This window comes from Phytophthora ramorum, assembly GCF_020800215.1.
Source record: "Phytophthora ramorum isolate Pr-102 chromosome Unknown Phyram_PR-102_s0021, whole genome shotgun sequence".
Classification (NCBI taxonomy): domain Eukaryota; phylum Oomycota; class Peronosporomycetes; order Peronosporales; family Peronosporaceae; genus Phytophthora; species Phytophthora ramorum.
In genome coordinates this window covers 5,027-276,225 of record NW_027150667.1, presented here as the reverse complement: position 1 = coordinate 276,225, position 271,199 = coordinate 5,027, and the positions used below count along the sequence as shown (strand labels likewise).

General features: G+C 52.7%; 86 protein-coding genes across 88 annotated transcripts; 49 read left to right on the top strand and 37 right to left on the bottom strand.

The window, feature by feature from the left end:
• Positions 1-24,627: 24,627 nt before the first annotated feature.
• On the bottom strand, positions 24,628-25,043 carry KRP23_14406 (uncharacterized protein; the record flags this gene model as incomplete). Its single annotated transcript, XM_067885225.1, has 2 exons — positions 24,628-24,853; positions 24,919-25,043. 2 exons carry the CDS (start codon positions 25,041-25,043, stop codon positions 24,628-24,630), a joined length of 351 nt encoding a protein of 116 aa, XP_067737421.1.
• A 7,032-nt stretch (positions 25,044-32,075) lies between these two features.
• Positions 32,076-32,399, bottom strand: KRP23_14405 (uncharacterized protein; the record flags this gene model as incomplete). The annotated part of the gene is made up of 1 exon (XM_067885224.1): positions 32,076-32,399. The coding sequence occupies one exon, from the start codon at positions 32,397-32,399 to the stop codon at positions 32,076-32,078; it is 324 nt and encodes a 107-aa protein (XP_067737420.1).
• A 2,531-nt stretch (positions 32,400-34,930) lies between these two features.
• KRP23_14404 (Protein THEM6) lies at positions 34,931-35,699 on the top strand (the record flags this gene model as incomplete). Its single annotated transcript, XM_067885223.1, has 2 exons — positions 34,931-35,133; positions 35,210-35,699. The coding sequence occupies 2 exons, from the start codon at positions 34,931-34,933 to the stop codon at positions 35,697-35,699; spliced, it is 693 nt and encodes a 230-aa protein (XP_067737419.1).
• A 628-nt stretch (positions 35,700-36,327) lies between these two features.
• KRP23_14403 (AN1-type zinc finger protein 6) lies at positions 36,328-37,014 on the bottom strand (the record flags this gene model as incomplete). The annotated part of the gene is made up of 1 exon (XM_067885222.1): positions 36,328-37,014. One exon carries the CDS (start codon positions 37,012-37,014, stop codon positions 36,328-36,330), a length of 687 nt encoding a protein of 228 aa, XP_067737418.1.
• Positions 37,015-38,397: 1,383 nt separating this feature from the next.
• KRP23_14402 (Sentrin-specific protease 7) lies at positions 38,398-41,327 on the top strand (the record flags this gene model as incomplete). The annotated part of the gene is made up of 7 exons (XM_067885221.1): positions 38,398-38,978; positions 39,044-39,186; positions 39,265-39,373; positions 39,448-40,152; positions 40,221-40,427; positions 40,507-40,978; positions 41,055-41,327. The coding sequence occupies 7 exons, from the start codon at positions 38,398-38,400 to the stop codon at positions 41,325-41,327; spliced, it is 2,490 nt and encodes an 829-aa protein (XP_067737417.1).
• Positions 41,328-41,406: 79 nt separating this feature from the next.
• On the bottom strand, positions 41,407-43,623 carry KRP23_14401 (Serine/threonine-protein kinase DCLK3; the record flags this gene model as incomplete). The annotated part of the gene is made up of 1 exon (XM_067885219.1): positions 41,407-43,623. One exon carries the CDS (start codon positions 43,621-43,623, stop codon positions 41,407-41,409), a length of 2,217 nt encoding a protein of 738 aa, XP_067737416.1.
• A 2,016-nt stretch (positions 43,624-45,639) lies between these two features.
• KRP23_14400 (9,11-endoperoxide prostaglandin H2 reductase) lies at positions 45,640-46,473 on the bottom strand (the record flags this gene model as incomplete). Its single annotated transcript, XM_067885218.1, has 1 exon — positions 45,640-46,473. One exon carries the CDS (start codon positions 46,471-46,473, stop codon positions 45,640-45,642), a length of 834 nt encoding a protein of 277 aa, XP_067737415.1.
• Positions 46,474-50,033: 3,560 nt separating this feature from the next.
• Positions 50,034-50,886, top strand: KRP23_14399 (Proliferating cell nuclear antigen 2; the record flags this gene model as incomplete). Its single annotated transcript, XM_067885217.1, has 2 exons — positions 50,034-50,352; positions 50,426-50,886. The coding sequence occupies 2 exons, from the start codon at positions 50,034-50,036 to the stop codon at positions 50,884-50,886; spliced, it is 780 nt and encodes a 259-aa protein (XP_067737414.1).
• Positions 50,887-51,277: 391 nt separating this feature from the next.
• Positions 51,278-53,064, bottom strand: KRP23_14398 (Vacuolar amino acid transporter 3; the record flags this gene model as incomplete). The annotated part of the gene is made up of 3 exons (XM_067885216.1): positions 51,278-51,432; positions 51,521-52,602; positions 52,706-53,064. 3 exons carry the CDS (start codon positions 53,062-53,064, stop codon positions 51,278-51,280), a joined length of 1,596 nt encoding a protein of 531 aa, XP_067737413.1.
• A 469-nt stretch (positions 53,065-53,533) lies between these two features.
• KRP23_14397 (Pre-mRNA-processing factor 17) lies at positions 53,534-55,357 on the top strand (the record flags this gene model as incomplete). The annotated part of the gene is made up of 1 exon (XM_067885215.1): positions 53,534-55,357. One exon carries the CDS (start codon positions 53,534-53,536, stop codon positions 55,355-55,357), a length of 1,824 nt encoding a protein of 607 aa, XP_067737412.1.
• Positions 55,358-55,737: 380 nt separating this feature from the next.
• Positions 55,738-56,388, bottom strand: KRP23_14396 (Protein REVEILLE 8; the record flags this gene model as incomplete). Its single annotated transcript, XM_067885214.1, has 1 exon — positions 55,738-56,388. The coding sequence occupies one exon, from the start codon at positions 56,386-56,388 to the stop codon at positions 55,738-55,740; it is 651 nt and encodes a 216-aa protein (XP_067737411.1).
• A 223-nt stretch (positions 56,389-56,611) lies between these two features.
• KRP23_14395 (uncharacterized protein) lies at positions 56,612-57,226 on the bottom strand (the record flags this gene model as incomplete). The annotated part of the gene is made up of 1 exon (XM_067885213.1): positions 56,612-57,226. The coding sequence occupies one exon, from the start codon at positions 57,224-57,226 to the stop codon at positions 56,612-56,614; it is 615 nt and encodes a 204-aa protein (XP_067737410.1).
• A 417-nt stretch (positions 57,227-57,643) lies between these two features.
• KRP23_14394 (Myb-like protein G) lies at positions 57,644-58,582 on the bottom strand (the record flags this gene model as incomplete). The annotated part of the gene is made up of 1 exon (XM_067885212.1): positions 57,644-58,582. The coding sequence occupies one exon, from the start codon at positions 58,580-58,582 to the stop codon at positions 57,644-57,646; it is 939 nt and encodes a 312-aa protein (XP_067737409.1).
• Positions 58,583-59,790: 1,208 nt separating this feature from the next.
• Positions 59,791-60,564, bottom strand: KRP23_14393 (E3 ubiquitin-protein ligase Iruka; the record flags this gene model as incomplete). The annotated part of the gene is made up of 1 exon (XM_067885211.1): positions 59,791-60,564. The coding sequence occupies one exon, from the start codon at positions 60,562-60,564 to the stop codon at positions 59,791-59,793; it is 774 nt and encodes a 257-aa protein (XP_067737408.1).
• A 149-nt stretch (positions 60,565-60,713) lies between these two features.
• Positions 60,714-61,403, bottom strand: KRP23_14392 (Transcription factor SRM1; the record flags this gene model as incomplete). The annotated part of the gene is made up of 1 exon (XM_067885210.1): positions 60,714-61,403. One exon carries the CDS (start codon positions 61,401-61,403, stop codon positions 60,714-60,716), a length of 690 nt encoding a protein of 229 aa, XP_067737407.1.
• Positions 61,404-62,340: 937 nt separating this feature from the next.
• KRP23_14391 (uncharacterized protein) lies at positions 62,341-63,168 on the top strand (the record flags this gene model as incomplete). The annotated part of the gene is made up of 1 exon (XM_067885208.1): positions 62,341-63,168. One exon carries the CDS (start codon positions 62,341-62,343, stop codon positions 63,166-63,168), a length of 828 nt encoding a protein of 275 aa, XP_067737406.1.
• A 288-nt stretch (positions 63,169-63,456) lies between these two features.
• KRP23_14390 (uncharacterized protein) lies at positions 63,457-64,071 on the top strand (the record flags this gene model as incomplete). Its single annotated transcript, XM_067885207.1, has 1 exon — positions 63,457-64,071. One exon carries the CDS (start codon positions 63,457-63,459, stop codon positions 64,069-64,071), a length of 615 nt encoding a protein of 204 aa, XP_067737405.1.
• Positions 64,072-64,301: 230 nt separating this feature from the next.
• Positions 64,302-65,198, top strand: KRP23_14389 (Pirin; the record flags this gene model as incomplete). The annotated part of the gene is made up of 1 exon (XM_067885206.1): positions 64,302-65,198. One exon carries the CDS (start codon positions 64,302-64,304, stop codon positions 65,196-65,198), a length of 897 nt encoding a protein of 298 aa, XP_067737404.1.
• A 933-nt stretch (positions 65,199-66,131) lies between these two features.
• KRP23_14388 (Pirin) lies at positions 66,132-67,016 on the top strand (the record flags this gene model as incomplete). Its single annotated transcript, XM_067885205.1, has 1 exon — positions 66,132-67,016. The coding sequence occupies one exon, from the start codon at positions 66,132-66,134 to the stop codon at positions 67,014-67,016; it is 885 nt and encodes a 294-aa protein (XP_067737403.1).
• A 165-nt stretch (positions 67,017-67,181) lies between these two features.
• On the bottom strand, positions 67,182-72,857 carry KRP23_14387 (Dihydropyridine-sensitive L-type skeletal muscle calcium channel subunit alpha-1; the record flags this gene model as incomplete). The annotated part of the gene is made up of 1 exon (XM_067885204.1): positions 67,182-72,857. The coding sequence occupies one exon, from the start codon at positions 72,855-72,857 to the stop codon at positions 67,182-67,184; it is 5,676 nt and encodes a 1,891-aa protein (XP_067737402.1).
• A 408-nt stretch (positions 72,858-73,265) lies between these two features.
• On the top strand, positions 73,266-78,743 carry KRP23_14386 (uncharacterized protein; the record flags this gene model as incomplete). The annotated part of the gene is made up of 1 exon (XM_067885203.1): positions 73,266-78,743. The coding sequence occupies one exon, from the start codon at positions 73,266-73,268 to the stop codon at positions 78,741-78,743; it is 5,478 nt and encodes a 1,825-aa protein (XP_067737401.1).
• An 80-nt stretch (positions 78,744-78,823) lies between these two features.
• Positions 78,824-79,306, top strand: KRP23_14385 (uncharacterized protein; the record flags this gene model as incomplete). Its single annotated transcript, XM_067885202.1, has 1 exon — positions 78,824-79,306. The coding sequence occupies one exon, from the start codon at positions 78,824-78,826 to the stop codon at positions 79,304-79,306; it is 483 nt and encodes a 160-aa protein (XP_067737400.1).
• A 50-nt stretch (positions 79,307-79,356) lies between these two features.
• Positions 79,357-79,640, bottom strand: KRP23_14384 (uncharacterized protein; the record flags this gene model as incomplete). The annotated part of the gene is made up of 2 exons (XM_067885201.1): positions 79,357-79,422; positions 79,482-79,640. 2 exons carry the CDS (start codon positions 79,638-79,640, stop codon positions 79,357-79,359), a joined length of 225 nt encoding a protein of 74 aa, XP_067737399.1.
• A 326-nt stretch (positions 79,641-79,966) lies between these two features.
• KRP23_14383 (putative carbonic anhydrase 3) lies at positions 79,967-80,858 on the top strand (the record flags this gene model as incomplete). Its single annotated transcript, XM_067885200.1, has 2 exons — positions 79,967-80,270; positions 80,344-80,858. The coding sequence occupies 2 exons, from the start codon at positions 79,967-79,969 to the stop codon at positions 80,856-80,858; spliced, it is 819 nt and encodes a 272-aa protein (XP_067737398.1).
• Positions 80,859-81,216: 358 nt separating this feature from the next.
• KRP23_14382 (Protein kinase 2) lies at positions 81,217-83,720 on the bottom strand (the record flags this gene model as incomplete). The annotated part of the gene is made up of 2 exons (XM_067885199.1): positions 81,217-83,233; positions 83,302-83,720. 2 exons carry the CDS (start codon positions 83,718-83,720, stop codon positions 81,217-81,219), a joined length of 2,436 nt encoding a protein of 811 aa, XP_067737397.1.
• Positions 83,721-84,560: 840 nt separating this feature from the next.
• Positions 84,561-85,394, bottom strand: KRP23_14381 (9,11-endoperoxide prostaglandin H2 reductase; the record flags this gene model as incomplete). Its single annotated transcript, XM_067885197.1, has 1 exon — positions 84,561-85,394. The coding sequence occupies one exon, from the start codon at positions 85,392-85,394 to the stop codon at positions 84,561-84,563; it is 834 nt and encodes a 277-aa protein (XP_067737396.1).
• Positions 85,395-85,550: 156 nt separating this feature from the next.
• KRP23_14380 (uncharacterized protein) lies at positions 85,551-88,691 on the bottom strand (the record flags this gene model as incomplete). The annotated part of the gene is made up of 3 exons (XM_067885196.1): positions 85,551-87,178; positions 87,327-88,432; positions 88,510-88,691. 3 exons carry the CDS (start codon positions 88,689-88,691, stop codon positions 85,551-85,553), a joined length of 2,916 nt encoding a protein of 971 aa, XP_067737395.1.
• A 1,726-nt stretch (positions 88,692-90,417) lies between these two features.
• On the bottom strand, positions 90,418-91,727 carry KRP23_14379 (uncharacterized protein; the record flags this gene model as incomplete). Its single annotated transcript, XM_067885195.1, has 3 exons — positions 90,418-90,527; positions 90,599-90,662; positions 90,750-91,727. 3 exons carry the CDS (start codon positions 91,725-91,727, stop codon positions 90,418-90,420), a joined length of 1,152 nt encoding a protein of 383 aa, XP_067737394.1.
• Positions 91,728-93,384: 1,657 nt separating this feature from the next.
• Positions 93,385-94,080, top strand: KRP23_14378 (putative sterigmatocystin biosynthesis peroxidase stcC; the record flags this gene model as incomplete). Its single annotated transcript, XM_067885194.1, has 1 exon — positions 93,385-94,080. One exon carries the CDS (start codon positions 93,385-93,387, stop codon positions 94,078-94,080), a length of 696 nt encoding a protein of 231 aa, XP_067737393.1.
• A 739-nt stretch (positions 94,081-94,819) lies between these two features.
• On the top strand, positions 94,820-95,608 carry KRP23_14377 (putative sterigmatocystin biosynthesis peroxidase stcC; the record flags this gene model as incomplete). The annotated part of the gene is made up of 1 exon (XM_067885193.1): positions 94,820-95,608. One exon carries the CDS (start codon positions 94,820-94,822, stop codon positions 95,606-95,608), a length of 789 nt encoding a protein of 262 aa, XP_067737392.1.
• A 2,436-nt stretch (positions 95,609-98,044) lies between these two features.
• On the top strand, positions 98,045-98,611 carry KRP23_14376 (Protein LATE ELONGATED HYPOCOTYL; the record flags this gene model as incomplete). The annotated part of the gene is made up of 1 exon (XM_067885192.1): positions 98,045-98,611. The coding sequence occupies one exon, from the start codon at positions 98,045-98,047 to the stop codon at positions 98,609-98,611; it is 567 nt and encodes a 188-aa protein (XP_067737391.1).
• Positions 98,612-99,488: 877 nt separating this feature from the next.
• KRP23_14375 (Protein LHY) lies at positions 99,489-100,181 on the top strand (the record flags this gene model as incomplete). The annotated part of the gene is made up of 1 exon (XM_067885191.1): positions 99,489-100,181. The coding sequence occupies one exon, from the start codon at positions 99,489-99,491 to the stop codon at positions 100,179-100,181; it is 693 nt and encodes a 230-aa protein (XP_067737390.1).
• A 157-nt stretch (positions 100,182-100,338) lies between these two features.
• On the top strand, positions 100,339-102,456 carry KRP23_14374 (uncharacterized protein; the record flags this gene model as incomplete). The annotated part of the gene is made up of 1 exon (XM_067885190.1): positions 100,339-102,456. One exon carries the CDS (start codon positions 100,339-100,341, stop codon positions 102,454-102,456), a length of 2,118 nt encoding a protein of 705 aa, XP_067737389.1.
• Positions 102,457-102,824: 368 nt separating this feature from the next.
• Positions 102,825-103,466, bottom strand: KRP23_14373 (Magnesium-dependent phosphatase 1; the record flags this gene model as incomplete). The annotated part of the gene is made up of 1 exon (XM_067885189.1): positions 102,825-103,466. The coding sequence occupies one exon, from the start codon at positions 103,464-103,466 to the stop codon at positions 102,825-102,827; it is 642 nt and encodes a 213-aa protein (XP_067737388.1).
• Positions 103,324-103,713, top strand: KRP23_14372 (uncharacterized protein; the record flags this gene model as incomplete). Its single annotated transcript, XM_067895812.1, has 1 exon — positions 103,324-103,713. The coding sequence occupies one exon, from the start codon at positions 103,324-103,326 to the stop codon at positions 103,711-103,713; it is 390 nt and encodes a 129-aa protein (XP_067737387.1).
• Positions 103,714-104,918: 1,205 nt separating this feature from the next.
• KRP23_14371 (uncharacterized protein) lies at positions 104,919-105,314 on the bottom strand (the record flags this gene model as incomplete). Its single annotated transcript, XM_067895811.1, has 1 exon — positions 104,919-105,314. The coding sequence occupies one exon, from the start codon at positions 105,312-105,314 to the stop codon at positions 104,919-104,921; it is 396 nt and encodes a 131-aa protein (XP_067737386.1).
• KRP23_14370 (Magnesium-dependent phosphatase 1) lies at positions 105,172-105,813 on the top strand (the record flags this gene model as incomplete). The annotated part of the gene is made up of 1 exon (XM_067885188.1): positions 105,172-105,813. One exon carries the CDS (start codon positions 105,172-105,174, stop codon positions 105,811-105,813), a length of 642 nt encoding a protein of 213 aa, XP_067737385.1.
• A 210-nt stretch (positions 105,814-106,023) lies between these two features.
• Positions 106,024-106,725, top strand: KRP23_14369 (Magnesium-dependent phosphatase 1; the record flags this gene model as incomplete). The annotated part of the gene is made up of 1 exon (XM_067885186.1): positions 106,024-106,725. One exon carries the CDS (start codon positions 106,024-106,026, stop codon positions 106,723-106,725), a length of 702 nt encoding a protein of 233 aa, XP_067737384.1.
• A 115-nt stretch (positions 106,726-106,840) lies between these two features.
• KRP23_14368 (uncharacterized protein) lies at positions 106,841-109,399 on the top strand (the record flags this gene model as incomplete). The annotated part of the gene is made up of 5 exons (XM_067885185.1): positions 106,841-107,071; positions 107,145-107,259; positions 107,333-107,418; positions 107,494-107,760; positions 107,828-109,399. 5 exons carry the CDS (start codon positions 106,841-106,843, stop codon positions 109,397-109,399), a joined length of 2,271 nt encoding a protein of 756 aa, XP_067737383.1.
• A 120-nt stretch (positions 109,400-109,519) lies between these two features.
• Positions 109,520-111,082, bottom strand: KRP23_14367 (Ribulose-1,5 bisphosphate carboxylase/oxygenase large subunit N-methyltransferase, chloroplastic; the record flags this gene model as incomplete). The annotated part of the gene is made up of 1 exon (XM_067885184.1): positions 109,520-111,082. The coding sequence occupies one exon, from the start codon at positions 111,080-111,082 to the stop codon at positions 109,520-109,522; it is 1,563 nt and encodes a 520-aa protein (XP_067737382.1).
• Positions 111,083-115,326: 4,244 nt separating this feature from the next.
• On the top strand, positions 115,327-116,039 carry KRP23_14366 (uncharacterized protein; the record flags this gene model as incomplete). Its single annotated transcript, XM_067885183.1, has 3 exons — positions 115,327-115,607; positions 115,673-115,772; positions 115,827-116,039. 3 exons carry the CDS (start codon positions 115,327-115,329, stop codon positions 116,037-116,039), a joined length of 594 nt encoding a protein of 197 aa, XP_067737381.1.
• A 1,113-nt stretch (positions 116,040-117,152) lies between these two features.
• Positions 117,153-118,388, top strand: KRP23_14365 (uncharacterized protein; the record flags this gene model as incomplete). Its single annotated transcript, XM_067885182.1, has 1 exon — positions 117,153-118,388. One exon carries the CDS (start codon positions 117,153-117,155, stop codon positions 118,386-118,388), a length of 1,236 nt encoding a protein of 411 aa, XP_067737380.1.
• A 3,298-nt stretch (positions 118,389-121,686) lies between these two features.
• KRP23_14364 (uncharacterized protein) lies at positions 121,687-122,313 on the top strand (the record flags this gene model as incomplete). The annotated part of the gene is made up of 1 exon (XM_067885181.1): positions 121,687-122,313. The coding sequence occupies one exon, from the start codon at positions 121,687-121,689 to the stop codon at positions 122,311-122,313; it is 627 nt and encodes a 208-aa protein (XP_067737379.1).
• A 340-nt stretch (positions 122,314-122,653) lies between these two features.
• KRP23_14363 (uncharacterized protein) lies at positions 122,654-123,091 on the top strand (the record flags this gene model as incomplete). Its single annotated transcript, XM_067885180.1, has 1 exon — positions 122,654-123,091. One exon carries the CDS (start codon positions 122,654-122,656, stop codon positions 123,089-123,091), a length of 438 nt encoding a protein of 145 aa, XP_067737378.1.
• Positions 123,092-123,507: 416 nt separating this feature from the next.
• On the bottom strand, positions 123,508-126,598 carry KRP23_14362 (Protein Hook-like protein 1; the record flags this gene model as incomplete). The annotated part of the gene is made up of 7 exons (XM_067885179.1): positions 123,508-123,546; positions 123,629-125,212; positions 125,285-125,404; positions 125,483-125,842; positions 125,905-126,192; positions 126,278-126,374; positions 126,489-126,598. The coding sequence occupies 7 exons, from the start codon at positions 126,596-126,598 to the stop codon at positions 123,508-123,510; spliced, it is 2,598 nt and encodes an 865-aa protein (XP_067737377.1).
• Positions 126,599-126,879: 281 nt separating this feature from the next.
• On the top strand, positions 126,880-127,306 carry KRP23_14361 (uncharacterized protein; the record flags this gene model as incomplete). Its single annotated transcript, XM_067885178.1, has 2 exons — positions 126,880-127,012; positions 127,122-127,306. The coding sequence occupies 2 exons, from the start codon at positions 126,880-126,882 to the stop codon at positions 127,304-127,306; spliced, it is 318 nt and encodes a 105-aa protein (XP_067737376.1).
• A 253-nt stretch (positions 127,307-127,559) lies between these two features.
• Positions 127,560-132,839, top strand: KRP23_14359 (Cytoskeleton-associated protein 5; the record flags this gene model as incomplete). Its single annotated transcript, XM_067885175.1, has 6 exons — positions 127,560-127,864; positions 127,920-128,332; positions 128,392-128,651; positions 129,647-130,323; positions 130,410-131,347; positions 131,425-132,839. 6 exons carry the CDS (start codon positions 127,560-127,562, stop codon positions 132,837-132,839), a joined length of 4,008 nt encoding a protein of 1,335 aa, XP_067737374.1.
• On the top strand, positions 129,140-129,616 carry KRP23_14360 (uncharacterized protein; the record flags this gene model as incomplete). The annotated part of the gene is made up of 1 exon (XM_067885177.1): positions 129,140-129,616. The coding sequence occupies one exon, from the start codon at positions 129,140-129,142 to the stop codon at positions 129,614-129,616; it is 477 nt and encodes a 158-aa protein (XP_067737375.1).
• A 1,404-nt stretch (positions 132,840-134,243) lies between the features above and the next one.
• KRP23_14358 (Zinc-regulated transporter 2) lies at positions 134,244-135,227 on the bottom strand (the record flags this gene model as incomplete). The annotated part of the gene is made up of 1 exon (XM_067885174.1): positions 134,244-135,227. One exon carries the CDS (start codon positions 135,225-135,227, stop codon positions 134,244-134,246), a length of 984 nt encoding a protein of 327 aa, XP_067737373.1.
• Positions 135,228-136,803: 1,576 nt separating this feature from the next.
• KRP23_14357 (uncharacterized protein) lies at positions 136,804-137,955 on the top strand (the record flags this gene model as incomplete). Its single annotated transcript, XM_067885173.1, has 1 exon — positions 136,804-137,955. The coding sequence occupies one exon, from the start codon at positions 136,804-136,806 to the stop codon at positions 137,953-137,955; it is 1,152 nt and encodes a 383-aa protein (XP_067737372.1).
• Positions 137,956-138,044: 89 nt separating this feature from the next.
• Positions 138,045-140,364, bottom strand: KRP23_14356 (Myosin heavy chain kinase B; the record flags this gene model as incomplete). Its single annotated transcript, XM_067885172.1, has 3 exons — positions 138,045-139,121; positions 139,205-139,329; positions 139,434-140,364. 3 exons carry the CDS (start codon positions 140,362-140,364, stop codon positions 138,045-138,047), a joined length of 2,133 nt encoding a protein of 710 aa, XP_067737371.1.
• A 479-nt stretch (positions 140,365-140,843) lies between these two features.
• Positions 140,844-141,818, bottom strand: KRP23_14355 (uncharacterized protein; the record flags this gene model as incomplete). The annotated part of the gene is made up of 1 exon (XM_067885171.1): positions 140,844-141,818. The coding sequence occupies one exon, from the start codon at positions 141,816-141,818 to the stop codon at positions 140,844-140,846; it is 975 nt and encodes a 324-aa protein (XP_067737370.1).
• A 714-nt stretch (positions 141,819-142,532) lies between these two features.
• Positions 142,533-143,606, bottom strand: KRP23_14354 (Pirin; the record flags this gene model as incomplete). Its single annotated transcript, XM_067885170.1, has 1 exon — positions 142,533-143,606. One exon carries the CDS (start codon positions 143,604-143,606, stop codon positions 142,533-142,535), a length of 1,074 nt encoding a protein of 357 aa, XP_067737369.1.
• A 290-nt stretch (positions 143,607-143,896) lies between these two features.
• Positions 143,897-144,652, top strand: KRP23_14353 (Ribonuclease H; the record flags this gene model as incomplete). The annotated part of the gene is made up of 1 exon (XM_067885169.1): positions 143,897-144,652. One exon carries the CDS (start codon positions 143,897-143,899, stop codon positions 144,650-144,652), a length of 756 nt encoding a protein of 251 aa, XP_067737368.1.
• Positions 144,653-149,120: 4,468 nt separating this feature from the next.
• Positions 149,121-152,095, top strand: KRP23_14352 (uncharacterized protein; the record flags this gene model as incomplete). Its single annotated transcript, XM_067885168.1, has 2 exons — positions 149,121-149,469; positions 150,435-152,095. The coding sequence occupies 2 exons, from the start codon at positions 149,121-149,123 to the stop codon at positions 152,093-152,095; spliced, it is 2,010 nt and encodes a 669-aa protein (XP_067737367.1).
• Positions 152,096-154,956: 2,861 nt separating this feature from the next.
• KRP23_14351 (Crinkler effector protein 4) lies at positions 154,957-155,379 on the top strand (the record flags this gene model as incomplete). Its single annotated transcript, XM_067895810.1, has 1 exon — positions 154,957-155,379. The coding sequence occupies one exon, from the start codon at positions 154,957-154,959 to the stop codon at positions 155,377-155,379; it is 423 nt and encodes a 140-aa protein (XP_067737366.1).
• A 3,753-nt stretch (positions 155,380-159,132) lies between these two features.
• Positions 159,133-160,188, top strand: KRP23_14350 (uncharacterized protein; the record flags this gene model as incomplete). The annotated part of the gene is made up of 5 exons (XM_067885167.1): positions 159,133-159,374; positions 159,425-159,489; positions 159,557-159,651; positions 159,712-159,890; positions 159,954-160,188. The coding sequence occupies 5 exons, from the start codon at positions 159,133-159,135 to the stop codon at positions 160,186-160,188; spliced, it is 816 nt and encodes a 271-aa protein (XP_067737365.1).
• A 204-nt stretch (positions 160,189-160,392) lies between these two features.
• Positions 160,393-162,387, top strand: KRP23_14349 (uncharacterized protein; the record flags this gene model as incomplete). Its single annotated transcript, XM_067885166.1, has 1 exon — positions 160,393-162,387. One exon carries the CDS (start codon positions 160,393-160,395, stop codon positions 162,385-162,387), a length of 1,995 nt encoding a protein of 664 aa, XP_067737364.1.
• Positions 162,388-162,412: 25 nt separating this feature from the next.
• On the bottom strand, positions 162,413-168,326 carry KRP23_14348 (Myoferlin; the record flags this gene model as incomplete). The annotated part of the gene is made up of 5 exons (XM_067885164.1): positions 162,413-167,104; positions 167,167-167,250; positions 167,320-167,478; positions 167,541-168,181; positions 168,248-168,326. The coding sequence occupies 5 exons, from the start codon at positions 168,324-168,326 to the stop codon at positions 162,413-162,415; spliced, it is 5,655 nt and encodes a 1,884-aa protein (XP_067737363.1).
• Positions 168,327-168,560: 234 nt separating this feature from the next.
• KRP23_14347 (uncharacterized protein) lies at positions 168,561-170,924 on the bottom strand (the record flags this gene model as incomplete). Its single annotated transcript, XM_067885163.1, has 1 exon — positions 168,561-170,924. The coding sequence occupies one exon, from the start codon at positions 170,922-170,924 to the stop codon at positions 168,561-168,563; it is 2,364 nt and encodes a 787-aa protein (XP_067737362.1).
• Positions 170,925-171,110: 186 nt separating this feature from the next.
• KRP23_14346 (Ribonuclease H1) lies at positions 171,111-172,241 on the bottom strand (the record flags this gene model as incomplete). The annotated part of the gene is made up of 1 exon (XM_067885162.1): positions 171,111-172,241. The coding sequence occupies one exon, from the start codon at positions 172,239-172,241 to the stop codon at positions 171,111-171,113; it is 1,131 nt and encodes a 376-aa protein (XP_067737361.1).
• A 454-nt stretch (positions 172,242-172,695) lies between these two features.
• On the top strand, positions 172,696-173,634 carry KRP23_14345 (uncharacterized protein; the record flags this gene model as incomplete). The annotated part of the gene is made up of 2 exons (XM_067885161.1): positions 172,696-172,786; positions 172,868-173,634. 2 exons carry the CDS (start codon positions 172,696-172,698, stop codon positions 173,632-173,634), a joined length of 858 nt encoding a protein of 285 aa, XP_067737360.1.
• Positions 173,635-175,505: 1,871 nt separating this feature from the next.
• Positions 175,506-175,883, bottom strand: KRP23_14344 (uncharacterized protein; the record flags this gene model as incomplete). Its single annotated transcript, XM_067885160.1, has 1 exon — positions 175,506-175,883. One exon carries the CDS (start codon positions 175,881-175,883, stop codon positions 175,506-175,508), a length of 378 nt encoding a protein of 125 aa, XP_067737359.1.
• Positions 175,884-177,856: 1,973 nt separating this feature from the next.
• On the top strand, positions 177,857-178,342 carry KRP23_14343 (Secreted RxLR effector protein 124; the record flags this gene model as incomplete). Its single annotated transcript, XM_067885159.1, has 1 exon — positions 177,857-178,342. One exon carries the CDS (start codon positions 177,857-177,859, stop codon positions 178,340-178,342), a length of 486 nt encoding a protein of 161 aa, XP_067737358.1.
• An 871-nt stretch (positions 178,343-179,213) lies between these two features.
• On the top strand, positions 179,214-181,273 carry KRP23_14342 (putative ankyrin repeat protein R911; the record flags this gene model as incomplete). Its single annotated transcript, XM_067885158.1, has 2 exons — positions 179,214-180,525; positions 180,999-181,273. The coding sequence occupies 2 exons, from the start codon at positions 179,214-179,216 to the stop codon at positions 181,271-181,273; spliced, it is 1,587 nt and encodes a 528-aa protein (XP_067737357.1).
• A 137-nt stretch (positions 181,274-181,410) lies between these two features.
• Positions 181,411-182,662, bottom strand: KRP23_14341 (uncharacterized protein; the record flags this gene model as incomplete). The annotated part of the gene is made up of 2 exons (XM_067885157.1): positions 181,411-182,509; positions 182,580-182,662. 2 exons carry the CDS (start codon positions 182,660-182,662, stop codon positions 181,411-181,413), a joined length of 1,182 nt encoding a protein of 393 aa, XP_067737356.1.
• A 307-nt stretch (positions 182,663-182,969) lies between these two features.
• Positions 182,970-186,425, bottom strand: KRP23_14340 (putative ankyrin repeat protein L25; the record flags this gene model as incomplete). Its single annotated transcript, XM_067885156.1, has 1 exon — positions 182,970-186,425. The coding sequence occupies one exon, from the start codon at positions 186,423-186,425 to the stop codon at positions 182,970-182,972; it is 3,456 nt and encodes a 1,151-aa protein (XP_067737355.1).
• Positions 186,426-186,716: 291 nt separating this feature from the next.
• On the bottom strand, positions 186,717-188,258 carry KRP23_14339 (CENP-B-like protein 2; the record flags this gene model as incomplete). The annotated part of the gene is made up of 2 exons (XM_067885155.1): positions 186,717-186,905; positions 187,476-188,258. The coding sequence occupies 2 exons, from the start codon at positions 188,256-188,258 to the stop codon at positions 186,717-186,719; spliced, it is 972 nt and encodes a 323-aa protein (XP_067737354.1).
• Positions 188,259-192,666: 4,408 nt separating this feature from the next.
• On the top strand, positions 192,667-194,208 carry KRP23_14338 (CENP-B-like protein 2; the record flags this gene model as incomplete). Its single annotated transcript, XM_067885152.1, has 2 exons — positions 192,667-193,449; positions 194,020-194,208. The coding sequence occupies 2 exons, from the start codon at positions 192,667-192,669 to the stop codon at positions 194,206-194,208; spliced, it is 972 nt and encodes a 323-aa protein (XP_067737353.1).
• Positions 194,209-194,499: 291 nt separating this feature from the next.
• Positions 194,500-197,972, top strand: KRP23_14337 (Kinase D-interacting substrate of 220 kDa; the record flags this gene model as incomplete). Its single annotated transcript, XM_067885151.1, has 2 exons — positions 194,500-197,795; positions 197,882-197,972. The coding sequence occupies 2 exons, from the start codon at positions 194,500-194,502 to the stop codon at positions 197,970-197,972; spliced, it is 3,387 nt and encodes a 1,128-aa protein (XP_067737352.1).
• Positions 197,973-198,252: 280 nt separating this feature from the next.
• KRP23_14336 (uncharacterized protein) lies at positions 198,253-199,504 on the top strand (the record flags this gene model as incomplete). Its single annotated transcript, XM_067885150.1, has 2 exons — positions 198,253-198,335; positions 198,406-199,504. The coding sequence occupies 2 exons, from the start codon at positions 198,253-198,255 to the stop codon at positions 199,502-199,504; spliced, it is 1,182 nt and encodes a 393-aa protein (XP_067737351.1).
• A 137-nt stretch (positions 199,505-199,641) lies between these two features.
• On the bottom strand, positions 199,642-202,047 carry KRP23_14335 (uncharacterized protein; the record flags this gene model as incomplete). The annotated part of the gene is made up of 1 exon (XM_067885149.1): positions 199,642-202,047. The coding sequence occupies one exon, from the start codon at positions 202,045-202,047 to the stop codon at positions 199,642-199,644; it is 2,406 nt and encodes an 801-aa protein (XP_067737350.1).
• A 2,985-nt stretch (positions 202,048-205,032) lies between these two features.
• Positions 205,033-206,418, top strand: KRP23_14334 (D-3-phosphoglycerate dehydrogenase; the record flags this gene model as incomplete). The annotated part of the gene is made up of 1 exon (XM_067885148.1): positions 205,033-206,418. One exon carries the CDS (start codon positions 205,033-205,035, stop codon positions 206,416-206,418), a length of 1,386 nt encoding a protein of 461 aa, XP_067737349.1.
• A 519-nt stretch (positions 206,419-206,937) lies between these two features.
• Positions 206,938-207,519, bottom strand: KRP23_14333 (60S ribosomal protein L37a; the record flags this gene model as incomplete). The annotated part of the gene is made up of 2 exons (XM_067885147.1): positions 206,938-207,222; positions 207,517-207,519. The coding sequence occupies 2 exons, from the start codon at positions 207,517-207,519 to the stop codon at positions 206,938-206,940; spliced, it is 288 nt and encodes a 95-aa protein (XP_067737348.1).
• Positions 207,520-207,813: 294 nt separating this feature from the next.
• On the top strand, positions 207,814-208,797 carry KRP23_14332 (Troponin C, skeletal muscle; the record flags this gene model as incomplete). Its single annotated transcript, XM_067885146.1, has 5 exons — positions 207,814-207,838; positions 207,956-208,074; positions 208,143-208,517; positions 208,592-208,692; positions 208,746-208,797. The coding sequence occupies 5 exons, from the start codon at positions 207,814-207,816 to the stop codon at positions 208,795-208,797; spliced, it is 672 nt and encodes a 223-aa protein (XP_067737347.1).
• Positions 208,798-213,929: 5,132 nt separating this feature from the next.
• On the top strand, positions 213,930-216,824 carry KRP23_14331 (putative E3 ubiquitin-protein ligase HERC4; the record flags this gene model as incomplete). The annotated part of the gene is made up of 1 exon (XM_067885145.1): positions 213,930-216,824. One exon carries the CDS (start codon positions 213,930-213,932, stop codon positions 216,822-216,824), a length of 2,895 nt encoding a protein of 964 aa, XP_067737346.1.
• A 990-nt stretch (positions 216,825-217,814) lies between these two features.
• Positions 217,815-218,402, top strand: KRP23_14330 (uncharacterized protein; the record flags this gene model as incomplete). Its single annotated transcript, XM_067885144.1, has 1 exon — positions 217,815-218,402. The coding sequence occupies one exon, from the start codon at positions 217,815-217,817 to the stop codon at positions 218,400-218,402; it is 588 nt and encodes a 195-aa protein (XP_067737345.1).
• A 2,215-nt stretch (positions 218,403-220,617) lies between these two features.
• On the top strand, positions 220,618-221,428 carry KRP23_14329 (Secreted RxLR effector protein 124; the record flags this gene model as incomplete). Its single annotated transcript, XM_067885143.1, has 2 exons — positions 220,618-221,330; positions 221,425-221,428. 2 exons carry the CDS (start codon positions 220,618-220,620, stop codon positions 221,426-221,428), a joined length of 717 nt encoding a protein of 238 aa, XP_067737344.1.
• Positions 221,429-223,261: 1,833 nt separating this feature from the next.
• On the top strand, positions 223,262-225,181 carry KRP23_14328 (Secreted RxLR effector protein 124; the record flags this gene model as incomplete). The annotated part of the gene is made up of 2 exons (XM_067885141.1): positions 223,262-224,184; positions 225,139-225,181. 2 exons carry the CDS (start codon positions 223,262-223,264, stop codon positions 225,179-225,181), a joined length of 966 nt encoding a protein of 321 aa, XP_067737343.1.
• A 1,977-nt stretch (positions 225,182-227,158) lies between these two features.
• Positions 227,159-228,457, top strand: KRP23_14327 (L-asparaginase 1; the record flags this gene model as incomplete). The annotated part of the gene is made up of 1 exon (XM_067885140.1): positions 227,159-228,457. One exon carries the CDS (start codon positions 227,159-227,161, stop codon positions 228,455-228,457), a length of 1,299 nt encoding a protein of 432 aa, XP_067737342.1.
• Positions 228,458-228,730: 273 nt separating this feature from the next.
• On the bottom strand, positions 228,731-231,226 carry KRP23_14326 (uncharacterized protein; the record flags this gene model as incomplete). Its single annotated transcript, XM_067885139.1, has 3 exons — positions 228,731-230,523; positions 230,616-230,710; positions 230,775-231,226. 3 exons carry the CDS (start codon positions 231,224-231,226, stop codon positions 228,731-228,733), a joined length of 2,340 nt encoding a protein of 779 aa, XP_067737341.1.
• Positions 231,227-232,052: 826 nt separating this feature from the next.
• On the bottom strand, positions 232,053-232,589 carry KRP23_14325 (N-acetyltransferase family 8 member 2; the record flags this gene model as incomplete). The annotated part of the gene is made up of 1 exon (XM_067885138.1): positions 232,053-232,589. The coding sequence occupies one exon, from the start codon at positions 232,587-232,589 to the stop codon at positions 232,053-232,055; it is 537 nt and encodes a 178-aa protein (XP_067737340.1).
• Positions 232,590-233,025: 436 nt separating this feature from the next.
• On the bottom strand, positions 233,026-235,890 carry KRP23_14324 (uncharacterized protein; the record flags this gene model as incomplete). The annotated part of the gene is made up of 1 exon (XM_067885137.1): positions 233,026-235,890. The coding sequence occupies one exon, from the start codon at positions 235,888-235,890 to the stop codon at positions 233,026-233,028; it is 2,865 nt and encodes a 954-aa protein (XP_067737339.1).
• A 1,427-nt stretch (positions 235,891-237,317) lies between these two features.
• On the top strand, positions 237,318-237,895 carry KRP23_14323 (uncharacterized protein; the record flags this gene model as incomplete). Of its 3 annotated transcripts, none has more annotated exons than XM_067885135.1 (4): positions 237,318-237,348; positions 237,429-237,599; positions 237,682-237,741; positions 237,825-237,895. In XM_067885135.1, 4 exons carry the CDS (start codon positions 237,318-237,320, stop codon positions 237,893-237,895), a joined length of 333 nt encoding a protein of 110 aa, XP_067737337.1. The 3 variants fall into 3 exon arrangements, with proteins under 3 accessions (XP_067737337.1, XP_067737336.1, XP_067737338.1); XM_067885134.1 differs by having other exon boundaries at positions 237,822-237,895; XM_067885136.1 differs by having other exon boundaries at positions 237,679-237,741; positions 237,822-237,895.
• A 343-nt stretch (positions 237,896-238,238) lies between these two features.
• Positions 238,239-238,903, top strand: KRP23_14322 (uncharacterized protein; the record flags this gene model as incomplete). The annotated part of the gene is made up of 5 exons (XM_067885133.1): positions 238,239-238,261; positions 238,331-238,400; positions 238,491-238,529; positions 238,598-238,757; positions 238,845-238,903. 5 exons carry the CDS (start codon positions 238,239-238,241, stop codon positions 238,901-238,903), a joined length of 351 nt encoding a protein of 116 aa, XP_067737335.1.
• Positions 238,904-239,523: 620 nt separating this feature from the next.
• KRP23_14321 (uncharacterized protein) lies at positions 239,524-241,422 on the top strand (the record flags this gene model as incomplete). Its single annotated transcript, XM_067885132.1, has 5 exons — positions 239,524-239,543; positions 239,614-239,726; positions 240,294-240,348; positions 241,306-241,322; positions 241,403-241,422. The coding sequence occupies 5 exons, from the start codon at positions 239,524-239,526 to the stop codon at positions 241,420-241,422; spliced, it is 225 nt and encodes a 74-aa protein (XP_067737334.1).
• Between the last annotated feature and the right edge of the window lie 29,777 nt (positions 241,423-271,199).

The window sequence follows — 271,199 nt, the reverse complement described above, 5'->3', positions numbered from 1 at the left end:
GGTAATACGCGTAAGGACATGCCCACTGACATCAAATACAATTGATGGAGCCAACCGAGTAAAAAAAAAAAGACGAACCGTATCGCTACATACACGAATCGTATGACGTTCGACCCGCGAGCTGAATGAGTTAGTGCACTCCGAGCGTGTTCTGGTAATGAAAGCGGTGTGGTGGTATGATAACGAAGGCGTTCATACTTTTGCAACTGGCGGTAGCGGAAAGCGTGACAGAATTGTGAGACGGAACTGAGAGACAGGAGAAAAGGCTAAGTTGATGGCTCCACGCATCGTCAAAAATTACCAGACGTACATGGGGGTGTCGATGTCCATGGTCAACTGCGGTTCCAGAGGTAAGTTATCTTATCGTGTATGTGCACCTTTAATGCTGAATCTAATCGTGTCTAATACCTGGTGTAATATATATCCGTTGCAACTAGCGCGACGATACAAGAAGCATTACAAGTCGCTATTCATTGACTTAATTGATCTGGCGCTAATCAACACATTCATCGTGTACAACTGGCGTCACTCCATTGTTGGTAAAACGAAGATTTCGCACATCCAGGATTTGAAGCAGCTGCACATTACGCTGATTCAGATAAAGAACGACGACTGGGAGAGAAAGCTGTGTTATTGTCATATCAACCCGACGCCTTCTGAGAAACGTCAGGTGGCTATAGCCCACATGCCGTTGCAGACGGATGAATGGCGCAAAGGAAACAAGTACACAGCTACATTGGATACTAGAAATTGCCGGCAGCGTGTCCGCAAGGCATGTTCGGTACTCAAGCACGCAGATCAGTGACGAGGGGGGGGGGGATCTTCTACTGCGAAAACCTCAAGACCAAAACTGCGTCGAAGAGCACGCAGGGCGCTGGAGTGTTCTTGTGCATTAAAGTGATGCATACCAGACACGGCGTGGAAGCCTCCTGCTTATAGATCTGACACAAGCATTGGAACAATGTCACGCTGATTCCGTATATGTGCATCAAGTTCAAGGTTCGAGCGCGGAAGCCAGCTTGTGTCGCCGGCAGTGGCCACAGTGACCGCAGTGACGACAATGGCTCAGACGAGTCGATCGGTGAGGCTGGAAATGATGGCCCTCACCAAGGATAGTGTGTTCACGCGCTGACGCAAACTAGTTCAGTAGCGGTTGCAGGCTCTCTTTGCCTTGCGTGCTTTCAATACACTGTTTGATGTTACTGATCGCCATCTGTCCTGATTCTCTAAATATTGACAAAAAAAACGGATCGCCTTCACCCCAAACACGTTACCAAGCTGGGGTCTTAGACACATTAGGCGAACAAACGCGCACTCCGTGAACACGTTTGTAGGGTGAATACAGAATAGCTCTGGGGGGAAGGATCGAGGTTAGGACCAACTCCCAGCTTTGGTTGATCCACGATTATAAACACACACAATATTGTATACATGCCCTTCTTTCGGATAAAGTTGAACATTTCCAGAGTTTCGCCAAACAAGCGCAACCAAAAAGCTTCGCGCGCGCGGGGGGGGGGGGGGGGGGGGGGGGGGGGGGGCTGCTCTGATCTCACCACGGAACTTTATCTTTGCTTATCTGGCGTTGTCTGTAGCTGTCGAGCACCCATGCGGATAGATAGCTTGTGGTGACGCATGAATCTTCGCCTGCAAGACTTAGCGATCTTGAATGTGTCTTCAGGTAGCCCTTAGTTTTAAGCTATCTCAAGCGCCTTGTACTTTAGCATTAGTTAGGAAACGGATCAGCCCTCTTTACGCATAGAACATCATTCCTGTGCCAAGAGGATACCGTACAACAGTTGCCCAAGCCACAGATCCGCAGGTAATCAAGGAGGCACCTCGGCCACTCGCGAAGACTAGCAGGCGCCACACGTATACATCAGTTCAGTTAAAGAATTCACAACTAGTACAGGGCACGAGCGCAAGTTTCCTGTCGGTGCATACAAGAGGCACGCCGACAAACTCAGCAGACACGCGAGATCCTGCTGGGGATCCGCTACGAGTCGCAGTGGCGAATTGTCGCCTGAAATGAACACGGGAATTTAGATCGGTAAACGGTAACTCCTCCTTCAGGGTGCCCACGGGAAGAAGGACAAGGCTGCGAAATCGGTAAGCCATTTCCCACATATACCACACTCTCCCCAAGCAACCCTACTATGGCATTCCAGTCCAAGTGGAAGAACAAGAGGATTCCGCTCAAGGTGACAACACAAAGAGCTCGGATCTCAACAGGACTGGCCCACGTTTCAAGACAACAGAAACCGCCGAAAATGGGAGAGTGCCTGGAAGACGATGTAACGACAAACCAAGGAAAAAGAAGTGAACAACGACACCGTACCTGCCACACAGATCATAACCCCATGGACGGAAACTATACTGTGTCCGGCAGGGTGCAGTCGGTGCCAGCGCCGGCCCAGGACCTTGGAAGTTGCAGTGGCAGTCATCATGGAGGGTCATCTTCCACCAACCAATCAGGTCAATAGACATCTTTCGAAGATCGTGTTAGGTGTTGGTAATGGAATCCATACACATAAAACGACTATTTGGGTGTCCATTTGTAATCGTTAAAATCGTATCGAACAGCCTTATCACAAAATACGCCAAAACGGCCTCAGTATCCCACAGCGATGGTGGTGGTGGAAGCATGTCTTAGGCGATACACTGTAATTTTTTATCATCATGACTCTTCTTTGGAACATTGCTGATTAAGGTGTTTCTGTGCGGCTTTCAAAGATCACCCACTCAATGATTTCTGCAATCCCAACAATGAACTCTGCTCTTGCTCGCTTCCAGCCATCGGCTCTCTCACATTCTCAATACATTTTGGACGTTCGTGTGCGTCGTTTATCCACCTCCACTAACTCGATAGATGGTAGAACACTCGATATCGATGCAGCCGAGGGTGATAGCAACCACGAAGATGAGCAACCTTGTGAATATGGGGGCAAGTTCGGTAGCAGCTACTTCGACGATGAAAATCAAAGGGACGATCAAAACAACAACGACTCAACCGAGTCACTTGCACCCGCACAAAATGCGCCAGCAGCCGAGTCCAACAGACTGCAAGAGCGGAAAGTTCGTCGACGATTTGGCCCTAAAGAGGCCTGTTCGTTGTTCAAGTGGATGTCGGTGCGCCCTACACCACTAAGCAATGAGGAGTAAATAAAACATCGTAGCAGTATGTACGTACGCCTGACAGCAAAATATATGATATCACATTATATAGAAATCCTTTTTTATTACTAACCACTGGATGATATATTCGTAGGCGTGCGGTTTAGACTCAGTTAGACTAAATCTATGATGATGGAGCGGATAACCCCGCTTAAACAACAACCCGCGTACAAGGCTCACGAGACGGCTTCACGCTACGGACACTACCTACTGTATACGCCACCGTATCACTCCGATCGAGTTCATCTGGGCTACGGTCAAATGGAGGATCGCAATATACCGTCCCAAAAATGCGAACGACGCTGTCGACAAGGTGCTCCTTGGCCTCGATGCTATCACGCGAGAGAATGGAATAGACGTCTACAATCATATACGTGCGTCAAGCGCGGGTATAAAGATACCAAAAATAGGCTAATGGCCCTAGAAGATCAAGCAAGAAGACCAGCTATAATTCCTTCGGGAGTGTATAATGTCTTGTCTCATTACATTCTGTAATGGGTCTGCTTAGACCCACTACTTAAGCTTACACGTGTGCGCACGTGTATGAGGAAGCGTAGGTGTATTTAACTTAAGTTCAGTATACTTGTATCCGCAAGTATACTTAAACTAAGACAAAGGGACCGAACGATAGCTTTGGTGTTAAATGAGAACTGTATTGATTGTAAATGGGGTTTCCTCCTAAAACTGATATTTCTAATGAGAGGTTCTGCCATTGGATGACTGGCAGAACCCCTATCTATTGAATGACTCTCATTGGTAGAAATATGTTGCTTTCTACCAGTCATATGCTTTTGCTATGAATGTGGACCACCCTGTGGAGTGGTCAACCTGAATGTATCCATTAGTGCATGTTGCACTAAGGTAGGAGGTGAACCGACTGTATAGCCCCGCTACACATTCAGTCTGTTGGAATACGATTGACCAACACTGGTGACATACTGGCTTTTTGTTGTTGAAATATTCACATGTTTATCAGCAACTACCAATCAAATGTACCCCTGAAGCTTAGCCCTTTTCATCTGAAAATCCCGAAACGAGGTTAAAACAAGCCAATTCGTAGCGGCAAAACAGTTACGAATTGGCTTGTTTTAACCTCATCTTCGGATTATAAACGCGAAATGGCACCCTATATCTAAATATCAAAATCAGTTTTTTTTTATCAACTAAACGGACATAACTGCGCCTACATTTTCGTTCAATGACTTATGTCGTATACAATAAGGATTTTTTTTTCTGAATCTAACGCAAAGCTGCTTGATAAAATGTCACGTGTTTCTTGCATACGATAACCCTCACGCGCAGATGATTACTTATGGAGTTGTGACCATCGTAGTGTAAGCCGATTGTGTTGGATTTCAATCACCAGCACTTAGCAATGTGTAACTAGCTACAGGAGCAAGTTGAATGCGTGCGGGGGTACGGTGCCTCAAACAGATATCCAATAACCAGCAATTTCAGAGCGGCAGCTTCGAAATTACTGTAACGGGAACACTTTCGTTCTGGTGGCGGATCTGGAAATGAAGAAAAGTGAATTCAGCATTCAATACAGTGGCGAAGTAATTCCGTGCAGAGAATATAATTACGCGGAAAGTTTGACACTGTATTGAAGCTCATTGAACGTATGATAATGGGTTAATGTGCTGCTGGATAGGCGCTTATTGGAGCTAAATACTACTATAAAGTGGCCATTCATTCGCGCGAAGTAGTCGATGCGAGATACAAGGGAATGCTAGCACCACTTCTTAACCGTAACCTCTCTCGGAATGCTGAAACATGGTGATTGGGTGTCAATGGCGAAATTTGCTGTTGACTCGTTGCGCAACAACGGGGGAAGTAACATTCCAGTACGGTGATCACAATATGTTCGATTAGGTGATAAATTGCAATTTGGTTAGTGATTGTTGTAAGGCGAGTCATTAATACTTTGCTGTATAGCGTAAGTGATGAGCTTGTGTGACTGAATCTTGCAATGGCTTTATGCCGTAGCACCCCGTTCTTCAAAATATGTATTTCACGTTGTTGTTTGAATATACTTGCTCTCCCGTTTGAAGTGGTAGATCAAATGAGGCAAACCCTTCTGTCTTTAGTGGGGTCAGTCTAGTCTTACACTATTGATGATCAATCAGACTCTAAACTGGAGTATGCTCCAGTTCGTGGCATCTTTATGGTAGGTATCAGCGAACTTGGGCCTCTCAAGTTTGTTTTTAACCCATATTCATGAATATGACCAGAAGAAAACCCCGGAAATCGGTACTGTTTCCTGAGTCGTTTAGATCTATGTAGCTCAATATCTAGTGGTTGGTGTTCATACTGTTAATTTTTAACAGTATGTTCGTGCACCATTAGCCATACAATATCATTGTAATGCATTCTCTGATTCGACATCCAATCCAGTAGTTTGGTGGTCGTGCTTCATTAAAGACGCCATCCAAGCATTATATTATACTTTTGCAATACGGGGACATAGCTAATTCTCTACCGCAGCACCTGCGAGGTTGAAGTTGCTGGGTTTTATGTTTTATGTTTTTACTTTTCGGATAAAAAATATTTGGACTAAGAAGTGTGCTTTTCTACAGCTTGATGAGTGACGCTGATATCACTAGTCATGTTTGGGAGTATGTCAATACCCAGTGTCGAATTATATACGGACGTCTCTAACCTTGGACTTATCGTTCTCAACCCCACCATGGACGAGTTCATTTAGCTGAAGTTTGACGATGGCGAGCTTCAGATGATACAAAAAGTTGGATCAACAGAGGCGGAGTTCTCTATTAACGCTACAGAGCATACGTGTATTGCCTTAGCCCTCTGTGCGTGGGGTCCAAGTGGAATCGACAAACTGCGGGAAGAATGATACACGTCATATGCTGGAGTGATACAGATTTGGACGGAAAGATGTGACGGACACAAAACAATGACAGAGGAGGTTTTACATCCGCCGCAACATACACTCATTTCGACCAATAAGATCATCCCTATGTGAACGCACCTTCGCGACTCAAAATTAGTGTTGGAAATGCAGTGTCCGGAGGACGCAGCAACTGCTCGCTTGCGAGCTTGGGGTGTGGCCGACGAGGACAACCTGTGCAGTAACTTGGAGGATGATGAAGGTGACACAGCAAGCACTGCTGATGAAGTGGTAGTTAGGGACCAAAGAAATGCCTATTTCAACGCTCTGAAACTCAAGGTGCTAGAAGATATCAACACTGGCGTCAGCGCCGAGCGTCCAGCACGGAAGCAAGCTTTGAAGGCTACACCGCGCAAGCCACCAGCTCCGAAAGTGACCGCTAAGACGTCTCCAGCACCGAGTGAGTCGCCCGTGCTTGAGCTTATGTCTGGTACGTATCTTTCGCTTGTTACGTACATGAAATATCTACTAACCTGTATACCTATGCTGCATACATTGATTTGGTATGATGTATCTTACAGTTTCTGGTGTCGTTCAAGCTGAGTCCGAGTGCGGTAAAGATCCTGGTGTACATCGAAGTATGGAGAGTAGCGCGGCACGAAGCGATCATGAGTTCGGGGAAAGGGAACCAAGTTGCGATGCTGAATCCAAGAGCGCCGAGCAGAATATTATTGGAGGTTTGTTCATCAACTATGCTGTATACATGATACATCTTAGGCCTAACATGTACATTATGCTGTATATTTGCTTCATTAGATCAACAACAAGTCATTGACATCGTAGGAGATGATTCTGAGAGTCTCAAGTGTTCCAGCGCCGGTGACCAAGACTACCAGGTGCTGGATTCTGGCGAGGAATCTGAGGAAGACGAATTGAGCGATATGGAAGCACGTGACACGGATTCATCGTCTTCTGACACATTTGACGAAGACGACGAAGATTTGTTTGCTGACGAAGAGCGCCATTTCGCGGATCAGTTCCTGGATTCTATGGGCGGACAAGAGAAGATTCTTGCCGGGGATGTCGTTGGGCCAGCTTTGAAAGATCTATCTATAACTGGGTGGCACGAATTGGAGACACCCGACGTCAACGCATACCTTCAGACGGCGTACACGCCAGTTTCGTCGGACTCCGAGTATCCACATCTATATCAAGGCAGTCATGGTCCTACCAGAGCTGCATTGAAATGCGGACCATCACCTATCGCTCTCTTTTTCCTCTTCATGCCTGTAGCATTATGGCAACATATTGCTGACAGCAGCAACCAGTACATGCACGAGCAGTTGGACCCTCGAGTCGATGCATATTTCGAGCGCAAGGAGAAGCGAGGTCGGAAAAGGAACAAGCAAGTTAGAGCGGAGCGGACCAAGACACGGCGTGATGTACTCCAGGAGTTTCAATCGGTGTCCCCGATAATGCCTCACGAGTTGTGCGTATACATCGGTTTGCTCATCGCGCGGACTGTCATACCAAATCGAGAGAAGCTGGCGAATCATTGGAAGCAGAATGATCAAGGCGCCATTTCGCGTGGTGTATACGGGAGGTATTTACGCCGCGACCGATTCATGGAGCTCACACGGAACCTCCATTTTACCAGCAACCACGACCTGCGCGCCAGGACGGACCGAGCCTTGAAAATTCGCTCAGTGGTGAACGTTTTGCAGCAGACATTTGTGAGCGCTTTCGTTCCTCCTGCTGAACTTTCATTTGATGAAGCAATGCATCGTCATACAACCGTACCAGAATGTATATGAAAGATAAGCCCCATAAGTGGGGCACAAAGCTGTCTATGCTTTGCTGTGCGCGATCCGCTTACTGCATTCGGTAAGAATGCGAGTTTTATTATGCTGTATTAGCTGTGTTTGCTTACGCTGTATTTTGTGCTGTGGTGCTGTGGGGTTAGTTTCGAGGTGTATTGCGGTAAAAAACAGCACATTGCCGAGTCTGGAGCTGTGTATATGAAGTCTGGACCTGCTGCTGTCGTGCGGAATCTGAAGGAAGTCTTCGGTGACAAACCATCAGGAATGTCGATGCGACTTGTTGTGGTAGATCGATTCTACACGTCTATTGTTTTGGCCGTTCAGCTCCTACTCATGGTTTTTTTCACTATTGATACCATCATGACGAACCGCCGCGGCTTCTGCAAGGCAGTGGTAAACAAGAAAAAGAAGCGTCCCAAGGATATTCCGCGGGGAACATTGACGTATGCACGTTCGAAGCTTGTGCGCGAAATGGCTGCTATATGCTGGTGGGATAGCAAGCCCGTTCACTTCCTGTCCGTCGGAGGCAATTTGACGCTGGATCGCGTGGCTCGGCGCGAGAAGACCGGCGAGCAGAACGAAGTCGCGTGCCCCAAAGTAATCAAGGACTATCATCGGTTCATGGGCGGAGTTGATGTGCACGATCATTTCCGCTTGCAGCGATATTCGGTGCAGCGCTCTATTACGTTTCGCAAGTATTATAAGTCGCTGTTCTTGGGACTCGTTGACCTCGCACTTACGAATGGATACATTGTGCACCGCGTCTACCGCAAGAAGAGGAACATGAAAGCGATGACTCACGTGCAGTACATGTGCAAGCTCCACATGCAGTTGATCGAGCTCAAGGCGGAAGACATATACGAGGGAAACACTTTCCAAGCGGGTAAGTATTTCTTCTGTATGTGAAGCGTTTGCTAAGCTGTATATACTGAGTTGATTTCCTGTATATCCAGGTGAGTGTATTTCGGGTGAAATCTACGAGACACCAGGGGCTGAGTGGCACGTCCCCAAGCAAGGTGACGCCTGGCGCGAGCATTCAGGACAACGCAAGCGAGTGCAGAAGAACTGCAAGGTCTGCACGATACTGAACGACGATGGCAAACGTGGGGCAACTACTACGTACTACTGTGATGGCTGCGACTTCCCGGGGCCGATATACTTGTGTATGAAGCCAAAATGGCCAGTGAAAAACGCTATCATGAGTTGTTGGGAGATCTGGCACTCGGAGTACAAGAACGGCAAAGAGATTCGAGCTAACAAGAAGGGTAGGATTCGTGTGCGCGCGACGAAAGCTGCTGCATCTCCAGGAAAGTCGCCTGCCAAGCGTCGCCGCAAGGACACCGAGTAACTAAGCTTGAGGTACATTGCACGTTGCTGCGTATGAAATATGCTTGAACAGATTGCGTTTCTTGTGGTTGCTTGTCTGTTCGGTCTATGAGGAGATATGGAGCAAGCAATGTTCACCTTCCTTTGATTGCGCCTGCAGAAGTTGGCCATGTATCCAATTCTTGGAGTCTAATAGGATTAGCGATATATCGTCATCACTTGATTACACAATTGGCACTCAGTAGTGACTTGGTTTTAGTATGATGGTATGACAGACCTGTCCGTAGCACATTATTTCGATTTTTAGACATATTTTCCCCTACGAGTCTGGGGTGGAGCGGACATAACCACTGCGAAGAGGATATCCGGCCGCACGCACGCGGTGTCGTAAGTTACAAAGACGCCGTTGTGCTGTATTTATACAGAATAGAGCACCCTAGCCAAAGCAGAATATACAGCGGAAGACACGACCGAATCTAGTCTTTGTCCTCCCCCCTTCCACACCCTTCCCACAGAGTATACAAAGTTTTATATGTTATTACGCTGTATATACAACTTAAGAGTGTCCAAAAATCCCCGGTTTGAAGGGGTTAAGATGCACTCCGGGTACACGGATATTCACACGCTCAGGCTTTAGGCAAGGCGGGACACCATATGTGATACGTTCACATAGGCATTTTCAACTCCATTGGGTTAACCTGCTTGAGGACGGGGTTGATTCAGACATAGATCCAATTTCCGGCTGTTTGGAGCCGAATCTGACCTTCCAAATCTGGGGGGCCCATCTTAAAGCCTGACCGCATCCGCTCCGCGGAACACAGCCGAATTCCACATTCAACATGCGCAAAGCACATAACCAGTACTCAATTTTTTTTATAGCCAATCAAATATCAGCATATATCCACGTCACTAGTCACCCATTGATTCCAATCGAGAAATTGCACTCCGTCTCGTGTCACACAACCACGCAAGAATGAGGGTACGTTAACATTCTGTGGGCGGAGTCGACAGGATTCCCCACACGAATGTTTTCGACATCAGCCAAAGTGTAATGGGTCTGCTTAGACCCACTACTTAAGCTTACACGTGTGCGCACGTGTAGGAGGAAGCGTAGGAGTAATTTACTTAAGTTCAGTATACTTGTATCCACAAGTATACTTAAACCTAGATAAACGAACCAAACGAGAGCTTTGGTGGTAAATGAGAACTGTATTGATTGTAAATGGGGTTTCCTCCTAAAACTGATATTTCTAATGAGAGGTTCTGCCATTGGATGGCTGGCAGAACCCCTATCTATTGAATGACTCTCATTGGTAGAAAGGTGTTACTTTCTACCAGTCATATGCCTTTTGCTATGAATGTGGACCACCCTGTGGTGGTCACCTGAATGTATGCCTTAGTGCATGTTGCACTAAGGTGGGAGGTGAACCGAATGTGTAGCCCCGCTACACAAAGTGCAAAACAATCCAAGTTTGGGATGAAAATACCACCCCACGGCCATAACCCACGTGCATCGGACTCTCGCGACTTCCAACTTGACCCCAGCTCTCCATTGGAAAAACGAATCTTTCGTCAGTTGGTAATAGTAAGTGTGTGCCGCACGATGGATGTCTCAATAGAAACCGATCCAATATTGCTCTTTGTTGTCTACGCGAGACTTTGCTTCAATGAACTCAGGAACATTGTGTCGCCTGCTTTACGACCACGGAGGACCGGGAGTAATTCAACACAATGTTCAAAAAAGAGAAGTCCAGCTTCGTAAGTGTGCTGGGAAGTTGTTCTCTACTTCGTCGTGGCAACGCGCTGGTCGTTATGGGAAGAAAAGAAAAGAAAAAGGAAGGGAAATGCAAAGGCCGCTAGAGCAGCCAAAAAACAAATGTATTGACAAATAAGTAATGCATGCATGTTGTGCTTTACTATAATCATAGCCTTCGAGACGAGCCCCAGACAAATGTGATGAGCCTCGAATCTACAAATTACACTCCAGTCGATGCTCTTTTTCTATCTTTATCCTCGCGTAAAAACGTGTTTGCGTTAGATCATCGACTAGCGGTATGCACTTGCATATAAATGTGTAAATAGACTGGGGAATCGTTCAACCGTAAGTCGGTGTCCTCTGTTTGTAGTGTTTTCCGTGCCTCGTACTCGCGAGTCGACTTGTCGGGTGTCCACACTGCGTCACCGCCTGGCCTGTCCCTAGTTAGAGAACGTTGTCCAGTGGCTATTATTATCGCCGCTATACAAACGCACCTAGTCTGCCTAAACACGTATGTCATATGATAGCTGAGTTTCTTGGATATTTGCAGCGCAAGGGATGCCAACACACTAGATCTATGCCAAGACGTTTAGTACGCGGTGCTGGGGCGAAACCACCGGGGGCTAGACTACCCTCTCTTTGCATGTTATACTGCTCTGCGGGATGATTACCGACAACTCTACGGGAATGCTGATACTCGTCTCTCTCTCGCTCAGGACCGTACATCACCTAATGAGTCGGCTACTTTCACGAGGTACTTCTCTCACCACTAACTGTAGCTGTATTGGAAATCAGATGCCAGTTTCTGCACGATATATTTAAAGCAACAGAAAAATAACACCTGTTGCTCTGCAGGATCCAACTGGTTTTAATAAACATATATGTAGGGCTACGAAATACATGGTGCGTGTTCTGGCTCAACAATACGTTAAAATTGAAAATGAGAACAATTGTTTAACTGAAATCTTTAGCTAAGATCTCACCTGCAAATTATGTACTAGCTTCTACAACGATAGTACAGGTCGGTCCCACATATGCAGTCCTTCCCGCAACACGTCGCTTTCTGTTAACAAGTACTCGCTTTGGCTCAGGTGCACAACGGACTAAAGGCCCTGCTTGGTATACTTATCTGGTCCAGAAAAGAATTAGCACATCACCAAACGAGTCGTAGCTCTAAAACTAATAAGGGGCAAATGAATTGCTTCATTCAGCCACACCAGAGGCGTGGCGGCTACCCCAGATGAAATGATTGCCGTCCGGCGCGCGCTTGGATCTTGACTCAGCCTGCTGCTCTTTAGCACATGCGTTGCGCTAGGCCTGCCGAACCTTGGGAAGTTAACACCGGGTATTCCTCGAATGCGTTCGATAGCCCATCAACTTGATAATAAGTCGACCCCTCCCAGAATAGTCGCTGGAGGCGTCACTGAGGATAGACTAGGCCCGTAGGTAGCATAACCGACCAGGCGTCGGCGCGTACACGCCAGCTACTCAGGTAGCAGGGGCGTCACATGCACGGAGACAGCACAGGTGTGAGCGTTATCGGCAGCCGCAACGCTCGGTTCGTCTGTAGGCTTGCTCACCGCAAGTATCCGAGTACACCATGCACTATATATCGTCAACGCGGGTCTTCACCGTGGCGAACACTTGGACCACGCGCTGACACACGGCCAGGAGGACGCTGTAGATCCCTTTGTCCCTGGTGGTCTCAAACCACCTCCCATGCCCTCCGTCTGCGTTTACCTTGCCTTCTATAGTCTGTATATCCAAAGCTGACCCTCAACTTGTCGTTTGTGTTTGCTGCGTAGTTACTTGACTTAAGCTCTTCCCGCTCAAATGGTAACTGAGAGGCGAGGTGAACGATCGCCCACCCAACAGTCTCCTAACTACCTTGCCCGTCGCCTAACTACCCTGCCTAAATCGTTCTCCACCGACCTTTCGCCGCACGCCAGCGACCTCTGCGCCCTGGATCTTTCCGCTAGCACGTCTTCTCCGACATTCATCCGCCTCACTCGCGTCGCCCCGCTCCGCTCTCTGCTTCCTGGACTGCTTTTGCTGACACGTCGTCCCACCTGGGTTCTCGCCATGAAACTCTTCGTCTGTAGCCTTCCGTCTGCCTGGCAGCACTGGCGTTCGTCCAGCAGCTGCCGTCCTGCACTTCAACGGCAGTCGCCGGTCACTACTTCGGGGCTGTGCTGCCTTCGCCGGCGTGACGCAGTCCACGCCTACTCCAGCATTAAGCAATGATGTGGCGACACCAATTCGCGCCGTGTGTGTGGAAAACCTAGTTGGGTCGAGGCCATCTCTTCCTACTGCGTTCAGGATGATCACTGCGACTTTGTACGATGTGATCCTGCCATTTTGCGTTGTCAACGCAGGTCCTTCTGGGGTTGTGCCGAGTGATTCAGACCCTAGATATATCCAGCGAGCAGCCCGGACTGGACACAACACTCTGTCCCCTGACTTGCGGTGGTATTGGGCCTCCTCACGTCAGTACTGATTGTTCTTCGCCCAATTTAGAGTAATCCCATCAATATTGCCCTTTTGGGAGTTGCCGGTTTGCCATCGTTGTCGAAGAACTTGATGGTCGACAACCTCATGAAGTAGTTTTGCACCTTATGGCCGATGAAAAGGTATTCTGACCGTCTGAGTAGGAAGAAATATCCAGCAGTTGGCCACCCCACAGGAGTTGATCGCGCGGTTGAGAAAGGTCCATTTCAGCAAAAATGACCCGGAGCAAGCGGGCGATCAGGGGCTGCTGCTTAATGACAGGGTTGGTGAAACAGCGAATACTACGCAGCAAAATTGCGTGACTGGCGTTGACCCCCAGGTCGTAGCCTGCTCTTTTCTTGTGAAACCAGCGGACTGCGCACAGTTTCCCGCAGATTGTTGCGTATGTATTCCCGATGTGCTGTCGATTCATCCCGTACTGCCAAAGGTAAGCCGCAATGCACTAAGCTGCTATGTGTTAGCGTCGGTTGTAGCTGCTTGAAGCCACGGTTGGAGCTGCATCATTCGGCACCAAGCCACCCACTGCTTCCATGAACGTGTGTACTGGGGCCGAGTCGTTTGGGCTAAAGCCCCCGCATCGCAGTATCGCTCCCAGAACCGCGAGAGATTTCTGTAGCCGTGCGGGATCTAAATCTGTTGCCACAACGATGAAAGACAAGAAAACGTCAGCGCCAATACCGGAGATTGCCACCCTCTGCTGCCTGCGTCGGCCATGACGTTGGCGGTACCAGCGATATGTGATGCCGTAGAATAGAATCCGTGTTTCACTTCACAAAGACTTGGTATTTGGAATAGCATCTGCGCGAATGCGTTCCGGCTGAATCGTTTGTTGCTCCATGCAACAGCAGACTGATTGTCAACCCAAAATTTTACATGTGTACCGGATCGCGATGTAGACGTATTCCATTGGGTTCCCCACACCAATGAAGCGTAGACGACGCTCATCAGCTCTCACACGTTGATACAAAATCGTTTTGGCTGGATTGGTTAAAGTCGTGGATCAGCTTTGACTCAACGGTGTCAAACTGAAGCTGCAGGTACTGCTTACGAGCTGGGAACAGCGCGGACAGACCTCGGTCGCTAGCATCCATATTGATATGAATATCTGGAATGTGGCGCTCAGTAAAATGCGTCATAGGAATCGAGTTGAGACGGTCCATGCGCCTGATCTTCTCAAACCACCACAAGTCGTCCAGTGTATCGGCCGATACAGAAATCAGACCAAAACGTGGTGCTGCACGTGCTTGGTCTGCCACGCGCTGGAAGAATGACGCTGCCGGACGAATACATGCCGTAGACTGCCCAGTAGTTTGTTCAACTTCGTGTGCGTTGTCGTACGGTGTTCGGCTACCTCGCAAACGCGATTCAGTGCTTTTGCCACCTTGGCAGTCGGTATCGAAACAGTCATTGCTTCAAGGTCTCAATTGAGACCCAGGTAGGTGTCAGTAATTTGGCGCCGCCTTCAGCTCATTTGAGCTTCCTGCATCCAGACTTCTCCCCTCCCGATCATCATGCCCAAGACCCCAACAAAGAAGGACACAAACGCGTTACAGTCGCTCTTTTCATGTCTAACCTCAGTGTAAACAGCCGCCTCCTGCGCGGCAGCACGAAACTAGCCGTGCTCACCTTCATCATGAGCCGCAGCTCCATCGACAACATCTGGAAACTCAGGGATTGCCCCAAGGCGCTGACAGCACCACGGCAGCCATACCCGAAACGTTCTCGCCGTTTCACCGTCGCTGAATTCGGTCAGATTGTCGCCGCAGTGCCCCTCTGCAAGCGGCAAATCATCCGAGCGTTGGCTGAAGCTACAAACATATCGCGCTCGACGCTACACGACTAACGCAAGGTCGAGTCTTCCCGGCGGGTCATCTCACGTGTGAAATCCACGCTGACAAGCGATCACAAAAACCAGAGGTTGTCGTTCGCTCGTAGCCACGTGCGTCGACCCGTCGGTACGTATTTCTCTATGAATATAAGCTGTACTGTCTTTTCATTTAAGCTTTTTTATTAACTTGTATTTGTATATGCTTCTTGTTGTAGGAGCACGTTCGTACCGGTTGGACTCTATGTATGACGTTGTCCACATTGATGAAAAAGGATTCAACATGTACAAGGCGTTAAACCGCTACTACCTTACGTCTAATAAGAATCTTCCGCATCGCTCGTGCCCAAGTAAGCGGTGTATCGGTAAAGTAATGGTTTTGGCTGCAGTTGCTCGCTCATGCTACGATATCGGTTGAAATCGTTATTTTGACGGCAAAATTGGCATGTGGCCACTTGTAGAGCACACAGTGCCATTCCGAAGCTCCGTCAACAGACCTGCTGTGTAATGGGTCTGCTTAGACCCACTACTTAAGCTTACACGTGTGCGCACGTGTAGGAGGAAGCGTAGGAGTAATTTACTTAAGTTCAGTATACTTGTATCCACAAGTATACTTAAACCTAGATAAACGAACCAAACGAGAGCTTTGGTGGTAAATGAGAACTGTATTGATTGTAAATGGGGTTTCCTCCTAAAACTGATATTTCTAATGAGAGGTTCTGCCATTGGATGGCTGGCAGAACCCCTATCTATTGAATGACTCTCATTGGTAGAAAGGTGTTACTTTCTACCAGTCATATGCCTTTTGCTATGAATGTGGACCACCCTGTGGTAGTCACCTGAATGTATGCCTTAGTGCATGTTGCACTAAGGTAGGAGGTGAACCGACTGTGTAGCCCCGCTACACCATCCCCCCGTTAGGATTTGACGTGCCGGTCTCGACACGTCAATCCGTATTTTCTTCGGGAGAACACGTGCTCATTCCCAATGAGCACGCCATCGACGTCTTCGTCCAAGACGCCGGCCGCTTCGGCAACAGCAAGTGCTGTCGTCGCCTCCAAGGCGACGACGGCCGCTGCCTCAGCCACGACCGCTACTGACATCGCCTCGACGGCGATGCCGACAAGCGCGGCAACAGAGAGTCGCCTCTCTGTTGCTGGATACCACTCAAGATGGCATGAGAAACATGCCATCCGAAACAAGACAGGCAAGATCATTGCTGTCGAAACCGGAGTGGGTATCTACTCTCCGGGTGGAGAGGGAGTTCCCCTCGACTACGGAAGCGAAGTCGAGGAGGGGGAACTCGAAGGAGACAAGGACACCTTGTCTCCGGGCCACACTGACCCCAATGTGGGTCTGCGTCGTCCACGCGAGGACGACCCGAACGCTTCGAGCTCGAAGCGTTCGCGCAGCGGCAGTGGAACACCGCTCGCTGCCGCTGGAGCCTTAACGACTCCGCGGGATGGAGATGACTCTGCTCCATCCGCTGTTGTTGCGGCCTCGCACACTGAGCCAGTGCGCGAGCCGTGGATGCCGTCTCAGTCTGAGATCGGCAGCCGATTCGGTGCGACCGCGCCACCGAATCTGTACGCGCTGTATTCGTGCAACGCCATCGTTGACGATGACGTCGCGAAGCGAGTACACTTTGATCCGTTAACGAATCAAAGGCGCGACTACTACATCGGGCTCTTCCATGAGCTCCGATGGTTTGCGAGTAAGAAGACTTCTCGCAGAAGCAAAGTGCCCGAGTGGCAGGCACTTTGTCAAAGTTGGAGTGCCTTTGTTGAAAACTTCAACAAGAACCCCGCTGGCTATCGCGACCGGATTAGCCAGGCGCGGGAGCGCTACGAGAAGTTCTCGAAGCGTGGTAAACTTGAACGACTGCACCATGGTGCAGTCGGTATCGGACTTCCTTGCGCAGTGCCTTACGACACTGCTTGTGAGTACTGCTACCCCGGAGCAGTACGCATCACTGAGCGGGACGTCAACGGGTACACGTCCATGTGTGTACCTGACGACCTCAAGACCCTGCGCGCCAGTTTTCAGGCGCAGGCGTCTTCTAGTGCTGCGGATAATCGCAGCACTTATCCGAGTGCTGTAGGCGACTACAGCGCTCGCCCAAGTTTTACGCCCTTCGGCGGAGGTGGCGGTGGCGGCCTTCGTACGCCGTCACCATTTCCGGAATGTCCTCCATCAGGACATTCCGTGATTCCCACGTATCGTGTTGGGGAGGAAATCCTCTCCAACGAATACGAAAATGAACCGGACCTCGGGTCTGGTTCCGATGACCAACAATTCGCTGGACGATCCAGCGAGTTGCCCCGCGTGCGTCTCGCAACGGGGGTGGGGGGGGCGGGAAGACGCCCCGGGTTTGGTCAACCAAACTTTGAGTCTCGCTTGGAGGCTGTTGAGCGTCTCCAAGCGTCGCAGTTCGCTGCTCTGCGTCAGGAGCTGAGCTTGTTAAAGGCTCAGCTCGCGGAGGTTGCGCAGACGACCTCGAACGTAAAGGTCGAGGTCGGGACGAGACTCTCTGGCGTCTCGAAGCGCGTCGCCGCGCTCGAGAGCGCTTTGGCGAGTCACCAGACGTAGGTGACTCGTGCTGCACGTACGGCTTCAGTCGCCCAACGTAAAACGTTGGGTGTAAGCGCATGCTGGACGGTATGTCCAGTGTGTACGCGTTGCCATGCTTCGCCAACACGGTGAATGGCCCAATGAAGCGCGGAGCAAGCTTGCTTGCTCCGAAATCGGAAAGTGCATGTTTAGCTAGGTTCTGAGTAGCTAACAGAACTAATGAACCAACTTTGAATTCATTTGTGTTTCCCCTGCCGGTGTTATCGGCATTCAGCTTCTGTCGATCGACAGAAGCTGCTATTGCATCTTGGACAAACCGAATTACGGCTTGTCGGCGCTGGACAAAGTCCATTGCATCCGAGCTGAACCCCTGGTTCAGTTCGTGCTCCTTGTTCGCAGCAGGCCCGGCCTGCGCGTGATGTCCGTTGTGGTTTAAAGTGTCTACGCCCGTCGTAGACACTGCGTTGTCGACGCCATGACTGCGCGCAGTACGTGCGCGAGTCGTCACAGCTGATACATTGCTTGTATCAGCGTGCTTATCCGGTTGTTTTGAATTAACCGGATATCCTCCCCCACTTAAGGAAGGAGCTACCGCACCGAGTACGCTCGGTACGCGTGGGTGCCTCATGGCATTCACGTAGAACGGTGTGTGTCCTGTCGAGACATGCACCGAGTTGTTGATGGCGAACTCCGCCATCGGCAAGCAGTCGCTCCATTGATGGAACGAGTGCGCGTAGCTCTTCATGGTGTCAACCAGCACGCGGTTGACACGCTCTGTTTGTCCGTCGGTCTGCGGGTGATCCGCAGTCGACATGGACAACTGCGTCCCAAGAAGTGTAAACACTTCTTGCCAGAATCGCGCTGTAAAGCGCGGATCCCGATCCGACACGATGTCGAGTGGCATACCATGGTGTCTAAACACCATGTCGACAAACAGACATGCCGTCTGTTTGGCTGTCACCTCGGCTGGTACTGCAGCAAGATGCACCATCTTGCTGAAGCGGTCAACAAAGACCACAATACCAGTCCTCCGCTTGTTGTCTTGCGGAAGACCAAAAACAAAGTCCATTGAAATGGACTGCCAGCACTCCGACGGGGTCGGTAGTGATTGAAGCGGAGCCTGCGAGTTGGGCGCAGGCTTCACGCGCTGGCATACCTCGCAAGCACGAACGTACTTGCGTACCCACTTGTACTGGTGACTCCAATAGAAGTCACGCGTGAGAAGCAAATATGTCTTCTCACGGCCAGGATGTCCCGATGTCGGGGCATCGTGGTACTCGTACGTGATCTTGAGCTTCAGCTCATGATCATCCGGCACGACAATGCGATCTGCGTTGTCGTCGACTGCGCTGTAAAGCAGCAGACCATTGTGTACACGATAACGGTGTACACGGGCACGAAGGTGTTTGGCCAGCTTCTGACGAGACTTGTCAGAAGGTGTGGAGAAGTACTCCACCAATTGCTTCGCATCCGCATCATGTGCGTATGCGGCCTTCACTTCGTCCAGCAAGGACGACGAGGGTGTAGTCGTCCTGACGACGCCAACTGCGTTGGCGTCGGCCTCTTGCACCGCATAATCTGGTCGACGCGAAAGCGCGTCGGCCACGACATTCAACCTTCCAGGTTTGTACTCAACCTGGAAGTTGTATTCAGCAAAGAATGACAGCCACCGTGCCATTCTTTGTGATATGTGCGGCGACTTGATCGCCGTACGCAACGATGCGTGGTCGGTGTAGACCACGAATGGTCTACTCCCAAGTAGATACACTCGAAACTTTGCGAGTGCATACTTCATGGCAAGGAGTTCCTTGTCATGTACCGGGTAATTGCGCTCAGCTGGCTTCAGCTGACGCGATTGGTAGTAAACCACACGATCACGACCTTCGTGATCGAGTTGCATCAGTGCGCATCCGATCGCGAAATCGGATGCATCGCACACCACGTGGAATGGGCGATCTTGGTCGGCCACCGCCAAGATCGGCGCCTCAGTCAAGCCCTGCTTGACTGCTTCGAAGGCCTGCTGACAATCAGCAGTCCATTCCCATGCAGCCTCTTTCTTTAAGAGCTGCGACAGCGGGCGAATCTTGCCCGCGTAGTTGCTCACGTACTTGCACAAGTACGTGGCGAGTCCAAGGAACTGCCGCAGTTCCTTCACGTTTGAAGGCGTAGGCCATTCATTGATCACTCTGACCTTTCCTGGGTCAGGGCGTACGCCGTTCTTCCCCACGAGACACCCAAGTACGGGTATCTCGGTCGCCCCGAAGATACACTTCTTCAGGTTCGCGTAGAGCTTGTGCTTTCGCATGAGCTCAAGCAACTTGCGGAGATGCTCTGTATGCATCTCCACATCCGATTTCCCATTCACAGCCCGGCTGTGAATGAACACGTCGTCGAAATAGCTCGGTGCGAAGTCGCGCACCGAGCGCAACAAGTGCGTGACGCACCTGTTGAACGTCGCTGGGGCGTTCTTCAGCCCCTGCGGCATCACGAGCCACTCCCAGAGCATGCCGCTCGGAGTGCTTACCGCCGTGAGAGGGATATCACTCTCACGCATGAGGATCTGATAGAACCCGTCTCTCAGATCCAGAGTACTGAAGATAGTACTCGAGGTCATCGAATCGATGATCACATCTTTTCGAGGTATCGGCGTCTGCGCCGGTACCGTCGCATCGTTCAGCTTGTTGTACGCATGAACGATGCGCCACCCGCCCTGTGGTTTCTTCACACAGAACGTAGGCGCGCTGTGCGGGGACTTCGATTCCCGCACTTGTCCTGCATTGCGACGACTTTCAAAGAAGTCGTCGATTGCCTTGACTTGCTCACGCGGCAGTGGCCACTGTCGCGTGACGCAGTACTTCGTTCCCGGCACGAGATCAATCTCGTGCTGAACACCCTTATCCTGCGGTAACTCCGCAGGAATGTCGTCCGGGAGTACATCCTTGTACTCACGCAAGACCTTGTAAAAGGGGCTCGCCTTGAGCGAGTCCCAGCCTTGCTCGTCGAAGCGTTCCTTCTTCGACTTCGCGCTGAGGGCGTCCGCGCCCTCAGAGATGAGCTGATTCAGCTCTTCTGCTTCACACGTCATCCTCTCGACGTCCGAGAGGATGCAGATCTGCTCGATGCGTCCATCGTGCAGTTCGCGAGCGAAACGCTTCCAGCTTGTGACTGGGAGCGACATCAACTCCGACGCTAACGTCGGAGGATTATTCAGCCTCATCTTCTTGTATTGGAGACCAATACTCGTACGCGTCAAGACATTCAATGTCTCGGCGGTCGTCTCCAACTCCTGTGTCTGCCCGGCAGACACTGCTTGTAGCGTCTCGGTCCCTGACCGAGACTTGCGCAGCTTTTCTCGCTTGCGCCGTTCACTTCTCGTGCGGAGCCCGGCTCCGCGAGTTTCTTCTTGTCCAGGCCCGGCCGTGGACAGTTGTTTCTTGTATTCGCCGGCGGGTTCTACCCGCGGGCGCACGCGTTCAAGCCCGGCTTGATCGCGCACCGCTTCGTCGTGCAGCCCGGCTGCACGCGAGCTCGCAAGCATTTCCGGTGCGGGACGTTTGCAACCGTCCGCACTGCTTGCAGCGTCGGCTCCCAGAGCCGACGCGTCTTCTTTACCTCTACGCCTAACGGCGGAGTGTCTTTCGACCAATTGTGTGTCGACATTACCTGTCGACACTACCGCGTCGCCCCGGACGCTTCGAGACCCTCTCGAATCGGATTGAACCAGGCCCTGCTGATTCGGTCCACATCTTCTCCCAACGACTCTCGCAGTCGTTGGCGTTCGCTTGGGCTGACCGGAGACAGCCGCATTCCGCGCTGTCTCTAGTGGAGGGCCGCATGCACCACGTGGTGCATGTGCTGCGCCGACAGGGCCATCGCTCTCTGTCGCGCTGCTGCTGCTCCCGAAGCGCACGATCGTGCGCTTCGTCCAGTCGATCACCGGATCATGCCGTGCAAGCCACGGCATGCCCAACACCATATCGAACTTATCGTCCAGTTCGAGGACGATAAGCTCGTCGACGAACTCCTTCTCTTGGTAAGAGAAGCGTACGCGTACGATACGCTTCTCGGTTCTAACAACGACACCCGTTGCTAGCCTCACTTCCAATAGACTTCGAGGTGTTTCCACCTCCTCGAAGTCAAGCCTTGGAAGGCTCTGCAGTCGAACAAAGTTGTTCGACGCACCACAGTCCACTAGAGCACGAAGAGACTTCTCTCTCTTCGAGCTTACCTTCAGGATGACAAGGTTCGGCTTGTCATCTTGCTTCTTGCAGTGAGATTTACTCTCACTGGGGGCAGCGATCTTCATTACAGCGTGTCCGATGTCGACACGCTCGATCGCATCACCAGCAGGGCGCCCCGCGCCTGCTGGTCCCTTTAGTTTTTTGATTGCCCGTGACGATACCCAGTATCGCCACGACGGCTCCTCGCCGCGTGCACAGGTGCTGTGCACTCGCGGGCATAGTGACCGATGTTTCCGCAGCGGAAACAACGCACATTCGTTGATACACGACGCTGCTGGGAACTAGCAGCGGTCGCACTCGAGAGGTCCATTGGTTCGGGACCTCCCGACGGCCTTGCCACCGGTCGTGGCATCAGCCGTGGGGCGTTCACATGCAGTTTAGCCTGCCGCAGGCTAAACTCTTCTTGCATTGCAAGCGCAATTGCAGCCTCGAGAGTATTTGGATACTCTCGGAAGAGATAGGTCTTCACAGGCCCATCTCTAAGGCCCTTCATGAACGTGACGACCTTTGTCGCCTCGTCAATCGGGTTGGTCACGATGTTCGAGACCAAGTACCGTGCCCTTTGGGCGTAAGCATGCACGTCATGCTTGCCCTGTTGCAGATCGAGGAACTCCGCCCTCGATCGGAACTCGTTTTGCGGGGGCTCAAACGCTAGTTTGAGCTCCTCCTTGAACTCTTCGTACGTGCTAAAGCACGTAGGATCTGTGAGTCGGCGTCCGTACGCCCAACTCCTCGCTCGTCCGCCAAGACATGACATGGCGAACGCAACCTTCGACAACGGGTCGACGATACGTCGAGCCGTAATGGCAGTGTCGACCTTGACAAGCCAACGGAGGAGAGGCTCGCCCTCTCTTCCAACGTAGCTGCTTACGTGGAGTTTCAATGACTCCACGCGCGGTGTGGCCGATGGCGACACCGAAGTTCGAGCAGCGGTTTCACGCTGTTCCTTCACGATGAAACCCAGAGCAACACCGTGTTGCTCCGTCGGTGATAGCGTTCGCAACATCGTTGCTACCGCCGCTTCCCCAATTACTGTTGACAGTCGTTGGAGGGCCTCCCACTCTGGTTCCGACAGGTGGGGGCAGTCTGCACGCGCAACATGCGTTGCAGACGTGTTTGGGCTACCCACGGACATGTTACTGTCCGAGGGCAGGTTCTCAGCCCCGCGTTCGTATTCCATACGAACGTGTTAGTCGGTCGTTGGACGGACTACAAAGTGCTACCAGGTGTAATGGGTCTGCTTAGACCCACTACTTAAGCTTACACGTGTGCGCACGTGTAGGAGGAAGCGTAGGAGTAATTTACTTAAGTTCAGTATACTTGTATCCACAAGTATACTTAAACCTAGATAAACGAACCAAACGAGAGCTTTGGTGGTAAATGAGAACTGTATTGATTGTAAATGGGGTTTCCTCCTAAAACTGATATTTCTAATGAGAGGTTCTGCCATTGGATGGCTGGCAGAACCCCTATCTATTGAATGACTCTCATTGGTAGAAAGGTGTTACTTTCTACCAGTCATATGCCTTTTGCTATGAATGTGGACCACCCTGTGGTGGTCACCTGAATGTATGCCTTAGTGCATGTTGCACTAAGGTAGGAGGTGAACCGACTGTGTAGCCCCGCTACATGCTGGCACACCGATCACGAAGAGTATTTCAATGACGCGGTACGTATATGTAGACTTGCTGAAGAACACAGTGTTTCCTGCTATTCGCAGTCAATGGCCTGGTAAGATGAAACTGAAGTTTATTTATTTATTTTTAATCACATACTTTGTCAATTGTATACAGGGAAGAAGACAAATGTCATTCGTGTTCAGCAAAACAAGGCCGGACCGCACGTGAACGAAGACCATGTAGAGGTTGTGTCGGCGGAAAGGGAACGGGGTTGGAACATTCCGATGAAGTGCAAGACACCACGCTCTCCTGACTGTAATATCCTGGATTTAGGGTTCTTTAACGCTATACAGTCGCTATAGTACAAGAACCCAACCAACGACGTACATAAGCTGATAGAAGCTGTAGAAACAGTTTTTTGCGAGATAAAACATATTACGTTAGATAAGTGATTCCTGACACTACAAAATGTCGTGGAGTGCATTATCACCCACGAGGGAGGGAATGACTTCAAGCTTGTGCGTGTGGGTAAAAGTGCATACTGCAATCGTGCGTCGGTAACTTCACTTCCACTTGCAGTGGAGGCATACCATGGTGGAATTATCGCGTTGGCACAGCAAATTCTCAATCAATAATAAAATGCTTCATAAAACCCAGGATAACATGTACCTGATTATGATTGGATGAAAAAGCGCTTAGGTTAGGGCAGAATAGCTATCATGATCATAACATCGAATAAAACCTCGTTTGTACCGTAAAAATCGGATTCAGTAAGGCAAACGGATTGAATGCGACAGTCGTAAAAACACCACGGTGAATGAAAAAAAAAGAGGCAACTTGCAGTAGCCATGAGGGTGTCACCCCGTCCGGCCAAATGACTACACGCGCAATAATAAGCAAATTTAGTAGAAAATGAACATGTAGTGCCAGAATTTTAAAGGTCTATCTGTCTTGCACTAGCAGTGCATCGGCGACAATTACAGCCACTCGGCGGCCATCGCGGTCACGAGGTCCTGTTGGGACCACGCCTGCTCGGGCGAAGCCCCTCAGGATCGTGTCAGGCTTGACAGCTTCCCACGCCTTAATAGCGAAGCGCGAGATGAGCACCCGCTTCTCCGATGTCGAAGTTGGGAACGGGTTGTCAAGGTGATGCTCCAGATAAAGCTTCCTACAGAATAAAATGATACGAAAAGGTTACGAACATAAATTACATCGTAAAAATATATAAAGTACCGAAATGCGTCCTTGAATGGCTTCATCACTGCCACGTCCATCGGCTGGCACAGGCCTGTGATACCTGGCGGCACGAACTGCATTTGCGTGCAGCCCTGCTCCAGTGATTCCCTCACCGTTGCCATTTTGTGAACCTTGAGGCTGTCTAACAATAGTAATCTGCATCCTTTAACGCTAGGTTTCCAAACCTTTTCCATAAACACAAATTTAGATTGTAGAAACAAAATTCTAAATAAAAGTGCGAGAATTTACTCGTTCTATCCACTGTCTCGTTGCAAAATGCCTTCTTCTGAACGGTATGTTCAGCTTCTGGAGACCCAAATGCAGGGTTCCAAACCTCCTGGGATACGGGTCCCCCTGGAACACCCGCAAAAACGATCAGCGGGGGCAATTTAATGCCTGTAGCTGATGCTGTGAGAAACATTGAAGCTCTAAAGCCAGTTACTTCACTCAAACGTACGTAAAATTAGCCAAATTCCGCTTAAACCGTACAAAAATAATAAAATGTACCTCACATCACGTCCACAGTTGGGTTTCCCGTGAAATCAACGGTTGTCTTGCCGGCCATGTCGATGTAGGTGGCCGGTGGATCCATGTTAAACACGGCAGCAAGATTGGCATCGCCGCGCTCCGCCGATAGGATGCCATCTTCCTCGATATCATGCTGAATTCACTGCGAAAATACGTTTGCAACAAGCTATTTACCACAAAAAACGAAAACAGTTAAATAAAATAAAGACAAAGCAGCAATTTAGCCAACTACCTCCATGTCCGGACGCTTCTTTCTGCCTTTGTGTGAGATCCGGCGAATTGACAGGCGATTACGCTTCAGAAAGCGCCGTAGAAACGAGATGTTTCCACCACGGACGGGTTTTAACGTGATCCGGGTCGCAAAACGTTGACGATGCTGTAGCATTTTCTTGGGCTAATATCATTACTTTACAGCCGGATTACGAAAAAAAGATTATTATGTCTTCAAACCCAGCTCACGATTCCAAAGTTATTTAGCAAATCGATTGCGTTAACTTACAAACACAAATATCAAAATAAAACTCGTGAACAGCTTAAGAATAAGCTGTACATTACGAAAGTGATGATGCTAGCGGGCGTGGCCTGCCCACGGTACAATGCGGCCGGTGAGTGTATTTTCGGCGGGGAGTTTGGGACACGGGCGTCTGTAGAGCACACGCTAGCGCAGATGACCAACCGCAACCAAGTTGCAGGGGCGCCATTAGTTAAGGCCAATACAACTTCAAAGGAAAACTACAGTAAAATGCTCATCGGCAAGCTGCTGCCTGCGATCAAGTCAAAATGGCCGGGGGAAGGAAGAGGTGTGCGCATTACGGTTCTGCAAGATAATGCCTCCCCCCAATGACCCAGAGTTTTGCGCCGTTGTCAATGTACTAAAGTTTCAACCGCCGAATAGCCCTGACATGAACTGATTAGACCTCGGTGCGTTTACCGCTATCAAACCCCGGTAACAACTACGCTCAGCGCGCACCGTAGAAGAGCTGGTGAACGTCACGGCCGAGGCGTACTGGGAATTGCTGGAGGAGATTCTGAACACCATCTACCTCTCGCTGCAGTGTGCAACGGAGTAGAACAAGGGGAGAACACCGACGAGCTGGCGCACATGGGAAAAGCCAAGTTTGGCCGGGAGAGAAAACTTCCCCTGCTCTGACTACACTGTCTCGGTTATACGTGCATTTTGTAGCGTCACATCATCATCCTATCGTTAATCTTAGTATAAAAAGAGGACAAGTAATCTGAAACAAACCAATTGTTGAACTGGAGAAGAGTTCTGGAACGGAGTCGTAGTTTACAAATGTAAGCCGTCTGATTGTTAAAGGGCGCGAAAATCGCCCTTTAACAAATTCACTGTACCGGTATTTACTTTGCCAATCTCTTGTAACAAATCAGCTTTAATTGTTTGCGTGAAAGCGCCTGATACCTGAATCTTACTAGGTTTCAGTGTGTCGAGATGATTACTGATCGTATCTTTTATTATATATTATAAAGACGGGAAATACACTGATGAACCTACCCTGATTTGGAAAAAAAATCTTAACCTCTTACTTCCCATATGTTGTACCGTAGGATATAAGAGGTGTATGGCTTGCTTCACTTTTTTCGCAGCTTCTATGTTATGTTGGAGGTAGAACATAAGGAACTTTTATACTTGGGATTTGTATGTGAGTACTGTCACTTTCACTCCATAGTGAAATCAAGAGAACGGTTTGGGTGGAAAATAGTCAAATGCACAGGCTTAGGTTTCGGCAAAGATGCAGTTGCGGGAGCGTGATAAAAAATAAAGACTGTACTCGTCACCCACCACGGACGAGTGGCTCCAAGCAAAGTCCTCATTCTTCAAAACGGCGAGAAGAGAGCAAGATGGTCGGCGGCACCGGAAAGCAACCACAGCGCAAGCTGACGGAGCAGGGGCACCGTCTGTGCAGGGAGGCGTTTCTGAGCGACAGGCATGCGCGTCGCATTCGACGGGCTGCGAGCAAGCCTAAGAACGGGGGGGGGGGGGCAGAAGAAAAACGGAGAAGAAAAGAACGAGGAAGGAGGGCGCTAAACGTACCACTGCGACCATGGCGATCTGGAGGCCGATGGAGTCAGCGGCAGGCAGCGAGAGGGGTGCTGAGGCGGAGGCAAAAGAGAGGGGGGGCGCCTGCGTCCGAGGCGAAAGAGGCAGAGATGACGGAGGAGGGCAGCGTGCACGTTGAGCAGGAGGCGAAGGAGAAGGGCGTGGAGGTAGTGGTGGACAGCCCGCCTGTGGCAGACTTGGCGGAGGAGAAGGAGGCGGAGACGGTGGTGGACAGACCACCTGTGACAGACGCGACGGAGACGGCTAGTTCCATTGGGAATCAACGCAAAAGACGGCGGGCAATCTTTGAGGATGTGAGTGCAAGTGGTGAAAGTAGTTCGGACGAAGATGTGGCAGCTTCGGAGTTGTTGCCAATGCAGCCGCAGTGTGTCGTCGATGGTGATACCAACCTGATGGATGCTGCGGCCTACGCGTACATCTATCTGGATTCTGATGAAGATATCTCGGTGGAAGAGGACCAAGAAAGCTGTGATGACGATGGTGGGAGTGACTGGGACATTGGAGAGCTGACAAACGATGATTTAGAAGACGACGGAGGAGAGGACTTGCCCGAGTCGGCTTGCAGCTCGATCGCACACAACAAGACGGCCATATCAATGATGCGGACGCACGGCTGGGAATACGGTACGTTATGTTGTTCATGTACAACACAAGTGAAAATTTGCGTTGGTCTCCTCCAACATTAGTGTCATCATAAGCTAACTGTTGTGGGTTGTTGCTACAGAAAAGTTTGGTCCGGACCCAACTTATGAAGACTTGTACGAAGGGCCTTACGGACCGAGCAACAGTGTCATGGCAGTGGGTGACGATCCGCTAGCATTGCTCTTCTACTTCATGCCCCCAAAGCTCTTGCCTCCGAAAGTAATCGGTATCACACACAGTCGATTGCGCAGAGAGCGAGAGCTATCCGCTCGCAGCAGCGTCGGGCTGGCCAGGAGTTAGAAGAGTTGGGCGATATCCGGAGTCGACTTGCGCGTGTGCCAGATATCGAGCCGTGGGAGGTGCTGCGCGTCATGAGTCTGCTAATTGTGCGCATGCTCATACCTATGCGCAAAGGCATTGCTGCGCATTGGTGCGCATTGGTCTACGAAGCAAGTGGGCGCGCTACCTACGAACCGATTCAACCTCTTCATGACCAAGCACCGGTTCTTCCATATAATGGGCTATCTTCACTTTTCGAACAACAAGTTTCCAAGCGCAAGCGTCGATCGCGCGTGGAAGATTCGGCCGGTAGTGGATGTATTGCAGAGGACTTTTGCTCGTGGATATCGTGCGCCGCCTGTGATTAGCTTCGACGAAGCGACGTTGCCATCCCGTTCTCACTACAACCCGACTCGCCAATTCAACAAGGACAAACCCCACAAGTGGGGGACGAAGGTGTTCGTGGCGACATGCGCTGAGACGGCGTATTGCTTGAGGTACGAAACTCTGGCTGTGGTAGGCTTCGGCCTTGCCACAGTCTCTTTTGTTTTTGCTCAAGTGCTTATGTTGTATTCGGTACAACATAAACCACGTGTCATGAGCTCTTTATTGCAACATAAGCTAGCATAATGATGGTGTTGCAATTGCAGGATTGAAATCTACTGTAGAGCCAAGACCCGAGTTGGTCCGGGACTACCACCGCTGGATGGGAGGTGTCGACGTCCATGACCAACTCCGGATGCAGCGGTATAGCGTCCAGCTCAGCTACAAGACGAGGAAGTATTACAAGACTCTCTTCCTCGGCTTGTTCGACATGGCCCTGGTGAACGCGTGTATCGTGTTCCGCCACCACAAGAAGCTGAACGACAACCGACCGCAGGGAAAGAAGCGTTCTCCGAAGCGTTACGCATTCTTCGAAGTGCTATTGGAACAGCTACTAGAGGTTGACAGTGCCGAGCCCTACAAAACGATCGAGGTGCGCTATGTTGACTAAACCAACATAATTGTTCCAGTGGCTAACTATATGTGTGTTATGTTTGCTTGTGTTTTCAAACAGAGGGCAACAACAGCTCGCGAAAGGACAGCAGCTTCTCCTGCACGTGCAGCTGCTCCACCAGATCCAGCACCCGAGCGTACGACTGAGATGGGTGGGCATCGCCTTGATGAAAACCCAGACACGGTGGACAACGAGCAAGGACTCCAGAAGCGTCAGCGCTCCTGCAAAGTGTGCGCGCTGTTCAAGACCAAGCCGAGAAAGTACACGAAGTACTTCTGTCCTGAGTGCTCGACAGAGAATCGCCGGTACGTCTCCGTTGGCGGTTGACTCTGTGCCGTCCATGCTAACGCTTCTTTCGCTCTGCAGGAAATACTTCTGCAACGCAGCGCGAGGCCGGGACAAAACATGCTTTGCTATCTAGCATAGTGACTGGAACAATGGAAACGATATCCCGCGCAGCCTGCTGCAAAAGCACAAGCTGCGTGACCGGCCTCCTGCAGTGCACCCGGGCAAGAAGCGTCGCCAGCGTTCAGCTTCTGAGAGAGATGAGAAGAATGGTGATGAAGACTCCGACAGAGCTGTGGCGGGGGATGAAGCGTAGACTTGTGATGCGTGTTCTGGATTCTCATTTTTTGTGCTGCAATCAATTGAAACTTTACTGCTTTCGTACTTTTTCCTAGCTATCGACCTCTGATGTACGTGTGCAATGCTCAGAAAAGAAGCTGCCCAGATAAACGGTACAGTGTGTATGTTGTCTTAGACATCATATCCCCACTGACGGTCAAGGTTTCCGCCAACTGTTGCGGGAATGGATGAAAGCAGAGGGCTCCCTCGCGTGTACCACACTAATCCTACTATCAAGCATGTTCATTCATTATGATAAGCTATGGTAACTACACAATAGGATGTACACTACACAATGTAGCCACACACACCTGAATGGCCATGAGAGACGTCAGCTCTACTGGCAAGCTCCGCCAACTTAATCTCTCAATCACAACTCAATTCCTCCTCTTCCTCGCAAGTCTTCTTTCCAGCAGGTCAACTCCTTGACACCAACATTAGGGTCGTTCTTAGCCGATTTTGTGCAAGTGGACGAGCGTGCTGGTGGATCGCACTTTTTGTGTTCGACTTCGCTAAAAACAACAATAAACTTAGTGGCCCGAGTAAGTGGACCGGGATGGTTAACATTTATTCTTAACCCGTGTGTATGGTGGTGATGGCGAAGCGATGACTCCAGATTTAGCGTAAAACCTCTTTCTTCGTCGGGCTATCAGCGCCAACGCATGGACAGCGTTCTTGAAGTCGTTGCAAGTTCTCGTCGCCTCAGGAATCAGCGAAATGCTCGCCTAGCGCTTCTGCTGTTTGTGATTCTTCGACGTACGCGGAGAGCGCGGTAATCACGCCGGCGTGTTGATGTCGATCTTGAAATCGAGATGTTGCTGAATGAAAACATGTTTGAGCGCACCTTTCAACTGTCTGCAGAGAGCTTTTCGCACCTATTGGGGCTCTTGACTCCTCGGCTTGAACTAGACGTCCAACAATCTGTCAACTCAAGCGGCGTGGCCCCGATATCGCCGGCAATGATGCTCATGAGTACGCTACGCTACTTGGCAGGAGGATCATATCTTGATGTCCGCCGTACTGTTGGAATTAGTAGTCCTTCCTACTACCGTGTGATAGATTCTACTATGGTAGCAATTCTTGCACTCCAGGAACTACGCATTGTGTTTCCAGAATCGGACTCGGAGAAGGAGGTCGTACTGGAAGACTTCAAGGCGATCACTGCGGGGGGCGTGATGAATGGTTGCATCGGTTGTGTAGATGGGTAGCTCTGTGTAATTAAGTCGCCTACCGCTGCGGATGCTGGTGCTGTTGGCACGGGACGGTATTTCAGCGGTCACTACTCGTGTTCTGGTATAAACGTGCAAGCGGTTTGTGACGCACACTGTCGCTTTACTGCTATCGACGCCAGTTTCCCAGGAAGCACAAACGATGCACGTGCATTTAGAGATACCAGTGTGGCCAGGATGCTCGGTTCGCTGCCTGCTGGAATGTACATCATAGGCGACAATGCTTATCCGGTGGGCGAGCATTTGCTTACACCATTTTCTCGCAACCAAATTGCAGATGAGTACCAATTTCCATGCAAGTCAACTTCGCATACGCATCGAAATGGCGTTTGGGCTTCTGACGACAAAGTGGAGGGTGTTTCGAGCTCCAATCGAGCGCAACTTACTAAACGCTACTCGAACCATATATGCAGCTATGGTTTTGCACAACTACGCTATCAGCTAGCGTATGCTGTCGGACAGAGACTACGGCATCTTTGACGACCCCATCCGGCCATTTCGAGATCCAGGAAGGGGTCACCAAAACAAGGATGTTGCCAACCTCATGGGGTACATGTCGAGCGATCTTGTTGTTGAAGAGGGACGCAGCTATATGAGAGATTTTATCGTGCAGAAACTTCGTGCTACGAACGCGCTTAGACCGCAAATCAATATCAACCGCAACCGAGTGTTGATTGAACATTTATTTCAAAAATGTACCTGAACTACATTGACGTCTTCTAGTTGTTTAGCAACGCTTTTATCCTTGCTCAGACATGGGCAGAGTCGTCATCGACTACACAGACGCCTTCTCATTCTTCAGCATTGTTATCTTCTTGGCACAAACGTGGGCAATGTCCTCCTCAACTTCGTTCAGAACGTCGGCTGTGTAGACTCCTGGGGACGCAGTTACGATCCGCTCTCGCAGAGCCATTAGGGCGCTCAACGTTGACACCAACTGTGCAAAGCGACAATCAAGCTTGAGCGCCTCTGCAGAGACGTTGATAGTGGCGAGAATATCCGCAATTACGTCCGGTTTGACGTTCCTCGACTTTTTGTGAGCCCGCTGTTTCTTGGAGCGAAGGTTATCTTCGTCATCGCTGTCACTCCCGTCCACCATTGTGTTCAAACGAGCGCGTTTTGGAAGTCTTCCTTCAACTGAGGTCAGTAGGCTAGGTCTGATGAGGAGCCATTCGTGCATGTACAGGACATCGATCTTCCCCGAGCAATAGGAGAAGAAATCGTTGTCGTGCATGCCTGATACACGCGAGTTCGACAGTGCAAGCGTGCAGCGACCGCTGACACCCTTCCACATATCACGGAGCTTCGCAGCTTCATGCAGAACGATAATACCAGGATCACACTTGGCAAATGCTGGCAAGTCGGAAACGATCTTGCCCAAATCCATACGTATGTGTCGTGGAAGTACGTCCAGAACGCAGCGCTTCCCTGCGTTTGATTCGTAGCTCGGCGCGGGTTGGTCGACAGTCGATTTGGTGCACTCGCCGAGAAAATTGTTCCGAAAACATCACGTTCAGGAGCCGAATCATGCAGTGTTGCGTTCGACGCTTGGTCCCAGCGGCCGCCAATGCCTTAACGGGACCGTCATCCACACCAAGCGTTTGCATCTCGGCAAACGCTCGCTTCTGTTGCATGAGCAGAGCTACGTAGCCAGTCTTGTGATCGTTGCTATCAGCACCCTTCTTTACGATGCGCAACTGTCGAAGGTAACACTCAGTCCGTAGTTGCTTGGCTCCAAATGTCATCAAGCATGCCTCCGCCTCTTCCAGAGGGGTGGTGGCGTTGAAGAGAAGATCGGCAGTGCTTGTAGGGCGCAGAGGTGAAGCCGGAGAGGAGTTGACTGCGGACAGGTTAGGACGAACGGTCGACGGACTGGCAGACATCTTTGCGATTGGTTCTTGGGGGGTGAAGGGAATTGAAAATGAACATCCAAAGTGTATTCTCACATAAGCTTCTACCCCATCTATGTCTCTTCCGTCGCAGGTCTCCCCTCCCGTCCACCCTCCATCCACGTCCACGACCCCTAGTTTCCGTCGGTGGACGTGGATTTGATTGTGGCTAGCGGCCCCATGCGATGTCTACCAACATCTGCATCCTAGCGATATGAGACTGGGCCACGGGAGCCAAATCCACCAACAAAGTTTGGCTAAGAACGACCCTTAGGGTCGTTCCTGTAATGATGGATATGCCACGTTCTTATTCTGAGACAATCCTGTACTATCCAGGCAGCATAGCCGGCCAAAAATCCAGCCAATATAAATTCCTATATATACTTATGTTGTACCTCCAACATAAGGATCAAAAACTACCCACTCACTTTTTTTCTGGGTTTCTAAATTGCAGAGTTGCTGTAGCTACACCCTCACTCGTGTATATGGACTCCACTAATGCATACCATGTTGCACTGGTGCATGCCAGGGCACAGCAAGATACGGAGGATTACCCTACAAATGGGTCTATACGGCAGTTTTCGGTAACGTTGTGGTTCTGGTGAAAATGTGTGCTGGATTTACATGTCCACTTGCCGCCCCTCCTGTTCGTCACGGACTGGGAACTTTGTCACGGACTGGGAACTTTGTCACGGACCAGCAGACCATGGGACCCAAAACGAGGTCTTAGCGTCACGGAAACCCTATCGCTCAAGGACATCGCAAGGATAATGGGGGTCGACCGTCGAGTATTTGGCCGCATGGAGCAGGACATATTGGGTAGACTACACACTGCAGTTGTAGACTACTGGTTTTCTCGCGACGAAGCTGCACCTCAGAAGCTCATTGATTTGCTCGACGGCGCAGAGACCTCAGATATTGGGGTTAAAGGGCGAGAATGCAGCCTTGTATCGCAAAAGGGCTAAGCTAAGTGGCTACAAATACACTTTTGAAATAAAACTTCTACCCCACAACAAAGCTACATGACAAGTAGTAGTCTACAATGCAACCAGATTGTCTCTACTGGGAGACAAAATTGCTCGCCTTCCGTCGTGGCGCAACTGCAAAGATCGCCAACAACACCAACCACTGCTGGTGGAGCAGGCTCGTGGCCGTAGCCCATCGAGGCACAGCCGCAGACCTATTTGCCACTACTACATGTACCTAAACACAGAGCCACTCGTAGCCTAGAACGCATACGGTTTGCCTCCGCTCTGTTGGGAAAAACCCTCAGCTGGCCTTCAAAGTCTCAATAATTAAGATGCTCTGGACGACCTGTTCTAGCATGTATGCGATGACGTCGCAGTACCTTTTGCCGTCTCGCACGGCATACACACCATGAGCTAGCTTATACCAACCTGGCGTGGCAATGTTGGTGCGCTCATGCGTTGATTTTATCAAGTGCAGATTGATGTATTGAACTGCGTATATTTGCAACCCTGGCTTGTTTTTTCTGTATTGGTTGGGTTGCAAAACTGGCCAAATCTTGCCACCTCGCTTTTTTTAGCACTGTACCGGCCACCAGTACAATCCATCCGGCCAATCAGCGATGGAGGTTAGCCAGAAATACAACCCCGGTAGCAAATGTCAAATTACAAAAAACAAATCGCTGAAATCGTTGCTTTCACGTCCAAATTCACGTCGAAAGTGTCGTCCGTATGCAAAGGTTGCCGCTTGTGATGGCTTGCATTTGCATTTGGTAATGGTGGGGCGCATCTTCTGGAATGTGGGTGCTGGGTTGGTGCATCGAGCGCTGAACAAAACACGCATCCAGGCGGGCATGGGTTTCTCGTACCCGTCGGTGTGGCGCGCGCGGCCAGGTTTCCTGGACTGCGACATCAATCTCCATCTCAACAACGCCTCGTATCTCTTCAACATGGAGCTCGCCCGATGGCACTTTATCGCGTCAGTCTAAACTTACAAGTGAACTGACCTACGTCCGACCATTTTTCTCACTTTCTGTGCTGCTGCAACCGTTCAGCGTGACGGGCATTCTGGGCAACGTGGCGCGCCACCGCCGAGCGTTACTCGTGGCCTCCCAGGCCGTGCGCTTCCGCCACCCGATCCCGCCCTTCCGGCCTTACGAGATTCGCTCGCAGCTCGTGTTCGCGGACGCCGAGTGGATGTACTTCCTGCACAAGTTCCAGTGCCCCACTACGGGCAAGTTGTATGCCGAGGGCCTGTGCCGCGCCAGTTGCAGGCAGGACGGCGCCAAGGTCTCGGCCGCGACGCTGTACGCCGAAGTGTTCGGCGGCGACGCCGAGGCGCTGCAGATGCTGGCCAAGGATATGCCCGACGCCATCCAGCAGCTCCTCGAGTGGGACGGCGCCAACAAGATGATGCTGGAGACGCCCGCTGAGGCCGCTCGGCGCGAGAACGAGACGCAAATGCCGGCGCTGGCCTTGAATGATGGCAACTTATTCAAGAAACTGCTGGCGCAAGCCACGCGCTCGTGGAACTTGCCGGTGTGAACTGCACCTAACCGGATGTTGGGCCTCACTTTAAACCAGGTCCCAGCAATAGAAAACCTAACCTGCCGGCCCAGCGTCGCGTCGCGGCAGAGGATGGTGCTTCTCGAACATACCTTCGCCGTCGCCTGTTTTATTAGTCCACTGGTTTTCTCGTTACGATTCCCCTGCCTCCCCCCGTCGCTCGAACTCGCGACAGGACGCAAAAAAGCAAAAACAGACACATGGTTGCAGAATTACTATACTTAATCTCCGCCTTTAGGCTCGGTCCGCGCTGAACTGGAGCGTGCACTACGCTGAGAACGCGGCGGGACACGAAGGTGCCGACGGAGTGAGGCAGCTACGCCTGCTATTAAACTACTGGAGGCGCGCGGCCGCCTCTTGCTGCTCTCGAGCCGTACACAAATTGGAGCGCGTCTGGTCGTCTCATGAAGCTCGAAGCGCAGAGGGGCAGCAGCTACCCATAACTTCTTTTCTATCAGGAGGCAGCGGGAGAAATTCCACGGAACTTAACCGAACCGGAGGTCGCCGACATGACGCGATCACCCAAATGCCCAAAAGACCCAAACGGTCCCGGGTGGTTCAGTCCGAAGACGAAGGAAAGGTCTGTTTCAACCCATCGCCTCGTCGCTTAGTTGATCCGCGCCACCTTGCTAGGCACCACGACGGGGTTCTCCTCTTCGAGTTTGCGCTTGCCCGCCGTTTTAAAGTTGAACACGCACTTGTGCTCCTCCGCGTACCGGTGCTTGTTACAGAACGTGTAGTCGCAACGGCATTTGACGGCTGTCAGGCCCACCTTCATCTTGCACTCCCAGCAGCGCCGGCGGTTCTTCTGAACAGGCTTGGTGTCCTTGGCTGGAGGCTTTTCGACCGTTTTGGCCAACGCATTATCCTCGCTAAAGGACGAGGGAGGCAGCACCGACGACTTGGAGCGCTTCAGGCAGCTCTTCCGGAACGTCAGCGACGCCTGGACGCTCTGCAACACAGCGGGCGGCACGCGCGGGTATCGCACATCTGAGGGGGACGCAGAGGCGTCTGGGGACGCGTCCACGCTCGACGGAGATGCGGCGCCGCCTGAAGCCTTGAGGCAGTCGCTGCTGCTGCTGGGCGAAGGGGCCGAAGTGGTGGCCACGACGGTGGAGGAGGCGGTGGCTGTGGGCGTGGCGGAGGCCGACGACACGCTTGCGTCGGCGGGCGCGCTGGAGGAGGTGGAGGTCTTGGTCACCATGGGCTCGGCGGGGTCGGCGGCGGGCGGGGCTTCGTTAAAGACCGGGGACGAACTGCGCGCCATGGAGCGAAAGCGGAAATGAGGTCCCATTGTGCGATGGAGGGAGGGGGGAAGAAACCGCAGTCTTCTGGGACAGGGGCGGCAGGGGGGCATACAAAAACAGAGTGTGAAATCTGGCATCTGTGTAACTGCTGCGAAAAAGGCTACTGTCACCGACGGAGTAGGTGCGTTAGCTGATCTATTACAACCGACTGGTTATGACCGTATTGGACTCGAAGCATTTCCACCGGATACGTGTATACTCTCGTCGGTTGCCGTAGCCACGCAGAAATACGGAAAGTTCGTCCAGCTGGAGCGACCCGGTTTCTTCAAGATCGACGCCATACAAACTCAAGCTCAACGGCCGAGCAAAGAAAATTCGGGTGGGAGCGCACTTTTTGGAATTAGGAAGTGAGTCGCCGTGCAGGCAAAAAAGCTCGGCAGATGCTGTACTGCGGCCTGTATTGTAGTGGGGCGTTGCGTAGCCTTCGCGAGGGCAAGCAGGCGATACCTCTGCTCCTGGCCTACGCATCGCGTCAATTGGGGAGGCTTTTTTGGCCACGCTTTAAAGCGCAGTCTGTCGCGCCGACAGACTCAAAATCACCTATCGCAGCTGTCGACGCAAGCGAGCGCTGAATGCCGGTCGCCATGAATTGTCCGAGATTTGACGGCAGCAGCGACAACAACAGTATGATTTCAAAAAAGAGCTCCGAGGGCGTATACAAGTATAAATACATGTATACACTGTCCGAGGTGCCCGAGCCCTATTGGTCGAAAAGGTGTTCCATTCTAGGCCTGGCCGCAATTGGCCTTCACCGGCAAGATCAATTCGGCGCGAAGTTGCGGTGGCGCTCCCCAAATGGGAATTCTCATCGCTGAAAGGGAGCTCTCATTGCTGCATTGGCCACATGTGCTCCCCGAGGCGAAAGCGTGCAGCCGCACTTTGCGCAATACGCTATCTTACCGGTCAGTCCCAGCTGGGCACGTGGGAGCCGCCAGCGTCCTTTTCTGCGGGTATGGCTGAACGACGAGGACCTGCTGATTCCTCCTCCTCCTCTTCTCGCCCTGCTTCACACAGACAACCTCCCCCTCAGTCGGTAGTTGATATTCTGCGCAGGGCATTACTGCGGCGAATACGTTCGGGGCTCCGGGGTCCCCTTCCCATCTGCACCAGCCTGTCCTGGGCATATATGTACACGCATACGCCGTACGGCGCCGACAGTTAGGTCAGTGAGCATGCACAAACCGCAGGCAGTGGGCACGTCGGACAAATCCATTTTCGTCTTGTCCGTCGTCACTAAGCAATCCCCATCTTGCGTCATATCCCGCCCTACCATTCAACATGACCATCACTCCGTGTCACAATCCGCTTCAATGACCATCCTACTTTTGCTCCTCCCGCACTCCTCAAGCTCAGTAGAAAACGCCGCCTCTATGCGGCTCGGCCTGGAGCCTCTCTCGCCGCGCATGTCTTCACAAGGATCTGCGGCTCGTCGGCCTTCGTCCCGCGCCTCCGCATTCTCTCCCATAGACGTAGACGGCGACTCCACAGACGATGCAGAGCCTCCTTCTGCACTCTCTCCAGTGTCTACTCGACCGTCGTTCCTGGATCTTCGAGCGCAACGGACGATGGAGCTGCGCGACGACAGCAGCGACGAGAGCGAGAAGAAGAGTAATGACGTCAGCAGCGTCGACACATCTCCCAAGAAGTCCGCGCTCAACTTCTTTTTCAATGCCGGTACAAGTGTAGCGGACCGATCCACGCCCAAGAAGAGAAGCAGGAACAGCTTCAGTTACAGTGACATCCGAGCAAGAAGAGTTAGCAGTGTACTCAGCTCTCCGTCCAAGGACGAGCCGCACGAAGTCATTAGTGCCACTCGCACGAACATTTGCGGCGAGAAGTATGACAGGTGTGAGCTCGATTTTGGCGAGGATCGAGTGATGCTCACGCTCTGGAAAGCGGATTCAAGAAAGTGGGAGGGGCACGTCAAGTACGCACACATGGGGAGGTTCTGGTAAGGTTGAGAAGGTGCTTTGAGGAGATTGGGGGTATCTAAGTGGCTGTTGGCGTTGTTGCTAGTTTCTCGCGAGTGGATCGCCCGCCGTACATTTTGCTACTGCAGATGGATAAGACGAAGGGCAGGTCGAGGCTGGCAGAGTTTTATGACTCGGTTTTTGCGAGAATTTGCTCCCAGAACAACGACCTTGTGGTGCAGCCGCCTAGTATGTGTTCACGGGAGGTTGTTGCTTGTGTGCTGAAGTGGAGGGTGCTGAAGGTGTGATGTGGCGTGTTTTGTGCAGAGGTGTATGGTGTCGTGTTCTACTTCGATGAGCAAATGGACTACATGCGCTGCCAGAGCATGGGCGACAGCAACCCGAAGCTGGCGCGGCTTTTGCAGGAAAAGTTATCGTGAGTCAGGATGTGTGGAGAGATGCTGCTTGCTTGTATTTATCTAACATTGAATGTGGTATGATTTCATGCAGAGAGAGTGAAGTACGAGACTTTTCAAAATGGGACGTTGTGCACAAGTCACGGCTTCCACGGCGCGAGTTGAAAAGAAGTACTGCTTCTTCTAGTCCTGGTGGTCACATATTAGCGTCATTGGTGGGGAATGGTGCTAAACGCGCTATTGGCAGCGTAAGGCATTTTTTTCGCCCAGTGCCACGGCCTTCCGTCTTAGAAGACGACGAAAATCTCTCAGTTGTCCGAGATCATGCTGGGTCTAACCGGGCCCGGACGTTGGATCTGTCGCGTGAAAGCAATGGATTGTCGGTTTCTGATGTAGGCGAGGAAAAGACTCCAATTCAGGTTGACGATGCAAGTTCCGACAAGCGAAATTATGGATTTCCAAACGCAGACAATAGCGTTGAATCGGCTGTTACGATTCAAAACACTCCAGATGAATCGGGTAGAAGAGCCACGTTACTGGAGGCTTCAACCGCTTCTCCACTGAGGAAAGAGGAGGGAAAAAAGGAGAAAGTGGAGAGTAAGAAGCGAGCAGCCTCGAGCCGGCGAGAGGATGAACGATTGAAACGAAGGAGAATAGAAAGTCGCCGCAATGAAGTACTGCTTACGTATCCCTATGACGGGTCGGATACGTCTGGGCGAATATCGGTGACACTTGGAGATGTGGACCGTCTCGTTCCGGGGGAGTTCCTGAACGATAATATCATTGATTTTTATCTCAGGTAAGTCTTTGCTTTGGCATCGGCAATTGCGGAGTAGGATCTGACGTGTGAGCTTCGACTGTGCATAGATTTCTCTGGCGTCATTTGGAGTCGTGGCAGCAGCAGCAAATGTATTTCTTCACCTCGCATTTTTTCACGCAGCTCAATGGAACCAATGGCGCTCATGAGCTCGCTACCGCCGACCCTGACGAGCGATTTGCGCGGGTGGCTCGCTGGACGCAAAAGGAGACCAATCTTTTCGACAAACGTTTTTTATTTATTCCTATAAACGACAGGTATTTCTTTTGGCTGTCTCCTTCGAAACTGAAACATGTTGTATCTGACGGTGTACGTGTGTTGTGTTTGTGGGCGTAGTTTTCACTGGAGCGTAGCTGTATTTTGCAACCCAGGCTCCGCTATTATCAAAAAGCACAGAAAAATAAGACGCCGTCGCCCAGTGGTTCCTGATGCGCACTGTAACGACAAGAATGAAGTTGTGGATCTGGTAGATGGTGGTGGAGACAACGGAGAGCGATATTCGGCAGCAGTGGAGAACGGTGATGACAGTCCTAAAGAGGAAGAGGTTGAAGAGGAAGAGGTACCGTCATGTCAAGAAGATCGGCGAGCAAACCCTCCCTGTCTTTTGTTTCTGGATTCCCTTCGCTGTCATCGCAAGAAAAAGTTTACAAAAATGCTGCGTAACTATCTGGAATGTGAATGGAAAGCGCGATTCGCCTCCAGAGCTGTTGTTGGTATGCCGACTGCAGTGGATAAAGAGGGCATTGAAGAGGAGGAGGCTATCGTGACGACTTTTGACTCTGAGAGCATCCATCTGGTCGAGCCCAATGTGAGTCGTTGACTGTATCCTAAATGCCTGTCGCTCCCGGTTCTAATATTTGTGGTCGTTTGCGTATATTGTGTAGATCCCGCTGCAAAGTAATAGTTCAGACTGTGGAGTGTTCCTGCTCATGTACGCTGCATCGATCGTGCGTCTATTCCCTGCGGGAATGACTCGCGAAGAACTGGAGAGCAACTTGACGTCAACGTTATCAACGGAAATGTTCCGGGACGAGCATGTACTGGAGTTCCGTGAATATTTACAGCAACTCCTCTTCTGCCTACAGTTTCTGGAGAAGAATGGGCTTCCAGAGGAGCATGTGAAGCAAGAGGAACTCGAAACGTTCACTATCGACTAGAATTGAACTGCGGAATTACGAAAAGCGTCACACGCTTTATAATATTACTGTGCACTGATGTTACCTTGCCGTAAGCAAATTATTGTGATGATGATGGCAGCAGGCGTCGAAGGCCGCGCACCATGAACTCGCGTTGGGTGGGGGCTTCGACGACAAGATCGAGCGTTCGCCACCGGCAAACGATGGAAAGGCAGAGCTCGGGAAGTGGCATGGACTTGGAATACTTGCGTGCCGCTGACACGAATGCGTCCGTCGAGTGGCCCTCCCTAATCTCTAAAACTTCACGAAGCGGGATGGAACGCCCTCGCTTAGTGTTTCCTGATATGCCGTTGCCGCTCCTATTGCTTGACAGCATCGAGGCGCTACGGCTTGTCCACGTGATACACTCCTCCATGAAGTTGATGCCAATGGTGGTGGAGTGGGGTGTGGTCGACTCCTTGTTGCCATATTTGACGACCTGAAAACCACGGGAGAGCAACTCTGCGAACCCCAGTTCTTCACAGTCCTCAACACGAGCAACTTCAAAATCTTCCGGGGTTCTACTACCAGTCGATCCAGACATTTCATCATCAACCGCGTCGAACCAAGGATGGCCCAGCAAGGCTTCAGCTGAAATGCGCTCGGTATCATTTATCCTGAGCATCTCCAGCAGCACGTCCTGTGCTAAGGGGCTCACTATTCGCCACTGCGCACTACAGCGGTTCAAACAGCTCATATCGCGCACGTCGACATCAGTCGGAAAGTGATTCATACACTGCAAAGCAGCTGCAGACTCCACACTGAATGGGAATGCGCCGAAGAGCAGCACGTATAGCACGACGCCCAGGCTGAAGACGTCAGATTTAAGTCCATACGGGCGTCCGCAGAGTAACTCGGGAGCTGCATATTCCATCGTGCCGCAGCTACGCTTTAGCTTTGTCGTCGGCTGTGGGAGTTCCTTCGCCAGTCCAAAGTCTGCAATCTTGACGGTGTTGCCGTGAATTAAGATGTTTTCTGGTTTGATGTCGCGATGTAGCACACAGCGGCGGTGCAGATAGGCAAGCCCCTCTACCACCTGTCGAATGATACGGCGTGCCTCTGGTTCGGGAAGGCGCTGGCGCTCAATTAACAGATCACACAAGTCGCCATCCTTCAAATAGTCCATGACGACGTAATGAAGGTTCTTTTCTCGCTCGTAGACACCTTCAAGGCTGACCACATTCGGGTGCGACAGAGTGCGTAGAAGCCGCTCCTCCTCTTCCAGCGCAGGGCACATTTTGCAGCATTTGACGGCGCACAATTGGCCCGTCATGCGATTTACAGCACGGTGGACGATCGAGAATGAGCCTTCACCGATCTCCTTCATCAACAAGTATTTGGCGGAGAAGGCGTCGAACGTCTTCACTTCCACCAAGCTGTTCAGCATCGGCAACAAGTGCGTAGGAGAGGTCATATCCATATCTTCTTCATCTTTGGCTTGAAACAATGCGCGTCTGCGTGCATCGATCATGTATCGCAGACACTCTGTCCACGCCGCGTGGTCTGCTTCATTTTCTGCTTTCAAAAGCATCGGCACTCCCACGGCCTTAGCGGGTGTTTGATGACCCACGACCTCAACGTGCTTGAGAATTAAAACCATCGACCCAGCACCAGACGCCGTTCTGTTGGGCCACGACGTTCGCCCACGCTTTTCCGTTTGGTCTTCATAAGCTTCACCGGCTTTTGGCGTCGTCTTTGGAGATCTACTACCGCTGCTGTAGCTGCTGTTGCTGGGTGTGCGGTCGTGATCCTGTACCAGCACTGATTGGGGCGTGAAAAGCACTTCAAACAGCGGCGTGGAAGCGTCCTGTGTCTTGTAGCACATCACTCCGTGCTCACGAAGGCGGAAATATTTGGGTTTCCAGCTCTTGAGCAGCCCCGCAGCCATCGGGACGCGATGCTGGAGGTACCCGCTGTGGTACCGTTTCCCGCTCTGCTGGCGAGGACTCAGAGCTTCTTGATACGATAACGACTGTCTATTGTCCAGAGGAGACGTCGACGGTTTGGTCAGGTCCAAGTGCGGCATCTCGGGCAGTTGCTGTACGGGGGCGTCCCCCAACTCGTCGAAGACCGAGGAACCGGCAGAACTTTTGCGTCCTTCGGCGTTGGCCCCGAACACGAAGGAGAAACAAGGCGACGTCATGCACGTGGACGCGGTGGCACTGGACGTCGGCGAGCTCAAGTCACTCGTGGGTCTTTTCTCAGGCGTGGACGGTGAGGGCTCTGGTTCGTGGCAGGGGCTGCCCGTCTGAGACGGCGAAGCCTGCGGGTCGGCCATGGGGTTTATGACTTGAAATAGCGAGTCTTGTCCAGTGACGCACTTTCGCAACGGAGATTAATCAACACAACGACGGGAGTTGGTGCGGAATGTGCGCAGGTTAACCCTCTCCTCATACGGGGTTGCTGTTGACCGGGCAGTTCTGGAAATGAAGGTTGGGCCATTTTTCCGCAGTTGCCGTGAATGCGTGCAATGATGTACCACTGTACCACTAGCCACACACAACCCAAATCAGAGTATAGAGGGGTTAGCACATACAGGTTCAAGTCAGAAGTCCCTTCAGACGGTATGCAGTTCTACAGGCAGCGCGCACATCGCCCGTCACTCGAACGAGGGTTGTAGGAAATATGTCATTACACTGTCGCAATTGAGATGGACGCGCGTGACGTCGGGCGACGCTCCTGCTCGCCGACTCGGCGGCCGAGAGCGCGAAGGAGGCGCCGACGGGGATCCTCGAGCAGCTCGCGGGGAAGTTCGACGCCTTCTGATAGTTCTACTTGCTTTTCGCGTCGAAATCGCCACTCTAAACGCCAGGAATCGACAAGTCGTTGCCGCAGTCGCAGTCCGCGGAGATTCGAGCGTAGATATCGCGACAGACGTCGTCTGACCTCCTTCTCACGTCCCGGAAGCAGCCGAAGCGATTCTCGTTATGGTGACACTTTCGCCGGAGCTCAGGTAGATCTGGATCAAAAGTTATGCACTATTGAAGTTCGATACTCACACTTGCATCGCAGGAAACGCGGGGAATTCGTCATCTGGATAGTGGCAAGGCGGCTGAAGCAGCCAAGCCACGACGCATCGCGCCCAATGCGTCAGCGCTCAATTCGATTCTGCTGAGCACTGCACGGTCGAGAGATCGCATGGACGAACGGGAGCGAGCTCGAGCCCAGAAGAAGCTCGAGAGCCTCAACAGAACAGCAAGGACATCAACAATGTGAACATGGCGGTTGTTAGTGAGGGAGGCAAGGCGTTCGATATTCGAGTTAGAGAGGAATGCAGGAGCTTTAAGTCGTGATATCCATCGTTTGTCTACACTGCGTGCTCCTTGGTTGGGTCCCAGCAGGTAACCGGGTACTCGTCGAGAGCAGCCAGTTTCTTGATCTGCGCGGCAGTCAGCTTTACATTTGCAGCTTCGAGGTTTGACCTCTGGTGCTCAGCGTGCACCGACTTGGGTAGAACAATGAAGTCGCTGGCCAAACTGAAGGCCACCAGCACTTGAGCTGGCGTGGCGCCCACCTCATTGGCGATTTCGAGTAGCGTCAGGTCTGTCCTTTTCTGGGGCGAGTAAGCCTCAAGTAGGATCTCATTCTCCTCGTCACGCGTGGCAACATCACCCAGTGCATGCAGCAGGTACAGATCGATTTACCCAAGACCAAGCTTCTCATTGCTGGTCTTGGTGGTGAGTGGCCAAGGCCTTTTCGTATCCCAATTGCTGACGAACAATTTTCTCGTGAAGAAAACTTCTTCGCGAGGAAGGCCCGAATCCTTCCGTCGATCGCCTCGTTCTCGTAATACTGAGCTGCAACGCAGATAGCACGGCGCTGTACGACTCCTGACCAAGCTCCGATTGGTTCACTTCAGCTTGTTATAGGCATGAACCAGACGCCACTTCCCGTTCGGCTTGCGAACGCAGAAGGTGGGCGTCGAGTGCGGAGACTTCGACTCATGCACCATGCCTGCCTTTGCCTTCGCGGCGAAGAAGGCAGCCCAATCCGACGACAGGACTTTCGCTTCCACTGGGCAACGTCTTGGTTGGAATACTTGCACTCATCGAGTCTGGATGTGCAAAGCTGGCCTAGTGTTTATTGGCTTTCGCTGCAGTTGGCTGGTTCAAGCAAGATCCACCAACTCTCTACGTCATGCTCTACTAGGATGAAAGAAAGAACGATATGTATTGAGGTTGCTCCGACACTAACGCTACAATGTAGCTTCCTGGTTGAAGTCAACGATCCTTGTCGGCTAAAATGCAATGATCGTGATCACGTGGAAGGGCTGTCTCCCCTGTCACTCGTGCATTCACACGGCGTGGTCCCTAATTGGGTCCCAGCCCACCACCAAATACTCGTCGAGAGCTGCGAGCTTCGCGACCTGATCCGGTGTCAACTTGACGTTCGCTCCGTCGAGGTTGGTCTTCTGACGCTCAGCGTTCACTGACTTTGGTAGCGTGATGAAGTCGTTGGCCAAGCTGAACGCCACCAGCACTTGAGCAGGAGTAGCCCCCACTTCGTTCGCGATGTCCAGAAGTGTGGGGTCCTCCAATTTACGAGCTCTAGCCAGAGGCGAGTAAGCCTGGAGGAGGATGTCATGCTCCTTGCAGTACTTGACCAACGTCGGACGCATCATCCACGGGTGAAGCTCCACTTGGTTCACGGCAGGTTTGACCCTCGCTGTTTTCAGGAACTTCTCGAGATGAGCCTCGCTGAAGTTGGAGACGCCAATGTCCTTGAGGATACCTTGCTCTTGAAGCTCTTCGAGAGCACGCCAAGACTCGTCGCGTGTCGAGACGTCACCAGGCGCGTGGAGCAGATACAGGTCAATATAGCCGAGTCCGAGCTTCTCGTTGCTCTCCTTGGTGGCTTGCAACGCTTTTTCGTATCCCCAGTTGTTGATGAAGAGCTTGGTAGTCACGAAAACCTCCTCACGGGGGATACCGGAGTCACGAACGGCACGGCCGACATCAGCTTCGTTCTCGTAGTATTGGGCCGTGTCGATGTGGCGATAGCCATGCTTCAGCGCCGAAAGCACTGCGTTGTAGGTTTCGACGCCGGGCTCCGAGAGGTACACGCCCAAGCCAAGCATTGGGATCTCGGCACCGCTTGGTAGTTTCTTGGTAGGGATTGTTACGCTCATCGTTGGAGCTTGGGCGAGTTAGTAGTGAAGTCGAGGCGCTTGGGAGGTAGCTGGAAGGTTGGAGAGTGAGATATCGATCGCGTTTTCAGAAGCTTGCGAGGACTTCGTTGTCACTGGAAGCGCAAAGTGCGTAATCTGGCAAGTCGAGCAACTTTGCTGACGCACGGAAGCCTTTTGAGCGATCCACTTCATCGGGGGCATCGAGACTCGAGACTATGGTGCGTAAACCAAAGACTCCCTTGGGGTATTAGATGATGCACGAGCAGACAGTGCGTTTCAACGTCTGGGCTTCAATGGCTAATTGCTACGAAGCACGATACAATCATTCAAGTGTTTGCTTTCATGCTCTTGAAACAGTCAACAGGTTTCGCAAAGGCAAAACGTATAAAATTAGTCGTTGTTTTGCCACTCGAGTTCAGCCATGGCTGTGCCGAATCGGAGGCTGCGTTCACGCTTGCGACTTAAGGGAAATGATGACATCCCTCCTAGTAAAGCTCTTCTCCCGTCACACAAGCTGCAATGCTTTTCTGTCGCCTGCCTCGGTAATTCCGCCCCAATCCTCAGATCCGAACCTACATTATTTGAAATTGGCTCACCACGACTTCTACCTGCTCTGGTAGACATGCCCCATCTCGAGTTTGGCGATAAAATTGTTTTGCCACCGGTGCGCGATCCCCTCTTCAGTCGAATGCTATGCGTGTATTCGCCTAACTTAGCCATACAGAAAGTTCTGCTTGAGTTGCAGTGTCTGAAGATCCCTACGCCGTTGCTCTTCATGGTACGCAGTGCAGCCACCTGAAATAATCATCAGTGGGTAAACGTATATTGGCGGTGCGAATTGCGCATTGTGTAGGCTCGAGCTGCAGACCAACTACAAGAGAGTTCAGATCTGTGCAGTCGTCAATACTGTTCCGTCCAAGAATTTAGTGCTCCCGATGGACAAGTTTTCCTGCCCTATTGGCTCATGCAGAGCCTTCATTTGCCTGAAGGTGGCTCCGTTGTAGTAACAAGTGTCGTTAACATTCCTCGCGGCATTTACTGTCGATTGCAACCCGAGACTGCAAGCTTTCTCGATCTCGCGGCAGAAATCGGCCCAAAGGTAAGGATTTTCACCCCACCTGAATCTTTGTACTGGTTTGTCGGAAGATGCTGAATAAAGCTGTGCTAGCTGTTAATGGAGACAGCTATGCGAAAATACTCAGTATTGAGTGTGAACGCGACCATAGTGATTGAGTATGGCAATGTGCGGTACTACGTCCGAGTAGCAGAGCTCAAACCAGCTGCGGTCGTGAGTTTATGCGGTGATGTTGACTTGGAGATGGACTTCATGCCCCCAGCGGTGCGTTTGAGATTCTTTACTGCGAATAATTAATATTGGTAGCTTATTGCAACACTACTCGATCGTTAGGGATCTGATCTAAAGCGGCCGTCCACTGGAAAATCATCAGCATCAAATGAAATTGCTAGTGTGCAGCCTGCTACTCAAGATTTAAGCCCCATGGCCGTCGACAAACCAGATAATTCAAGCTTAGCAATGGGATACGGAAGAAGGTTGAGGGATGGTGGATATGTAGAAAGCACAATCGTCGATGCGTCAGTCACAACGGCAGAAAAAGCGAAACCTCTCCACAAAATCCATATCGGTGCCTTGCAGAAGGCGCAACAAAGTGTTCGAGACAAGCAATTAAAACCAGTTTCCATTGCAGCAGTTGCTGCAGCCGCAGACTCGACGGTACTTGCTGCACAACTTCGTAGTGCTCAAGGATCTTTTTCAACCCCGGGATATACTCTCGGCACAGCTCAATCTCCAGAGTGCGTAGCTCCCAGAACCGATGCAGTTGGGCAAGCATGTGCAAGCAATTGCCGCTCAAACAGTTTGGAAAACGAACAAACTTCTCGAAGCGACTGCCAGCCAGGTATTCAAACATGCAAATTGTGTTTGGCTGGTGTTTCTTCGATAAACATGGAGCTTCATACTCTACGTTGTGCTAAAAACCTAGCTTACCACAAGGTACGCTAGCAAATCCTGCACAAGAATGACTTTGGTAGCTTACATTGCAGTGTGTTTGAACGTTATGGCAGTTTGAGTGCTCCATTTGTCACGAATATGTTTTACGCGTAGATGAAAGTCGCCATCACCACTGCCCGGACTGCCCAGTCCTGTGTGAAAGCAGTGAGTTACTGGCAGATCACCGCCAACAGGAGCACACAGCGTCTTGCAAGTGCACATTTTGTGGTACATTGTTCACACGTGCAAAATTACAGGACCACGTAGACAATAGTCGATGCGAGCACGCTTTGGTGCCTGTACGTACTGATCGAGATTATGTCCCTTTAATGCACTAATTGACCCGTGATCGTAGTGCTTGTTGTGTGCTTTAGCTTTCAAGAAGAAGGATATGAAGCAGCATTCTATCATGTGCTCCAGCCGAACCGAGCGTTGTGATGTAGGTGGCTATTTCACTGCATCCTGGATGTTACTAACGCGGATTTTGTTGCAGGGATGCAAAACGTACATCAAAATTACGGAGTTTGACGCACACCGAGGTGAGTGCGAGACACGGAATTCACTACAAGCTTCTGCAGCTTCCGGGTCCAACGCAAGCTCCAAGGTGACCAACCCGCATTCACCTCGGAGAGCTAAAGCCTCTAACCAGGTTGGTGTCGAATGTGCGTACTGCTCGCAAGGAGGCTTTGGCAGTATCGCAGCCGTGGAACATCATGTCATGCACAGGTGCCAAATTGCAAAGTCGTTTGACTTTTTTCCAACTGCAAGCAGCAACCAGGACGAAGCAGCTCAGCCCCAAACAGTAAGTTCCGACGCACCTAGCGTCGAAAGCACTCGTCCACTTATTGCTCAAGGACGCATGCGACGCAAAGGAGACACCAACGCTTTGCACCAATCGACAATTTCTCGAGTAACCCCACCGAGCACCACTCAGTCTCGAGTCTCTTTCAGCAGACGTACCCCTCCAGGTCCGTCAACGCTGTTCCCAGCCCCCCGACTGCCACAACAACCAGGAAAACTACGAAAGCCAAAGCCCAGACCGAATCGACAGCTTCGTTCACTGCCGCAACGATCTACAAAAGTACCCGAAGGTCTACCTGCAGCCAGCATCAGCGAGGAAAAATCCAACTCAGGCCCAGTCGATTTGTGCATCTCCAATAGTGGTGGCACATTGCACGACTTTGAACCGCCTCAACCTCGTTCTCAAACCAATATTCGAGCAAGAAAACACCCAGGTCGCCTGGACAAGCTGCCATAACCATTGCGCCACGTCACAGATGTCTGGTTACACGTTGAAGTGCTCTAAATGGTTACGCTCTGCAATATCCACCAATAGTATCATCACATCTCAACTTCCTCCTTCCTATTCGTCTAAATTCATTTTTGGCGGGAGAGCTGTCACCCCTTCCCCACCTCATACCCAATCACAGAGCCCTTTCCTCATGCCCCCCGTCCCGCCATCTTTTCGCGCCAAAATCCTTCCAACACCAACACCAACCAGCACCAGTCGGCAATTTGCCTCGTCCAGCCTTTTCCTCCTCCTCCCAGAATCATGTTCGAGGCGCGACTACCGCAGGGCCGCATCGTGAAGCTCATCGTGGAGGCCATGAAGGACCTCATCTCCGAGGGCAACATCGACTGCACCAAGTCGGGCCTGGCGCTACAGTCCATGGACGGCTCGCACGTTTCGCTCGTGTCGCTGCTGCTGCGCGCCGAGGGCTTCGAGCACTACCGCTGCGACCGCAACATCTCGCTGGGCGTGCAGACGGCGTCGTTGTCCAAAATCCTCAAGTGCTCGGGCAACGATGATGCGCTGTCGCTCTCAGCCGAGGACAACGGCGACGCGCTCAATATCATGTTCGAGGCCACCTGTACGTTGTCTTATTTGTGCCTCATTTGCCACAAACAAAAATAGCATGTACTAAAAATAGTTGTTTCTGGCAGCTGGCGACCGCGTTTCCGACTTTTCGCTCAAGTTGATGGACATTGACAGTGAGCATTTGGGTATCCCTGGCACGGAATATGTCGCGACGGTGCGCATGCCCGCGGGCGAGTTCCAGCGCATCTGCCGCGACCTGCAGACCATGGGCGACACGTGCACCATCGCCGTGGGTAAGGAGGGCGTCAAGTTCTCCGTGTCGGGCGATCTGGGCGCGGGCAACATCACGCTCAAGAACAACACGGCCGCCGAGAAGGAGAGCGACCGCGTCATCATCACCATGGAGGAGCCCGTGGAGCTCACGTTCGCGCTCCGGTATTTAAATATGTTCGCCAAGGCCACGCCGCTCTCGGAGACCGTGACGCTCAGTATGTCGCCCGGCATCCCAGTGGTCGTCGAGTACGCCATTGGCGACATGGGCTACATCCGTTTCTACCTCGCGCCGAAGGTCGAGGAGGACGACTAAGCAGGTTTTGAGGCCTGTCGAGTGCCCTCCGTTAGAACCGGTTGACTGCTTTTTGTTTGCATAGAAGTCTGCAGGCTTTGAGCGCTGCGCTGTTAGGATCAGGCACACAACCAAGAGTCGGATTAAATTCGCATCAAGCTTTATTTCCCAACGTTGAAGTGAAGCTTGTAGAAGTAATGCGAAATGGTGGTGATCATATTGATTGAAGCGTGGCATCGTAGCCATTTTGGTTTGACCATTTTGGTCAAGGTTCAGTTGTGCTGCAAAAGTCGTGCGATTCGCTGCAACTATTGAGGATTCTCAGCTATAGCTAGAGAAGTTGTGACGTTATCAGTCGTGGACTTGAACTGAGCTCGCATGATTTTCAACTCTTTCATTTTCAACGTGTGAGTTACTTGCTCCACGACTGGAGGTTCGAGTATGTGACGTAGAAGAACGTGAGCAACCCCACGACGATCACGAACGAGTCTACGATCTTGTCCATCCACGACGCATTGGGACTCAACTTGAGGTGGAACAGCGGCGGGTAGACCAAGCTCAACGGCACTGTACAAGTACCATGGACAGAAATAATGTTAGACTCTACGAGTGGATTCCCAGATAATGAATACTACTAGTAGTATCATGCACTTACCACAGCAGGAAGCGCCGACAATTGAAACGAAAAGGTCGAGACGGTCCTGGCCAAAGTACGCGATGCAAACAGTGGCAAGCACAGCCACAGCACGGAAGCAGTTCTTGGCCACTTTCTGGCCTGAAGCACGCCTGGGGAATCCCAGCATTTCCTCCATAATCTTCACGGCCGGGAACAGGAACAGAGGATACGACAGAAGTTGTGCGAATGCGTAGCCAAACTGCACCGAAGTTGACCAGCCATTGCGTGGTAGACTGGAAGTGACCATCGGAGTAATACTGCTGCCGAAAGTAACGTAGTTGATGCCGGCGAAGAACGAGTAGAAGAAGAGCAGCCCCACCACGGTCCATGATAGCAAGCGCGGGAAGCGTTTCTGACGTGCCTGGTTCAGCGAGCTCTGGGTAGGAAGCACCAGCCCGATGCCCTCAAACGTGAAGATCGAAGTACCGATGAAGACAGGGTAGTCCTGCTGGTTGAAAAGCTCCACGTCCTTGGCCGGGCCCTGGGTAGCAAGCAGCCAAAAGCTGTTGCCCAGGATGAAGGCCAGCCCATACAAGATGAACACATCTGCGATGAGGTTGCTGATGGAGAAGTAGCTGATGTACCGGATCCAAGACAGCGGGATGTACACCGCGATCTGCAGCAGAATGAGCAAGGACGTATCCACGCTGTAGCCCCAAAACTCCAGCACCTCTGCCATGTTTTGAGCCACGAAAATCACGTAGGTGCAGCAAAAGCCAGCCTGCATCATGATGATAGAGAGCTGCACCATGCGGCGTCCCCAAGACCCGTAAGCCTTAAACCCGACGTGGCCGTACGTACCACCCACCAGTTCACGGCATTGCAGCAACCTCAGCATTGCGTACAAGGTAAGCGCCGCGACAAACGTCAAACAGAGCGGCGAGAAGAGGATACCTCCACTACGGAATCCATCGGGCAAGAACAAAATACCCGTTCCAACAAACGACTTGAGCAGCGTCAGCAGCGCGTGCCACAGCGTTGTCGTCTTGTCACTATCCTTGGACTTCGGTGGGGCAGGCTCCGTCTTGATGAGCCCAGTCGTCTCGGATGGTGTTCCCAATCTGCAATGCACGCAAACAACCACAAATCATGAGTCAACCGACTACAACTGCAATTGCAACTGCACTCCCTCCTTTTCTTCCTGCTCAGCTGCCGCCAACTCACTCTTTGGTGGGGGTGCGTCTGTGCGTCGGCAGACGCAGCGGCGGCGTCATCAACAAGCTCCTGGCGCGCTCCTCCACGTTCATCTCGTCGTACTCGTCATTGTCCTGACTCAAAATGCTGCCGATGAACGGGTCGTAGACGCTGTTAATGCGGTCGATGATCTGGTCGCGCAGCGCTGTAGACACAGCGGGTCTGGGCGTTGTCTGCAGGTGGTGGCGCCGGAACCCACCCGGCACCGCGATGTCGAAAGCCTTGGGCGTCGTGGAATCCGAGAACCCGGGCTCGGACTCTCGACGGCCCGTGATCTGCGGAGACGACGCGCGCATGACCTTCTGCAGGTCCCAGACGGAGTCTGCCATGGTGTGACGGAGTGTTCAGGGGATAGCGACACGAGATCTTGGTGGTGGGAGACACGGCGTGCACGACAATGTCAGCGCAAAATGGCGAGTGGTGGAGGAGGGCGATCCACAAGCAACGGCGAGACACAGGCGGTCTGCTTAGTCTCTCTCTTCCACGCAAGAAAGCAAATGGTATAGTGGCCGGTGGTGGAGCCACGAACGCATCCCCTCATTCTCGTAACGGTCAAAACCTATTGCCCAAAACCTGCTATCTTGAATAATACCGGTAGTGTACTGGTCTTCTTTAACGAATCCGGATGTATACGCCCCCAATTCTCAGTAGCCCCGTTCAATCGGATCAAGGAAAGTGATGCTGTGACGACGCCGACGTCGCTAAACATGCAGAGACGGTCCATCTACGTGGTACACACCAAAACAAGTCTGCCACACCAAATCCTCTACAAGAACCGACCACACATCGCAATCCGCCATGGAGGCGCTCGGTGCCTACGCGTCCAGCGACGACGAGGCGTCCCCGCACGCGACGTCTCCTCGCTCCACCGACTCACCAGCCTTCGCTCTCCCCACAGTCAACTCGGCGCCTTTTGTTGCGCTCTCTGACATCCAGGAACAGGCCAGCAAGGCAGCTTTCCTAGCAGCCGCCAGTCAGTCTCAATTGGCTGTTAATCTGCCCGTGGAGTCGACACTGGCGCCTTATGTAGGCCCCCAAGGCAGTGACAGCTCGGCACTGACACTCATGGACCCTCTACGTACCGGCAGCGGCAAGGAGGTGGTCACGGGCGTCGTGGAGCAGGCGGACATGGAGGACTTGAGCTTCGAGGCGCAGTACCACACGCACAACCAGACTTTGAGCCGCAATAACACCAGAACCAGAGTCAAGGGAGCTCCGCCAGTGGCACCACCTCTCCCCGGTGAGACTGTGGAAGACTCTGTTATTGTCCCGAGCGAGGAGAACGTGTTTACTCGCCGTAACGCCAAGAAGAGGAAGAACCAGACACTCTCCAAGGAACGAGCAGCAGCTGAGGAGTTTGGAGATGAATCCACGGACGGAGTGTGGGCCCCGTACACGGAGAAGGGCAACCAGTTAACAGACGCCGAGATGGGGACCATGACCGAGCAGCAGAAGGCGCTGAGAGAGCAACACCAGGAAGCCAAGCGACGCAAGGCCGAAGCCAAGGAAGAGGTGGACGACGAGATGGACTTCGACAGGATGGTGGAGAAGAAGACGGGCCACTTGCTGCCGGCGAGACTCAAAGCGGGGCAGACGGCCGTGGAAGGCAAGTCCACGTTCATGGGAGACCACGAGTACGACTACCAGGGACGCGCGTGGGTGGAACCCCCACGCACGCTCAAACCCGACGATGGAGACCACCAGGTTTTCCTGCCCAAGAAGTGCGTGCACAAGTGGGCGGGACACACCAAGGGCGTGCAGGCTATCGAGTTGTTCCCGCGCTACGGCCACTTGCTGCTTTCGGGCAGTATGGACCACACTGTGCGTATTTGGGACGTCTACAACGAACGCAAGTGCCAGCGCGTGTATGAGGGCCACACAGGTGCCGTGCGCGACATTAACTTCAGCAACGATGGACGCCAGTTCTTGAGCTGCAGCTTCGACCGGTTTATCCAGCTGTGGGACACGGAAACAGGGCAGGCGGTGAATTCGTTCACGACTCGCCGGGTGCCGTACTGTGTCAAGTTCTACCCACTGGATAACACCAACTTTGTGGTGGGCGACTCGAACAACATGGTGGTGCAGTTCGACACCCGATCAGGCGAGATCGTGCAGGAGTACAACCACCACTTGCAGGCTGTCAACTCGGTGACGTTCGTGGACGACAACAAGCGCTTCGTGAGTACGTCCGACGACAAGAAGCTGCTGGTCTGGGAGTGGGGCATTCCGGTGCCCATCAAGTACATTTCAGAGCCAAGCATGCACTCGATGCCGGCCGTCACGCTGCACCCGAGCGGCGGATTCTTCGCCGGCCAGTCGATGAACAACCAGATCGACGTGTACACGGCTCGTGACAAGTTCAAAATGAACCGCAAGAAGGTGTTCAGGGGCCACCAGAACGCCGGGTACGCGTGCCAGATAGGCTTTTCGCCGAACGGCCAGTACGTCATGTCGGGTGACGGTGAGGGCAAGCTGGTCTTCTGGGACTGGAAGTCGACCAAGATGATCAAGAAGCTACGCGCCCACGACCGAGGCCCGACCATGGGGGCATTGTGGCATCCGCTCGAGCCCAGCAAGGTGATTTCGTGCGGCTGGGACGGCCTCATCAAGTACTGGGATTAGAGCAGGCAGGCAGTAGGAACAAACATCACAACTCAAAGCATATCTGTTGATGACGTGCCCGTCTTCTTGCTGTCGCTGCGTGGAGGTGACCACAATTGACGTGACACCGATAATTTTACTTCTGGATGGTGAAGGAATGAAAGACGGGTAAAGCGTGTTCTATTATTCGGCGCTTGACGCGCGGTGCCGTGGAAAATGTGCTGCACCCAAAGCGCTCGCTCTCTAACTGATCCTACGGTGGCGAGCGTGTCTTGGAACGGGTATCCACATGTGTAGGGGGCTACGCGACAACGGACAGACGTGAATACTTGAGTGTTGGAGAATGTGTCGGTCTCCCATGTGGCTTGTGTAGTTGGTATCTCTCTTTTCCGTCTTCGCTCTCATAGGACGTACCCTGCTTGGGTGTGGGTCTGGACAACTGGAGCTTGCAGCATGGCCGCCTCGAGGATGAAGTCGATTTCCTCCTCGGACATAGGCAGCGGGTCGAAGTCGCTCAACATCGCTGCAAAGTTGGAGAACTCTGCTTCGGGCAATGGGTACAACTGGCACTGCGTCGGCATCACTAGAGGTCCCGAACCAAAGCAGTGGAAGTCCATGGGGTCCACTCCTCGTGACATTTTAGGGCCCGCTACGGAGCAAGGGGAGCCGCCATCGCCCACGGTCTTACGGGTACGTCGCCGCTTGAGCGAGCGACCTTCTTTGACCGACGAGCGCAGTCCCCGTTTGCGTCGGGCGATCTTCTCGCGGTATTTCTGGGCGTGGGTCATGGTCTGGCGGGTGGTGCGCGAGCCCACGTGGGCTGCGATCTCCTTCCAGGGGCCCGACGGGAAGAGCTCGAGGCCTTCCAAGAACCGGTTGTGCTCCTCGGCCGTCCAGGCCCGGCCGTTGGTGTTGATGGGGGACATTTTCTCTCCGTCCGAAGAGGAATTGGACGGTGACGGCGGGGCCTCCGATGGCAGGCGGATGAGCTCCCCGCTGCCGGAATGGCTGGGCTTGAACAATTGGCTTTTGACGTCGGCGGTGATGGCCATTGTTGCAGCTTTTAATCGACAGCTTCGGTTGTGCGCCGCAAAATGGGGAATGAACACTTGTTTACCCCGCCGAAAAAAAACGAAGGCGCATGCTCGCTGAGTGAGACGGAGTCCTAGTCTCCGCGCCCTCTGGCCACACAGATGGAAGTCTTGCTGGTCAGAGCGCAAACGGCCTTCCGGGGTTTCCCCGCAGAAAATCCATCCTCGGATTGATTTTGCAACGCTAACGGATAGTGGAGCGAAGACACTTGACAGTCATGGAAGGAATGCCCAGCTGGGGAAGTTGCTGTCGACTGCGGTCGCGTGAAGCTATTGACCAGAATCCAGCGTTGCCCCAGCGGCGTCCGTCATGGGACGAGCGTCCGCCATGGTACCGGCGCTTAATTCCTCCCGGAGGGGCCAGTTGAGGCCCAGCACCGCTGGCGTTGTGGCTCGTGAGTAGAGGCTCGTCACGGCGCTGCAATAAGTTTCGCTGCAGTCTCTCGTTAATCGGCAACTCGCTGGACGGATCAGCAGGCGCGGACTTGCAGCTGTTGCAGCGGTAGAACTCTTGCCGATAGTCGCCATTGCTGCCAAGTTTGCTTCGGGCAGCAATGTGGCAGTCTCCTCTAGCAGAGAGCGCAAGGTGCCGGTAGCTACGTGTTATCGTGCGGTCGTGATGGATCTTCACTCCGCTCGCCTCGTTTAGCAGCTCTGGCTTCTGGGTTTGAGCCTTCAACTTGAGGCAGCCACACAAGCGCTCGGACTCAGCTGCCGCAGTGAATTCTCGCGACGCGAGCGGAAGAGATGACCACCGCTGCGTTGGCGGCCTTGAGGTGGTCCTTTGAGCGAGCACCATCCTGCGCGAGCTGCACTTGACGGAATCTTCACTGCATGTTGAAGTTGGAGCCAGTGCCCGCGCTGACTTGCGCTGTCAACTGTCAGCGGAAATCGTACAACAATAAATACACCCGAGTGCCGCTGCGGTGCCAGGGCAGTGCATTACTACGATTAGAGACTCGACTTCGAGATTTTTGCTCGACTACTGCCCGACACACGACAAAACAAACGAGCACTAACGTCATTGGAATCCCTCGCTCGCTCGCTTCGTGGCCCCAAGTGCTTGCACATGCACGTGCATTGCCTAACGAGAGAAAAGCTTCTGCGCTTCAAGCTGTCGTCGCTCGCCGCCCTCAAATTTTCTTATTATAAACTGGGTCGGGCTGTCGTCATCCGACGAGCGGCCCAAACACTGCCAAACCGATTACTGGTCACACTAGTTATCATTTCGTTGTCGTGACTGCGATTCTGCTTCAGCGCAGGCGCCGACCACATCCGACGCGGAGCTTTGACGGCCATCGAGGAAATCCCACAACTCGTCTGGCCCGAGCCAGCTGCTCTCGTGCACCACCGAAACAGCGACGTCGATCTCCAATGGCTCTAGTGCCGCGTCAAATTGTTGGCTCAGGAGGTCGACACGGGCGACGCCTGCTCCGACCATTACGCGGTCGAGCGTACGAGCATTGCTGTCCACATTGACCGCAGCGTTGGTGGCGTGAAGGCTCTGTGTAGGAATAGGACCAGTGGCGCGCTCAAGTCCTTGCGCGACGCCAGTACACTCGCCCAGCGCTTCCCGCGGCGACTGGACTCTCGGTGATACTTGTTGCGGTCGCGTGCTCACCTCCACCCGATTTGCTGCATGTGCGTCATCTGCTGCCTCGACTGCAATCGCCGTCCGCATCCGTTTGGTGGAGGAGGTTGCGCGGGACTCGTGGTCGGCACGGCGCGGGTTCTCTGGAGGAGTCTGCAGCCCCTGTTTGCGGCGCTTGATCTTCTGGCGATACTTTTGGGCGTGACTCATGGTCTGACGAGCATCGCGCGTGCCGACCACCCCCGCTACCTTCTTCCACGGACCCGCCTTGAACAGCTCCATGCCGAGCAGAAAGCGCTCGTGCTCGTCCTCGGTCCAGTGCTCGCCCTTGGTTGATTCTGGAGTCGCGTTAAAACGCGGACCCGCCGTCTGTGGTGTGGTCGAAAGGAGTGCTGGTTGGACGACTGCATGTCCATGAGAACTAGCCACAGAGCTTCTCGCAGGAGAGTTGTGGACCGCCTCCGAACCAACAATGGTGTTAACATTGGGTCGGCATGGGATGCAGATGAGGTTCTTGGTCTCGTCGTCGAGGAACTCCTGTTGGACGCTGGGTGTGATGGTCATCGATTGGTTGCCTGTGTCTGGAAAGCGTTGCTGAGACCCTGGCTCAAGTCAAAGGTAAAATGCCTGCCCCTGTAGGCTCGTTCAGCTCGTGGCCTTTTCAGGAATGGTCGACGTCAAGCGAGGCTCTTGACGCGATCTTGGCTGGAGCCTCAATAACGCGGTGCCAAGTAGCAGAGCTCAACTCGTGGAGTACCAAGTCATCGGAGCAATGCACTTGTGCGCTTCCCGAAAGATGTGGCCGCAGTGTGGACCCCGCGCAGGATTATCCTTGCCTTTTTCGCCGTTTTGGTAGTCGAAGTTGGATTTTCATTGAAAAAGATCCAATTTCACACAGCGCAGATATTGATACCCTGCTACATTTGATATTAAAATAAAAATGTATTATTGCGTCTGTAAGTGAATTTGGCTTGAAGTGTTGGAGCATATTAGAAAGGATCTGTGTATAGTGATTCTGTGAAATACGATACGAAGTTTAGGGTCAGATAGCCGAGTGCCTGTACGATGCCGCTGCCGGTAAGTTTCCCCATGAACATGAAGGTCGATTGCTGCTTTGTTTCTCGAGTGGCAAATCGAGTACAGGTTGACCATTAGCTCCAAGTTTTGAGCCCGAAACTGCAGAGAGCTCTGCATCGCTCCATGAACTTATTAGTCTTATTCACGCTGGCCACCACTGCGATGGAGTTACTCGTTTTTTGCTGCTCCCGTCGCAAAGGCGCAGTGGATACTGTGAACAATACCAAGGGGGCAGGATGGCTTCATATGCAAATCCGCACAAAACGGACAAACGGTCGCGCTCGGTCACCATTAGTGCTTCTCGCCAAACCAAATCCAGCATTGCCTGTCCAACTGAGGGCAAACAAATGCCCCACGCAGTGTCTAAGCTAACCATCACTCACTGCTAGCGCATGACGAACATCGCGCGCGGCACTCTCGAGGAGTGATATCCTATGCTTTGCTCGACGCGAAGACTATGCTCGATGTTCGCTGTTTTACCCGTCACATCCAAGACACCACGCGCGAAAACACGATCGGCCGTACTGCGCAATTTCGTGCGTTGTGAGACCGCTGGCAAATACCCACGAAACCTTCGGGTCCAGCTTTGCAAAACACAGGGTGAAACGCATTGATGAACGCTAGTCTACGCGACACACTCACAGCCAGAGAGCTCCTTGTCTTTTGGGAGGACAGGCCACTCACTCGACCATCACTCATCGATTTGCTACGTGTCCGACAGCGCGGCGGCACATTGGACACGTGGAGCTGCACAGGAGCCAGTGGATGATGCAGTCTTCGTGGAACACGTGCGCGCACGGCAAGCTCGCCATCCTCTTGTCTCCGTCACCGCTCCGCTTGCTGTTACTCAGACAAATGCAGCATTGATCCGCTTTGCCGGGGGTCGCCTCGACATCCCCCAGAGCCAGCACAGTCCTTGTCAACCTCGTCTCGACTTCTTTCCGCTTAGGCGGAATCTCCAGGAACCGCTCGATCTCAATCAACAGCATCCGAAGACACCCGAGGTCGTCAGTATTTCGATCAGGCCCTCCATCAACCCGCACCATCACGTCAAGTACCGCGTACACAGCCAGCAGAACACGCGTATAGTCCATGAGCCTTCGTCGTCTTTCATGGATAATGTCGCTCGTGTCGCACCGGACGTGCTTTCGTGGGAACTTAAACCCCGCCGCCTGCTGCAGAATCTCGACCACTGCTTCGAACTGTTCACCCGGCCCCAAACACACCAATTCCCACTGATTTCTCGTTTTTCGGAACTTCTGATGCAGTACGTGGAAGTCCGAATATCTCTTGCGCAGCTTCCATTCCTCTTTGGTGGAATTCTTGACGGCGCTCCTCATCTTGAAAATGTATTGCGTGTAGGGCGCCGTCATGTCTTGGTTGTCGAAAATGGTCGTTGGTTTGGCCGCGATTTTCACCGTCGCGACTTCCGCTCGTCGCGCCTTGAGCAGTCGGCGCAAACTTGCCATCTCCCTCGTGCCTGGGGAGTCGAGAAATGTGGAGCTGACGATAATTCCGCTCCACATTCTAACTGCTCTCGACCAATGAATGAGCTTGCTTGCAATTTTGACCAATAAATTCATTTTTGACTAACGATGACGCATCCAAATGTAGCCATTTACAGGACGATAGACGCTACGTCGTCAATGGAGACGTTGCAGTAGTCGTTGTGGAACCCATACGCATGCTGCTCCTCCTCCATGAAGAGGGTGGGGTCGTAAACCTCCAAAACGGCTCGGAAGGCTGCGTCCAGCTCGCTAACCTGCACCTTGTCGAACCAGTTGCTCTCGAGCGGCTCCATCTGCGAGGCGTCCACCGCCGTGGGCGATTTGCCGGCAATGGGGGACGCTGGTGCGTCCTCCTTGGTGGTAATCATGAGGCCGCAGTAGACGTCCGATGTGGGAGGCACGGGCTGCCTCGAGGACGTCAGCAGTCCTCGACGTCGGCGCTGGATCTTCTGGCGGTACTTCTGCGCGTGCGTCATAGTCTGGCGCGGCGTGCGGGTGCCTACGAAGGCGGCCACGGTCTTCCAGGGCCCGGACGGATAGCGCTCCAGTCCCTGCAGGAACCGGTCGTGCTCGTCGGTGGTCCAGGGCAGCCCGTGGCGGTGCGAGGGATCGGCCTTGACCTTGATTTTGTTGACCGCCGCTTTCTTGGTTGACGACTTCTTGGTCTTCTTGGTGGTGGTGGGGACGCCGGGCGGACGTGTGAGCGGCAGACGGATGAGCTGCAGACTCGCGGTCTGCTCGACCTGTTTGTCCGGTTGTGTCAGGAACAGCTCGCCACGGATGCGTGTGGAAATGGTCATGCTGGGCGGGGTGAGTTTGTTTTTGGTAGCAGCTCTGCGCGCTCGACGGGAAGTTCCGGAATGGCAGCTTGGTCTTGGTCTTCGCCTTTGTCGTCAGTGCAGACGATCCCCCCATAGGATGCGCCGTTCGAAAGCAAGTCGAGGCGATACGTCCACGAGGCCCGGACCTATTGTGGTCAGCTAATGACGTGTTACGGGCGTGGTGGGGAATTCGCGCGAGTGGATTTGCGACTAGCACTTTGTTGAGCCCGAGCGATGTCAGAACTGAGACCTGAGACGCAAGTGATCACGACCCCCGCTTGAACAAGAGCTCTGAATGTTTGCCTTGAAGCGGGGGCGCCTCGTATTAATATCTATTGAGGCTGCGCTGCAGCACCGGTTTCTGCCAGATGCAAGGAGGCGTATGGTTTGCTGCTGTAGGCATCTATCTACCTAGTACGAGGCGCTAGGAGTCATTCTCAGTGACAACAGCGTCTATGGAGCTTCCTTGGTGCCCTGCAGCCAAAATTTAAGCGCGTCGTGACAAAGATGGCTTTCGCACAACCCGCGAAGAAGGCAAAACCCTTGAATGTCTTCTTTTCGTCACCTTGAAAAGGCTAGGACCAAGCTGCGTCGAGGATAGAACCTGTCGTGCTGCACTGTCGAATGCGGTCTCGCGTCGAGACTCTCGACGCTCCTTATTACTCACGCGGACTTCTATCCAGGTCGAGCGAGCGAGGGCTTGGGGCCGCCTCGGTCGGCGCTCATCAAATGAACGCCGCCGCGGTCGCAGTAATTTCGAGTTTGTTAGCAAAGCCCAGCTGGAATGGAACGGCGACCTAGCCACGGTCATTGCTCACGGCGCCTTGGCGCTTGTCAACCATCGCATTGCGTCTCCCCGTTTTAGCGTTCTTGCTGCGCGAAAGTTTGGCGCGGCGAAACCACTTCCCCATTGACCATGAAGACTGTGCTACTGCGAGAGGTCGACGTGCAGGTGGCGCGCGTGAACCGGCACGGAGAGCGCTCGCCGTCGCCCGAGTACGTGCTCGCCCTCCGCCCGCGGTCGCGCACCCGCCACCATGAACCTCTGGCTGCTCGTCGGCAGGACTTGGACCACGCCGCGATACTCGAAAGAGACGACGTGCCGGTGGTGCACGAGGTCTCTCGCACCTACAGCGAGTGCCGCTCGCTGTACCGTGAGCTGCAGCATCTAACGGACTGCAAGAACGTGCGGGCGTGCTGCTGCGCGCTGGGCTCGTGCCCGTTCTGGTCGCTCTTTGCAGTGCTTGGCAGCATCGAGTTCCCCAAGCGCACGCTGTTCAACCACCAGTCCAAGAACGTTTTTGCGCAGAGGACGCAGGCGCTCGATGCGCTAATGCGCACGATTCTTGCGGTGCTGCGGACGAACTACCGCATCCGCCACTTCCGCTGCTACCAAGCCCCGTTCAGTGCCGCCCACATGTGCAAGGTGCTTGTAGCGCTGTGTCTGTTCCTTGAGCTGGACAGCTCGAGCGTGGAGCAGCGGCTGCTCGAGGGTGGCGAGCGCCTCGCATACAAGCTCAACCTGCAGGGCTGGCAGTCGGACCGCCCCAATCTCTACTTCCGCTGCGAGGACAAGAAGAAATACCGCGACGTCGGCGCCGTGCAGCAGCGCAAGTCCGTCGACATGCAGCTGCGCCAGTCGCTAACCATATCCGACGACGGCGACTGCAAAGACCCGACGACCATCATGTCGGACGACGAAGACGACCAACGGAGGAGCTCGTTGCTGCTCGTGTGGAGCTGAAAATTCCACAACTATGAACTGCATGTATAGAGGAACCCAACACGACACCGGCGGAAGCTTGAGCAATCTGTGGCCGAACTTGACCCTGCACCTTCGACTATCAAATATGTCCAGCCCGAGCATGTCAGCTTCGATGATCGACGCCTTCCACGGTGGAATGTCTGGCGGCAGTGCAGGGATCTTGCATTCATTAGCTGGGACCATCCGGTGGCCAGGTCGTCGCCACGCAGGAATGGCACGGCGAGCGCGCTCACAGCGGAAAAGCAGAAGCAGCGCTCACCTCTCACTATGCAATCTCGAGCGGCGCGAGCGATATCCAGGGCAGTTGTGGCTGCAAGCACAGCAGGAACGATCGCGACTGCCTGCTGGCTACTGAATCGCATCCTGGACGGCAGCGAACGCAAGTGTATCGAGGAGTACGTGGACTTGAACGACGAAAGCTGTGAAGACAGTGACTACGACAGCTATCAGCAGCAGAAGTTTGATGGAGACAAGAGCTTCGCGCTCTTGCCAGTCGTCTCCGAGTCCGACGACGAGTCGGAGGACGACGCCGTGGGTTACACTGACGACTACTTCACTGCCCCCTATGACGTCTGCATGCTCTCCGTTAGCGTCCAGACACAAGTGGATTCACTTCCAAATGTACCTCCCGTCGACACGAGCGACTGCAGACTCTGCAGAGCTGCAGCAGCGACTGGGGCCATGGACACCACCGGTGCCCTCCAGGATCTACCAGTAGACGAGAAAGTGCGAGCTTTGTCATTCTCGGAGACGGAAAGCAGCAGCGACGGGAGCGTACTATCGTTTGCTAGCGAATTGGGGGATGGATCTGACGAGGAGGCGCTGCACCAGCGGCCTTGGACGTGCTCGCGGACGAAGCAGTGGCTGTATGTGCGGCTGTAGCCATCTTGCAATTCTCACACATCGCAGACAAAGAGGTCAATGTGGTTTACATAATATGATTACGAATATGCCTTTCAGCCAATAAGAGTCGAAAATACCTTTAATTGGACAAAATAGTTTCAACGAATGGAAAGCCGACAATACGGTGACTCGATTTTTGTAACAGGCGTAATCATGCTCAGTGGTCAACATGGAGTTCATCATTCTCCGATTTGCCTTCAGCTGCCACGATGCCTGCGTTCAAGCCGCGCCACGTGGCCAAGAGTTTCCAAGCTATTGAGGTGAGCGACGGGGCTGGAGCGCACGTGCGCCGCTCGCTCGGCTCTCCTCGTCTCCACAGTTTTGACCCGTTCCTGCTGCTGGACGAGTTTAACGTTGGTCTCCCCGGAGGATTCCCCGATCATCCGCATCGAGGCTTCGAGACTGTCACGTACGTGCTGCCCACGTCCAAAGGTGGTATGCGTCACGAGGATTTCATGGAGAACACGGGTGAGCTACGACCAGGAGATTTGCAGTGGATGACGCCCGGCAGAGGTATCATGCACGCCGAGATGCCCTCGAGTAAAGAGCCTGCACACGGCCTGCAGCTCTGGATTAATCTACCCAAGGAGAGGAAGATGATCCAGCCACGCTACCAGGAAATTAGCAAGGAGTCGGTGCCGCACGCGTTCAATACTGACAAGAGTGTAGAGGCGATCGTGTTTGCTGGAGAAGTCTTTGGTTATAAGGGCCCAGTCGAGACGGAAGCCCCTGTCACCTACGTCCACTTTCTGCTCAAGCCGGGGGCAATGATGGAGTACGCGATCCCAGCGAGTCACAATGTGTTCGTGTATGGCGTGTCGGGGACGGGTAAATGTGCGGGTATGGACGTTCAAGCGCACGAGGCTATTACGATGGAGAAAGAAGGAGACGGTGTACTTCTGGCGGCTGCAGCAGAGGATAATCTTGAGGTAGTTGTGATGACAGGGGAACCTCTAAACGAACCGGTGTTCCAGTACGGCCCTTTTGTGATGTCCTCGAGCGAAGACATTCAACAAACGTTAAGAGACTTCGACCTACGCACAAATGGGTTCGAAGATGCACACGGGTGGAGATCCGAGATCGCTCCACGTCGTCGCCATCGTTAGATAGCGAGGATAGCATTTTTGCAGGAGCTGAACGAACAATGTCTTTATTACAAATATATGTTGAAGCTTCGAGTGTATGTTTATATTTCGATTTTGTTGTTTCCCAAAGAAGTGCCAGCAACCTAGGCTCCACAGCAAAGATGTTCAAACACTGCGAACGAGACCCGGTACAACCATTCTGCATCACAATGTGATCGAAGCTCATGTGTTGGAGAATAAGACAACTGCAGCAATTGTCTGCTTCTCCTTAGGATCCCTTCTACCGCAGGTCTACTGGTTCCCTCACGGCTCCTAAGAAGTGAAAGAGGGATTCGGTGTGCTACTAACAGGACAGCAAGCTCGAAGTATCACGACGGTCGAGCCGTTTTACGAGGCAGTGGTGCTACACAGTCCGTTTGTCATGAATATGGCGGAGGAGATCCACCAGATGTAGGAAGACTTCCAATTCAGCAAGAACGGCTTTAGGCAGCAGGAACCGAGGCAGCCAAACCAGAATGAATTCGTTTTTGGCAATCGCCAGCAGCAACATGTTGACGAGGTCGTCCACGTGGCCTCCCCATTCAACGCAATCGCATCCGGTCTTCTCAATCAGAGAATCAAGTTGTCGTGCCGGTGGTGGAAGCGCTCTCGAGTCTCACTAGTATGATTGCGCGTACCACCAAAACGAGTGACGTGGCAATCTGCCCATCCTTCTCTACCATACAAAACCCAAGTCAAACAAGGAGAGACGCGTCACAAGCTTGCCTAATCATGCCCTCTTGACCAATCAGCGCGCAGGTCTCAATTGCACAGCGGTCATGCGCATCAAAAACTCAACTGCCAAGGTTGTCGCACCTGTCTGCCGATCTCCAAGCTCCAAGCTGCTCATTCTCGCTTTTGCCTTCTAGTGCAACAACGTCCGCCACCACGAGCTCCCTCAAGTCCATTTCCAAGATGTTCACGCCCCGACTCATCGCCAAGAAGTTCGTGGCGCGCGAGCAGGGCGAAGGCGCCGGCGCCCGCGTGCACCGCTCCATCGGCACCACTCGCCTGCGCAACCTGGACCCGTTCCTCATGCTGGACGAGTTCAACGTGGGGCTGCCCGGCGGATTCCCAGACCACCCGCACCGCGGCTTCGAGACGGTCACGTACGTGCTGCCCACGTCCAAGGGCCACATGTGTCACGAGGACTTCCTCGGCAACAAGGGCGAGCTGCGTCCCGGCGATTTGCAGTGGATGACCCCCGGGAGGGGTATCATGCACGCAGAGATGCCCAAGAGCGAAGTGCCAGCCCACGGGCTGCAGCTCTGGATCAACCTGCCTAGCAAGGACCGCATGGTGGACCCCAAGTACCAGGAGATCAGTCGCGAGTCGGTGCCTCACGCTTTCAACGACGACAAGAGCATCGAGGCCATTGTGTTCGCCGGCGAAGTGTTCGGCAAGCGTGGACCAATTGAGACCGTGGCGCCCGTCACTTACGTGCACTTCATGCTCAACGCGGGGGCGAAACTCGAGTACCCCATTCCAGAGAGCCATCACGTCTTCGTGTATGCGGTGACCGGCACGGGTAAGTGCGTGGAGCACTCGATCCAGCCCCACGAAGCCATCGTGATGGAGATGAAGGGCGACGGCGTCTTGTTGCAAGCTGACGAGAATGACAAGCTCGAGGTGATCGTCATGACCGGCCAGCCGCTGGAGGAGCCGGTGGTGCAATACGGCCCGTTCGTCATGAGCACCGGAGACGAGATCCAGCAGACGTGGGAGGACTTCCAGTACGCCAAGAACGGGTTCGAGAACGCGCACTCGTGGGCCTCGGAGATCGGCAACCGCCGCCGCTAAGCGGAGCCGCCGAGAGAGAGAAATTCCAAGTGAAATGGAGTCGTAACTTCAGCGGAGTTTGGCGCCTCCCTCTATATTATATGCATGCAGCGGTAGCTAGGCTCACAGAATAATTCAATACGCTTGAAAACATGATCTTGTGTCATTGTATCGTTGATTTCCCGTCTAAATGGAGCACTTCCTGGCATCGCTAGCTTCGGGTTGCAGCTCCAAGTGCTCGGACAGGATCGGAGCAACCGACGCGGGAGCTCGCAATCGTTCCGAGGTGGCGTTTGGTACACAAATACTGGCTGGAAGAGCGAGAGTTGGTGGTGCGATTGCCAACGCTAAGCTGGTAACTGTTTTCTGACTTGGTGGTTCGCCTTCAGTCGGTTGCGTCTTCTCCTCAGGTTGTGCAGTACTCGTAGCATTCACTGCAACGTCAGACTGCTGCCGTTTGATCTCGATGCTACGCTTCGCTTTTCGTATCCTGCTCGTCGTACGGCGGCGTACTCGAAACATTCGGAAGGCCGACTGGATAATGATGGCCTTGCGGTGTCGGAAGGAATACCCACGCATGGCCAGCTCGTCCACTTTTTCCTGGACGGTCAGACTTTCCAGCGGCAGAACTCGCATTGTGAGCACAAGCAGCAGGTCTGTGAAGCGGATCATGTTCGGCGGACACACCAAGTCGGGGTTCGCGCTGACGCTTACGCTGCCGTTGAGCCCGTCGTAGCTGCCGAGACCGAGTCGTACGCGGTACGCTAGCTCGGCGATGCGCGCTTCAATGTCGTGAAACGTTTCGCGTCGTCTTTGATGCACAGCGTTGGAGAGAGCAGTCCACTCCTCGGGCGTCGTGTCTTCAGTGGCCAGGCTATCGAGCATAGCCTTGTGGGTGCCGAGTCCTAGCGGCGGCTCCAGTCTCGTGAGCAATGTCAACAAGTGCTTCCTGCGCACTAGTCCCAATGCGTCCGTATCGAAGTCACTCCAAATCGTCTGAAAGCGCTGGAGATGCTCGGCTTGGAACCCCAAAAGCTGCTCGTTGTCGTTCGTCCTCGCTGACATGAGCACGTACGTGTCGACCATCGTAGCAGCATAGAGGTTTTGCAAAATCAACACGACCAAGACGTAGAAGAAGTTGTAGAAGAGTCCACTGATCACTGGAGAGCCGCAGTCGCTCGCGTAACTCGCCGATGTTGACGAGCGACCAGAGAGTACGCACTGAGGAGGCTCGACGCTGGATGCCAAGTACGTCGCGTACCAGTCTTCACCTGCTGCAAACTTGACAAACGCAGCGTAGGCCATTGGGAACGTGGTCAGGTTCAGGTTCCCATTCAACCCACTAGCCCAGCGAGTGAGCGAAAACACTTGCACGCCCACAATTGCGAAGACGAAGAGCACGTAACCAAGCAACAGCGTCACCTTCAGCGTAAGCTGAACGCTTGCCAATAAAGTTCGGAAGAGCGTACGAAGAGCACGAGACCGCTCAAGTACCAGTGAGAGATGCTTGAAATCAAATGCCCGGGTCATCCCCAAGACGAGCAGCACGGGGGAGTCCGACAACAGCGGACCCACCAGCATAATGAAGGCTGTGCAGCTATTGAACGTCCTCCAGGTGAAGCCTTTCATGAGGAAATCTCTCCACCCAACAGCAGCAACACGCAGCACAGCATCGAGAGCGTAGATCAAGGAGAAGATGTAGTGGAACCACCATACACCTGCTGAGACGTCCACGTTGCCGTCCGTGTTCGCGCGGTGAATGGGAGATCGGTACCAGGCTAGCAGAGATGTGTGTAGTATCACCACCGTGCTGATAAAGCCACGAAACGAGCGCTTTTGCATGTACACTTGGGCGAGTTGCATGAATCGGCTCGTAGGTAGCGGATACTTGGGACGCATCGCCACAATTGCCTGCTTCTTCCTCAGCCAGATGAGCTGGAGGTTCGTGAGTAGCAGCGTTCCATTGTAGCATCGGAAGTTGTTCATGAGGATACCCGCGAAGACCTTGAGCAGGTAGAATCTCGTGAAGAAGAGGAACGCGACGAAGAAACCGGCAAAATACGTCGACGCGATGGCGGACGCTTGGTGTTCGCTGTTGGCATCCATGTCATCGACGAAGTCCATGGCGATGTTGACGACTGGTAGCCAGCCTTTCATTGAGATCAAGAAGAGGATGGAAGACATGGCGCCCGTGATGTTGTCGAAGTGCAGGCCTGAGAGGTTCCCCCACACTCGAGGCGTCAAGATGCCCGTGGCGCTGTTCCAAAAGACCCCGACGCATTTCTCGGGGGTGTCGACGGATGGATCACTGCAATACGCGAATCGACCGCCAAAGATTTGCATCCCCAGCGTCGCGAAAGAGTAGAAGAGGAAGACTGAGAGCACGACGCAGTAGAAGATCGGTCTCGCGGACTGCTTCAGAGCTTCGGTGATGACTCGGAAGGTCCTCACACGGTAGAACACGCGGATAGGACCGAAAGCGCGCCCCAGTCGGAATAACGAAATCATCGTCGAGTGAGGCAGCAACAGGAGCAGCGAGCAGGCCATCAGCACCACCATGTTGATTTGGTTCCACGTATTTGAGAGGTAGCTCTTTGGGGTGAAGAAGAATCCGCGGGAGATGACTTTCAGGGCGAACTCGAAGAACAGCACGATAGCGTACACCACGTCGCTCAGCGTCGTGAGCTCCTGAATCAACGAGGAGTACAACGGCGATTGCACTGTCAACATGACGGTGCGGATCACAATCGCGGCGAAGATATACTTCTCCGTCTCCTTCTCAAGCCGGCGCGCTTTCAGCCGCACCCAGGACTGCGGTGGGAACAAGAACAAGGACACGTCTGCCATGAGCCAATGTCCATCAAAGAACTGCCGCACATAGCCCGTTGTGCCTCCTGTCGACGTCCAACCAGTCCACTCGTCTGGACCTGAAGTATCCGCCGGACTTTCAAGACCGGACACGGGAACAATCGCCGCAGCCGCCGCAGAACTTACGCTATCGTCAATTGGTGTTACAGTTGCCTGGTTCTTGTGTTTCCCGTGCGCAGGTGCAGGACCCTCCAGTTGGATATACTTGCGGTCCTGTTGATTTCGTGTCGTGCCGTAGTATCCCTTCAGCTTCAGGAAATCGGACGTCGGTAAGACATTGAACAATCGCGCCTTGAAAGCTTCGGAGGCCGAGAGAGCTCGTTGCGCTCGTTTCTTCGCACTGCCAGGCAAACTCACGTTCATGACGTCCCCCTGGTACAGATTGCTGAATTCCTCCACGAACGTATACATGTCGAAGAGATGAATGCGCTGCATGGCGAACATCCGATCTTGGAACAACTCACTCAGCGTTTTCCTTCGTTCGTCGCCTTTCATGGCGAAATTCCGTAGTAGAACGACCAGCATAAAGTTTAGTGCGAGGAACCTGCACAGAACCACGTACGTCAAGTAATAGAGCAACGCGACGCCGAACGAGCTGGCCTGAAGTGACGCATGGAAAATCGGCCACACGCTCCCGCCATTCGAGAACTTGAACAAAGTCAACATACTGTCGCTGAAAGTGTTGAAGTGCGACTGCATTGTCAGTGGGAAGTTCCCCCCGAACAAATTCATCCCAACAACAGCAAACACGCTGTTGAGAAGGACGTGGAATGCGATGGAGCTCAGGAAAGCGGGGACGCTGGCCAGGATAGCGTCGAGTACCAGCAGCAACTTGTTGTTCTGCCGGACCACACGGAATGGCCGAACCAGGCGAAACAGTCGGAGTACGAAGATTCCTCGCGCGTAGCTGTCGCTGTAGAGAAGAACGGAGCATGTCAGCAGTAGGAACTCTACACATGCAATGACGAGGAGCACGAAGTCCAGCCGGTTCCACGGGTTTTGCAAATAGCCGATGAGTCCTCCAGCAGCGGCCGCAATGATCACGAACTCTGTCCCGTATACGAGCATGAGGAAGTTCTCGATCATGTACAGACGAGCAGCGTAGCTGTCACTCATCCCGTGATACTCGAGCGCGAACAGGACCGAGTTGAAAAACACCACGAGGTTCATAATGTGCTCAAAAGCCAGCGATTCGGCGATGGACGAAATCCTATCCATCACTTGACTTCCTGGTTCCAGTAGGAAGAATATTCGCTCTTGCCGCAGTCTGCACCAGCTCAGGAACGTGCCGTCCGACCTCGTAAAAAGAGGTGACCCCAATAGCCACTCCTTGAAGCGTGCTCTGTAGACTTGCCACTTGGCGTCAAGAACCTGCATCACGTCTGGGAATGCTTCGGTTCCTTTCGGGAACTGAAGCCGCGGCTTTTTCAGGTACTTGTCCATCCGCTTCTCTTGCTCAGCCAGTTTAGCGGCTCGAACAATTGATACAGTGATGTAGCTGCCTCGCACGATGCCTACAAACAGCGACAGGATCATGTAGCTCACGAACACTATCAGGCCGATGAAGTAGATGATGGAGAAGTACGATGACGCCTGTTGTGCTCCATCAAGGGACGGTCCGAATCCAGACCGAAGCGTTATCAAGAAGACGGTCAGAAACGAAGCCTGGAACGAGTGGAAGCCTGTGTAGCCTCGATCTGGCGGCGGCATCGCTACACACTCCATATTGGATCGACACCCCGACATTTTATCATCGATTCGGCAGAAGTGAACTGGTGTCTCGGGGACGTACGTTTTCGTCTCGCCCACAGACATCGGAGCGATAAAACTATCTGAATCGGCTTGTATGGCGCAGCGATGTGAGAGTGAATCGTTAAAGAGATACATCCCCAGGATCGCAAAGAGGAACAGATAGTAGCAGTAGCAGAGCACTGCATTGCCAGCCATGGGTAGAGACACCAGGAATGTCTCCATTGTTTCCTGAAAACTCTTCCAGCGCTTGAAAATCCTCATGCCTCGGAAAACACGAAGCGAGAGCAGATTGAATCCTGCTAAGGACGAAAACGGCAGTACTGCTAACCAGCTGATCATCACCGCGCAAAGGTCGAAAGCGTCCCATTTGCTCCGTAGCAGCGGCAGAAGTCCTTCCAAGCCGACTCCTTTGCATATTTGCTCCACGGTGAGAAATACCAGCAGCAAGTACTCCAGAACGGTCATGCCAAACCTCGCCACTTCTTCGACATCGTCGTCGTCTTTAGAATTCGAAATGTACCGGAACGAGCGCCACCCCACGGAAGTCATGCTGCCGACCACCGCTATCAGCACCGCCAGTTGAAAAGATGGGTGCGCTACGACTTGATAACATCGCGTCGGCAATCCACTCGGCAGCTGAATATCACTGAAAGTCTCAGTATCCTCGGACCCACTCCTCACATCGATGCCTGCTTGTTGTCGGAAGAAAGCACGCGCAATATCTCGCGTCTGCTCGTCTTCAAACTCCACATCAAACGTTTCTACTTGGACTTCTGTGCTTCCTGCTGCGGCTGGTGGTGATGCTTCTGGAGGTGGAGGCGATTCCGCTGGTGAAGGCGACTGCGGTGGCACAGCTGGAGATGTTTGACCTAGGAAACACAGCGATAAGCACTTGTCATCGCTTGCAGGAAGTTCGTCAGTCGTCAAATACTTGATAGTGCGCACGAAATTCGTTGTTTGACGTCCCGTTCTCACAGTCTTCACGTCCGTCAGCAGCACGCTAGCACTGTCCATTGTCAACCGGGCGAGTAGCGATGGAGGCAGCAAATGCTGCAGCGGCAGAGCTGTGGGCTGCCACACCAGCGTCACTTTGTCTTCCAGCAGTTTCAAGCCTCCACTTGCCGGCTCTCCGCGTGCTCCATGCAGTCGAGCGCGTATATTTCCATCCCGAAGACTGTCCCGGAAGACGTTGACTTCTCTCTCGTCGTCCAAAGTGGCTACGGTCTCGATAGCGTCGCTCATGGTCCCAACAGGGTAGTGCAATGACCGTCAACGCTCTCACTCACGCGTGTGGCTGTGACGCATGCGAAGCGTGGCGTTTACCCGTTGCAGGCTCTCGACTGAGCGGTGCGCCGCTAAATTTAACACCGAGCTCAGCAGAACCGCCGTTTTGGCGAAATGGAGTGATGGTCACTTTGTTGCCTTTTTCAGAGTGATTGTCGTTGAAGTCCCAGTAGGGCTTGCAGGTGATTATCGTTTGCTTCGGCCACGTTTGAGCAATCGCCTGCTCGATCTCCATTTATGCCCATGGACTCGATCGATAGCGTTGCAGTATTTTCAGTCTGGTATTTGTTGCACTTGACCATCGCTCCTGGGAAGCGAAACCACCGTTCATCCAAATGTGGAGGAGGCGATTGACTTGTGGAGACGATGACCAAACGACGGAAGCAGAAGAGTTTCCATGCGTCGGCGTCTCCTTCTGAGCGTGTAATTCACGGGTGGGAGTGGGCGCATGCTGCGCTGTGGAATGAAGGCAAAAAATGCGGCGTTCGGATGTCGGACACCATAGTTTTCTACCGTGACGCTGAGAGGGGCGACATCGACTCGTATCTGTGGCTGTTCACGGGGAAAAGCGGCACAATTTCACGAAAACGCATGCCCAAAGATGGAGCAATACCTGTAGCCAAGATTCGGGAGAGGTTTTTGCAGCTGGCAGGTCGAGCGAGCGAGTGGATAGCTGTTGTGAATTTTCTGGATGGAACTCGAAAGTTGGTTGGGCTGGAGGAGTTTGAGGAGGTTTTACAAGCTCTTGATTCTGGAAAACGAGGTGCTTCATCGTTGAGTAAAAAGGTTGAAGGACTTCAAGCATTTATTCTGCCCAGTGGGGGCGAGGCGAGTCATATTCAAGTGGATTTTGAAGTTTCGAGTACTTTACCGGACATCAGAATCGAGCGTCAAGCAGGTTACCTGAATGACCGAACAACGCCTATTCAGTCAGCCCTGCGGCCGCTCTCGACAAGTGCTTTCAAGGAAGTGGAAAATGCAACGTCAACGATTGTGAGCTTTCTGTCGAGAACAGGAGACGCGCAAATTGCTGCAGCCACTCTGGAGTTTGTGTATGATGGCAGTCAAACGCTCTGGTTGACGCATATCGGACACGTGGAGCTTCAGGAGCCCGCGGTTGCACCGTCGCTACTGCAAAAGAAGACATCGCTCCCAAACCTCCAGGCAACTAATGCCGCAAAAAGCGACATTTCTGCAGCGAAGTGCCGAGGAGAGTTTTGCCAGGTCCCGTTGACATCATTGCCGGGTCTATTGAAGCTGATAGAGGCGACGAGAAAGCAACGCGACAGCAATAACTTGGACGATGGCCATCTCGACCAACCCGTGTTGGAAGACACCGGTCAGCGATACAAGATAGGGAACAACAATCTACTTCTTGCTCATGCAGAGATTGACGTTTTGGAGGATACGTCCAAGCTGTCGTCTTCTCAGATGGACAACGCAGCGTTTGCCTTGCAGTGGCAAGAAGCTGACAACGTGTTCCGTATGGAGATTGGTCGGTCGAACCCAGCTCAGTTCTACAAGCAAGTGTTCGTGTGCGCGAACTGCCATCGAGTGTATTCCGAAATCAACAAACTCCGCGACGTAGGCTTCCAAGGGCCTCGGTCTGTCCAGGAGAGGCCCGCAGCTGACATGGAAAGTGCGGTAGAAACTAGGTCTCGCGGTGATGAAGACGACTCTAGTGATCCCTACGATAAACTGTTCCTTGAGGAGCTCGCGAGGCAATCTGCTGCCATCGATCGGAATGCACAAGAAAACTCACGCCAAGTTTCTGATGGCAGTAAGAAGCGGTCTTCCAATGGTCCTGAGCAGGATGACAGCTTGGGGCGTCCTACCAGTGGGCTGGGTAGCTCACGAGAACGACCCGTGCTACCTTCACTGCAATCTACTCTTCCAGATCCGAAGCTCAAGAAAAAAACTGGTCACAGCGATCACGGTTCTGTAGCAACTGATGGACGTAGCAACCAACATTCGCCAGCTACTCTACAACCTCCGCAAGCTACAGGCGAAGACAGACACTTAGCAGAAAGAGTGGCTAGCTTGGAGACCGAACTATCCCAAACCAAACACAAGTTAGCGGGAGTCGAAGCGCGGAGAAACAAACTGGAGCAAGAGGTCTTACACACCCGAACTCAATGCACAGCAATGCTGCGTGAAAAAGACGACCAAGCTCGGAAGCAGCTACTGGAGTTGGAGTTCAACTTCCACTCGAAGCAGAGTAAAGTAAAACAAACCGCTAGTGACAGCAGCTCAGCAGACGAAATCACGCGCCTCATCGAGACGATCGACTCGCTAAATCTCCAACTAGACCAAGCAAACCGAGACAAGGAGCAAGCGAAGAAACTAGTTGCGCTGACGCACCAAGCAGAGCTCAAGAAGCTGCATGAGAAGTATCAACTGGACATGGAGACGCTGCGTCTGAGCGAGCATTCTGCCAAAGAGCAGACTGAGAACTTGCAGATGCAAATGCTCAGTCTCCAGAGCCAAGCGCAAGTCGCCACCACACAAGCGAAGAACGCAAAGGCAGCGCTTGAAGACTTGGCGAACAACAAGGTGGTGGGTTTGGAAGAGAAGAGCCAGCGGCTCGAACGTCAACTCGCAGCTTTGAAGCTCCAGCAGCGAAACCAAGGGCAGTCTCCAGTAGGATCCGTGAACTTGGTTGCATCAGCTTCAGTGGCGAAACAGAACGTCGAGGCAATGGAGAAGCATCTGAACAACAAGATTGAGTACCTGAAGGCGCAGCTTGCGTCCGAGATGAAGTGCAAAGAGGAGCTTGGCAGTCATCTCGCTCAGATCACCAACGCCATGGAGCAAATGAAGATCGACAAGCGCCAAGCGTTGGCTGAGCAGGAAGAGGTCTTCAAGAAACAAGCAGAGAGGATCGAGAGTGCGTTCTCTCAGGAAAAGGAGCTTCTTGCCACTCAACAGGCTGCGATGCAAGGCAAGCTCGTGACCTTGCAGGCGAATGTGACGGATCTGGTCCAGGAGCTGACGATGTGGAAAAGCAGAGAAGCAAATGCAAAGCTCGCGATGGAGAAGACGGTCGAAGAGAACGTGCGACTTACGCGTCAACTTGTGGATGCTGAAGGACAAGTGGAAGCTCTCCAAGAAGAGCGGAAGCAAGACACGGCAAAGGTGGGTTCTATGAGCGTGATGAACGCAAGTGAGGAGACCAAACGAGTTCAAATGGAGGCCTTGCTACGTCGGCTCGATAACGAGCGGCAGTACTTGAAGAGCCAGCTGGAAGGCCAACAAGAGATGAAGGAGACAAGCCAGAAGCAGGTCACGGATCTTCAGTACGAGATTCAGGAGCTGAAAGACGCCATGGAGGAAGCCTTGCAAGTGAGCGGGCAGAAGATAAGTGCGCTGGTGTCTGACAAGCGACACCAAGAGCAAGAGCTCCGAGGAACAATCGAGTGCTTGGAGGAAGGAAAACTCTTGCTCTCTCGACAGCTCAAGGAAGTGCACACCAAGTTCGCCGAGGCGCGAGAGCAGTCTCTGGTCGAGCGCGATGAGATCGACAAGTCCAGGATCGAAGTGAGTGAGATGCGAGCCCAGTTGCTGGCCGCAAAGGAGGACAGCGTGAAAGAGCAAGCGTACGCTAAGAGCTCAAGTGAAAGAATGTCAAAGTCACTGACGGCGGTGAAGAATTCGCTGAAGGCGATGGAGGAGGAGAAAACTGTGCAGATCAGGCGGTTGGAAGCGGAGAATGCTGAGTACATGGGCAAGCTAGCAACGACACAAGGCGAGATGCTGGTACTGGAAGAAAAGCTCGAGAAGGAAAACGTTCGAGCCAAGAAGGAGAAAGCGCTCGCTATGTTTGCCATGGTGCTAAGTGGAAAAGTTGCGTTGTGGCGCTTGCGATCGCAGCACCGCGCCTTCGCTCACGCAAAGCTCCAAACAAATCTCACGCGTCTGCAAGCGAATCAAGAAAAGCGCAGAGCTGAAGAGCTGGGAAGGCTGGAAGAGCGGTTGCGTGAGGGCTACATGGCAAAATGCGATGAAATGACACAGACACTTCACGATGAGCGCCTGGAAGCGATCCGACAGACGAAGGAACAACATGACAAAGATCGAGAGGAGCTGAATGAGTTTTACCAGCAGGAGAAGTCTCAGCTGCAAGAGGATCTTGCCGCCACGTACGCAGCTCAGATGCAGCAGATGAAGGATAAGTTGGAATCCCTCTCCAAGGCGGTTGAAGAGAGCGCAGAGACTACAATCCAAGCGCTCCAGGAACAAGTTCTACAGCTTCAGCAGGATAACACGCGACTAGCCGTGGAGATGGCAGAAATGATGCAGAAGAGCGAAGAGATGGCGTGTACTTTTGAAGACGAGCTTGGGGCCTTGAAAGCAGATTGGGAAGGCAAACAAGCATGCTGGAATAGTGATGAGGCAGCACTTCGAGCTGAGATTCACGCTCAACGGGATCGCTTTGAAGAGCAGTTGAGCTCGGAGACAAGTAACCTTGTGGTAGATCACGCCCGTGAATTAGCTGTGATACAGGCTCTTCACGACGCAGATACGAGCGAGCGAGATACACAGTTTACTGCTCGACTGACAATGTTGTCGGAAGAGCAAAGCCAACAGTTTGCAGGCTTCCGGTCAGTTGAACTGGCTGCGATGACGCAGAAGCACCAACACGAGCTGGAAGAGGCTATCACCAGTGTGGCTCAGCGTTGGCAAAAGGAAATGGATTATCAACGTCAGGCTCACGAGAAGGCACTTCAAGATGCAGTTGTCACGGCGGAACTGAAGGCAAACGCTCAATTGGCATCGCTGCAGAAGGAAATGAATGAGCGCAAGGGCGCTGCAGTGGTTCAGTGTACTTCGAAGTGGCAGCGTGCAATGGAGGAGCTCCAGGACCGACAGGAAGTGGACAAGAAGATGGCGTACAACGAAGGTCTCCAGGATCGTGAGAAGGAGTGGCAGCAAGCAGCACTGCAGATCAAAGAGAGGCAGCGTGAAGAGCTTGATAAGGTTCAGCAAGAGGCCATTGCTGCGATCCGAGCAGCAGAGGAGCGCCACGAGATGCGGTTCCAGGCACAGCTTGCAGGACTTCAAACTCAGTTGGAAGAGCAGCACTCGCAATCACTCCAGGCTCTTACAGACGAGATCACGACACGTGAGCGAGAGCGTGCTCAAGAGCACTACGACGCTAGTGCTGACGTGATCGAGCAAGAGCTGAACGCGAAGTGGACACAGAACCTTGACGAGCAGCGAATTCATTTTGAGAACCAATTTGTCGAGGAAAAGGCACGCTTGGTCTCTACCATGCTTGACGAGAAGGAAGCAGTGCTTCAACAACTACGCGAAGATCACGATAACAATTGTGCAGAGCTTGAAAAAGCATGGGCCCTGAAACTCGACGAATTTGCAGCAAGTACTGCTACTGCACGTGAGCAAGAGCTCGAATCGGTGCGAGAAGAATTCGACAACGAGAAGGAAGCTTTGACAAAGCAGCTCCAAGACACTTTTTCGAATCAATTGGAGGAACAACTTAGCGACCAGGAAGCCCGGCTACTTCGTGAGCAAGAGGACGCCATTGCACAAGTCCAAGAAGACTCAGAAAAGCTCATCGAGCAAGTGGAACGTGCCATGGCCGAATTAAAGAGGCAAAAAGAGCACCTCGAGGCCGAACTCCTCTCACTCCGCTCGGCACTTGAAGAAACCGAAGACGCTCAATTCGACGCCCAAGAAAGCTTCAAAAAGCAACAGAAACAAGCTGCCTTCCACATCCTCCACCTTGTCTTGCGTGCACAGAAAAGATCACAGAGGAAGTGCAATCCCACCACAACTCGCGAGCCAACATGGAAACCAAATGCAGCCGACTCCAGACTGAGCTAACCGACGAAAAATCGCGCTGGGAAGACCTCATGACCCGAGTTCACGAAATTTGGTCACAAGTCCAGACTCAACACGGTGAAATGACTCAAACCCTCACCAACTACAAACGCGACGAGTTGGTCGCTCACCGCAGCTCCAGTGCCGTATTATCCAACGAAATCTCAATTGTCACGAAACAACTGGAAGAAGTCGAAGAGATGAAATTGACTTTGGAACGGGATGTCGAAACGCTACAAAGTGAAGCTCAGACCATCGAAACTTCACTCCGTGACCTCATGATGCAACCCAATAGCAACGGACCCCTCAATATGGCAGTGATAGCCAAGAAACGCCGACTAAACGAAGAGTTCGAAGCTCTTTTGGAACGGATCGAGAAGAAAAAAGCCGAAATTCGGACGGTGGACCAAACGTTGGGCGCGCTTCGAGCTCGAAGAGAAGAAAAAGAGCAAGAAATGCGCGCCATGGAGCGGAAATTGGTCGAGATCTTGGTGCAGCAGCAAAAGCGAATGTTGCTGCTAGTCTCGGCTGTTCGGGAAGTTTCCCTTCCAACAATTGCAAGTTGAACATACAAAGATACTACAGTATTTATCACAGAAGTGGGTGTCGAATTTCGTTACTTCTGGGCGATTTTCTCCTCTTCCAGCCGCTTGCGTGCTTCCGTCTCCACCAGCGCGGCCACCTGTTACGTACCAGTGAGTTGGATAATAACCAAAGCATTGGTTTAACGCAAATACGTACCCGACGCTCTTCCATGTATTTGCTCTGCAGGTAGAACCCGTAATAGGCTCCCGCCAGTCCACCGCACAGAGCAAACATGGCGCGGCCTGTGGAGCTGCCGCCGCCCACGTTCACACCACGGCGAGGGCCGCCCGCCATCATTCCCGGAGCGCCGCTCATTCTCGACGAAATAATATGATGCTCAAAATAATACGTAGTGTAATGCACACTAGACATTATTTGTGGTGTTTGCCACATATATTACGCGAAACGCCGTGGATTCGATCTTGGTAATGGACGGCGGAGCGAACAGCACCTTGGAGGCGCCACGACGCTCTGCAGCAATTGTGGGCCGTCAATTGCCGACTGGATTGCACTTTTGGGTCAATATCTTTCAAAGGGTCTCTATGGGGAAGTCCGCGGGGAGGATCTCCTCGATGCCATTTTCGAATTCACGGCTCGGTTGGTAGGATATCCTACCCAGAGAAGACTAAGGCGTTGAAAGGATGATTGGCCCGATGTCGCGTGTACTGCTGTTGGTTGCGGGGGCATTGGCTGCGATCCACGCTGGGACGACCAAATGGGGCTACAAGGAGACGACGGATGAGGAGCTGGGTCCTGCGGACTGGAAGGAGTCCTACTCGGCCTGTGGAGGAACGCACCAGTCCCCGATCAACATCCCGATGCGGGAGCTGTCCCATGACGACTGGGGCATGGACCACGCTCCACTCAAATACGGAGGAAACTGTGAGAAGTTCTCGCTCAAGAAGCTCGAGGACTTGTACAAGTGGGAGATCCATGGAGACGAGCGTGAGTTGTGAGTGCTTGGCTCGTTTCGGGGACGATAGAACTGAAGCTTTGTGTTGATTTGTTCTTGCTGCAGACTGCACGGTCAAGTCGATCAACTTCGATGAGCGCGAGTATGGACTGGCTCAATTCCACGTGCACTCAACGTCGGAGCACGCGCTCGACGAGTACCACTACGATGCTGAAATCCACTTCGTCCACAAGGACGTCAACGGAAGCGGCAAGATCCTAGTGACGGGCGTCTTCCTTAACGCCCAGAAGGACGTGGAGGAAAGCTCCTTCATCAAGAACCTGTGGAACGACTTGGACACTGATGGCGAGACGTTCAACCTACAGGACAGTGGACTGAACTACGCTCAGATGCTCAATGGCCTTGTGGCCAAAAGCCACCTGTTCAACTACAACGGAAGTCTCACCACGCCTCCGTGCAGCGAAGTCGTCGACTGGTGGGTGCTCAACAACCCCATCCCGATCTCGTACGATGAGCTCCACAAGCTGAAAACTCTGTACAACGAGCTACCGTCCACCAACGACGCGTCGGACAACCGCCCCACACAACCCCTGAACGACCGTCAAATCAAGTACTACTGAGTTTGTAGTTACCAGGCACTCGAAGCTGGCGACAACTGGATAATGTGATCGTGTCCGCTGCGTGTGTGCGCAAGAACCAAGAAAAGGATAAAAAGTAGTAAATGCATGTCGAGCTTCAGAGGAATCGCAGTCGCTCACAATCACATAAGCGTCTTCTCTTTTACGTTCCTTATGAGATGGATGTAGTAGTCATGTTACCACAGAAAACACGCATGCAATTTTGTACACTTGATCGTAGCTTGCTCGCTAGATATCTTACTCCACGGTTTAGTTTTTCTTCTTCCTCTCTCCCTGTTCTACGCTGGCACACCAAAGACGCGGCCTAGGCCATCCACTAAATCTGCTCCTCATCCTGTTCTTACAGGTTGTACGGGTCCGTGTACGAGAAACCCTGGAAGACGTGGCTCTTGCCAATGGGGGCGTCAGAGACCACCGAGTCCACCACCTCTTGCCGCTTGAAGAATTCCGGCACATTGTTCACTTCGCCATCCGACTTGACCACAGGCTTGAAGGGCACAGGCACGTCACGCTTATAGAGCTTCTCCCAGTCCACTTGGCCGAAGAACGGGTGGTCCATGATTTCCTGGGCTCCACACGGGCCTGATCCGAGTCGCTTGGCAGGGTTACGGCAGATCAGACCACGCAGCAGTGAGCGGGCATCGTCGGAAAACTCGGACGGGAACCGAAGCGGGAGCTTGACAATGTTCTGGAAGTTGCGCTTGCGGTTTGCGTGGAAGAACGGCGTGTAACCCGCGAGCATCTCGAAGATGAGGACGCCCAGCGACCAGTAATCCACAGCTTTTCCGTACGGCACACGACGGATGAGCTCGGGCGCGATGTACTCGGGCGTGCCACAGAATGTCTGCATGCCGTCCTTGCTGTCGAAGTGGTCGTGCGATAGACCGAAGTCCGTTAGCGCGATGAAGCCCTTGTCGTCAAGCAGAATGTTTTCCGGCTTCAGGTCTCGGTACACGATGTTGTACGTGTGAAGGTGCGAGATGGCCAGCACGAGTTGGGCCGAGTAGAACCGAGTGCGCACCTCGTCGAAGTGCATCGCTCGACGCAGGTGGAAGTGCAGCGTGCCGCCGTTGTAGAAGTCCATGACGAAGTACAGCTTCGCGTCGTTCTGGAAAGCGTACCGCAGCTTCACCATGAACGGGTGATCCACACCCTGCAAGATGCGCCGCTCCGTCTTCGTGTGCTCCACCTGGTTCTTGGCAAACACAGCGGCCTTCTTGATCACCTTCATGGCGTACACCTTGCCGTTCTCGCCACCTGTAGCACCTGCAATCTGTTGGGGGGTCATGCCCATTGCCATCATCGTCCGTGGGCTCAATAGCCGAGCTCCCTTCTGCTGGTGTGGCACCTTACGCCGGACTAACATCACCTTACCAAAGGCACCGCGACCCACCACGCGGAGGAGGTCGAAATCGTCGATAGTTAACGTGTCATACTCACGCGGCTTCAGCTCACGAGAAGCGCCTCCAGCAGCGCCTCCCAGCACCGTGTCGTATACTGATGGCTTGCGCGCACGAGTGCCCTGGTCGCGGGGAGGTTTTCCCTTCTCGCCACCGCGAGCACCGTGGCCCTTTGCTCGGGTTTGCTGCTGCTCCTCCAAGAGTGTATTCAGACGCACTTCGCGCGCGGCGCGACGCTGGAACTCGTAAGGTGTGGGGGACGCAAGGAACGCGAACACAGTGTCCAGAACAGCCTTCGTCGTGTACGCAGGACTCTCGTTGGGGCCCTCACAAGGACCCGCAGACAGGCAGATGCAGCCGAATCCTGTCAGTTGCGCGGCGCTAGGGCTCTTTGGTGAACGAGATGACGGCGACAATGCATCGTCACTGCTAGTCGCGGTTCCCGTGCCGCTCGGGCCACCACTGGATGCAAACGCCGTAGCATCGCGACTGAGCTCTGTGTTGAGTGGGAAGTCGGACCGGGACCAGGAGATGCTGTGCTGCGAGAAGAACCGCTTGAAGCCCGAGTTCCAGGACGGGTCGATCTTGTGCGAGCTCTCGATGAAGGCAACGTTGCCCAGCCGGCTCTTGAGCTCGTAGCGGTACTTGGCAATCAGCTGCGTCACCAACACGCCTCCATAACCATACGCGATAAAGTGCACCTTGTGCGCCGCCGACGGGAAAATGTAGTTGCGCCACACGTGGTCGCAGTGATCGTCGGCGTTGCTGGATCCTCGAATCGGCATCTTCTCCACCGTTCCATCCGGAGTCACCATCAGCTGCGTGTTCATGTTGGGGTTCATGACCAACACGCCGTAGCCCGCAGCAATGGCCTTCTGGAAGTACGGCAGCATGGAGCCCACCTGCACTCCGTCCTTCAGCAAGACACTGCGGCTCCAGATGCCACAACTTAACCCCCTGAAGGAACACACGTAGACGAGAGTTTCTCGGCCACGCTGAAGTTCTTGCTCGTGTGGAAGATGCACCGCGGCTCGTCAGTGTCGATCATCATGCGGAACCCGTCGTTCGTGGAGCAGATGCTGGAGGAGCTGGACCGCACTGAGCTGCTGGTGCTGCCGGCGGTGCTGGCGCCCGGGTCGAAGCCGGACTCGACGGAGCTGCGCTCGAACTCAAGTGGCGGGATGGCCTGCTCCAGGAACAGCAACTCCTGCAGCATCCTCGTGTGCACGTGGTCAATGAGGCCACGTAGAACCTCCTCGCCGTGCTCGCGGATCTCCTGCTTGGAGATGCGCTGCCTGGAGCTGCGACTGCGCACCTCGCCGCCCTCCGTGAGCTCGAACTTGTCATTGGACCAGCCAGCGGACGCCGCCGTGAAGGCCGCGGGCATCGTGTCCTCAGAGATCGTGCCCATGTCCCACTTGGGCACTGGGGGGCCGCCGCGCATTGGCCGCGTTGCTGCTGGTGCTGCTGGTGCTGCTGGTGCTCGAGATGACGATGCCGTCCATCAACGCGGTGAGCGTGGGGCGCTCGCCCGAAGCTGCGGGTGCTGGGGCCGTGGAGGTGGCGGCGGATGCATTTGCATTGCCGCCCGTTGGACGGTACGTGGAGTCCCACTTGACCTTGATCATGGCGGAAGCGCGGGTTGCCGCTGGGAGGTTTGTGCTCGGCTGCAGCTCGTCCTCTGGCTAGTGATGCTGAATAGCTGAGAGAGACAGACCTTTATAAGACGACTCATCATCAAAGTAAAGAGGGGATGGAGGATATAGATACCTGCTTATAGTTGTTTGATAAGCTTGACAGTGATTTAGTAAGGATAGGTGATATTATAGAAAGATGACTTGGATCAATGATGGACTGAGGAGATATAATTCGATAGTGAGGATGGAGACGGAGGTTTCTAGTGTGGCACACACGAGTTGCTCTCCCATCACCTCGCATTTTGTCCAATCGATGGCCATAGAGTGTTCGCCGTGGGATGGGGCGGTGGCTGCGAAAGAAACTGCATTGGTGTTCGACACACGAAACGTCGAGATTACGCGGCTGCAATGATTGCCTTCCACGCTCGGCTCAGCAGCTCACCACAGCCTATATCCTAGCCCGCATAAGACCTCGACACCCTGCTTCTTCCTCCCAATTGCACGGGGAACGGCAAAATTGCACATGATCCTCAAGTTGAGACGCAGGTTGAAGTGTCGGGCCTCGAAGACGCATTCCAGCCTCAGTTCAGAGAAGTCAAAACAGTTGGTACATGGCTACACGCTGACTATGTGCAGCTTAGAAGATCTTACACCTCCTCGTCGCGGATCGGGTCCCAGTCCGTGACAAAGTACTCGTCCAGCGCTGCGAGCCTCGCGACTTGCGCCGAAGAAAGCTTGACGTTGATCGCCTCCAGGTTGTCCTTCTGGCGCTGTGCGTGGATGGACTTTGGCAGCGGAATGATGTCGTTCGCTAGACAGAAGGCCACCAGCACCTGAGCCGGCGAGGCGCCCACCTCGTTGGCCACCTCATTCAGCGTCGGGTCCTTCATCTTGAACGCCTTCACCAGTGGAGAGTACGCTTCCACGATGATGTCGTGCTGCTTGCAATACTGGACCGTCTCCGGACGTGTGAGCCACGGATGCAGCTCGATCTGGTTCACTGCGGGCTTCACCGTGGCCGTCTTCATGAGCTTGTCAATGTGCGCTCCACTGAAGTTGGACACGCCAATGTCCTTCAAGATACCTTGTTGTTGGAGCTCCTCCAACGCGCGCCAAGTCTCCGCACGCGTGGAAGTGTCGCCGGGTGCGTGCAGCAGGAACAGGTCGATGTAGCCGAGCCCAATCTCCTCGTTACTCTTCCTGACGCTGGCCAGCGCCTTCTTGTACCCCCAGTCCGTGAGGAAGAGCTTGCTCGTGACGAACAAACCCTCTCGAGGGATCCCCGAGTCTCGGACAGCTTGACCCACAGCAGCTTCGTTGTGGTACAACTGAGCCGAATCGATGTGGCGGTAGCCCTGCTTCAGCGCCGACAGCACGACGTTGTACGAATCGTAGACGTGGCTCTCCAGGTAAGCGCCGAACCCGATGACGGGGATTTGCGCGCCGCTGGGCAGCATCTTGGTCGGGATGGTCACGCTCATGGTAGAAGCCTCGAGGTCTTGCGCAGGAGCTGGGATCTTTTCGAATGAGACGATGCGTGATACTGGAAGCCAACGATGCAGCACGCAGGACAAGCTCAAGTTTTGCTGAAATTTATAAGTACTTAACACACATTCCTACGCAGCTCGGTCGTGTGATCACTCCGTGGCGAGTAGCGACACCATGCGATCCCAGAATGTGCCGTTGTTGGACTGCGACGACTGGTCCGAGGCGCCCGAGAGCGCGTGGTTCTTGTTCTTGTTACTGTCGTCCTGGGGACTGCCGTCGCGCCATTTGGCTGCAGTGGCAGCGGTCGAAGCGCTGGGTCCCTGCGGCTTCCCTGGCTTCCGACGAGATGGCTGGACTCCAAGTTGAACGTCGCTGCTGCCTCCACTCTTGAGATCTGCGAAGGGCGAGTCCGTGCTCGAGTAGCCGAAACGAGAGCGCTGATAGTCTCCGTACGGGTTTACACCGTTGCTCACCAGCGCTGCATAGTTCCGCTTCTCGGCCTCCGTCAGCACCTCCACTTGGTGACGCCACACGGCCACTTGCTGCATGAGACTCTCGACTTCCTCCGAGTGCTCCTCTGCTAGCTTCTGCAGGTACGTCTCATGCTCCCGCTGGCTTTCACTCGCGGCGGCGTCCAACATTTTCTGCGCGCGACGTTCCGCCAGTCTATTGGCGTTCTCAATGGATCGGTTCGACTCCTTTACCAACTGCTCTTCATGCTCCGCAAGCCGCTCCTTGGCGCTCTCTTGTGCTTTCTCCAGCATCGCTTCATACTCCTTTTTATTGGTCGCCAGCTTGGCCTCGGCCTCCTGCGCACGCAGGCGCGACTTCTCCATCTCTTGGCGCTGGACATCCACCTCCTCAGTGAGCTTGGTAATCTCGAGGTCGCTCTGCTCGATTCTCGCCTGCAAAATCAGCTCCCGCGCAGCGGCGCGCTCCTGAGCAAGCCGCAATTCACGATGGGCGTCTTGAAGCACACCGATTTCATCGCGAATCGATGCGTTTTCCATCAGCGCGAGTTGCAGACTGTTGCTGAGGTCCGTCTGCGCTTCAGCCACACAGTCCAAGTTGTTCACGAACGCCTTTGCTCCTATCGCGTGGCTTTTAATCAAGCCGAACGACCGGCGACTGCTGCGTCCGTGCTGCTCTGTCAGCTCCGTCTCCAAGAACGGGCTGAAGTCTTGATACCAACGGAAACACAAGCTCGTAGGGCGCGATGCCGAGCGCAATCGCTTCATTACAACCGCAAATGGAGCGCCAACTGTGCTTTCGTTGTTGATAGACGCCAGCACAAAGCCCTTGCACAGACGCTTCTCGCTACCACGGTGCTCAGTCCTCGACGAGAAGAAAACTGGGGAAACCTCCAGCATCGCCGTTTCCACATCGCAGATTTTACAAGCGCCAAAAGATAAACCCATAGGGCCAGTCGCCGTGCTCCACACGCCTTGGGCCTTTCGTGCCATTATTGCATTCGTCTCTTCAGGACGCTGGTTATCGTCACTCTCGTCACTGTCACTTCCGTCGTGCTCAGGAAGGAAAGCCTTCGCCTTCCTCTCAGCTCGGCGTTTTTGACGAAGCTCATAGAGCAACGACGGCGGTAGGTGTGAAAAGAATCCACGCGAAATAAGGTCGCGGGACACTCCGCTCACATCATCCCAAGAAAATAGGGCCCCACTACCGTTCAACATCGCGTGGTGAGCCGATCCCATCGCAATATCAGCCGTCTCGCCACGCTGCTTGCCGGTACCGCTAACAGTCCTAGCAAAGCTCGTAGAACCTAGAGCCCCACTAGTCTCAGAGCCACTCCCAGTGCCAAATAAATCACCAAACACCGAGCCAAATAGTCCAGACGTTGACCGCGGGGCGTCCACACTGTAACTGCGGTAGCTCGGATCTACAGGAGGCTTTCCTGTGTCGGCCTGGACCTGCTGTCGAATTCCCACTGCTGCTCCCACCGCTGCCACTCGACACTACACGCTGTCTACCGCTCAGTGACTCTCCATCCGAGGTAGCATCGACGCTGTTTCGCGGTGTCACTGAGTTGCTTGCCTGGCGATTCAAATTGGGGTTGTACAAGAATCTTAGACGCAGTGGCAGACCCACGCTGCGTAGCTGGATCAGCACTTGATCAAATGGCGAATCACTGACATCAATGCCATTGACGCGAACAAGTCTGGCTCCCACGGGAACATCCACCAATGCCGGGTCAAGCTCTTGTTGATCACGGAGAAATCCTGCCACCGTCGCCCCGAGGAACTGTCCGTCCTGCTCATGACTTGGCATCAACCTCAAGCCGAGACCCGTTCTCGTCGCCATGGAGTTTCTCAGCTTCGACGGGTAGACAGCGGGCACTGCCTGTGTAATCTGCACATTCAGCTCCTCCATCGCCAACGCAAAGCTCGGCATGCCTCGAAACACATGAGGGAACGGGCAGTTGGCTCCAGCAAACAAGAAGCAGCTGAGCATCACGACCGGCAGGGCCTCTGCTTTGTCTGTCCTCAGCACATACAGCGCCGGGTCCCCCTGCTGCTCCACCGTCTTCAAGCTGATACTGCTGCGTCGTCTCGTGCTGGCAGCGGTCGACGGCGCTCGCAGCCTGCCTGTACTCATAGCCGTCAGGGGCTCATCAGGTGTAGCTCGGGCTGCAGTTGCATTGCTGCTGCTGCTGTGGCTTTTGTGCTTCTTGACACGTGCTTGTTGCTCCAGTTGCGCGAGTCGCTGCTGCTGGAGGGCGAGTAGCTTCTCCTTCTCTTGTTTCTCCTGCTTGTCCTGCAGTTGTTGGCAGTAGCTCTGCGTGTTCTCGGCCACGCCCTCGAGCCACTTGTGCAGCTCCACGAGGCGGTCCTTGCAGTGCTGCGCGTGGAAGATCTTGAGATAAGCCTGGGATAGTCGCGGCACGCGCACAGAGCGACTGGCCAACAGCTCTGACGAGTGCGCAATGTACTTCTGGAAGTGCCGGTAGCGGCGGTAGACCTTCCAGCTGTAGCGGCGAGCGCTGGAAGCGTCGCCTAGTGAGCACTCGAACACATAGCTGGCGTCATATCACGGTCATATCGAGTCAGTCATATGAGAACTCTAAAACATAGCAACTCATATCATATCGCGCACATGTCGATACTGTCAGAGGTGCGGTAGTAGCCGAGCGGCCTGATGCTCACGGGCTGCGTGGCCAACAGTGCTGTGAGCTGCTGCCACGTCTCGAGCTGCGTGAAGGCGCGGTTGGGCTCGCTCAGGAAGGGCCGCGGCAGCCCCAGCGCCTTGGAAATGCTCTCCACCGCCGCTGCCTCCATGCGTTACACCGAGTATCCGCTACGTGCCCGATTACGAACTGAAGGCACCTTTCTGGTTCTGTTTTTTGGAGAGTGGGATGCGACGCACTTGGTTTTTGTATGCCGCGTCGACATGGAGCTCAGCCTGTGTCATTTGCGAGAAGTTCTCGGCCAAAGTGCTCTCTTGCACCAAGCCCATGGATTCGAAGGCTAGCGAACGGCGGGTCGTTATTGTGCCCCCTTGCAGGCAACGACTGCTTCTCGGGCGGCTCGCCGTGCTTCATGCACAGTGTAATAGAGCAATCAGTGGACCGACACGTGCCCGTCACACGACATGGCTTCCTCTTTGCCAGCCACAGCCACCAAGACAACAACCGCGTGTGCTGTGGAGGTGCGAGCGGGGATGTCGTAGGTAGCCTTTGACAGTGCTCGGCCTTCCGTTAAGGAAGATGGAAGATAGAGCTTCGTTGTAACTGTACATGCACAACGAAGCTCTATCTTTCATATTGCTCAGCGAAAGGCCATTGCACCGAAGCTTACCATGCAAAGTTCTTGTTGATTGTTCTCTGTTGCTGAGGGCAGCTACGAACGGCTCGGCAATGATGGAGGGCTCGGTGTCGCAGCAGGGAATGGTTGTTGCCCCTTCAGTCGATGGTAGAAGTACATGCACTTGATATGGCGATCGTTTAGGGGATGCATGGGGCGATCGTCCGAGGCATTCACTCGTGGCCAGGGACACGGATTTGAGTCTGCGAAGTTCTTTCGTGAGTTGTAGTTGACCAGGCAAGACCGCTGAGCGAATCTGCGCATTATACTATCCATACACAGGATGCATAGTAGATCGTATTGCTCTCTCTCCAGGGCCAGTCATAGTGATACTCGTCCTGCGTGTTCTCCGAGTGGAAGGAGCCAGTGGGTCCTCGCATCCATCGAAGTTGCCCGAGGATGCTACTCGAGCTGAACGATTTACCCGCGTTCGTCTGGATTGATCTCCCACTTATACAACTCCTCGAGCATTCGCCATCGTACTTGAGTCCGCAATGCGGACTCCGCATTCCAAACTTGGAATATTGATGGTGCGTTCCCACAATTCACGAACCCCAGTTTCCAGCCATCGTTTCTTTGTTGCTTGCACCATGGGTCCCATGCCCAGCAAACCCGGCATTGGACTGGCCTCACAAGTAATGTGAACTTAAGACTGGGCTTTACTTGGACAGCAACGGCCCTGAAGACAAGAAAGATTGCGAACAAGCGTTCTTCTAACTTATCTTTGTGCAGCACAAGTTGTACTTCACCTTTGTGCACGAAATGGTTCACCAGGTTCAGCAAAATCTCTTGGCATACATTTGTATATTTTTGTAGTAAAAGGCTTGGTGCTGATCGCGACTCAAGATCCGCTCTCGCTGCTCCCCAGGTGCCAGCCATCAAACGCGGTATATTAACATTCACTGCCTGCTCTGCCTCTCGTGCCGAGTATCTTCGTGTATCACCTCCTGTTAGTTCCTCTCTTGCTCGCTGCTCGGCACCATTTGACACTTGATCTCCGCGCTGTCAACCAACAAAATTAAAATACGTATAGGTTGCTTGCCTCCACCCACACCACCGGACTGCCAACTCGGCTGTTTTCTCGGTCGATGCGTTGCAGAGCCCGTCTGCCACCAGAGACGTCGTCGATCGTCCTCTTATCAGTGGCTCCTTAGGTTCGTATCGCCAGTCTCACTGGGCCTGCTGCATCGTGTCCCCGCTCTTAAATGTCGCGGTCCACGCGGGTCGAGCACACCACGCCCTTCTCCGCCAGACGCGCCGTCGTCTCCGCGTTGAAAAACTCGCCGTCCGTTGATTTTATTCGGAATTTAACTGCGAGGAAAATAAACAACCCATTAGTCAGCCCCGACCTGCAAACATGATGCCAAGACTGAAATACGTACATCTATGGGTCTCGCCCAGCGTGTTGAGCTTCGTGAACACTGCACGGACTTCTTGCACATTGTCCTTCGCCACCGAAACACAATCGCACAGCATTGACCATTAGAGACATTGCAAAATAGCACGACTGCACGAGCGTAAACAGCGACTTACCGGGTGCACCATATCGAGGAAGCTCGTCTGGCCAGGCACAATCTGGTGGTTCTGGTAGCCAAGCACGCGTGTGTAGGCGGCACTGGAGAACAAAAACACCGCGGACGCCTCGGCGGCCACGAGTGCGATGCAGTCCATGCACTGCTCGCAAATTTGCTGGTACACCTGCAGCTGACCCACCTCGTGCTTGAGCGACTCGACGAACTCTTTCTTGCGCAGCCGCGACTTGCGCGAGTGGTCGCGGTTGCGCTCGCGGGACTTTTCCTCTTTGATGAGCGCCTGCTTCTCGTCTTCGCTCAGGTTGTCAAAGTTGTGCGTCGGGTTGTTCTTGATCATGGCCGAGATGTACTCGGGGGGCAAGGTCTGGGACCCCACCATGTCGGGCGGCAGCATGCCGGGCCGCACCTGGGGACCCTTGTGGAACGGCATGGGCGGGCTCTGTCCGGGGAAGCCGGCCGACGGGTCGTAGAGACGCGAGCCGCCGTCCTGGAAGGCCAGTTCCGCGGTGGGGTTGTACACTTGTGGGGCGGGAATGGGGCCAGCCATGAATTGGTTCATGCCGCTGCCAATGCCCGCGGGGAGCGTCATGGATGTCACGTTGTTGCCGTCGTCCATGGCGTCGTTGCGGTCGCGGCTGATGAGGTTCTCAAAGTACGCGGCGTTGGCCTGGATCTTGGCCATGTCGTTGGTGGGTCCGAAGGCGTTGGCGTTCACGTTCGGGTCGTCGTTCTCGACCTTGATGCCCATGAGGCGCGCGTACTCCTCCATGGCATCGCCCTGCTGGGGCTGGTCCATGGGGCTCAGGCCGGGCACGTACACGCCGGGGAACACCGTCTGCGGGTCCGGCATCCCCTGGTGCGGGGGCATCGGGCGTTGAGGCTGCTGCGGGTGGCCGTACTGCGCCGCCAGGTTGGCGCTGAGCATCGAGTCGTCATGCATCATGTCCACGTCGGGTTCATTAGGCGACGAGAAGTCCATGGTTGGTTGGCTACACGTGTGGTCCCTCCTCCCTTTTGGTCTGCAATTGAGCCCTGCAACTCGACGGCCGATTGTGGGGGATGTCTCTGGTATGGGAGTGACACCTGCTCCCCGTGGATCCTATTTAGTGTGTGTCACGTAGAATTGGGTTGAGATAGGATTTGGAGTCCGAATATACGATGTTCGGGGCGTATTTCCGGAGCATTCGTAGAAAAATATTTGGATTTTTCGGAAAAACTGGAAAGATAACTTTTGTATGTGTGACCCACACCGTTTCCGGGATACAAACACCAAGTATAAACATTACCACATATTGTTACTTTGCTTTTGTATGGAGGGTAGGCAAGAAGTGTAGCTTTTAAATGAAGCTATGACGACAGCTCTAATGAAGGACAGCGCTGGGTTAAGCTCGAGCGAGGATCACGCTCGGCCTTTCCTTGGCGGGGAGGCAGGCTTTCAGGGAAAGGCGGGGCTGTCTACTGAAATGTGTCCAAGCCTCGTCACAGACTGCGCTCGCTACATTATAACTGCGTTGCGAAATGCAAGCACCAAACGTCGAGTACGGTACCTTAGCTTGCTTGTGGTGCTCGCAGCGGCCTCGCGTAGTTGTGCGAATAAGATTTGGGCGCATAACGGCTAAGATCGGCAACTGCAGTGCTGAAGCTACCGGCGTTGAAGTCGGCGAGAGAATTCAGGCCAGTCGAAATCTGAACAGTCGAAATTTGAACTGGATCGATCGTTTGCCCATGTACTGTACTTCACGGAAAGGCTCGATGGTCGTGAGAGACACTGCGCCGGACAGGCCTTGGACAAATCGTTCGGCCAAGCGCTTGTCTTCGATCTGTGTTTGGGCACTGCAAATGCACCTGCAGCGTTTGCACTGCAGAGAGTGCGAGTTGCCTCCATGAAGCTACGCATGGAGTCCGACGTCAGTGCACAGCTGTAAATAATAGTCAGTTGATGCCAATGTCCTTTAACTCTGTGTTGTACACTGGTGAAACCTATCCAACTGACATATCCGCTCACCTTGCACGGGGCTTGTTGCAATCGCACCAAAACTGAAGACTGTGAGTCATTGCCACAGCAGAGTGTTCTCACAGCTCGCGCAGCGTCGGGGCGGAGTTGGTGCTCTGGTCCGGGGGTCCAGACTCACAGTTTTCGTGTCACCCTATGATGGATGGGTGCTGTCTTCGTTTGATCTGGTGAATCGGTCTTATCCATCATGCGATCGACGTGTTGTACAGTGCTACCTTTCGTTATGCGCACCTCGGTTTTACGATACCCCGACATATCCATTTATCATCTTCGAGGGTCTCGTCACCGATCATATGTATTATGCTTGTGTTATCCTATATCCCTCTGAAATCGATTTGTTACCATCTGCGCATAATGAGGGGTAGCAGTGTACTCTGATACCGTCGGAATACACGTCCGCGTCCGCGACCACCTCAATTGCGCAGTAATGCCTTCCCACCGATTCCTGCCTCCCGGATGCCAAGCGCGACTGGCCGTGACAGCAATGACTCTTCCGTAGGTCAACCAAGCGATCCGGTCCGGCTCAGCTCATTCCGCAACTTGCCCTCAAGTGGACAAGTAAGTTCGGTGCCGACTCGGAATGGTGTCATTCACTCGCTCACTCGCCGCCGCTGGTATTGCGATGGCCGTCACATCTTCGTCCACGCTCGCTCTCGAAGAGGGTGACTACTTCCGTCCGGCCAGCAGCGTAACTTCGGGAATTTACGGCACGACGGCTGCGTACCGCCGCTCGCCGTGCCCCGCACTCAACACGCTCGCTAATCACGGCTACCTGCCGCGCAATGGACAGAACATCACGCACGACATGTTGTCTACCGCTCTCGAGAACGTGTACAACATCGGATCCGGTGTGGCGGCGATTCTAGTCTCCCAAGTGCCGGACACGATCAACCTCGACTACCTCGGCATTCACAACAAGATCGAGCACGACGCGTCGCTCGCTCACACGGACGCCTACTACGGCTACGACCCCATGAAGGCCAACGAGACACTGGCTGAGGACCTCTTCAGTCGCGCTGGAAGCGATGGACTGCTCACAAACAAGATCGTGGCCGCTACACGCAAAGACCGTGGCAAAACGTGCAACGCTGAGAACCCGGAGTGCCAGTACGGGGTGAAAGCTCAGACTCTAGCTTTCCTCGAGGCGTCGGTGCTTCTGATGGCCCTGGGCACCGGTGACACGATCTCGGTGGAGCACGCGCGCTCGTTCATTATGGACGAGAAGTTTCCGGCCGACTACGAGGCTCCTAAATCCACCGTCGGCGTTGTCGAGCTGCTTGCCCGAGCCGCAACCCTCAAGGCAGAATCATTGGTGTAGTAGACCAAGGAACGAGGTCACCTACGTGTATCGGTAGTAGAGCTGTCGCCATAGTTAAGCTTAACCTGCTTTAATTGGTCTCGTAGCAGCCACTGAAGGTCACCGTCTGTGCCACCACCTTGTCACTGTGCTGCAGTGCCTTCATCACCTTGGGCAGCTCGTTAGTTTGCTTGACATCCACCTTGGTCTTAGCCTGAAATTGCCAGTGTCGTGTGCGTCAATACAATTTTACACTTGGGTTTTGTATGAAATAATGTGTGGGCCACAGAGATAGAGGTTAAGCCAGAGGTAGAGGTGAGGTAGAGGTGAGGTTAGTTAAGCTTAGTTAGCTAACGACGACAGCTCTAAATTTGTGTGCTTCGTAGCATGATTCAACCGAGGACACGTTTGTCTGGAAGGGGGAAAATATACGTGTACGTGGGGGCCCAACGTGCTATGTTGGTGCAAAAAGCGAAGGAAGAACGCACAGTGACGCTCTATGTGGATAGCCTCCTAATTTTGTTTGTGTTTGTTGCTTCACTTCAACAAGATAAACTTTTTTGGCATTGCTGCGCGCCTGGACCACCAGCAAACAAATCTGGAGATCATCACTGGAGCGACACCCGGCTCATTACGTTCCGTGTAGCCTTACAGTAAAGGTTGGGGCTTTATAACACGGCACACTCCGTTACTGTCACGGTCATTTGCCGACTAGCAGCCACTCCGCCACTCTCCTACTCAAGCACCCGCCACGTTCAACATGGTGCTTCGTACGTTGTATGCTGGTTTGGTCGTCATACTCGCTGCCACTGCTATTCGCGATGTAACTTCAACGCAAGCTGGCGGAGGCCAAAAGAACCAGGGATACCGCCAATTCGTCGAACAACTCCAAGTCGGGGAATACTACAAGCCTTCAGCCAAGGAAGGATCGGGTGTGCTAAACACCACTGCAGCTTTCCACCGCTCACCGTGCCCAGCTCTCAACGCGCTCGCAAACCATGGCTACTTGCCGCGCGATGGCCAGAACATCGCGAAGGGCGTTCTAAAGGCTGCGATCATGAACGTGTACAACATGGCGAACGATACGGCCACAACACAGGTCAGCCAAGTGCCCGATATCTTCTCACTCGACTTTCTGAGTCATCACAATGCACCCGAGCACGATGCATCGCTGGTGCACACAGACGCCTACTTTGGACACGACCCGATGCTGGTAAATGCCACTCTCGCAGAAGACGTCTTTACTCGTGCCGACGCCGATGGAATGATCAACACCCCTGCCGTGGCTTCTGTCCGCAAGGACCGAGCGGTGCTGTGCGAGACGACGAACCCAGAGTGCACGTTCGGTGCCAGCGAGAAGAAAAAATCCTTCCTGCAGGCGGCGCTTCTTCTGGTGGCACTCGGAGAAGGCGATGCTATCTCCGTTGAGCACGCACGTTCGTTCCTTGTCAAAGAACAGATCCCAAGCGACTTTGTGAAGTCCGTGGAGCCTGTCTCAGTCGCGAGGCTTAATGCCACGTCGGCAGAACTGGTTGCACTTGCATCTTAATCGAATCGAGTGAGTACAGAGTGGAAAATCGCAAAGTATCAGATCGACAAACAAACACAAAGAATTCTTTTTTAGCAGAGTTTCACAGTTGCTCCAGAAACAGTGACACACGATGATTTGATACTGTACTATGCAAGTGAAGCAGCGTCAAAGACCCGATTTGCGTGAGCTGTGCGCTCGATCCTTATGGCTGCGCAACTTCTCGAAGCAACCAGTGGTCCATAATTATTCAGACCCTGACTAATTATGGTTTTACAAGGTTTTGTGAAGAAGTCTGACCTTTGTAATCTCAACATTTGTTTATGGGGCCATAATTGGCTTCAGCCCGCTACGATCGCCTGTCATTGTGTTGTTTTAACGATTCTCCTTCGCTCTCAGCCGAAACACTCGCAACTGTCAACGCTGAAACGGAAATGAGCCTCGACTTCAATGTGCAAAACGAATGGAGCTCTTCAACCAAACCTTGGATACGTTCGTCGTTGTCAAGCAAGGACCGACATCGCCACAGTGGAAATTTTCCTGATACATTGGCGGTGAGCCCGGTCGAACACTTGATAGATGCTCCAGTGGGAGGAAGGGAAGTGGGTGGGAGAGAAAGAGCGGTCGTCGATCGAAAACCCCGCGCTTTGAGGCGTCGGTGCAGTGGGTGGATGTCTTCTACCCGTGTTTTAAATCGGTCTGGACAGCTCGACCCATGCTGAGGCCGGGCTTTATCGTGGAGTAAACACCGGCCGCGGGGTTATTGAGGAGCTATCCATAGAACGGCCACAATTGGACTTAACGTATCATTTGATTGAAAAACGGATTTTCCGATACAAAAGCCAAGTGAGCTCGAGACGGACGCACGTCGGCCGGCCCAGAGCTCGAGCTCCACTTGAATCAAAAGTGCACATAACGATACGAACGGGGACGATCCTCGGTGCCACGTACCGCCGAGATGCCATGGGGAAAAGCCGCAGGAGCCGAGCCTGGCCACGACGGCACAAACTTGATTTGAGTGGTAAGCTTAGGGCGTCATCGATCGCGAAGTCGGATGCAGTGAGAGATCGCCCTTCGGAGAAGTACACTGATACATGTAATGAAGAGCGGGGGGTACTGGTAGAAACTGGAGGTGTACCGGGGACAGTGGACGGCAGTTTAAGGCACTTACATGCAGCGAAAGTGAGTTTTTATATGCGGAGAGGTCAGTAACAATACCCTTCAACTTCAGCGCGATCTAAATGCCGAAGGTCGAGGCTGTAGCCGTGTCGGCGTCGCTGGCGTCTAACAAAAAGTCGCTATCCTGCATGTAGGGAAGTGGGTCCTCGTGGTCGATCTCACTGGGGTGGAAGTTGTCCAGGAACTCCAGCAGTACGGCGTGCTCTGTGGGGTCAAAAGGCGGCTCTTGGTGAAAATTAGACAGCCACACAATCAATTTCGAAGGCTTCGCTTGTGAGGTGCTCATAAACTTGTGCAACAATGACGCTGACACAATATCCGCTGAGTGGGTGTATGCGTTTGTTTAAGAACGTTTGCTGTCACTTATCAGGTAAACCTCAGTAGAACCGTCATCGTTTAGTTTGATAACCACAAACGAGATGCATGAAGGTGACTCGTATCCTATGCTGAAAAATATAACAATCACATTACGATGAGTCTTCGTCATCGACACGCGTACATGTATACTAGCAAAGCACCCTTGACATGTGAACCAGTAGTTTTGATTAGAAGCTTGTGTCTTACAGTACTGTCGTCACTGGACAGTACTTCCGTTCTTACTCGGGCTCACTACGCAAGATGGGGGGCCTGCATAACCAAGCGGGCGCTCGACGAAGGTCATGCACTGCATATTATTAATAATAGCCTTCGCCTGGAAACAGCCTGCATGATGCAGGCTGTTTCCAGGCGAGTGCACACAGCCAGCAGGCTGCCCGTCATATTGCGGCAATAGAATCGACAGTCGTTCGCTCAACTTCAAGGCGGATCCGTACATTTGGCCCACGTGAGCTTTGCTCGAAAATCCACTCTTTAGGCGGTCGTAAACGACACACTCCAATGTCTTGTTTGACCGTTTTACCAAATAGTCTGACTCTAGAAAGGGGTTATTCAGTTTCCGCAGTGAAAATCCCACCCGTAACCACTTAGTAATAGCGGATTAATCTACCACGCTGATGATTAGTACCGGGTGATTATTCATCAGTCACGATCAATTCAGTGTGCTTGCGATGGCTGCGGTGCCACTCGCTCGAGAAATAAATCTGGATAATAGCCAGGGACTGCATCTCCAGATGCTGCCCCAACTCGGAAAGGACAACAACGTGGTGTACGTGCATCGCACGATGTCGGGAGCGTCTGGCAAAATGCAACGCGGTTCACGAAACGCAGCAACATGCATGTCCTCATTTCAGAATTAACCTCGTGACTCACACACGGCAACATACCAGTAGTGACCAAATCATGACAATTTCGGAAGTTGTGCAGAGCGGGCTCTTCAAAGGAGATAACGAGGACCAGCAGTTGATCCGGATACCACTTCGCGCTGCTGAAAGTGGGAAATCAAAACGGAGGCGCTCTCGTCGCCAAGACCCACCGAGTGAGCGGAGTCGTTTACTGTGGACAACCGACGAGCATGACCGATTCCTGGAGGCGCTGGAGCTCTACCCTTCCGGTCCCTGGAAAGTCATCGCCGATCACGTCGGGACAAGAACCACGCGGCAAACAATGACCCACGCCCAGAAGTACCGCCAGAAGATCGAGAGACGAAAGCTAAGGGACCGAAGAGATAGCATCGACAGCGCACTCTCCGAGTCGTCTTCACAAGCGACCGATAGTCACACAAGAGAACCCTCGATGGTGGAGCCGCCTTTTGACCCCACAGAGCACGCCGTACTGCTGGAGTTCCTGGACAACTTCCACCCCAGTGAGATCGACCACGAGGACCCACTTCCCTACATGCAGGATAGCGACTTTTTGTTAGACGCCAGCGACGCCGACACGGCTACAGCCTCGACCTTCGGCATTTAGATCGCGCTGAAGTTGAAGGGTATTGTTACTGACCTCTCCGCATATAAAAACTCACTTCGCTGCATGTAAGTGCCTTAAACTGCCGTCCACTGTCCCCGGTACACCTCCAGTTTCTACCAGTACCCCCCGCTCTTCATTACATGTATCAGTGTACTTCTCCGAAGGGCGATCTCTCACTGCATCCGACTTCGCGATCGATGACGCCCTAAGCTTACCACTCAAATCAAGTTTGTGCCGTCGTGGCCAGGCTCGGCTCCTGCGGCTTTTCCCCATGGCATCTCGGCGGTACGTGGCACCGAGGATCGTCCCCGTTCGTATCGTTATGTGCACTTTTGATTCAAGTGGAGCTCGAGCTCTGGGCCGGCCGACGTGCGTCCGTCTCGAGCTCACTTGGCTTTTGTATCGGAAAATCCGTTTTTCAATCAAATGATACGTTAAGTCCAATTGTGGCCGTTCTATGGATAGCTCCTCAATAACCCCGCGGCCGGTGTTTACTCCACGATAAAGCCCGGCCTCAGCATGGGTCGAGCTGTCCAGACCGATTTAAAACACGGGTAGAAGACATCCACCCACTGCACCGACGCCTCAAAGCGCGGGGTTTTCGATCGACGACCGCTCTTTCTCTCCCACCCACTTCCCTTCCTCCCACTGGAGCATCTATCAAGTGTTCGACCGGGCTCACCGCCAATGTATCAGGAAAATTTCCACTGTGGCGATGTCAGTCCTTGCTTGACAACGACGAACGTATCCAAGGTTTGGTTGAAGAGCTCCATTCGTTTTGCACATTGAAGTCGAGGCTCATTTCCGTTTTAGCGTCGTCGCACTCACATCGAAAAACACGAAAGTGACTTGTGCCACCAACCACCAAAAGCCAACCATGACGATCTCCTCGGTCGTGCAAAACGGCTTCTTCCACGACGGCAACCAGCTCATTCGCATCCCCCCGCGATCAGCGGAAAAGGTGACGGCATCTCGGCGACGCGCTCGTCTCGCCCGCGAAAAGTCCAAGAAGCGGATGAGCGACCGCAACCGACTGCTCTGGACCAGCGAAGAGCACGAGCGGTTCCTCGAAGCTCTGGAGATGTACCCGTCGGGGCCGTGGAAGCTCATTGCCAACCATGTGGGCACCCGGTCGACTCGACAAGCCATGACCCACGCACAAAAGTATCGCCAGAAAATTGAGCGCCGAAAGCAGAAGCAGCTCAAATTGAGTGCAGACGCTACCTCCAGCATGCCCGATCTCGACGCGGTGTTCCCGTGCTCCCCCACGACGGTTGACAGTCTCAACTTCAGTCTTCAGAGTGAGATGCTGATGTTACCAACGAGTGAGGAGCAACCGGCTGCCAGTACTCCGGATATTGACGACGACGTCGAGCGTGCAGTGACGATGGAGTTCCTGGATGAATTCCAACCACTGACGATGGACTGCGAGGAACCTCTGACGGGACTGTCTGGTTTCTCCAGCGACGACCCGTTCTGGCTCGACATTGGAGCTATCAGCGCTTCCATTGCTACATCTACGGCGCCAGAACCTGCTACATGGGAAGCTAGCGAGGTCCTCTCGCTATAAGTAATTTTTTTTAATGACTAGGACGAAATCCCGAGTTACAGTTAGTGTAGGTGTTGGGCAGCGTAGAATGCAGTGAAATGCTTATGAATCAAGCAAAGTCGTTTGAGAAACGCCCCCAACAGTCTCTCCCTATTATTGTCAGAAAAAAATCTTCACGATGGAGCCGCGACCGTTGCTTGAGTTAAATGTGCAGAAGGCGATCGCTAGCATTCTGCAGAAGCCTCGATGGTGGCTTAAGTGGCAGGACCAGGAGATTCGCGCGAAATGGTTGAGTGAGGTGGAGCAGCAGCTACTGCTCAAGACGTTTGACCAGTCGTTGGTGAACTGGAGTCACGGACAAGCTCCACTGCATGATCTCGGCGACCTACTACAGGGACCCGAAAGCCCCGATAAATATGACAAGTTGAGAAAGTGGCTCAAAGAAGTCGTCACCGACTTAAAGATAAGCGATGGTGAAGAGGAGGAGGAGGAAGAGGAAGAAAGCGAAGACGACGACGACGACGACGACGACGACGACGAGGCCGCGACCAAGAAGAGAAAGAGACGTGAAGGTGACGGATTGGATGCAACCGAGAGGAAGAGACTACGCACTCTGGAAAAGGAAGTTGAGTCGCAGGGGTCCTATCCGACTGTGAAATGGATATTCAACCAGCTTCTACTGCACGAAAGACTACGTGCTGTTCGAGTGGAGGAATGGGCGGAGAAGACCGCGAAATCTGCTGTCAATGTAGCTCGCTCTGTTGATGACCCAAACCTTGCACCCCGAGCGGCAGAGTTTGTCCTTGCGGTACGTCGAGGTGACAGTGTTGAGGAAGCTCTCCCAATTCCGCCTGGATCGGATCTGTTGAGTGCCGATCGAGTGCTCAAACTCAAGATGCACTGTGAAAAGATTCACCAGGAGCTTGGAGCAGTTCAGAACCACATTGCAAGATATATCGAGCTGGTTGCGAAGAGAGAAAAGTTGACCGCTGGCCTTGACCATGAGAAAGCAGTGATCTGTCCTGCTGGTATTGGCAGTGTCTGGATCAGTGACAACATCATCACTGATAAAGTGGCCACAAAGTTCATCAGCGAGGTGGAGGCGCTGGAAAATGTGCCGGAGGACAAGAAAGATTGGCATCCCCACTCAGGTAAACGCGTGCTGGACCTGGTCCATCCGTCCCTGTTTTGCTGTGTGTACGGACAGACTCGTAGAGTGTCGAGCGCTCTAGATCCGTCGACATTTACTACCCCCGTGGAGCAAATGCATCGTTTAATGTTTACAGGATCTGAAGTAGTAGAGAAACCAGCGAGTTGCAACACGGCGTACCAGTGGATTCCATCCGACTTCCTCGTGGGTGAAGGCGGTGAAGCTGGGCAGGACGATGTGAGCGCAGTGCGTATTTTGTCGTACATCAACAACTTGCATCCGGAGCGCTTTGGCGAACTGTACGCTTCGACTGGTAAAATCTTCAGCCATTTTGTACCGCTTTTCGAACGCATGCTGTCGGACCAGGAACAGGGAATGGCGCGATCTGCATTTCGGGTCAATATGCAATGTCATGACGCGTCTAGAGAACTCCCACCTCGCCCGAAAATACCAAAGTCGGTAAAGGTACCAAAGAGATCTGTGACAGTCTCACTCCGGGGTAAGACACTGCAAGCCATCGTGAAAATTGCCGAAATTTCCCTCACACCGGAGAACCCTAGCTACTCCGGTGGTGCCTGGCACATTGAAGGCACACCAGCGGAGAAAATCGTCGGGACTGGCATCTATTACTTCGGCTGTGAGAATATCAAGGGTTCTCGATTGTCATTTCGTGCTGAGGTCGAGGAACCACCCTACCAGCAGAACGATGACGATGGGATCGCAGAGATTTACGGTCTCTTCGCGAATGATCTGTTAGTGCAAGAGCTAGGCTCTGTCGAAACTTCAACGTCTCGGTGTGTGGTGTTCCCCAATGCACTGCAACATCTAGTCCAGCCCTTTGAGCTTGAAGACCCTACCAAAGCTGGAGTTCGCAAGATTCTGGCTTTCTTTCTCATTGATCCGGAGAGCCCAATCCCTTCAACGTCAGTGATCCCCCCTCAACAAGAAGAATGGATGGAAACTCCTATGGAGTTTATAGACATTGATACAGTGGAGCAGAATATTCGCTCGATGCTGTCTAGCGGGATGTCTCTAGCTGAAGCCCAACAGCACCGACTGAAACTGATGAAAGAGCGATCTGTGACAGAGCCGAATGCAGAAGATCGAGGTGGCAACCCTCGCTATTTCTCGTTGTGCGAGCACTAACCAACACGAGGTGCAGTGCGTTCTTGCTCAAGTGTGGACATCGTTCGTCCTCGTCAAGTGTTGTTCCAACAAGCAGAGATTCACTTAGGTATTGCATTCTTCCTCTACTTGCATACTATCTCGATCGCGCTGTGAGCTGAAACAAAAGGCCACCATTCACTCGTTTCCGACCGGTTCGAGTTAAAGCAGCTTCCTCAACGAGCATATCCTTACCAGCAAGCACAAGCGCAAGGCATCGCCGCTGTTACAATAGACTCATGATCACCAAGCAAACAGACAACTGCAATTGTACAGGATGCTGTGAATTGAGTATTATCGCGTACGTATGATGAAGTAGGCTTTACGTTGCATTGCTCGACTGCACGAGCCTACGCGCTCTGCTGCTTCTTGGCCAGCTGGAAGTCCTCCATCCCTTGCAGCCACGACGCCACCGTGAGACCCTCGGGACAATGCGAGCACACGACGCCCAGAGCGCTCACGTCCTGCACGTTCCCTTGTTCGTCGTCGTTGAACAGCATGTCCTCGAACGCGACGCCGCTCTGCTCGTGGAGCTGCTTGAAGTGCGTCGTCTTGCTGCCCGGGAAGACGGTCACGAAGTCGGCCATGCTGCCGAGCGACTTGCTGACTGCCTCGCCGCCGTCCTCACCACGCAGTGACACGTCCATGAGCTGTAGACACGTATTGGCGTTCTCGATCTCCTCGGTTCTGGACGCCACGCCGACCTTCGTGTGTCGAAACTGCGGGTCCGACTTGAGCACGCTCAGCACCGCGTGGATCTCGGGGTAGAAGTGCACTTGCTCCCCCACGGCGTCTGTGACGTTGCCCGTGACTGGGTCCTTGGTGATCTTCTCGCCGTGCAGCTCGTCCATGGCTGGGAACCACATGGTGAAGTCGAGGTCGAACACCACGAGCTCCGGGATGAACGTCCACTTGCGGAAGGCGCGAGTGGCGTGGTCTGGGTCCTTGCTCTCCGTGGAGCGGTTCTTTCCAGGAGCTAGGGCCTTGGGCATGGTGGCGATGAGTGACGTTGAGCTTTGCAAGAGAAGGTTGTTTTTGGCCAAAGGTAACTTGGAGAATGACACGTGCGTGGCAGGAATCTTGCTTTCGATTCGAAGGTCTCTTCTATCACAACCGAAGTTCGGCTTACGTGTTTGCCATCAGATCTCTAGATTATGCATCGAGGGACCCGATCTATTCCGTTGGATGATCGCTTACTCGCACCATAGGGCATCGTTCTCAGGGTTTTGCAATCCCTGATACTTTTCATTGTGTCCTCACTGAGCATTAATGACTAGCTTAAGGAACGAGACGAAGTAGGGTTGCATTAGTCTAACCCAGCCTAATTCCGTGAGTACTGCATCTCGATCCTCTTGGATTTTTGGTAGTTTGTTTTCAGTGAGGTACATTGATGTCACTTAGTAAAACTAACGACTTCCTATGCCTGCCCTAGCTACCGCCCTTATGTCGATTGCTAGCCTTTTCCGTGCGGTTCAAGCTTACGCGTCCCCGCTTCGTGCCAGCGACCTTATCGGTTGTCGGCCACAACATCCTCTTGTGTTGTGGCTTCCATGTTGTCCATCCACGCTGCCATGTCTTCGCCCATGTGGCTAAGAACCCCTGCATATATCTTGATCATCTCCGGCCGTCCATTGATCGTTACCTGTGTGCTCATAGCACCTTCCATTGCCATGGTGGCCAATGTGCTGATCATGTTGTTGTCGCTACGGTATCTGTAGTGCCACGCTTGCACCACTGTGCGCTCCAGTAGACGTCGGTATCTCCAATATATCCCTAAGATGTTGAGCTCTTGGTGGCTTGCGTCTTCTGTGCTGATTCACCAGCACCTCATTGTGTGGAGTGGGCCGTATTTCCTTTTTGCACACTCCGCAATCCCCGTGAGGAGGCCAAGTGAGTCGGCAGGTGAACGCCGTTGGTTTGGAGCTATATGTCATACCCAGCATACTGTAGATTCCGGTATGGTTTTGCCAAGTTTTAGCACCACCGCTCCACAGCCTGCAGCTCCGTGTCTCCCTTTTGCTCTGCCACCGAAGAAGAGTACATGGGTCGCAGTACTCGTCATAATCACGTGGGGTGATGACAACCGACTGCAGGATTTTTGGTAGTCCACCTGATCCCGGAGCTACTGGCACGTGACCACCAACCTCTTGATATCCAAGATGTTGCGGTTTTCATTATATATATTTTCTCTCGCAATGCCCTCGAGCGCCTTCGCCTTTCACTAGTCAAACTCTTGGTGTTCACTCCGAGGAGCCCCATCATTCGTCTCGGATCCGTCTCGCTTACACTCAATACTGCTTGCACGTCCGACACCAAGCTCAGTTCGTCTCCGTATCGATCAACGACAGTCCCCGGATCTCTAGTCTTGGTGAACGGGCAGGTCAATGTACAGGTCAAATACTACGAGCCGAGGAACGTGTTCCCAGTACTGTGACGACCCTGCATCATGCGCCACCGTGCCAATAACCTGAACCTCTCCCCATTTGGTGCGAGTAAGCGATCATCCAACGGAATAGATCGGGTCCCTCGATGCATAATCTAGAGATCTGATGGCAAACACGTAAGCCGAACTTCGGTTGTGATAGAAGAGACCTTCGAATCGAAAGCAAGATTCCTGCCACGCACGTGTCATTCTCCAAGTTACCTTTGGCCAAAAACAACCTTCTCTTGCAAAGCTCAACGTCACTCATCGCCACCATGCCCAAGGCCCTAGCTCCTGGAAAGAACCGCTCCACGGAGAGCAAGGACCCAGACCACACCACTCGCGCCTTCCGCAAGTGGACGTTCATCCCGGAGCTCGTGGTGTTCGACCTCGACTTCACCATGTGGTTCCCAGCCATGGACGAGCTGCACGGCGAGAAGATCACCAAGGACCCAGTCACGGGCAACGTCACAGACGCCGTGGGGGAGCAAGTGCACTTCTACCCCGAGATCCACGCGGTGCTGAGCGTGCTCAAGTCGGACCCGCAGTTTCGACACACGAAGGTCGGCGTGGCGTCCAGAACCGAGGAGATCGAGAACGCCAAGACGTGTCTACAGCTCATGGACGTGTCACTGCGTGGTGAGGACGGCGGCGAGGCAGTCAGCAAGTCGCTCGGCAGCATGGCCGACTTCGTGACCGTCTTCCCGGGCAGCAAGACGACGCACTTCAAGCAGCTCCACGAGCAGAGCGGCGTCGCGTTCGAGGACATGCTGTTCAACGACGACGAACAAGGGAACGTGCAGGACGTGAGCGCTCTGGGCGTCGTGTGCTCGCATTGTCCCGAGGGTCTCACGGTGGCGTCGTGGCTGCAAGGGATGGAGGACTTCCAGCTGGCCAAGAAGCAGCAGAGCGCGTAGGCTCGTGCAGTCGAGCAATGCAACGTAAAGCCTACTTCATCATACGTACGCGATAATACTCAATTCACAGCATCCTGTACAATTGCACTAAAAAAAAGAGATGACTACATATCTGCTTGGCGAGTTCATTGACATGGCTACATCGGTGTACGATCCGACGACGACCAGTCGGACGTAACGGCTCTGTCCGTCCCCTGCGTGCAGCTCGCTATGCCCCGTGCCAAGGCCAAGATGAAGCTCAAGGCGAAGCGAGCCAAGTCCAAGACGTCTGGGTCTTCCACCAGGTCCATCACTGCTTCCCGTACTTGGGACCACATTCCCCGCCTCGTGGTGTTCGACTTGGACTTCACGTTGTGGTATCCCGAGATGTACGAGCTCTGGGGAGCCCCGTTCAAGAAGAACGCGACGACGGGCGCTGTGACGGACTGCAAGGGGGAGCAAGTGCACTTCTTCGGGGCTGTGCACTCCGTTCTGAGCATTTTGGAGACAGACCCGCAGTTCCGAGACACGACGGAGGTAGCGGTGGCCTCGAGGACAACAGAGCCGAAGTGGGCCAAGACGTGCATGCGACTGATGGACGTTGACATTGGCAGCGGGGCACAAGCAGAAGATGGCGATGAGGAGAGCGAAGAGGAGGACGAGGAGACGACCAAGACGTCGCTGCAGACCATCGTCGACTACGAAGCCATCTACCCGCGCAACAAGCGCGTGCACTTCGAGCAGTTGAAAAAAGATAGCGGCATCCCGTACGAAGACATGCTCTTCTTCGACAACGAGTATGGCAACGTGCAGGACATTCAAAGGCTGGGAGTAACCTGTGCCTACTGTCCGCAAGGACTGACCGAAGGCTCGTGGATTCAAGGAATGGAAGCTTTCCAAGCGGCCAAACGGAAGCCAACCAGCAGTGACTAACTTGGTTAGATTCAGACCCCCATAAAATAGGCATATTCAAATCCTTAATTAGGTACCCAATTTCTGATTTGAGTATGTCAGACCCAAATTATAAAGCCCTGATCAATTGGTGACCATGGCGTCTCGACACATCTCGCGGTGGAGGCTATGCCGGCCTGCCCAGGGATCCGACAGCGCTGAAACTCCGTCTAGCTCTTCGCTAAACGCGTCTGGAGCTGCGGCAACAGTTTTAGCTTCCGCGCCCCCCGTGTCGCTGCGTTATCTCAATGAGTTCGTGGGCAAACTGCACTGCGCCCCCGCCTTGCTGCAGCACGGTCTGTTTCCGGACGCGAAGGAGGTGACGGAGGTAAATTTCAAGTTTTTCTGCAATCAATTGGGTCGGAGCTCCGGATCATGACATTTCATCGTGAGTTGTCCAGAGTATGGCACTTTTCAACGCCGTTCGACGGTACATCGAGCCCACTAGCAAGGGAGAAGCAGTGGACGAGAACGGAAAACACGACGGAATTGTGGTCGTTGGAGACGGCAATACTCGTGAGTGGGGGGAGGTTGCTTTCGTTTTCGTGATAATTGGTTTTGACATTTTGTTTGTTTTATATCATGATAGCACGCACGGCTGCGTTGTTTGCGTTTCGGATGCGAGGTTGGAAGTGCTACAGTGTGGATCCAGCCATGGAGAAGGGGACGAGTGAGGTAGGTAGTGGAAATGAGCGCCAATGTGATTTTTTTTGGGAAGTTCTGATTGATTTTCTGTATGTTGTGCTGCAGCGTTCGAAGGGCTGGGCGGATGTGTCGAACCTTGTGGTGGTGCGCAACAAGATCGAAAACGTGCGGATTGCGTTGAGGAAGGCGATTGTGGTGCTAGTGCACGCCCATGTTACGCTGGACCAGGCTTTGAGCGCAGTGCAAGCGGAGCAGGTGTGTGGTGTGGTTACGCTGCCTTGTTGCAACTGGTACGGCCAGCAGGAGAAACTGTTTGGACGTGGTCCAGACCTTGTCTACGATGATTTCAGTGTTCTTTCGGACCATCGGGAGGTAGGTTCTGTTTGTGCCGTGTCTTACTGCTTCACCATTGATCTCACGAGGTTTTGTTCCTGTGTAGATTCGTTTGTGGGCTGGTGACAAGCCTCACGATAGTAGTGACAATGTTAACACCTCTCATGCTGACCTGTCGTTGGCGTCAAGTGTCATGAAAGGCTGTGTTCGCAAAGAAATGGTCGTGGTGGATGAGCACGGCTCAGGACAAAACGCGCGGACTGAGGAGAACTTTGAGATGCAGGCGGAGAATCTGAAGAAACGGCACGACGGGGTGCTTGACTTTATTGGCGATACGCTGAGTGAATTAACCCACGATGCCTCAACAATGAGCCAGGAAGAGTACACCGTAGAAGAACAGACAATCGGCAGCAGCTTGCCATCAGCTGTGGCATCCCACCTGGGGACAGGCACCCACGTGCTCGCACTTGGCTGGCACCCGCGACGATTGGCCGTGCGCTTGCTGCTACGCGATGGCTACACGGACGTCTACACCATTTCGTTGGCTGAAGAGCTAACATTCAGTGTTGCTGACAACGGCACTCACGGCTTGAAACGACTAAAGTTGCAGCTCCACAAGTGTACCGTCAACTTGGATGCAGACTCGGAAGAGAACGATGAGGAAGAGAGCCTGCGACTCGATCCCTGTGGTTACTTTATTCTTCAGTCCTCATTTGCTGTACCTCCTGCCGATAAACGCAACGAAGACGAGGAAGAAGAAGAAGAGAAAATTACAGTGACGTTCGAGAGCGAAGGAGCCCCAGCACCCCCGCTATCCTGCATTCTGGATGCAGGCTTCATCTTCCGCGGGTTCCGTGGCCGTGCGAAAAAGAACCCTGCATTTTTCCGCCTCCTGTGCCGCACACTGGACCAAATAGTGTCGGCTTGTGGCAGCACTACGTCTGGTAACAGCCGAAGTGCATCGTTGGTTTGCCTCACACCACGCAAGCAGTGGCGAAAGAAAGAGTTCTTAACGCACGCAGAATTAAACTACGACGTCCAGTCACTTATCGCCACCAGAAAGCAGTTTCCTGGAACGCCAGTGTACGTGTATTGCTGCTTCAAGCGGCAAACTCTCTCAAGCTTCACTGAATCCGCCACCGCCCAGCAGGTTGTTATGGCTGAAGATGAGGAGAATAACACGACCACTCGAGATGCTGCCCTTGGGACGTGGCTGGAGCTGGAGACGAAGCTGACATCTCGACAAACTGAGCTTGGCGGCGAGCTGGTCATTATTGACAGCCCCGCAGCACGAGTGAAAGCAGCACAAGAACAAGAACAGGCTGTTGCTCAAGCACAAGCTACTGCTGGTGAGGACAACAGCTCAACCATCCAGCCCCGGAAAGTCTACGTGCAAGCTACCGGTGAAATCACGCGTGTTCGCAGGTTCAGCAACGGCATGGCCTTCGTTTCGCTCCAGTTGACTGGCAGTGGGTACGATCGACCGCTGCAGGTGTTCTTGGAGCGCGACACGTTGGGATGGTCATCATTGATGTTTGCCAAGGTGGTGAGTCTTTTTCGAAAGGGAGACGAGCTGGTCGCAGTGGGATTCATGGCTCGTAATGCTCGCGGACACTCCATGTTGCAGGTGGAGGCGCTGTCTTTGGCTCGCACCGGCGAGTTCGAAGCTTACAACTAGGCTTGCGAGGGCAGTTGCTGAGGGAAGTACAAAGTCAACACTGCTGCTTCATCAACACTCAATTTCGCTGCGGTAAAGAATGCAATTGGCACGGTTGCCTACGTCTGCTCGATCTCTGACCTAGACTTCTTTCAAATTGGGGTGTGAAGAGAAAACGAGCCCCTTCCAATCCTCCAGCGCGATGTCCATCGTCTGCTTCAAAATCTGCTTCTCCATGATGAGAATTTGCTGCACGTGGCTCATACGTGTGCTGTCGAAGTCCTCTTCGTCTGCTAGTGTAGCGAGAGTGCTGCGGTCTTGTTCAACGGTTGTCGGGTACTGATTCAGGAGCGTCGTGCACGTAGACATAACTGCACGCGTGAAGACGAACTCATTTCGGAGACTCAGGATGTGTCGGTCTTCTTCTTCGTTGGTCTCCTCCTTTGGTGTCAGCAGCTCCTTGTAGCGCGAGAGTTCGGCGCCGGACAAGAGCTTCATCTTCAGAGACGTCGAGATCGCATCATCAATCTTCGAGCTCCCGTAGAAGAACGCGTAGGTCGCGTTGACGCTCTCGTTCAGCTGCATCTCAATCAAATAACTCTTCAAGGGAGCGAGTGCATCGCTCGGATCCAGCGTGACCGTCAAATCCAGCTTGTCCAGCTTGTGCGAAGCCCGATCACGCGCGAATCCATTGTTCAGCATGAATTGAGCGGACGACTTGCCTGGCATCGCGAGACGAACCTCCTGACCTTTCTTGTACGGCGACGCAGCGTACACAACCATCCGCTGCGTGTTTGCATCCACCTCAATGTGATTAGTAGGACAAGTTTCGCTTCCTTCATCGTCGATCTCCGTACAGACCCCGATGGTGTCCAGCACAGGCGCCAACACAACTTGTTCCTCGTGGTCACCGAATGGGAAGGCACTCGCCCACACGACGCCCATGGCCCAGCGAAAGTTTTCCAGCGTGAAGACCTCCTCCTTGAAAATCGGCGGGTCGACCGCTTCACGTGACGTCACGGGCTTCAACAGCGCGTCGTAGAACGCCTCCACAGCTTGAGCTCTCCCCATGGTGTAGCGCAGCAGTTGGGACCCGGCCAACTCCTGCAACTCATTTTCAGAGTAAAACAACGTGCTGTTGATTGCTTCAGGCCCTGGCAGCGTCGCCACAAACTCAGAGAAGTTGGACGCTGCTCCGAGTGCTCGTTCTTCCAGCAGATGCAGTCCCAACGCAATGGCCGGTGGGAGGTCCGGGTTCACCTCCAGTAGTAACCCCACTCGTCCTTTTGCAGCCGACGCCACACTCATCACCTTGCTCATGGGCAGCGCCAAGAGTTCGCCGCCTTCCTGCACCTCCTCCGTCGTCACGTAGCCCACACCACGTCCAAAGTTGAAGCCTTCAGCTTTCAGCACCGTCGAAATGGGCGCATCGAGTTTTCGCCCCCCCACCGGTCGGATGTTGATTCCCATTGTTTCCCCATCAGGAAACGTGGACCGACCATCCAGAACCGGTCGGTCCGAGCGAGAGGCAGCGTACCCGCCCCACTGCGCTTTGGATTCCCGATCCAGGTCGAATTCGACTTCGACTTCCGGCCGCGCAGCGGCCACTGCGGCACTTTTGGCGTCGATGGACAATGTCGACACTGGATGACCCCCGATATGCAACGCCAACAGCAGTGAGAGAACACTGGACAATGATACCATATTTGATCGATGTGACGTCCTCCGAGCTAGTTCACGAATGGCACGAGTGACACGAATGACAACCAACAAAATTTTGATAAGCATATCTTTCTACCGACCCTGAAAGGTCGCGCCATAAAGATACAACTTAGTGTTTGACACACCACATACCAAGTATACTGTGTATACAAAATATCCAACAGCTAAAAAAGCATAATTCAACAGATTCAAGGAGAGGAGTTTCTAAGTTGAACATTTATCGCGTGCAGTCACATTAGCTGTTGTGGGACCGGATCCATTCAAAGAAGTCGCCACCTAGATGAACCATTACCAAAATGAACGCACCATTGAGAATCGGTACGAAAATCTCCAAATTCTCGGTGAGAATGAAACATTCCGAAGCGAAGAGAATGTCAAGAGTCTCCTGGAGAACGTCAGTCCGTCGGGTCAAATCTTGCTTGGCGCCTTCCATGCTGCTTCGACATTACCTCAACTGGATGATCAGAAACAGGTTTGCGACAAGAGAAGCGGCTGCTAGTGATACGGTCTACAACGACGCCCAGCTGAATTATTCGGCGTACTGATCGATTTTGAGCGCGCGTCGTTATCAACGTTTGCCAGCAAAGTACTGCCTTCCTGGTCAGGTTGTAGTAAATGCTCAAGCGCCTTTGCATTTTCGGTTGTATTTGGTTATGAAACACATTTGAGTTACAGCATAGTAGCCAAATAGCCGTGAGCAAATTGCCGTCCTCGATTGCCGGTAATACCAACCGCTTTGTGCAGGAGTGCAGGTATTTGAAGATACCGCTTAGGCCATCGAAACTCCCTCCACTTTAACCCAGAACACGTAGTTAGTTTGCCATCCGTCTGGTGGCCCCCAGAACAAGCGCAACGATAAGAAGCGGAAGACCAATAGTTACAAGTACACGAGCTATCGTGCCAGATGACTCTCGATCAAGTATTGTGCTCCGATGTGGATTAGCTGCAACTCAACTGAGTTCATAGAATTTCTTCCACCACACTGACATGGAGTGCGCGGTCATTGACAATGGTGATGGCGGTGTCACGCATATCAGCTCGAGTGCAGTGAATGGAGCTACCATCAAGGCGATCAAACGACAAAGGACAAGCCACGGATTCTATCATAAACTCCACTATTTTTCAATGTGTGTTTTGTGGGGAACCTAGCCACTTTTCCACAACTGAAGCTTTGACACAACAGCGCTAAGCACCTGTTGGGTGTTTAATCCATTCAAACAGAAAGGAAACGTCCGGCCCTGCATCACAAACGTTCATTACCATTAAAAAAAAACAGAAAGAGTAGACAGACACACACGCCGACGTACCGAAGTGTGTCACGCGATAGGACAACGTGTACAAGATCCAAAGAACCAGTTTTGACGGCACGAAAGCTATCTCCGTCTCCAATACAAACGCGAGTTGGTAGAGCACGTCGATGCCGCAGTGCCGCTTCGTAATGATTGCGAGAACGACGAAGGATATGAATTCCAAGAGTGCGTAGACGAACATTCTGGCGACCATGCCGCCGACGTTGTTGAGAGTGACGCCCTCCATTTCACTATGATAGATTGCGCTCGGTAAGCGGATGGTGACGAGGATGAAGAGGCCGTAGATGAGGGGGGTGATAATTTCGACGTATTCCGTGAGAACGAGGCACTCTGAGGTGAAGAGGGTTTCGAGAGATTCGTTCAGGATGGCAGCAGCCGCAGCTCTCGATGGGCTGCGTTCTATCTTCTCGAGCCCCATTTGCTCTACTACCCGAACGGGTTTGGAGGAGTTGCGGACCGTTTCCACAGTGTTTAGCGACGGCTTTCCTGCAGTTCTTAGCGAGTTCAACTTGGCCCACCTCCCTGAAAGCAGCCGGTCGGGTAGCGGGACAACGGAAGATAGTTTTGATGTCACGTTTGTCTTTCCTTCAGAGTGCTGAGAGGCGCTATCCGATGACCTGACAAGTGGGTAGCCGTCTAATTTCTGTAAGAGGATCCTGCAATCGGTAGACAGTTGGTGTGTAATACAGGAATGCACGCGGCACCCAACTGTGCAATTGGGTTTTGAGTGACTCGATACCATTCAGTAAGTCGCGGATTGTCCCGAATAGGTTTCCATTGTTTTCAGTTTTGATTTCGGCGACTTCGTTTAACCGAGCGAGAACAATTCCAGTTCTTTGATGAAGGTCGTGTAATTCCATAGCCGACTCGGCAACGTCGACAAGCATTACCACTACGAGAGTCGTTGGCGCTAAACGTTGCATGAAGGTTGCTAGATAGAAAGAATCAAACAAATCCACAGTGAAAATGACTTGCTTGGGTATCATGTCTTCCTCGTGGGTTGCAGCCGATCGAAATATCCTCTTCATCACGAGTTTGATCACAGGTAGAAGCAGAGTGACTGGAAGCTCGTAGGAGGTGCCGTTTACTTTGGTGAACAGAATTTGATATGCAGGATAGCCAGCACACATTATGCTCTCCAGCATGGCAACTTTGATCATACTCCCGAGCTCCTTCTTTCGTGAAGCGATCAAATTAAATACAGTCTTCCCCGCCACGACTCGCATGGATCCCACGAGAACTGCTATGAAGACCAAGGACATAGAAAGCAGAAAAAATGGGATCGGGAACACCCAAAGCTCTGCAACAGCCATACCACCACCAATTAGACCAATGGCCGTAAATATGCTGAATACAGCGACTTGCCTTGATGAAAGCCTTGGAACATTGAACCAGGGAGAGACTTGTGAACTCGTCTCGTGGCCATTTACAATACCGAGCATGCCAACACGGAACCAAAATCCCCAGTTGGCCTGCCATCCGTGTTTTGGGTCTTGAAGTGGAACACTCTCTTGGCATAATAACACTGCGGCAGTGAAAAGAGGAGGGCTGACTATCACAATCACCACGCGAAGAAGCGACGTGCTTCGAGTGTACTCCTCCAGCGCCAGCATTCTCTCTACCGAGTACTTGCCGCCATAATGGGCAAGCTGCATTCTGTACATCGCATTGTAGAATTTCAGCCACCAAGTCGTCAACTTCCGCAGTCGCGATGAGTTCGACATTGTGTCGACTGGGCTTGACTGACTCGAGGATGGGATTTGCCCTGACGAGTGGTCTAGATGGCGAGAATGCAGACTGGCCGTGGCTTTAGTTACGACCATTATTCCATCTTTAGCTTTGGGACGAAGCTCTTGCCGACAACCTAAAATGACTGAACTATTCGCCACGAAGAAGTGAATCCTATGTTAGAGAACCACGACATTCGAATTTGGTGTCATGAGACGAGAACCTCAGTTTTATTGGCCTCAAATGTATCGAGCCATCCCACCACAGAACAAACAGATTCAAGCCAGACGTTCTACATCATGTCAACGACCCGGAATACACGGTGAAGACTCGGCTACGACATATCATTCGACGTGTTCAACTTGAGCTCGACAGTTGTACGAGTTCCATGGCCGCCTCCAACAGTTTTTCGTCACTTTTGAATTCTCGCCGCAGTGAACAATGGCACCGCAGTTCTCGACACAAATCAACGGGTCAATGACCTTCTCCGCCAGCTTGAGCGCGACCATGAACACCACCACCAACGTGACAGCAAGCAGGAACTACCGCCCTCTAGTCCCCGAGCCATCAACTCTTGCCCACCTCAACGGCCCTCCACCACTCATTTTGTCCGTTGAAGAAGCCGACTCCCTCGAAAACCTCGCGGACTCCGTCTTGAAGCGGACGCTGAGTGACTACCTGCACTTCCGCGACGTCCGCAAACGTCGACTGCATGATGAGCAATGGAAAGAAGTCCGCCGACAGGACAACCTCGTGGCTTTCAAGGAACGGGATTCTTGGCGACAACAGCATCAGACCTTGTGTACACCCGACGGGCGACTGGAGCCTGTCGTCTGTAAGACTTCTGTGCCTACTTTACTGGTGCTGGGGGCGCTGCAGGGAGCTCTCGACGACGAAATGTACGGGATGCACATCGACAGCAACGACGCCGCCAAGTTGCGGTCTTCGTACATCCACGACCAAGTGAACGACTTTCAAGTGTTGACTCGGATCCGAGGAGCTACCAAGGACGACCCCTTTCGGTTCTGTGGCGTCACGTGGGCGGACTTAGGTAACAATGGCTACGGACCATTCGCTAGGAAGCGTGACTATTGTGTGATCACGTCCATGGGAGTGACCACGACAGCACGTGGAGAACGGGTTGGGTACTACGTGGTGCACTCGGTGGACGTGAGTTCAAACGGTCCAATGGGTAGAACGACGCAGCTCGGACTCGCTACCAATGGCAACGCTACTGGGAGCAAGTACACGCGCGCTAAAGGGTCTATGTGCTGGCTCAAGTGCGAGTTGCCGAATGGTGGCGTGGAACTCTACATGCAAGGCTTCTTCGCCCCCATGGGCAGTGTACTGGAGTTTGCGGTTGTGAACGCAGCAGTGAATACAGCCTTGGGGCTCGCCCAGACGAGTGACACTTCCTACTCCAAGAAGATCCGTTGGATGCTGCACGATTCCGTGCGTTCGACACGTCGGTAGGCTTTTGCATTGACGGGATACGTGGATTGGTGACTAACGTTTGTTTTGGCGTTATCAGTAGGTTGGTGTCGCCATCGACGGAGGATTGCGTCGGTCGATGCAAATCGCATTTCGGTGTGGCCAAGAAGCGGAAGTTCGGGTGCTGCATCGTCTGTCGTGCGGTGAGCATTGCAAGGGGCTGTGTGTGGTTGTTGGTGTTTTACGTGTTTGTGTAGTTGGTTTGCAATTCATGCAGGACGACGCGGAAAGTGACGGTGGACGTGGCGGCGGATAGCGTCGTGCAGCAGACGCGCTGCAGCATTTGCTTCCTGTGCATGGGCTATGCCAAGCAAACCAGCGCGACGGTGTTCGCAGCCAGAGAAATGGCTCACGCCCGCGCTAGAAGCAATCGAGCGCTCAGCACCGATACGTCCGAGTATATTCTGTGAGGGCAATGTAAGCACTGGTTCGACTCGGACGAAGAGCGAGCAGACGAGCAAACGAGCAAACGACTTCGCTGGACCTAGTGGTAGACGGAAGTGTTAAACCACGTTGAAGGAGCAAGAGGATAAATCCAATATGCTTGGCTGGAGTGGTCACATTCGATGCCGTTTGAGCTGACAGGGACTTGCAGCGTGGTCTATAGTATATTATACAGCACTGCAGCATCGACGTCGTTGCATTCCTCGATGCTCCAAGTCGATTCAACGCAAAGCTATTTCGTCCGACAGATGACGACAGAGGCCACCGTTTGCATCACACCGGCACGAAAGAGGGTGGCACCCCATCCAGGAATCCTGCGGCCTGTGTGGGTAAAGCCCCAAAAGCTGGCCATACGCCTGGATTCCAAGGAGCGATGACGAGAGGATAAATCGAAGCGAAGGTAATGACTTTGCTCGTGATCATACCGAAGATTCTCATCCGAAAACCTCCAGCTGGATTTAGGTAAGCGCTACAGCCTCGTACACCAGACAACTCCTTCAAAGTAACAGACAAGAGAGTCATTACGCCGGACTTGCCTCGCCTCACGCCTCTGATTCGGGCCGGTTCCTGTCAGCCGCCTAATACCTGTATAAATCGTATATTCAGCTAAACCACATATATGCGTTATCCACGACTGTACTAAAGTACTTTCCCGTAAACCTATCACATCGGATATCCTACTATCTACAATCGAATCGATTTTGAAAGATCTGCGGAGCTTGAAGCCGTTCGTGGTCAGCAACTTTATCGATCATGATGGAGATGCCTAAGACGAACACGACATCAAGATTTGCCTTTCCATTAAGCAATGCAGTACCTTTGTCGGTACGTGTAGTCAAGTGGCTTCGGGATTGCCAGAAATCATGGAAACAGGCCGGAAATCGGTTCGGATCTGGCCGAAAGCAAAGTACGATGGTGAGCGTGTCGGACCGAAAGTCCTTAGGCGCGTGCCACCACCTCTCCGCGGCTACTTTGGCCCAGCACCCGGTGCAACCTGGTCATCACTTCGCTTTTTGCCGAGCACCGCATCGACCTCTTCGCGGAATTTCGGGATTAAAAACAAACAGTTTTTCGGAATCATGAGCAGTAGAACGTCTTCAGAACGAGTGACCGGGTCGACCCATTCAACGCAGGAGCGTCTGTATCTCTCGCAAGAAGAAGGTCGTCGCCTCGAAGATCTCGCGGACCAAGTGGTGCTCGACACGATCGAGTACTACGACAGATTCCGGTTTGTCGAAAAACGGGTCGTGGACCCCAGCGCCTGGAAGGATGTGGGCCACCGCGACAACTTGACGGTGTATCGTGAGCGCTCGGGCCCCCGTCCGACGTATCCGTCGATCCGAACACTCGACGGACGCCTACGACTGGTACCGTGCAAATCCGCCCCGTCGGTGAAGATCGTCGGGATGATCCAAGGAACGCTGGACGACGAGATGTACGGCTGCTTTGTCGACAGCGACGACGCTGTCAAGACGCGTACGGTGTTTGTCGACGATGCCGTGCAGAACTTCCACTGGTTGGCGACAATTGCAGAGCCCACCCAAGAAGACCCTTTCAGGTTTTGCGGTGTGGCGCGTTGCACGTTGGGGATGTCGATGCCTCTTGCCAAGACTCGTGGAGCCTGCATGGTCATTTCCATGGGGATGTCCACAACGAAGCATGGAGAGAGAATGGGGTACTATGTCGCGCACTCGGTGGATCTCTCGGAGCCTGTGAACGAGCATCGCTACCTCCGAGTCAACTGCTCCTTGTGCTGGCTGAAGACGGAGCTGGCTAATGGAAAGGTGGAGCTGTACATGAAGGGGTTTGTTGCCCCCATGGGCATCGTTCCTGAATTTGCTGCCTTCCCCGTACTCGTGAACTGCGTCCTCGGGATCGGCCAGACCAGTGATACGTCGTACACGAAGAAGCTCGCCTGGATGATCCACGACGCCGGCAAGTCTACTCGTCGGTTGACTCAACCTCCAATGGATGAGTGCATCGGAAAGTGCAAAAACGCATTTGGTGGACCCAAGAACAGCGCCCACTTCCGACGATGTATTGTCTGTTTCAAGGCTGTGTGCAACACGTGTCAGGTGGTACGCAAAGTCCCCGTGGACGTCGTGGATGGCCGAGTGAACTTAAACAAGTGCAGTCTCTGCATATTGTGCATGCACCGAGCCAAAATGTTGAGTGCAGTGGCGTTCGCTCGGCGGGATTTGCGCTCCAAGCGATGGAAAAGCGTGGATGTTGGCTGTACTTCCACCACCGGCAGCAGCGACCAGGAGTTAGCGCTCACCCCCAACATGGACCGACCATTCTACGAGACGCGTTAATCTCGACCAAGCTTAATACGGTTGCTGCATGTCCTCTAGTGAAGTTGTAGTATCGGTGAACTATGAATATGTGAATACGCAAGCTGGTTTGAATGGCAGGCTGTCACTTTCCATTTACAATCTGAAACATTTCTTTATGTGTTTGGTCTCAGCAGCAGCTTCAGTTATTCCTGGGCCCATCCGGGTTGTTATAAGGGCCCATCTATTTCGTGTTTCATTCGGGAACAACAGTACAATAGCTGCGATTCAAGGGATCGTGGGAATTGCTCATGGAGCTTATCACACTTCCAGTACTGCTACCTCGTCCAGTGTTTCTTTTTGCGATCTCTGCCGCACATCAGGAGGATACGGTATCGGCACAAGTTTTGTTTACTGTTTTTTTAAAAAATTTACGTATCTTGCAACGTTCATGCCAAGATTGTCACTTACGACATTAGGTGTATTATTGGCTTAACTATGAACTCAGCGCGTAAATCATGCTATCTAAAGATTGGGCTATGAATACTTTTCGCTCTCACTATCCTTGTACTGTACGGGCAACATCATCCTCATCATTAGAGGAGAAATGGCGTCTCCGAATACGTTCCCATCTGCAACAACAACAGGCGTCCGAGATCGCCTGGGTGTTCAATGGAAGAGGCTTATCGACGCGTGGTTTGGTGCGCAGCTCGCTCACTATGGAGGAAAATACTCGATCGAGCGTATGCTGGCATTTGAAGAGTACACTCGGAAAACGTCCATGGACCGTGTGTTGCTTGTGTGTGTCGGTGTCCCGCTCTTTGTTATTCTCGTAGTGCTGTGCCAAGAGAGCGTTCCACTTCAAGACCCAGCTGATGGCTGGAGAAAAAACTACGGCTTTTGGGTGCGAGCAGGTTTAGTTGGAGTCGGTGTCGGCAACGCAGCTTCAATCCAGATTGGATTCTGGCTTGATGTTCCCGAACTGTCGTCAAAACAAATCCTGGCTTACTGCTTTTTAATGGGGATTGGCTATATCGTAGCAGGCATGGTGACGGCGGAACTCTGGGTATTTCCCATTCCGTTTTTCATGTTTACTCTGTGCCTAGTGACAACATCTATCATTTTGCTGTACATGCGGATCATCGTGGGAGCTCGGGGTTTTCGGCACATTCTCTCACAGCGCGAACAACTGCGCCGACTAAATCGAATAGGCTCAATGCAAGCTTTCATGTATGTTGCCTACCCTGCGTACCAAGTGATTTTCACCAAGACGACGCGCACGAGTTATGAACTGCCTGTGCTGTTGATGCTCCCTGTTCTAAGACTCGTGATTAAAGTGGTATTTGCGTCTGCTGCTGCTTACAAAGAAGACATGATACCGGCTCAAGTTGTGTTCACTGTCGACTTTTTTGACGCATTCTATCTCGTCACATTTGTACAAACGGCATCACTGACCTCGCTTGCAGCGATAATGATCGTTGATCTCGCTCAGACTGGTAGTGAGCTACACGAGCTTCATCAGCAAACTCGACGAATACTTGGCCGGCTTCGCCGGATACCTGACATGCCGAAAGCTGACGTCGGTAATATTCTTGTGGCAATTCGCCAATTATGCGAGCGTACCGAGCTGATCCAAGGCCAATCCAAGAGGAACATCCGAGTGCGCTCATGCATATATCACGAATTATCAGAAGAAGGCAGGGCTCTGCTGGAAAAATATGAAAGACACGACCCCAACAAATCACCGAGCAGTTTATATCAACACAATCTTAAGACGCTATCACGAACCACATCACTCGTGGAAACAGCTCCTCTACTTTCTGCCAACAGTTGGACTACATGCTGTTTTGGACGTACAGGTACAATTATGCCAGCCCCGTCACCACCAACCCTACCAAAGTCTCCAAGAAAAGAGGACATCCCGGATATGGCGGCTTCAAAAACTGCGAGCAGAAAGAAATCCACCGTCACCAATTCGACCATAATCCAGGAAGGTCTTGAAGTACTCTTTACCTCGGAGTGTCTTATTCTCTCGGAGTACATGGAAGCATTTGTTCCGGCTGTGTATGGCATTTTCATTCTGACGATGGTTAACCTCCCCAGCGCGCAATATCACACAGAAATGATTGGAGTTACGCGTGAAAATGTCAGTGGCATCGTGTCTCGAATATTTATCTACGTACTAATGGAGCTGGGATCATTTGTTGGCCTTGCTGTGATCACGCAACGAAACTGCCGTATCAATGCATTATATCAACTTGCGTTTGTATTGGAAACACAACTGCTCTTTGTTCAGTCAACGCTGATGATGTGGATACTGATGACTTTGACGTACCGCGTTGTTCATTTTGGTTCGTAGCAATGTGTTTTTCTACCCCTGAATTCCCCTGAATTGAAAACTAATCGGGTTATGTATGAACTAGGTGCTGATTTTACCTTCCAATTCGAGTGGATTCACCTTCACACATGATTATATACTGGAAAAGGGGTTTGAAGTGTTGAGTATACTACTTGTACCCTAGCAATGTTTCTGAAAAGAAGTCGTAGCTTTACCGTAATTGGACAGAGTAGTTTAAGTACGTACTGAGCTAAAAATTACTAATAACTTACGCTCTGTACAACAAACATTATTTTGTGGCCCATGCGTGCTAATTAATGATTGCAAGGCTGACCGCCAACCTTGAGTTTGTTTATCGAGGTGAATCGCCAACTTTGACAAGTCAGCACGTTGGCTGATGTGGTAAATGCAAACAAGTGAAAAGTGGGTAGTGGCGTGATATCGCGCTTACACGTGGAATAACGTATTTTCAAGACCAAGAGGTTCACTACGTAGCTTGAATTTCATTGCACTCGTATTTTCGATAGCCCGGGTAAACTCAAACTAGAGGCATTCCTTACATAGAACTACCGTAGGAAGCACGCGCACAAGGCTCTTACATGTTAATTCAGAAGCCCCGCCAGCAAATTTGTACTCTACGCTGTTGGGATTACAAATACAAGATATATTCAAGGTCCGCTTGGAAAGTCTTCAAGTCCTTTTCACTACAAAATTACTGGAGTCACTTTTCTTCTCAACAGCACTTGGACCAGGAACCATATTTACAATGTAGCCATGTAGCGATTCCGCCGCTGGATCTTGCGCACGTCAGCTGTGTGTCCCAATATCCCTGTTCCATTAACCCACCTCTTACAAATAGCAAGTACATCAACCCCATATGTGCTTCTTTCCCCGGACACAACTCTCTACATATCTGATTTTTTGTTGTTGCTGTCATCCAGGATCCAATCACTTCTCAACTCGCTCATCGCCCGCAAAGAGAGAGAGATATCTTCCTGGAAGATGCACTCGTCGCTACTCGTCGCCCTCGCGCTCTTGGCGTCTCCCGCCATGGCTGCCCACCACAAGGGCCACCACCACCGCAGCCACCTCAAGTTCCGCGAGGTGACGGTAATCGCCGACAACGCCACGTGCCCCAACGGCGGAGACGTGCTCATGTGCGAGTCTGCGTCCTACGCGTGCCAGGACGACGGCACAGGCGCGCAAAAGTGTCTGGAGCGCGACGACTCGTTTCTGGACACTGTGGACAGCAGCACCACTATGCCCTGGATGCAGTGCAGCTCGTCCAACGCGTCGCTACCGTCCAAGTGCCTCTTCGACTTCACGTGCCTGTGTCTGGACTACGCCAATGTGGACTGCTACTGCATGCCGCCCGATGCATGGCGGACGGGCCGCAGCACGGCCGAGAACTGCACCACGTCCAGTGGAGAGGTGGGCTCTTGTGATGAGGGCGAGTACTGTCGCACCAAGAGCAGCTACCAGGAGTGCGCCACCGCACCGTACCTGCCCAGCAGTACGGCGCTCTACAGCGACTGCACGGACGATGGAGAGTGCGACACGGACCTGACCTGTGAAGACTACGACAACTTTGGCATCTGCGTGGACGGAGAGGAAGACGGCAGTGCCTAAGGAACGAGAGATCTTGACATGGATTTCCCTAGTGAGTGAGTGTACGTTAAGAAAGAGACGCAAGTCTTATGCATTGAGTGAGCTCCATGAAGCTCCTAATCCAAAAATGGCGATTTATTCATCGTTCAGGTCTTATCCCGGTGTTGGGGTTGGTTTCGCAACGACCATCGACGGTTTGCTGCTCTAGTGCTGTGTATCTGTTCTCTGAAATTTCAAATACTACAGCACAATCTCACACGCTTGCTAGATCAACCATCTCTGTACCTGTATAAAGTCTCCTCCGTTGGTTATTGTTCGAGCCAGCAGTCCGAATTCATCAACTTGAAGACTTGAAGACCAAATGCGTCTGCTCTTCCTAGCGATTGCGTCCGCTCTGGCAGCCTCGATGTCCGTCGCTGAGCCCCTGCAAAGCAAACCGCAACTCGAAGTGGCGGCCCCCGCGGCGACGCCCACGTACTACGTCCACGTGGTCGCTGATGGGGCGGACTGCGACTACCCGGACAAGACGCTGCCCATGTGCGCCAACAAGAACTTTGTGTGCAGGATGGAGCCTGGGCAGGAGATGTTCGCCACGGCTCCGTCCTGCATTGTCTACGACCCGAGCAACATGCAGGACAACCCGTTCCAGATCGAGGAGACAGCCGTGGCGCCCTGGGGCGTCTGCAGTCCGGCCGCGGAGCTCAGCAGGAAGATCGGAGACCCGCCAGTATGCAAGAGAGAGTTCCGGTGCCTGTGTCTGCACGGAGCAGGAGGAAAACTGTATCTGTGCCCCGCCTGATGCAGTGAACGACGTTGATGGAGCCACCACGTGTGGAAACGGAACGGCGTGTGCAGAAGACAAGTACTGTCACTACTTGCAACAGGGAGGCATGGAGTGCGGACAGAAGCCTTACTACTCGTAGGAGGGAAGATACAAGTGTCCTGATACACTTAAGTTTACCTTTTTGAGCGTTGTTTGGTTCACTTACATTCGTTGTGGTGCTTACTGTTGTTGGCATTCGGACGGTTTGTGTGGTTGTTGCTGTTCGGAGGCAAGGCCGCGAGTGATGAAGTGGGAGAGTCTTCGCTTTGAACGCGGTTCGGATGCTACTCTTGAACTTGAAGGAGCTGGTGCAGTCGATGGCTTCGAGAAGAAGTCTGATGCTTTTGTGAACTCGCAGCTAGTTGCAGCTTCTGGGGTCACAAATTCATTCTCTAGTTTCCGCTTTCTGGTGCTTGAACATGCTCCGTTATCTTGGTCATCCAATAAATTGCGGGTATCTCCTTGGACTGTCGATACCGACGCTAACGCGGCGACAGGCACTTCACGTGATACCTGTCTGGTTTCGTCGGGTGCTCGACTTGGTAGTGGGTCGTTATTTCTTGACTGGCCTTTTGCCCGTGTTTCCATAAAACGCGGGGAAGTGAATTTATACTCGGTTTCCACAGGCAAGCTCGGTTGTTCCTCTTGTTTCTTTCGTCTCTCCTCGCGGAGCCTCCAGTGATTCACGGACTCCTCAAGTTCGTGGACCCCACTTGTCAGACTCATATTTTTGACGTGGAGCTGCTTCTGCTCCTGAATCAGTTTTGCGTTCACGAGAAGAAGCTCGCGGCGCTTGTGCTCTCCCTGCTGCTTGCTGTGCTCTAGCTGCTGGATTCGGCTCAAGTAGTAGTTCTTTGCTTTCTGGGCCGAGTCAGAAACTGCTCCTCTAGGTGGAGACCCACGGCCACACCGACACCCAACAAGCTTCTGATGCAGCTCTTTGTTCTCCTTCAGCACTTTCTCCAACTCGGCTACGACCAGGCTGACTTGCGTACTCAGTTGAGTTGAGAACGACGAAATTCCGCTCCCCACAGCTCGTTTTCGCTCCTCTTGAGTGGAGAAGTGAGCTCGTTCCTTCTCGAGCAGAGCCACTTTCGATTCTAGCCGCGTATTCGTAGCTTCAAGGTTCAAGATCGCCTCCCGTTTATCGATAACATTCGCTTTCAAAGCCTTATTCTTCTCCACAATACGGCCGTTCGACTGGAGCTGAATCTTGATTGTCGACTTCAGCACTTGTTCCTGCTGCTTCCACTGACTGCAAAGCTCTTCCAGCCCTCTGACACGATCATTGAGCTCTCGTTCCTTCGCACACCAGTCGGTATTGGAGACTGAGTGAAGTTCCTGATATCTCTCCAGCTCCGTCGTCATAGCTAGGTTAGTCGATTCCAGTTCTTGTCGCTCTGCATCGTGCCTGGTTTTATCTTGGAGCAACCTTGATGTCAGCTGCTCAATCTCAGAGGACTTTGCATCGACAAGTAACGTCGTTTGCTCGATGGTGTCCGCAGCTTGCTCTTCGTATCGATGACGCACCTCCCTCAGCTCATGAGCTTTCAATTGCTGAAAGCGTAGACGCTCAGCATTTACATCTTCCACTTGCATTGTGGAACACTCAACCATCCGTGTTAGTTGATCGATTCTTGCTTGGAGATCTGCGGTTGTATCATCGAAGGCATGCTTGGCGAGCTTCAATTCAGACTGTGTAGACTGAAGAGCCTGCTGTGTGTCAAAGTATTTCGTCTCGAATGACTTTTTAAGCCGTGCCATATCTTCGATCTCGTCCAGCATACCATCAATTCTTGTTGCTGTTTCACCATCGACTTGCTTCTTGAGCTCGCCATTCTCATACTCCAAGCGCGTTAACTTCTGCATAAGTTCGGGATTAAATTCATTAATACCACCGGTCATAGCTGGAGCAGAATACGCGCTGCCGTCCGTCGTGTCATCAGACAACCGTTGATTGACTGACTGTTGTAGCTGGGCATTTAGTGCGTTTATTTCATAGAAAGAACTGTGTGCAGCTTCAAGATCTGCACGGGCAACGACGAGGTCTTGCCTCTCCCGTGCTAGCAGCGTTTCAAGCTCTGATACTCTGAATTCCTAAGAAGAGCACGGAATAACCATGTCAGATCCCAAAACAGAGTCAGACGAAGCACAGCATAGGTAACTCACCACCGCAGTATTCGCCTCCTTCGCTTCCTTCAGTTTGCGGTGCCAGGATGCAGCTTTGGCTAGCTTGCTTTCCAGAGCTAAGTTAATTTCCATCAACTCCGCGTTGGTACCTTCGAGGCTCTACAGGTTTTGAAAGGACAATGACATCAGATACTCGTCGGAGCGCGAATGTTGGACCAGTGTACAGTAAAAACGTACACGTAAAGTATCCTTCGCGCCTGACAGTTCATCGATTTTCGCTTTGTACTTTGCAACTGTTGTGTCCATCTTCGCCATTTTATCGGCGAGTGGTCGTAGAAGATCAACTTCGTCTTGCAAGGCTGGGACTTTCGTCGCCAGCGCCGTCTTGTCTTGCAGCTCGGCCTTCGCATGATCCAGCTCTCGCTGAAGCGCTTTTAATCTCTCACAATAGAGAGCATGGACCGACCTCTCTTTTCGCAGGACATCCGAACCCAGCTGCTCCTTCAATTGCCGAACCATCTCAACAAGTTTCAGCTTTTCATCTTCAACCTCTCGAAACGTTTTGGTCGTGGCGTCCAGTTCTCGAGCAAGATGAACCTGCAAGCACCTAGCACGATCAATTACTACACTAGAGCAAACATCTCTCCACATCCACTTACGTTTTCCTCTTTCAGCACCCCGTTCTCCCTCTTTGTTTGCTCTAGAGCAGCATTTCTCGACAAATACAGCGGAGAGCCCATTCCAGCTGCCTGCTTATCACTGCTCTGGGTCTTTTGCTCTTTTTCCTGGATTTCTGTCTGCCCCATAACTCCAACTCTCCCCTCTCTGCTCTCTTCAACCACTGAAACTCCTCTAGCCATGACTCTCTCAATTATCGACATTAGATCTGCTTGCACGGCATCCTCCATGGTCAGGATATCTTTCACGAACTGGTCCTTCTTCTCACACTGCACCACAGCACCCAGCACCAGCTCCAGCACCGTCCGAAGGGTTTCATTCGGCTCAAACGACCGCATCCGCTAGTCTCCTGACGTCCAAACCCACTGAAGCTTCGTAGAACCCCTCGAGCGTGGCCATCACCGCCTCCCACCCACGCAACATATTCTCCTCTGCAAATGCAGCGGGAAATCTGCACAAATTACGCAGCAACAGAGCCACAAGGGCAAATATAACATTAGTACAACCGGTAATTTCTTCATTTTTAATGCTTTTTCATCGGAATCTGCCGCTTTCTTCCACCTACGCAGTGTCCAGCAGCCTTCCTACAATCACCACGCACTGCTCCTGGTCTGTAGCCGCGTAGAAACCCAGCCAGCGCATGAGGCTGGTCGCCTCGGTGCCGCCATCCTGCATCCTGTTACTTTGGCGGGGAATGCAAGCGTCACATTAATCGCGACAATCACTCTGATGTACTTGATCTCAGTATAGCCTTCATGTCGCATATAGTTTGAAAATTTAAAAAAGCAGCCGTCATTTTCTGAAATTCCGCGTCGGGGGCGGAACTCGATTTGTAGCTACGACCGGCGCGATCTCGGCGGCTCCTTTCTCGCCCTGACGCGATCCAAGCGCCGTCACACCGCACGCAGGATCTCATCCATACTCTGGTCCACGCGCCAGTGCAAGATCCGCTCGAAATGGCCGAGAAATGCCTGCGCAACGCCAGCTGCACGTGCAGCATGTGCGCGGGCTTCGACGTGGCGTCCCTCATGAGCATTTCCAAGTCTATTTCGTCCAACATTCAGTACGAGGATGAAGATGGGGCAGGCGGTCAGCAAGAAGCGCCGCCTGCGCCGAAATTCGGTGGCGTAGCGAACTCTCCGATTCCAGCGCCAAGAAAGGCGTTAGTGTCGTCTTCGCCGCCTCTGCCGGCCGCTAGGAGCCAGCCAGGCTACAGAAGACGTCCTGATGGACGTGAAGGTCGAAGGTGTTGTTATAAGCGGTGCGGCCCCCGTTGTGAAAACCCCTGCGGCGGAGAAGGAGGTTAAGAAAGTGGTGCAAGACACAAATATGGACGCAGTGGCAACGACGTTGTCGAATATGGAGTGGTCAATGGAGGACTAGGGGAAAGCGTCTCGATGGACGAGGTGTTGCCCAAGTTAACTGACAAGAACTGGAAAGTACGGAAAGAAGCATTCGAGGAGTTAAAGACGGTGTTTGAGCAGCCTGGCGCCACGACGGAGCGGGCAGGCCGGCGATGGGACTGTTCACCAAGATTGTGAAGACTCTAATGCCAGTGCCATGGAGGCGGGCATTGCCGCGGTGCTCGCGTACACGTTGAATGTGCAGCCGTTTGAGAAGGAGATTGTGTGGCGTAATGGCACGCGTGACTGATAAGGGGTTTTCGGCACGGCCAGGCATTGTGAAGCTCTGTGAAGAGCTGGTGGACGCGTTTATTGCAGCAGGCGCAGCCGAGGAGACGGTGATTGCTCTTCTGGAAGGCACTAGTAACCGCAAGCCGAAGGTTCCACCGGCTTGTCTGACGTGCACTTTGGAAGCGTTAAAGGCGTATGGACCGCGAGTGGTACCGCTGCAAGCGATTAAAAGTGCACTGCCCAAGCTGATGGAAGGCGCTGTGAAGGTGCGACAGATCTCGATGGACATTATGGTTGAGATCCACCGGTGGACTGGCCCTGCACTCGTTCAAGATGTTGTGGCGAACCTTCGATCGGCCCAGCAAACTGAGTTTGAAGGACAAGTCAAGGATGTTGTGCCCGGCCAAGCAGCACCTACAAAGTTTGTTAAAGGAGCAAAGCCAGCTAAAGCTGCTGGTGGAGGAAAAGCAGCAGGTGCCGCATCTGGTGCAGCTGAGCCAGCCCCAGCCATTCGACCCACGCGATTTTGCTGAAACTGTGGATTTGCTTGCAAAGCTACCTAAGACTGAGTTCAAGACCAAGCTGGCACTTCCCAAATGGAGCGAAAAGGTTGAAGCCTTGAAAATTGTGCTCGAGGTGATTGGCCCTGTGCCAAAGCTTGCGAATGGTGATTACTATGAACTTGTATCGACGCTAAAGGCATTGACGAACGACTCAAATGTGAACATCGTCGCAAAGTCGATTGAACTATTTGGCGCTCTGGCCGACGGCCTACGTAAGAACTTTACCCAATATGCACGAACAATGTTCTCAGATTTGCTGCGAAGTTGTCAGACAAAAAGTCGGTGATTTTGAGCGCGACAAATAAAACGCTCGACATGTTTCTCCAGCACGCGATGCCGATTGACATGATGATGGATGACCTGAAGCTGGCTTGCGATGCGTCCAAGAACAAGGCCCCTCCTGCACGTGTTCAAACCATGGCTTTCGTGGCGCGTGCAGTTGAAAACCGCTACGTGGATGTGAATGACAAGGCCTTGATTGTGGCTTTTGGCTTGATGTTTATGAAAGGCGTTAATGACACTGACCCGAAGGTGCGGGAGGCGGGCCAGAAGTCGTACATTGTGCTTTTGACGGCTACTGATCAAACGGTTGGGTGGCTCCAAAGCCAAATGGATGAAATTGCACGCAAAAATCCACGAGCATTCAAGACGATCCAGCGGGGTATGGGAGGTGGTGCAACTTCTGCTCCCCTTCTCGGCCCGGTAGTACACAATCTTCTCGACCTGGTAGTGCCGCTTCATCTCGTCCTGGTAGCGCCCCTCCATCGCGCCCTAGCAGTGCAGGTAGTTCTGCTAGTCGCTCTAGTTTTGGTGGCTCAAACGCACCGGCACTTGACGATGAAGATGTGGACATGGCTAGCCCCGCTCCTGTTGGTCCTCGCCGCCCTTCCCTGAAAAAACGGGGGCCACCAGCTCGGCTCGGTGTGAAACCAGGAGCTGCACCAAAAGCAGCGCCGTCAAGAAGGCCCTTAGCATCGGGTGCAGCAGCTAGTGGTGGTGGTAGCGCTGAATTTACGCCGATGGCGATCTCTGTTACCGCTGAGGAAGCAGAGGGAGTAATTGCGGATCTTCAAATTGAAAATTGGGGTCCGATTCAGGAAGGGTTTGCTAGTTCCAAATGGATGGAGCGTAAAGAAGCTATCGAGGGGCTGGAAGAATTCTCCAAGGCTCAATCTAGCATGATGAGCATGCGGATAATCGAGGCGTTCACGATGTATCTGTCGAGTCAAGTGAAGGATTTCAAGGACAGCAATATTAATGTGTTGAAGAGCTCATTTCAGGCGGTGGGAACGTTTGCAAAGACTGCTGCCAGCAAGTTCCCGCGTGGTGTTGTCTGCCTTCTGGTACCACGCGCATGCGACAAGATCGGTGACAGGAAGGCGAACGAGGCAGTCACCAACATGATTATGCAGTTCTGCGAAGCGACAAGCCCTTCCTACACGACTGGCTGTATGATCGAATACATGCCCAAGTTCGAACACCCTGGCGCATATTGAAGCACTGAAGGTTTGTCAGACTGCGTGAAGGACTTTGGCATTTCTATCTGCAACCCACGCGCACTTATTGATTTCGCCAAGGGACCACTAGGTTTGGAGTCTTCAAATCCTAAGGTCCGCAGTGCTGCGATCTCGCTTCTGAGTACAATGTACTCGCAACTCGGCCCTGCACTGCTTCCTATTCTCAATCTCGAGAGTTGGAAGCCAGCTTTAGCTGCTGCTGTGGAATCTGAGTTTAAGAAGGTGGGCTTTGATCCGACCAAGGCCATGGCGAGCGTAAAGCGCCAAGTGAAAGACCAAGACGAGGCTTCAGCTGCAGCAGATCCTGGGGCGCTTTTTGGTCGTGTCGATGTTAGCAGCCAGATTACGAAAGAACTGCTTGGGGATATGAAGAATGAGTCAGACAAGGTGGCTTGGAAGAAGCGTGCTGAAGCTATGGACACTGTCCAGAGTATTTGTGAAAGTGCTGGTTGCGCGATTGAGTTTACGCGTCCTGTGCAAGAGGTGCTACGCGGTCTTAAAGCACGCTTGAATGACTCAAACGCAAACTTGAAAGTGAAAGCAACGAACGTCATCGCTATTGTAGCGACGAGCGTCGGACCCGATATCGCTAAGATGTCTAAGATTCTTGGCGCGAGTTTAATTGCTGGTGTTGCTGACAACAAGAAGACGTGCAAGCGGCATCCATTCAAACTCTGCACAAATGGGTGTGTCACAACGATGAGACTTCATCGTCGTGCATGGAGAGTCTACTAAATCCTCTATCGGAGGGTCTCGCGAATACCGTTGGCAGGGCGGAGCTGTTGGGCTGGGCGTCGGAGCACCTGCAGAACAGCGAAAAACTTGATTTGAATTGTTTGGTTGCCCCAACCGTGCAGTGCATGATGGACAAGTCTTCGGAAGCGCGTGAAAAAGCACAGCTACTGCTCGTTGAGGTGATGAAATCTGTTGGCAAAGATATGGTATTTACGACTGGTTGTCGTGACATCAAGCCTGCTGCAATGCGGGCTCTGAAGCCGTTACTGCAAAAGGTGTGCGACGCTGTCGAAGCCAGCGGTGCAGCTACGTCAACTAACCAAACTTCGTCCATCCTTGCACCTAGCGCAGCACCTACCCAGCCTCCTGCTCCATTTGCCAGTGGGCATAGCTCTGCAAGCAGTGGTATCGCGCGTGGTGGAATCCGACGGAGGGCTAGTGCGTCTGCGGCTGGTGGTGCTCCTGCGCCTGGATTGAAATCACGCCTGACCCGCCCCAGCTCGTTCCGTGCTCCGACAGCTGCTTCTGAAATGATTGAAAAGGATGCCGCACCGTTGCTCAAGATGAGCTCAAACAAACCTGCACGGATTGCCAAGGGGCAGTACAACAAGTGGATTTTCGAGGTAACGTCGGTCAGCGAGATGAATTCACGCAAGGGCGAAGTGGAAGCTGAGTGGAAACCATTTTTGTCGCCGGAATTTCATGCGAAGCTCTTCGCTCCTTCACTGGAGAAGGGCATGCTGGCTGCGATGGATGATTTGAGGCTATGCGTGCTCCACCAAGCAGACGAGGTCGTTAGCTCGTTGGACCTTATCTTCAAGTGGTGTTCGCTTCGGATTGTGGACAACAACGTCCAGGCGTTGGCCAAATTACTGGAAGTGCTGATCAAGCTGTTTGAAATGCTGAAGGACACTGGATATCAGTTGGATGACGTTGAAGCGGCAATTATATTGCCATACCTACTCCAGGAAAGTGGTCAGTCGAAGCCACGCTTTCGAGTTCGCTTCCGCGATGTCATGAAGCTGATTGTTGACGTGTGCAACCCTGAGAAGTATGTACCGTACTTGATGGAATGCTTCAACGGTCGAAGAACATGAAGAGCCGCTGTGAGTGCATTGACCTAGTTGAGTACATTGTGAGCATACACGGCTACCACGTTATTGGTCGCAAGTGTATCAAGGATGTGGGCAAGTACGTTGTTGCTCACGAAAAAGAGCTGCGCGAAAGCGCAATTAACACACTAGTAGCTGTTTACGTGCGCACGGAAGGAGGAAACCCAGACAAATTCTTCCGACTTGCTGGAATCACCACACAACAAGGCATCGACTTGCTTAACGCGCGTTTGAAGCATTTGCCCGCGAGCAGTTTACCGAATGGAAACACCGCACTAGCTGAACAGGAAATCGCCCCGGAACAGGAGATGCTTCAGCAGCAGCAACGTACAGGTTTTGGTTTTGGTTTCGCCCGAACGCCCGCTACTACGGTGGCAGCCCCTACTAACATCTTCAGCCAAGATTCCGAAGGTGGGGTTTCTGCTGCGGCACAACCAATTGCAGAGCCGATCCCGAAGCACGGAGTAAAGCCCTACGACGACGACATTGACATGAATGCACCCAATGAAGAGATTGCGGATGGAGGTCTCGCCATCGAGACCATCCAAAGGCTTTTGCTTGATCCAATCAAGAAGTTGGTGGACACCTCGAAACAAGTTGTACGTACTGATACACCTGAATACAAGGAAAGCGTAAATGCTCTCAAGGGCTTGTATGCTATCATCAGCCGACCTTCCGATCCGTCAGAGGTTGAGTTTTTGAACTCGCGCGTGAATGATATCATCATCGCTCTGTGCGACGCTATCCACGGAGCCTTTTACGCTGGCGACACTGAGAAGAGACCAGAAATGTTTATTCTGGCTATTAGTATCGCGACGTTGACAGCGGTCTTCAAGAGCGACGTGGTGACGAACATAGATCGCTCCGTTGTGGAACGAGTCTTGCTGGAATTGTGTTCTAAGATCATGGACGACCGCATGGTAAAGTTTTCCGACAAGGCTAATCTGCCAGACACGGAGATTTCGGCGATGTCACCTGAAGACAAGCGATACTTGATGGTGTTTAAGTCCTTGTACAAGGCTATGCGCGTCTTGACCGAGCGGGCGAGGCCTGGAGATGTGTACCCGTCGGTGATCAACCTGTTGCAGCGCCTCCTGCACAACGGTGTCGGTGACTACAACAAGAATGGCTCGTTGAAGCACTTGCAAGCGCAGGATTCACTCGACCAGCTTGTTGGTCGTATTCTTCTGAAATTGTCGAACGTCCAGGCCAATTCGTTGCACCCGTTCGAAGGTATCGACATCTATGGCGTCCTGATGCAGATGCAAACGTTCTTTTCAACTCTACCAAAAGCATGCCATGCTGGTAAATATCGCCAACGACTACATGCGGCAGGCATTGAAAATTATGTCTGATAGTCTTATGAAGACACGGCCGGGTGATTTTGAGGAGTCGATGAAGGCTATCCCTCCTACATCCCAAGTGCGGGATATTCTTGAAGACCTGTGCCATGGCCAGTCGCAACAACAGGTTGCTGCAGAACCCACCTCGGGGTTTCAGTACGGAGAAAATGGCAGCTCAATCACCAACACCGTTGCACCACCCCGCATCACGACCCATTTCGGTTCTAACGGTGGATCTTACGGCGTTGGCAATGCAACTGGCGGTGGTCCTGGGGAAAGTATCAATCGACGTTTGTTTGACGCTCCACGAGAGAATGATATCGTGACCCGTACAGCAAGAACAGCTTCGGCTGCTCCGTCATAGCTGGCAGGACATCCGTTGAAACCCGTGGACGCAATATTACCTTGTTCAACGACTACACAACGAATCGCGGAGTAGCTGCAACGAATGACGTGTCGCGTCCAGCGCGTGAAAAGGTGCGCCTGGCTGGCATACAGGAGCGACTTCAGCAGATGCGCCACTTCTAGTAGTAGTTAACACCGATGGACGGCACAACGGAGAACAGTAAAAGTTTCTACAGTAGAGCACTCTTCAGAAGAAAAAAGGATTGGCGTGTTGTGTGATTTGTTATCGCAACTATCTTGACCACTTACCTATGAGGGTGGTAATGCCAAGGTCGAGTCCGACGAAAACAGAGTGGAAGATGACCAGCTTCGAAGATGATGGTGGCGATTTTGCGCTGGACGTTGGGGCCGTGATCGTTCGCTTTACCTGGTGTCGGGCTGTCGGTGGGCTGAAGAGCATGGAAATCAACACTCCGAGTACTGGTTGGGTCTCGGACACTGTCGTCGGACTCGTGCCCGTTAGCGTGATCATTTGACTGTCCATGGCTGTGGCCGTGACCAGGCAGCGTCGAGCCCTGGCTTCCAAAAAATACCACGTGAGCAGCATTATTCAAGTTTCGCGAATGGCACCACAAGAAGTGTTACTACGTGCAAAGTTCGGGGGCACACATTTCGCTCTCCAAGTATTATTTTCAAGTAAATTTACCCGTTGCAACAGGTATTTGTAATTTGTATGTGGCTCTCGCTAAACCTATATCAACTTTTGGGCGGATAAGCTTACCTTTTCAATTAGTATAATACTTCGAAGTACTACAGTAGCATGGTAAAAATTCAGGCCTCTTACCTGGTGTTCCTTGCTAAAACATCTCATGTGCAATGCAGAACAGCAAAAATGCAAGAATGGCTGATGATGAGATTTGTCAAGGTTTCTTGAACCATGATGATTTGCATTGCTTTCGAGCAAAATTAACCATGAACAGCGATTGTCCCAAATTCATACAACTTATTCCTTCCTTAGATCGCAAACCAAGCAAATCTCCGCCAGCATGCGCGTTATACCAGGCAACGCAGTTAAGCCCACCTGCCTATGAGGGCCATGAGCGCAGCGCCCATCCACAAGCTAATGTACAACGTGAAGCGCTGTGATGTACTGCGTGTCAAAAACTTCTGGTTCGTGGTCATGTTGTACGTCAGCAGCTCAACCAAACCAGTGTACAGCAAAATCCCACCGGCAACACAATCGAAGACACCCTGAACCCACAAAGCAGTCGTCGATTCACTCGAATACGAGTTGCGGATACCGATGCCAATGACTTGGCCAATGGGTGTCGTGATGGCGAAGGCCAGGTTGATCATGAACAATTTATTCCGGCTCTTGATAGAGGCGAGTGCAGCGCTACCGATGGCGACGCCCTCGAAGAATTGGTGAAAGCAGAGTGCAATGAGCAGCGTCTTGAACTCGGTTCCAGTGGTAACGCCAAGGTCGAGTCCGACGATGACAGAGTGGAAGATGACTCCAGCTTCGAAGATGATGGTGGCGATTTTGCGCTGGACGTTGGGGCCGTGATCGTTCGCTTTGCCTGGTGTCGGGCTGTCGGTGGGCTGAAGAGCATGGAAATCAACACTCCGAGTACTGGTTGGGTCTCGGACACTGTCGTCGGACTCGTGCCCGTTAGCGTGATCATTTGACTGTCCATGGCTGTGGCCGTGACCATGCAGCGTCGAGCCCTGGCTTCCAAAAAATACGACACTCTCGCACTCGATAAAATGTAAAAGCATCAATGTAATCAGCACAAACGCGAGACCCAGACAGCCGTACTCCTCCACGATAGAGCCAAGCGCCTCATCACGAAGCTTCTCGACACCTTCGTTAACCATGTGGATAAGACCCGTAGCGAGGACGACACCGAAGGAAAACGCGCGGATAGCCTCCATCACGATCGGGTTGGTACTGGACTGTGGGAGCTTCTGCGAAATGATAGGCACGAGCGTCCCAGCTGCAGATACCACGAGGATGATAAAGATGGCCCCGACATGAAGCCCTACGTCTTGCATCCTGAGAGTGCGAACTTTTAGTGCCTGAGCAAATTTACCGATCGAGTGAAAAGAGAAATGATAGCTATTCAAGCGTACCAGCGCCGGCTACCGCATCTTGGCGTTGTTGAAACCACAGCAGTATGCGATGTGCGCGGACAATAACTCCAGAACTGGAAAAGGGTGTATTAGCCTCGATCGCACACCAATACATTTTCGCATTGGCCAAGCTGCAAACGCTTACCCGTAGCTTCTGCCTTCAATTATCACCCGAACAATCAATCACGAAGTTGAAGTCACAAAATGTAGACAAACTTTTTCTGAGGGGTTGTTTTGAGACCACATAATTTGCGCGATCGACCACAAAAGCACTTGAACTCTGGATCTCATTTTGCCAATTGGTAGCGAACATGACTCAAAAGCCAAGCTTTCATACAAGTTTCTATCAGCGAGTCCCCTTTTTTGGCTGTTGAAGTGCATTGCGGGTTTAAAAAACACCACAAGGGCCCTCGTCCAGTCCAGGCACGCGGCGAAAAGTGATTTTCACCCGCAAATTGCAAACGGAGCAAGTCCGTTTCAGTTCGACCAACATCTCACCTCCAGCCGCCGTCGGACAAATGATGCGTCCCGTTACTGCGGTAAGTATGCCCCGCAATTCTCATTCTCAGCCACTCCAGCTTGTCCGACGGCGGACGAGATCGCATAAGACCACGTTACTGAAGAAAATCTTGCACTGATCGGGTGACCACGACGATAGATGAATTGTTTCCGTTGTTTCCACAGTAAATGCAGCTTGGGCATTGCAAAGGAGAAGAAAAGTTGGCTAAGACCACGTTGAGACGCTGTGTTGAAGGTTATACGGGAAAATTAGAAGAAGAAGAGAGGCTGGAGCAGGTCAATAACGTCCCACACAGTGTTGCGATGCACTTGTTGACGGTTTGAACCGGTTTGAGAGCGTCCGTGCGGTGAGAGAATACAAGAAAGTGGTCGATTTGAGCTCCATCGGGCGTCTTGGCGACGGTCGTGCCGATCTGTTGTGATTGGCGGATAATAATATTGTGGAGAACATGGCTACATGGATAATATCCAGAATATTACCTGAAGATTTTCCATAGATGTAAGAGCTCCAATGCAGAGATCAACGCTATGTGCACGCTATTCCTAATGAGCTTCGTATTTTCCCTCACCACGCCCATCGATCAGGCATTCGGCGTTGATGTCCACGGCTCAGAAGTGACCGCGTTGTAGGTGACGACTGCGTGGCCGGTATGTCATCTGGGTCAGAAGTTCGTGTCATGAAGCTCGTTCCAGTGCTTCACTATGTACAGGGATTGGGGGGGGCTAACTTATCGGAAGTGAGGGCAGTACATGTGTGAGCACAAAAGCGTGTGTGTAAGTTGAAGTTGACCATCACTCACTTCGTCCTCAAATCCACCAATGAGAGGCTGCCAGGCCTATCCGAGAATCGGCCAATCGCAAGCTGCCAAGCCGATAGGAGTGTTCAACATGGCTACACATGCTGCAGTGCTTTTTTGATACGCATATGCCCAGTCCCTCATTTACCACTTCCACATCACGCAACAACCTTCCGGTCGCAATGACCCGCGCATCCGCAATGAACCTCTTCGGACTCGTGCAAAGTGGCGCGACTCGGCTCCAGCACAGCATGAATCAGCAACTTCAGCTGCTGTCAATGTCTCTGGCTACGACACCACGAGCGACTTCAGCCTTTGAACAAGTCACAGTGTCGACATCCTGCAGCTTTCGGTCGACATTCGTACACAGCATCGACAGTGACGTAATTGGATCTCCAAAGGTGACTGGAATTGCATCCAGCTCAAGTTCCGAGAGCCACCTCCAAGCGCTGTCAATTGACGGAGTCGCACTGCTGATCGTCTCCTACTTGGACGGCGAATCTCTGGCTCGTGTGCAAGGTGTCAACACGGCTTGGCGTGTCTTCATCCAGCAATACCGAGAGTCTCTTTACCGCTCATTACTCGAGGAACGACAGGTCTTCCACACGGTTATCACCTCTACGTTAGCGTTCAAGTCATACCTCTTTTCGCTGCGTCACGAACTGGACCGAGAGCTGGCACACACGCACGCCGTACAACACACACACCAAGCGCTGGAGCAATACTGCGCCTCCACCGAAGAGCACGGCTTCGTCGCCATGTTCTGTGACATCATCGAGTTTCGTGACCCAAGAATCGCTCGCTTCGTAGCGTGGAAGCGTCAGAGTGCACTCAGCATGGTGCTTGCTGCTACGCCCAACCACGTCATGGCATTCCGTAAGCAGTCCAACTACGTGGGGCCGATCACATTCGTGCCAGTGGATAATCCGCTCTGGCCAGTCTTCACGTCTTCGCCAGTGCACGTTCCCGGGTTCATGGGTTACGCCTTCGACCATGTCACCATGGTCGAGGGCTACGAGGCACTGAAGGAGACAGTGGTCAAGTCAATTCTCAAGGAGCTCATGATCTTCGATACCACCGAAAATGCAGCCGCGTATGGACACAGTATCGGTCATGCACCGTACGCAGCCATCCTCGAGGATGAAGCTGCTCAAGTGCAGGTTGGACAGTCAGAAAGAGCTAGCCACCTCACATTTTCATCGTCACTGCGCCGGCAGCTGAGCAAGTACTCGGTCGCCGAGCGCATTCAGCGCCTTCGAAGCAAAATCAAGGCCGTAGATGACTGCATCGCCACAACACCAACCAGCATTCTCCCGAGCAGCTCACCAGTGTAGAAAAGGCAACGCCACCTTGTAAGTAAACCCAATTGCCAGGCTGTAACCTCAATCTCCGTACCACGCGCTATGTTCTATTCGCTGGTTCTTTAAGACACGATGCACTGCGGGACACCGCACACGAACGACGTGCACGATCGCTGATGGTCCGCCAGTGCTGCTGCAAATCTGTTGCCTGCTTGCTGCATGCCTGCAGCACTTTCGATTCCTACGCCACCACTGCCACATCCACTGGCCACTTCTACATCCTGCTCCGCCTGCCATCTCTCCTCGTGTCCCGAACGACGGTGATTCCTTTGCTGATGCTTGTCACGCTTCTTCTTCTCGCGTTTTTTCTTCGCGTTATATTTCTTGAAAGCCTTCGAGTCACCATAGTAGTGGCATAGTACCGAATCAACCTGGTCCACCACAACCCGCGGTTGGTTCATGTACGTCTGAGCCGGTATTGTCCCCTTGGGATCCACAGGTCTGCTACCTTCGTCCTTCGGGTTGATTAAGGGTAGTTTAAGATACCGACAAATCGGGTTGCAGCGGTGTGAACCCAGGAAACGCTCGAAACCTCGCAAAGCCAAGTTGCCCTTGCCAAATTCTTTGCCGCGCCTCGTGTGGATCTGCGGGTCTGTATAATGATCACCAACGCCCTGGATATCGACCACGAGAATCTGTTCTCCTGAAGCCTCGTACGTGAAGTGCGAAAAGGCCTGTGGTGTGTTGCGCTCCAGCTCGCTCACGTAGCCAAAATTGTTATTGTGTTTGTGGTACTCCCCAGCAATGAAGGGCTCGACGCCACAAATTGTGCCACTTAGTGTCAGGTTCTCGACGTTCTCCTCGTCTCCTTCACCACTATTCGGAATCAGCTGAAGAATCCATGCCTCCAAAAACTCGACGCGACGCGGTGGATTGTACGTGTTGTACAGGTTTGCGTACTTGGCCGCTACTGCCTGCATTTCTACGTCTTTGAAGTACGTGTCTGGGTTTTCGTTGGGGTCGATGGCGATTTTTGCCACGTAGCTGGTGCACTTTGACATCACACTGTCCTCGTTGGCATCATCCACCCGTAGAGCAGGAAGCGGGATGCTGAGGTCTTGCAAGTGGAATACCTGGCGAAGACCTCCTTTGGCAAACGGTTCTGTATCAATTTTGACTTTAATTCGCGATGACGTCCACTGCAACAATAACAAAAAACATCATGTCAGTGGTGAAACATACGTCGAAGTATTGGATACCGAACGCCGCAAGTTGCACTTACCTTTCGCTGCTCCGAATCGAACACGTGCTTAATTGCGTCACGGTCACGCAAAAGCGCGAAGTCCGGCGGCTCGCGATAGACGATCGGCAGCTCCAGACAAAGCAAATCTGACGTTTTCGCGATTGCTGCAAGATTAGACACATCCACGATAAAATATTATCAGCAAAGCTCTTAGTTTCGTTGTGCAATAGGCATTGCACGCAAGCAAACGAATTAATATTGCGCATACTTCGATCAGTCTCACTCAACTCGTCCACCAACTGCACGCGTCGGTCCTTGTACTCTGTCACCGTGATGAATCCTTCCTGGTACAACTTCTGCAGATTGCGCAGCTTCTCCTCGCTTTCAACCGAGTAGTTTGACCCGGATAGTGGAGCAGACCCAACCCCACTATGCAACCCACTGGGCAAAATACTCGACGACTGCGACGGCCACGAGTCAAAGAAATCATCAACTGGTTGCACGTCTGCGGCATTCATACGTTCTTCCTCCTCAAACTCTTCATGCAGCTCCGCCAACAAATTGTCAACAGCAGAAGCGTCGTCCTCATCGGTTTTGTGTTCTTCCTCCTCCTCCATCATCAACTGCTTTTTCTGTCGCTCTACTGCATATTCAAAACTTCCACTACACGAATCGTAAAATGCGTTTTCCTTGCGGAAAAAAGACGACGGCCCTCGTGAACTTTTAGTAAAATTCTCCGAGCACGTCCGTCTCCTCAAGGCCAGCCTGGCCAATTCTGCGGGGTCTGCAAGTGGCGGCTCCGGCTCGTACTCTACTCCCCCACTAAAGCGGCTGTAGCTGCTGATATCGCTGAAAACGTTAGTGCTTTTCCTCCAATTAGTGTCGTAAAAGTGGCTTTTGAGTTTCGCCAAAGCTGCTCCGCTAGTCTGTAAAATGATGTCGGAGCTGTGGAATCGGCGTCGAATCGGCACCACTTCGTCATCCTCCTGGGGTTGGGGGTATCTCCACTGAGGCTGGGGGAATTTGGTTTTACTTTTTGGGTTTAACGCCTTTTGAGCCGCGACTTCGACGGACGAAGTGGACGAAACGGAGCGCGGCGAGAGGGACGGCGCGCGGACCACCGACGCGCACGGGGACACGGGGGATGGTGACAGACCCACCTGCATCTTGGCGTCTTCTCCGATGGCTGGCAGCGCCATGGCGGGACGGCGACTGGGCCCGGAGTCTGCGGCTTCTCGCTTGGAATTTTGGTTTCTGCGGGAATCAGAAATGACGATGATTGGAGGAAAATATAATTTGATTTGTATGTTTTGGACGTTTCGGAGTGCGATACGCAAAAATTGAGTGCGGTACGAGGACAGGAACGGGTTTGGCCACAAAAAAGAGCTGTACAGACTTGTTTCAAGCCTACATGAAGTCGTTTGCTTCTTTGCATAGGACTCGCTTGGGGAATGGCCAGCCATTTGGATCGCTTCTGGTACGCGGTTATCTCGAAAGGCACCGCTCAGTGGGAAACTTTGGCACCTCGCAGCAGGGCCACCCAACTTGATTACTTATTACAACAAGCGTACTTTTGACTACCAGCTATAAATGAACGCATGCATAGATCCTGAACTTACCACGAAAAGGTAGCCTTGCCGCGCGTCAAATCCTCTGGCTCGGGTCAATTTGGGCGGCCTTAGGTTTCCGTTTGTTGATTTCCATCGCTGCGTTCAACACTCCATTTGCAAGCACCACCAACGTGGAGAAACTTCATGCAACGACCGCTCTTTTCCTGGGCGATGAGCTTCAGTAGATCACGGTCTTGGCTGACGGACTGCCAGCCACCGTCTACACATTTGCACAGGACATCGAAGAGCGGCCGATTAAACGTGAAAATGGTCACTTGAACCTCAGAATCCGGGTCTTCTCTCGACGCGCGTCTCAGCGCCTCCAATACTGCCAGAAGTCCTGCACCTGTCGCTGTCAGATTGGGGTCGTGAAGCGTCTTCAGGACGTTCCATTCGGGGACAACTGGAAATTCGCAGATCGCTTGCACGGTCTGACCCCCCTGACTGTCGTGAACGAGGCTTCCGTAGCATAACGCGTAGATGCCTTCCTTCAAGACGGGCGGATCGCTGTTAACTCGACGTCGCTGAGCTGGACGAATCTCTGCTGCATGGTCCTCGTCATCTCTTTCACGCTTTGGGGTAATCTCGGGGCGGTCAGCGTTCTGACGATTCAATTCTTCTGACGAACCCACGCTGGTCTCTGCGTCCGAGCCATCGTCCACACTGTCAGTGCTCGGCATCTTGCGCCAGTTGTGGTGGTCTAAGAATTTGACTGCAGCTCCGTAGCTCGGAAACTTCTTCAGACTGTTTCCAGAATAACGAGATGTTTGGCACAAAGCTTCGCTTCGGTCCGTGAAGATGCCCATGCGTCGGCCTACAGCCACTGCGTATACAGGACCACACAAACCATTCGCAACTTGATTGTCTCGAGTGGTGGTGCTGGTGTTCTCGTTCATAAGCTGCTCAGCTTCGGCTAACGTTGAGAACCTGTCCACCTTGGCACCAGGATAGCCCACTGTGGCGTCGAGCACTCGGCTCCAAGACGTGAAAATACCCGAGCATCGAGCATTCGTAACTGCGTAGAACCTAACTTTCTTTCCCATGTCTTGCCTTCACGCAGTAGGATATTTCTCGAGCTTGGTCAGTTGTGAAATGACCTCCAGACCCAAGGCCAAACGAACTTTGATCCGACCGTTAGTGCAAGCTCTTGCGACGTGGGCAGCCACGTGCTCAGTCAGCATGGTTGCTCGTGCCCCAATTGATCGACCTCGCAAAAATCCAGACCCCGGTCGTGAGGGAACATCTCCAGCACAGTAGCGTTGTCCGTTGCCAATTGCACTCTTGTCGCACAAGGCCACGAGGGTGTCGGGGTGTTTAGGATCAGGAGCGTAGGCACTTTCACAGTTCACGTCGTAGGCGAACCAAAATTGCATACCGTCGTTGTAGTCATGGCCTTAGTCAACAACCAGATTGAATTGTTCGAGGAAGCCTCGAGCTTCATCGAACGTGAAAAACTCCATGACGTCGGAATTGGAGACGCCTCCCATGGCGTCTTCGAGTTGCGTGTAGATTCCAGGATCGCGTCTTATCCCTACCGCAAAGTACACACTTACGCTGAGCAACTTTACCTTGTTCGCTCGAGATCTTCTTGTCGAATGAGGGGGAGGAATCTGAAGAGAGAACGGCGTGTCGTGTGGCACCGTTAGATGGGCGGCACAGTCGTGCTGCACAATTCCATGAAACCTTTGTCATGCACTGCTGCAGAATACAAATTGAGCGTCATTGTTTCCTTTGCCTACAACGTGGTCATTGAATGCTTATCGGCGGTTGCCAATGTCCGACGTCCACTTGGGCGCGTTCTCGAAGCCGTTTGAGCCGCTCTGGTAGTCACGGATCGTCTGGTGAATTTCCGCTTCCGAAGTCATGACAAAGGGGCCGTACTGCACCACCGGCTCGTTCAGCGGCTGACCACTGATCACAATGAACTCGAGGCCGTCCTTGTCCTCCGTCGACACGTGAACACCGTCGCCTTCTTGCTCCAACACAATAGCGTGGTGGGCCTGGACGTCTTCACCCGCACACTTGCCTGACCCCGTCAGCGTGTACACGAAGGCGTTGTGGCCAACAGGGATCTTGTACTCGAGCTCCGCGCCTTGCTTCATTAGGAAATGAATGTACGTTACGGGCGCTTCAGTTTGAATCGGCCCCTTCTGGCCGAACACTTCTCCCGCGAACACGATGGCCTCCACTTTCTTGGTGTCATCCCACACGTGGGGCACCGTGTCCCGACTAATTTCCTGATACCTCGGCTCCATGATCTTCTTGGCCTTGGGGAGGTTGATCCACAGCTGCAGGCCATGGGCCTTCTCTTCGCTCACAGGCATCTCGGCATGCAGAATACCCCTTCCGGGGGTCATCCACTGCAGATCTCCCGGCCGGAGCTCGCCCTTGTTGCCTAGAAAGTCTTCGTGGCCCATGTGGCCCTTAGAAGTGGGCAGCATGTACGTGACCGTCTCGAAGCCTCGGTGTGGGTGGTCGGGGAAACCTCCGGGCAGTCCCACGTTGAACTCGTCCAACATGAGGAACGGGTCCAAGTTACGGAGCTGCTGCGATCCCAGCGAGCGTCTCACTGTGGCGCCGACGCCTTCCCCTTGCTCTCGGGCAACGAACTTGTGGGCGATGCGTCGCGTGTTGAACATGTTGTCAGAGGCGGAGAAGAACCCGGTGGTCGACTGGAATTGGTCCTGCACACAGGCAGCGTCTCCGTTAGCCACGCACTCGGCCTCGGCGTCCAGCTCCACCTCTGCAATGGAAGAGGCGGCAATGGACGGGGATATGCAGAGCAATAATGCTGCACATAGGGAGAGAACCACAGACAACTGCATAGTCATGCAAGAAACCAACCTGTGGGGTACGTGGCCGGTTGAAGAATGAGCTCACACCACCGGGAGACCGCGGCTGTTTACGTTGACTGACAGCCCCACGATTTAGTGTCGGCGCCGTTGATTGGTCCGACACAAGATTACTGTAACGGTCGAAAACCTGTTCTACCGCATGAAACTATGATACATCAGAACAATCACTTCAACGAGAGCACCGTCCCAGTCCTCGGAGATGGATTGTTCAACCCGCGCGGCATCAATCGAACAGTGGTGGTGGTAGTTAAGAATTTGACACGACAATGGCGACTGGATTTAATCCGGACTGGTACTACGCGGTGGTGGTGGGCCGCTGTACGGGGATCTACACGGACGTGGACGACGCCTTGTGTCACACGAAGCACTACTCGCACGCTAAGTTCAAGAAGTTTCCGACATTTTCAGAGGCAAGAGGATTCCTAAATCAACACGCACTTGGTGTAGGAAATGCTCTCAAGTACGCGGACGGATCACGGATTTGGTTTGCGTATCGTGTCAACGGAGGAAGGGACGATTGTCCAGACCCAAAGCACCCCGACACGTTGGCGGCTTTCTGCGACGGCAGTGCAGTTCGCAATGGTCAGCCGGATTGCACCGCTGCGTTTGCGTGCATTTTCCCGCATAATCGCGACTGGGACGTTGTCAAGCCTCTTACTGGCCGGAAGCAAACTAACAACCGCGCGGAGTACCTGGCCGCGTTAGCGGCTTTGGAACGGGCTAATCGCATGAACTACAACCAGAACAAAGTGCTGTACATCTTCTCGGACAGCAAACTTCTGATCCAGTCGATGACGGTGTGGATTTACAAGTGGCAGAGCAACGGTTGGCAAGCGCTGAGCGGCACGACAGTCAAGAATCGTGACGTTTTGGAGAAACTACTGGATGCGCAAGGAAATCGTCAAGTGGAATGGCACCACGTGACAGCGCACTCTGGAACTGTGGACTGGGAATCGCACTGGAACAACGTCGCGGATCGTGCTGCACGTGAGTTGGCTCGAAGCACTTATAACGAAAACTAAGGGAGAAGTAGCTGCGTGCTATCTAGGCAGCTCTACTGAATGTGAATGTAATGTTAAGGAAGAAGGCGAAGCAACCTCTCCCGATGCAACATCAATCGAATGGAGTGAAATTGAAACAATTTACAGCGTGGCTGCCATCTTGCTGGCGGAACCAACATCAAAATGCATCGGATTGGCCGAATCCTTCACTTGCGTGGTCAACAGACTTTGGCTGCGTTGCTTGATCTTTGATAGCTAGCACTAGTGTTGGCAGTCGATGTTAATCGTTAATATCACTTAATTAAAATGCGAGGATTATTAATGGTTACAAACGATGAACAACGGATATTAACGCTTAAAAAGGTTTCCAGTACAATGAACACCAATGTGCGGTGGGTGCGGTCTCGTGGGCCGGACAGTTCGCGACGCGCGCTCACGGTAGAACGAGGCGCGCTTGGAGCACGTGCGTGACAACACACTCTGGAAGCCAGTCATCGACAGGAAGAGCGAAACGCTCAGATCCGAGTTAATACCGAAGAACGACGCGTACTCGGTGTCGATGAACACGCTGCTGAACAGCAGCACCAGGATAATGGCCAGGATCATCAACGTTATGTTGTGTATCGGCGTGCGCCAGTTCATCTGGAAGAAGCGGTTCACCACGGACTTCATCTGCGTGGCTGCGCGCTTGTTGGCGAACACCATCACGGGGAGATTGGGTGACGGCACCGTCTTCTTTGGCCATCTCAGCGTAAAGCTCCTGGCAGAACGAGCTCTTGTTGAGCAGTCCACGAAGTTGGTCTACTGCCCACGAAGACTTACGATTCCCGCGCCAGGACGCATACATTCCGGACGCGAAGACGTACGACTCGGTGCAGGAGTGCATTGATCGGTTAGGCCTGCATGGCATCGCGGACACGATCATCCACGAAAGCTTGCTGGAGCAGATATAGCGTTTGGCAATCGGTGTGAAGCTTGCTGCGCAGCCGAGCGTGATTTTCCTAGATAAACCGATGCGTGGCCTTGACGCGCTCTCGACCAAGCCGATCATGGTCGGTGTGGGCAAGGTAGCCGATTCGAATCGTATCATGACCAGCCCGCCGTAGTCGAAGGTGATCTACCTGTTCACCAGTCACTTGCTACTCAAGTGCGGTGGGGGGGGGCAGCGTTTATCTGCTCGCAGCATCCCGTGCAATGACAAATGGCTAAGTTGTTGGGCTCGTGGTCGTTCAACAGGATCTTGCCATTAATCTTCCACCAATTTTCAACCAGCAATCACATCCATGAGCGTCGTCTTACCAGCTCCAGACGAGCCCATGAGCGCGGTAATGGAGCCGGGGACAGCAAAACCATTGATACCCTTGAGCAGGTCCAGCGACTCCTTCGGGTTGTGCGGGTCTGGCACGGAGTACCACAAGTCCTGGGACGCTACCGTCACCGGGGTGACGTTTTTCTCACGAGTGTTCGTCTCGACCACGTAGTTGCCCGCCGTATTTCTTCTTAGGTGTATTCAGTATCGTGTACGACTCGTCCTCGATTGTCTTCTCAAGCACTTCGTAGCGAATAGACTTCAACACCAGGTACGACAGGAACATGAAAACCGCGTACATGACCGCCATGTAGATGATGCCGTACACGACCCACTCATTCTCTGTGTCCATGCCGAGCAGACCTAGGTTCTACTCGTCCATCATGCGGTCGTTGCATTTGGTGCAGTTGTTCACGATGCTGAAGCGCGTGTGTAACATCCCCGTTGGTATTTCCTCATAATACGTCAACCATGGGTAAACTATACGTATAAACTACTATCATAACGTGCTACTAACACTATTCTGTTCGACACGTCCATCTATGTCTTTGTGGTAATGAAGGTGTAGCGAAGGCATCGCTTGCAGCTTGTGCTGCTGGTGGCGTTGCTACTGTCGACGGAAAGGCAGCCGATGGGAGCGCTGGTGTCAACATACAGTGCCCACGATCGTCGACGGTATCATCATCGCTGTTGGTGGCACTCGAATCGCTGTCATCACTGTCGTCGCAGGCATCAGGAAAAAGTTGGTACATGATGTGGTTGACTTCGCTCTTTCGAGTAATGTTTGTGTACACGAAGACAAATTTGCTAACACGTTCTGGTGTGAGTCGATTGCGTAGTTTGGTGTGTATGAAGCCGTGAATGCTCCAGCTACGCTCACTTGAAGCTGACGACGTTGGAATGGACAACAGCAACCGAGCGAATTCTTGAACCAAGGCGTACTTCTTCGACGGTAACGACCACCAGTTCAAAGGGTTGTATCGGTCGTTGTCTTCACGCTCCTTTCCCTTCCACCTGCCCTTCTCCAAAATAAATTCCTGCAGCTGCTGGTGGAACTCGAGTTCCTGTTCGTTTGTCACAAGTCCCAGGTGTATGGCTAGCTCTGTGGCTTCATTGATCGTCTTCTTGGAATCGTGCCCAGTCATTGATTTTGTCTGATCCAGCATGTGTGCAATTCCGAGAGGTTCCCAGCATATTTTCTCCCTTCTCTCTTTGATTGCGTAAAGTACCTGTAGTTGCTGCTCCTCATTGCATCCTTCCAAATGCTTTGTGTAGCATTCGTGATAGCACAACCATTCAAATTGATGGTACACTAACGAAATACTGCAATCGTCACGCTCAAATGCAGCAAGACTTGCATTAATTGGTCGGATAAGATTCACTACAGTAGACGCATTTTTCCAGAAGGCTTCGTCTGTGAAAATTTTAGAGGCCTCATCAAGTTCAGACCCCTTGTAGCTGTTGAGGAAAGCAGTGTCGGAAAAAATTGCGGCAATGACATCACGGTTCTGAACTACATTAGCGACGCATTTTTCGTGAGTATACCATCGTGTTGCAACAGTTAAAGAGAGTCGGCGACGCTTTTCTCCTTTCTTTTTTAGCTGCTTCTGCGTTTCTCGAAACCGTGACCACAAACCACGGCGGGCTTTAATAAAGCGAGCAAGCTTCTGAGCCTTGTCAAGAACATCCTTAAAAAACTCCAGCTTGAAGACATCTTTCATCAACAAATTCATTCCATGTGCCGTGCACCCAGTGCAAATTATTCGTCTCCGCTCTTTCCGGACAAACTTCCACGCTTTTTTCATATTGGCGGCATTATCGGTCACAACGGCAGTGACTACACCAGCCCCAATATGCTCTTCTAGCTCAACGATTACGGACAAAATAGTATCGGCAATGTAGCGCCCTGAATGCACTTCGGCCTTTGAATTGATTGACTTCCAAAATACCGGCGGCATTTTGGGATTCACAAACACGAAATTTATCATGCCGTCGCCGTTCACATTTGACCAGCCATCCGTTACAAGTGTCCACTCGGTAACCCCACGCATCAACGAAATAATTCGGGCTAATTCACGAGCAAAAAGCGTGTCAAGCAGGCGACCAGAAATTTGACGACGAGAAGGAAGCTTGTAGTCAAACATTGCTCTAAAATGAGGATCATCAATTACTCGAAATGGAATCCCCGTTGCAATAAATCCCATTGCAACCCGCAAAAAATTATCTTCTTCGCGTTGCTTGAGCGACTTAACTGGAGAAGCTCGCGCTCTCTTTCGCGAGCTCATGCGTTCCACGCCACTTTGAGGTGTGTCGAACAGGGTTTTTCGGACACGGGGAGTGCTGCTAACCGTTTTTCGAGCTGAGCTTGCTGGTGTCAATAGTTTCGCTGCCTTCTGGTGACGGCGTTGGGAGTCGTACTAGCCCATCGAGCCTTCGAACGCTCATCGACGTTTTCACACTTCAGTACATGATTTAGCATGTTGCTCGATGGCTGTGCATTTTTCAGCACTTTGCTGCATGCCTTGCAGCTGGCATCAGGGTGTGGCTTAATGCCTTTAACACGGGCAACAGTGACTTCAAACAGAGCCCATATAGGGTGCGGTGGTGGGGCCATAGTCGCAGAACTACAGGTCCGTTGAGCACAAGGTTGAGTTGTCCTGCGTGCTGTCGTTTAGGACCGCGTCGGTAACCTTGGAAACAGAGAGAGGAGAGAGATGACGTCATTGAGCAATACATTATCGGGGCTGTGTATGGCACAAATCCACGTACGATGAATGCGAGCAATTGAGCCAAAGTTTCTTTAGAGCGAGTCTAAATCCGTTGTGAGAGCTCCAGCGTACCCTCCGATGGCTTCCATCTTTGCTGACCTAGACGGGAGGAAAGATCGCGAGGGTCTTCAAGCTAGCATCGCCCTCCGTCACCTAGTTTTTCCGCTTTGTTAACTTTCGATTTTAAGTCTTAATATCAGCGTTAAGAACGAATGTAAATGATTTTAATCTTTCATATCAGTGATAATAACGATGAATTGCCAACACTAGCTAGCACCACCCATCCATCATGAATACATTAACAAATTTGTGACTTCTTGGTTAGTACGGCGTCGTACTTAACATGAGCTGCGCGGATCGGCGATCTGGGTAGTCACAATAGTTTTGTCAAACATCTTCACGCTCGCTGGCCATGGATCGAGATAGCGACTCGTTGTCGTCCAGCTCAGGAAGCAGCACCGACATGGCGTATGGAGGTTCGAACAGCCTCAGTGATAACGAAGAGATGGGTGACGCTGAGGAGGACCAAGACTCGGATTGGTACTATGCCGTAGTGATTGGCCGATGCAGAGGAATCTTCACCAGCTTAAGCGACGCATTAAGGAGCACAAAGGGTTATTCCTACGCCAAGTTCAAGAAGTTCCCAATGTTGGAAGATGCCCATGCATTCCTGAAAGACTACGGACTGCAAGTTGACAATCCTTTCCAGGTTTCAGACGGCTCCAGACTGTGGTTTGCCTACGCAATGAACAGCGGAAGAGGTGACTTTCCAGATGCCGTTCACCCAAGTTCCATTTCCGCTTTTTGTGGGGGCAGTGCATTTACCAATGGCGATCCGGAATGTGATGCGGCGTACTCTTGTATTTTCCCACACAACCGAGCGTGGGACATTGTACGAACTCTCGACGGACAAGACAGACCGTGGCCGACAAGCAACCGTGCCGAGTATATGGGAGCTTTAGCTGCCTTGGAACGCGCCAATATCGAGGACCCGGATCAAAAGAAAGTGTTGTTCATCTACTCGGCCAGCCGCCTGCTATTAGAATCAATGAGCAAATGGATCTACAGGTGGAGAAACAACGGGTGGAGAACTGTGATCGGTACCGACATCCAAAATCGCGACATCTTGGAGAAATTAATGGCTGCTCAAGGAAATCGCCGAGTGCAGTGGCGTCGTGTTAAAGCGCATAGTGGACGTCGAACTTGGAAGGCTTTTTGGAATGAAATCGCGCATTACACGGCACGCGAAGCTGCTCAAAACATGTCGAACCTCTAATCTGTCGGAACAAGCCTATCAGGGGCACAACAATTGCTTTACTGGACGTAACTAGCGTATATTTTTTTTGCGATAGGTCGCTGATAATGACATGCGCTGCTTGAAGCCGAGAAACACCGTACAATATCGTGGAGTTTCGTCGATGCGGACAATGACCTCGAATGGTGCAACGAACTCCACGAGAAGGCCAAAAACCCAAGCTAAATCGAGTCGCTCGCTCCGCTGCTGCGTAGTTTGCAGTCCACTTCGGGAAGACACTGGGTAATAAAACAACATCAGCTTGACTTCACGGGGTATTCATTTAGAACCGTTACCAAGCATATAATAATATATATGATATATAACAGGCTCATAATTTTCGTGCTCAGATTACGATGCGCTGGCTCGACTACAGCTCGGAGGATGGCTACGAATATTGCGAGACGAGATGGTTCTACGCCGTTGCGATAGGGCGGCACACGGGCATCTTCACTAGACTTGAGGAGGCGAATCAGCAGGTTTACGGGTTCCCAGGCTTCTGTATGCGGAAATTCAGCGATTACGAGGACGCTCGCGAGTATTTGGAGGAATTCGAGATTTACTGCGATAGTTTAACAGAAGAGGAGGAAGAAGAGGAGGAGGGGGAAGAAAATCAAGAAGAAGACGACGACAGATGGTTTTATGCGGTTGCAGTAGGACGCTCAACGGGGGTCTTTCTGGACTATGAAAACGCTCGAGACCAAATTTTCAGATTCCCTGGCACTCGGATGGATACGTTTTTGGAATATGACGATGCAGTGAAGTACATCGAGAAAACCAATTTGCTTCTTATGGAAGAAAAGAAGAGGAAAGAGGAAGAGGAGAAGAAAACACGAGTGTGGTTTTATGCCGTGGCGGTGGGGCGGTCGACGGGAGTTTTCATGGACTACCAAGACGCCATGAACCAAGTTCGTGGGTACTCAGGCTCCCAGATGAAGAAATTCTCGGATTTTGAAGAAGCGCAGGAGTATATTGCTTTTAATCAAGTGTACTCAAGTGATGGTGAAAGTGAGGAAGAGCAGACATGGTTTTATGCGGTGGCGGTTGGGCGTTGTGTTGGTATCTACACGAACCACGACACAGCAATGGAGCAAGTTCTCGGGTACTCTGGCTTCAGAATGAAGAAGTTTGAAGATTATGGAGATGCGAAGGAGTACATGCACAAGAACCAGTCATATTATAACGCAGACAAGGAGAAGTGCGAAGAGCTTGCACCACAGGTGGAAGAAGTGACGTGGTATTACGCTGTGGCTGTCGGACGTGTTGTTGGCATCTACAGGTGTCCTGAAATTGCAATCGCTCAAGTACACGGCTATCCTGGTTTTCGGATGAGGAAGTTCCCAGACTTGGAAGACGCTCAGGCGTATATTCGATCTTTCCAACTCTGCTACAGCGAAGAAGAGGAGAAAAGTGAGGAGCCGGAACCAGACGAAGGATATACTGCTTGGTTTTACGCAGTGGCGGTGGGACGCTCTATTGGCATTTACACGACGTACGAGGACGCAATCAAGCAAGTCCACGGGTACTCTGGCTGCCGGATGAAAAAGTTTCAGAACTATGATGAAGCCGAAGAGTACATCGATTTTAATCAGGCGTACTCACTCGATGGGGATCGTGATGCGAGGACGAGTGAATATGAAGACGAGACAGAACCAGAACCAGATGAGGAAATCTGGCACTATGCTGTAGCAGTTGGGCGCCGCATTGGAATTTACACGGATTTTGAAAACGCTCAAGCGCAAGTTCACGGATACTCTGGCTTCTTGATGAAGAAGTTTCTGGACTACGACGAAGCCGCGGCGTACGTTGAGATCAATAAATGTGCGAGTGATGAAGAGTGGGAAAGCGACGAGCCTGTGGAAGAGGACGACGGTGAAAAATGGTATTACGCTGTTGCAGTCGGGCGTGATACTGGTATCTACACTGACCACGAAGATGCAGTTGACCAAGTGCACGGTTATTCAGGCTTCCGGATGAAGAAGTTTCTTGATTACAGCGATGCCCAGGCGTATATCAGGAACATCCGTGAACACTACAGTGGCAAGTTCAGGGGCTACGATGTGCAAGTTGGCTGCCCCAGTGGTTGGGCTTGAGTATAAAGTTTCGTAGTACGACAGTTTTTTATTCTCGAGTGGTTCACACCGTAATGAATCACTACACAGTTCGATATTTGACTTCGCAGGAAATATGGTTTTACAAATATTCCGACCAAAGCCAAATGTCAAAGGCTTATCGATCATTACAGTATCATCGAACGGGACTATTTGATTCTTACCCGCACGATGACAATGGAGTTGTTTGACTCTGACTACGATTCATCCAGCTCGGATATTATAGCAGCCGTGAGTCTGGACTCACCTTGCTAGTCGGGAAACGGGCATCTACACGGACCACGAATAAGGGGTGGGTCGAGTTCTCCGAGTTTGAGGACTATTGCAGTTCCTCACAAAATGTGGTACTTCACCGTCACTGCCCCCTCCACCCACGACACAAACCGGTACAATGTTATTCACACTACTAACACCAGTATCCCCACGGCAGTGACAGCACCTCTTGCGTTGCCTGCAGCTTGAGTGGCGGCTGCCATGTTTTCACGGGCGCGCATTTCTTCAATGCACCTTAATACGGCAATTTTACCCAGGAGGTAGTCGACCCCCTCCTCGCCATCGTGCCTCCCTCCAGGCCGGATGTATTTGTACCGCGAGTAGAGACACTTGCTGGAGGGAGAAGTACTATGCTGTCGCTGTAGTGGCGCAAGTTCACGGATTTTCAGGTTTCAAGATGAACATATTCTCGGATTATGTAGAAGCAGAAGAATTACCAGATTTACTACTAGTGGAGAAAGGTAGTGAAATGGCGGTGGTTGTGGCCCGTTGCACCGGGATCTTCACAGATCTCGTAGCCGTCTTGCAACATATGCAGAGGTACGACGCCAAGTTCAAAACGTTTTCGACGTTCAAAGATATGGAGTGGTTCCTATCGGACCACGAGTTTGAGATCGACGAATTTGAGGACGTGGCCACAACTGGAGGAAGTGCCAGATCTGAAACATCCGGATACATTGGTATTTTTTTTTCTGATGGGAGTGCGTACCTGTATGTCCGACTTTAAGCAGCACCGACACCAATTCATTCAGCATTTCTCATTTTGCCGTAACAGATTTACTAGGGACCACTAGGGTGGGCAACAGCGCCGTCGTTCAGTTGCTGTTCGGAGACAGGGAAACTACACCTTTGCCCGTCCTTCTTGGGAATAGTTGCAAGCAAAGTGAACACCGCACATGTCCTTAACGCAAATATCACATCATTGGCTTTCAAATCAAGGTCCAATGTGAGATTTATTGCATCCAATGTGGAACGGCCAGAAACGACTGGCTTCAGCGTGCTCCCGCCAATAATTCAATGACTGGTGAGGATACTCGCGCGCCAAAACGAACGCAAAACCACTTCACCAGGCTTCACGCTCAGTCCCCAACCCACCTCATAAGACGCAGATGCCCTCCCCCAAACGCTCCCCCGCTGAGAAGCGCCGGGTCCTTGAAGCCTACCGTGCCGGACGAGCTGACTGGCTCAAGGTCGCTGCCAACAACGGGATCAGCCGTTCGATGGCGTATCGTATTGCAGATACTGGTCGCGTTGAAGACCTTCCTCGTGGTGGCGCTCGTCGCAGCGTGGTGAAGGTCACGCCGGAGGTAAAGGACCATCTCGAGGCATACCTCAACGACAATTGTACCTACACAATGGAGACCATGCAGAGGATGCTCATCGTAGACTTAGGACTGACGATCTCAACCTCAACCATTAGCCGCCACTTATTGGGCATGCTGTATACAGTTAAACAGACTCGAGTTGAGCCTACAACCTGCAACAACGAGACGAACAAGACCAAACGGCAGGAGTTTGCTATTCGCCTCAAGGAACATCAAAGAGTAGGCAACTGCATCGTGTATTTCGACGAAACAAACTACAACGTGTATTGCAAGCGCGGTCGAGGTCGCGCCAAGAAGGGCGAACGCGCAACGGTAGTTTTGCCGCCTTCCAAAGGCGCTAATTTGCAGGTCCAATGTGCCGTGAACTCGGCCATGGGTGTTGTGCTGTATCGAATGCGGCGGGGGAGTATCCGTATGGAACAAAATGCTGCTTTTATTGACGACATCTAACGCGCTGTGAAGGAATCCCAAGTTTTTCGTGAGAATTTCAGTGGCAAGAAGATAGTCGTTGTCTTGGACAATGCCCCTGCCCACCGACAGACCGAGGAGCGCGTGACGCCGCATGAGGAACTGGAACTCCTACGCTTAGCACCCTACTCAACGATGTGCAACCCCATCGAGGGGTGCTTTTCAGTATTGAAGGCTCGTATCAAGAATCATCTTGCGTTGGATCGGGGCGAAATTTGCGACCGCAGCAACATGCAGGACAGCGAAGGAAACATCTTGACCGTCAAGGAGCGTACGATGCGTTTTCTGGAGCGCGCTGCGCTAGCCAGCATCAAGTACATCACACCTACAATCGTAACCAACATGGAGCTGCATTGTCGCGATGCAGTGAACGCCGTAGCGGACATGGAGGACATGGTCTATGGAAAGTAGGAGTAGTGACGATAAGTTTCTGTGACTGTTCCACATTGGATGCAATAAATCTCACATTGGACCTTGATTTGAAAGCCAATGATGTGATATTTGCGTTAAGGACATGTGCGGTGTTCACTTTGCTTGCAACTATTCCCAAGAAGGACGGGCAAAGGTGTACTTGTCCAACTCTTATAGCTGGTGGCTGAAAAGCCCCTTCCTGACTTCGACATCAGTCGTATATACTAGAACATTACGCAGGCAGCTTTTTTCAAGGAATCATCATTGTGTGGAAGTCGATGTGACAACCCTTCATTTCTGCTTAACTACGCCAGAAATTCTCTCCTCCCTTCTTCCTCATCCCAGAATCTGCCGCGTCGAGGGAAGATGGTCACTCTCTACTGTGCTGTTGTTGGTGTCGCCGGAAGCGCGTTCACTGTCGACATCGACGATAAAAAGTCGGTAGGCCACTTGAAGGACGCAATCAAGGTGAAGAAGATGTTCCAGTTTCCTGCCAATAAGCTGCCGCTCTTTCTAGCGAAGAAAGACGAAGGCTGCGGCGCGTGGTTTGACGAGGATGAAGCGGCAGCTCTGTCCCCAGATGAGCACGGACATCTGCAAGACTTCACGCCGATGAAGTCCTCGCTATTTCTTAGTAATCCCAAGCACTTTGAATCGAATTTTGAACCGGGTGATGGCCAAGTTCACGTGGTGGTGGTGGTTCCGTGGCAAGCTGTTTCGGGCAAGCGCACTCAAGTAGACGAATGGTTCGTCGGCGGTGCTTTTTTCCGTTCAACCGAAGAAGCGTAAAGTGGATGAAGACGATCATGGGGACGACCGTGGGTTGAGGTATTTCAGAATGTTGACGTTTCCCCCCCCCTGACACCCGGAGGAGCACTACAAGACGATTGTGGAAAGGGACTCGTCCATCGTGATTTTTACCGATTTGATGCGCAAGGTGAAAACGTGTTTTGAGGACAAAACGGGTACCAATATGGTCGTAATGGGGAATCCTGGCACAGGGAAGAGTCGTTTCTACCTCTATTGCATCTTTCAACTTCTCCACCGACACCAAGGTGAAGTCCAGGAGCTTTCTTCGTTTGAGTTGGTGGTCAATTTTGGCAGTAGATTCCATACGTTTTGTTGTGACGTCGATGGGTTCATTGAATTGAACGAAGTGGATGTTCGTGGGCTCTCGGCCCAACTCTCTGTGATTCGGCTTATTGAAGGAAAGTCGTCGCAGCTGACTGGGTGGAAAGGCGTCTCGATTCTGTTTGCTTCTCATGGTCTTCCTAACATGAACGATTATGCAAAATCCCAGTCGTACCCGTATATACTGCCGGTGTGGAGCTTGGACGAGCTGCAAGACTACAACTCGCTCCTCAGTGATGAGTCGAAACTATCAGACGATGTTTTGATGTCGAGATACGACAAGTTTGGAATTCCAAGATTCATCTTCTCGACGACAGAACTCGAAAATGACGAAGAACTGAACCAGGCAATCAACACATTCGGTGCGTTAGACATTATTTCGTATGCCAAAAGCAATCGTGCTGTGAGAGATGGGAACTACAGCCACCGCATCCTTGAGATGGTACCCTCCCGTGAAGATTTCCGAGCGGAATTTTATTTGGATTTTCTGTCCAAGTTCATCGCCGAGATCATTGTGTTGAAGGTTAGCGAAGAAAGTCTGCAAAAGGTTGTCGGAATTAGCGACAGCACACGCTGACGACGACTCGGGATCTACAACCGTGGTACGAGGCGATATATATGAGATGCTGTGTCATAGATGGTTCAGCCTGCATAAGCAGCGCACGCTACTACTGCGTCCGCTGTGTTCTGGGGGGAAATAGGACGTCATTTTGAACAAGATGCCAACGGAACGCTTCTCCTCTCTGGACGACATCAAAGCTCCCCAGAAGTGTGCCTACTATCGGCCGACGTCGAAAACATTTGGTGCGCTGGATGCATTTGTCATGCTCGGGACCTACTGTATAGGTTTGCAGATGACACTAAACCAAAATCATGGAATCAAGGTTGCACCGCTGAATACGCTTTTAGAGTGGCTAGAGGGCGTTGGAATTGCCGAAGGTCAGTTCTACTTCGCATTCGTGGTTCCAAGCCACTTGGTTGGTTCTTTCAAGAAGCAATCGATTCGAACGAAGACCGATTCAATCACCAAGAAGCCAGGAGCTTCTGCTACCGTCAAACACTTCGTTGCTGCATTGGACGTGTTCGTTGGCGGCGACTGACAACCCGTTCACACGCCTTGTTGGAAAGCCCCGTTCAACTATGCCGTCATAATCGTAGGATAGCTACCTTTAAATCTGAGTTGTTTTGAACCTAACAGGTCCCTCAAAAAGACTCAAGAGATGAAGTCGCTCGTGCGTGTCCGACGATATATTTATACTACCTCTGCTCGGAAACTAGTCAAAGACATTCATACCCGGAGTGATCAAGACTAATATTGGGGGCAGTCATTTGTGGTATTTGACATGCCCGACAGTCAAACACGTTTGCAGAACTCGTGGTGCATTCGATCTTGAAGTGGATGTTGCCAAAGTACGAGCAGATGTAATGTAATTTTACTGGTTGCTATGCCTCCTCAAGACGTTGGCGGATATGATCTACGGGATCTATGGTGGCTGCTCAAATTGAGCTCTGGTGCACGCAAAATGTGATACTGCCTGAGAACACAACAGAACTGAATGGGATTGATGCGGATAAACAAAACATCCCTTCATTTGGATTGAATAAACCTGCCAAGTCACAAAGTCAAGGTGATGACTGCTCGGCAACAAAACGGATATTCGATGTGAAATTCGAAGTGAGTTCATTTGCCCCGTGACCCAAGTGAACGTATTTGTGTCATCAGTGCCAGAAGCGGCTCAACTTTTGTACCAGAACTTTCGCAAAAGGACAATTGAGACAGCTCTCGACTTGCTGTCCTACATATTTATTGAGATCTACAACTATGATGACTTTTGCGGTTTGTTTGATGACAGTTTGGAATTGCTGGACGCGTTGGCGAGCTAACAAGCTCATAGCTTTGTAGGAATCGTCAGTTTGCTTGAATAATTGCTACCGTGCTACATTCGTACCGTGAGCCCAGTGGAACCAGCTCACAAGAGACTAATCACGCTTGAAAGGTGGTGTGGAGGTACGATTCTCCTCTGTTAAGAATGATGGCTGACGGAAGAGTGTCGAGGTGCCTTGAAACTGCGGAGAACAATTTGATCACCTGAAATAATGTCTCTGCGTTTATCGACACGTTCAAAGTACAATTATCAGAAGAAGATATCTTGGAAATCAAGGACTTTGTGGAAGCTAAGATGGCTGAGGGCATCCCAACAGTGGGTTCGGTTGGTTTTATATCTCGATCGATGCGGATGTAGGCCAATTTGATTGTTGTTAGTCCAATGTCCACAACAGCTCTACGGCTGAATTACCGGCGATGGGACACGCTTCAGCTCACGTGCCTTCGCGTGGTGTACCTGGTCAAGAAGGTGCGCATGGTGTGCCTGGCTTATATGGAGATAATTGTGCTCTAATCTGTCGGACCTGGATAATGACGATAGGATGGATATCCTGCTAGGATTCACAGTCAAGGCGGAGGTGTTGGTCAAGAAAGCTGGAAAAAAGCTCGATGGGGATGACGCCATTTACGATACAGCACAGTTTAAAGCTTCAGCTGAGAGACTAATAACGAGACTACGGATGATGAAGGACTTCGAGCTCGTTGTGAGCAAATTACCACGCGGAATGAGGCTAGCAAAACGCTCTTCCGGGGAGATACCCCCCTAATACTTCCGACATTGGAGTTGCAGCGGTCAGGGCAACGAAGACAATGGCAGCTGTCGCCTTATTCCTGACGTTTGAGCTGGGGGACTTGAAGTTCGTGAAGCCATCATTAAAGTGTTTTCGAAAGGAATACTAAAACGAAACTTGAGCTTATTCAAACAAGTTTTCCTGGACCTTGAGGGGTACCTCCAGGCTGTCGTGGACAAGGATGTTTTGGCGGTGGAAAGTACCTTTGAAATGGAGTGGAGCGTCGGGACACAACGGTGAACCATGCCAGGTTGGACTGTGCTCGCGTGATGGAAAGGGTAGTGTTGTCGTCAAAGGAACCGTTCGCCAAGAGTACGATTCGAGTTGAAGGCGTTTTGGCCCTCCTCGAATTACCACAACTGAAAAACCTGCTCCTGGCCCCCGCAAGCTAGTCCAGATGGCTTTCACGTCCGGAAATCCACCCGCCCTCGCCAAAAATCCACTGGTCCCGATAGGCGCTGCAGAGTACTGCGACGAGATCTTCGCGCGGTTTATTGAGGCTTTCCGCATTACATCTTCGAGGAACTAGCCACGGAACAGTACCATCTATTTTCTTCCGTTTTGTATGGGTAAGTTGCGTTGTTCTGATTGAAACGTACTTCGAAGTACATTTGAGTTTTTTCGACAAGCATATGTATTGTATTTTGCCGAAATAATCTAGTTGGTGCAAACAAAAATAGTTTGCCAGCACTGCAACAACGCGACGGGATTGTCATTCCTTCGTTTTGAAGAAGAATGGAGGGCGTAACCCTGGAGTGGATCAGCTCAGTAGAGGTGGAGCCTCAGGATGTGGTGCAGTTCGTCCAGCAGCTCAACAATGTCCCGGACAATGCAGTCTGCGAAGTTGGTGAGATTTTCTCCCGGTGGCACCGTACAAGTAGTCAAAGCCGTGGAAACCAGAGTCAGCGACGCATTCGAAACGAAGTACATTTGAGCTGCGAACCGAGAGTGGCCGAATTTGTGTGCAAGAAATTCGGGTAGGTTTGCTCCTCATGGTGACTCTCAACTGTGCTTACGGTTTGTTCAGCAAACAGACACGGTATGTCACCGGCAGCGAAGTGATCCTTATACGCTGCAAGCGTGTGTTTCCAGGTTAGCGCGGGCTGTCATCACACCCAGTATTGGCTTGATATTAACATTATCCACATTATTCACATAGGTGTCAAACCCCTTGGAGCCGAACAAGATGCTAGCGCTCGCGTCCCCGAGAAGGAGACTGAGGATGATACCATACGCAAAGTGTACTCTCGAGCGGTGAGGCTTCCCTCTAGTGAATTGCACTGTTTTGGCGACTGACGGACGGGGTTTGTATAGGATGTGAATTCCTCGGAAGCTCCCGTCCTTCCGATTGAAAAAGTGATTGCTCTAATTGACCTTCTCGGAGACCAAGTAGTTGATGCACAGGAAGCGTACGAGTTCTTCGCAGACGCAGACGCCCGCGCCCCTCAACGAATGGCGATGCTTGGTTTGACAAAGGCCCTCGGAAAACTCTCGTACGTAGGGGTTCATCTGAATGATACTGTTCTGGGGTAAAGCCTGACTGATGATTGCTTTAGCAAAAAGGAATGGACCGCAAAGCCAACAAGACGTCGTGCTGCATACAGTCTAGAATCAGGAAGCACTGTCAAGGTTACCGTTGAGAGTCTCCGCTACTTGCTGTCCAAGCTGATTGCAAGCGACAACGTGGCTGTGAGGCGTATTCCTTCAGCCACGACCGTCCCGTTCCTCTCGTACACAGATTTCTTGGCGTGTTATGTTGCTTTTCTTGCCACTTTGCACTCGTCAGCATAAGGTCATTTTCAACACAAGAACCTCAACAGAAATACAGGAGCGTTGAAAATCGCTCTCATCTAATTCCAGTGCGTGCTGAAAACTGGTCTATCAGACTATTTTAGCGTTCATGCAACGTCAACTGCCTCCTCCCGCAAGCCGAGTTGTCAATCCTTCCGCAGTCTCAGCTCTTTCGCATTCTCCCGAGAACCACAGATAGTAATCATGAGTCTCCTCTCCTCGACGATGAAATTGCCGTCTTCGAGCGAAGGTTCTTCGTCCGGTGTCAAGATCAAGCGAAAGAGCCGCCGTTTGCGCACGGTATCACCCGGAGCCAGCTCCATGACGTTCTCACAAGGGACTGAAGAACCGGAACGTCACCAAGTCGAGTATGAAGCCCGTCGAGAAAAGACCCACGTCAGCCGACGCGTCCATCGTGACGTACCAAGTGACAGTGATGCTGCCATGGGGGACTTGCAGCCTAGTAGCAGGCGTAGAAGCAGCGTCGTCAGTGGAAGTAGTCGCCGTACGCCTACAAGTTCGCAGCACCGAAAGTCTCATGTCGCCGCCGCACCAGTGATGGCGGCACCAACGACAAAGAATCAACCTCTTCCCAACTCACAAGAGGCGTCAATCGCTGCACGACGAACTTTGACGCCTTCAGCCTCCTCCGTTCGTCCATCGAACAGGAAGCGGCTTGACGAAAGCCAGCTACTCGGTGCTACAGATTCATCTTACCGCTTGGTCGGGCGTCAGAAAAGCAGTGGTAACAACAGCGATCCGGAGGAGGATGACGAAGAGACTCATAAAGCTCAGCAAATGTCTTCCGGTGCTGGGCCAGAGGAGTTTTCAATTTCAAGCCATGAAAACTGGATGACTGGGTCTAGCAACAACAACCATGCTGCCACGCGAGCAACTCTGCCTTCCCGAGCTAGCAAGTATCGAAATTTGTCAGCCGGAGTCAACAAAAAGCCGCGAGCGCGAGTTCCCGTGGCCAAGGAGCTGGCTGATCGTCCTCCTTCTCGTCAACGCCATGCTTTCCCCACTCATCTAATCGACGCAAATGCCTTTGATGCCCCAGAAACCACGGTCCGTCGGGGTGGCAGCTCGAGTTCAAGTGCCAGCTCCTCCGCCACTAGCAGTGCACGTAGTAGTCGCAGAAGCAGTCCTTCAGACTGTCCACCTCCCGATGCAACTGGCGATCGTCCACCATCGAGGTACATGGTGAAGGCCAAGCGCCACAGCCAGCAAGAAACGGTGAAAGCTTCTCGCCGAGGTGTTGTCGACAAGAACAGTGTGTTCTCGTGCAACCAATCCCACCATGACCCAAAGACGGACGGATTCGCAGACGTTGACGAGAGCGTGCCTCCTCCGTTCAGGATTGAAGTCACGACGGATGCAAGTGAGACGACGCTGGATTTACCGTCCGACTCGCGCTCGGCTCCTTCATCGTCAGGGCTGAATGCGTCGCAGAATCCTCGTCTTGGACGTCGCTGGCCGACATTCAGCAACCAAGAACAGCTCTTACGGATGGCGGTGAGAGGTTCGGATGGTAGTCGTGGGAGTGATCAAGCGATGTCGGCTGATCTTGACGCTGGGCAAAGCCAGCTTCAGTGGTTTGGCAAGGATGACCAGATCGACAACGCTCATCTGTTCGAAACGATCATTTCACTGCCAAGCCCGCGTCCTGCACTGGAGCCTGACGTAGACGTCGCGATTGAAGATGATCTCGAGGATAGCGAAGGCCCCCAGTACCGCAGCCGTCAATTCGTGAGCAAGCAGCAGCAACCCCAACATGAGCCGCAGCAGCCTGTCGAAAACCACTTTCCATCGAGACGAGCGGCTGCTGCGTCGAAAATGGCAGCTCCGAAGTCCGCCATTTCCGTGACGGACAATCCAGAACTTCAGTGGATTCGTTCAAGCTCGAACCCCTTCTTCGTAGGCTCTTCATCCACGGTTGACTACGATTCAATGGACCCTGAGACTGCAATCGAGCAAACTCCGCTTTACTCGTCCGAAGACCTCATGACTCTCGCAGCGACGGAGATGACGGATCTGCATCTGGACGACTATACCGCTTTAGGTGATGCCTCAATGCCCATAGCTCCTCCGCCTCCCACTTCAGGAGGGTGTGGTGGATCAAGATTGCCAGCGTCTCGCTCACCACCGCTGCGTACTTCTTTGGGCAAGGATTTCCTCAGTCTCTTCGCCCAACATTAACTTGAATTCATTCTCACTTTCTCCTTTACGGTCTTCTCACACGGGAATGTTTTCCTTCGACGGCTTGGAGATAAGTAAGCGTACTCATGAGCGTAGCGCCGAACACGGATATGAACAACACGCACCCAACGCAACAGCAGATGATGGACAACCGGATGCACATTTGAGGTCCGACGAGGACTTTGAACATAGCCACCGGGTTGGCATTGAACCGCATCCGCCCCACAGGAGGAGGCAAATACGGGTTGAGATTGGGCGCGTTTTGGCCTTTACCCACCGGAGACGCCATCGCTTCGTCCTCTGGCACAATTTGTACTGAGATACCAATTCGTCCCATTTCCATGGACATAGCAGCTTCACGATCCGTAAAGTAGATAGGAATCCACTCGGCATCATCCGGAAGTTTTCCCAGTCCCATGAAATCCAGCAGCCCATTGATTGCTGCCTCCGCGTCGGCCTCGTCTTTTTGAGTCTTAGCTAGTTTGCGCTCCGCCAGGGAAGGCCCTTGACGGTTCTTACTTCCAGACAAGTGTTTTTGTTTCTTACGAGAAGATTTCGTAGAGCTCCGAGCCAGCAATGCATTATCTTCGCGAGGTGCTAACTTGACTGTAGTGCTCCTTTCCTCTTCGCTTGATTCATCGTCACTGTTGTCGAATCCATCACTGGTGTTCTCGTCAACATTGTTGTTGTGGTCGTTTTGATAGCTGTCTCCGGGAACTACAGACTGTCGAGATAGACGCTTGAGCTCAAGGAAAGGAGCCATGGATCGATTGGTTTCGTACGCGCGACGCAGCCACTTGTACAGATCCAGCTGAGCTTCACCCAGCACATCGTTCCACTTGAGCACGTCCTTGTCCCAAAGTTGGATGTGAAGCCGTGCCATCTCGGGTGATCGAGGAGGGAACTCGGTCTTCATGACAAGTCTCCAATTCCAGCAAGGTTTGCCGTTCGCGCAGCGCCAATGCGTGTCTGTGCTTTCAGCGCGACTACTGCCTGAATCACCGCCACTCTCCATCCAAGCCTTGACAAAGTAGTCGTTTATCTCGCTTTGGGCTTGATCTTGAACGTTTTCCGCGCGCCATATCACCACACGAACTTCAAATGTCTTCGGAGCAGGAGGGCAGATATCCACAGGCTCGATGCGTGCCGCTTCTTGTGTGGTTAAGATATCCACCCACAGCTGCAAGAACCCCTGTGACGTCGAGCGACTCTGGGGCACGTAGAGATGGCGATACTCAATTGGTTTCAGATTGCTGTCTCGTTTCCTAGGTGAAGATCGGCCCTCACCAATCTCCTGCCACTCGCGATGGAACCAACGCTCCTCCAGATCGATCGTCGTAGATCCGATCAGTTGATCCGAGACCAGACCTCGATCCCAAACCGAAATGTCAAGCTGTGAAGCACCTGGTAAAGTCGTCTCCAGAGCAAACAGACGAAAGAATTCTGGCTGCAACGTGTTCGTACAAGCATTGGAGCGGTCGTTGACGCGGTTGCTTCCTAGCTTTAGACGTAGATACGGGTCCGAGTAGCCATTGGAATTCTTGGCTTGCAAGTTTTGTCCACGCAGCACGTACACCCGTACGATCACGGGTTGAGGTCCGTCCTGCAGTCGACGCAGCTCCAAGTATTCCTGCTTTGCTCGCTCCTCTTCTTGAGATCGCGACTCCTTCTTGGCTCTTCGTTCCATCACCGTGATGCGGCCTTTAAAGACTCCAGCACGGAGCTGCACGCGGACTCGCTCAAACCGCAAGAGATTTGGGCGCGTCAGCACCGGTCTCCTCAGTTGGTAGCTTTCTAGCGCTGGGCTTGAAAAAAAGTCCTCCAACTCTTCGCCACCGTATTGAGAAACCCACCAGTCTCGTCCCTGAAGGTAGGGGGCGCGATGGTGCTCCTGATCACGGCTGTTACGCGGTGAGTCAAGCGCAGACCCTCTTAGCCTATTAGCACTTCGATGTGAGAGCAATAGCGCTGATTTACTCGCGTAGTAACGTCGTTCTTCCTCGCGGCGGCGCTGTTCGATCACCGCAGGGTCAGTATCCTCCAACGGTTTAATTCTACTCGCTCGAGCGTGCGAGTGCAACACCGAGGGGAGGTTAAGATCACCAACCCCAATGCCGTCGTCTGTAGGATAATCTGCTTCTGCTTCGGGCTGGCCTTCATCAAAGATGTACTCCACGTCGTCATCTTCATGTTGTGCGTTAGTATCAGTGACATCCCCACTCGCACCAGTGCCTTTTTCTCCAGATTTTGACTTTTTGTCCTTGACTTGACTGAAGCCGAGAACCTTACGCTTGGCAGGGCTCCTGAAAGGAGACCCGGCACCATCAGCAACTTCGACGCGATACGTCGGGCTCCATGGAAGTTTGTTGGCGAGATCAACAATACACGATGCTAGTGTGGTCTTTCGTAGTCCACCTAGTGTCGAATCGCACACTCGAATCTGCAGTTGCGGAGCGTACAAAGTGTCCATTGGCAGCTTGACGTGCGCCACAATCCGGTCTAGGAAGTTTGCGTTCTTGCTGCTGCCTGAAGCACTAGACCCCCCGGCTGGCATACCCGACTGAGTTCGTTTGACATTCGATCCATCAACAAAGTACCCTCCCACGAGCTCGAACTCGACATGAGGACGACGTACTCCCAGAGTGCTGAGCGCCTTCAGGTGCCTTACACCGAGAGCAACAATGTCGAGATTCGCCTCTGTGTACTTTGGAGTGATAGATGCTGGCTCACGGAGTACTGCAGGTGGAGCTGATCCTGTGTGGTCGATGTACTGGATTGCTACAAGTAATTGCCCGGATGATCCGCTCCCTCCGAGCTCAGCAAGTAGTAAACTTACTGACGTCGAAGATCTGCTTCGAGGTCGTTTGAGTGCGTACCATCGAGGTTTTGGCGATCCAGCAGTAGCGACAGATCGCACCGCTGAAGCTAGCGACAGTCTCAACTCTCCAAGAACTCCTCCACTTCCCCCCAAATCTTGTACTTGTAGAACGATCTCGGGCGTGTAAATCACATCGGTCGCAGGCACATTCGTAAGGAAGACCAACGACTCGTAGAAGAGTGGTGCTGGGGTATTCGGACGAGTCCTCGTGTTCTTTTGCTGCCCGCAGCAACGAACATTGACGACGGGACTGGGAACACGCGCCACCCCTGCTGGTGACTCCAATCCACGAGCCTGGAACACATGAACACGGATCTCTCGGTGCACTCTTGGGGATCGGAACGGGCTGAAGAGCTCTGAGGTGTCGCCGTCCGTGTCCCAAGGATACCGCGTAGCCATCTCCACCCGCCCAAATCCCAACCGAAGCAGAAGAACGCCTGGGTGCTGCGAACTTTCTAGCGCGTGTCGAGTCCGTCGACGAGCAATCTCTTCTTTCAGCACGAGCCACTGAGATTTTGCAGTAAACCCGCGCGCGAACAAATCTTCAGCTCGAAAGCGTGCGAAACTTACGCTTACAAACTCTTCCTTGCGACTTGTTGCTGCTACAACCCCACCGACAGAACGACTCAGCGTGACGATAATATCCGGGATCTGGCTCAAATCTGCGGGTAGCTCTAACGTTGATCGGTGCTCGAGACACTGCTCAAAATTAGCGGAGCCATCCTTCGCGACCTCTTGGCTCTCAAACTCGATGGTGTATGGTCCTAGGGATATTGTCACTCGAACTTGCGACGCACCGCCCGTGAACGATGTCTGAGAAGCTCTTGGTAACTCGACACCACAAAATAATGCTCCGCGGAGCACGTACTTGACAGTCTTGGGGATGCTGCGCTCAAACCGTTCCCGCTCTGAAGCAGGCATTTGCTTAGTGTGCATCTTCTCTCCGTCTTCGGGACGTGGTGACTCAATTCGAACCATTGAAACTAGTACCCGACCGCGGTAGGTTGAGCCGAGTTCGGCGTGACGAGACACGAGCTGCTGGCGCTTCGGATTTGTGCCACGCAACGGAGGCCCGTAGAGATTGTACCACCGCGGAGCTGCTGCTAGAAGGTTCTCTTGCTCTTCCTCTAGCTCCATCTTCTCTCGGGTGGCGGATTCACTCAGTCCACCTACCAGTTCAGCGTCTTCGTCTTCATCACTGTCTCGCAGCAGTAAACCCACTCTCTGTGGGCTTTCAGGAGCCTGCGCCGTAGTTTGATGCTCTACAACTGGAGCTGCGGGAACCTGCAAATAATCGTGAGACGCTACGCCAACCAACTCGTTTGGTGATGTGAGATCGCGGTCCCAAATCGAAAGCCCAATGTGCCGCGAGAACGTTGGTATGCGCACAGGTAGCCACAGTTCCTCGTAAAAGTCGGGGGCGAGATTGCCGCGCCCCTTTACGGTGACACAAGAGGTTTTGCTGGGGGCGTTCGCAGCAAAAACCACTTGCAGGAACGCATCGATGCCCTGAGCCCCAATCAAGAGGCCACCAGTGTCCATAGCCGGCAAATGCTCTGCTCGCAGAACCCTCACAACGAGGAACTGCAACTTGAGTTCAATGGCGGGAGGAACCAGCACAAGAGGTGGAGTCGTAGCTGGACCATTATCGTCTGCGGGTCTCTCTCCTGTAGCCTCAACAAGCTCCTGCTCAATTTCAGCTTCGCGATCGTGTACACGAAGAGCGTCACCAGGCCCTAGCACCACGACGCTAACCAGCAGAAACCCCTGGATGCCTCGGTCTTTCGCGTTCAAATTGTCGTGAACCGCGATCCACTGTCTGTAGAGCTCATGATCGGGCTAGACACAGAATTATATCCGAGTTAGATTAGCTTGTAGCCAACGAATCGTGCATGACGTACCAGGGTGTACACTGAGAGGCAGTCCAGCTGGTAGATGCCAATCAAATTGTCCTTGAGCACACGCTCTTTGTCGTACACTGAGATCTGATACCACACGAGTAAGGTGAAAAACATATCCACCATAGTCTCTGGCGCTCGTGTAGCAATAGATACCTTGATTGAAGCCTCACGAAGCTCGTGGCGGCCGATGTTTGGGAAGTTGAAGAACAAAATCTCGTCAAAGACGCAGCCCAGCGTGTCATATTTCGTAGACGTTTTCTTGGACAAGCCCATGATTTCCACTTGGCAGTACGGATCGGACGTGCCGCTCAGCTACAATCACTCAACAGCTTAGTGAGAAATGAATCATACCCGCAATGTGTATAAGCACTTACATTTTCTCCCTTGAGGTCTCTCGCCTCGATAACGTGCACCTGCACTTGATAGTCTCCTTGCTTTAAAGCAGCAATAGTCGCAGCAGCTTCTCGTTCTTGCTCTTCACGCCGAAGAAGCGCTTTATTCCGCGTATAAACCTCTTCCTCCGTCTCGTCCTCCTGACCTACAAGTAACTCTGCCAGCCCTGCATCTCCGTGCTCGAGTTCCACGGCCGCTGGGCCCGTCTCGTAAAGTCCTTGGTCATTGGCTTTCGTGTACAAAAGCGCCACCTTCAGTTCCAACTCAGCACCCGTCAATTGGCCTGCAGCGCCCTTATCCCTCAGCTGGAACCACCGTTGAGTGATCATTCCAGGAAGACTGGCGATCTCTGCTGAGGAGATCGCCACTTGTCCTAGGAAGTGCATTTTCAGTGGAAGCCGGTCACGGACCGACACTATCACCCCCGTCGTCCAGTCAACAGCTCGGAACACGAACACCTCGTGCCATCGCGGCTCCCGAGTCTTGGTCATGACACTCGTCTTGTACTCGACACCTAATGAAGTCAGCTTGACGTAGCAACTGAGCGTATCTCGAAGTGCTGCGGGTTGAAGGTGCCGAGCTTGTAACACGGTGATGACCAACGTGTTGGGTAGCGTGTCGTCTGCAAATACAGCAAGGAACAATGATAAGACGATCGATTCGAGAGCTAGGACGTTAAGGGACGCACCTGCATCGTCAGCCAGTCGGATCTCCTTGGGCAGGATGTCGACAGGAGCGTCTTCGTATTCCTCTCGATCGCTGCTCATTGATGCAGGCCTGCAATTGAAAGATCCGCGTATCTTCCGAGTGGTCACAATTGACAAGGATACCGGAGACCTTTGGGCTTTCAAACGTGTGGTCGCTAGATCGACCGACCACTTCGCATTTCTTACGCCACGTACGATAACAAGAAAAGAAGCTACAACCTTCTCCTACATCGACGTTTCCTTCAACCTTCTGCTTAGCACCAGTGAAGATCGTATTCACTTCAGTTGGTTCTTTCACGAGATCATCCTCTTGTTACCCCGAGTAGCCTCCCACGTCACCTTCAGATTGCTGAAATCACACTGTGGAAAAGTGGTTTTCAATCGCGTCGACAGCATCTCGTACCTCTCCTGAACGAAACGGAGGCCAAGCCTCGAGTTCCCTTGTGCTGCCTCTTCCTTCCTCAACTTGCGTAGTTCTGCACCCATCATGGGGGGAAGGTCGACTTCCTTCGTCAAGTTGGCAACCACAAGTGTCGGCTTCTCCACCGTGCCACTGTACAACCCACCCCCTTTGAAGTACCATTGTTGCACTATTGCAGAAAAACTCGGGCTTGCGCGACCATCTCGAGCTGCTTTTCCATGGGCCCCAACACTGCCTTGGCGACCTTGGCAACCAATTGCTTCACTCACGATACCACCGACCTGAAGACGAATTCTACCACCTTCGCCTCCTGCGCCACCGATACCTCCGCCTCCTGGGCGTATCCCTTTTCCACCAGGCACGGATTCCTTAACTACAGTGTAGATATAAATCCCTCGAGTGCCGAAGAACCATCCAGATGGTGGGGATTCGTGGTTCATGCACGAGTCAACTTTCAATCCATCCGGCCGAGCCGTTGCACCAGGACCCTCTTCATCTGCTAGAAGGCCACCGTCAATTGCACTTCGAACTGCATTTTTGAAGTCACTCAAGCAGTACTCCGAGTCCGCACCGTTCACACCATCACCGCCGTTTTGACCATCACCTCCTAGCTGTCCGCGAGAAGACGTAGTGCGCAACATGTCATCGGGATCCTCCAACCAACCGCAGACAACAAGCAAATTGCCACCAGGAAATCCCGGTTTTCCATACCCCCCGTCTGTTCCAGCCATTCCGTTTGCTCTCTGCATTTTCGCTTGACCCCTGGCAGACAGATCAAACGCGCACTTGGTCGTCACTTGGATCGACGGGCTCACAAGTGTAACATTCGCCCACATTTGTAGATTTGTGTCAACCTCGAGTGATCCATACCCCATAAAAATCACGCCGGGAATTGCTTCGGATGTAATTGTAGCTTGATGCTTTTCCACAAACTTGTGGACTTTGGGCAGTTCGCTGGAGAGTCGCAACTGAAATGAGCTGAGGATCAGAACGTTCCGTAAGTCACGATACTTTTCGGTGTAGCTGTACGCGAGCACAGCGTTCCGTAGCTCTACCAACTTCTCCTTGGCCTCTTCAATGGCACAAATACACTCTGCATTCAGCCACTCGGCCACATGTCGACGGCTGTCGTTGGTGGTACCGTCAATCGTTCCAACAAGAGACAATCGCCGAGCAGCCCTGGCAACTTCGGGGTCGGATCGAATGCGATCGCCTTCAAGGGGAACAAGATGAAGCAGGATATCCACAACTGACTCAAAAGACAGCGCGTCAGGGGTTTTGAGCGAATTGAGAGCACCTTCGATCTCTTCAATCGTCCCAGCATATGCATCCCAGGCATACACTCGCAGAAAGCAGGCAGATAGCACGTCACGAGCGAACCCAACGCAACACTCACGAATCTGGTCGAGCAAACGCGCAGCAGCGGCAGGTAGAGGCTCCTCAAATTCCACTGCGTATGACCGTAGTCCCTCGAGTGCTTTCAGTATTTCAAGCTTTCGATCGTGATACTGAAGGGAGTAGTTGTGGCCTTCTGGGTCCGACTTGACCGGAGCAGACAAAGCAAACGAGCGGATACCTCGCTTGCCTTCTTCGATGTCAAGATCACTCGTGATATCGGGGTCGAAGTCTGTACCGCACTTTGTGTACACAACTACAGCATTGTCTGCACGTACTAGGGAACCGTTGATCAGTCCCTGGAGCGTGACGGTTTGGGGTCGCTCATGTAGAGGTGGACTCACGATGACGAATCGCAAGTCTTTTTCTTTCAGCATCCACTTAAAGACAAAATGCACGACTAACTCCACGAACGGGCCACGTGTATCCCGGCCTCCAGGCATATCCCACACAGCCACCTTTCTGTCCGCTAGACTAACGTGATTCACGACTGGTAGCAACGTCGCGGAAGTGGGCCCACTTTGGATAATAACACCTGGTAGTGGAGACTCTGCAATGAGTACACGCGCATACGGACTCTCGTGGTGAACAGCCACTTTTCCCTTCCCAAAGAGAAATGAGGCCACAGTGCTTTTTCCTGCCCCCGTGGTGCCAAGAATCACAACATTCTGCTTGTTGTCGGCCTTCAAATCACTGTCAAATACGGAGCGTTTCAAGTAAGTGTCCACTTCCTCTAACAGGCCCAGCCCTTGATCAACGTCATCAGCGCTCGGAGAAAAGGCTGCTGCTTCCAAATGGGTTGATAGCTGTTTAATACTTCTCTCCAACTGTCCTCGCTCCATCTTCTCTGCTCGCGTCCAGTTCGTCAATGAACCACCGAAAGGGAAAGCAAAGCGATCACTTTACTTCACTGACGGATGAAGAATATGGGACGCGTCTAGAGAGAACAACCCCCAGCATTTGTTATTAAACGGCGTCTTCATCTTTCTTGGAATCGTCTGAAGCGAGCTGAATAGTGAGGCCTTGACTTAAGTATTAGCGCTGACGCTTAGAGCAGCATTTCGCGCTGCATGATCAGCGACGTCGTTCCACTTGGATCCCCAGTCCTTTTTACCGGTGTGCGCCTTCACGTGGGTCCATCGGATCCGACGGTTGCCCTTCTCCGTCATCAACAACTCGAGCAAATCGCGGTTCTGCACGGACGCACCGTCCGACTTCTTCCAATTGTTCTTCTGCCAAGTGCCAACCCATTCCGTCATAGATCGAATCAACAGCATACTATCTGAGAAGATGAAGAGCATACGGGACCCCTCCGGATCCTCCACGTTTGCTCTCTTCATCGCCTCAAGTGCAGCCATATACTCTGCTCGATTGTTTGTCGCTCGACCTTCCACAAGCTGCTTGGCCACATTCCACTCCTCGCGGTGCGGGAAAATGCACGCGTATCCCGCCCGGCAGCCTCGACGTCCATTCTCCAGTGCACTACCATCACAGAACGCCACCAAAGTGTTGGGATCTCTCGGATCCGGGTCTCCTGCTTGACCTTTGGTAGCAGCGACATGTTGAGTCACGAAAGCTTCTGCTTGCTCCTTCGTAGAGAACTTTTTGAAACTGGCACTGAACAGGTTCTCCACTTGTGGTTTGCACTCTTTCCACGTCCGAAAGACCCCCGTCTTGCGTCCTTTAGCTACCGCATACCAGGAACCTCCAGAAGTGGTCTCGGCCAATTGAGCGTCAATATCTGCAGTAGCTTCACCTCCGGCAAAACCCTCCGGGGCGTCCGACTTCAAGTCAATAGCCGCCCCCAATGAAGATCTCTGAGCTGGGGATTTACCAGCTCTTGAATTCGCCTCATGTTGCAGCATCGACGTAATTGATTGCTTAGGTTTCTTAGCGGGTGGCGCCGAAGTTTTGACATTGTCGACACTTTCGTCGCGAGGTCTTTTAGGGTTTGCAGTAGGATTTGGTTCTGGGGCGACGCTTGTGACGCCGTTCTGGCGGTTGTGGGCGTCGATGTACGCTTGTGCCTCGGTGCTGGACTTGAACTTCTTGTACCTGCAGCCAATGAAGCCCTTCACCTGCGCCTCGCACTCCGCCCACGTCGTGAAAACGCCGGGCGAGCGCCCCGCCGCCACCGCGTAGAAGCCACCTTTCGCCATTTGTCAAAATCCGAAACTACTGCTCCGAAAAGACGTTAATTTCGGATGGTGTGTGACACACAGGCTTTCGACGATAGGATCAATCTTGCTTTTTTGCTCACCAAGGCTACAACGAAAACCAGATAGGAACGGACTGGCGGCCAGAGCATTTGGGCGATGAAGTGAGGCACGCACTTGCGAAAGTGCCAACGGTTTGATATGAGTCACTACCAAATGCTGCTGCCCCAGCACCTTTCGCGGTTTACGTGTCGCTCCGAGACGTGCAGAGCAATCAGTTGGGGCTCGTCCCGCTGACGTTTGTCAACCATAACGCACATGCAACCCCAACGGCGGCATCTCCAGGTATCTTCATCTTGTATGATTTTGTCCGGTGGCCTCCACCCGAGAGCTCAGTCGCGAATTTGCCTCCAAGCGCGAAAGTAGTCAAGTTCTCCGTCGCTCCAGCATCGCTACGATGAAGCCGCTCGCGCTGTTTCTATTGCTGGTCCTGGCGGTGGTTGCTGTCATTGCTGCTGAGGTCCATGACCTCCAGGCTGACACGCAAGGTAACGAGTGTGCTGCCTTTTGTTCGTATGATGATTCACCATTGTAACCCCCTCACGCCGTTTGCTGAATTATGGATTTAGGAGCTCACTTGCGCCACCTACAAGATCAGCCCGATGATCAGGGGCAACCCAGTGAGCAGCCTGGCGAGCAGCCCAATGAACAACCTGGTTACATGCAACCAGGGATGATGATGCCGATGACGATGAACCAGCCTGGCTACCAGCAGCAGCCAGGGATGTCGATGCCAATGGTGATGAACCAGCCTCGTCACCTGCAAGATCAGCCTGATGACCAGGGACAGCCCAATGTACAGCCTGGTTACCAGCCCAATGTGCAGCCTGGTTACCAGCAGCAGCCAGGGATGATGACGCCAATGATGGTTAACCAACCCGGTTACCAGCAGCAGCCAGGGATGTCGATCCCAATGACGATGAACCAACCTGGTTTCCAGCAGCAGCCAGGGATGTCGATGCCAATGATGGTGAACCAGCCTCGACACCTGCAAGATCAGCCCGATGATCAGCAGCCCAATGAGCAGCCTGGTGAGCAGCCTGGTGAACAGCCTGATGACCAGCAGCAACCAGGGACGACGATGGACCAACCTGGAAATGACAACGGAGGTGCCGGTACCAATGAAATCTTGGTCGGGTGCTACCCTGGGTCGTGGAACTGGCCTCGCTGCCGTTATGGAGGGGGAGGTTGTTTCCCTGGGTCGTGGAACTGGCCGCGTTGCCGCTACGGAGGAGGAGGTTGTTTCCCAGGCTCGTGGAACTGGCCTCGTTGTCGCTATGGAGGGGGTAGCTGCTTCCCAGGCTCGTGGAACTGGCCTCGTTGCCGCTACTGGTAAGTTGATGGCCACACGCAGTTGACGAATGAAGTAATTTGAACGGAAGCCCGAAGATGCGGTGCGAGTGGTGAGTTTGGGACCGTAGTCTGGAAGTGAAGTGCATGTCAAGGTAATGTTGTCCGGGCAGAAGCAGCAGGAAGCGAGGAGTAGCCCAGGAACTCAAATGAAAACGATTAATGTTGCGAATTGTTGAGCAATTTCACTTGCCCCTCAAGGACTCAATTGACGACACCAGCGTCGCCTCTCATCCTGCTCGACTTGACCAGACGAGTAATGGCCGTTCATCACGTTGCATTGCAATTATTTACTGCTGGCTATGCATGGTGCTTTTAATTGTCTCTACAACTCAAATGAGAAATGCAATACTCGGGAGCTCTGATTGTCAGGCATCAACATCGTACTTGATGCAATAGGACTATCCACCTCCCCAACAACTATTCCAGGACACTGTCAGCAGCCCTTTCACTATGGTGATGCTGGCGGTGCGCCCTCGTCCTGCAGTTGCTGCGCTGTGTCATGTCACCCGATCGTTTCCTCGTATCTCGATAGTTTAGGATATCATCCCCCTGTATCAAGCGTGTTCGACCGAGCCAATTCGACTGCAGGATCGACTATGGGTGAACAGCGACCCAATGAAGGTCAAAGGCACTATATGGTCGTTCAGCCAGTGGATATCCACTACTATCGCTACCAGTTTACATAGTCGCTACGTGCCACAGTGAGACGTAAACAGCTTTGGACATTGTGCGGTGGCTTCTGGATCATTTTTCGGGATGCACGGCGCCCCAAGAGTGCATTTCGACGAGACAGCTACGATCTCTTTATCACACTTCAATAGATTCAAACGTCTGGACAGTCGAACCTATCGATGGTAGCGAACACCCTCTCCGACGATGTCGACCATGCGCTTCTTGTAGAGATTCATCTCCCTGTCTCACATGGCGCGCGTGAATGACAGACTACGTCCTGCCACGCGGCTAGAAGCGAGATTTTTCACGCGAAGCTCGACAGGAATCTCCACGTGGCGCATGCGGCTCAAACTAAAGCGCAACAGTGTTTCCGGGTGAGCCTCCAAGATGCGTGTCCTGAGTTGCTGTGCTCCCCGTGACAGAGGTGCTGTGATGAGTGGGTCTTCCTTATGATGTTTGGTTGTGCTGGAGCGAGTTTTGAAGAGCAGGTTGGCCTTCTTGAGAAGGGGGAGCAGATCCATATCAAACTTGTCGGGCGTAAGTGATTGTGCTCATGGTAATGTGCTACCGCGGCCAATTCGAAAGTGAATTTGCTGGCAGTCGCAGCGTGAGCTGTCTCCATTCGCCACAATAAATGTCCGTGCAATTTTGTGGCATGCAACATGAAGGATGTTCTTTGGAGGAGTCTAATCAGGCAGATTCGATGTCAACAACATACAAATGGTACGTATGTGCAACAATTGAAGGCATCCAATCCACTGGATTACACACAGCTCTGTCGACCTCATCCAAACACACCTCGTTGATGAGCTAAAGGCCCGGCACCCTGGTCTTGCAGAACGAAAGGCAATGCAAAAATATCATCGTGACTGGTTGCCCATTGCTATCGGCCGAGGGCTGTTCTGAAATTGGTAGACCTGGAGTTTGACGAGGCTTTAGCACGAAGAACCCTTTTCGGCTACATGCACAAAATATAGGGCAGGAATGAACGGTTCACTTACTTAGTGGCGAAAATGGTCGTATGCCCGCGTTGAATAAATATTGTACGACACTCCGGTTGCATCGCGTTCATGCTTAGGCTACCTAGCACACACTAATGGCGTGGTAACTGAGATTTCTCGGCACTGTAGTTCAAGGGAGAGGCGAGGGGACTAGCTAGAACTGATGCGGGTGGAGGAGCTATCACCGGTAGGTGACGTACTCGTCGATCATATCCAGGTGCTTGGTCTTCCTCTTGCAGTTATCCCACATGTGCATGGTGAGCGGCACGGTCTTGCCGGAGACGAGCGTTCGCATGGCTCGTCGGTCGCTCAGGGTGTCTGGGATGAGTACGGGTGGGATAGCCTTGTGACGCATGTGGCTCAGACTGAAGCGCGTCAGCTTGGCCGGGTGTGTATCGAGGATCTTCTGCTTGAGCAGGCGGACGTCTTCTGGGAGTTCAATGGGTAGGGACTTGGAGCGGCGGAAACTCGGCCGCTTTGAGAGACCTCGCGGGGACTTGGCGGGCCGCGGCTGTGATCGCTGAACACGAAGTGGCAAGACTTCAGGTTGCACTCCCATTTCGGCTTTGGGCCTTGGTGGTAACTTGCGAAATGCGAAGCTGAAGGAAGAGCTGGCCAGAACTATGTTTCGTCGAGACGGCCGAACCAGCTGAGTGGCTGGCTTAGCTCAGCGCAACACGCACGCACGGGCCAGGCCTCGGTCTACGTTCGTCTCTAGACGATACCGGTGCAAGGTTAGCCTTGCGAAATGTATGACAGGGGCACGGTCCTGCTTGAATCTGTCCGTATTCCGGCACGCGCGAGGACACTTTCGACATGATTGGATGCCGACCGCCTGTCCTTGCATTTCTGAAGCTGCTTGGACGGCGATCGACGTCGGCGCTCCGTCTTGCCGCAAGACTCCAGCGTGGACATGTATCCCCGAACGCGCGGCCAGTGATTCATCGACCAGAAACGAGCCGTCTGGCTCCGAAGGATGGCTGTCTGCATGTTTCCGTTGTTGTCAGGGCAACAAATTTTGCGGCCGTCGCGGTCGCGCGACACCTGACTTCATGTAGCTAGCATGTATTAAATACATGCACTTTGTTGGTTGCAAGGCCGACAAAGCGAACAAGGTTTTGTTCGTCTACGCCTTTCGCGGTACACCTTCGACTCGTCGCATTTTCGACTGTCACATTTTGGCTTCCTATCGACCGGCGATGATGCGCGTGCATAGCTGCTTTGACTCCGAGTGCGGTGCCGGAGACCTTGTGTCGCGGAGCTACATGTGGAGACTGGCAAGGTGTACAATACTGTGGCTCGCTTCGCTAGGTAGCGGGCATTCAGTTGCCCAGTAATTTTGAGGCCGCATTGGATGCCATGACCCAGGCATCCATGAAGCACAGCACGATGCCGTAGCACAGCAACTAAAGGCGTCGCGTACAGCTTTATTGCCACCAAACGCTGAGCCCAATGCAATTGCATCGACAGGAACTCCAAGCTTTCTGCTACCCTTACAGCGATAAAAGACATTTGACGCCTTAGGAGTAGCGTAGTCCGGTACCCAGTGATGTGGTGGGTTTAGAGCATGGGTGCTTCAGTGGATGATATCATGATTTAATATTGATTTTTGTATTCCATACCAATATTAAGTACGGTTCGGATGTCTACCTCCCAAATAAACCAACTGAGTCGGCGGGATATTTGGGGGAAAAGCATGACCCATAACTTTTTGTTCCAGTTCTTGGCAGCGGACGAACAACGCGAAGATCAGCTTGAGCGCCCACGGCTGTCCCAGTAGCGCGCGTGCCGAGAGTGTTTGGGTGTCTTCCATGTTGAGGTTGGACGTGAGGAAAAGGTAGACGCTTAGCGGCAGGACCGTGTCTTCCGCCGTCAGAGCGATGGCGCCAGCAAGTGGGATTTCATGCCAGCAGCTCCACTATCTGCCGTCGCGCTCGCCTTGCGTCCTCATCCCTCTGTGGCTGCGTTGGGTCATGTCGCCCGAGCTATTTCTTCGTATCTCGATGCATCTGGTATGATTCCTCTGGACCAAGCCTGTGCCTCCGAACCAATTCGACTTCTGTATCGAATCTGTGAGAATAGCGACTCAAAAGCACTGGCTGGTCACTCGGTCACTACTTGCGAACGGATATTCACTATTACCGATACCAATTCAAAAAATCTCGATGTGCTGCGGTAAAACGCGAGGATTTGGCAATCGTGCAGTGGATTCTGAGCCATTTCTCGGGATGCACAGCGTCCGTGGAAGTCGTGGAAGATGCGGCCCAGTATGGTCGCCTGGACGTCCTGCAGTACTTTTTTGGAGTCTGAACGTCGTGGAAGTGATCAAGACCAAGAAGAAAATGTGATTTCGTGGGGGTCGGAGGATGTTACCAATGCGATTGAAGCAGTTGGTTGCTCGAGAATACGCATGAGGCAGACCGGGATTTTAGTCGGGCGATTAAGTTTGCAGTTCGCAAAGTCGACATGGCGACGGTCCACTGACTGTTGGATGTTGTCTATAGACCGGAGCTACAGTTGCCGCCACCAGCCATGAACGATGCAGCTGCTGGAGATCACAAGGAGATCCTGCAATGGATCTTTGAGCAAGAACATGACGGCGGATCGGACCATGCGCTCGAACTAACAGCGAAGAATGGCCGGATGGATATGGTGCAGTGGCTTTTAGATCGCAGATTGGGGCGATATGCTCTATACTCGATGAAAAGCACTATTTGTAAAGGTCATTTGGATATCGTCAAGTACTTGAACGAGAGGCAAATGGTCGGTGGTGCGTCCGACATGATGAACGAAGCTGCCACGCATGGCCATCTCGATATTGTTAAATGGCTGTGCGAGAAGTATCGAGATGAGCCCTACTCGGTCTTCCCACCATACTATCGGTCGGAAGATAATGACGGCTATTCAAGCCAAACTGCGATGGACAAAGCGGCCGGTATGGATCATCTTCACGTGCTGGAGTTTCTGCATTCGCTCGTGGAGTCGGCGAAGGCAGAGGATCCAATCTGCTCAGACTAGGTGTTCTCAACCGCAGCATCCTTGGGTCGCTTTGAAGTCGCCAAGTGGCTTTATGTCCACTATCCAGTGAATTTGAAATACACTACGAACATGGCAGCTCTCAGTGGCCGCTTGGAATGAAATGGCTATATGAACTCACGGATGTTGATTGGACGATGAATGGCTTCACGAAAACCGCGTGGAGGGCTGTACGACGGATGCGATGAACCATGCCGCGCATTTCGGCCATCTAGGCGTTGTTCGCTGGCTGCACTACAACCGCACCGAGGGTGTACGGATGAACCCATAGATTTTACTGCGGGGCTTCGAGGTGCTTCTCTTTCTGCGCGCTCAGCGCACCGAGGGGATCACTCTGGGAACGAAATTCAGCGCACAAGGACAATACCTCCTTGCATGGCTGGAAGAGCACTACCCAATGTGGATCACTTGATCGATGAAACGAGACTCAACCTTAGAATGCAACGATAATGCTCAAGCCTTCAACCAATGCACAGTATGTTCTTCTTGCGGACAATTCGTCTACAATCAAGCATAATGCACAAGCCCTCGTGTTACTGCAGGGGCAACACATTCCTGAAAAACGCCTTAAAGGTCAAAGACCTCCGCTAGTCTGCAACGCCCGCAACTGATTGACTTAACAGGGATATCAAATATATAGACGATTAAACATTCAATTTTGTATGTCGTATTTAGTCGATTTACATCGAATATTGGGGTTTACTCGTTGCAGATTGACGCAAATTCCTGTAAGGCCAAAATTGGAAGTGGTCAGTGTGCCAGCTGGAAGGTCTCTGGAATGAGGGACCATCACCTGCGGGGAGGAATCTCTACCCAGCTACATTTACAATATCCCCCCGTTTGACTCGAAGCAATGGTGACAACTGCGCTGGCGGCGGTGCAGCTCGCGTTGAAATCGCGTCCTGATGTGGCAGCTTTGGGCCATGTGGGTACACTAATCTCGTCGTATTTGGACGGGTCGGGCATGATTTCGTTGGCTCGGGCATGTGAGTTTGGGTCCGTCCGACTCCTGGATCGTATTTGGGAGAGCAGTGACCCTGCGGCAGACACACACTCGAGTTGGTCGTTGTTCTGGTACTTGCGATCGGACGTTCACTACAATCGCTACCAATTCACGGAATCGCTGCGGACCGCGGCAGAACGAGGGGATTTAGAGGTCATTCGCTGGCTTTTGGATCATTTCTCGGGGTGTACGGCGGGCGTGGAAGTTGTGGAAGCAGCCGCGCGATGCGGACACTTGGAGGTTTTGCAACATTTGCTGCACTATGACAACCAAGAAGAGAAGCGGAATATCATCGTTTGGGGAGAAGAAGATGTGAAGAATGCAATTGAAGGAGGACATGGACAAGTTGCAAGATGGTTGTATGAGAACATTCCTGATGCTGAAAGAGACTTGAGCAGAGTGATGGAGTTTGCGGTCACAATGGGTGATTTGACGTTGGTTCAGTGGCTTCTGGACGATGTTTACAGACCGGAGCTTCACCTGCCTCCTCCGACAATGAATGACGCTGCAGCTGGAGGTCATATGGACATTCTGCAGTGGATCTTCGAACAAGGATACAATGATGGATCAGATCGCGCACTCGAGGGAGCAGCCAAGAACGGTCGATTGGACTTGGTTGAGTGGCTCGTGGGGAAATGGATCACGAAAGGAGCTAGAGAGGCCCTGCAAGCGGCTTGTGGGGAAGGCCATCTTGGCATAGTGCGGTCGCTACTGGACCGTAAACTTGTGCAGTATCCACACTTCGCAATGGATTGTGCAATTCGTGGCGGCCACTTGGAGATCGTGCAGTACCTCTCTGAAGTTGGCATTGTTTGCAAGCCATCTGAAATGGTGACCAACGCTGCTTCAAAGGGACATCTGCATGTGGTCACGTGGCTCATTGAAAAGTTTGGGGAAATGGCGCCTCTTTTCCCGGAGATCGAGCCATCTCGCGTGAGTTGGTTCAACAACACTGCCATGGACAGAGCAGCCACCAACGGACATATGCACGTACTGGAGTTCCTCGATTCGCTTGCTGTGGAGATGCAGGCAGAAGGTAAAAATGATGCTCCAACGTTGTCACAGTATGCGCTGTCGGGTGCAGCTACTATGGGGCACTTTGAGGTCGTCAAGTGGATTCGTGACAAGCACCCTCAGTTGACCTTCGAAGCCCACACTACGAGTATGGTAGCTCGCAATGGCAACCTAGAGATGCTGCAATGGCTGCACGATCAGCCAAACATCGAGTGGTCAACGGATGTCATGAACTCGGCAGCCGAGAATGGACATCTTGCGGTGGTGAAATGGCTTCATGAAAGCCGTAGTGAAGGTTGCACACATGCAGCGATGGACTATGCTGCTCGGAATGGCCACTTCAACACTGTTCGTTGGTTGCTCCACAATCGCTCGGTAAAAGGCACAAGCGCTGCGATGGATTTTGCTGCTGCTGGTGGATACTTCGAGTTGTTGCTTTTCTTGCAAGCTAAATGTACAGTTGGCTGTACGACAACTGCCCAGCTATTCTCTCGTGAGCAAAGGCAAAAACACATTTTGGCATGGCTTAAGGATGGCGTCGTACCTGAAGACAACTAGCTGCTACAGTAAACGTCTGTAGAGCTCTTACATCGAAGTCTCGTCGGATTGAACGCTCGACAGCTGCACCTCCAAGTGATGGCGGGGCGTCGTTAGCGAGCATAAGCGAATCGTCGGACACCCACCTAGACGAAGAAGTTGTAGTTGACGAAGGAACGATTGTCGACCTGGAACAGCTACGAGTGCCGACTGGCGATCCGTCACCAGGCAACTCTGCACAGACAGGGGGTGAGGAAGACGAAGAGGGGGATATGAATGTGGCTGACCATATCATCACCAACATCTTTTCGCTCTTCTGGAAGCCGCCGGAGACGACGGGCGAGGTCCACACCGTGTAGGAAGAGTGCCGTGGGAAGTCGTATTTAAAAGGCCTTTTTGTTGGGAGTCGTTGTCGAGCGTCTAGCTACCTGTACCCTGACCGGAGTCACGCTCATGTTGTATTTTGGCGCAGTCCTGTTGCCAGCACGCGGTTTGCTCAGTACTGCAAGTGCAAAATGGTCGGACGACCGATCGTAACGTCTCCGATGGTGTGCTCAATGACCGGCCATTCCGGAGACGAGGTGATGACTTCCACGACTGGAGCTCCCTGGGCGTTGGCGTAGCACAGCACCGTGTCTTCCGACTTGGTACCTGCGACGGACGGGTTCCAAGCGTACGCCTGGTTCAATCCAGTGACTCGGTTGACCGACGGGTTGGCTACCCACTCGCGGCTTTTGTAGGCAGCACAGCCTCCTTGGTGGTGGAATTTCCACTCCCCTCCGAAGCCCTTCTCGGCGTAGGCGTCCTGAGCGATCTGGAGCATGTCTCCCGCCTTCACTCCAGCAGTGCGCGTGTTTGCCATGAGCACCGCGTCAACGTACGTAGCAGCTTCGTGACGACGCAACAAATCGGCCGGAATGGTGGCGTTCGGCGTCGTGGTAATGTACACCACGCGCGTTGTCGAAGCGATGAGCCCAGCGCGCTGTCCGCAGATCACGAGCATGGCCTTGTGCTTGACGCGCTTCTTCGTAGGCAGCGGGTGACGGATGTTGTCGACGCGCTCGTCTGCTGCTACCAGCATCACCACCGGCGTGATGCCACGCGCCCACATCTTGGCTGAGAGTTCACTCGCAATTTCCCACTCCGTCATGGTAGGACGCACAGCACGAGCCACGTCTCCGATGATCTCGCCGCAGTCTTTGCCGAGGGCTCGGAAGACTTGCCTCTCGTACGCCGTCAGCGTCGAGCGCAGCTCGGCGATTCGGTTTGCCAGCGCAGCATCCGAGGCGTCGACCGCCACCTTGTCACTCTTGGCAAGCTCCTTCGCCACCTCGGTATGGCTACGCTGCGCATGCCACGGATCCTGTACGAGCTTGACGTCGCCTTGCAGACCTCGCATCTCCTCATTCACCAAGCGGTGACCTTCGATCTCGTTCGTCAGCACTGCCACTTGCGTCGCGTCCACGTAGATGGACCCCGCGCCGCCCTCCGTGGCCATGAAGACGTAGCTGCGAGCACCGCTCGTGATCCACGCAAAGTTCGCCGAGAGACTCAGCACCACTGCATCGTACCCCAACTCCTCCATCAAACTCCGTCTGCCACGAACATCAGCGATGAAGTGAGACCGTCGTGGAATCCCAACATCCAGCAGGCAACGCTACGTACACATGGGCCACTTTGTGCTGGAAATCAGCCTTGCGCTCGGTGACGTCGTGGTCGAAGGCGTCCATGTACTTGAGGTCGTTCATGCTGGGAGGAGGATCTCTTGTGTCGTTGGAGCCGGGTTCTTGAATGACGTTGCGAGTGGGCGGATCGTACCGCCGGCAAATCTCACTCAGGAATCCGCTTGACAATCAACTTCAACCACTCACCTCAGCTTTACGAAGGGTGCTTCAGCTTGTGCTTCAGCTTCTTGAGACGAAGGCCACAGATCGAAATGCAGTAGCTATTATACATGTACGAAGCAAAACGCAGTTCATTACGGAGATTAATGCATACGTGAAATACCACTCGGCTACACTCGTTCTCCTAGACTGCATACGCGGTGCTACAGAATCACTTGTTCTCACGAAGCAGGAAGTAGGCGTCCTCGAACTTGTCCAGACGACGGCCCAAGGCGCTGCATTGCAGTGTCGTCTCAGCCAAGGAGGTCAAATTCAGTGTCGCGCGTTGCAGTTTCTTCGTACACTCGTCCGCTTTGCCAACCAGCAAGCAGAAATCTGCCAGACCCTCGAAATCCACTTTGACGTGGATCTGGCTGTGCACCTGCTCAAGGCGATCCCACAGCAAGCCGTACAACGTGCGCAGGGCTCCTCCGTCTGAATTTGGAGCTTCTTGGTTATTGTCTTGCAGTCGCGTTAGCTGCTCGCGTGCCACTGAAATAACCTGCAACGCAGCGTCCAAACCTCCTGGTGTCCCGGTTGAGATCTTGGTTTGGTTCATGGGAGGGATGTCCGCCAGTCTCGCCAGCTCGGCGACAACCGTCGAGATTTTCATGCGGTTGTCCGGATCAAACACACACATCCTCTTCACCAACTGCCACTGAGCAGCATCGCAAGTCGCAGGTCGAGACGGCAATTTTTTCTGCTTTACGTGATGTTTCACAACATCGTTGTCAAGAACACCCCAAGGCAGACATCGTTGCAGGTCCTCCTCGCCAGACTGTACAGCTTCCACAACCCGTAGTGCTTCCACGACACACATACCTAAAGAGTAGACGTCCGACGCACAGGATGGTCGTGCTTTCTCGCCCAAGAAGTATTCGGGTGCCATCCAATGTGCTGCAGCAGAGGTACGTGGGTTTCCATCATCCGAAGTGATCGAGCTGAGACCGAAGTCCGTCACCTTCGCTTTCCTGTCACTCCCGATCACGATGTTGTTCCCTTTCAGATCCCCATGGAGGACTCCACGTGCATGGAGGTATTGGACGCCCAGCGCAGCCTCATACAACTTTGCCCACATTTGATCGGGATGCTTTGCCAAATAGCTGACCAGCGTCCCGTTGGTGGCGTATTCGCACACGAAGAACGGCCTGCCGACGTGGCAAGCCCCGAAGAGCCGAACGACGTGGGGATGGCTAAACCCGAACCAGATGTCGACTTCGCGCCGGAACATCGTCAAGAGCTCCTTCCGCTCGGGTGCAGACCTCCCAATCGACAAGGCGAACGAATATTTGGGCATGTCCATGTCTTCGCCTTCACCAAGCAAGATTTTTACCACCACATCCGAATCCAGCCACTTGCCTCGGAACACACCTCCGAAGCCACCACGACCCAGTGGATTGTGCTTGTCAACGATCTCCAGCTCGTACCATGGGATGAACCATTCTGGTGTCAGCTCGGACGGATCGTTCGTCTCCACCTTGCTCTCAATATCTTGGTACGCGTTCTGCAATACCCCAAGCTGGCCAGACGTGTACTTGGAAGGGTGCCCCATCTCCTCTTTCAAGAAGATTAGGAGCGCGGCCCGCTCCTCTTCCGACTGCAATTCTTCAAGTAGAAGATAACTCTTCTCCGCCTCAGAGACGAAGATTTCGATTTGCTTGCTGCGTTGCTTCTCCCACCGCGATTCGCGCTCTCTCGCTACATCAACCGACTCACCCAATGATGCCCAGAGGGACCGAAGCCGCCGACGGAAGGCGAGGATACTTGAGCTGGTAGTACGCGTTGCCGACAGTTGGAGGACCCGAGCCTGTTCCTTGGACATTGTGATCGTGCGCCTGAAGTCAGCAACTAGAGAGTGAAACAGATCAAACACGGTTGATGGATGCGTAGAGTGCAGCAAACACCCCCGAGCTTTCTGAAGTTCATCGTATGCTTGGTGGTACAGCTCATTATCGCAGTGTTTCATATACGTCTGCACACACATCCACGCGTATTCCCTTTCGCCGTAGTTGTGGTCGTCAAAGATACTGGGGGGATCGTGTTCTGGCTGTGAATGGCTGGCACTCTCCTTCAAAGCTAAACCCTCAAGCTCGCGGACAACACAAGAGAGCCTCGCGCGTTTAGCGGGGTCGGAGCAGCACATGCGCCAAACTATATCGCGCGCGTCACCGGAGGGGCAAGCCGGGCTGTCATGCGTATCGACATTAACGTTAGCGTTCATCTCTGGAGTCCAATATGATTTTCGGCTCTCCACCCAAAATTCTTGCTCCTTGCTCCACGGCACCTCCTTCGTTACAGCTTCCAAAATGCACATTCCCAGAGAATACACATCCGACGCAAAAGAAGGTGGATGTCCTTTCAACACTTCAGGAGACTGCCAGCGTAGCGACACAACCACACCAGACGAAGCTATACCGGGTCCCTTGACAGACCCACTCACACCGAAATTCGACAGCTTCGCCATGCCATCCGTACCAATCAAAATATTGCTGCAGCGAAGAGCACCGTGAACAAGTCCCCGCTCGTGAAGATACTCCAAACCTAATGCTGCCTCATGCAGGAACTTCCACATCGTTGGCCTTTCCTCTGAAGAATGGGATCGGACGTACTCACTTAGGGAGCCTTTGCTAGCGTACTCACAGACAAAGAACTGCACGTGCAAACCAGCATCACACGCGCCGTACATCTTGATCACATTGGGATGCCGCAACCGCTGCCACAGATGAATCTCCTCCTCGAATACCGACTTGGACGCGTCTAAAATGAACAGCTTCACCACCGCGTCAGCATCGAGCCACTTGGCGCGATATTCACCCCCGATGTCACTGTTCTCACAGAAATCTAAGAGCTCAACTTCAGATGCTGGAATGGAACAGCTTCTGGAACAATCGGAAGTTTGAGCAGCACTGGCAATTCTGCTTGTTGTGCCACTCGGACGTGGTTGAGGAGCAGGCAGCATAAGAAATGGTGTAAGTATGCGTTGGACTTCATGATGCCCACAATCCGCAGCAATCCGAAAAGCTGTGCGTCCGTCATTGCTCTTGGCATTTACATCCACGCCAGATTGCTCAACGAGGTAGCGGACAACCTCAACCTTATTAGTTTCAATCGCAAACATCAACGCTGTGCGTCCGCCCCTGTCCTTGGTACTCGCGTGACATTTTTGCTCAACGAGGTACCGGACGACTTCAATATAGCCGTACCGAGCGGCCCACATCAGCGACGAGTGTCCGCCAGCTTCCTGGACATTGATGTCTGCGCCACATTCTCCGGCAAGATAGCGGACGACTTCAATCTCGCCGTGTTCAGCAGCCCACATCAATGGCGTCCATCCGAACTCGTCCTTGACGTTCACTTTCGCGCCACATTCATCAACGAGGTACCGGACAACTTCAAGCTTGCCTGACCGAGCAGACCACATCAATACTGTGCGGCCCTTTATTCTGTCCTTTTCATTCACGTTCGCTCTACATTCCCCAACGAGATAGCGCACCATCGCCAGATAACCCTTTTCGGCAGCCACCCACAGCGCATCTTGTACATCCCAGCCCTCGCCTCGCTCCACCAGCTCCCGAATCTTCGCGAGGTTGCCCGTTACTGCAGCATTGGAGAGCGCGTAGTCCCCCATCTGCGCGTTCTAAGCAGAAGTGAGGGCATCGCTGACGAACCTGGCAAGGCAATGAGTTAATTCGCGTCGCCGCATTTGCACCAACTCAGTTTATCAACCTAGGTTGTGGACCAAGGAGCTGACCATAGATGCTCAGTTGAGAGATCCACACGCCTGTCGTCGCTGGTCCTACGCGACGACCCCAGCGCGTCTGAACTTTGGCCTCGCACTATATGATCGTTCGCACAGCTCGTAAACCAAATTGGTATGACGTATTTGGTGGCGGTTCGCGTATGTTGAAGTAGAGAGTGCTTATCTTGAACTCGCCTGCTTCTTGTTAAGCTGGTCTCGGAAGTCACGCTGCAGAACACGCATGCCGCTCACTGATTCTGTTGAAACTCCCTTTTCGTCAGCATAAATGAGGAGCTTGGCAATCCACTTGAGACGCTCCTTGAGCTCTTCCACGCCCAGTCCTCCGTCTTCGGCTGGTTTCGGTTTCGGCTGCTCAACAACAACTCTCACAGACTCGACAGGCACGCAGAAGTCCTCGTCCGTGGGTTCATCCATGATGACGTTCTCTTCTGGCAAGTTCACCAGCTCTTCGACCGACAACGGATCCGACGCATGCAACCACGACAGCATCACAGTAAGTTCTTCCGAGATCGCGTCCTCCTCACGGCGGTACTCGCGTGCGATCTCAGAGCCGTCTGCGTACAGCAGTCCAGTGTCCTTCCAACAGCCAGACATCAGCACGGACGGAACAGCCTCCCAGCACTCCATGCACCACGACAACGCCTGCTTGACACCAACGCTGTCAAACTTGGCCGCCGTGCTCATGTCGGCGTCAGCGTCCAGATGATCCAGCGCGTGCTGGATCTGGCGCCGTCGGTAGCGTCTCTTAAGCGCAGCCACAACGCCCCCAGTAAGCGGCTGCAAGTTGTTGGTCGTGCCAGGCGGCAGGAAAATCACCTCAACATTCCTGAGCTCTTCAGCATTGAAACCAGCGTGCACCGCTGCATTATCCAGTAGCAGAACACATTTGCGTTGCTGCTGTGCGAACTTGGCGTCCACCTTCTCGATCCACTTGGTGAAAATCTCTCGCGTCATGAACGAGTTCGCGTTGTGCGTGTAGTTGAACTCGGCTGCGGTGGTGCTGGTGAACCCTCGGGGCTTCTCCGCCTTGCCAATGAACAGCAACGGCAGCTTCTCCGACCCGTCGGCATTGCAACTCAAAGCGATCGTCACTCTTTTCGTCGTGCGTCTGCCCGTTCGGTCCGGGAAGAGGCTGAAAAGCAGCGCGGTCTCGTCCATGGCGAAAATGTTTTCCGGGTCGAATTGCTGCAACCGACGTTGCAGGTCGAGCCCCGCGGCTTCGGCTGCCGACCTGACGTGTTTAAAGCCCTTGATCCCGCCGAACCCGTGCCGTTCATTGAACTTGAAGAGCCACCCGTTGGAAAAGGTCAATGGGTCGTCGATATGTAAAATTTTGGAGAACGTCGTGGCTTTCGCGCGGATGGACTCCCCCGTGACGGGGACCCCCGTTTCCTCGCAGTAAGAGACCCACCTAGCTAGGGCCGTGTCCAGGGTCGGGAACCGCACGGTTCTCCGCGACTTGGAGGTCAATTCTTCGGTCGTCATGGACTCCAGATCATTTTTCCATTTGAGGAGTTTCGAGATCATGGCCTGCGAAGGCTGGCGAGGCAATCCCAGAGCTTCCTGGGCCCACGCAGCCAGTTGCGTCTGAGTCAAACTCGGGTTTTGGTCTCGGTGGTTGCATATCTGCAGCCGCTGCGCGTTGGTGAAGGAAGCCCGCGAACGCTTGGGCCGTGATTCCTCGTTGGAGGGCGCAGACATCGTTAGCCAGGGGAGTCAGATGATGAATGAGAGAGAGAGGGGCCAGTGGATTTGTACCCACTGGAAGGTACAAACCTTTGATAAAGAATACACAGAGACAAATGTTGGATGTTGAATGTTGATTTTTCCCACTCGCACCTAAGTTTGTCGGCGAGCAGACTGTGTTGTCCTCATCAGCAACGCCCGAGGGGATTGTGAGCAGCCCCAATACAAGATGTCACGATATCAAGTTAGTGACTGACACGTTTCAAATCATATTACAGTGGTGACCTGGGTAGAAAGCTACGTAAGGCTATGGCTACGGTTCTCAGACCGGTCGACATTGGTGAGCTCCAATTCACAGCATGGACCAGATTTGGGCGTGATGTGGTCTAAACTAGGAGGCGTGATGTGACCGTTTTACTGATAAGGCCTAAGTCACTGAAGTTTCAAAACCACTGGCTGCAATAGTGTCGATTCTCACTGAACGTCGTGGATGAACAAGGCCAAGAAATCGTCAAACTCAAAGATTGGATTGTTTAAATTGTATTGTCGGTGATACAGGTGGAGTAAAGAACGCCACGTAAGCCACCACACTTCGATCCGATGGAAGATATTTAGTATCCACTCGTACCACCGACACCACATCAGTCTAGAGCTCATTTCCTCACCAGACATCAAGTTCCCCGTGCGGGTAATGTCCGCATTTGGCTGTACACAGCGCAATCCACGTTGGCGATAGGACTCGTGAACGATCAAGTCCAGTCTTGTGGTGGAGCAACTCATGATACACCAGTGGTGTCAAGATGGCAGATCGGTTTCGGCATGCCAGCACAGCCCGTGTTCGTACAGCAGACTACCATGTGCCAGCGAAGCACTTTAACTTACACACCTGCAACTTACGTGCACACAACATTCACTATGACGGTGAGCTTCGGCACGACTATAATCAGGAACTTGAAGAAAATAACGAAGACTTCGTGTTTTTATTGAAGAATGTCGTTCCTAACGCGGAATCCCAGAAAAACAGAGCACGAAATATATTCGTTCTGATTATACCCTCAATTACGCTCATCAAGTGCAACCACGATAAAATCGCCGCTAATATGAACGCTCCGATACATCGAAAGCAAGACCTTCCGTCGATTTCAGCAAAATATACAATTGATTGCACCTGCTGGAACATAACGGGAGGTGGTTTGGCTTGTATGGTAATCACTGTGGTGTTGTAATTCACAGAAAACGTCGTTAGTGCGGTTTCCATTCAACAAGACAACACTTTTAAAATCTCGCCACCCGGTGACATCGTTAAAGGCACAGATGGAACGGGAGGCTATCCATTGTGGTTCGACTTGGAGGACTCCGATCGTCGTAACTTGAAAAAATAAACCAAGAGAACGGAGCCCCATGAAAGGCGACGATAAGGTTGAGGGACATTGAGGCGTCAATAGAGCAGCCAGAGAGATGCTGGTGCGACTGGCTGCTCTTTAGAAACGGAATCGGACAGGCGTTTGATGCCACGGATGAGAAGCTCTATGCCGGGTGACGTGCCAATTACCTTGTCGAGGTGTCTTCTAGATGCCAACATATGCCGGAGGTTTTTGTTGCTGGATATTGATGTGTTTGTCTCCGCGCTGGTCTTCCTGTTGCCCGAACCGCCTGCAAAATATTGCAAAAATGCAAGCTTCAAGCCTCTCCGACTACTCGTAAACTTTGAGAATGATAACCATTATTCCCAGTGAACCCGGTAGCTGGCTGAGATTGAGCGAGCAGTATGGCTTGTCCTCGAAAAATCGTGCTCATTACGACCAGAGATTGTCGTATGGCGAACAGCCATGTTCGTGTTCTCAACCAGCAGAAAATTTAATCCATGTAGAGTATAGCGGATGAGTTTGAATCCAAGCTCGCCATCCTGCGTCTGCCATCACATTATTTTTGCCGGGTCCGTCCCCGGCGGGCCAAATATGGGGTACTGAAGTTGGGCACTGCACGCGAATGTGTTACTTCAGGGTAGGTCTCGACTCGACAATGTTTATTCAACTTCATCTCACTATCCATGTATTTTGACAGTCGCTTTTGTATCACTAGATACCGACTGAACCTGTACTAACCCTGGCGGTCGCAGTTGACTCGTACTGATACTCGATAAGCGTATCTCCGTTGACGCATTCGGTTCCACTGCTCTAGTAGGTATTTCTGGTGCTGCTACAGCTGTCGCATCTCATGAACTACGATTCCAGCCATCCTCGCGATCGTCACCACCGCAGCCTATTACATTGTGCGATCTACCATTAAGACCACGCCTTCTTCCACGAGCATTTGATCGACTTCTTGTTGCAGTTACTGCCTGGTATGCATTATTGTAGGGAAACTCATACTTTCGATGGACCACCTAGCCTAGCCCAGAATATAAAAGGTCATAAAGAGGTCTAATCAGGTCCAAGCACCAGGCAACATAGGTGCATAGCACATAAACAGTGCGCCCTTAAACGAAAACTCAGTGAGCAGTCGGACTCAGCGAACATCAAGATTCGTTGAGTACGGATCTCGGCGAGCCTATGCCACCCGTGAATTATTCCAAGTTGGAGAGGATCAATCAGGGAGATGAGCGAAAAGTCGCAGATAGATCTATAACAACTCCATGTCACTAGCTATCTGTATAGGGTCGATAGGAGACCAAAGGGTGGAGCTCGAAAGGACCCCCCGAGACATAGAGATAACAAGCAGAGCGAACTCTTCTTAGTCCAAGAACAGCGCACTAGTTTTCGGTACGTCCCTGCGTGAGCTGGATTATGTCTGCCGTCGTTTCCCGGGAGGCATAGCTTGTAGGGGAGTTGACTGGTAGCGCTAAGAGGTCAAGGTCGCCTCGGGTGGGGCACTTCTCGCTAACAGCGAAGACGAACCTCGTCGAATCGACGGGTTGGCGAGTCTGCACAACCCTGGACACCGCAATCATCTAGTTGAGCATACTCTGCGCTGGGTGGCCTGTCCATCCTTTGGAGGAGATTCCATCGTTTGAGGAACGGGAGTAGCCCCGCCCAAGCGAACTTCTAGGGCTGAGTAGACTTGGTACTCAGCGAGAGCGGAGACTCAACTGGACTCGCCTGGGTCGAACCGCAAAGAGAACTACCAGCATGTGCAATCTCAACAACGCCTGTCTGACTCGGTGAACTGTTGTCTTGTTGAATGGAAACCGCACTAACGACGTTTTCTGTGAATTACAACACCACAGTGATTACCATACAAGCCAAACCACCTCCCGTTATGTTCCAGCAGGTGCAATCAATTGTATATTTTGCTGAAATCGACGGAAGGTCTTGCTTTCGATGTATCGGAGCGTTCATATTAGCGGCGATTTTATCGTGGTTGCACTTGATGAGCGTAATTGAGGGTATAATCAGAACGAATATATTTCGTGCTCTGTTTTTCTGGGATTCCGCGTTAGGAACGACATTCTTCAATAAAAACACGAAGTCTTCGTTATTTTCTTCAAGTTCCTGATTATAGTCGTGCCGAAGCTCACCGTCATAGTGAATGTTGTGTGCACGTAAGTTGCAGGTGTGTAAGTTAAAGTGCTTCGCTGGCACATGGTAGTCTGCTGTACGAACACGGGCTGTGCTGGTATGCCGAAACCGATCTGCCATCTTGACACCACTGGTGTATCATGAGTTGCTCCACCACAAGACTGGACTTGATCGTTCACGAGTCCTATCGCCAACGTGGATTGCGCTGTGTACAGCCAAATGCGGACATTACCCGCACGGGGAACTTGATGTCTGGTGAGGAAATGAGCTCTAGACTGATGTGGTGTCGGTGGTACGAGTGGATACTAAATATCTTCCATCGGATCGAAGTGTGGTGGCTTACGTGGCGTTCTTTACTCCACCTGTATCACCGACAATACAATTTAAACAATCCAATCTTTGAGTTTGACGATTTCTTGGCCTTGTTCATCCACGACGTTCAGTGAGAATCGACACTATTGCAGCCAGTGGTTTTGAAACTTCAGTGACTTAGGCCTTATCAGTAAAACGGTCACATCACGCCTCCTAGTTTAGACCACATCACGCCCAAATCTGGTCCATGCTGTGAATTGGAGCTCACCAATGTCGACCGGTCTGAGAACCGTAGCCATAGCCTTACGTAGCTTTCTACCCAGGTCACCACTGTAATATGATTTGAAACGTGTCAGTCACTAACTTGATATCGTGACATCTTGTATTGGGGCTGCTCACAATCCCCTCGGGCGTTGCTGATGAGGACAACACAGTCTGCTCGCCGACAAACTTAGGTGCGAGTGGGAAAAATCAACATTCAACATCCAACATTTGTCTCTGTGTATTCTTTATCAAAGGTTTGTACCTTCCAGTGGGTACAAATCCACTGGCCCCTCTCTCTCTCATTCATCATCTGACTCCCCTGGCTAACGATGTCTGCGCCCTCCAACGAGGAATCACGGCCCAAGCGTTCGCGGGCTTCCTTCACCAACGCGCAGCGGCTGCAGATATGCAACCACCGAGACCAAAACCCGAGTTTGACTCAGACGCAACTGGCTGCGTGGGCCCAGGAAGCTCTGGGATTGCCTCGCCAGCCTTCGCAGGCCATGATCTCGAAACTCCTCAAAAGGAAAAATGATCTGGAGTCCATGACGACCGAAGAATTGACCTCCAAGTCGCGGAGAACCGTGCGGTTCCCGACCCTGGACACGGCCCTAGCTAGGTGGGTCTCTTACTGCGAGGAAACGGGGGTCCCCGTCACGGGGGAGTCCATCCGCGCGAAAGCCACGACGTTCTCCAAAATTTTACACATCGACGACCCATTGACCTTTTCCAACGGGTGGCTCTTCAAGTTCAATGAACGGCACGGGTTCGGCGGGATCAAGGGCTTTAAACACGTCAGGTCGGCAGCCGAAGCCGCGGGGCTCGACCTGCAACGTCGGTTGCAGCAATTCGACCCGGAAAACATTTTCGCCATGGACGAGACCGCGCTGCTTTTCAGCCTCTTCCCGGACCGAACGGGCAGACGCACGACGAAAAGAGTGACGATCGCTTTGAGTTGCAATGCCGACGGGTCGGAGAAGCTGCCGTTGCTGTTCATTGGCAAGGCGGAGAAGCCCCGAGGGTTCACCAGCACCACCGCAGCCGAGTTCAACTACACGCACAACGCGAACTCGTTCATGACGCGAGAGATTTTCACCAAGTGGATCGAGAAGGTGGACGCCAAGTTCGCACAGCAGCAACGCAAATGTGTTCTGCTACTGGATAATGCAGCGGTGCACGCTGGTTTCAATGCTGAAGAGCTCAGGAATGTTGAGGTGATTTTCCTGCCGCCTGGCACGACCAACAACTTGCAGCCGCTTACTGGGGGCGTTGTGGCTGCGCTTAAGAGACGCTACCGACGGCGCCAGATCCAGCACGCGCTGGATCATCTGGACGCTGACGCCGACATGAGCACGGCGGCCAAGTTTGACAGCGTTGGTGTCAAGCAGGCGTTGTCGTGGTGCATGGAGTGCTGGGAGGCTGTTCCGTCCGTGCTGATGTCTGGCTGTTGGAAGGACACTGGACTGCTGTACGCAGACGGCTCTGAGATCGCACGCGAGTACCGCCGTGAGGAGGACGCGATCTCGGAAGAACTTACTGTGATGCTGTCGTGGTTGCATGCGTCGGATCCGTTGTCGGTCGAAGAGCTGGTGAACTTGCCAGAAGAGAACGTCATCATGGATGAACCCACGGACGAGGACTTCTGCGTGCCTGTCGAGTCTGTGAGAGTTGTTGTTGAGCAGCCGAAACCGAAACCAGCCGAAGACGGAGGACTGGGCGTGGAAGAGCTCAAGGAGCGTCTCAAGTGGATTGCCAAGCTCCTCATTTATGCTGACGAAAAGGGAGTTTCAACAGAATCAGTGAGCGGCATGCGTGTTCTGCAGCGTGACTTCCGAGACCAGCTTAACAAGAAGCAGGCGAGTTCAAGATAAGCACTCTCTACTTCAACATACGCGAACCGCCACCAAATACGTCATACCAATTTGGTTTACGAGCTGTGCGAACGATCATATAGTGCGAGGCCAAAGTTCAGACGCGCTGGGGTCGTCGCGTAGGACCAGCGACGACAGGCGTGTGGATCTCTCAACTGAGCATCTATGGTCAGCTCCTTGGTCCACAACCTAGGTTGATAAACTGAGTTGGTGCAAATGCGGCGACGCGAATTAACTCATTGCCTTGCCAGGTTCGTCAGCGATGCCCTCACTTCTGCTTAGAACGAGCAGATGGGGGACTACGCGCTCTCCAATGCTGCAGTAACGGGCAACCTCGCGAAGATTCGGGAGCTGGTGGAGCGAGGCGAGGGCTGGGATGTACAAGATGCGCTGTGGGTGGCTGCCGAAAAGGGTTATCTGGCGATGGTGCGCTATCTCGTTGGGGAATGTAGAGCGAACGTGAATGAAAAGGACAGAATAAAGGGCCGCACAGTATTGATGTGGTCTGCCCGGGCAGGCAAGCTTGAAGTTGTCCGGTACCTCGTTGATGAATGTGGCGCGAAAGTGAACGTCAAGGACGAGTTCGGATGGACGCCATTGATGTGGGCTGCTGAACACGGCGAGATTGAAGTCGTCCGCTATCTTGCCGGAGAATGTGGCGCAGACATCAATGTCCAGGAAGCTGGCGGACACTCGTCGCTGATGTGGGCCGCTCGGTACGGCTATATTGAAGTCGTCCGGTACCTCGTTGAGCAAAAATGTCACGCGAGTACCAAGGACAGGGGCGGACGCACAGCGTTGATGTTTGCGATTGAAACTAATAAGGTTGAGGTTGTCCGCTACCTCGTTGAGCAATCTGGCGTGGATGTAAATGCCAAGAGCAATGACGGACGCACAGCTTTTCGGATTGCTGCGGATTGTGGGCATCATGAAGTCCAACGCATACTTACACCATTTCTTATGCTGCCTGCTCCTCAACCACGTACGAGTGGCACAACAAGCAGAATTGCCAGTGCTGCTCAAACTTCCGATTGTTCAAGAAGCTGCTCCATTCCAGCATCTGAAGTTGAGCTCTTAGATTTCTGTGAGAACAGTGACATCGGGGGTGAATATCGCGCCAAGTGGCTTGATGCTGACGCGGTGGTGAAGCTGTTCATTTTAGACGCGTCCAAGTCGGTATTCGAGGAGGAGATTCATCTGTGGCAGCGGTTGCGGCATCCCAACGTGATCAAGATGTACGGCGCGTGTGATGCTGGTTTGCACGTGCAGTTCTTTGTCTGTGAGTACGCTAGCAAGGGCTCCCTAAGTGAGTACGTCCGATCCCATTCTTCAGAGGAAAGGCCAACGATGTGGAAGTTCCTGCATGAGGCAGCATTAGGTTTGGAGTATCTTCACGAGCGGGGACTTGTTCACGGTGCTCTTCGCTGCAGCAACATTTTGATTGGTACGGATGGCATGGCGAAGCTGTCGAATTTCGGTGTGAGTGGGTCTGTCAAGGGACCCGGTATAGCTTCGTCTGGTGTGGTTGTGTCGCTACGCTGGCAGTCTCCTGAAGTGTTGAAAGGACATCCACCTTCTTTTGCGTCGGATGTGTATTCTCTGGGAATGTGCATTTTGGAAGCTGTAACGAAGGAGGTGCCGTGGAGCAAGGAGCAAGAATTTTGGGTGGAGAACCGAAAATCATATTGGACTCCAGAGAAGAACGCTAACGTTAATGTCGATACGCATGACAGCCCGGCTTGCCCCTCCGGTGACGCGCGCGATATAGTTTGGCGCATGTGCTGCTCCGACCCCGCTAAACGCGCGAGGCTCTCTTGTGTTGTCCGCGAGCTTGAGGGTTTAGCTTTGAAGGAGAGTGCCAGCCATTCACAGCCAGAACACGATCCCCCCAGTATCTTTGACGACCACAACTACGGCGAAAGGGAATACGCGTGGATGTGTGTGCAGACGTATATGAAACACTGCGATAATGAGCTGTACCACCAAGCATACGATGAACTTCAGAAAGCTCGGGGATGTTTGCTGCACTCTACGCATCCATCAACCGTGTTTGATCTGTTTCACTCTCTAGTTGCTGACTTCAGGCGCACGATCACAATGTCCAAGGAACAGGCTCGGGTCCTCCAACTGTCGGCAACGCGTACTACCAGCTCAAGTATCCTCGCCTTCCGTCGGCGGCTTCGGTCCCTCTGGGCATCATTGGGTGAGTCGGTTGATGTAGCGAGAGAGCGCGAATCGCGGTGGGAGAAGCAACGCAGCAAGCAAATCGAAATCTTCGTCTCTGAGGCGGAGAAGAGTTATCTTCTACTTGAAGAATTGCAGTCGGAAGAGGAGCGGGCCGCGTTCCTAATCTTCTTGAAAGAGGAGATGGGGCACCCTTCCAAGTACACGTCTGGCCAGCTTGGGGTATTGCAGAACGCGTACCAAGATATTGAGAGCAAGGTGGAGACGAACGATCTGTCCGAGCTGACACCAGAATGGTTCATCCCATGGTACGAGCTGGAGATCGTTGACAAGCACAATCCACTGGGTCGTGGTGGCTTCGGAGGTGTGTTCCGAGGCAAGTGGCTGGATTCGGATGTGGTGGTAAAAATCTTGCTTGGTGAAGGCGAAGACATGGACGTGCCCAAATATTCGTTCGCCTTGTCGATTGGGAGGTCTGCACCCAAGCGGAAGGAGCTCTTGACGATGTTCCGGCGCGAAGTCGACATCTGGTTCGGGTTTAGCCATCCCCACGTCGTTCGGCTCTTCGGGGCTTGCCACGTCGGCAGGCCGTTCTTCGTGTGCGAATATGCCACCAACGGGACGCTGGTCAGCTATTTGGCAAAGCATCCCGATCAAATGTGGGCAAAGTTGTATGAGGCTGCGCTGGGCGTCCAATACCTCCATGCACGTGGAGTCCTCCATGGGGATCTGAAAGGGAACAACATCGTGATCGGGAGTGACAGGAAAACGAAGGTGACGGACTTCGGTCTCAGCTCGATCACTTCGGATGATGGAAACCCACGTACCTCTGCTGCAGCACATTGGATGGCACCCGAATACTTCTTGGGCGAGAAAGCACGACCATCCTGTGCGTCGGACGTCTACTCTTTAGGTATGTGCGTCGTGGAAGCACTACGGGTTGTGGAAGCTGTACAGTCTGGCGAGGAGGACCTGCAACGATGTCTGCCTTGGGGTGTTCTTGACAACGATGTTGTGAAACATCACGTAAAGCAGAAAAAATTGCCGTCTCGACCTGCGACTTGCGATGATGCTCAGTGGCAGTTGGTGAAGAGGATGTGTGTGTTTGATCCGGACAACCGCATGAAAATCTCGACGGTTGTCGCCGAGCTGGCGAGACTGGCGGAGATTCCTCCCATGAACCAAACCGAGATCTCAACCGGGACACCAGGAGGTTTAGACGCTGCGTTGCAGGTTATTTCAGCGGCACGCGAGCAGCTAACGCGACTGCAAGACAATAACCAAGAAGCTCCAAATTCAGACGGAGGAGCCCTGCGCACGTTGTACGGCTTGCTGTGGGATCGCCTTGAGCAGGTGCACAGGTCAAAGTGGATTTCGAGGGTCTGGCAGATTTCTGCTTGCTGGTTGGCAAAGCGGACGAGTGTACGAAGAAACTGCAACGCGCGACACTGAATTTGACCTCCTTGGCTGAGACGACACTGCAATGCAGCGCCTTGAGCCGTCGCCTGGACAAGTTCGAGGACGCCTACTTCCTGCTTCGTGAGAACAAGTGCTTCTGTAGCACCGCGTATGCAGTCTAGGAGAACGAGTGTAGCCGAGTGGTATTTCACGTTTGCATTAATCTCCGTAATGAACTGCGTTTTGCTTCGTACATGTATAATAGCTACCGCATTTCGATCTGCGGCCTTCGTCTCAAGAAGCTGAAGCACAAGCTGAAGCACCCTTCGTAAAGCTGAGGTGAGTGGTTGAAGTTGATTGTCAAGCGGATTCCTGAGTGAGATTTGCCGGCGGTACGATCCGCCCACTTGCAACGTCATTCAAGAACCCGGCTCCAACGACACAAGAGATCCTCCTCCCAGCATGAACGACCTCAAGTACATGGACGCCTTCGACCACGACGTCACCGAGCGCAAGGCTGATTTCCAGCACAAAGTGGCCCATGTGTACGTAGCATTACCTGCTGGATGTTGGGATTCCACGACGGTCTCACTTCATCGCTGATGTTCGTGGCAGACGGAGTTTGATGGAGGAGTTGGGGTACGATGCAGTGGTGCTGAGTCTCTCGGCGAACTTTGCGTGGATCACGAGCGGTGCTCGCAGCTACGTCTTCATGGCCACGGAGGGCGGCGCGGGGTCCATCTACGTGGACGCAACGCAAGTGGCAGTGCTGACGAACGAGATCGAAGGTCACCGCTTGGTGAATGAGGAGATGCGAGGTCTGCAAGGCGACGTCAAGCTCGTACAGGATCCGTGGCATGCGCAGCGTAGCCATACCGAGGTGGCGAAGGAGCTTGCCAAGAGTGACAAGGTGGCGGTCGACGCCTCGGATGCTGCGCTGGCAAACCGAATCGCCGAGCTGCGCTCGACGCTGACGGCGTACGAGAGGCAAGTCTTCCGAGCCCTCGGCAAAGACTGCGGCGAGATCATCGGAGACGTGGCTCGTGCTGTGCGTCCTACCATGACGGAGTGGGAAATTGCGAGTGAACTCTCAGCCAAGATGTGGGCGCGTGGCATCACGCCGGTGGTGATGCTGGTAGCAGCAGACGAGCGCGTCGACAACATCCGTCACCCGCTGCCTACGAAGAAGCGCGTCAAGCACAAGGCCATGCTCGTGATCTGCGGACAGCGCGCTGGGCTCATCGCTTCGACAACGCGCGTGGTGTACATTACCACGACGCCGAACGCCACCATTCCGGCCGATTTGTTGCGTCGTCACGAAGCTGCTACGTACGTTGACGCGGTGCTCATGGCAAACACGCGCACTGCTGGAGTGAAGGCGGGAGACATGCTCCAGATCGCTCAGGACGCCTACGCCGAGAAGGGCTTCGGAGGGGAGTGGAAATTCCACCACCAAGGAGGCTGTGCTGCCTACAAAAGCCGCGAGTGGGTAGCCAACCCGTCGGTCAACCGAGTCACTGGATTGAACCAGGCGTACGCTTGGAACCCGTCCGTCGCAGGTACCAAGTCGGAAGACACGGTGCTGTGCTACGCCAACGCCCAGGGAGCTCCAGTCGTGGAAGTCATCACCTCGTCTCCGGAATGGCCGGTCATTGAGCACACCATCGGAGACGTTACGATCGGTCGTCCGACCATTTTGCACTTGCAGTACTGAGCAAACCGCGTGCTGGCAACAGGACTGCGCCAAAATACAACATGAGCGTGACTCCGGTCAGGGTACAGGTAGCTAGACGCTCGACAACGACTCCCATCAAAAATGCCTTTTAAATACGACTTCCCACGGCGCTCTTCCTACACGGTGTGGACCTCGCCCGTCGTCTCCGGCGGCTTCCAGAAGAGCGAAAAGATGTTGGTGATGATATGGTCAGCCACATTCATATCCCCCTCTTCGTCTTCCTCACCCCCTGTCTGTGCAGAGTTGCCTGGTGACGGATCGCCAGTCGGCACTCGTAGCTGTTCCAGGTCGACAATCGTTCCTTCGTCAACTACAACTTCTTCGTCTAGGTGGGTGTCCGACGATTCGCTTATGCTCGCTAACGACGCCCCGCCATCACTTGACGGTGCAGCTGGAAGAGGAGACATCGGGCGGTGGGGGCGGTTTGCGTCCCGCTTAAACGTCAGTGTTAGAGGTCGCAGTCCCCCTTGCAGCAGCAGCATCACATGTCGGAATGGCGCAGAGTCCACAGCGGTCTTGTTCACAGCTATCAGTTCATCGTACGCTTCCAGAACACCCTTCTTGGCAGCGACCATGTCAGGCAGCAAACTCCTCACTGTAGCGCCAGCATCGGGAACATTTGCTTGAAAGTGAATGCCGATCGGGCCTCGCTCCTCAAACACCACGTCAAGGTATTGAACGCCATCTTCTTCCTCCCTCGGTGCGGGTTGTGGTGGATCTGCATTCACTGCAGTTGAGTTAGATCTGGACGGGCGGGACTCTGACGTCGTAGCGCTTGCGATGCGAATGAGCGGCTTTTGATCGCTTAGGGCATTGTCTACGGAGGAGGATGTAGGCGCTGTCCCGAGAAGCCTCGGATCCGTCCACGTGGTCGCCGTCGTGTACTTATTGAAAAAGAATACTGCACCCGAAGCTGTCACCCGCATTTCCCAGCCAGCAGGTAGTGGAGTCGAAAAGTCTTCGATTGTGTGCTTCCGTCCGTCATCAGGTGGGACGTGAATGTCCTCAAATGCGTTGCTGTCGTGTGAAATGTGTGGTGTCGAGAAAGACCGCCGCATCACGTTGTCTGGGGCTGCGTAGTCTCGAGCCATCGCGCTCACACCGCGAGGTCGATGGGAGCGACCTGAATTTACGATTTCATTCGACGTCGGAATTTCAGTTTTGTCCACGACACTTGCAGCTTTTAAAGCCGAAACAGCCGTCGAGCGTTGCTGGATCACAATTGGAACACGAGGGTCTTCAAGCTCGTTGTCGCCATTGTGTCGGTAGCAAGCTACGCCTTCTGTCGTTTTGATTCGCTCGTAGTCCATGGGCAGATCAACGTCACTGCAGAGAGCATCGATTTCACGCAATTTTACGTCCAGAGCTCGCTCAAATTGAGCTTGCTTGTCTGCAGCAGATTGCTTCTGCTGGCCCAACTGAGCTTGTAGTTTTGCAACAGCAGAATGACTGGCTTCCAACTGCTCCTCGTTGTTTTTCAATCGCTGCTGCAGCTTGTCCACCTCTGTAGAAAGGATATGCCCATTAGCACCCGTCCCCACTACACCATCCCTCTTGAGGGTGATCCTCTCCGCCGTCACTGTCTCCACAAGTGCTTGCGACGCCTCCAACTCCAGCTTCAACTGGTTGCTCACGAACTGTACCGCATCATCTTCCATTTTCCCCGTTAAAAACACTCGTGAGCCCAGCACCTCCGCCAACTTGGCCATGGCGATTTCAGCCTCGCGCTTCTGCTGTAGCAGCTGCGTCACCACTTCACTCAATTTATCCACCGACGTCTGAGCTCCTCTCGCGTTTCCGTCTGCCGACACGAGCGTGCCCCAAATCTCAGCCAGTTGAGCGTCCACCGCGTCCATCATGCGCCCGTTGGTCTTGAGCAGCTGCATAAAGCCCGTCCAGCTCTTCTCACTTTTGTTTCCTGAAAGTGGTTGGTTCATTTTAAGCTCAGAAGCTGGCAATGGCCCGATGCTGAAATTGCTCAGTCCGCTCACCATACTACTCGGTGGGGGTGAGCTCGGTGGTGGAGGCGGTGGAATTAACCCGTTCAACTTCGTATCAATGGACGGAGCATCGGTCGTGGCAAGGTGGGCCACGGCGTGCTTCAACGGCGAGGAATACTCCATCTTAGAATATTTCCCATTAGAGTCCATATTAGGCTGGAAAATGTTCATCATCGGGTCTTGGTCGTGTTGCCCCTCCCTCGAGTCATACTGACCATCCAGCCAGAGTTTCTTTTGCGTCTGATATGCCTGCAATAGAACCCTCCCCCTCGCGATGAGCTGCCTCTCAGAAAGTATATCATCGTTGCTGCTGGTGACCGACACTTTGGAAACCGGTGGCGGAATCAGGTCTGAGTCGCTGTCTCCGGCGTCGCTGCTGGCGCTCTGGATGGCCGAGAATGGGATTGGAGGAAGCGGCGCGGGCGTAAGGGACGCGGGGGTCGACACAGATAGCGGGGACACGGCCGGGGGGAAGCTGGGGATCCCGTGGGGCTGCGGCGCTGACGCCACAAAGCGCTCCATACGTGGCGCTTGGTCCAAATTAGGAATGTGAAACACATGACACTAAATGTTTAGGATCAGTCACTGAAACGAGAGATTGTGTCCAAATGTAACATGGCTACATTTATCAGCTACCGATGGTGCGCTTGATTCCGTCTTGGTAGTAAAGACACATCCAGTCCATCAAGGCCCAGACGTTGAGCCTGTCGGGACATGCTTGCAACGCCTGGGTAACGTTGCATCCGTTGCTTTGCTCTCGGTGGAGATACAGCGCGATGTCGAAGTGGCCGTTGAGCACGGCGCCGTTGACTGCGACGGACGTGCATCCTTCCATTCGAAGGTATTCGAGTCATTGAACCACTTCCGTGTGCCCCAGCTCGGCAGCTTGATCCATTGCGGCAGTGGTGCAGCCTTCCGTTCGCTTGGCGTCCAAGAACCAGACCACTTCCAAATAGTCATTCTTGGCAGCTCCGTCCATCTCACCTGTGCTGCAGCCTTCGCTTCGGTGATCGTGCAGCCATTCGACGATGTCCAAGAACCCGTTTTCTGCAGCACCATCCATCGCGACAGTCGTACAGCCCTCGGATCGATTTTCGTGAAGCCACTTTACCACATCGAGATAACCATTCCTCGCTGCAAAATTCATTGCCTCTACGGTGCAGCCTTCGTCGCGATTTTGATGAAGCCACTTGACTACGCCGAGGTGGCCACGACGAGATGCCCAATCCATAGCGCGCGTTGTACAGTCTTCCTTGCTGTTTGCACTGAGCCATTTCACAAACTGTAGATAGCCATTGAATGCTGCTACGTCGATGACAAAGGTTGTACAACGCTCGGAGCGATTTTCATGAATCCATTGTATGATCTCGACGAGGTTCTTTTCAGCAGCTCGATCCATCGCGAAGGTTGAACATTTTGCAGTTGAGTTTTCATGTAGCCATTTGACGATGACCAGGTGTCCCTGGGCAACACCTGCATCAAATGCGTAATTTGAATTTTCATCATTTGAATGGTGACGATACAGTCACTTGACGATGTCCAGGTGTCCTCCTACTGCTGCACCACCGATTGCATGTCTGGAGCCCTCTACATTGCTAGAACGCATCAAGTCTAAGATATCGAGACGTCCATTTTGCGCAGCCTCCCTATCAATCCGGCTGACGTCACATTTTGTGGGGTAGTTGCCTATCAACCACTGAAGCTCTTCAATGTGATCAGGGGACGTTATCTTTTCGAGGTATATGCGGAACGGGGTTGAGTCGAGTGTGTCAGCGTCAAGCTTCTGCATAATCCATTTCACGACTTCCAAGTGGCCGCCCCTGACTGCTGTGTCTAGGCCCCTCACAGGTTGAACTTCCTCACACAGGCTGCAGACCCATCGAAGCATGCCGAGGTTCCCTTTTCCAGCTGCAGCTTCTGCCCATAAATTCACCATGTACACGGTTGTGCTGGTTACTCCTTCTCTCAACCACTTCGCCATTTCGAAATGGTTTCCTTGGATCGCACAGGCCACAACAACATCATCCCATCCGATGTATGTACGTTGCTGGACCAGCCACTGCAAAATCTCCATTCGATCATTCTTCGCCGCCTCCTTGGTCACGTAGCACCCCGTAAAATGTGCAGATAACAGTTGAACCAACTCCAAATTCCCCGCAGCCACAGCTTTCGTCATGCCATCTGAAAACTGCCATTGTCGGAATTGGGAGTCGAGTCTGCTGCTGTCTGATGGTTGCATGTCTTCTCTTGCAATAAGCCGCCGAGCCAAGTAATACAGGTTCGCACCACTCCCACACGGAAGTATCAACTTTCGAGACCAATCCAGGAATTCATGAAGCGTCCCCGCCACATAATGTCATGAGGCAGATGCAGCACCTCGGGGCCATTTCGACACACCACGCGCAGGCAGACCAACACTTGCAGGAACAGATTTGTGTTACAATCGAGAGAATGTACCAAGGTAGCAGGAGCTTGGTTTGCATTTTCACATCAATCTGGAAACTTTTGTTTTTGAACGACAATACTGAGAGGGACCTCTGTACTACATGTATAATACAAGTATTGCTACGTACCAAGTAGTAGTAGTAGTAGTAGTAGTATCTGTACTAAAGCACAAATTTCATTTTCGCGTAACTTACATGTGGCTCAGCTTGGTCTTCCTTCAGCATTATCCTCGCGAGCCAAACAATCTGGCGTCCCTAGGTATTATTCCATTTGATCACGTTCAGAACTCCGTTCTTAGAGACGTTATCCACTGCAAAATCCTTCTTGCCTGTTCAAGTGCAGCCCAGTTGACCATTTCGCGATACCCATTTGCAGCAGCAGTTTTCATTGCGTGTTTGGTACAGCCCTCTCGTCTGTTCTCATGCCACCATTAAACTAACCACTTTCGACAGCATGGTCCACAGTTTAGTCACAGGAGTTTAAAAAAAAAAGCTACCAGATCGAGGAATCTCACTGCGGCGGGCTGCGGAACGCGCGTTCAAGCGATTGGCTATGTTATGCTGGCGCTAAAGTTCGTCAGGGGGTCGAGGACTCGCGGACGCACTCATTGCACCCTTTGTACTTGCCAAAATAGAAGACGCGAACTTGGTGAGTAGAACCACTATTCCGCATGTATGAAAGCGATTTTATGGCATTCTTCGAGACGAGAAATACCCTGACCCGGCACTCTGCCCCATTTGCACCATCCGAGACCGCCGGTCTCACCCGCGTGATCAAGCTGTTTGCAAGTCGCCTTGCCCATCCGCCGCCATCTCATTGGTCGACGCCGCTCCGCCATCAATTCGTTCGTCGCGAATTCCCGTGGCTCTCCGTTATTTCGCGTCCTCTACACCAAATTATCACCTTCATGGTCCACTTACGTATCGAATTGACTCGTCGCAGATCGTTCAGTATCCCCTCCCTTAACTTAACTGAGGTCAGTCTAACCACTCCCGTGTTCGCGAGACTTCCAGTCAGATTTCCATCCACCACGCCACGCATAAGCTGCTTATCGTGTCCCTCATGCTGGCCTCCGTGCTCCGTCCCCGCGGCGCCGTCCAGTGCGGCCGCCGATTCGCCTCGGTACAGGCCTCGACACCCACGACTAAGGCGGTGCTCACCCCTGACGCGGCGGCAGCCCCGTCCAAGTCTAGCGACTCATACATTCAACGACCCGTAACATACCCGCTGGACAAGATCAAGGTGGTCCTACTGGAGAACATCCACCCGCGCGCCGTGGAGGTCTTCGCGCGCGAGGGCTACAGCGTCGAGACGCACAAGCGCGCGCTGTCAGGCGAGGAGCTCGCACGCATTGGCGGCGACGCGCACATCCTGGGCATCCGCTCGAAGACGCAGCTGGACCCGGACTTCTTCAACACCGTGGGCTGGCACGCGCACCGCCTCTGGGCCGTGGGCTGCTTCTGCATCGGCACCAACCAGGTGGCACTCCAGGACGCCGCGGGCACGGGCATCCCCGTGTTCAACGCACCCTTCTCCAACACCCGCTCGGTGGCCGAGAAGACGCTGAGCGAGATTATTGCGCTGCACCGCAAGCTCTTTCTGCGATCCACGGAGCTGCATCAAGGCATTTGGACCAAGTCAGCTACCGGTGCACACGAGGTGCGCGGCACGACGCTCGGCATTGTGGGCTACGGACGCATCGGCTCCCAAGTCTCCGTGCTGGCCGAGTTGTTGGGTATGAAGGTCGTCTTCTACGACCCCATCAAGTGCTTGCCACTGGGCAACGCCCGCCAGGTGGACACGCTGCAGGAACTGCTGGGTTTGGCCGATGCAGTGACTCTTCACGTGCCGGCCACGCCTACTACCAACAAGATGATCAACCGAGAGATTATTGCCCAGATGAAGGACGGAGCTCTGCTGGTCAACAATGCACGAGGCTCGGTGATTGACATTGAGGCTGCTAAAGAAGCTGTGGAGAGCGGCAAGATTGCTGGCATGGCGGTGGATGTGTTCCCCAAGGAGCCGGCTAAGAACGGCGAGCCGTTCGACACGCCGCTGCGCGGTCTGCCCAACGTGATCCTGACACCCCACATCGGAGGCAGCACGGAGGAGGCCCAGGGCAACATTGCGGTGGAAGTGGCGGAGAAGCTGGTGCGCTACATCAACGACGGCTCCACGACGACGTCCACCAACACGCCGGAAATCGACATGCAGCCCATCCGCAACAACTCGATGCGCATCCTGCATATGCATCAGAACGTGCCGGGCGTGTTGAGCAAGATCCACTCGGTGCTGTCGGACTACGGCATCAACGTGACGTCGCAGTACCTTCAGTCAGACCCTCGTCATGGCTACATCGCCCTGGAAGTGGAAAAGTTCCACGCCAAGGTGGTGACGCGCGAGCTCGCGAAGATCAAGGAGACTATCTTCCTGCGCACCATCATTTAAGTGCTCTGACATGATCGTGGACGGGCTTCACTGCCGGACAGACTCTGCAGAGCCGACCAACAGATCAACTACTAACCAAAAACGAAAATGTAAGTGAACAACTTGCTCGAGTGGCTGGCGTAGGCGCAATTGATGAAGGCGGCAGTCCCTAGACTTGCACCCTCGCCGTTGGCAACCTGGTAGATAGAGGAGCGTTATCCATAGACATAGATAACTAGCTATCAGCATCCCAATACAATACCCGCCTGCCTAAGTCCATTGAAATGGATACACTGCACGCTGCGTGCATGCCAGAACAACCACTAGTAAGGTTACATACAATACACTATTAACAAGTACACATGAAGGTCGGTTGAATGGTGGCATGCAAGGCCTCCGCTATTTGCTTCATTATTAAACCAAATGGTGTCGGTTATGGCTCCTCGCAGCACTGGAATCCAGCCGATTGTCTTTTTCTCTCGTCGAGGGCAGGCCGTTCTCTCAATCTCAATCAGTTGCTAGTCCACAAGGTCGCGACACTTAAGCCGAGGCGTCGTCGCGGATCTTACGAAGACGAGCCAGAGTGGAGCGCACCGTGGCGGCCGAAGCCGTGTTCAGCAGGTAGGCACCGCCAGCAATGGTCTTGTGGCACGAGCGGCACTCCCAGATGCCCGTCACGTTGCGCTTGATCGAGTCCTTGCCGCAGAACACGCAGTTGTACTTGGAGTGCTGCGAGATTTCGATCTTCTTGACCACCTTACGCAGCGACGAGCCGTAGCGCGTGCCGTACTTGCCGCAAATGCCAACTTTTTTAGTGCGCTTGCCCTGTGAACCGAGAAACGAAGCAGCAACAACCACATAGTCAGCCACCTGTGCGTGCGACTGAAGTCAATGAAACCCGTTCCCGCCACGCTCTGGGGCCCCCGCTTCGCCTCTTTTTTCCTGTCTGAATGACTGCATCTCTGAATGAAGAGGTGCACTGTGTTCATACGTCGACTCCGACGCGCCTGAGAGGATGTGGGCGGTGCAAACGACACGGATGGACAGAGCAGAGCGAGGGGAAGCGGAGGCACCCGACAGAGCGCGCTGGAAACGGCGAGAGAGGGGAGGAGAGCTCACCATTTTAGCCTCTTGAGATTATCCGGAGAGAAATCGACTTTGAAAAGTGAAGAGCTCCGCCGCTGCCAACAGCCAACGATTGAATGGCCCGAGCGACACGCCCGACTTTCGTCCAATCCGGAGTACAGAAATGTATTTCATCCAATAAACGGGCGTTTTTGGATACTGTGGCACACACTGCATTGAATCGTCTTTGACGGGTTGTAAATCGTCTTTAACAGGGACCATTTTGTAACGGTGCCGAGCTGCAAATGGCGCGCCGACTTGGTGGTGGCGTAGCGACTCATTGGGGGCATTATGATCGGCCGCAAGCAGCGCAAGCGTAAGTTCTGTCCTTTGTGTTTATTAACTACGTAAGAACTGCGTCATTTAGTGGTTTGTAGCTTAAGAAGTCGCAACTCAATAGCTTTCCTTCTTGTATTGGTTTTACTGTTTGCAGGTGTGGTCTATGTGGACGGCATCCCCATCGAGTCTACGCTCTTGGATGCCGGCGAGTCCGGACTCAAAGGAGAAGAGAAGAGCGACCCCACGTCGTTGACGGCGCTAGACCCGCGAGCTGTAGGTGCAGACTGCTCAAAAGATACCGTATCGGAGACTAACCCCTTTAAATGGTACTATTGACGCAGTTGTTCGATAAATACGACACGGACGGCTCTGGGGACATTGACTTTGAAGAGTTCAAGGTGCTGCTGCATGACTTGAGCGTCAAGCTGACGGAGCCCAAGGCTCGCGCGTACTTCAAGCGCTGCGACCGACGACGACGAGGTTGCATTTCATTTGACGAGTTCCGCTTGGCGCTGTACACGTGCGACCCCAAGAATCCTGAACGCACGGGAGGTTTCGCACCAGGGCAGTCGTTGGCGCCCAAGGATCTGTTCGAGATGTTTGATAAGGAGGAAGAAGGCGCTATCGATCGAGGGACGTTCATGGAGGTGCTAGAGTTCATTGGGCACAAAATGCCACTCGACAAGATGGAAGCGCTCTTTGCAGACTACGAAGATGTACGCGATGGATGGCGCTTGTGGCATGAGGTTTTAGGGTTGACAAGTGTTTTTTTGCTGCTGCTACTGCTTAGCCAGAGTTGGAGATGATGCCGTACCTGCAGTTCAAGAAAGCGTGGCTTTCTGTCGTGGACGTGCAAGCAGAGCTTCGACAGCGCGGCGAGCGGTTCAACAGGTTTCTCCCACCTAGGATGCTTGCCAAGAAGTTGGCCATGCTCGTGACTTTAGAGGAGAAGCAAGAGGCGTTGACGCTCTTGGAGGCAAACAATACGCTAAGTGACGAAGCCATCGCAGCCCAGCGGCGCGAACTGGTGAAGGAGGGGGGCGGTTTTTTTTCATGCTTTCATCGGCTATTTTTTATTGCGTGCATTTTCGGTTTCTTTTTATTCCCCGCCAGCTATTTTCCATGCGGAGGGTGATATTGTATGCCACCGGTGTTATTGTATGCCACCGGCAAAATTGTATGTCAGATTTTAACACAAGATTTTTTTGGAGAGGTGGGTGGAACAACTCCTTTTTTCTAGTGTTTTCTGTTTTATCTTCTTTTTCTGAGTTTTTTGCTTTGAATGAAATGCAGGCATACAAATGTAGACGCGGTAGTGCACACACTACTTACCGATCAGCTTCGAACAATGATGTGCCCCATCCGAAACGAGTAGTTGATCATAGTGGCAAGCTCTTCAGCCTCATATTCTTCCTCTTTCTCAATTTCGTGAAAATCCACATCCCAGTGACGTTTACCACCGCGCAAAAACGGTGGCTTGATTGTTCCGACGAAGTCCCGACTGATTTCAACACCATCGTCACCTGTGTTGGTCCAGGTTCCCAGAACACTCCAGTTGATAACACTCGCGGGCTTATCGACTAATCTCTTGATCAGTGCGGTCATACTATATTGTGACCTCCTGAGACCGTCGCGTTCCAGACACTTAGCTTTCTTTCGAGGACGCCCAGGCGGTCTACGAGTTGGCAAACCCCGGAGCATTGCGCTCAAATCCACTGCGTCCACTAGCTTTAAACAAGCTAGTACGTGTGCGCACAGCCATCCAGATTGGTAAAACGACTTGCAGTCGCATTTGAACTTTTGGCGAATTGTCTTGATTTCATCCACACACCAAGACGGAGAATCCCAGTTATGCTCAAACGACACTCGCTCGAGAATTGTCACGCGGTGGAGAGATAGATATCGAAGCTGAACGTTTTCGATCTTCTCGTGTGCTCTCATAATTCCGCCGAGAGAACGCTTATACAGCTTTGTTCGTGCTGTATCGACGTTAAGACCGTGCACGTTGTCATCTTGAACCACGTAGTAATCAGCGTTGAAGTAGTACTCGCCGATGCAAAGGATTGCTCGTTTCGATTTTCCTCGGTGCTTCGGAAAGTGGTTCTCATGAGCACAAAGGTTCATTGCAGCTTGGAGTATCTCTGCTCCGACCGGGCCACTTGCGTAGTGACATATGATTTCCGAGCCAAAGTCCATGGCGCATTGCGTTAGAATTCTTGGCAACGTCCCGGCTAATACATGGCCAGTAGCAGCGCGAAGGTGCATGACACTACTTGCTTTGATGGCGTGATGATGGGACTCTATTGGGTTTTGGTTGGGCACGATCCCAGGCTCGTCACTGGCTGTGTAGAACCACAGATCCCACGGATCAACGAGGTATTGGTCCTCTAACCAATGAGCGTATTCCGTTTCCCCTAGAGCAGCCCAATTCGATGTTACCAGGTTAGATAGTGCTTCGAATTGGTCGAACGACCGCGACAGACTCAGATAGTCGAGCTGCGGCTTGATGATGTTCTCGTAGCGGTCAGAGTCTGTTAGAAGGCTCTTCTTTCGTCGAGCATTTCGATCCAAATGTGGCCAACAGTTCAACAGCTTAATGTCCGGCCACACCTGGCGGAATGCATTTGCAATCTCCGAAGAATGATCCATTGATCCAAACTGTACGTCCAGGATTCCCCCGAAAAATTCCTTGGTGCGATCCTTGACGACTGTAAAAAGTCGAACGTATGCGTACGCGGTCTCAGTCCGAACGAACATGAACGCAGCCGGGTAAAACTTTTGCTGATATTGGTGTGTTGCAGTATATCTCACTCCATATGTTCCGAAGGAGACAAGGGTCCAACCACCAAAATGAAGCTTGTACGTTCCATCGGTGGCCATGAGTACTTCTTTCCGTTGGCCCAACAACATGCGAGTAACCGTTCGAAATAATCGCCTCGATGTGAAGATAATCCCCACGGAAGTCTGTCCAATCTCCAATGCGTCCGTAAAGATGTCTAAAACGAGCAGTTCGTTCTGGTATTGCAAGGGCTGGTGGCTAACCCGGAGCGCGTCATCCTCCACAAAGTACCTCATATCCTTGAAAAATGTGGTCTTGGTAAAGCACATTCTTGGCGATGCCCACTCCATGATGTCTGCATATGTCGTAATGTCAAAATCACCTCGCTTTCGGAGTTTATGCGCTCGGTTTTTCAGTTGTGTAACTGAAGGCAGCAAAGTCAATGTATCTTCATTGTCGATGTACTTTGTTTGCAGTGTGATCAAGCACTGACGCGGGCCCTGACCACCAAGAAGTAGGTTGTCAATCTCCGAAAGGAACGGCTTGTGGATGCCAGTGCGCTGCGCCATCACAGCCACTTTTGCGGTAGTGTGAATCCCACTTCGAAAAAGGCGGAACTGTCCGTTGCGCTCTTTCTTAATTCGAGCTTCTGCAGTGCAATCAACATGAGTTGTACACGACAATCGCGTGGAGAAGCGACTGTTGCCGGTTACAGAAAATCGAGCGTTCTCCAACCCGTCGAGCTGCGCCCGGGCTTCGGCCTTCGTTATGAATGTGACTGGGTGAACAAACTCTTCTCGACTGTGAGGTATGCTGGATCCGGATTCCATGCTCGCTACGAGAGATACACCTTCGTGTTCTTCGCCACCACTCGCGTACGAATAATTGCTGTCACTAGCCGATAGTTCAGCAGCACTTGCGCTTGTATGGCTCTGCAACAGTTCATTGCCGCTGCCACTGCTTCCAATTGATGCAGGTGGTTGTCGTCGCGGGGTTACTTCACATGCAAAGTCCTCGCTTTCGCTGGATGACGAAGCTATCACAGGTTGGCTAGTCGGAGTCGGTGTACTACTACCTTCACGCGCACTTTGGAGCAATGGCGAGGGCACCGTGGTAGCGGGTTGAGTCGTGGGAATGTCGCTGCTGCTTGACGACAGTGACCGCCGTGAACTACTTTGAGCATCACTGACACGGGGCGGTGATTGCGAGGGTACGGCCGTCGCCGGTTGAGTGTTGGGGACGTCGCTGCTGATAGCTGACACCAACCGGCGGGAATGCCTTCTTTGAGCTCTACGCGAGCGCATGGAGCCTAGGGGGTCACAACAAGCGGAGCAACTTGACAGCAAGGGAAGATGCGGAAAGCTGATGTGGTGGGAGGCTTCTGTTGTGGCTGGATCGGTTGGAACTTGAGCGGTTAGTCTATAGGCAGACTGCTTTGAGGCTAATTTGAAAGTGAGCAAGACTCCAACGAGAGAACACAAACGCATGTCAGCGAGCGTGAGCAGCCAACGGAGACGTCAGCTGCAAAGGCGCTCTATATTGGAAGGATAGCGCACGAACGTCATTTGTTTTCAGTTATTGAGCTTCAGAAAATTCTTTGTGGTATATTATCTGGATTTAGTAGAAACCGCATTGTAAGCAGCACAGATAATTTTTTAACTCCAGAAAGAAATTTGACTTAAACGTTACTACCCTATAATGTACTGAAACGAACAAAATGAAATTTGCAATGAATGAAATTTTCTGGCTACAACCCAATCAGAATCAATCGCTATCCTCAGATTCGTCGTCGCTTGATTGGCTATAATAGCCTGCAAGATTTGGGCTTGGTGTGGTGGAGTTGAAGTTGTCGACGAATTCCGGTGTCCTTGGTCGGCGCGGCGATGGAAAGCCCCACATCTCTTCGTCCTCCGTGTCCGAAGCGGATTCAGAGACCAGCTCGCGGCCCTGTCTGATCCGGCGCAGCGAGGTCGTTAGCATATCGATCTCGCGCGCTTGGCGTCGGATCGTCTCTTCAGCATCGCGAAGTTGTTGTCGAAGGTGCCGGATGCCGTCGTAGGCATCGTTGACGGCGGAGCGAATGTGCCTGAGAGCGCGCATGGCAAATGCGAAGTGAACATCGCCTCCGCTCCGCCGAGCAGACATTTCATAGAGAACATATCGTCAGATAAAGTATGATATTATAAGTAATTTCTATGTAAAATTCCAATCAGTTTCCAAAACGTGCACTTCTTGCCCTTTCGTCTCTGTGCACCCTCATTTGAACGCTACATCAATTTCGTACAGCTACGAAATCAATAATAGCCATCGAAATACAATGTAACTGCACTCATGGAAAAAAGCCACCGGTAATAGAAAGTAGCCGGTGGCGACATGAAAAGAAGCTTTTCCCGTGAAGGAGGCGCACCTCCTTGCGCGCGTGACGTTGGCTGAGGCTCTGGATGCTGCTGGACAAGTGTATGTTTTCGGGAAAGGGGCGTATCAGCGCTTTGACAGTGAGCCAAGGGAACCTGACTTCGTCGAGTTCATGGAATACGGCGTCGTGCGTGAGTTGTGGCAGCAACGAGTCTGCCCACTGACAGGTATATCGTCCGTAAGCACTGGCGGGGCCGCTTCTACTACCAAAAATGACGTTAAGAGCAGCTCAAAGACAAAGACCGAACGAGTTGGTTCACATTCTGCAGGAGCAAAGTCAATTCATGGAAACGGTGACGACAACAGCAACAATAGCAACGTCAATGGGGAAAAGCGATCATCTCCCTCTAGAACGAAGCTTGAGACGTCTGCTCGAGCATTTGCAAGCCGGCAGGTTTCGAAAGCCACGGCGTTTCTGTGGGGTAAGCGCGTACATCAAGTGGCATGCGGGCCTGCTGTTGCATACGCTCTTACGGACGCGGGTGAAGTATTTTGCTGGGGTGGCAATAAACGCCACTGGCGATACTTTTACGACGAGGCAACTGCTCCAAACGAACTCAGTGGTTCAATACCGCCTGCAGCTTTAGAAAGTGCTGGCAACGATCACATTCACCCAAGTAATCCTACTGGTAGCGAAGTCAAAGGAACCCCTCATCAAGATTCGGGGTTACTCCATCACCCACTGACAGCGCGCAGTGAGATGTTGAAACTCTTTGCGCTTCCTTCCCAAGTGACAGAAAGTCAAGAGATCCATGATAAGCTTGGGCTCCGTCAAAAGTATGCCAAGGTGTTCGAGAAACCTGTGTCTTTGACTCTCACTGATGAAGACAGGCGCAGAAGGCTACAACTAGTGGGGCAATACTACGGTCTGCTGGATCCAGTTGCTGCGTCAGCGTCAGGAGTTTTTGTTGCACCAAGATCACTCGAAACTTTAATGGAGACGGTGGAGCCCGATCTTAATGTGGACGATCTGTCGTTGTCACTCTACATGCGTGGAGTAGAACTGGCAAAGCCCACACGTATGGCACTGCTGGAGACACTTGGGGAGTGCATCGAGCTCGAGCTCGAGTGCGTTGGGAGCAAATTTCATGACCATCTGAAGCGTCAAGACCAGATCGCCCGGCGATACCGCAAGGAGCGTCGTGAAAAGCCACTGATGAGTATCGTGCTCAAGGTAAATGCACTCTGGTTCGAGCTCGGCGATCTCCGCGACAAGATGGCTAAGGCTGAGCGGAATCGCCTGATCACGGGCGATGAGGAGTACGACAACATGAAGCACAAAATCACTACCGCAACTCAGAAACTCAAACGACGAGCACGAGAGAGGCACTCTGCAAGCGTTGCCGCAGATAACAACAAGGCTGACAATAACAAGAGCGGTCAAGGCGGTGTCAAACGTGGGGAAGAAGCGCTGCTCTATGTCAATGGTTTGACTTCGCGGGGACCTGCATTGCAATTTTTTAACGGCTCCCAAGCATTGCAGAGCATTGCAGTGGGGTCTCGCCATGCGCTCGCAATTCATTCCTCTGGCAAGTTGTATACGTGGGGAGTTGGCTCCTTCGGACGGCTAGGTGGCGCGCAAGCTCCGGAAACGACCGATGGTCGCAAGGAACGAGACAAAGCGAGCAGTAACAATGATGCAGAAGATGTTCCGGTTGACTTGTGGCATCGCGACGTATACTCCGCACAGGTGATTCCAGCAGTGCGTCATGTACGCTTTCGGGCTATAGCGTGCGGATTTGGTCACAGCCTTGCGCTTTCTACTGATGGAGCTGTGTATGCGTGGGGCTCTGCTACTCATGGCAAGCTTGGTGTAGGTGCTATTCCTGCCAAAGAAAGCTTCACGGTAGCACCTATGGTCCTCTCGTCATTAATTAGTTTGGGCGTTCGTGTGCGTAAAATCGCTTGCGGGCCGTCACACTCAGCGCTCCTTTCTAGCGATGGTGCCTTATTCGTGTGGGGGTGTGGTGATGGCGGAAGACTGGGGCTCGGAGACGGACGCGACATCGGCGAAGATCGTATTCCACGCAATGGTGGTCAACTTCGCGTGATCTCGACGCCTACCCGTGTTACTGAGCCTTTTGAGCATGAAAAAATTGTGGAAGTGGCGTGTGGAGCTGCGCATACGGTTGTGCTGACCGCCTTGCAGACAAGTAGCAGCGGTCCGCCAAACGGTGGAGGGTACGTTTACGTGGCTGGAAGCAACAATGCGCTGGACAAGTTCACGCCACGATTTGCACGTGTTATGATTGAAGACGCGTCTTCAGCCGTCATGGTTACCAAGGCTAGTTGTGGACCAGCGCATACGGCGCTTGTAAGCACCGAGGGCGAGCTGTACACTTGGGGCAAAAACGTCGGTGGCAGCACGGGGCACGCTGTGAGCATACCTCTTATCACACAACCGACACGCGTGGGTTGCATGTTCGAGCGTCCTCGCAATCTGTGTTTAGATGAGGCTGCAACAGCTTCCCAGAGCAGTCAAAATGCTAGTGCTATAGCTGAGCATGCGCTGGGAGGTGGTCATGCCGCGAGAGAGTTACACAGAAGACGGCAAACCCGACGCGAAAGTGGCCGCGATCGATCTCAGCTCAGCAGTGGTGCAAGCTTTTCACAGACACAGCAGGAGCTGTGTCCGTTTTGGCAGGTGGCACTGGCAGAACGCTGTCGGATCGTGTCCATTCGCGTCGTACTCGTGTCAAGCTTCGCAGACAATGACTCAACAGCAAGGTCGACTTTGTCTAACAAGCGTTCCGCTGCCTCGGCAGGAGGTCCCAAGTACGCTCTTATGGTGTCGGAAGATGCGTTCGACCCAGAACTTCGAGGAAAGCAGTCTCTTGCAAAGGCGAGAGCGCAAAGCGTCCACATGTCATTAAGTGGCGTCAACCGCAATGAGCTCACGTGGGTGACAACAGCAGATACTTTCGGAAGTTTCATTCGAGTTCAGCTTGAGAGCAGCAGTGGTGCCTCGATGCTAGGATTGGAGCGTGTAGAAGTGCTGGGATCGTCCAGTGAGGCCTACGTGGGGCCACGAGTGAGTGATGTGGTGTGTGCTGAGGCGATGACAGTTGCCATTTGCACACCGCTTAGTGGGCGTGACGAACTGCGCGAGAAGTTCCAACGCGCTGCTCGAGCAGACCGTGCCAGTGTTGGTGTTTTGGCTCAGCTTGAAACCTTTCACCCTTTCGTGAAAGAAGAAGTTGTGGAGGCTCGCGCTGAAGAAGCCCTGTACGCAGCCAGCCTCACGGCTAGAAGTGGCATGGAGAAGCGGGAGGTGGCCACCGCCATTGCAGCTCTTGAAGCGAAGCGAAGAGCGGAATCGTGCGTACTTTGTAGACCCAAACTGCCCTGTGTGATCTGCGAAGTGGAAAAGCAAGTACGCGTTGCCAAGCAAAATCTATTGACATCCCCGAGTTCCCAATCCGCCATCACTCTACAGCAGCACAAGCCCAAAATGCTAGAGAATGGCCGAAGAAAGCCGTTTGGCCACGCAGCAGTTCCTCCTGCTCCAGTGCCAGTAGCTAGACGCCCAGCATCTGCGTTGACACTTGAGGCATTATGCGCCGAATTTCTTGCACTTGGCACGCGATCTAAAGAAGAAGAGGAAGAAGCACAGCAGCGTGTGGCACTCGAACTGATGGACCCCGAAGCGCTTGCCCGTGCAAAGCAAGAGGAAGAGGCGGCGGCTCGACAAGTTTCAGCACATGCAACCCCAGGACTAACTGCTTATCAGACAGCACCGAGTGTCCGGCAGCAACTATTCAAATTGCTGGTGTCTGCGAGGTTGCTGGGACAAAGTAACAAGAGGGCGGTACCTCGATTGGTGCAGTAGATCAAAGCTACAAGCAGAGCGATCTTGACAGAACAAACCAATTGTCGAGCATTTGCTCTGAGCCTGATACTGTAATGAACGAAGCTGCGAAGGATGGGCATCTGGAAATTGTGCAGTGGCTTCATGGAAACCGAGTTGAGGGCTGCACAACCGCAGCAATTGACCTTGCAGCCAGGAACGGGCATTTTCCACCGTCCAGTGGCTCTGTGGAAATCGAGATGAAGGATGTACAGGATCGATGCTTTGTAATGTCGCTGCTGCTGGCCACTTCGACATCCTGTTGTTCCTTGTCTCGAAGTATCCCCAATGCGACCTCGTAGAGTCGCTTTCATACAATAGGGCTCGCGTGTGAGTTTCGAGGATTCGGTCATTGGCTTTGTTGTTGCTTTACTTAAGTCAATGCCAAACTATCCGATATTATGTGATAGGACTAAGCACAGGAAGACAGTTGGGGAGACTCTCGTTTCGGTTGCTAGCATTATTTTTCCTACCCACTGGATCCGCAACGTCCGGGGCCACTACTGGCAAACATAATTTGCTGTTCGAAGAGGTTACACATGTTGTTTTCGGGCACCAGTTGTGAGGGTCTTACCAGACATCGCTGAAAGTAACATGAACAGTATTATCCATCTGGGCAGCTGAGTCAAACACGGTCAGATGGTCGTATTTGTTGGCCACACTCGTCGAGATGAAATCCGCTACATGTAGTACACTTGAATTCATAAATTATATTGGTCGAAGTTTGCAGTTTGCAGTTCCCATACCAGACAAGAACCAACTGGCACTTTTTAATCAAAAGCAACGATGTGGTCAATCACTTGGTGGGAGCACATGGTCTGAAGTCTGTTCATCATCGCAGCCTGTGCATCCCTGATGCCTCGATCCAATAGAGTGATACATCTATCGATTCTGTTAACGAAATGGCGACAACTGAATTTGCCTGTTCATTCCTACATCGACCCAGCCTTGGTGACTACCCTGCATGGACCCATGAACTTGCACCACGAACGACTGGCCTGGAATCGTGATGTTCACGCGACTGGAATGCCGATTTACAATTCGACCATTAACGCGGACGAATCACTTGAGTACGTTAGTGACGACTTCTTGAGTCTCTTTGAGCAGCCCAAGTTCAGCTACTTACTGACGAAAAAGCGACTCGACAAGGGTGGACGCGGGTTTCCATACAGCCGATCGAAGACTCGATGGCGCAAGCGTCCGAATGACGAAATCAAGTTTCTGAAAGACGAGATTGTCGAGATGGAGAAGCTGATCGCGGCATTAAGCGTTTCAGCCACGAGTCGAGAGCCCAAGAAAAAAGATAGAGGACCGGAGAGTAGCAGTCAAATTGAAGCCTTGCGTAAGCTCTGTGACAGTCACAATCGAGAGCTGCAGGCTGCGTTGACGGAAAACCGCAAACTGCGGGCACAGGTGTCTGTTCAGTTTCAAGTGGTGGAGGCACTCCAACGCGCTGTAGATGGCCACGCAAGGCGGAACGCACGAAAGATATGCTGGATCAACAGTGAGGCACCTTCAGACAGGATGTTCTTCGCCCTGCTGGATGAAGACAAAGAATAGCAGTATTATATTGCATAATTGTCACGCATCTTACGTTTGTAGCTGCCACCGGAAAATAGTGTGCTGTAGGCAGTTCTCGGCACCGTTCGGGCTGCAAAGGACGACAGTGTGCAAGGTTCCGAAGCGGTATGCTTTTCTTTTCATTTTGAGGAAATAGCAGAGGATAAACCGTTAAAGAAACTCTCGAGTAGAAATGAACTGACACCTAGTTCATTAGTGTAAATTCTGATCTTCTGCTCATCAAAGCATGAAGTGACGCTACAACTTTGGGCAACCAAAGCACCACCGGCCCATTTCGACACACAACGCGCACGCAGGTCAATGTTGGTATCCCTCCGCTTGTCTTACCGTCGAGTGACGGAACTGGGTCTGAGATTTCTCTTTGTAACAGTCGACGACGTTTGAACATGGGGGAGAAATTCATAAGGCTACGACTGGTCGCCGAATTGGACACTTACTCGAGCTTCGAGCGCCGATTTCTGTCATCTTGTTAAGTGTCGAATGGCAAAAGTAGCATTGGAGCCTGCTGACAGTGGGAAACGAGACCCTCGATTCCGACAATGGCAATTTTCAGAATGCATTGCCGCACAAAATGGCGAGCTAGACATCGTCCGCTTCCTGCGTATAAACAATATTGACGGCCGTTCGGATCGTATAATGAACGCTGCAGCGGAAGGTGGACATCTCGATGTTGTGAAATGGCTGCATGAGTATCATGGAAAAGCAACGTCAGGCAGGGCGATTGATTCTGCTCGCGCAAGGGGTTCCTGAGTGTTGTGAAATTCCTTCATGAAAAAACGTCCGAAGGCTTTACTAGCGCAGCAATGGATGGAGCAGCTGAAATTGGCCACTTAGTGATTGTGCAGTGGTTGAGCGACAATCGTTCAGAGGGTTGCACAAAGCGCGCGATGAACTTGGCAACTGCCTCGGGGCACCTTGATGTCGTCAAGTGGCTCCATTCAAATCGACAAGGAGGTTGTTTCGACGGACGCGATGGATAAAGCTGCAGCAAACGGTCATCTGGATGTTGTGCAATGGCTCCACTTCGACCGTTCTGTGGGTTGTACTCAGGATGCCATGAACGATGCAGCTGAGAATGGACATTGGAAGGCCGTGGAATGGCTGAACGGGATTCGCACCGAAGGTTGCTCATCTCGTGCCATGGATGAAGCTTCAACCAACAATCACTTGAATACGGTGATGTGGCTTCATTTGGCAAGGCGCGAAGGTTGCACCGTTGCTGCAATGGACGGCGCCGCTGAAAATGGCAATTTGGATGTTGTTGTATTCCTGCACCACTTGCGGCGTGCAAGGTGCACTTTTGCTGCGATTGACTGTGCGGTACGCAATGGCCACTTCGATGTTGCGCTTTTCCTTCACCAACATCGTGAAGAATGCAACATTACCGAAGCCTTCAGAGAATGTCCAAATCCACAACGATGTTGGCAGTTTGCAGAGTGGATGTACGTGAACCACCGCGGCGTATTCGAACCAGCAATGGTGTCGGACCTCTTTCCCTACCGTATGGCTCGAGATTGAGCGAGCTATGATCAAATACAGGGAAATACATGGGGGCTTGCAGCGCAAGAAGCAAACACCACTGCGTGACGACGGAAAATTTTGCTGCGAGATGCTTAACTGGATTTTGTGACTATACCAATTACTTCGAAGTACGTGCGTGCGTTCTCGTAGTCTTCGTCTCGGCACATGCTCTTCAACCTTCTAATACAAGCCTTTGCGACGTCTTGTGTCAATGCGCTTATGATTGAACCTCATAAGTAAGCTTACCAAACAAATCTCAATCGTGATATTAAATTGTGTCCTGCTTGCTACCACCGGCAGCTAGGATACACGTGATCTAGTCTCCTTCTGTGACAAATGGCTGGATGTACCATGGTGTTGGGTTTTATTTTGCTTGGTTTCCGCGTTCCTGCCACAGGTGGTACTGTATTTTAGTCCGGGACTGTGACCACGCCAGGGTCTGGATGAGGCCTTGCTTTTCGTGGAGCTGGTGCCTTCTTCTTGATAACGCTGGTTCATCTACTGTACATATCTTCTCGATGCCATCTCACAGATCCTCGAGAGTCTGCTGACGTAAGCCTGCAACCATGAAAGTGTAGCCATCCATTGCGGTAGCAGTTTCTAACCCCAAATTATGGTTTCTAACCATTAGAAACCAACAAACATGCATGAGGTATCTAAATCATCGTCGGTCATGACGCAGCAGCGCAGTCGCCTGACGCTCCACCTCCCCCGGGCGCCGAGCCCCTCTCTCGACTGCAAAGAGCGTGACGAAATCCCCGCGTTACTTTGCGTGCGCGTCGTGTGTCTTAGCGGTCCAGAGGTTTTGCGTCTCCCTCACGTGGTGGAAAAGCTGCACGAGTTCCTCGATTGGTCCACCCGATGGACTTTTACGCAGAGCTGCAATGCCAATTTGCTGCATTTGGTGCGTCGAGTGATTGCAAAGCAGAATTTGCAGCCTTTGGACAGCGGGTTGCGGTTCCCCGGCGTTCGGCAGTGGCAGTTCTCGGAAGGGATGTTGAAAGCTGTTGCGCAAGGGAATTCCGAGCTGGTGCAGCTGCTGTCGACGAGTTTCCAAGGGTGTTACGTTCCTAGTTCGGTGGTGGAAGAGGCAGCCAAGTTTGGCAGGTCGAAGATTTTACAGTGGTTGGTAACGAATAGGAGCGACGTGAGGTGGACGGATCGAGAAGTGGCCGCTGCAATCCGAGGCGATCATTTTGAACTGGCCAGGTGGATGAAAGAGCAGGTAGCCACGGCGTCCGTCGTGATGCTGGAGCGCTGGGCTGCAACTTCTGCGAGAAAGGGCAATCTGGCCATGCTCAAGTGGGTTTGCACTCTGTCGACGGTGGTGAACCCGCGGAATGCGGTTTTTGAAGCGGTGGATAATGGACACTTGGATGTGGTGAGGTGGGTGATGAACCAGCCCGACCGAGATGGAACCTTACGTGGGGATACTGGAGCTTCTACTCTGGATGAACCGCCTAATGCCGCTGTGTTCCAGATAGATCTCTATAGAGCGACAACACGAGGGTATTTTGATGTGCTGGAATGGTTACTTCAAAACCATCCTGAGAAATGCCGCGTTACTGGAGCTGATATTGAAGCTGCAGCAAATGGGCGCCTAGATATCCTGAAGTTATTCAACGACCGTCATGCAGAATGCCATCCTGGGAGGGCGCTGAGCTCCGCGGCAGCTGGAGGATATATCGATGTTGTGAAATGGTTGTATGCTCATCAGTCCGGGAAGATTGTTCCTGGCCAGGCTATTGATTTCGCTGCGAGAAATGGTTTCTTAGATGTTGTGGAATGGCTGCACAAACATACCTCTGAAGGATGCACGACATTTGCTATGGATGGAGCCGCTGAAAACTCTCACTTTGATGTAGTGCAGTGGCTTCACAAGCACCGTCCCGAAGGTTGCACAAATGTTGCTGTGGACTCGGCGGCAGAAAGGGGAAATCTGGGACTTGTGAAATGGCTTACTGAGAACAGAAAGGAAAGCTGCTCACCTGCCGCAATGAACCTTGCAGCAGCTAACGGGCACCTCGACGTTGTCGAATGGCTCCATGACAACAGAAGAGAAGGCTGTACGGTCGACGCGATGAATCAAGCTGCAGCAAATGGTCATATTGAGGTGGTGAAGTGGCTTCACGTGAATAGATCGGAGGGCTGCACAATTGAAGCGATGGATGGAGCGGCTACAAACGGGCATTTGAGTGTGGTTGAATGGCTGCACAGCTTTCGCAGCGAAGGGTGCACTTCTCGCTCGATGAATGGAGCTGCCAGAAACGACCACTTAAACGTTGTGAAGTGGTTATGTGCGCATAGAACTGAGGGATGCACGACTGCGGCGATGGACGGTGCTTCCGAGCAAGGTCATTTGGAAATGGTTAAGTTCCTAGACTACAATCGTCACGAAGGCTTCTCAACGGCTGCCATTGAAGCTGCTGTTCTTGGTGCCCACTTTGAGGTTGCGTTGTGGATTTCTCAACGGCACCCAGAGTACGACATTGCAGACGCGTTGAGAAGATGCCCCAATATTCAGCGGCGCTGGGAGTTTGTCGAGTGGGTGTACACACACGATCCCGCTGTATTCGAGCTTGATGTCGCCGAACGTCTGTTCGTTGAGTGAACAAGGCGAGAAACGGTTTGTCGACTTATGACTGTTGACTAAGAATTTCGCGTTGGCAATTCTTGCAATCGCGTGGTTGGTGACAAGCTGGCCCAATGCAGTATTGCATCTGCCACTGAACGTTTGAGCCACTAGGTAATGGTAAGCCTATTATGGAACCGAGCGCCATCCTTGATCACTGAAACCCCAATCAGCTCGGTGGGTAATTCGCGGAAATCGAATCAGTTCTGACCTGGAGCTTGTAGCGTCTTCAAATGCTGGTGGCGTCAGCTGCTTTGTGAGAGGAAACTCGCTCGGCCGTCATTCCCAATAATTTGCTGTATGTTTGTCATCGCTGGTCATCACCGAAACCTGACCATCGGATAGACGTCTCTCGGGAGCACGAGGAATTACCTTGTCCGAGTGGACGCCTGCAGCGACCACAACTGCGCTAAGTATAACTACCAAGTCGAAATCTGCTTGCGGCCCTGGATCAAGAGTCTTAGACGCTCCAAGTGACCTCCATCACGTCGCTCATTTCACAGACCAGCGCATCTATCCGTCTACATCGTTATTTGGTTCAATCATTCCCTCCTATTACCATACAACGTCAAGTATACTTGTCTTGATATGATCGCTTCCTATCTAGCAAACCTTACTGCTAGCATATCCATTTGAACAGGTTATGTTCGCGCACACGGTACCGGATTCGTTGTTTCGACAAGCAATGGCGGGTCCCCTCTCTTCGTCTGCCCGACCTGAGTTCCTCTGCGTGGACGTGGTAGTGCGTGAGTTCCCCCCTGTGGAAGCTCTGGGCCACGTGGTGGATCAGCTCAAGGCGCTGCTGGACGTGTCCAAAGTGCTAAGCGTCGCCATCGCCGCGCAGAACCAACCGTTAGATGCGCAGTCATTAACGCTGTTAGAACACGCCGCGAGTCGCGAGAAGAAGAAGCTGTTCCACTGGTCGTCCGAGTTAAAGCGAAGCTACAAACAATTTCAGTTCGAAACGGCGTTAAATGCCGCTGCAAGTCGCGGGTTCTTCGCGGGCGTGAAATGGCTACGCTCCAAGTACTTGCCCAAGGGAAAATTCCATGGCACGGAACGAGCGGCGCTTTACAGTGGGAGATTGGACATGTTACAATTTCTTCACGATGAATTTCACAATAAAATGGCAGAAGACGTCGTTGTGGACACCCAGGACGCAGTGGCTCATGCCGCGGCCAATGGGCGACTGGACCTGGTGCAATGGTATTGCGAGATGAAGGGTCCATACGCCTTCGGGTGGAGCGTCATGGACGCTGCAGTGGCCCAGAACCACATGCACGTCGTGCAGTACCTTGATGCTCATGTGGGGAATCGCTGCACGAGACGCGGTCTGGAAAGGGCCGCTCGAAATGGACACTTGGAAGTGGTTAAGTGGTTGAATGACACGAGGTACTACGAGATCAGGACGTTCCAGTCCCTGGAGAATGCTATTGCAGGAGGACACTTGCACATTGTGGAATATGTGATGCACAATGTCGAGGTGGCGTACACGTCGTGGACGCAAGCGGCGCTGACGGCATCGGTTTCGTTTGGACAGCGACATATTTTGCAGTGGTTGCACGATCGAGCGTCGAATGCGGCGGCGGTGCACAACCGACGGTTTCGGTTTGAAATGCACACCAACCAGTTGTATATGGTGGCGCGAAATGGACATTTGGGGGTTCTGAAGTGGCTACACGAGCATCGGTACCCGGTTCACTGCCGACGAGGACACGTTGTTCGTGGAGCTGCTGCGGGAGGGCAGAAAGAGATCATTGAATGGATGGAAGAAGCGTTCGAGCCTTTGGCCCATCAGCGGCATCGAATTCGTGTGGATGGTGCCGGAGGGTTCGGAGACCTGCAGTTCGTGCAGTGGCTTCATCACCAAGGATACCGCTTCACGGCGCATGCGATGGATGATGCAGCCGCCGGAGGGTACTTTGCGATTGTGCGCTGGCTGCATGAAAATGTTGAGAATGTTCGCTGTACTGTGGCTGCAATGGATCGTGCTGCTGCTAATGGCCACTTGGACGTCGTGAAGTTCCTTCACCAGAACCGAAAAGAAGGCTGTACGACCGCTGCGATGGATGAGGCCGCGCGCAGTGGGCACTTTGATCTCGTGGAATTCCTGTACAGGAATCGCAGCGAATTTTGCACTTCGTTAGCCGGCGAGTCTCGTTCAGTTTCAGTTCTGCAGTTTTTGAAGAAGCACAACCGTCTCCGATCTCAGTTGCCCAAGACTTCAGAAGCAGCAACTAGGGGCGACTTGGAACTGCTGCAGTGGCTCTATGATCACGATCGGAGGCGTTTCGGCTATGAGGCTGTTGTTGACGAGGCGCGCGAGCGCAACCATTTTCACCTACTGCGTTGGCTGGAAACGCTTCCGGAGACTGGCAGATACTTCTAGGCACGACCTCAAGTTGGGTGCAGCCATTTCGCGTTTTCGGGCGAACATTTTCACGTGAAAGTCCCCAAGCTTTTGTTTTTTCCCGTCTCGTGGTGTTAATATGTACGAACGGTTCTCGTTTTGTTGCACCATTTGAGCAATGATCATTTGGAGATACCGATTTTTTTTAGTAGAGATAGCGTTGTGATTCTGTCGCACATGGAGTATTTGGGCTAGAATTGCTGTGGAGAATGGTTCCAGTGGTGCGGTGTGCCACAACAACTACAGGGTTTGCCAATTTGAAGTTGTTATCGGATTGGATGTGTTTCTCCACACAAGTTCTCTCGGACTTGGCGTTCTTCCTCGATACAAAGCCTTATGGCCCATTACGGCCACACTCGGGACGAGGAACCATGACGATGATGAGCGCACCAAGATCAAACCATATTTCATGTATTCATGAGCACGAGAGGAGTATTTCGCTGCCACTCACAATCCGGATTTGTATAACACGGTCATGGCCACGCAGTGTACTCAAGTACTTGTAGTAATACCTTAAGAGGGTTAACTGTAAGAAAACAGCAAAAACGGTCGGCACTCTGGCTCGCTCTCACGAGAATCCTCGGGGACAGACGCGATGGCGATACGCTGTCCCGTAATTATCATGAAGTCATGCATTCTAGGGGCTTGTTGTGGCCGTCCAGTAGCACCTCTCAGTTAACCCATTATTCCCCGAAGGACGTCCTATAGGTACGTAGGCCTACAGAGTCCGAAAGGGCTAATGCCTGAGCCGGCTATCACCATGCAACCCTCCCTACCTCCAGATAGGCACACGGCGACACTATGTTTTCCTGCTACGTCTTGTTGTGAAGCAAACTTGGATGGTGTTCAGTCTCGTCATGCAGGTCGCGCGAAACATCCATTGAGCAGCCCTCGAGTCGACGCAGCATTCTCCTCGGGCCTTACGTCCGCGTTGGGAGGTCCGCCAAGAATAGCATTTTGGATGTGCAGCAGCCAGCAATGGGCTGTCGGGACCCCTCCAGCGATCTTCTTCTCCCTCCTCCTCGCCTCCGCGGAGGACGGCGCTTGCGCGACGCTGGAGCATACAACAGCACCTTCGAGAACACCTCGAATTGGCTGCGGATGCTGGGTTCATGAGAACAATGTTGAAGTGAGTGCGGCCAGCAACGCGAGGGAGGCAATTGCGTAGGTGGAGTACAATATGACTGGTAGCGCAGAGCTTTAGGTTAGACTTGAGAGCTGCACGGACATGTATGGACTAGGCAGCAGGGCCAGCTCCCCTCGCTAGTGGTTTATACTTTCCCATACTTTGTGAAACACATGAAAGTTCATCACATGAGAACAGTAGCCGACACATCGGATTTCTGCCATGGCCTGCTGCGAATGGATAGGTTGTAGTTTTGAGCACGCGTCCGACGAACGCGACATATTCACGTGTCCATCCTGCGGCAAGAATGGCATGAACATGACCAACGAGATAAAGGATACGTACTGGTAGTACTCAGTGTTGATACAGCGAACCTGAACCTCGTTGCTTTTGTGCATGGCTAAAGTTATATGGTGCATGTACACAAGTGTCCATTCTGAGCAGGTCACTACTACGCGTTCGTGTCGACCGCAGAGATTCGAGCGAACATGACGATATCGCGATACCCTCAACGCAAACGCTACGCGCCAGCCTCGCAACCAGTGAAGTCTGCGAGGCGTCGTAATAAGCGCCCGCATGCTTGAAGTAAAGGGGAACTGCAACCGGTGCAAGAACAGAGCGTTTGCCACTTCCAATCACGGGCAATTTGCGGGTCATTCTAATCAGGATGGATGGCCATTAGATCTGTATGGTGCAAACCTACCAAACCCGCCCAAATCAGCGCTAAATGGACTGCAAAAGCTGCAACAACCAGCAATCCAACTACCAAGACCACCAAAACAAGCCACCTCGCAATTTGTCCTGGTCTGTCTCTTGCATGCATAAACCAGGCACTACGTACCCGTCAAACGAAATATTCTCCCGTCTTCCTCTGCCACCCTTTCTCATCAAAACCATACATTCTCCTCTCTCTACCTCTATACAACATACTTTGTACCCATTCATTATAACAGTACCCCCAGCTCTTGATCCCTACCAAGTACGTGGCCGCCATTCGTCCCACGAGCTCATTTACGTATTTGCCCACTCCTCGTCAGACTTCAGCCATGGCCAAGACGAAATCCAAGGGCCGCGACGGCAGCAACAGCTTCAGCGCGTCCTTCGACGGCGCGCAGGACGGCGTGAGCCCCGTGTCCGTGACCCTGGGAGAGCCGCATCTGTGCGCGTCCCCTGGCTCCGTGCACGCGCCCACCAACGTGGGCACCAACGGTGTAGGCGCCAAGCCTGAACGCTCGCACTGCCTCGTCATCTATACGGGCGGCACGTTCGGCATGGTGCCCGACGAGAACGGCGTGTTGCACCCGAGCAGCGGCTTCCTGGAGAAGAAGATCAGCGAGATGGACGAGTTCAAGTTCGAGAACATGCCCCACGTGACGGTGAGCGAGTGGGCAGACCCCATCGACTCGTCCGACATGAATCCCGCAGACTGGGGCACTATCGCCAGGGAAATCGAGGCCAAGTACTGGGACTACGACGGCTTTGTGGTGCTACAGGGCACAGACACAATGGCCTACACGGCCTCAGCCTTGAGCTTCATGCTCGAGTACCTAGGCAAACCGGTAGTGATCTCGGGGGCAATGATCCCTCTGCACTTCCCTCACAGTGATGCTCGTCGCAATCTCATCATGTCGGTCATGTGCGCGGCCTCGCTCGCCATCCCCGAGGTGTGCATCTACTCGAACAACAAGCTGCTCAGGGGCAACCGCACCACCAAAGTGGCCAACATGTCGGTGGACGCCTTCCACTCGCCCAACTTCCCGTCGCTCGCGGTCACCGGTGTGGAAGCCATTGTGGACCAGCCGCTGATCTTGCCGTACCCGCGCTCGCGCTTCCGCGTGTTCACCGACTTGTCGACCAACATTTGCGTCTTTCATCTTGTGCCAGGCTTTGATGACGAGTGCATCGAGGCGTACATTGAGCGCCACAATGCGACCAAGGACAAGGGCAAGCGGAAGGCGGTCGTGTTTGCGCTCTACGGAACGGGCAACGCTCCGCTGCACAAAGACGGCTTCTTGCGGCTCGTGAAGCTCGCTATTGACTCGGGTATCCCGGTGACGATCACGTCCCAGTGTGTGCAGGGCCGCACGCAGTTGGACACGTACGCGACTGGCGTGAACCTGCTGAACATGGGCGTCATCACTTCGCTGGACATGACGATCGAGGCTTGTGTGGCCAAACTGGCCTACCTGATGGGCAAGGGCTTCGAAGGCAAGGAACTCAAGTCAAAGATGGAGACGGACCTGCGAGGCGAGTTATCCATCGTGGATGCCGTTGCAAATGGCGAAGAAATGAGTCGCACGCGTCAGTACCGCAAGACTGTCGTCCGCAGCTTCGCCTCGCACTAACAAGCCAGGAAATTGAGCAGCGCACGAACGCCATTAATGTTGACACGATATAGAATAGTACCTGAATTTCTACGACCATTTGCGTTGGTGCTCGAAGATTTTTTCTTGCCATGACTCCTACGTCTACATACTGCATATTGCTCAAACTACACTCTCTACGATCCTGTCTAATCTATCAACTCTACTTTTCCTATCTCTACGACTACCTTTTTTCATACGATATCCTATTCCTGCTTCATGTTTTGTTCCCCGTGCAGCCGACTACGGCTCAGCTCACGGAGGACTCATAATACTCTCGTTGTTCGCGTTGACGTCGCTGGACAGCAACGAGCTGCGATATGCGCTTAGTCCCGAGGGTTCACGATGATCATGTGCACGCTCTCTCCACCAACGGAAGCTAAAAATCACGAAACCCACGAGCGTGCAGTACACCAGCACCCCCAACACTGCCGCAATCGCGAATGTCACCACCCACAGCACCACAATGGCACCTTTCTCCGTCAAAAAGTTGGTGGTCGTGATCTGCGCCGCCACGAAGCCACACGCCACACAAAGTGCTAGCAGCACCACGACGAGCACTGCTCGACCCTTACGAGTGGCAGAGGTGGCATCATAACCTGCGATAACCGGCCGAACAGGGCCATCGCGACGTGCAAACAACCCAAACACTTGACGATCACGGTAAAACGTGACCAAAGGCTCCGCGAGCAGCAGCAGCACCGGAATGCACGCACCGATAATCACAGCAGCCAGAATGAACGAGGCATGGCCCATTCCGCACGAACACTCAAATGCTTCGCGCACAATACGGAAGGTAATGTCGCTATTGCTGCTGCCTTCGACGGTTGTGGTCTGAAGACGTCTGCTACTTCCATCGCTTGCCGCTTGACCGTCCGAGCGGATGCAAAGGCTCTCATCCGTAGCAGACTCCACGTCCAGAGCGCAGATTCTCAGCACACACGTCGTACACAGCCACGATATGTTGTCTGCCAGTTCCCATTCAAACTGGAAAACGCTGCTGTCGTCACTGGACCCCGAAGATGAAGATGATGACACATTGGCTGCGATAGTGTCAAAGATCCCATTGTCAGCGCTAAAGTCCACTCGAAAGTTTTGCAGCCCCGGGTCGATTCCAGAGATCAGCGTCAGATGCCACTCGATGAGCATAGTAGACGACAAGCTGTACACTGCCCCGTTGACAGGCTCCGTCAGTGTCACTTTCACTGTCGAGCTCTCAGAAGAAACTGACCCTGACGCCGACTCCGACGTCGAGTTTGAAGCTGAGCTTGAACTTGAGGTGTCAACCTCTTGTGATGACGAGCTTGATGCTGCTGAAGAAGATGGCTCAGATGAATGGCTCGAAGACGCCGTGGAAATCGAAGCAGAGCCTGAACTTAATGAAGACGAAGTTGGCGGTGTTGACGTGGTCGGGGGCGATGGCGTGCGGGGTGATGGTGTTGCCGACTGGGACTGCTGAGCTGTGCCATCTTGGGACGACGAGTTATTGCTCTGCATTTCCGCAGCGTGCTTGTTGGCAGCAATTTGAAGAATCTGGAAAATGGCTTCAATAGCTGTAAAGGTGCCATCGGAGTCTGCAGCAAAATCGACTGCCGTCTCTGCAGCTGGAAGATAACACACATAGTTGGAGGCAGGGGTGCACGAGTTGGTGCTTGCATTGCACGTCCACCCAATCGGGCAGCTCCCAGCGACGCACTTCTGCGGCACTTCATCAGGATCACATTGGGCGACAGCATTATCCGTCCCAGATCGACACGCTGAACCGTCAGCACACACTGAGGATACAGCACTGCAGTCCGCGTAGAATGGCAAGCACTTCACGTCATCAGCTTCAGTCTCACCTAATCTGTAGGTAGCAGCGAGGGCCACAGCTCTTCTACCTCCACGCAGACGGCTTGGAGGTGCGTCGGACTCATCAAAATATGCCGCTGTTGATAGTTCTCGCGCAGTCGTTTCCAGTCGTCGGTTAACCACAGCGACCGGTTCATCCAGCACCTCCGTGCAGCAGTCTCGAATCGCAAACAGTCCACACAGCAGCACCGCCACCACTAAAAGATCAATAGCGTAGCAAAAGCACCAAAGCAGAATAGCCGGTTAGTTTTCGAGCACTTTACCACCATACCGACGATGCCTGACGTACGCAAGGCAACACATAGCACGAGAAAACGATCACCGCGTTTGTACGGGTGATGTCGATGCGCCGCGCAGATACCGAACAACGGGTGCGCATTCTTCCTACACAGGCAAATATCCACGTGAGTGATATCCCAGCTCAGCTCCTTTTCCGTCGCCAACGTACATGTAAATCCGCAGATCAGGACACCACGCCTTTCGCATGCGCACACGCTGTGCAGCGAACGCCTCCTTCGCCCTTGCACCCGAGTCGGTCGCTTCGAGCGGGTCGTCCGCGTCGTGAGAGTCGTCGTCGTCGTCGATTGGTGGCACACTCGGCAGCGCGCTCTCCGGCCCCTCGACTGGCCGCAGCTCGCTCAGAATTCGACTGCGGCGTTTCTTCCTTGGTCTCCTGCCTCTGGGCTTTTCACTCTCAGGTTCTTGTTCGCTCTTGCGCTCGTCGCTATCTCGTCCCCGTGCATACTCGTTATCCGACGGTCTCACCTCCTCAGGCGCCAGCAGCGACCGACGTGGTAGCGAACCCCCAATTGACCGTCGAGCAGGAGCAGCAGTTGCAACCGCAGGAGGCGGAGGTGGAGGCGCTACGGGGCGTCGAGGTTGTCGAAATGGAGGCAGCATCGGACTCGGCCTTGGACTCGGTTCTGGACTGCGTTCAGCAAGCTCCAGGTCTTCTTCGACTGCCGAAACGCGAGATCCTGCGCTCCATTATTCATGCGACCGAGTGCGAATCCCTCGGTTCCTACGCGTCCTGCGTGACGTTTGCAGCGACGAAAGATAAATGAGCGAAGGTGGAGGTGTATCGATGATGGACTATCCCTCCTGGCGCCCGTTACAGCCGCCGAGCGTGTCAACAAAAGGAGTCGAAGCGTGCCGTCCGCAGTGCAACTGACCCGCGACTCACGGTCTCTGCTCCTGGAATGGATGCGATGGATCGACAGCGCGAGCTGCTACCGTAGCTAGCAGTGGCACTGTTAGTAGCAGTGCTACGTCGTTGGTAAAGTAAAGAAGTACAGTAGTGCTTCGTTCTTCGAGCACTGCCGCTGGCACTGTCAGCTGCGTGGAATGCGCTGGCGACTGATGGATGTCTCGAACGAAATTCATTGAAGCGTGCTCGAACACTCTTGTGGCATTGTCGCCACGTTGACAACAAGGGGGGAAAGTCTCTCTTGGCGACTGAGGAACAAGGTCTGCTTGGACGGCACCGGGCGTGATCTACATGGCTACGGATTCTAAAATCCCGCAGCTTGCGGCTATCTCCGTCCAGATGTCAACGTGGCGCTCGCATTGATTCAAATGGGTGGGTTTTTGCGTGGCTGGGCTCAACGTTGGGGACTGGCAAGTGATCAGAACATGGTAAAAGCAAGCCGGTGGGAAGTAACTTGGTTGCGTCTTGCTTTGGTTGTCTGCTGACAACGTTACAGGCCATCGCTTGTGGCAACGGCATCTACAGCTGCTTGACGAACTTGCACAGCTCGAAGTACATGGGGTTCTTGTTCCAGGCGTACAGAGTCTCCTCCATTTTGGTGTACCCCATCGCGGCGTAAAACGCCTGTGGGTGTTTGTTCTTGGCGCTTGTCGTCAGTGACAAACTCTCGACCCCGTGCTCCTTGGACCAACGCTCGAGGTGCACCAAGAGCTTGCGGCCGACACCCATGCGTTGGCACTTGGGATCCACAAACACACGCCGAACTTCTCCCACGGATTGGGATGTGCGCTGCAAGCCGACCATACCCACCACTTTGCTCGCCCCGTCTTTCGTCGCGGTCGCGACCCACAAGTTGCCGCCAGGGGCCATGTGACTCGCCTCGATGTCGGCGAAATCCTTCGTCAGGTCTTCTCGAACTCGTTCTTCCCACAGGTAGCGGAAGTCGAGGTTATCGTCGACCACCATCAAGCCTTCGACCAATATCTTGGTGATGGCGGCGTGGTCTTCAGGGCGATACTGCCGGATATCGATAGTCTCCTGCGTCTTGGCCGTCATGAGGTGACTTCAAACTGTTCTGGAATGGTGTGAATGGAACGGGGCAAATAGCTTAATGAAGCTGAAGCTGAAGACGCCAAGCACGAATTTGTCTTTAGAGTGTTGTGTGTGTGGATTTTGCTTGCATGAACACTTCATTTGGCACGATCTCCTCTCAAGAATCTTCTGGTGAAAGTAAGCAACCTTTCCCGCCAGCAGTGACTTAATAATGCACGCTCATCTAAACACTTGGTTTGGAAGCGCCAACACTCTGTGCATCAAGTTGCTCCGAAAGACTGCAGACTACAGCTGCTTAAATTAACGCCCTGCTGAGGTGAACCGGGGTCATCGTGTGTCGAAAAACTACTTGCTCGAGATCTCTGCAGTAGGGATTTTGAGCGGCAACTCGTGATCTTGATAAACTCATACGTTTTCACTTAGTTCAAACGGCTATGATCTAGATGGATACTCCCGTCTCACTGATGTACTTGGAAGTCTGCGAAGCCTGCTGCAGCAGCGACTCGATCGTCGAGTGCATGTCGGAGGCCGAATAAAGGTGTGACGAGAAGCGCGAGCTCTGGCTGCTCGCGCTTTGGCTGGACGTATTGCTCTCATTGTCACTGTCGTATTTCCACGTCGAGGACCCGGGGCCTCCCATGCCCGTAAAACCAAGGCCACGGACCTTGGCGTACGACAGATTCGTAAGCCGATCCATAGTCTCAGCTTGAGACAGCGGCGGAGAGTCGACCACGGACTCGCTGTCGATATCGTACAGGTCGACGATTGAATCGGCTCGTCGAGTGCTGCCTCGCGAATCGCAGGAAGACCCGAATGAGTGTCCAGCACGTGCACGAGGCTTGAGGAAGGCGTGGGACTCCAGTGCTAACGCCTCCAGGCGGGCGCTGATGTTGCGTAGCAAATCACCGACACTGGAAATCCACTCGTTCGAGACGTGGCTGCTCGCAGGCACGCGATCCCGCTTCCACAAGTCGAGCGTGGCCACGCAATACGCTTCTCCTTCGCTATACAATGATCCACTTGTATCAGCGCCGGAGGAGTAGATAGGGAAGCTAAACAGCGACACAACTCCCTGGTCTGTGTGGAGCGGGTGGGCACGGAAGCGCGGGTCATGCTCCATGTCCGCTACGAAGAAGGGCGAGCGGTGGTGCACCGCGTACGAGCTAACACTTTCTTCACGAGGAACGACGTCGTCTACTGTCACGGGAGACGCCTCAAGCTCCAGCAATTCGTCATCAAGGTCGAGCTCGCGCTGGTTGGACGCCGTCAGGAGACAGTATACTTCGAAGCTGCCGACGATGTTAATGCTGCAGCCATGCCACTGCGAGGCCACTTCCAACACGCAACGCGCCAGTCCCTCTAGCTCGCTGTCATGACGGAGGAATACCAAGGAGCGAGCATCCACCTTGAGGCCAGACACCTCAACGTAACGTGCGCGAGCCTTCTCAGCAGCATTTGAGCGGTCGACCGGGGCCTTGGGGAATATGTTGTACCAGTTATAGTCGAGTTCATAATCCGGCTCAGGCGTTTTGAGCTGCACAAACTGAATCTTGGAGCCTCTGTACGAGCTCGCTCGGGGCTTCACCACCTCTTGCTGTGGTTGCTGCACTTCGACCTGTTTTCCTTCGGTGGAGTACAAGGAATGCGTCGGTGCTGTTGAAGACAGAGGCGTGATGAAGTTCAAAGACTTGTGGCTGTGGGCTGCAGGCTTGGTGTGCGGGTCGTCGAGCAATACGGTCTTCGCACGTCTAGTACGCATCGACTTGGCCATTGCAGATTCGTCTACATCAGCAAAGTCAGCGCGTCCGCTCAACGTTGCTCGTCGGATGTCCGGAGTTGCCGCAACAAAACTGCTAGCGGTGCTGCCATTTGACGTTGAGCTAACAACTGACCCTTGCGAGAGCTGCGACTGTCGTGAACGTGCTCGCCGCCGATCGGGGGTCTTCGAAACACTAGACGCCAATGAAGGGTCTAAGCCCAAGTCAATCTGAACACGACCAGAAACCCTCGGAGTTGCCTCACTGGACGAGGCGTTGCTTGACTTGTGCTTCGTGACCAGCGTTTCCAAGCTCGGGAACTGGAAAACGCTAATCGTCGCCGACTTCTCCGGCGACGCCAGCACCTTCGCTGAGTCAATTGAAGACTTCCCGTCATCAAGCACTGCCCCAGTCGCTGCCTTGTGCAGCGCAGCAACGTTCGCAGTCTCGCCGTACAAACACTGCGAACACACGCGCTTCTTGCGACGCGAGAGCGACGGTGCAGCCGCCAGTACAGACAGACACTGGTTGCACACGACCTTCTCACACGTCTCGCAGTGTCGCTTCCACCGGAACGGGCCAAACTTGCGGTGGCAGACTCCACAGGTCCGTCCACCTGCAAACATACTACCCCGCAGCATATTCGGGTCACAGTTCTTGGGGTCATGCTGCGGCTCTTTCACACTCCCGCGGGTCTTCTCCTGTCGATAGGCGTCAATAAACGGTTGCAGCCTTGTGAGACACAGCGCGTCATGTCGAAGTCTCTGCTTCTGCTGCCGCAAAACCTCCTTATCCTGCTCCACGTCCTGTTTCGGGTCCAGCGAGCAGGTCAGAACGACTTCGAGCGTCACGGTACTCTCCTTCTGCTGCTCCTCCTCGGACGCCACCTCTTGAATAATGTACGTGATGCTAAAGTCACTCGTGGCGAGTCTCTCGGTCTGAAAGTCGTGTCTCCTCTCCGCGAACGTCGGAGCACTCACCGGCCGATATAAATGCAGCAGCGATGGCACCGACGCCGACGTGCGTGGCGTTCCCTTGTTTTTCTTGCTTGTGTCCGAGCGCTGCAGCTTTGTGGACAGCGTGTACCCCAGCAACACATAATTGTCGACACTTTCCAGCTGTGTCGAGTTCTTGGTCTCCTGCTGCTGGTTCGTGACTGTAAAAGGCTTGAGTCTCGCGTATTGCAGCGCCACGTTTTCCCGTTCACTGGTCGAATGCTCCAGCGTCGAATACCGCGCGATTCGGCCACCCGACACGTACGTGGCTGGTAAAAGTCTGGCTAACAGCGAGGGCGTGTCATCCCTCCCTAATAGTGCCGTGTGGTCCGTTAGTACGGCCTCCACCTCGGCCAATGACGCTTGCAAGGGCTTGACAGCCCGTAGACTGTAGGAATTGATATTGTGGCGTCCCGCGCTTTCGTAGAGTTTCGCGTTCTCGTCGGCCAACGCCCCGATGCGTTTCCAGCGCATGGGCTGGAAGACCTCCTTGGCGCGCGCGCGGCCACAGAGCCGAGCCTGCTGCTCATCGTCCACCGCCGAGAGCGCCATGTCCCTAAGGCGGTCAGAGCGCAAGTGAAGCGTAGCGTACCGAGGAATGGAGCTGCTCGGCTGAATGGATCGGAAAGTGCAGCTTCTGTTGGAATAGAGAAGAGTCAGAACAAGTCAGCTTGGATGCCAACTGTGATAGTGGATCCTCTTTATAGGGATGAGTCGGGTTGTGTGGAAAATAGATAACTGAAGGTGATTGGATAGTGGAGGGAGTCGGATATGTGATGGCGGGAGTGGGATATCATGGAAGGCGGGTTTCGACAAGACGGCAGCCGGCAGAGGCGCCACGTACATGTAATTGGCCGAACCGATTGCCGAGAGCCATAGGTGGTCGCTCATTTACGTCGAACTGCCAGACTTTGCATGGCGATTTTGCTCACGCTCGTTCGATTGCACCGACACAAAGAAGCTTTTAGGCAGTGGGCTACAGTACATGTAAATACATGTATCTGTACAGTTTACACGTATGATGAGGTTCTCGCATTGCGTCAATTGTGCCAGGGATCACCTCGTGCGCGAGTTTGTGGACGGGAGACGCTTCGCGATTTGAACTCAAGCTATTGTCTTACCCGGTGGTGTAGACTCTACAGTAGAGGGCAGTCCTGGAGGCATTCGTGTATTAATAGTCGAGCAGCTGATGTGGCAAGATGAAAAAAAAGCTGCCACCTGCTGATGACGAGGTGGGAATGCAAAGGACTTGCCAGGTGGTCCGTGCGACCCCACACACGAATGTGTGAGGAATCGCTGAGGAGGAAGAGGATGCATGCATGTATTCATCTTTCGGCTTCAACGGGAATAATTGCAGACTTCAACTTCGGTTCTCAAGAAAAGCGAGCGACATTTCTTGATCCAGACTATTACAGACTGCCCCCCCCCCCCCCCCCCCCCCCCCCGGTTGGGGCTCCTGACGTATATATCGTGTCAACACAGCGGGTATCAAGAGCCGCTCTTGCGTTGGTGGTGCCTCTACCACGGCACCGTTTCAGCGCTGGTAGGTTAATTCGGCTGGAAAGACACATTGTCAGTAGTAATAACATTATACTATCTGTACTACTATTTCAATAAAGTAATTTGGTTTAGTACTACCTACATATTAGCCATCACCCTTGAATCTACTGCTACGTGTACCGGTATTGGGCCGATTCCCGCAGGATTTTCCGGAGTGGTTACCGCGACCTTAATGGTGAGACATGTAGGGTCGCTTTTGGCAGTGTAAAGTCGCTTTAGACGAATTTCAAAAATTCTGCCGTAATATATAATCCCAAAATTCAATTGCTGAAATAAAGCATTAAGTGCGATTCCCTAAGTACGAAATTGGAGCTCTCAGAGCCGTCCATTCTAGAATTTGCGCGGCAGTGAGGATCTCGAGACGTACAGAACGCGGAGCACCGGACGAAGCGCAAATACCGCGCTACACAAGACGACACATGGTGCCAGCAAAGGGGGAGGACCCACACGGTAAGGGTAACGCTGCTGGCATGTAGAGGTGCACGCATATCACTGAATGTTTTGTGGGTGTACGTTTGTGTCTGTTGAAGGGCAGCGTCTGCGCAAGAAACCTAAGAAGATGACGCTGAACTACATGTACGCCACGCTTGGCATCGAGAAGGATGACAGCAGCGACGACGACTACATAATGGAAGAAGACGATGAGTCAGAAGAGGACGAGCTGTTTTCTTTTGACGAGGGCGACGCTGAACGAACACCAGGTATGTGGGCGATATCGACCGGTTGTATGGCTATCAGTTGCTGATGACGACGCGTTATGTTTTGGTGGCGTGCATGTAGCAGGGAAGGCTCGCAGATCTAAAGGTCGGAAGGTCGGCAGCAGCCGTCGCGGAGCCATGTCAGGTATTAAGGTTGCTTTAAGGTCATGGTTGCTTTAAGGTATGGTTGATTTACTAACTAACCCATTGCATGCTGATAATTAGCAGCATCCAGGATGCCAACGAAGAAGCGTCGCTTCTCCCCTGGCGAAGAAGCAGCAGGCGAAATCAGCGGTTGATTGTTTTGACGCTAATGAGGGCGGAGAGCCATACGTGATGAAGGATTCCGCGGAGGGTCGACGCTTTGAACCCAAACCTGCTGACGGAAGCGACGGCGACGACAAATCCGAACAACTGCAGGGTGGCGACGAAGTTGGGGAGCAGCTGCGCCCTGAATACACTCCTCGGAAGCGTGCAAGTCAGCACGACGATGAAATCGCTGCGCTCGATGCAGCTCGTGACGACATTGCAAATGTGGTACCACCATTCCCGTCTGTAGTCATCAACATGTGGGAGCAATTTGACAATGTGTTCGAGGAGTACAAAAGAAAGAATAAACTCAAGTTTCGCGTCCGGAGCTCGATGAAAACCCAGATGCACAATCAGTAAGTTTATTTTTATGTGAGTGAATTGGCGGGCTTGAACTAACACTTGCTATTTTTGTGGATGCACAGCACGCATGACGAAGATCAACTGCCTTCTCGATATGAATGGAGCTACAGAATATTTCGCTGCACGCACGGAGTTAAACAGGGGTCCCGATCAAAAGGCTATCGAAATCGAAAGTCGCGGTATTGCGGGTGCAAGGCACGATTGACGCCAACTATCGTGCAGACGGAAACCAACGAATACGAGATAGTGATCAGAAACGAGGTACGCATTGGTCATTATACGTTGATGTTGTATCGTGCTAACTGCCAGTTGCTCTTCTTGCGCTACAGAATCATACGCATTCACATCCGACTTCCGATTCTGTGGCTGCATCCTATCATACGACGAAGACATTGTCTCTGGACAAGCAGGATCGTGAGGACGTGAAGACGTTGGCAGACGCTCGGGTGTCATCCAAACACATCGCAAACTTTCTCAACCAACGCGTTGGTACGAAGTCGCTCGCTGCAGCTAATGGTCCATGGTGGTGAACTAACGGCCATCGTGTTTGAATTTGATAACGTTACATGATGTAAGGTGACACCCCAGCAAACACGAAACTTGATCCGGAGTATTATGGGGCAGGATTCAGCTGAGGACCGCCTTAAAAACAAGCTTCACGCTTTGCGGCAGCTGGAAGGAAGCGACGTTCTCGTTCTCCAGGATCAAATGGACGTGACGTGTGGAGTTGTGATGCAGACCAAGATCCAAAAGATGATGTTCGAGCGGTGGGGCGAGACTCTTGCAATGGATTTCACGCACGGCACTAACAATCTTGGATATCACCTGGGTACGTATGCACTCGATCTTATGGCAACCTTAGTTTGCTGCTGTAGCAACCTTGGACTGAATTATAGCAACCCTATGAATGGTAAAGCAACCTTACGCATACACATTGTCTTGTCGTGCGTGTACTGTTTAGGGAGTCTGGTCGTCAGGCAGAGGATTTCCTGTGGTTGACTTCATTTGCCTGAACGAGCAGACAGAGACGATTGCTACCGTGCTTGACTATTTCAAGGAGAAAAACCCTGGCTGGAAAAACATTTCTACTGTGGTAATTGACAAAGACTTTGTCGAGTGGCGCGTGCTGGAGAAGGCCTTTCCTGCGGCAAAGATACTATTGTGTCAATTTCATGCCATTTCGTACTGGAAGAAGGTGATGCAGCGGCCGGTGTATCGCTTGAAGATGTCCCAGCGCGAGGATCTCCTTCTTCTCATGATGAAACTGCTGTACAGGTGCGTCGTTGCTATCCTTCTCATTTGTTGCACCTTATCTTACCTAACATGTTGCAACTGATTAATGCAGCCGCAGTGAAATGGCCTATAACGCACACTACGAAGACTTAAAGCAGTACTGCATGGAGGCCAAGCGACTGGCTTTCTTCGCGTATTTCGAGAAGAATTGGGACTCGTGCTCAAGTATGTGGGCTAACTTTACTCGTGGTACATACTTCACGGCGGGAAATACAACAACAAACAGGATCGAGTCAAACTGGAACCAAGTGAAAATGCTGCTGGGACACAAAACCAGAATTGACAAGACAATTGCTGGGCTTCTACAACACCAAATGACGATCACGCACCAAATTGTTTCTACTATCGGCCAACATCACTCAACCTCGCGCATGCCGAAGACAATTCCCATGTTTTTGAGAGGCGTGGCACGTCGCCTTTCAACCGAAGTGCTGGCGAAGGTGAAAAAAGAGTGGGAGCGATATGTCAACTATACGACTCACACCGAGTGCTCGCGAGTGGGCTCATGCATTTCTCTATGGAGGGTGCATTGCTTTGGTGAATCTTTCACGTGCAATGACCTGGCGTGGACGTGCTCGTGTTTGTTTTACAAGAGCAATCACTTGCCCTGTCGTCATCTGATGCATTTGGCGCGTGAAGAACACAAATTTGAAATGCTACCTACTGCAGCGGTCGACGAAAGATGGGACACATTGGCTGCGCTAAAAGTGAAAGATGATCTCGCTGCTGCAGCTGATGCTTTGCGGCCAATTGTGCAGATGTCCTACATAAAGTCGCCGAAAGTAAGGTTGCCGGATGGTGATGAATCTGTCCCTGCCGCTGCTTCGAACCCTCCAAAACAGGTCGTGTACGTCAGGCTCAGACGCCATGAACGTGGTTCTCTCGTCTGCAGAGAAGTACTCTTACGCAAAAGCGATGCTGGAGCCTTTATTAAATCACTTGGCAGGCTTGTCCAGTCCAGAATTTTACAGGAAGCTGAAAGCATGGAAGGAAACGATGGATGAGAGCTTGCGTCAGGACAAAGGGACCTCTCGTGCACGCTCCAATGACAATGAGGACTCAGATGATACCAGTGACTGCGGCGAGAAAAAAAGTGAAGCAGAATTGATCTCTGCAGTTGATCCAGCAGACGCCGTGGGGACAGCTATCCTTATGGATACCCTGCATGGAGGGGTCGACCGACACTGCTGATGAGCAAGACGGTGATGAGGTTCCGCCGACTCAACGGACACTCGTGAAGCAGGAACCTGGCAGCACAGACCACGAGCCCGGCACAGCAGCAGAGGATTCGATGAAACCCCCACGTCAAGTTGATATCATCAACGTTCCAAAGCCGAAAGGTCGAGGGAAGCCGAGGACAACGCTCAAGCAGTTGCGTCAGACAAAGATGCCAGATCGACTTGCAGTGCACTCGTACCCGAGTAATCTTACGGTATCCATGGATCAGCTTTTGGTGTGGGCGCGAAACACTGTGAACATGAAGTTGGTGATGGAAATGCTGGAGAGATATCCTGTCCAGCTGGAGGATGCGTACTTGAAGTCCCGAACAATAACTTGTCAGTGGAAACTCGTCCGACCGCCAAATTATAAACACCGGTTTGTCATTCCGCCGGATCTCGCCAGCTCTATGCAGGCTGCGGTAACAAGTACCAGGAACAGAAGAAGGAACAAACCAAATGAGCCCGATGAATCAGCGAAGATGCAAGGTCTTGTGCTGGATATCGTCGCGTCAATTGATCCAAAGTTGTGGAAATTCAGCGGGTAAGGTTGCTTTACGAATGTGTTGCTTTATCGAGGTTGCTTTACTGACTAAGGTTGCTATAACACCGTCATCCTTCTAGTCAATTTGTTGGATGTTTGACAAGTTTCTATGCTGTGAAGGCCAAAGGAAAGTCGTGGTTTCAAGATAGAAAGTGGCTCGAGCAGGATTGGCGTACGGTCGAGTCCGATGTGGAGATTTTCTCGCACGAGACGAATACGACTGGGCTGTCTGCGGATAGCGTCCGTCGTCGGCACCAGACAATCGCGAATGAAGTTATCGCAAATTTTCGTCCAGCCGATTGCGCACTGAGTTTGCCACACGCTCCGGTGAAGGTATGATCAGCTTTGAGCAGATTGTGGGTAGCCTGTGTCGGGGGTGGCTGAATGATAGCCCACTCGACTTTTGCCTCGAAATAATGGGTGCCTCAGTGGGAAATTGCTTCCTGTTATCGTCGCTGTCATGGATTCTAGGATGGCCTACACAGCCGAAGTTGCGGTTGGCAGACATCAAGTTTATCGTGCATCCTGTCAACCTCAAAGGAAATCACTGGGGCGTAATTATCGTCGGTTTCCAGCACGACGCAACTCAGCAGAAGCTACGGGTGCGTACTAGCATGTACGAGCCCCTCGTTGATGATGACTACCACGACGAGATGGAAACTGTCTGGAACGGAATAGACGGCAACGAAGAAAGAGAAGCACAAGAAGGAATCCGCGGGTTTGTGGAGAGGTGGCACAAGGCATCGATGCCTGAAAGTTTGCTGGTCGTGGATGCATTCGAGTGGGTTGAAGTGCCACAGCAACCTGACTTCTCGAGCTGTGGTGTTTTGGTGATAGCTCAAGTGCATAATTACCTCACTGGGAACATGGAGCGCCAGCAGCAGCAGGTCACGAAGTATGATGTCAAAGTGATGCGGTTGAGGATTCTATGGATCATCATGTGCTATTCACAGGAGAGACGCATCTCGGAGTCTGATGCAGCTATCACTAGCAAAATCAACCAGCAGCTACTCAATCAACTCTGAGTCTGTATTAAGCTCGTTAATACAGACTTCCATCTTTCTGCATCAACCCTTCATTCTGTGCACCACCATCTCCAGCAGCATACTAAAAGAAAGATCCTCTTCCTGACCAACCCCACTGTCCTTCAACGCCTCTGCCAGGTTATAGCTCCGTTCTTCGTGGTCTTCCAGCAGGGACTGAAGATGCATCTGCGCACGTAGCATCTCCTCCAAGTTCTTGGTTAGATCATCGAGTGCGCTCTTCAAGACGGCAACTTCAGCAAGCCGTGCGCGCACCAGCTCGCGTGCCAGCTCTCTGTCGTTCATCCTCCAGGCGACTGGTGGATCTTCGGGAAATCGACAAGTCCACTGCATGTAGAATACACGAGGAGTTGTGGCGCACACATAACTGTGTGGTGTACATGTACTATGTCGTGCACACCATCTCTAAATTTAGAGAATTACTAACGGCTGGAGGTCGCTTGGCTGTGTAAGCTATTTAAAAATACCATTGGTTAGGTCGCTTTTAGCTCTAAGGTCGACATAAATCCTGTCGTACGTTCGAAAACTAAAAAAAACAGCTGTACTTAAGGTCGCGGTAACGCCATTCAGGATTTTCGGGGAGTGGTTCCCGCAACCTTTACCTAAGGTTGCTTTCACGAATATGAGACATGTAATGTTGCTGTATGAAGGTTTCAAAAATTTTAGGAGAATATATTTCTCTAAATTACCATCTTCGATTAAATACGTACTTCGTATCGTACTAGCCCTTCTAAATACGATTCTGTTAAGTTCGCTGCTTTGAGCGCCGTTCATTTTCAGAATCGCTGGACGGGGAGGATCCAGTCACCGGACCGGCGGAGGTTGGACGCGTACGGCGCGGAGAGCACGAGAACAGCGGTGGAGAGGCGTCATACACGCTACGCGCAAGCGAGGGGGGCCCATGGCTGAAGCAGAGAGTGGCGCGTCGACCGGTAAGATGACCTCGGCTTGATTTTATCGATGTATGCGTTATTTGACGTTGTTTGTACATGTACTAAGGATGGAGCACGCCAAAACGGAAGCGGGCCGAGCTAAACGACATGTATGCTACGCTTGACATCGAGCGGGACGAAAGCAGCGACACCGACTTCATTCCAGATGACGCGGACGAGGCTGGAGACGATGATCAAGTTTCTGACGACTCAGAAGAATCGGCAAATTTGGGTACGACAACATCTGCTTGTTTGAGTTGGAAGCGGCAAGTTATATATGTCGTATTTCCTGATGGTCAGGTCACACAGGGAAGATGCAGGCAACCAAAAAGAGCAAGACGAGCGGAAGCTTTTCCGGTATAGTTGTTATTGTTGCATTAACGGTATGGTTGCGCTGGAAAACTAGGGGCCTGATATCACTTGTTACTATTGATTTTGGCAGCTGCCCAGCACGCCAACCGGCAATATTCACCACATCAAACATCTCCAAGGCGACGATTTTCTCCACACGAGCCGTCACCCTCTAAGAAGCGCAAAGAGGTGTTAGGTGACGAAAATGCCAGAGGCAATGGCAGCAAAAACGGAGACAATGACCGCGGTTTAACAGCTTCGACGCGGCTGGAATACACGCCTCGTAAGCGTACCAGCAAGCACATGAAGGAAATGGATGCTATGCGTGCAAACGGCGATGCTATTGTCAACGTTGTCCCTCCTTTTCCATCCCACCCGATCGCAGACTGGGAGGGATTTGCTGATATTTTTGAGACCTACACGCAGCAAAACAATATCAAGTTTCGGGTCCGCAGTTCTCAAACGACGGTGCATTACAATAGGTATGTATACTTCATTGTATTCAGTTGGCTATGTCTAACACGATCGTTATTTTGTTGCTTTGTAGCACTCACGACGACTCAGTACCGACGGAGTTTCGATGGGCACACAAGATATTTCGCTGCACCCACGGTGTTTCGCAGAGTTCTCGTTCGAAAGGCCACCGCAACCGCAAGACTCGTTACTGTGGATGCCGTGCTCGGTTCACTGCTGTTGTGACTTCGACAGATGACGATGAATTTATGATCAAGATTATTAACGAGGTACGGTAACGGTGTACGTTTACCGTGCTATTCTAACTTTGCACTTTTATGGTTAGAACCATACCCATTCGCACCCTACGACCGCGTCTCAAGCTTCGTCATACCTGACAACTGAGACGCTACCGTTGGATGAAAGAGACCGTGAAGATGTGAAAACGTTGGCGGACGCACGAGTTTCTTCCAAGCACATTGCAAATTTCTTGAATGAGCGAATTGGTGAGTAAAGCGCGCTTATTTTTTGGAGTGATATTTTATTTAACACGTTTCTTTGGATCACTTTCCTTGCTTCAATTTTCGATGTGATAGGGTGCAAAGTTACACCACAACAGACCCGCAACCTCATTCGCAGCATCATGGGAAATGATTCCGCAGAAGAGCGCTTTAAGATCATGCTGCATGCTCTTCGTCAATTGGACGACAGCGATGTCCTTGTGCTGCAAGATCAATTGGGACTGACGACCGCGATTGTTATGCAGACCAAAGTGCAGAAGATTATGTTCGACCAGTGGGGCGAGACGTTAGCGATGGACTTCACGCATGCCACAAATAATCTGGGTTATCACTTGGGTGCGTACAGAGATCATTCTAGCAACTTTATCGATATTCGTATAGCAACCTTATTTACCATACAGCAACTTCAGTTTGTTAACACGGCTCCATTTTCCTATCGTATTATTCAGTGAGTTTGGTCGTCACGACAGCTACGGGCAGAGGATTCCCTGTCTTTAATTTCGTATGTCTCAACGAGCAAGCCCTGACACTGTCGACGATATTAAATTACTTCAAGGAGAAGAATCCAGGTTGGAGGCGAATTGAGTCTGTCGTGATTGATAAGGATTACGTGGAGTGGGGTGTGGTAAAAGAAGTTTTCCCAAGGGCCAAAATACTTTTGTGCCAATTTCACGCGATCAGTTACTGGAAGAAGTTATGAGACGTCCCTCTTTTCGCCTAAAAGTTTCCCAGTGTGAGGAATTGCTGGTGTTGATGACAAAGTTGCTTTACAGGTATGTATGTTTCCACTTGGGGGGGGGGTACACTAACGTTATATCTGTGTGTTTTGATTAGCACTTCTCATCTTCGGTACAACTTTCACTATGATGCGTTGCGTCAATATTGTAAGGACAAGAAACGCCAAGTACTCTTTGATTATTTCGATAAAAACTGGGATTCCTGTCGGGATATGTGGGCCAATTTTGCTAGAGGAAAGGTCTTCACCGCGCGCAATACCACCACCAACAGAATCGAATCGAACTGGAACCAAGTGAAGATGCTGCTAGGGCACAAGACGAGAATTGACAAGACTATTGCTGGCCTGTTGCAGCATCAAATCACGGTGGTGCAGAAGATCGTTTTGACTATTGGACAACAACACTCAATGTTGCGCGTACCCAATACAGTGCATAAGTTCTTAAGAGCTGTTGCAACTAAGCTGTCAGATGATATTTTTGCGAAAGTGAAAACGGAGTGGGAACGTTTCGTAAATATGATGGTGGACGCATCGTGCAAACGAGTTGCAGAAACTGTTTCATGCTGGAAAGTTCACTGCAACAACTAAACGTTCCTGTGCCACGACATTGATTGGACATGCACCTGCATATTTTACAAAAGCCATCGCCTACCTTGTCGCCACATTATACGCTTAGCTGAATCCGGACACGGGTTTAAAGTGCTTCCAGCTATTACGGTCCATGATCGGTGGAGTACATACGCCGCATTGGATGTGAAACGAGAACTGGCAGTAGCGGCCGACTTACTGAAGCCCATTGTACAAATGTCCAAGTTAAAGTCGCCGAAGATAGAGTTGCCCGATGACAAGCACGCAGATGAACGGATTGGTAACCAGGAAGCAACTCCAGCACAGGCTAGAAAAGCGAAGGAGGTCGTATACATTCGCCTGTATCGGAAAGAACGTGCCAACCAGGTAGTTTTGTCGTCGTCAGAAAAGTATACCTATGCAAAAGCGATGCTGGAGCCACTACTCGAGCATTTGTCGTGCTTATCAAGTGCAGACTTTTATCAAGAGCTGGCTGCATGGAGAAATACAGTGGAGGTTGGCCTAAATCGTTCTAATGCTGATGAAAAGAAGCGTTACGATAAGGAAAACGATGCCGACAGTGATGACGAGGGTGAAGAGGACGTCTTCTCTTCTCTGGATCCTTCGGACGTCATGGAGACAGTCAAGCTTACGGATGAGCTGGAAAATTACGTGCCTATTATGGACGGATGTACAGATGGTGATAACGAGTCTGAGTCAGACGACAAGGTTCCACCTACGCAAATCTCAGCATTACAAGAGATATTCGTCTATCTTCACGTCCATATTCCGAAGCAGCTCTCGGCAAGAAGGGTAGCGATGCTGGCGCGTGCAATAAGGAAGAGATCAAGTCTGAGAAACAAATACCAGCCACCCCAATCCGCGCTGTTGATATTATCAACATCCCAAAGCCAAAACGCCGAGGAAATTCAAGGGTGACAACGAAACAACTCAGACAAACGACACTGACGCCGGGGCAACAACGCCTTGCTGTTCACAGGTACCCGAGTGGTCTTACCGTGGCGCTAGATCATCTTCTATTTTGGGCACGAAACACTGCAAATTTGAAGTATGTGGCGGAGATTCTAGACAAGTATCCGGTCCAGTTTGAAGATCCATATTTGAGAGGACGCAACATCGAGTGTAGTTGGGAAGCAATGCGGCGTTCGGACTACATGCACACTTTCGTAATTCCAGTGGATCTTACACGCTCACTTCAGGCATCGATCACGACAGCAAGAAAAGAAAGGCGCAGCCCGGCAGAGCTTGAAGACATTGTGAAAGCGCAAGGGTGTCTGCTCGATCTGGTCGCTACGATCGACCCAAAGCTTTGGAAGATCAGTGGGTATGGTTGCTATACCTTAAGGTTGTTCTATAAAGTTGCTATAATATGGTCACTTTAACTATGTGTACTGTTTGCAGGCAATTCGTGGGTGCTTTGACGGGGTTTCATGGCATCAAGTCTAAGTGGCGCATGTGGGTTGAAGACCGGAAGTGGCTGGAGCAAGATTGGCGGAAGATCACATCAAATGTGAGCCTCTTTACGGTCCAGACAAACACTACAGACATGTCAGTAGATGCTGCTTGTCAAAGACACCGCGTTCTGGCCAACGAAGTGATTAGCAAGTTTGCTTCAAGCAGACTGCGCACGGAGTTCGTAACACAGTCGGGAGGCGGATCCATCACCTTTGAAAACATCGCTGGTGGAAGGCCATGTCCATTGCATTATACTTTGAGCTTATTGACAGCCATCTCCAGCAACACTCCGAACGAAAGATCGTCATCTTGGTCAGCCCCCTCTTCGTGTAATTCTGCTTCCAACTCGTAAATGCGCTCTTGTTCCTCTTTCAAACTGGTCCTGTAACTCCAGTTGAACTGCCAAGATCTCACCTAAGCTGCGTTGTACTTTCTCCAGCATGCCCCTCATATTGTCCAGTTCGCCCATGCGCGCGCGCACCAGCTCACGTGCCAGCTTTCTCTGGTTCATTGCCGCAGGATCTTCGTGGGAGATAAGAAAAATCGCTAAGTGTGAAATCCGTGTGTCGTACCTATTTTGTGGTGCGTACACGTATTTCTGTGTTCCACATAAATACGTGTCGACCACATCGGTTTATTTTCTCTAAATGTAGACATGCCTTGTGACGGAGGCCACGTGGCATTGGTCATTTAAAATATAATACCGGGCGGCAGCTGCTTTATGGTTGCGTTTAGTCCTAAGGTTGCCACAATTCCTGTCGTCATGTCGTATTTATGGTTGAGGTAACGCCATTCGGATTTTCGCCTAAATCTTGTGGATAAATGGACAGAAAACGACTATTTAGGGACATTTTTTGCTTCCTTTTTTGCTTCAGCCAACTCGACAGATTCGTATTAACAGGCTGTCTACAATCGTGTCTAAACCCAAATAAACGTGATTTCACTTAGGTGCCTGCAACATTAGCCATCGAGGCCGAATTTACACCCGCACAAGCAACGGACTGTACGCGATCTATACAGGCGAGGTGTTGACGGAAAATCTGTCCGAAAAATGCTGCAGGAATCGGTCCATTATGGCGTCAGTATTATTACAATACTTGAAGTATTTCGATTATAAAACGCTTCATATCGATTACGATTTGCCTTGACTTCCGATCCTCTCAAACCTAAAGGAAAAGTCTGCACCTGCGATATACACACGCCACAAACAAGTAAAAGGAGTCTTGATTTACATACAGGAGTATTGCTTCACGGTACTGAACATACCAAAGTGAGCGACGCGAAAGGTCAACGTGAACAACATCCAGAGCATAAGCTTGGAAAGCACCAGCGGCATTTGCGACTCCAGCACAAACCGTAGTTGGTGAAATGTATTGATACCGCAATACCGCTATGCCAACAGCAACGAAGCCGACTCCTTACAGCATACAATACATAAACATTTGCTCCAAAGAGAGCCCGGGAGCATCAAGCCATGGTCCGATCTGACTTGCGCATGCCAATCCTATCGCTGCCCCGAGAAACCCCACCCGGAACCAGAAGCCGTAATTTGCACCCCAGTCATCCGATGGTTTCTGAAGAGGAATGGCATAACACCAGTCCGAAAACAAGAAGCGGCACACAAGTGCTCACCAAAACCACACGAAATACGGAGTATTCTGCGTATACTCCTCAAGTCCCAGCATCCACTTAATAGAGTATTTGCCTCCGCAGCGCGTGACCTGTATAGCAAACCACGCATTGATCATCCTCGCCCATCGAGTTTTCTCTAAAGTGCGTGTACTTTCATTCATCAAAGAAGACGGTTATCCTGTCTGCCTGTGACTTGTTCGAAGTCCCTCCTCTCCACACGTACTGTACAAATACGGTGGCTCAATATCTAGGCAAAGTGGGGTGATATTCTTATCCGATCACTATGTTACAGTTCAAAACGCTCTCAGGCCAAATGCGTCCAGATATACAAGTTCATTCATGCATCCCACAGCGATTGTCACGCAAAGTGTAATGGGTCTGCTTAGACCCACTACTTAAGCTTACACGTGTGCGCACGTGTATGAGGAAGCGTAGGAGTAATTTACTTAAGTTCAGTATACTTGTATCCACAAGTATACTGAAACCTAGATAAAGGAACCGAACGATAGCTTTGGTGCCAAATGAGAACTGTATTGATTGTAAATGGGGTTTCCTCCTAAAACTGATATTTCTAATGAGGGGTTCTGTCATTGGATGGCTGGCAGAACCCCTATCTATTGAATGACTCTCATTGGTAGAAAGGTATTACTTTCTACCAGTCATATGCTTTTGCTATGAATGTGGACCACCCTGTGGAGTGGTCACCTGAACGTATTCCTTAGTGCATGTTGCACTAAGGTAGGAGGTGAACCGACTGTGTAGGCCCGCTACATACGTCCTCTGGCCCCGCTACACTCCTGTTGTTGCGCAACTTGTCGTTGCGAACAACGCACCAGAGCCTATGGACTTGAGCTCTGCTGAGCTGGGCTCGGTCCGCTGCTATAAATGTGGCGGACTAGGACACTACCAATGTATATGTCCCTCGACTGGGGTGGGGATGAACCCATTCCTGAAATCTCGAGGGCCTAACGGTCGCTGGCGCAAGCCGCGGCCAGGTGGCCGAAGTAACTCCGACCACCAGTAGTGGCGGGTTCCCCAGAGGGGGGAGAGTTGAGTCTCCGTGACGGGTGTGCGGGTGGCGCACACCATGGAGGCTTAGTCTACGAGAGACTTTATGTCTCGAATCGGTGATGGGCAACGCTGGGTTGCAGGTAGTAGATGTGAGTGTACGGGGATGTTAATATCCCTAGGAAGATTTAGTTTCAGGAGCGTCGAATAATTTCGTACGCCACCGGATCGATTGACACCTCTCTGTGGAAGAGCATAGACAATGGTCTGCATATACCTTGCTGTCAGGTTCACTTACCTGAACAGCTGTGAGCCGTACGCCTGTCGTGGACACGTACGTCATCCGCTTGGGGGCGCCGTGCCATGGACGTAGGCACCCTGAGGCAATTGGTGCCGTACAGCCATCAAGGCTGACCGGCACTCAGCTTCTGGCAGAGCATTGGTGAGTAATGATCCCACCTCTGCCATACACACGGTATCCTAAAGGATTACCTGGACGCAATGGCGTCCGCCGATTTAAGGTAGTTGTCGCCGTGATCGGCAACTCCGTCGAAGTAGTTGTAGCAGAAGCTTCAACAGGTGATGTGTAACGGGCCAGGTGAGTGCCCGTCACTAGCTTACACGTAGCGGTGAGGAAGCGTCCGATAAGCTCAGGTATACTGAGACCAAGTGTTTAGTCTAGGGTAAAATCAACTCTGGTTTATTATTGGGGCCGGGGCGGGTGGCCCTCGGATCCATGTGAACCACTCAAATGCAGGTTGACACCTGATTGGTCGAAATGGGTCTGGCTCCCCACTTTCAACCAATCGCAGGATGACAACGAGGCACACGCTAGCCGCGTGCCTTTGTCCCTACTTTGTAGATCTACCTATATAGATCTACCTACATATGTAAATGGGAGGGGCCCATTACATCACCCCCCTCTTAAGGTTGCACTCACGCTCCGTGAGTGCGAGCAAAGAAAACTGAAAGAAAAGAAAACTGGGAAACGGCGAGAACGCGGCGTCAACGGGATGGTCTCAACGGCGACAAGCAGCAACCTCTGTGAACCGCAGAGGCACAATTAAAATTGCGCGATCGGAGACAAGATGGAGCGACAGACGGACACGAGCGCAGGGACTCCTGCGGATGGAACACGCGCGAGCAACTCGGCGACGGAGATAGCGCGGGCAACACCTATGGCGGCAATCGTGGAGGACCCGCCGCTGGAACTCACCCAGCGGACACGCGCTATGGACCGGGAGCTCAAGCCTTGGGCGTTGTACGATTTGTCGGGAGCGAAGTCTCCAGGATCCCTGGAGGAGATGACGGGCTACTTCCGCCGATTTCGTGCGCTGCGGGGGAAGTCGCTGACGGGCGTCTCGCACGATGCGCTGCAGCGGTCGTGGTGTGCAATGATCGTCCGGTGGAACCGGATGCATCAGGAAGGGAGCAACTTCGTCGCCTGGCTCACCAGTCGCGAGGAGGTCGTCGGTGAACACTCTCTCAGCGAGCTGAGAGCACGCGTCTGCAAGAACGCCTGGGAGTCCGACCATGATTGTTACGTCCACGTGCGCGAAGGCTGCACGTAGTGCGAGAGTTCCGAGCGTTTGTCCGAGGAAGAATGGCTGCGTCGCGTCACTGAGCATCCGCTCAGCGAAAGTGAACAGTCGTGGATCGCCAAATATCGCCGCACGCTCTCCGAGGTGGCCCAGTCTACTAATCGCGGCGTCGGACGCCGCGGGGATACTCAGCGGAGTCCTCCGCCGCCACGGGGACGAGCACGCCAGCGTTCGCGTTCTCGTTCGCCGCAGGACCGTCTGCGGCGTCGTTCTCGTTCACCGCAGGACCGGCTATGGCGTCGTTCTCGTTCACGATCGTATTCTCGTATTCGCGGACAACATCCGGGACATCCCGGAGGAGTGCGGCGCGAGGCTCCCACGTATCTTCGTCCGGAGGGAACCCGAGCCAGCGTACTCGGTAACGTCGCGCGGTCGGAACCGCGTGCTTGGAGCGCGTACTCGTACGGGTATGGGCATACGTACGAGGTGGATCCTCGTGCTCCACAATATGGTCCACGATCCAGCGGATATCACCAGCCGAGTCTACAATCGGCGGGGGACCTTCGGGACGATAGAGCTCGCGTTCTGGTCGCCCAGGATGACGTGGACGAGGCAGTGAATTGGGCGCGGGACGCTCAGCTTGATGCTGAGGCGGCGGAGGAGCGGGCTCGTCGGGTGGAGGGTGCAGCAGCGGCTGCTCGTCAAACGAGTGCGGAACTGCTGCAACGGACGCGGGAGCTGGAAAGGCGCGTGTTCGGGGCGCCGCAGACGGCAGCACGTCCGCGCGAGCGGACGGATGGCTCGGATGGCTCGATGGCAAGGCGCGCACGTCGTCGGGAGGGACGTCCTGTTCATGCTGCGCCGGCGGATGCTCCGGGGCCGACGGGATTGTAGCTGCGTGGTATTTCTTGAGTCGCCCGACGTAGAACGTCGGGTGTAGTCGTAGGGAAGATGGTATGTCCAGTGTGTAGGCATCACCGATTACCTTCGTAACCCTGAAGGGACCAATAAAGCGCAGCGCGAGTTTGCTCGCGCCAAGATTCGTTACGGCCGAAGAGCGTATGCTGTCGACAGGAGCACGCGATCTCCTGTCGTAAATGTAGCCACGTTCTTGCGCCCACGCTTGTCGGCATTCTCCTTCTGCTTATCCACTGCTTCTTGCAGTGCATCTCGTACAAATCGGGTGACCGATTGTCGCTGCAGCACGAACTCAGAGACGGCCGCATCATCGACTGGACGCGCCGGAGGCTTCGGCGCGTAGTTAGCTGCGACGGGATCGGTAGCCGGGCCGGGGTTGATTAACGTGCGCGCTGTCCAATCTGTCAGTGAAGACACCGCGTTGTTCGGCGTCGTAAGGGTCCGTCTCGACTTCGCGCGGGTGACTGCATTCAGCGTCACGGACTGGTGGGCTGCACTCGACAAGGGAGCTGGTGGTGGTGGTGTGCCATCCGTGCTCACCACTGGTAATACCGGTATCGGTGTGTCTGCGTTCGTACTACCAGCACCATCATTTCCTTCCCCACCCAGAGTGGAGCCACGAGGCATCGTGGGGAGGCCCACGGCGAGCAGAGCGGGAACGCGCGGGTGCCGCGCGTTATTTACAAAAAAGGGGGTCAGACCCGTCGATGCGTGTTCCGCGTTGTTTAGCGCAAACTCGGCAAGCGGCAAAAAGGAGCTCCAACTAGTGAACGAAGTCGCGTAACTTCGAAGGACATCTTCGAGGACTCCGTTGACCCGCTCCGTTTGACCATCCGTCTCCGGATGCGCCGCCGTTGACATGAGCAGCTTCGTTCCCAGAAGTTGGAAGAGACTCGACCAGAATGACGACGTGAACCGCGGATCGCGGTCAGAGACGATCGATTCAGGTAAGCCGTGGTGTCGAAAGACCGCGTCAACGAAATGCACCGCGGACTCAGCCGCGGTGATCGTGTCGGACACCGGAATGAGATGCACCATCTTGCTGAACCTATCCACAAACACCAAGACGCCAGTCCGACCGTCGGCATCGGGTGGAAGCCCGAAGATGAAGTCCATCGACACTGAGCGCCACGCCTCAGTTGCAATCGGCAGGGGTCGCAGGGGAGCCTGCGACGACTTTGACGGCTTCACGCGCTGGCAAATCTCACAAGTACGGACCCACTTGCGCACCCATTTGTACATGTGGGGCCAGTAGAAGTCGCGGGATACTGCCGCGAACGTCTTTTTGCGGCCCAAGTGACCACCGACAGGGCTGTCGTGGAACTCGTGGATGATCCGAGCGCGCAGATCATCGTCGTTCGGGATGACGATGCGGGGAGCATCGAATCGATCGATGCTGTACGTCAGCAGATCGCCGTCGAGTTGATATCGGTTAATCTGATTGCGCGTGTTGTTCGGCAGCGCGCGGAGTGTTTTATCACTGGGGGAAAGAAGATGTGCGAGGATGGCGGCATATACCGCGTCGTCGTTGTACGCAACGGCGATTTCTTCGCGTAGCGGCATTTCTGGAGTCACGTTCATCAGGTTGACACCTGATGTCAAGCACATCGCGCAGTGATCTTCGTCATCCTCGTCTTCGTCAATCACTTGACGACCCCGCGTCGCTCGTGGATCATAGTCTGGACGCCGAGACAGAGCATCGGCGAGGATATTGTTCTTGCCGGGCTTGTAGTGCACGACGAAGTTGTACTCAGCGAAGAACGACAGCGATCGTGCCATGCGTTGAGACAGATGTGGAGACTTCATCGCTGTGCGCAGCGATGCGTGATCCGTGTACACCGCGAACGTCTGTTCTCCGAGCAGGTACACTCTGAATTTGATCAGAGCGTATCGCATCGCAAGAAGTTCCTTGTCGTGGACGGGATAGTTGCGTTCGGCCGGCTTCATCTGTCGTGATTGATAGCTCACGACTCGTTCGCGGCCTTCGTTGTCAAACTGCATGAGCGCGCACCCGATAGCAAAGTCGCTAGCGTCGCAGACGACTTGAAACGGTTTCGCGTCATCGGGGAGCATCAGTATTGGCGCCGAGGCCAAGCTCTTCTTCACCGAGTCGAAGGCTACTTGATGCTCGGGGCGCCACGACCACGTGGCGTCTTTCTTCAACAGCGACGACAGTGGCTGTATCAAGCCGGCATATCCCTTCGTATACTTGTGCAAGTAGTTAGCGAGGCCCAACCACTGACGCAGCTCAGTGGGGTTTGATGGTGGTGGCCACGAGCAAATAGACGACACTTTTTCCGGGTCAGCACGGACTCCGTTTTTGCTTACGTAGCACCCAAGCACCGGAATTTCCGGCGCGCAGAAGACACACTTCTTGAGATTCGCGTAGAGCTTGTTCTCTCTCATCACTTGAAAGACCTGCCTCAAGTGCCGCAGATGCACGTCGATCGCGCTGAGACCCTCTTCAGCGTGACTGTGCACAAAAATGTCATCGAAGTAACTCGGAGCGAAGTCACGAAGCGGGCGTAGCACATGGGACACCATGCGATTAAATGTGGCTGGTGCGTTCTTCAGACCTTGGGGCATCACGAGCCACTCCCAGAGCATACCGCTGGGCGTACTGACTGCCGTGAGAGGTACATCGCTCTCTCTCATGAGGATCTGATAGAAGCCATCGGTCAAGTCGATGGCACTGTAAATGACGCTGCCCGACATGGAGTCCAGTACCATGTCCTTCCGCGGGATCGGTGTCTGCGCCGGGATGGTGGCATCGTTCAACTTGTTAAAGGCGTGTACGATGCGCCACCCGCCAGTAGCCTTCTTCACACAGAAGGTCAAGCTCGAGTGAGGCGAGATGCTCTCACGGACGTGACCGGCTTGGCGGCGGCCTTCGAAGAAGTCGTCGATGGCCTTGACTTGATCACGCGGCAGTGGCCACTGCCGCGTCACGCAGTACTTCGATCCAGGCACGAGGTCAATTTCGTGGCGCACTCCGCGATCCGCTGGCAGCTCCGCAGGGATCTTGTCTGGGAAGACGTCGGCGAACTCGCGAGCTGTCTCGTAGACCGGATTGCCGGACGCCTTCAGCGATTCCCACGACTGCGCAGCGAAGCGCTCCTCGCGCGCTGACTTTGGTTCAGCGCTTTTCGGGCGCGACGACGTGTCATCATGGGCAATTGCGTTCGTCTCGTCAGACACTGGGTTGGCATCGGTGATCAGGCACACTTGCTCGATGTCACCAGCCTTGAGATCCCGGAGGAAGCTCTTCCAGGAGAGACCTGGCAGGTCCGTGATGGACTTGGCGTCGCGAGGTGGACTCGCGACCTTGATCATTCGAGCGTGGTTGGGAACACCTCCCACATATTCGACTGCACAGACCGACTCGATTGGTAGCGTCGTGAGTTCCACTGGACTGCGGCGTGGCTTCAAACGTCTCCGCGACCGTCGGGATGTCTTCGTGCGTCTCGAGCCCCTGCTCAAGACCGATGTTTCGCTGTCGCCGGACGATACTTCACCCTCCTCTAGGCGCGAGAGGCCATGCTCGACCGCGCCGCTCATACGCGGGAGCAGCTCCTGCTCGACCGCGGTATCGTCATACGGGAGCCCCTGCTCGACCGCCTCGAAGTCATACGGGAGCCCCTGCTCGACCGCCTCAAAGTCATACGGGAGCCCCTGCTCGACCGTCTTGATGGCATGCGGGAGCCCCTGCTCGACCGCTTCATCATTATACGGGAGCCCCTGCTCGACCGCTTCATCATCATACGGGAGCCCCTGCTCGACCGTCCCGTAAACACGCGGGAGCCCCTGCTCGACCGTCGGGCTTGTCGCTGGGAGCGCCGTGCGCTCCGCCGCCTTGTTCCTTGTCCGCGGGAGCCGCGGATGCTCAACCGCTCGCCTCGCGCGCCCGTAACCGGACGGGTGTTCGACGCTGTCGTCATCAGTCAGCAGTACTGCGCAAGTCGTGCAGAGAGGGCCATCGCTCGCTCTGCGCACAACGTGCGTCGTGGACGTCCCGTCCACGACTGTGACATGGGGCCAGTCTCTTGGTGCCACCAAGAGGTGCGTGAAGACTTCGCTCACATCGAAGTCGCGTCGCCGTTTGACTGACCGGGCTAACCAGTCGATCTGGGGCTGATACCGGGACAGTCATGGTATACCCAGGATACAGTCAAACGCGTAGTTCATCTCAAGCACAATGAAGTTGTCATTGCTGCGGAAGCCGTCGAACGTATACGGCAACGAGACTTCTTGTCGCGCGACACGGAACGGCTTTCCATCCGCAAGCTTGACAACGACATCACCAGGCACATCACGCACGGGAACACCCGCGGGTAGGATCGACAGGCATGAAGCGCGGAAGAAATTGTTCGTCGCTCCTGAATCCAGGAGCGCGCGGAGTGGTCGTCGGGCACCGGCGACATAAAGGCTGACAATAATCAGCCTCGAGTCGCCACTAGCAGTGGTGGCATTAAAGTGTGCATAGAGCACAGGGGGGCTAGGAGGTCGGGCTGCCGCCGGGGGACCCGGGCCTCCGTTCCAGCCAGTAGGTCGCCCCGCACCTACTGGCCCCGGCCGTTTTTTGGCTGTGCGGCCGGAAACCTCTCGTCGGGCGTGACGTGCTTCATGTGGGCGAGGATCGGAGCTGGCGCGCGGCACACCGCCGCGCGATGACCAGGCTTTCCGCAGCGGAAACAATTCAGCGAGAGGTCATTCTGACCACCGCGGCCTCTCCCAGAAGACGACCACCGTCGGTTCTGCGAAGCCTCGATCGCATCGATCTCCATTGGCTCGGGTACCAACACCCGAGTCTGCGCAGGCATCGTCTTGGCGTATGACGACGTCACCAGGTAGTCCTCGCGTAGCGCGAGAGCGAAGGCTTCTTCCAACGTGGCAGGCTCGGCGCGCGTGAGACAGTACCGCGTCATACCTTCACACATACCAAACACAAAGACATGGACTTGGGAAGCCATGTCGATCGGCTTCGTGACGATACACGATGCAAGGTGTCGCGTTCTCTGGACGTAGTCGCGCATGGCCATCTTGCCTTGCTTTAGGGCGAAGAATGTAGCTCGAACGCGCGACTCATCTTGCGGTGGTTCGAAGGCGAGACGCAGGTCGCTCTGGAGTGCCTCCAGAGTCGGGAACGCGTACTGGTCGACGACAAGTTTGCCGAGAACCCATTCTTTGGCCTTTCCGGATAAACGGGATAGCAGGAAGTTCACCTTGGCTGATGGCGCCTCGATTAGCCTCGAGGCGATCGCGATGTCGATCTCTCTGAACCAGCGATTCAGAGGTAGGCGATCAGGACCCTCGCCAGAATAGGAGGATGTCTCCATCTTGACGGCATTGTTCCTGGACGCATGCGAGGGAGTTGATACTCGCCGTTTTGCTTCGGCGAGCTCGCGGTCCATGAACTCTTGGATGGCTTGGCGCTGTTGGTCGGGGGTCGCTGAGCTCAGCAGCGACGTGACGACGGTTTCTCCGGACACCGCCGCGAGGCGGTGCAACGCTTGCCACTCGATAGACGTGAGATGGGGGAAGGCCGCGTGTTCCAGGGTCATCACTGGAGGTCCGGCGGGCTGGTCTTCACTCATCTCGAACTTGGTCATGGGAAGGACTACGAAGTGCTACCAGGTGTAACGGGCCAGGTGAGTGCCCGTCACTAGCTTACACGTAGCGGTGAGGAAGCGTCCGATAAGCTCAGGTATACTGAGACCAAGTGTTTAGTCTAGGGTAAAATCAACTCTGGTTTATTATTGGGGCCGGGGCGGGTGGCCCTCGGATCCATGTGAACCACTCAAATGCAGGTTGACACCTGATTGGTCGAAATGGGTCTGGCTCCCCACTTTCAACCAATCGCAGGATGACAACGAGGCACACGCTAGCCGCGTGCCTTTGTCCCTACTTTGTACAGTACGCGCCGAAATTATAGCCGCACCGGACAAGCGGAGCTCTTGCGCCGGGAACTGAGAACTTCCTGCAAACTGAGGGCTCCGAGGCCGTCGTAAAGGAATAGAAAACTTATACAGCAAGCGAAGTTGAAAAAGACCAAGATGGCTTGGAGCCAGGAGGCAAAATCTGGTTTCAGGTCGGGTCAGAACTATAGCCGCACTTGGTATTATAAAGTTCAGTGGAGTAATAAACAAAATTGAAGGGCTATTAAACGTAATAAATGAGACCGGTGGACAGCTTTGTGAAAGACCTTTTAGAATCTGTTCTTGGATTCGCGAGGAAGCTGGAAACGATGCCACGAGGCAAGCAGCTAACCGAGGAGGAGTGCATGAAGATAAACGCACACTTGAGAGGCGGCAAAAGCAACCGAGAGATCGGGAGGCTCATCGGGCGCGACGAGAAGGCTATAAGGAACTACTTGAAGCGCGGGAAGGCGTCGTCGGTGACGAAGAGGACAGGAAGAAGGCCGAAAATAGTTGGCCGGGAGGCCAGGCGCGTCATTCGACTTGCAATTGTCCAAAACCTGTCCGCCCAAGAGATCGCAGGACTGCTACCATCGAAACCAAGCAAGTCTACGGTACTCCGCGTACTGCGTAGCAACCGCTACGTCACGTACGCGAAGAGAAAACTCACCCCTGCCATCAAGCCGCATCATAAGAAGGCTAGGGTCGCTTTTGCGGAGCGTTACGCCGGTAAAAGGGTCTTTTGGAGACGCGTGCTGTTCACGGATGAGAAGAAGTTCAACTTAGATGGCCCGGATGGGTTTAGATTCTACTGGCACGACTTGCGAGCAGCACCCAAACTCATGTCGAAGCGGGTCAACGGTGGCGGAAGCGTCATGATTTGGGCGGGGGTGAGCTGGCATGGCAACACCGAGCTGGTCTTCCTGAAGGGGAAGCAGAACTCTGTCAAGTACACCGAGACGCTGACCTCCAGCATGCTTCCTTGCCTTCGAGAACTGGGGTCAAAATTGGGCAATTTGACCCCAATTTTCCAGCAGGATAACGCGTCCATACATGCCTCGAGGCTCACCAAGGGCTTCCTAGCCACCCATAACATCGAAATGCTGCCGTGGCCTGCCAAGAGCCCCGATCTGAACATCATAGAGAACGTGTGGGGGCTCCTGGCTGGCCGGGTGCACGCCAACGGGCGCCAATTTGACAAGCCTGCCGACTTGATCAGACAGATCAAGTTGGAATGGTCTCGCATTGATCCTGCGTATGTTAAGAAGTTAGTGCGAAGCATCCCGAAGCGTCTGGAAGCGACGCGGCTGTTAAAAGGAGCCAAGACAGGTTACTAGAGCCGTTAGCATGTAGAGCCTCCAAGTGCGGCTATACTTCTGACCCGACCTGAAACCAGATTTTGCCTCCTGGCTCCAAGCCATCTTGATCTTTTTCAACTTCGCTTGCTGTATAAGTTTTCTATTCCTTTACGACGGCCTCGGGGCCCTCAGTTTGCAGGAAGTTCTCAGTTCCCGGCGCAAGAGCTCCGCTTGTCCGGTGCGGCTATAATTTCGGCGCGTACTGTAGATCTACCTATATAGATCTACCTACATATGTAAATGGGAGGGGCCCATTACATGATGAGACACCGCCCACTGTGGGCAATGGACCGCCACAAGCAATAATGGTGAACAGGACGTATAGTCCAATGAGGGGAGTTGCAACGCCAGTAGCACCCACCGCTCCTGGTCGTGGCGCCATACAGGCCTCGACTGTATCGGCGCCAGAGGACGTATGTAGCGGGCCTACACAGTCGGTTCACCTCCTACCTCAGTGCAACATGCACTAAGGGATACGTTCAGGTGACCACTCCACAGGGTGGTCCACATTCATAGCAAAAGCATATGACTGGTAGAAAGTAATACCTTTCTACCAATGAGAGTCATTCAATAGATAGGGGTTCTGCCAGCCATCCAATGACAGAACCTCTCATTAGAAATATCAGTTTTAGGAGGAAACCCCATTTACAATCAATACAGTTCTCATTTGGCACCAAAGCTATCGTTCGGTTCCTTTATCTAGGTTTCAGTATACTTGTGGACACAAGCATACTGAAGTTAAGTTAAATACTCCTACGCTTCCTCATACACGTGCGCACACGTGTAAGCTTAAGTAGTGGGTCTAAGCAGACCCATTACACCTGGTAGCACTTTGTAGTCCGTCCAACGACCGACTAACACGTTCGTATGGAATACGAACGCGGGGCTGAGAACCTGCCCTCGGACAGTAACATGTCCGTGGGTAGCCCAAACACGTCTGCAACGCATGTTGCGCATGCAGACTGCCCCCACCTGTCGGAACCAGAGTGGGAGGCCCTCCAACGACTGTCAACAGTCATTGGGGAAGCGGCGGTAGCAACGATGTTGCGAACGCTATCGCCGACGGAGCAACACGGTGTTGCTCTGGGTTTCATCGTGAAGGAACAGCGTGAAACCACTGCTCGAGCTTCGGTGACGCCATCGGCCACACCGCGCGTGGAGTCATTGAAACTCCACGTAAGCAGCTACGTTGGAAGAGAGGGCGAACCTCTCCTCCGTTGGCTTGTCGAGGTCGACACTGCCATTGCGGCTCGACGTATCGTCGACCCGTTGTCGAAGGTTGCGTTCACCATGTCATGTCTTGGCGGACGAGCAAGGAGTTGGGCGTACGGACGCCGACTCACGGACCCTACGTGCTTCAGCACGTTCGAGGAGTTCAAGGAGGAGCTCAAACTAGCGTTTGAGCCCCCGCAGAACGAGTTCCGATCGAGGGCGGAGTTCCTCGATCTGCAACAGGGCAAGAATGACGTTCATGCTTACGCCCAAAGAGCACGGTACTTGGTCTCGAACATCGTGACCAACCCGATTGACGAGGCGACAAAGGTCGTCACGTTCATGAAAGGCCTTAGAGATGGGCCTGTGAAGACCTATCTCTTCCGAGAGTATCCAAATACTCTCGAGGCTGCAATTGCGCTCGCAATGCAAGAAGAGTTTAGCCTGCGGCAGGCTAAACTGCATGTGAACGCCCCGCGGCCGATGCCACGACCGGTGGTAAGGCCGTCGGGAGGTCCCGAACCAATGGACCTCTCGAGTGCGACCGCTGCTGGTCCCCAGCAGCGTCGTGGATCAACGAATGTGCGTTGTTTCCACTGCGGAAACATCGGTCACTATGCCCGCGAGTGCACAGCACCTGTGCACGCGGCGAGGAGCCGTCGTGGCGATACTGGGTATCGTCACGGGCAATCAAAAACCTAAAGGGACCAGCAGGCGCGGGGCGCCCTGCTGGTGATGCGATCGAGCGTGTCGACATCGGACACGCTGCAATGAAGATCGCTGCCCCCAGTGAGAGTCAATCTCACTGCAAGAAGCAAGATGACAAGCCGAACCTTGTCATCCTGAAGGTAAGCTCGAAGAGAGAGAAGTCTCTTCGTGCTCTAGTCGACTGTGGTGCGTCGAACAACTTTGTTCGACTGCAGAGCCTTCCAAGGCTTGACTTCGAGGAGGTGAAAACACCTCGAAGTCTATTGGAAGTGAGGCTAGCAACGGGTGTCGTTGTTAGAACCGAGAAGCGTATCGTACGCGTACGCTTCTCTTATCAAGAGAAGGAGTTCGTCGACGAGCTTATCGCCCTGGAACTGGACGATAAGTTCGATATGGTGTTGGGCATGCCGTGGCTTGCACGGCATGATCCGGTGATCGACTGGACGAAGCGCACGATCGTGCGCTTCGGGAGCAGCAGCAGCGCGACAGAGAGCGATGGTCCTGTCGGCGCAGCACATGCACCGCGTGGTGCATGCGGCCCTCCACTAGAGACAGCGCGGAATGCGGCTGTCTCCGGTCACCCCAAGCGAACGCCAACGACTGCGAGAGTCGTTGGAAGAAGATGTAAAACGAATTCGCAGGGCCTGATTCAATCGGATTCGAGAGGGTCTCGAAGCGTCCGGAGCGACGCGGTCGTGTCGACAGATAATGTCGACACACAATTTGTCGAAAGACACTCCGCCGTTAGGCGTAGAGGTAAAGAAGACGCGTCGGCTCTGGGAGCCGACGCTGCAAGCAGTGCGGACGGTTGCAAACGTCCCGCACCGGAAATGCTTGCGAGCTCGCGTGCAACCGGGCTGCACGACGAAGCAGTGCGCGATCAAGCCGGGCTTAAACGCGTGCGCCCGCGGGTAAAACCCGCCGGCGAACACAAGGAACATCTGTCCACGGTCGGGCCTGGACAAGAAGAAACTCGCGGAGCCGGGCTCCGCACGAGAAGTGAACGGCGCAAGCGAGAAAAGCTGCGCAAGTCTCGGTCAGGAACCGAGACGCTACAAGCAGTGTCTGCCGGGCAGACACAGGAGTTGGAGACAACCGTCGAGACATTGAGTGTCTTGACGCGTACGAGTATTGGTCTCCAATACAAGAAGATGAGGCTGTAGGATCCTCCGACGTTAGCGTCGGAGTTGATGTCGCTCCCAGTCACAAGCTGGAAGCGTTTCGCTCGCGAACTGCACGATGGACGCATCGAGCAGATCTGCATCCTCTCGGACGTCGAGAGGATGACGTGTGAAGCAGAAGAGCTGAATCATCTCATCTCTGAGGGCGCGGACGCCCTCAGCGCGAAGTCGAAGAAGGAACGCTTCGACGAGCAAGGCTGGGGCTCGCTCAAGGCGAGCCCCTTTTACAAGGTCTTGCGTGAGTACAAGGATGTACTCCCGGACGACATTCCTGCGGAGTTACCGCAGGACAAGGGTGTTCAGCACGAGATTTATCTCGTGCCGGGAACGAAGTATTGCGTCACGCGACAGTGTCCACTGCCGCGTGAGCAAGTCAAGGCAATCGACGACTTCTTTGAAAGTCGTCGCAATGCAGGACAAGTGCGGGAATCGAAGTCCCCGCGCAGCGCGCCTACGTTCTGTGTGAAGAAACCACAGGGCGGGTGGCGCATCGTTCATGCGTACAACAAGCTGAACGATGCGACGGTACCGGCACAGACGCTGATACCTCGAAAAGATGTGATCATCGATTCGATGACCTCGAGTACTATCTTCAGTACTCTGGATCTGAGAGACGGGTTCTATCAGACCCTCATGCGTGAGAGTGATATCCCTCTCACAGCGGTAAGCACTCCGAGCGGCATGCTCTGGGAGTGGCTCGTGATGCCGCAGGGTCTGAAGAACGCCCCAGCGACGTTCAACAGGTGCGTCACGCACTTGTTGCGCTCGGTGCGCGACTTCGCACCGAGCTATTTCGATGATGTGTTCATTCACAGCCGGGCTGTGAATGGGAGGTCGGATGTGGAGATGCATACAGAGCATCTCCGCAAGTTGCTCGAGCTCATGCGAAAGCACAAGCTCTATGCGAACCTGAAGAAGTGTATCTTCGGGGCGACCGAGATACCCGTACTTGGGTGTCTCATGGGGAAGAACGGCGTACGCCCTGACCCAGGAAAGGTCAGAGTGATCGATGAATGGCCTACGCCTTCAAATGTAAAGGAACTGCGGCAGTTCCTTGGACTCGCCACGTACTTGTGCAAGTCCGTGAGCAACTACGCGGGCGAGATTCGCCCGCTGTCGCAGCTCTTGAAGAAAGAAGCTGCATGGGAATGGACCGCTGATTGTCAGCAGGCCTTCGAAGCCGTCAAGCAGGGCTTGACTGAGGCGGCGATCTTGGCGGTGGCCGACCAAGATCGCCCATTCCACGTTGTGTGCGATGCATCCGATTTCGCGATCGGATGCGCACTGATGCAACTCGATCACGAAGGTCGTGATCGTGTGGTTTACTACCAATCGCGTCAGCTGAAGCCAGCTGAGCGCAATTACCCGGTACATGACAAGGAACTCCTTGCCATGAAGTATGCACTCGCAAAGTTTCGAGTGTATCTACTTGGGAGTAGACCATTCGTGGTCTACACTGACCACGCATCATTACGTACGGCGATCAAATCACCGCACATATCCCAAAGAATGGCACGGTGGCTGTCATTCTTTACGGAATACAACTTCCAGGTTGAATGTCGTGGCCGACGCGCTTTCGCGTCGACCAGATTATGCGGTGCAAGAGGCCGACGCCAACGCAGTTGGCGTCGTCAGGACGACTACACCCTCGTCGTCCTTGTTGGATGACGTGAAGGCCGCATACGCGTATGATGCGGATGCGAAGCAGTTGTTGGAGTACTTCTCCACACCTTCTGACAAATCTCGTCAGAAGCTGGCCAAACACCTTCGTGCTCGTGTACACCGTTACCGTGTACACAATGGCCTGCTGCTTTACAGCGCAGTCGACGACAACGCAGATCCCATTGTCGTGCCGGATGATCATGAGCTGAAGCTCAAGATCACGTACGAGTATCACGATACCCCGACATCGGGACATCCTGACCGTGAGAAGACATATTTACTTCTCACGCGTGACTTCTATTGGAGTCACCAGTACAAATGGGTACGCACGTACGTTCGTGCTTGCGAGGTATGCCAGCGTGTGAAGCCTGCGCCCAACTCGCAGGCTCCGCTTCAATCACTACCGACTCCGTCGGAGTGCTGGCAGTCCATTTCAATGGACTTTGTTTTTGATCTTCCGCAAGACAACAAGCGGAGGACTGGTATGGTGGTCTTTGTAGCGGGGCTACACAGTCGGTTCACCTCCTACCTTAGTGCAACATGCACTAAGGGATACATTCAGGTGACCACTCCACAGGGTGGTCCACATTCATAGCAAAAGGCATATGACTGGTAGAAAGAAACACCTTTCTACCAATGAGAGTCATTCAATAGATAGGGGTTCTGCCAGCCATCCAATGGCAGAACCTCTCATTAGAAATATCAGTTTTAGGAGGAAACCCCATTTACAATCAATACAGTTCTCATTTGGCACCAAAGCTATCGTTCGGTTCATTTATCTAGGTTTAAGTATACTTGTGGATACAAGTATACTGAACTTAAGTAAATTACTCCTACGCTTCCTCCTACACGTGCGCACACGTGTAAGCTTAAGTAGTGGGTCTAAGCAGACCCATTACAGTCTTTGTTGACCGCTTCAGCAAGGTGGTGCATCTTGCTGCAGTACCAGCCGAGGTGACAGCCAAACAGACGGCATGTCTGTTTGTCGACATGGTGTTTAGACACCATGGTATGCCACTCGACATCGTGTCGGATCGGGATCCGCGCTTTACAGCGCGATTCTGGCAAGAAGTGTTTACACTTCTTGGGACGCAGTTGTCCATGTCGACTGCGGATCACCCGCAGACCGACGGACAAACAGAGCGTGTCAACCGCGTGCTGGTTGACACCATGAAGAGCTACGCGCACTCGTTCCATCAATGGAGTGACTGCTTGCCGATGGCGGAGTTCGCCATCAACAACTCGGTGCATGTCTCGACAGGACACACACCGTTCTACGTGAATGCCATGAGGCACCCACGTGTACCGAGCGTACTCGGTGCGGTAGCTCCTTCCTTAAGTGGGGGAGGATATCCGGTTACTTCAAAACAACCGGATAAGCACGCTGATACAAGCAATGTATCAGATGTGACGACTCGCGCACGTACTGCGCGCAGTCATGGCGACGACAAGACAGTGTCTACGCCCGTCGTAGACACTTTAAACGACAACGAACATCACGCGCAGGCCGGGCCTGCTGCGAACAAGGAGCAAGAACTGAACCAGGGGTTCAGCTCGGATGCAATGGACTTTGTCCAGCGCCGACAAGCTGTAATTCGGTTTGTCCAAGATGCAATAGCAGCCTCTGTCGATCGACAGAAGCTGAATGCCGATAACACCGGCAGGGGAAACACAAATGAATTTAAAGTTGGTTCATTAGTTCTGTTAGCTACACAGAACCAAGCTAAACATGCAGTTTCCGATTTCGGAGCAAGCAAGCTTGCTCCGCGCTTCATTGGGCCATTCACCGTGTTGGCGAAGCATGGCAACGCGTACACACTGGACATACCGTCCAGCATGCGCTTGCACCCAACGTTTTACGTTGGGCGATTGAAGCCGTACGTGCAGCACGAGTCACCTACGTCTGGTGACTCGCCAAAGCGCTCTCGAGCGCGGCGACGCACTTCAAGGCGCCAGAGAGCCTCGTCCCGACCTCGACCTTTACGTTCGAGGTCGTCTGCGCAACCTCCGCGAGCTGAGCCTTCAACAAGCTCAGCTCCTGACGCAGAGCAGCGAACTGCGACGCTTGGAGACGCTCAACAGCCTCCAAGCGAGACTCAAGGTTTGGTTGACCAAACCCGGGGCGTCTTCCCCCCCACCCCCGTTGCGAGACGCACGCGGGGCAACTCGCTAGATCGTCCAGCGAATTGTTGGTCATCGGAACCAGACCCGAGGTCCGGTTCATTTTCGTATTCGTTGGAGAGGATTTCCTCCCCAACACGATACGTGGGAGTCACGGAATGTCCTGATGGAGGACATTCCGGAAATGGTGACGGCGTACGAAGGCCGCCACCGTCACCTCCGCCGAAGGGCGTAAAACTTGGGCGAGCGCTGTAGTCGCCTACAGCACTCGAATAAGTGCTGCGAATATCCGCAGCACTAGAAGACGCCTGCGCCTGAAAACTGGCGCGCAGGGTCTTGAGGTCGTCAGGTACATGTACCCGTTGACGTCCCGCTCGGTGATGCGTACTGCTCCAGGGTAGCAGTACTCACAAGCAGTGTCATAAGGCACTGCGCAAGGAAGTCCGATACCGACTGCACCATGGTGCAGTCGTTCAAGTTTACCACGCTTCGAGAACTTCTCGTAGCGCTCCCGCGCCTGGCTAATCCGGTCGCGATAGCCAGCGGGGTTCTTGTTGAAGTTTTCAACAAAGGCACTCCAACTCTGACAAAGTGCCTGCCGCTCGGGCACTTTGCTTCTGCGAGAAGTCTTCTTGCTCGCAAACCATCGGAGCTCATGGAAGAGCCCGATGTAGTAATTGCGCCTTTGGCCCGTCATCGGATCAAAGTGCAATCGCTTCGCAACGTCATCGTCAACGATGGCGTTGCACGAATACAGCGCATACAGATTCGGTGGCACGGTCGCACCGAATCGGCTGCTGATCTCAAACTGAGACGGCATCCACGGCTCGCGCACTGGCTCAGTGTGCGAGGCCGCAACAACAGCGGATGGAGTGGAGTCATCTCCATCCCGCGGAGTCGTTAAGGCTCCAGCGGCAGCGAGCGGTGTTCCACTGCCGCTGCGCGAACGCTTCGAGCCCGAAGCGTTCGAGCCGTCCTCGCGTGGACGACGCAGACCCACATTGGGGTCAGTGTGGCCCGGAGACAAGGTGTCCTTGTCTCCTTCGAGTTCCCCCTCCTCGACTTCGCTTCCATAGTCGAGGGGAACCCCCTCTCCACCAAGAGAGTAGATACCCACGCCGGTTTCGACAGCAATGATCTTGCCTGTCTTGTTTCGGATGGCATGTTTCTCATGCCATCTCGAGTGGTATCCAGCAACAGAGAGGCGACTCTCTGTTGCCGCGCTTGGTGACATCGCCTCGACGGCGATGTGAGTAGCGGTCGTGGCTGAGGCAGCGGCCGTCGTCGCCTTGGAGGCGACGACAGCACTTGCTGTTGCCGAAGCGGCCGGCGTCTTGGACGAAGACGTCGTTGGCGTGCTCATTGGGAATGAGCACGTGTTCTCCCGAAGAAAATACGGATTGACGTGTCGAGACCGGCACGTCAAATCCTAACGGGGGGATGGTGTAGCGGGGCTACACAGTCGGTTCACCTGCAACATGCACTAAGGAATACGTTCAGGTGACCACTCCACAGGGTGGTCCACATTCATAGCAAAAGCATATGACTGGTAGAAAGTAATACCTTTCTACCAATGAGAGTCATTCAATAGATAGGGGTTCTGCCAGCCATCCAATGACAGAACCTCTCATTAGAAATATCAGTTTTAGGAGGAAACCCCATTTACAATCAATACAGTTCTCATTTGGCACCAAAGCTATCGTTCGGTTCATTTATCTAGGTTTAAGTATACTTGTGGATACAAGTATACTAAACTTAAGTAAATTACTCCTACGCTTCCTCATACACGTGCGCACACGTGTAAGCTTAAGTAGTGGGTCTAAGCAGACCCATTACAAGGAGTACCAACCTGCTTATAGTTGTACTCTTCCTGGGAGGGCGAGCTTAACCGCCTCCTCCATAGTGGATACATGCACGCGGAATAACTGCGTACGTGCGGGACCGCTCTTCAAGCCGCCCATGAAGACCGTCGTCTTGACGTCATCGGGCAGGAGGTTCTCCACCAACGATGATGCCAACGTGCGCATCTCTTGTACGTACTCTTACAGATCGCGCTTCCCTTGCTTGTAGACGAGAAAGGGTGAGCGCTGGCGGAACGTATCGTTCGCTGGGAGAAAAGCAGTGCGAAGCCGCTCGCACAACTATGCCCACGATGCAAAGCATTCAGGAGACGTCGTCTCCAGCGTGTACGCCCAATTCTTGATACGATTGACTAGGTTGGACAAAGCGAACGCGACGCGAGGTCCCTGATCCGGGATGAGACCCCGCCATCATGGCGATCTCCACTTCTCGGATCCAGAAGTGAAGGTTTTCACCTTTATTTCCTTCGAATGCAGGCACATCCAGCCGCAAAGGCTTCGGCTGGACCGGCTTCGACTTGACCACAAAGACCTGCAGATTTCCCTGCACATGAGCGATCCTCTCACGCTCATACGTGTCAAACTCATTCACGCGTTCAACTTGCTCGGCTGGCATCACTGACGCCCAGTCTCGGAGGACATCCCTTCCAAAGACGCCTCCCATCTTTCGATCGGACTCGAACTGCGAGTCGTTCAAGTGAGGAAACTCACTTTGTTCCATAGTGGATCCGGCTTTGAGACCACAGAGGATTCAGGTAGTTCAATCTACTAGCGTAGGCGCGAGATTGACTACAAGTGCTAGATAGCGTAAGCTCTCGGTGAACAACAAGTTCACGTTTCCTGGTCTAAGGGAACCGACTACGACGTAGATGATAGATTAAAGACTAAATATACTTTATAGGTGAGCCAAGCTTGATCGTTACAAACTCTAAGTCAACTATAGTAAAGCTAAACAAGGGCCCAATGGTTGGCTCACCGCCAACCGGTACCACGTACCATGGACACTAAAGAGGGACATCCCGTCACTCTTTAGAAAACATGGATACACGTCGGTGTACCCCGTTACAATATACACCAGTTCACCTTGGTTTATCGTAAATCCCCCACATGGCACGTTTGAATCCACCAAAATTTCCCAAAACGATTGCAAAGCACAATTAATATATCTAGAGATCGCAAACCCTGTATAAAAACATCGAGAGAATATACATATCAAGAGAACAATTCCATAGGACAATTGTGATTTAAAAAAAAGGAAACTTCTTTGTGTTTTGCCCTCTTTAAGCTATTAACACTAAATGACTGAGAAAACCGTACCGATTTTCGGGATGTTTCTTGAGCCCATATTCGCTAATATTAGTTAATGTCAAATTTGAGCGGCGCAAGATTGTTGAGACTTACCATAGAGATACAATGAGCTAGAGAATACTGCCTGTTTGTCCGCCACTGTTGTAAGTCTAGGTCGATCTCCACCATAGACACGAGCATTTGCATCATATTGGCCGCCACCTTAAGCAGAAACGCAAGCATATTCAAACAACGTGGATTACATATCCTTGAACTACGGTGCTTTATCTCACTAAACACAGGATACTAGACGTGAAGGAGCATGCAGCTACGCGGAATGAGCCGTCCAAGACAGCTGCTTCGTGAAGGAAAGGAAAGCGTCCAGAGGCAACATGCACCCCCGTTGTTGTCACGTTGTAGAAGCAAGTACCACTGTATGGTACAGGTTATGATGCAAAAGCTCTGCAATCAAGTCGGGTTCGCACCAAAAGCCGCGGCCAAAATGCCTCCTGGACGCGCCGGCACCGACATTCGCGCGCCAATAACTTACACGTCAGAGCGATTCTGAGGACAGGGGCTCCACCAATTTAAATGTTTAGTGAGTGTCGATGCGATGACTAAATTGCAGAAGCATCGAGCGATTATTCGCAGAGCTAGCTTTTGACCACATTCTGAATAAGAGACATTTCCGGTATATGTTTCTCAGTCATTTAGTGTTAATACCACTGCATTTACACCTCATCCTCCGGGGATCTACGAACAGAGAAGACGATAGTGCCATTTGAGTCTACACAACCCAGTCAGCCGACAGCGTGGGTTGTTCTTATTATCGAAGAAATCAGAGCGTTATCAGAAGCAGCATTCGCAGCTAAAACGGCCACGCTTCTTCGAGACGTTTGGGGAAATGGTCGTCACTTATCGGTACTTCGGTGCGGCCAAAGTTGTCCTGGTCGTTGAGTGCAGCCCGAGCTGCGTCCGTGAGCTGATCCCACATGATCAGATCCTGGAACTCGCCTGAATCGTAACCGGTCGATAATGTGGCGGCTTCCATGGGGGGCACATACCGAGAAAGATTTGGCGTCTTGCCATTTTCAAAACCATCCTCTTCTGTATACGTCTTGCCATACTTGTTCTCGGATGTCGATAGCGATAGACCCAACGCTTTCGGGGTTTTGTGGGCGGGGTTGTCGATCCACACAACAGCGTTTGACCAGTCATGACGCCAAAACGGGGATGCATCCCAGAAACCCTTAGGGAAGTACCAGGCATACATGATGGCATAGACGTCGTTGTGCCAGCCAGCACGGCCGTAGACCTGCGAGCCCAATGGAGGAACCATACAGCCGAAATTGGTTCCGTGTAGTGGATGCCAGATTATTCATCTTGGTGTCACCAA